Source organism: Hemiscyllium ocellatum, chromosome 18 (genome assembly GCF_020745735.1).
Source record: "Hemiscyllium ocellatum isolate sHemOce1 chromosome 18, sHemOce1.pat.X.cur, whole genome shotgun sequence".
In the NCBI taxonomy this organism is placed as follows: Eukaryota; Metazoa; Chordata; class Chondrichthyes; order Orectolobiformes; family Hemiscylliidae; genus Hemiscyllium; species Hemiscyllium ocellatum.
This window is the reverse complement of record NC_083418.1, coordinates 10,462,636-10,699,314: the sequence shown is the minus strand read 5'-3', so window position 1 is coordinate 10,699,314 and position 236,679 is coordinate 10,462,636. Positions and strand designations below refer to the sequence as shown.

General features: G+C 46.0%; 4 protein-coding genes and 2 non-coding genes across 6 annotated transcripts; 2 read left to right on the top strand and 4 right to left on the bottom strand.

The window, feature by feature from the left end:
* The first annotated feature begins 17,289 nt into the window (after positions 1–17,289).
* LOC132824341 (transmembrane protein 178B-like) lies at positions 17,290–43,856 on the top strand. The gene is made up of 4 exons (XM_060838695.1): positions 17,290–17,650; positions 29,174–29,287; positions 42,357–42,494; positions 43,612–43,856. The coding sequence occupies exons 1-4, from the start codon at positions 17,290–17,292 to the stop codon at positions 43,854–43,856; spliced, it is 858 nt and encodes a 285-aa protein (XP_060694678.1).
* A 2,812-nt stretch (positions 43,857–46,668) lies between these two features.
* On the bottom strand, positions 46,669–59,433 carry psmc3 (proteasome 26S subunit, ATPase 3). Its single transcript, XM_060838694.1, has 12 exons — positions 59,221–59,433; positions 54,229–54,309; positions 53,649–53,774; positions 52,510–52,614; positions 50,641–50,703; positions 50,307–50,444; positions 49,962–50,105; positions 49,153–49,301; positions 48,675–48,771; positions 47,961–48,106; positions 47,599–47,680; positions 46,669–46,857 (listed from the first exon to the last, which is right to left on the bottom strand). Exons 1-12 carry the CDS (start codon positions 59,260–59,262, stop codon positions 46,747–46,749), a joined length of 1,284 nt encoding a protein of 427 aa, XP_060694677.1. The 5' UTR covers positions 59,263–59,433; the 3' UTR covers positions 46,669–46,746.
* Positions 59,434–81,796: 22,363 nt separating this feature from the next.
* On the bottom strand, positions 81,797–129,637 carry mtch2 (mitochondrial carrier homolog 2). The gene is made up of 13 exons (XM_060838693.1): positions 129,530–129,637; positions 115,447–115,531; positions 113,546–113,652; positions 112,866–112,892; positions 110,672–110,728; positions 100,601–100,658; positions 100,456–100,507; positions 99,384–99,443; positions 98,376–98,475; positions 94,084–94,131; positions 93,414–93,481; positions 92,497–92,572; positions 81,797–85,346 (listed from the first exon to the last, which is right to left on the bottom strand). Exons 1-13 carry the CDS (start codon positions 129,614–129,616, stop codon positions 85,260–85,262), a joined length of 912 nt encoding a protein of 303 aa, XP_060694676.1. The 5' UTR covers positions 129,617–129,637; the 3' UTR covers positions 81,797–85,259.
* Positions 88,987–89,119, bottom strand: LOC132824563 (small Cajal body-specific RNA 14). The gene has a single exon (XR_009645684.1). It is a non-coding gene; the product is annotated as a small Cajal body-specific RNA 14 (non-coding RNA).
* Positions 129,638–142,999: 13,362 nt separating the features above from the next.
* LOC132824552 (U6 spliceosomal RNA) lies at positions 143,000–143,104 on the top strand. Its single transcript, XR_009645676.1, has one exon. It is a non-coding gene; the product is annotated as a U6 spliceosomal RNA (small nuclear RNA).
* A 12,780-nt stretch (positions 143,105–155,884) lies between these two features.
* On the bottom strand, positions 155,885–209,682 carry agbl2 (AGBL carboxypeptidase 2). Its single transcript, XM_060839162.1, has 16 exons — positions 209,659–209,682; positions 196,941–196,983; positions 191,820–192,005; positions 191,486–191,593; positions 182,969–183,119; positions 181,837–182,619; positions 180,643–180,802; positions 174,740–174,866; positions 171,038–171,138; positions 170,428–170,558; positions 167,733–167,799; positions 161,434–161,535; positions 160,451–160,534; positions 159,168–159,269; positions 158,553–158,616; positions 155,885–156,036 (listed from the first exon to the last, which is right to left on the bottom strand). The coding sequence occupies exons 1-16, from the start codon at positions 209,680–209,682 to the stop codon at positions 155,885–155,887; spliced, it is 2,385 nt and encodes a 794-aa protein (XP_060695145.1).
* Positions 209,683–236,679: the final 26,997 nt, after the last annotated feature.

Sequence of the window (236,679 nt, the reverse complement as noted above, 5' to 3'; positions counted from 1 at the left end):
CAGCCACAGCTGTAGATTGATTCCCATCCACATTGCATATGGAGACCCTGGGTCTCAAGACTTGTACTGTACAGTAGGCGATCCTGGAGCTGTTTACCGGTCTCTGCAAGTGCTGCATTTAAAGCACCAGCATGAACTATGTTCCCACTTCCTTTTAAGCCAGTGAATAAACTTCAACAGCGTTTCAATGACCATATGATAATCCTGGAATCATGTATAATAATTATTTACATGTTGTCTTTACAATTTTTTTTATTTTTGAAGTTTTATTTACTGAAGTTTCCCGTCATCTACCTCTGTTCAGCCTCAACTGGAGAACTACATCCAGCTTGGGGCACCATACTTTATAACAGCTTCACATCCTGCCTAGATCTTATAGAAAAGGTTCATGAAGCACAACAATGAGAAACTTCAGTAAATTGGAGGAGCTGGGGCTGCTCTGCTTGAGGGACACAGGCCAAACGCAGAAAATTGGGACTCTTCAGTTTATGAAACCTGGTCAGCATGGAGGAGTGGAGTTGAAGGGCCTGTTTCCATGCTGTATGTGTCTATATCTCTATAACCGAATGAGAAGAGGAGGTTTGGTGGAGGCTTTTAAATAATGAGGACTTTGACAAGGTAAATAGGGAGAAACTCATCCCAATGATGGAGAAATGAAGAATAATGTACAAAAGACTTAAAGCAGTGGCAACATGAGGAATAACATTTTCACACAAGTATTTGAGATTTGGATGCATTTCCTAAGAGTGTAGCCAAGGCAGATTTCATTCAGACATTTCAGAAGGAACTGGGTAGTGATATAAAAAGGAAGAAAATGCAGGTCTGTGTAGAGAAGGTGGTGACAAGTTTGTTTTAATAAAGCTCAGGATGATGTATGTTTTATTAACCACTATCTCACTGCCCTAGCACCTTCATTAATTTGTGCATATATACACCCAGGATCCTCTGCTCTTGCAGTCCCTTTTGGCTTACACCAGGCAATGTATTGTACTTTTAAATTGTTCCTTAGCTTCAGCTGATTAAATTCCACTCCCTAACACCTTTGGGACTTCCTCCCTCTCTTTTCAGCATGGTGATATTCTCTTTAATCAACACTGTCATCCTGTCCTGCTACCTTTCCTGAATACTTTATATTCAAGAACACACTGTGTGGTCCTATCCTTGGTTGAGTTGGGTCTCTGTTAAGCCACAGCACCACCTGTAACTCACCAATTGTATTGAAATGCACTCTGTACACTCATTTACATTCTTACTAACTCCAATTTAAACTTTATTACATCTCGTTTACTTTCAACAGCTTAGAATAAGAAATACTATCTCCCAGTATTCTTTGCACTGGTATTCCTCTCAAATGTTACATCTTTGTTCCTAAATGCAGCCTCATTCCTTGTGGGACAATTGTGCTGTGAGGAGGGTTTAAACTAGTGATTCAAAGGGGGCACAAAAGATCTAATGGCATATTTTGAAGACCAGGACAGTTCTCCCATATATTGCAGCCAATCTTTATCCCTCAATCAAGATCAAATAAACATCTGGTTGTTATTACATAGCTATTTGTGGGAACTTGTGCACAAATGGGCTGCTTTGTTTTCTGGTAAAAAATGAGGTCTGCAGATGCTGGAGATCACAGCTGCAAATGTGTTGCTGGTCAAAGCACAGCAGGCCAGGCAGCATCTCCGGAATAGAGAATTCGACGTTTCGAGCATAAGCCCTTCATCAGGAATCTGATGAAGGGCTTATACTCGAAACGTCGAATTCTCTATTCCTGAGATGCTGCCTGGCCTGCTGTGCTTTGACCAGCAACACATTTGCAGCTGCTTTGTTTTCTGTGTTACAACAGTACTGCATTTAAATGTCCCTCGTGAGCTGTAAGGTGCTATGGTCATGAAGGGTATTATGTAAATATGCTCTACTTTATAAATTGAGGAATCATGTTGAAGAGAATCATGTACTGCTGAAGCTTTTCGTCCTGTACTTATCAGGACAGTTACAAGAATCCTAAGTTTCAAATACAAAGGAACCTTGATTTACCCAAACGAAATGGGAGGGCACTATTTCGTTCGGATAATTGATTATTTGGTTAATTGATTTCCTCTGGGGCTCGGAGTTGTATGTGAAGTCTGCTCCCTGTTCAGGATACTAGGCAAAAGCACAGTGTGTGCAAGACCCCGCCCATTTCCCCCGCTCCCCCGCCTGCCCCCAAGAAACCCTCTCTTCTTCCCCCCCCCAACCTCCAAAATCCCTGGCAGCTGGACTGTTGCACCAACAGCAAGACTGCTCCTGCCTTTGTAGGGTAAGTCTCCAAATAGCACGTGCATGCGTGCACAGACACACAATGTTTTGAAAAGTTCCACCTCTGCCCTGTACAGAACAGTGTTGAAGAGATTATCTGGGGAAGGAGGGGTTTAGGGTAGATCCCTGTATAGAACTCCAGGGAAAGAGTGAGGGGGTTGGTGGGAAGAGAGAGTGTGCGAGAGGTCAGTCATTTAGAAACAGTGCGTGGACTGTCCAGGACTGTTCTCAGCAGCATTTCAGTTTTTAATCATTGTACCTGGAAACAAAAGATGCAATCAGGGTTGAAACAGCTCTTTGACGTACTGTTTCTATCGGGACCTTGAGATCCCCTTCAGATAATCTGATATTTGAATAATTGATGTTCGGATAATCGAGGTTCCTCTGCAGTCACAATACTGAAGGGGAAAAAGATGCTGCAGATTGGGGTTGGCCAATGCATTATAATAGAGAAAGCAATGGAGACTATAAATTTCCCAAACATCTGGTAGAAAAACAGCAAGACTTGAACATATTCCTTTAGTTTGCAGAGAATTGCCCTTGATGTATAAATGAACACAATCTCTAGCAAGCTTAAATAAGTCAATATTCAGAAGTTAATTGATCATATGAAGTTTGTTTGTGTAGCTATTAGCACACAGAGTCAAAAGGTGTGGCACTGGAAAAGCACAGCAGGTCAGGCAGCATTTGAGGAGCAGGAGAGTCAACATTTTGGGCATAAGCCCTTCATCAGAAATGTGACCGTAAGGTGCTTGTGCTGAAACATAGACTCTCCCGCTCCTTGGATGCTGCCAGACCTACTGCGCTTTTCAAGCACCACAGTTTTTGACTCTGATCTCCAGCATCTGCAATTTTCACTTTCTTTCAGTAGCTATTAGCACACTCTGGATTATTCAGCAAGTGCTGTCCAATTGCAGATTTTGTTTTTTACAAGCCTGAGCTGTACGGTTTGTACTATATTGTATGTACACTGTCAATTACAAACAACTAAAGGAACAAGTTGCCTAATTCGATTTACCAACTGAACATAGACCAAAGAAAATTACAGCACAAGAACAGACTTTCCGGCCCTCCAGGTCTGTGTCAATCCTGATCCTCTGTCTATACCTGTCACCTATTCTCTAAGGATCTGTATCCTTCTGTTCCCTGCCTATTCATGTATCTGTCTAGATAAATCTTAAATGACACTATTGTGCCCACCTCTACCACCTCCACTGGTAACATGTTCCAGGCACCCACCACCCTCTGCATAAAGAACTTTCCCTTAAATGTTTCCCCTCTCACCTTGAATTTGTGACCCCCTCTCCCCGTAATTTCTTGCTCTCCATCCTATCGATACCTATTATTGATAAGCCCATTTTCTTCCAAATGGGAATAGAACTTATTCCTCAGTATCTTCTCCAGCAGCTTCCCTACCACTGACGTCAGGCTCACCGGTTTATAATTATCTGGATTATCCTTGCTATCCCTCTTTAAACAAGGGGATAATATTAGCATTTCTCCAGTCCTCTGGGACCTCATCCATGCTCAAGGATGCTGCAAAGAAATCTGTTAAGGCCCCAGCTATTTGCTGTCTCATTTCCCTCCGTAACCTGGGATGCGCCCCATCCGAACCTGGGGAATTACCTTTTAGAATACCCAACACATCCTCACTCCTTATGCTGACTTGACCTAGCGTAATCAAAGATCTAACACTAATCTCAACATCTGTCATGTCCCTCTCCCCAACGAATACTGATGCAAAGTACTCGCTAAGAATCTCACCCATTTTCTCTGACTCCACGCATAACTTTCCTCCTTTGTCCTTGAGTGCCAACGCTTTCTCTAGTTACTCTCTTGCTCCTTATATATGAATAAAAGAACAAAACATTACAGCTCAGGAACAGGCCCTTCGGCTCTCCAAGCCTGTGCTGATCCATATCCTCTAAATCTGCCATCTATTTCCTAAGGATCTGTATCCCTTTGCTCCCTTTGGGATCTTCCTTAACCCTGTATTCTAAAGATATTTCATGACTTCTTTTAGCCCTCTTAATTCTTCATTTTACTTTCCCAATATTATTCCAAAGTTTTGTCTGTTTTCAGCCGCCTTGACCTTACGCATGCTTCCTTTGTTCTCTCAGCTAGTCTCACATTTTACCCTGTCATGCATGGTTCCCTAATCTTGCCACGTTTATCCCAAATTTTAACATGTCTGCCCTGCACTTTAATCCATCTCTCTTTAAAAGCCTCCCACATATCAAATGTGGATTTACCCTCAAACAGTTGCTCCCAATCCACATTCCCCACCACCTGCTGAATTTTGCTATCGTTGGCCTTCCCACTATTTAGCAACCTTCCTTTAGGGCCACTCTCATCTTTGTCCACGAGTATTCTAAAACTTACTGAGTTATATGGTCTGTCTACCTGGCATCACACCAGTAATGTATTCAAACTTTGAACCATTTTTGAGTTACCTGGGAGCTTGGGCAGCTGGGCCAGTATTTGTTCCCTGCCAGCTTCTCTGCAGCAATGACTTGGCCAATTAGCTTTGGCTTGTCAACCATTTAACAGGCTTCGCCTTAAAGTATAGATTGTTATTTTGGTTGAAATTTGGTATTCTTACATTAGTTCTGTTGAGTGCAAGATGAGAAGTCCCAGCAATGCTTATATACAGCAACAAAACACAGACACCTGGTGCCATGGCACACTTATAGAAGAACCTATAGAACCTGTCTCCCACATCCCCTTCTCCCACCACCATATTTTCTCTGTCTCTCTCTCTCTCTCTCTCCCCCCCCCCCCCATCCCTCCCACATTCCTTTTCTCCCACATTCCCTCTCTTCCTCCTTCCCTCACTCCAATATTCCTTCTCACTCCCAAGCACACTCCCACATTCCCTCTCTTTCTCAATCCTTCCCCCTCTCCACATTCCTTCTTGCTCTCCCACATTACTTCTCTCTCCCTCGTGCTCTCGTCTATTCACTCACTCTCCCTTATATCTCCACGTTCCCCCCCCACATTCCGTTTCTCTCCCTAGTTTTCTCCCACATTCCTTCCATCCCTTCCTCTCTCTCACATTCCTTCTCTCCCTTCCTTTCTCTCCCACATGCTGTCTCTCCCACCCTCATTCCCACATTCCTTCTCTCCCCCTCCCGCTTTCCCACATACCCTCTCTCCCTCTCTATTACTCCCTCTCTCACATGCCCTCACTCTCCCTCCCTTGCTATTTCTCACTCCCTCTGTCTCTCTCCCACATTCCCCCTCTCCCACATTTCTTCTCTCTTCCAAATTCCTTCTCTCCCTCCCTCTCTCCAATATTCCCTCACTCTCCCACATTCCTTCTCTCCCACCTTCTCCCCTGCAATTCCCTTCTCTGTCCCACATTCCCCCTCTCCCATATTCTCTTTCTCTCTCACCCTCCCTCTCTCCCCCACTCCTCCCTCTCTCTGCCGCCCTATCTCTCACATTCCACTCCCTCTTTCTCTCCCTCGCTCTCTCCCACATTTACTGTCTCCTCTCTACCACTCCATCTCTCCCACATTCTTTCTAACATGTTACAGGATAGTACAGGCCCGTAGGCCCTCGATGTTGCGCCGACCTGTGAAATTAATCTGATAGCTATCTAACCTACACCGTTCCATTATTATCCATATGTTAAATGCCCTTAACATCGGTGAGTCTACTACTGTTGTAGGCAGGCCGTTCCATGCCTCTACTACTGTGAGTAAAGAAACTACCCCGATACCTGTCCTAAATCTATCACCCTTCAATTTAAAGCTCTGTCCCCTCGTGTTCACCTTCTGAGGAAAAAGGCTCTCACTGTCCACCCTATCTAACTCTCTGCTTATCTTATATGTCTCAATTAAGTTACCTCTCAACCACCTTCTCTCTAACGAAAACAGCCTCAAGTCCCTCAGCCTTTCCTCGTAAGACCTTCCTTTCATACCAGGCAACATCCTAGTAAATCTCCTCTGAACCCTTTTGAAAGCTTCCACATCCTTCCTATAATGCTGTGACCAGAACTGCATGCAATATTCCAGGTGCAGCCTTGCCAGTGTCTTGTACAGCTGAAGCATGACCTCATGGCTCCAAAACTCAATCCCCCAACCAATAAACGCCAACACACCATATGTATTCTTGCCACCCAGGTTGATAGGGTTATTAACTTTCAGTGCTTTATGCACTAGGACATCAAGATCTCTCTGCTCATATACACTGCCAAGAAGTTTACCATTAGCCCAGTCCTGTGTCTTCCTGTTACCTCTGAAATGAACTACCTCACACTTTTCTGCATTAAACTCCATTTGCCACTTCTCAGCCCAGCTCTGCAGCTTATCTATGTCCCTCTGTAACCCACAACATCCTTCGGCACTATCCACAATTCTGCTAACCTTAGTGTCATCTGCAAATTTGCTAATCCATCCTTCTATACCCACATCCAGACCATTTATGAAAATGACACACAGCAGTGGCCCCAAAACAGATGCTTGTGACATACCACTAGTAACTGAGTTCCGGCAGCAACCATCACCCTCTGTCTTCTTTCAGCTAGCTAATTTCTGATCTAACCCGCTAAATCACCCTCAATCCCATGCCCCCATATTTGTGCAAAGCCTACCGTGGGGAACCTTATCAAACGCCTTACTGAAGTACACCACATCAACTGCTTTACCCTCATCCACCTGTTTTGTCCCCTTCTCAAAGAACTCCGTAAGGTTAGTGAGACACGACCTGCCCTTCAAAAAACCGTGTTGACTATCCCTAATCATATTATTCCTTTCCAGGTGATTATGAATCCTATCTGTTATAACCTTTTCCAACACCTTATCCAAAGCCGAAGTAAGGCTCAGTTCTGTTTCTGCTTTTCTCTCCCTCTCTCCCATGTTCTATCTCTTGTGCTCTCTCCCCCACATTCCTTATATCCCTCATTCTCTCTCCTCCCACCACATATCCCCTCTCTCCCTTACTGTACCCCATATTCCGCCTCCCTCTCTCCCACATCCCATCCCACCCTCTCTCTTCCAGCCTGCCGTATTTCGTGTCTCCCCCATTTTCCCCTTTCTCCCACATCCCCTCACTCCCTCCCTATTTCCCACATTCCTTCCCTCTCTCCCACATTCCCCCCCTTCATCTATTTCATATATTTCCTCTCCCTCCCTCAGTCTCTCTCTCCCACATTCCGTCTGCCTCCCTTTCCCCCTCTCTCCCACATTCCCTCTCTGCCACCCCTCAATCCCTCCCTCTTTCTCCCCATTATCCCTCCAAACTTCCTGCTCACTCATATTCTCCCACAATCCTTCTCCCACATTCTCTCTCCCTCCTTCCTTCTCTCCCACATTCCTTCTCTCCAGCCTAATTCCCACATTCTCTCCCTCTATCCCTTCTCTCCCACACCCTCTATCCTTTCCTCTCTTCCACATATTCTCTCTTTCCCCTCTCTCCCACATTTCTTCCCTCCCTCCCTCTCGCCCATGTTTCATCTCTCCCTGCCTCTACAACATTTCATCTCTCCCTCTCGTATTCCCCCTCCCTAACACTTCCCACTCCCACATTCCCCCTCTCTCTCCTCCACTTTTCTTCTCTGCCTCTCCCACATTCTCTCTCCCTCTCACTCTCCCACATTCACTTTCTCTCCCATTCTCCCATATTCCTTCTCTCTCCGTAGCTGTCTCCCACATTTCCCTCTCTGCCCACCCTTCTCTTCCATATTCCGTCCCTCTCTCCTATATTCCTTGTCTACCTCCCTCTCCAACATTCCCCCCCTCTCTCTCTCATTCCTTTTCTTGCTCGTGCTCTCCCACATTCCCTCTCTCCCACTCCCCCTCTCTCTCTAGCTCTCTTCCACAATTCCTCTCTCTCTCCATCACACTGACTCTCTTTACCTCCCGCTCTTCTACATTCCTTCTCTCCTGCATTTCCGCCATCTCCCTTTCTCATACTCTTCCACATTTGTTCTCTCGCACCCTCTATTCCTCCCTCGAGGTTCAGAAAAGATTTCGCAGGATGTTGCCAGGTTTGGAGGGTTTGAGCTATAGGGAGAGGCTGAACAGGCTGGGGCTGTTTTCCCTGGAGCATCAGAGGCTGAGGGGTGACTTTATTGAGGTTTATAAAATCATGAGGGGCACGGATAGGATAAATAGACAAAGTCTTTTCCCTTGGGTGGGGGAGTCCAGAACTAAAGGGTATAGGTTTGGGCTGAGAGAGGAAAGATATAAAAGAGACCTAAGGGACAACTTATTCCCGCAGAATGTGGTGCGTGTACGGAATGAGCTGCCAGAGGAAATCGTGGAGGCTGGTACAATTACAACATTTAAAAGGCATCTGGATGGGTATATGAATAGGAAGGGTTTAGAGGGATATGGAGTGTGGCACTGGAAAAGCATTGCAGGTCAGGCAACTTCTGAGGAGTAGGACAGTCGCCATTTTAGGCATAACCCCTTCATCAGGAATGTGGGTAGAGGGGAAAGGGGTTGAGGGATAAATAGAATGGTGGGGCTGGGCTTGGGGGGTGTGGTGGGGGTAAGGTAACTGGGAAGGCGATAGCTGGATGTAAGTGAGGAGTGATTGCAATCGGTCATTGGGGAGGGTGGAACAGATCAAGAGGGTGATACGAAGTTGGAGGGTTGGATCTTGGATGAGATGGGGGAATGGGAGATTTGGAAGCTAGTTAAGTTGACATTGATGTTGTGTGGTTGGAGTTTTCCAAGGCAGAAGATGAGGTGTTCTTCCTCCAGATGTCGGGTGGCTTGGATTTGGTGGTGGAGGAGGCCCAAGACTTGCATTTCCTTGGTGGAGTGGTCAGCCACAGGGCGGTGGGGTTGTTGAGTGCATGTGTCCCAGAGATGTTCCCTGAAATGCTCCATGAGTTGGTGTTTTGTCTCCCTGATGTAGAGAAGACTACGTTGAGAGCGATGGACACAGCAGATGATGTTTCCAAATCTCCTCATCCCAGATAAAACCCTCCAACTCGGTCTCTTCACCTGTCCCTCTTCTTCTTCCTTCTGACCTATACACTCCAACCTCCCCACCGACCTATCACAATCACCCCTCACCTGCATCCACCTATCGCCATTGCCCCCCCCTTCCCCTCCCCCCCAGCTTCAACCCCACCCTCCAAATTATGTCTCAGCCTCCTTTGTCCCACTCCTGTCAGATTCCTGATAAAGGGCTTATGCCCGAAATGTCAACTCTTCTGCATCCTGGATGCTGCCTGACCGGCTGTGCTTTTCCAGCACCCCACATTTTGAGTCTGAGTCTCCAACATCTTAGAGGGATATGGGCTATGTGCTGGCAAATGGGACTAGGTTAGGTTAAGATATCTGGTTGTCATGGATAAGTTGGACCAAAGGATCTGTTTCTGTGCTGTGTAACTCTGACTGTACGACTCTCCCACATTCCCCTCTCTCTCTCCCTTCCTCACTCTCACATTGCTTCTGTCCCTTCCTCTTTCTCTCCCATTCCCTCTTTCTCCCACATTCTCTTTCCATATCCCCCTCTCCCATATTCCTTCTTTTCCTCACACCCTTCCCTATTCCCTCTCTCCCATACACTTACTCCCTCTCCATCCCTCCAACTCTCTTTCCATCTGTCCCTCCATTCCCACTCTCCCACATGCTTTCACTCCCTCCCTCTCCCACATTCCTTCTCTCTCTCTCCCACATTCCTTTTCCTCTCCCTCTTTCCCACATTCTCCCTCTCTCCAACATTCCCTCTCTTTCCATCCCTCTTTCTCTCTATCCTCTCTTCCTCATTCCCCCTCTCCCCCATTGCTCAATCTCCCCCTCGATTCCTCCCTTTCCGCTCCCTCTCTCCCACCTTCTCTCTCACATAACCCTCTCTCGTTCCCTCCCTCTTTTCCACATTCCCCCATCCCTCTTCTGCCCTGTCTCCCTCCCGCTCTCCCACATTCCCTGCCTCCCCTCCAATCCCCTATATGCCCTCCCTCCCTCCCACATGCCTTCTCCACCCTCCCTCCCTCTCTCTCTCTCCCACATTCCTTCTTTCCATCTCTCTGACACATTCATCCTGTCTCTCCCTCCCACTCTCCCACACTCACTCTCTCTCCCACATTCCTTCTCTCCCTCCCTCTGCCACATTCCTCCTCCTCTCTCCCTCCCACTCTTCCTGTCTCTCACTCTCTCTCCACTCCTATCCCCTATATACCCTCTTCCGCTCTCTTCCGCATTCCTCTCCCTCCCCCTCCCTCTCTACCCTACTCCCTCTCTCTCACTCCCTCTCTCCCACATTGTTTCTCTCCCTCCTTTTGCCACATTCCCCCCCTCTCCCTCGCAGGCTCCAACATTCTCTCTCTTCCCTTCCCTCTCTTCCCCCCGTCATTCGTCTCTCTCTCCCTCCCTCTCCCTCCCTCTCTTCCTTTCTCCCTCATTTTTTTCTCCCTCCCACATTCTCTTACTTTCCCTGCCGAGCTCTCTCGCACTTCCTCTCTGTCTTGCTCCCACATTTCCTCTCTCGCTGCCCTCTTTCCCTCCCCCCATTCATCCGTTTCTCCCCTTCTCCCACATTCCCTCTCTCTCTTCATTCTCTCCCTCTCTCCCATGCCCTCCCCACTCCCACATTCCCTCCCCTCCCTCTACATATCTATCCCTCCAAAGTTCTCCCCTCTCGCACATTCCCTCTCTCTTCCAGATTCCTTCTCTTGCTCCTATATTCCTCCTCAGTCTCCCTCTCTTTCACATTGCTGCTCTCTCTCTTCCTCCCTCAGTCCCACATTCCCTGTCTTTCCCACATTCACTCTCTCTGCCTCCCTTTCTCCCACTTCACTCTTTTCCCCTGTCTCCCACATTCCTACCTTTCTCCACACTTGTTCTACCCTCTCTACTGCATTCCTTCTCTCTTACCCTCTCTCACATTTATTCTCTCTTTCTCTTTTCCATTCCCTATCTTGCCCACATTCCCCCTCTCTCTCTCTCTCCCTTCCCCTCTCCCACAACCCTTCTCTCTCTCCCACATTCCCTCTCTCCCTCTTTTCCTGATATTCCCTCTCCCACATTCACTATCTCCCATTCCCCCCTCCCTCATTCCTCTCTCTCCCACATTCCCTCTCTCTTCCATATTCCCCCTCTCTCTCTGTTCCTCTCTCCTACATTCCTTCTCTTCCTCAATCCCTCTGTCTCCCACTTTCCCACTCTTTCGCATTCCTTCTCTCCCACATTCCCTTTCTCTTTTTCGCCACTTTCCCTCTCTCTTCATCTATTCTTCACTCTCTCCCATCCTCTGGCCCACATGACAACCCTTCCCTCCCTCCCTGTCTCTCCCACATTCCCCCTCCATTCGCTCTCAATCCCTCTCTCACTCTCTCTTCCCTCTTGACCCATACATACATATTGTCTAGGGTGGCATGGTTACTCAGTGGATAGCGCTGCTGCCTCACAGTGTCAAGGACCTGGGTTCGATTGTAGCCTCAAACGACTGTGTGCCTGGGTGGGTTTCCTATGGGTGGTCTGGTTTCCTCCCACAATCCAAAGATGTGCAGATTAGATGAATTGGCCATGCTAAATAGCCCGTAGTGTTCAGGGATGTGTAGGTTAGGTATATTAGTTAGGGGGAAATGTAGAATAATTGGCTAAGTGAACGGATCTGGGTGGGTTACTCTCCAAAGAGTTGGTGCAGACTTTCTGGGCTATAGGGCTTGTTCCCACACTCGGGATTCTATGATTCTCTCTCACTCTCTCTCCCATTTGCTATCTATCTCTCCCGCGTTCCTTCTATTCCTCCTCCTTTCTGCCACATACCCTCACTCTGTCTCTCTTCTCTCCCACATTCCGTCTCTCGCTGTTCCTCCACCACATTCCTCTTTCCCTCCCTCCTTGCCATATTCCCTCCCTCTTTCTCTCTCTCCCTCTCACCCACATTCCCCTACACTCTCTCCACAGCTCTGTCCTGCATTTCCTCACTCACATTCCCTCTCCCTCATTCCCTCTCTCCCTCTTTCTCTCGTATTCCCTATTTTTCCATTTATTTCACACATTCCCGACCCCTCTCTCCCATTCCCCCTCCCACCCTCTCTCTCTCATTCTCACGCATTGCCTCTCTCTCTCCCACATTGCTTCTCTCTCACGCATATTTCTTTTCTCTATCAATCCCTCTCTCTGTCTCTCTTTCCCACATTCCCTCTCCCTGTCTCTCTCTCTCTCTCTCCCACATTCCGTCCTCTCTCTTTCCCTCCTCTAGTGCCCCTCTATCTCACTCACCCTCCCATATGCCCTCTTCATCCCTCCTTCCCTCTCTTCCCTCTCCATCATTCCGCATTCCCTCCTGCTCTCTATCCGTCCCACGTTCCCTGTTTCCTACATTCCGTGCTCTCGCTTCCTCTCTCTCCCTCCACCTCCCCCTCTATCCCTCCCTCTCACTTTTGTTCCTGCTACTTCCCCTTTCCCTCTCTGTCACATTCTCCCCCTCTCTCTCTCCTCTATTCCTCCACCATTCCCCCTCTCTTCCCCCCTCTCCACTCTCCCTGTGTCGTCATCCCTCTACCCCTCCCCCTCCCTTCGTCTCGCACTCCATCCCCCTCTCCCCCTCCCATTCTCCCACGCTCTCTCTCCCTCACCTGCTCTCCCTCTCCTATCCCCCTCTCCATCCCACTCTCTCCCTCCCTCCCACTCTCTCTCACTCTCCCCCTCCCTCCAATTCTTATCTCTCTCTCTCTCCCCCCCCATCCCATACATACCCTCCCTTTGTCCATTTGCTCCCTTCCTCTCTATCTGCCATATTGCCTCTCTCTATCCATCACACTCTCCCACTTTGCCCTCTCTCCCCCTCCATCTCTCCCGCATTCCTTCTCTTCCTCCTCGTTCCTGCCACATTCCCACACTCTCTCCCTCTCTCCCACATTCCTCCTCTCCCTCCCTCTCTCCTACATTCTTTCTCTGTCTCCTGCATTCCTTTTCTCTCTCCCACATTCCCTTTCTTTCACCCCCACATTCCCCCTCTCACTTTCTTTTCCCCCTCCCACATTCCAACCCCTACTCCCTTTCTATTTCACATTACCCTTCTCTCCGACCCCCTCTTCCACTTTCCCTTTCTCTGTCCCTTTCTCTCTCTCCCTCACTTCCACATTACTTCTATTGCTCCCTCTCTCCCTATTAAGCTCTCACATTCCCTCTCTCTCCACCTCGATATCTCCCTCTCCCACATTCCTTCTCTCTCTATCCCACCCTGTCTTGCCTGCCTCTCTCCCACATTCTCTCCCATCCTATCTCTTCCACCCACTTTTCCTCCCACTCTACTACATTCCTCCCTCTCCTCCCTGATTTGTCTTTCCCTCCCCTCCTCTCCAACATTTCCCCTCTCCCTCCATGTCTACCATATTCCCACTCTCTCCCACATTTGCTTTCTCTCTCTCTACCCCTCCATTTCTCCCACATTCCCTCTCTTCGTCCACCTCTTTGCCATATTCCCCCACTGTCTCTCCCTCTCTCCCAGATTCTGTCTTTCCCACATTTCATCCATCCCACATTCTCTCTCTCTCTCTGCCCGTCACATTTCTTCTCTCTCCCTTCCTGTATCCTGTATTCCCTGCTCTCTCTCTCTATCTCTCCCACATATTCCCTCTCTCTTTCTCTCTCTCCCTCTCACCCACATTCCCCATGTTGCATTCCCTGACTCCTCTATTTTCCTCTTTCTCCCACATTCTCTTGCTCCCTCCCTGCTCCCACATGCCTGTCACTCTCCCTCCCTCCCTCTCTCCCATATTGCCCCATATACTCTCTCCATGTCTGTCCTGCATTCCCTCACTCACATTCCCTCTCTCCCACTCTCCCTCCCCCTCCCTCTCTCCCATTCCCTTTCCTTCTATTTCCTCTCTCCGTCTCCTATTCCCTCTTCCTCCCTCTCTCCCTCCTTCCCTCTCTACATCCGTCTTTCTCCCTCTCCATTCCTCCCTCTTTCGCTCACATTCCTATGCTCTCCAATGTTCCTTCTCTCTCTCCCACATTCCTTCTCTCTCTCAATCCCTCTCCCTCACATTCCCTCTTTTTTCTTTTTCCCACATCCCCTCTCCCTGTCTCTGTCTACCATATTCCCCTGTTGTCCCTCCCTCCCTCCCTCCCATCTCCATCCCTCCACATTCCTTTCCTGTCTCGTCTCCTCTCCCTCCCACATTCCCCATTTCACGCATTCCCCTGCTCTCTCCTTCCCCCTCTATCCCTCAGTCTCTTCCACATTCTGTCTCCCTCCCCATTTATTCCTCCCTTTCCCCCTGTCCCACATTCCCTCCCTCTCTCCTCATCTATCCCTCCAAAATACCCCCTCTCTCCCACATTCCTTCTCTCCAATTACATTTCTCTCCCAAGCGCTCTCCCACATTCCCTCTCTCTCTCTCACATTCCCTTTTCACATTCTTTTTCCCAATCCCTCTCCCTCACATTCCCTCTTTTTGTTTCTCTTTCCCACAATCCCTCTCCTTGTGTCTTTCTCCCATATGCTCTCTCTATCCCTCCCTCACTCCCATATTCTCCCTTTATCCATCCCTCCCTCTCTCCCCTCTCCATGTCTCTGCATTTTCTCTCTCCCCCCCTCCCCCCCTCCCTCCCTCCCTCTCCCCTCTATCCCTCCTGCATTCTCTCTGTTTCCCGCGTTCCCGGTGTCTCTCCATCCCCATCTAACCCTCCATCTCTCCCTCATTCTCTCTCCCTTCCTCCTTCCCTCCCCTCCCTCTCCCCCCTTTCCCCCTCTCCTTCATTCCTTCCCTCCCCTCCCTCTCCCCCCTTTCCCCCTCTCCTTCATTCCCTCCCTCCCTCCCTCCCTCCCTCCCCCTCTCCCACATTGCCTCTCTGTCTGACTCGCTACCACGTTTCCCCTTTCGCTAGCACTACACGGCATCCCCCATCCTCTCTCCTTCCCTCCCTACCTGCCTCTCCCTTCTCCTGCCCTATCCTTCCTCCCTTCCCCTCCTTTTCTCTCCCTTCCCTTTCTCCCCTCTCCATCACTCTCGCTCTCTCTGCCTCCCTTGTTCCCTCGCTCCCCCCACTTCCCCTTCCTCTCTCCCCATCCCTCTCTCTAGCTTCCTCTATCTCCCTTTCTCCCCTCCCACTATTATCTCTCTCTCCCCGTCCCTCTCTCCCACATTTCTTCTCTCCCTATTCCCTCTCCCCTTCCACCTCTCCCCATTCCCCCCTTTCCCACACTCCCTCTCTCTCCCCACCCACACTCCCACATTTCCTCTCAATCTCTTTCCCATACTCCTACTCCCAGCCTCTCTCTCCCACATTCCCCTACTCACACTCTCTTCTCTACCTTCCCCCTCTCTGTCCCACATTCCCCCTCTCTCTCTCCCACATTCCCTCTGTCTCTCCCTCTCCCTGTCTCCCACATTCCCCCCTCTCTCCCACATCCCCTCACCTCCCCTCTATTCCTGCCTCTATCCCACATTTCCTCCCAATCTCTCTGTTACTCCCTTCCTCTCTCCCACATCCCCCCATCCACACTCTCTTCTCTACCTTCCCGCTCTCTGTCCCACATTCCCTCTCTCTCCCACATCCCCTCTCTCTCTCTCCCACATTCCCTTAATCCCCCTCTATTCCTGCCTCTATCCCACATTTCCTCTCAATCTCTCTCCCACACCCCTCTCCCACTCCCTCCCTCTCCCTCTCCCACTCTAACACCCACATTCCCCCTCTCTGTCACCCCCTCCCTCTCTCCCATATTCCCCTCTCTCTCTATCCCCCTCTCTTCCACATCCCCCTCTGTCTCTTTCCCTCTCCGTCTCCCACATTATCTCCCACTCTCTCATATTCCCCCTCTCCCTGTCTCCCATATTCCCCTCTCTCCCACATTCCCTCTCTCTCCCCCACATTCCTTCTCTCTCTTGCTCCCACATTCTCTCCCCACCCTCCCTCCCACATTCTCTCCCCACCCTCCCTCACACATTCCCCCCCACCCTCCCTCCCACATTCTCTCCCCACCCTCCCTCCCACATTCTCTCCCCACCCTCCCTCACACATTCCCCCCCACCCTCCCTCCCACATTCTCTCCCCACCCTCCCTCACACATTCCCCCCCACCCTCCCTCACACATTCCCCCCCACCCTCCCTCCCACATTCTCTCCCCACCCTCCCTCACACATTCCCCCCCACCCTCCCTCACACATTCTCTCCCCACCCTCCCTCACACATTCCCCCCCACCCTCCCTCACACATTCCCCCCTCTCTCCCACATCCCCTCACTTCCCCTCTATTCCTGCCTCTATCCCACATTTCCTCTCAATCTCTCTCCCACACCTCTTCTTCTCCCTCCCTCTCCCACTCTAACACCCACATTCCCCCCTCTCTGTCACTCTCTCTCTCTCTGCCCCCCACCCTTTCCCCCCTCCTCTCTCTCCTCCACATTCCCTCTGTCTCTCTCCCTCTCCCTGTCTCCCACATGGTCTCCCTCTCTCTCATATTCCCTCTCTCCCACATTCCCCCTCTCTCTCTCCCACATTCCTTCTCTTTCTCTCTCTCTCTCTTTCGCTCCCTCTCTCTCATTCTCCCCCCCCCCCACTCTCTCTCCCTCTCTGTCCCACATTCCCTCTCTCTCTCCCCCGTATTCCCCCTCTCTCTCCCTCGTTCCCTCTCTCATTCTCCCCTCCACTCTCCCTCCCACATTTACTCTCTCTCTCTCCCACATTCCTTTTCTATCTCACACACACATTCCCTCTCTGTCCCGCATTCCCCCTCTCCCTCGTTCCCTCTCACATTCTCCCCTCCACCCTCCCTCCCACATTCCTCTCTCCCTCCCACATTCCTCTCTCCCATATTCCTCCCCTCTCTCCCTCGCTCCCCCCTCTCACATTTAATCTCTCTCTCTCTCCCCCACATTCCCTCTCTCGCTCTCACACACACACATTCCCCCTCTCTCTCTCTCACACACACACACACACACATTCCCTCTCTCTCTCTCTCTCTCTCTCTCACACACACACACACACACACACATTCCCTCTCTCTCTCTCTCTCTCCCCCCCCCCCCCCCCCCCCCTCACCTCCCTCTCCCCCCTCTCTGTCTGTGTCTCGGTGTGCAATGGCGGCGATGAAGCTGCTGACCGGTGCTGGGTTGTTGCTGGCTCTGTGCGCTCTCGGCCTGCTCGCCATGGCTATCTGCACCGATTACTGGTACGAGACGGACGCCCGGCGGCACCGGGACCGCTGCAAGAACTACGCGAACAAGAGGAACGACCCCGGCTTCATCTACATCCCGAGCCAGAACCTGCCCCTCCGCCAGGCTCCCCGGCAGCTGCTGGCCCGGGCACACGGCTACTTCCTCGCTTCAGCCCCGCTCGACTCTCACTGCAGCCGCCAGTTCAACTCCACCATCCTGGGCCTCTGGAGGAAGTGCCACCGCCAGGGCTTCGACCAGGACACCGAGGAGCTCATCTTTAAAGGTGAGAGCCGGCCGGGGCTGGGCAAGGGGGGAGAGAGACAGGGTGGGGGTCTCCCAGAGAACTGGGGGAGGGTGGGGGGGAGCAGGGTGGGAGAGAGGATTGGATTGCCGGAGAGCACAGAGATTGAGAGACTCGGGGCTCTAGGACAGAGGAATACCTCCCTGGGGCTGGGGGGAGGTGAATGGGGTTGAAGTGTGTTTGCTGCACAGAGTTAGGTTAGGAGCACTTCAGGGTTTTGGGTGGTGAAGAGGTTGGGTTCGGGCTCTAATCTGTAAACGCGACCTTGACATCATGTTGCTTTGGAGTCTACTGCTTGAGTGTTGTCCGCAGAAACTCCTAGTTAAGTGGGATGTGTATTGACAGGAGTCTGGGTTTGGTGAGTGAGGTGAATTTGCCTGTGTTTTCAGTATTTGGCAGTCTGCTTATCGCTGCTGCTCTGGGTGTGCTCGGCATTGGCTGAAAGCCTGGATTTTGGATCCAGGAACGGCGCTGTCCGGGGTGCTGAACGCTGCCATGCAAGACGCTAGACAATCTTGTTTGACAAGAGAACCATAGCTCCTGGGTTGTGATATACAGGCTGTGCTTTAATCGGTGTTAAGAGTATGCAGTGAAATCAGGAACTGTGAGGCTGTTAACAGTCAGATTAACGGGGAGAGCAGGCATCATGGAAGCATTAAATTATAGATTAATATCCGGGGAATGAGAGAGATGAGACACCCACAGGCTGCTAGACTTCAAAACAGTCAGCAAATATCAGTCAATCAATCAAAGGGTCTTTGGCTGTGGCTGGGTGTGGGGATTAGAGACTGGGTAGGTGGCAGATATGCAGTAAACGGTGCTCTGTCTTCCACTCAAACATTGTTTACTAGGATATCATTTGACTCACAATGAAGTTAGAAGAACTTTCTAACAAGCCTGCGCTTGAATTTGTCCTGCTTTCTACTCATTATAGAATTGTAACAGTGAATTGTAAATCTCACTTTAATGGAAGAGAGGGGCTAAATAATCAGATAACTCGATTTCCACTTTAAACACTGATTATTTTCTCAATGAATTCGAGAGAAAGTGCATCACTGCCAGACATAGCAATCATAAAGGCATGGTCTTTTCTATCTGATTCAGCAGTGTGTGTGTGTGTGTGTGTGTGTGTGTGTGTGTATGTATGCCTTTCTATGGAAAAGCACTGTTCCATGTTTGGGCACGTGCACCAATGCATTATTGCTTGAGCCTATCTATATGTCATGCACAAGTTAGGATCACATAATTATTGCCATACTAACATAGGAGAGAAAAGTATGTACAGAGGGCAGGAGTTGGTCTTCAATAGCGATGATACAAGTAGCATCTCGGAAATAGCTGTAAGTCAGGAATTGAAAAAGAGGGAGGAACTGAAGAAAATTCCAGTCTCCAGGGAAATAGCTAGGAGTACATTGTTGGACCTGTGAGCTGACACATCTCAAAGTCCTGATGGATTTCATCTTCGGGTCTTAAAATGAGTAACTAATGAGATAGTTGATTCCTTGGTTTTAAGTTTCGAAAGCTCATTAGAGTGTTACTTTTGGATTGTAAAATAGCGAATTTAATTCCTTCTTTTCCACAAAAGGAGAAAGCAGGAAACTACATGACAATCAGCTTAACAGTGAAAAATATTACAAGTTACTGTGAAAGATATTATAACAGGGACAAGTTCAAGATAATCAGGAGAAATTCCCTTGTCAAAGGGATATCTAATTGAACTAATTCTTTGGAGAAATCTGAAAAAGAGACTTGAGGTGTAGATAAAGGAGAACCAGCAGATGTACTGTATATAGATTTCCAGAAGGCATTTTGTAAGGTGCTGCATCAAAGGTTATTGTGGAAAATGAAAGCTCATGCTGTGGGAAGTAACATATTGGCATGGATTGAAGGTGGACTAGCTAACAGGAAGCAGAGAGTCGGAGTTATGAGTGGTGTGCCACAGGAGTTGGTGCTGGGGCCTCAGTTCTTTACAATTGATACAAATGATTTGGTTGAAGGGCTGGAAGGCATTAAATTAGCAATATTGATTGGTTCAGTGAGTGGTCAAAGATCTGTCAAACAAAGTAAAATGTGGGAACACATGAAATTGTTCATTTTGACAGGAAGAATAAAATAAAATGGGCGGCACGGTGGCACAGTGGTTAGCACTGTTGCCTCACAGCGCCAGAGACCCGGGTTCAATTCCTGCCTCAGGTGACTGTCTGTGTGGAGTTTGTACATCCTCCCCGTGTCTGCATGGGTTTCCTCCGGGTGCTCCGGTTTCCTCCCAAAGATGTGCAAGTTAGGTGAATTGGGCATACTAAATTGCCCGTAGTGTTAGGTGAAGGGGTAAATGTAGGGGAATGGGTCTGGGTGGGTTGCACTTCGGCAGGTCATATGGATTTGTTGGGCCAAAGGGCCTGTTTCCACACTAAGTAATCTAATCTAATCTGAAAGCCCATTGTCTAAATAGTGAGAGATTGCAGAGCCCTGAGATGCAGAGGGATCTGGGTGTCCTAGTGCTTGATTTGATTTGATTTATTTTTGTTACATGTACAGTGAAATGTTTTGTTTTGTGTGCAGTACATGCAGATCATACCATACAAAGTGCATAAGGGTAATAGAACAGAGCGAGGAATATAATGTTACAGTTGCAAAGGTGAATCAGGCCTGGCTGATCATAAAAGATTTAAAAGTAGATTTAAAAGAGCATTGTTAGTAATTTTAACAGACTTAGAATTGAAATTTAAAAGAGCAGAACGATTGGAAGATATGCAAGAGTAAGATGTCCTGCAGAGAGCTCGCAAAGTGTTGCCATGTGTCAGTGCCATCTTGAAACCATGACAGAACGTTAGTATGCAGGTACAGCAAGTAATCAGGAAAGCAAATGGTTTAATTGTGAGAGGAATTGAATGCAAGCCCTTCTGCTGCATTCATAGAGGGTGCTGTGGAGATTGTACATATCTGGGGCATACTGCTGCAGGTGGTGGAAATGATGCAGAAGCTGGGGGAGTGGAAAATGAGGGCACTCGAGTAGTGTTGTGGGAGGGAAGGGAAGGGGTGACGGCTGAAATGCAAAATTGGCAGGACACGGTTGAGGACGCTGTTAACCCACAAGGTGGGAGTCCTTGGCTGAGGAAGAAGGTGAACATTTCTGAGGCATGCCCACCCCCGCAGAAGGTAGCATCATGAGATCAGATGAGATGGAGGCAGGAAAACTGGAAGAACAGAATGGAGTCGTCACAGGAAGCAGGATGTGAGGATGTATAGCACAGTAACTCTGGGAGTCTGTTGGTTTGTCATGGTCAGCCTATCCCCAGGAATGGAAACAGAGGTGACAAGGAATGGAACAGAGGATTCAGATGTGACCAAATGAAGGTGAGAGTGGGATGGAAATTGGAAGTAAAATTGACAAATTTTCCCAGTTCAAAACAAGAGAGGGAGGTAGCGCCGACAATGTCATCGGTGTACCAGAAAAAGAATTTTGGGGAGGGACCCAGGTAAGATTGTAACAAGGAATATTCCAGGTACTGCACAAAACATCTGGCATCACTGGGGCCCACCCTTGGCCACATCTGAAGAAAGTGGGAGGAGTTAAACAAGAGATTCTTCAAAGAGAGGATGAGCTTGGATAGGCAGAGGAGGGTGGTGGCGGGGGGGGGGGGCAGTTCATGCTTTCTTTCCAGGAAGAAGAGGAAAGCCCTGAAACTATCCTGGTGGAGGATGGGCATGTAAAGGTATTGCATGTCCATGCTGCAGAGAAGTTGGCTGGTGTCTGTGAATGGGAAACTGATGTAATTGTGGATGCAAGAGGGGAGGGACGAGGTTCACAGATTCATACGTGCACAGAAAAGGTCCTTTGGCCCATTGAGTTTGTACCGATATAACTGCCACCAGAAGTGCGCTAATCCCAATTTTCTGCATTTGTCCCATGTCCTTGAATGTTATAATATTTGTAGTACTTATTGGATTAGGTTCCCTACAGTTTGGAAACAGGCCTTCTGCCTAACAAATCCACACTGACTGTCTGAACGGTAATCCATCAAACCCATTCTCCTACCCTATATTTACCCCTGACTAATGCATCTAACACTATGGGCAACTTAGCATGGCCAATTCACCTGATCTGCGCTTCTTTGGATTTTGGGAAGAAACTGGAACACCTGGAGGAAACCCATGCAGGCACAGGGAGAATATGCAAACTCCATGAAACAGTCGCCTGAGGCTAGAATCGAATCCAGGTCCCTGTTGCTGTGAGACAGCAGTGCTAACCACTGAGCCACCTTGTCACCACTTATCCAAGTTTCTTTTAAAGGTTATAAGATTTCCAGTGTCCACGCCCTTCCCAGGAAGTGCATTCCAGATTTCCATCACCTCCTGAGTGAAAAACCGTTTTGCCTAAATCCCCTCTGAATCTCCAGCCCTTTACCTTAAAACTATGCTCTTTCATGATTGACCCCTCAACTAAGGGGAATAGCTGCTCTCTGTTCTCCCCGTCCGTACCTCTCAGTCCTATACATCTCAGTCAGGTCCCCGCCTCAGTCTTCTCTACAGCAAAGAAAACACCCCAAGCTTATGTAATCTCTCCTTATAGCTCAATTTCTCCATCCCAGGCAACACCCTGGTGAACCTCCTCTGTACCCCCACCCTCACCAGTGCTATCACATCCTTCCTGTAGTGAGGTTACCAGCAGTGCACACAGTTACAGCCTGCACAGTGCTCTGTACAACTCCAGCACTATCTCCTTTCTCTTATACTCTACCCCACAACTGAAGAAAGCAAGTTCCCCATATGCCGCCTTAACTATTCTATTCACGTGCTCTAGGAGAAAGTGAGGACTGCAGATGTTGGAGATTAGAGCTGAAAATGTGTTGCTGGAAAAGCGCAGCAGGTCAGGCAGCATCCAAGGAGCAGGAGAATCGACGTTTCGGGCATGAGCCCTTCTTCAGGAAATCACGTGCTCTGCCGACTTGAGGGATCTGTGAATAATTACCCCAAGATCCTTCTGTTCCTCTAAGCTACCCAGTATCCTGGTATTCATTAAATACTGAGCTGAAAATGTGTTGCTGGAAAAGTGCAGCAGGTCAGGCAGCATCCAAAGAGCAGGAGAATCGACGTTTCGGGCATGAGCCTAAATACTCCCTCAACTTGCTGCTTCTTCCAAAGTGCATCACCTTGCACTTGTCAGGGTTAAGTACTGTCTGGCACTGATTTGCCTGTCTGACCAATCAATCTATACCTTACAACCCTACAATCATTTTCTTTGTTATTTACCATTCCACCAATCTTGATGTCGTCTGCAAATTCATTTAACAATCCCCCCTACATTTTCACCTACATTATTTATTATATATGTAACAATAAGCTTCCCAGTACTAATTCTTGTTGTAAGCCACTGGACACTGGCCTCCAGTCACTCGAACAGCCTTCTACCACTGCCTTTTATGTCCTATTGCTAAGCCAGTTTCCAGTCCATCTCGTCATGTTTCCCTCAATTCCATGTGCTTTAAACTTCTCAGTCAATCAGTTTCCCATGTAGGACCATGTCAAAAGCTTTGTTAAAATCCATATAAACTACATCAACATGAGCTTCCCTCATCCGCACGCTTAATCACATTTTCAAAACACTCTAACACATTTGTTAGACATAATCTGTCTCTGCAAAGCCATGCTGACAATCCCTAATTAACCTCTTGTTTTTTCAAGTAGGTGTTAATTCGCTCCTTCAGAATTTTCCCCTGTAGTTTCCCGACCACGAATGTGAGACACTCTTCCGATCCCCCCCCCCCACCGCTGTTGAAAGGTGAGACCACATTAACTCTCCCCTGTGGTGAGAGCCCCTCCTATTCCCTGCCTCGTCGTCCACAGCAGCCTGGGATGCAATTCATCCAGGCCAGGGGTTTTGTCTATTTTAAGCCTGATGGTGCCTCCAATACCTCCCCATTCCCTCTGTCAAACTGTGTAAGTTCCTCACAGTCCTTTCTCATGAATTCCATACCTACATCTTCCTATTCCAGAGTGAAGACCCAAGAGAAATATTTATTGAACACCATTCTAATATCATGCAGTTCACACACAGGTCACTCCCTTGGTCCTTAATGGGCCCTACCCTTTCCATAGTTAACCTCTTCCCGTTAAAGTATTTATAAAATATCTTAGGATTCTCCTTAATCCTATTTCCAAGTCCTTTCTCATGCTCCTCCTTTTTGATTAGATTAGATTACTTACAGTGTGGAAACAGGCCCTTTGGGCCAACAAGTCCACACTGACCCGCCGAAGTGCAACCCACCCATACCCCTACATTTACCCCTTACCTAACACTACTGGCAATTTAGCATGGCCAATTCACCTGGCCTGCACATCTTTGGACTGTGGGAGGAAACCGGAGCACCCGGAGGAAACCCACGCAGACACAGGGAGAACGTGCAAACTCCACACAGTCAGTCGCCTGAGGCAGGAATTGAACCCGGGTCTCTGGCGCTGTGAGGCAGCAGTGCTAACCACTGTGCCACCGTGCCGCCCACACAGTTGCTGTTCTAACTGTGTAGGGGAGAGTTTTAAAAAATTGAGTTGAGTTAGGACGAATTGCGTTCCATGGGGCAGGAGCAGGCAGAAACAATAGGTCCTGTTTGTGAATCTTGGGAAGAAGGTAGAACATAGAACATAGAACAATACAGCACAGAACAGGCCCTTCGGCCCATGATGTTGTGCTGATCATCTATCCTAGATTAAGCACCCATCCATGTACCTATCCAATTGCCGCTTAAAGGTCGCCAGTGATTCTGACTCTACCACTCCCTCGGGCAGCGCATTCCATGCCCCCACCACTCTCTGGGTAAAGAACCCACCCCTGACATCTCCCCTATACCTTCCACCCTTCACCTTAAATTTATGTCCCCTTGTAACACTCTGAGGTAGAAGTGCACTGTGTGGGGTTGGGGGACCATGAGCTTGAAGCGGTGAAGGGAAGATCACCAGATGAAATGAGGTTAGTGACCATTGTAGAACATAGAACATAGAAGGATACAGCGCAGTACAGGCCCTTCGGCCCTCGATGTTGCGCCGACCGAATCCTACCTAACCTATACTAGCCCAATAACTTCCAAATGCCTATCCAATGCCCGCTTAAATGACCATAAAGAAGGAGAGTTCACCACTGATACGGGCAGGGCATTCCATGAACTCACAACCCGCTGTGTGAAGAATCTACCCCTAACATCTGTCCTATACCTACCACCCCTTAATTTAAAGCTATGTCCCCTAGTAACACCTGACTCCATTAGCGGTAAAAGGTTCTTAGTATCTACCCTATCTAAACCCCTAATCATCTTATACACTTCTATCAGATCTCCCCTAAACCTTCTCTTCTCCAATGAGAACAGCCCCAAGTGCCTCAGCCTTTCCTCATAAGATTTTCCTACCATTCCAGGCAACATCCTGGTAAACCTCCTCTGCACTCGTTCTAAAGCTTCCACATCCTTCCTATAGTATGGCGACCAAAACTGCACACACTACTCCAGATGAGGCCTCACCAGAGTCTTATACAACTGCAACATGACCTCAGGACTCCGGAACTCAATTCCTCTGCCAATAAAGCCCAGTACACCATATGCCTTCCTCACAGCACTATTTACCTGGGTGGCAACTTTCAGAGATCTGTGTACATGGACACCAAGATCCCTCTGCTCATCCACACTACCAAGTAGCCTACCATTAGCCCAATAATCCATCATCTTGTTATTCCTACCAAAGTGAACGACTTCGCACTTAGCTACATTGAATTCCATTTGCCACATTTCCGCCCAGCTCTGCAACTTATCTATATCCCGCTGTAACCTACCACTTCCTTCCTCACTATCCACAACTCCACCGACTTTTGTGTCATCCGCAAACTTGCTTACCCAGCTTTCAAGTCCTTCCTCTAGATCATTTATAAAGATAACAAAAAGCAATGGTCCCAAAACAGATCCTTGTGGTACACCGCTAGTAACTGCGCTCCAAGATGAACATAATCCATCAACTACTACCCTCTGTCTCCTTCCAGCCAGCCAATTCCTAATCCAAACCTCTAATGTATCCTCAATGCCATACCTCCGAAGTTTTAGCATTAGCCTACCATGGGGAACCTTATCGAACGCCTTACTAAAATCCATATACACAACATCTACTGCTTTACCCTCATCCACTTCCTTGGTCACCTTCTCAAAGAACTCAATAAGGTTTGTGAGGCACGACCTGCCCTTCACAAAACCATGCTGGCTATCCCTGATCACGTTATTCCTACCCAGATGTTCATAAATCTTATCCCTTACCATTCTCTCTAAGACTTTGCCCACCACTGAAGTCAGACTCACTGGCCTATAGTTACTAGGGCTATCCCTACTCCCTTTCTTGAACAATGGGACCACATTCGCTATCCTCCAGTCCTCTGGTACTATTCCCGTTGACAACGACGACATAAAAATCCAGGCCAATGGCTCTGCTATCTCCTCCCTAGCTTCCCATAGGATCCTGGGGTAAATGCCATCAGGCCCAGGAGACTTATCTATATTCATCCTTTCCAATATTCCCAAAACCTCTTCCCTGCATATTTCCAGGGCATCCATTCTAATTATTTGTGATTCCATATTCACATCAGCAACAGTGTCCTGTTCCTGAGTGAATACTGATGAAAAGTACTGATTTAATGTCTCTCCAATCTCCTCCGCCTCCACACACAACTTCCCACTACTATCCTTGACTGGACCGATACCTACCCTAGTCATCCTTTTATTCTTGACATACCTATAGAAAGCCTTTGTGTTCCATGATGGGGTCATGGTCCAAGGGGAAACAGGAGGGAGATATCAGAGAGCTGGCGTTCAGCCTCTGCAATGTAGAGGTGAGTCCGCCAGACAACAGCGGCACCACCCTTGTCAACAGTCGGGGTTGGATCTGAGAGCATGGGGTACAGTCAGTTCAGAGGGAGGTATGTTTGAATAGTTGAGGGGAAAAGAAATGAAGGTGACAGCTTTACTTTCTGTTTAAAAGAGTAGAGAGTGCTTTACAATCAATTTAAGAGAGAAGAGGAGGCTGTACTCTGTATCTAACCCTGTACTTTTCCTGTTCCGAGGGTGTTTGATGGTGACTGTGTAAAGGGAGCTTACTTTCAGTTTCAAAGAGCAGAGGGAGCTTTATGTTCAGTTTAAAATAGTACAGGGTGCTTTACAATTAGGTTAAAATAATAAGAGGCACTTTAGTCTGTGTCTATCTAAATGCCGTACCTGTCGAGGAGTATTTGAAGGGAGACAGTGTAGAGGGGCTTAACTCTGAATCTAATCCCATGCTGTATCTTCCTGACAGTGTTCAATAGGACAATTTAGAGGGAACTCTACCCTGTATCAAACCGCATGCTGTACTTAGAATCATCAAATCCTTATAGTCCAGATAGAGGCCATTCAGACCATTGAGTCTACACCAACCCTCTGAAGAGCATCTCTCCCAGAACTACTGTGCTACTTACCTGCACACTCTCTTTGATTGGGAGAGTGAAGAAGAAATTTTATTTTCAGTTTAAAGGGAACATTGCGCTATAATTAACCCTGCCTTGTCTCTGTCCTGGGAGAGTTTGATGGGGCCAGTATCAAGGTAGCTTTATTTTCCATTCAAAGTGAAGCTTCGCTCTGTCTAAAAGACTTGAGGAAGCTTTGTTTTCAATTTAATACATTTGAGGGAGCTTAACTCTGTGTCTAGCCTTGTGCTGTACCTGTCCAGGGAGTGTTGGATGGTGACAGTGGAGCAGGAGCTGTGCTTTCAGTTGAGAAGAATTAAGGAAGCTTGACTTTGTGTTTTCAAGTAGAGGGGCCTTTACGCTGTAACCCCATCTTGTCCCTCTTCCATTAATGTTTGGCGTGGATAGTGTAGAGGAAGTTTTACTATCAAAAGAATTGATGGTTTCTTTCAGTTTAAAAGATTAGAGCAAGCTTTAATTTCAGTTTAAAGAGCAGAGGCAGTTTGTACTTTCAGCTTAAAAGAGTAGAGAGAGCATTACCCTATATCTAACCCCATGCTGTCCCTAATGAATATGTTTAGTCTTGGCTAAGACTACCGACAGTGTGGAAACAGGCCCTTCGGCCCAACAGGTCCACACCTACCAGCCAAACAATAACCCACCCAGACTCATTTCCTTACATTTTACCCCTGACTAATGTACCTAACACTATGGGCAATTTTTGGACTGTGGGAGGAAACTGGAGCACCCGGAGGAAACCCATGCAGGCACAGGGAGAATGTGCAAACTCCACACAGACAGTTGCCCTGAGGCAGGAATTGATCCCAGGACCCTGGTGCTGTGAGGCAGCAGTGCTAACCACTGAGCCACCGTGCCCCTATAGGGGGAATTTCCTCTGTTCACTTTTTAATTGCCTCGGGAGTGTTTATTTGCTCACTGACCTTCACCCACTTAGTGTTCTGTGGAAATATCGAGTGATGGGAGCTTGAGTGGGGAAGAGCTGAGAGAGGTTTTATGTTCACTGAAACTGCTCAGAGAGTGAATGTGGAGAGAGTTTGGTAACTGTATCTAATCTGTGCTGCACCTTGGTCTTGAATACAGTCCTAGCTGTTTGTTGTAGAATCAGCCAACATCCAGACCCTGAAGCAAATGATACAGAGGGAGTTGGAACACCAGCAGATTACATAATTATTGAAACAGTGAGCCTCAGGCATTGCTGGAACAAGGACCAATCAGAGTTTCTAAGGTTCAGAGTAATACAGTGTACTGCAGATTGACGTTCAGAGTAATGGAGAGGACTATGTTTTGAGGTTCAGAGTGGCAGTGCAGTAATTAGGAATGGATGCATGTATTATATATCTTGTCTGTGCAGTGAGCCTCCTGATAGAATGTATTGTTAGTGGCTGTGGTTTAAGTCTGGAGAATTGAAGGAGTGGTGATTGCAGTCGGAAGTGGCGCACGTTGTAGTGTTGGCTGGACAGATGGCAACACTGGGTCACCCTGGGCCTGTCAACACTGAAGCCTGAATGAAGCTAATGCCAGCAGGGAGAAAAGGCCTCCGACAGCTGACGGAGACACATCAGGTGAGGCACAACTAGGAAATGCCCAGGGATAAGAGGGCAGATTGACAGAAGCAGAAAGTGTTTACTGAAAGCAGAACACACATATGCAAAATTCTGGATTAGAGTGGTGCTGGAAAAGCACAACAGTTTGCCAGACTCCAATGCTGTAATAGTCTACGGATTTACTATATTGAGCTGCTACTCTAAGGTGTCTCTGTTTTTAACATAAAACAGTTGTTTGGTGCTGAAAGGAAGTAACAATACCTTTTCTAAAGAGACATTGAATATATGTGTCCGCACTGTGGCTATTTGATGGTAGGATTGATGTTTTGATGATCTTTCTGGACAGAGTCAGTGCCCTATGAACAGATGGTTAAAATGTCAGTAATACTTGCTGTGAGTGGGTGCGTTAAGTTGTGTTAATCGCAGAGTGTGGACCAGCACTGGCTCTGAAATAGTGTGTTTATGTTACAGGTGTTGTACAGCGATGTATTCCTGTGAAGTATCACTACTCCTCCTCAACAGTGCCACGAAACCTACCAGTTAATTTAACCCTGACTATTCGGCAGGACGAATGGCATGCTTTGCGTAAGTACAAGGGAAAGAACACATTTCAGTGTAATAGAGTACCACAGGCTGAGGGTTAGAGTAATAGAGTACCACAGGCTGAGGTTTAGAATAAAGGAGTACCTCAGGCTGAGGTTTAGAGTAATGGAGTACCACAGGCTAAGGTTTAGAGTAATGGAGTTCCGCAGGCTGAGGTTTAGAGTAATAGAGTGCTGCAGGCTGAGGTTTAGAGTAATATAGTACCACAGGCTGGGGTTTAGAGTAATATAGTACCACAGGCTGAGTACCACAGACTGAGGTTTAGAGTAACAGAGTACCACAGGCTGAGGTTTAGAGTAATGGAGTACCACAGGCTGAGATTTAGAGTAATGGAGTACCTCAGGCTGAGGTTTAGAGTAATGGAGTACCGCAGGCGGAGGTTTAGAGTAATATAGTACCACAGGCTGAGGTTTAGAGTAATGGAGTAACACAGGCTGAGATTTAGAGTAATGGAGTACCTCAGGCTGAGGTTTAGAGTAATGGAGTACCGCAGGCGGAGGTTTAGAGTAATATAGTACCACAGGCTGAGATTTAGAGTAATGGAGAACCACAGGCTGAGATTTAGAGTAATGGAGTACCGCAGGCTGAGGTTTAGAGTAATAGAGTACCGCAGGCTGAGGTTAAGAGTAATATAGTACCACAGGCTGAGTACCACAGGCTGAGGTTTCGAGTAATGGAGTACCACAGGCTGAGGTTAAGAGTAGTAGAGTACCACAGGCAGAGGTTTAGAGTAATGGAGTACCGTAGCCTGAAATTTAGAGTAATGGAGTATCACAGGCTAAGGTTTAGAGTAATGGAGTACCGCAGGCTGAGGTTTAGAGTAAGAGTACTGCAGGCTGAGGTTTAGAGTAATATAGTACCACAGGCTGAGATTTAGATTAATGGAGTACCACAGGTTGAGATTTAGAGTAATGGAGTACCACAGGCTGAGGTTTAGAGTAATGGAGTACCACAGGCTGAGATTTAGAATAAAGGAGTACCTCAGGCTGAGGTTTAGAGTAATGGAGTACCATAGGTGAGGTTTAGAGTAATGGAGTACCGTAGGCTGAGATTTACAGTAATAGAGTACTGCAGGCTGAGGTTTAGAGTAATGGAGTACCACAGGCTGAGGTTTAGAGTAATAGAGTATTGCAGGCTGAGATTCACAGTAATAATATCACAGACTGACGTTCAGAGTAATAGATAATTCTGCAAGCTGAGGTTCTGTGTAAAACAGGGGGCTGTAGGCTAAGGTTCACAGTAATAAGAGTATTGCAGCCTCAGACTCAGATTCATAAACAGTACTTCAGGCAGACAGTCAGAGTACTAGAAAGAACTGCAGGCTGAAGTTCAGAGGAATGCAGAGTCCAAGATTCTGGCACCGAGAATGTAATCTAATTAAATGAGAGGTACATCGGGATCATTTGGGATAGGGGTCTCTAGTCAGAGGCACAGACAGACATTGCAGCGGCCGGCAGTGAAAAATCAGAATGGTACCCTGGATCATTAAGCTACCAGGATCTCAAATACCAGGATAAAAAAAATCTCAGAGAAGGTGCAGAATGTTCTCAAAGGAGAGAGGGACCAGCGGAGATCCATGTACACATTGGAACTAATGACTTAGGAAGGGAAAAGGATGAGATTCTGAAGGGAGAATGTAGAAAGTTAGGCAGGAATTTAAAACGGAGGTCCTAGGGAGATAGTGAGGAAAGAGATCAATCTGAGACTGATACAGTTGGGAAAAGGAGCAAGTCAAACAGTCAGGGCAGGCAGGGACAAAGCAGAGAATGAGGTAGGGCTGATAAATTAAACTGTATTTATCTCAATGCAAGATGCCTAACAGGGAAGGCAGATGAACTCAGGGCATGGTTAGGAACACGGGACTGGGATGTCATAGCAATTACAGAAACCTGGCTCAGGGATGGGCAGGACTGGCAGCTTAATGTTCCAGGATACAAATGCTAAAGGAAGGGCAGAAGGGGAGGCAAGAGAGGAAAGGGAGTGGGGCTTTTGATAAGGGATAGCATTACAGCTGTGCTGAGGGAAGATACTCCTGGAAATACCTCCAGGGAAGTTATTTAGGAGGAACTGAGAAATATGAAAGGGATGGTGTCCTTTTTGGGATTGTATAGACCCCCTAATAGTCAGCAGGAAATTGTGGAACAAATTTGTCAGAAAACCTCAATTATCTGTGAGAATAATAGGGTGGTTATGTTGGGGATTTTAACTTTCCAAACATAGACTGGGACTGTCATAGTGTTTAGGTGGAGAGGAATTTGTTATGTGTACAAGAAAATTTTCTGATTCAGTATGTGGATGCACCTACAAGAGAAGCTGCAAGACATGACCTCCTCTTGGGAAATAAGGCAGGGCAGGTGACTGAGGTGTCAGTGGGGGAGCACTTTGGGACCTGCAACCATTATTCTATTAGTTTTAAAATAGTTATGGAAAAGGATAGACCAGATCTAAAAATTGAATTTCTAAATTAGAGGAAGGCCAATTTTGATGGTATTAGGCAAAAACTTTCAAAAGTTGACTGGGGATAGATGTTTACAGGTAAAGGGTCGGCTGGAAAATGGGAAGCCTTCAGAAATGAGATTACGAGAGTCCTGAGCCAGTATATTCCGGTTAGGGTGAAAGGTAAGGCTGGTAGGTATAGGGAATGCTGAATGACTAGAGAAATTCAGGTTTTGGTTAAGAAAAAGAAGGAAGCATATGTCAGGTACAGACAGGGGATATCAAGTGAATCCTTAGAGTATAAAGGCAGTAGGAGTGTACTTAAGAGGGAAATCAAGAGGGCAAAAAGGGGACATGAGATAGCTTTGGCAAATAAGGTAATACAAAGGAATTTTATAGACATATTAAGGACAAGGGGGTAACGAGGGAGAGAGCTACAGGGAGAGGCTGAATAGGCTGGGGCTGTTTTCTCTGGAGCGTTGGAGGCTGAGAGGTGAGCTTATAAATGTTTATTAAAAAATGAGGGGCATGGATAGGGTAAATAGACAAGGCCTTTTCCCTGGGGTGGGGGAGTCCAGAACTAGAGGGCATAGGTTTAGGGTGAGAGGGGAAAGATATAAAAGAGACCTAAGGGGCAACTTTTTCATGCAGAGGGTAGTACATGTATGGAATGAGCTGCCAGAGGATGTGGTGGAGGCTGGTACAAATGTAGCATTTAAAAGGTATCTGGATGGATACGTGAATAGGAAGGGTTTAGAGGGATATGGACCATGTGCTAGCAAATGGAACTAGATTAGGTTAGGATATCTGATCAGCATGGACAAGTTGGACCAAAGGGTCTGTTTCCGTGCTGTACATCTTTTTGACTCTATGACTCCAATGCAGGCTGTAGTTTAGAGTATACTGAGTACTGACTGCTGATGTCCAGAGGAACATAGATTACTGCAGGCAGGGATTGGCAGTAATAACAAGGACTGCAGGCTGAGGTTGACAGTAATAATAGGAACCGCAGGCTGAGATTTAGAGAGGTTCAGAGTACTGTTGATGTGTTTCAGAATAGTAGAATCATAAAGATAATAACAATAATAAACTATCCTGATCCCAGCCGATGCTATTACTGAACAATTCAGATCCCACAGGAACCTGGTTTGATTTTTCATAATTGGACTTGTAGAATTTTAACATAATGCTCTCTTGGTAAAATATACGGTCAAAATGCTGCAGTTTGCTGTAACAAGAAAACAAATGTTTATTAATAGAACAAAAAGGTTGAAAATAAAAGCCATCTACATTTCACACAAATTCAGAGATTTTTAAAAATACGATAAAAGTTTAACTCAATAAATCCCAAAACATTACTTTTGAAATTGAAAATAAACAAACCAGTTTTGTACAGCACCCAACAAAAAAGCACTCATACAGCACTTACACCGAAGTCCCTGTTTCTAAGTTCCTAAGTCACACGCGACTTTGCCATTTAGACTGGTGCTGGAGATAGCTTCTTCCTGGAGCTATTATACACCTGAGCTTAAATGTACCCAGCTTTAAGTAACCACTTTGGGGTTTTATCCCAACACTCCTGGTCTGGGATTAACACTGACTCCCCAATCTAAACAGTTTAATTCTCGGGAGTACTAGTCTGACTTCACAGGACTACTCAAAAACTGATTGCCAATCACCTTCTCTAAGCTATTTATGTTTTCCTTAAGGTTCAGAGAAAACAAGTTCCAGAGATCAATAACAAACCCTGAGGCCCATTATTTATTGTGCTGCAATGCAAAACAAACTAAACTAAATAAATGGCCCCATTCTTTGTCGGCAAAACCCATTTACTCTGAAGTCAGGCTTGAAAGAAATCATCATGCTACAAAAATACTTGGAAAATGTCAATTTCAGACCCAGAAAATCCAAAATCAACTCAAAAAATAAGAAACCTAAACTTAAAATAAATAATATTAATATATATATTAAATACATAATTTATAAATCCTACAGTTTATTCCCACGTCCCTCCAAAGAAAAACAAAGCATAAATGTTAAGGAGGCATGTTTGTTGTGCATCAGAAGTTATCTTATTGCTAATTCTACAATTACTAAACCTGGCTACATGTCAATATTAATTACACACTAAATCACACAGCAATCATTTTTACACTACACGCTGTCTCTCTCATATGCACTCTCAATAAAGCCTCCGCAATGACATTTTCTTTTCCAGACACATGAATGATTTTCAAATTATACAGTTGAAGAATTAAGCTCCACCGAAATAATCGTAAGTTCTGGTCCCACCACCTTTCTAAATCTAAACGATCGTGGTCCGTATAAACAACAGTTTTGTCCATATTATTGGTAATGCATGTTTCAAAATGATGTTGAACCATCACAAGACTCAAGGTCTCTTTCTGAGCAATTGAATACTTTAGTTGATATGTAGTCGGCTTCTGCAGAAAAATATCTGATAAACCATTCAAACCTCATCTTGTCATATTGCAGTAAAACAAACCCCACACAATGACATCCCTGGCATCAAAAGCCAATTAAATGGCTTTGTATAATTTAGCACAATTAAAATTGGGCTGTCTTTAGTACAGTTTCTCATTTTTCCAAGGCAGTTTGACACTTATTGACACATATTCAAATATTCTGCCTTTTACAAAGTTTGTTACGGGTGCAATGACAGTGTTGAAATTCAGAACAAACTTGTGAAAGAATCTATAGGGTGTTAACACAGTGTAAAAGCTCAATTTAGGCATGGGAAGTCCAAAATAGCCTCTAATTTTGTTTATCCAAGTGCTATTTGGTTTTGTCCCATAGCATGGCCTAAATACATTGGCATTGGCAAGTTCACTCTCAGCTACATTTACAGCAAATAGATTTATGGAAGTCAAACAAACAGTTCAGGCAAATGGTGCCAATATTTTTGCCAGGTTTGGCTAAAACCAACCAAATAGTAAATTTAAACAGTACAATTACCAGGTCTGAAGAAGGGTCACTGGACCCGCAAAGTTAACTGTGCATTTTCTCCACAGATGCTGCCGGACTGACTGAGTTTCTCCAGCAATTTCTGTGTGTGTTTCAGATTTCCACCATCCACAATTCATTGTTTTATTTTACAATTATTAATTCCTTTGGTTATTGTTTAACTGTTGAAACATTGCTGATGGGTTTTTCATTCCAAATCGCATCACTTTGTACTGATTAGGTCCATCTGGTATTACACAAACCAAAACTTCTGTAGCTTTCTCCATTACTAATTATCCATTTAGCAAGTTGATTTTTGTGACGAACCAGGCGTGTTCAGTTTGCTCAACACATCCTTCAGTCATAGTTTAGGATATGAGTCCACTCTTGTTACCACATTGACATCACGATAATCATGCAGAATCTTTACAGCCACAATAGATGATATGTAGTTACTTTGACTCAGTCCATTAATGTCATTGTTCATAATAAATGAAATTACTTTCCTCACCTGAGCTAATCTCTCTAGATTGAGTCAGCACAGGTGTTGCTTTATAGGTAATGTATTCTCTACAGCAGCATCATGAACGGCCAAAACCACTTTTTCAGGTCTATTCCCACAAATAATTCAGAGGTCACCTTGATAATTTTTTTGGAAAATAAAAATATTTAATCCTTTAAGTACCTCAGTATATTTCAGTTTGTTGGAAAGTTAACTTCTGAAGTTTTCATTTTGGATTAATTTCCTATTGCACTGATGTTTCTATTTCTCTCCCTACTTCCTTCACTACTATAAGTACCCCTTTCTCCCAGCAATCATCCTTATTATGTAATCTTTTCACTGTGTTAACACCAAGCAGTCTTACCTCACACCCATAAATTAGTTCAAAACAGCTGAATGCTAGGGACTCATTAGGAGTATCCCTAATGGCAAATAGTAACAAACCCCTTATTCCTATCATTAGGACCCTCTTAGCAATAAGCTCTAATCATAGTCTTCCAACTTTGATGCTGTCTTTCCAATGCACCTTGAGATTAGATGATACACAGAAGGTGTGAGTTCAATTTGTAACCTAGGCATTATTTTTTTAATTACCTGACATACTTTAAGACCAAGGCTCAATTTTTATCTTTTTCAATATATATATAAAACATTCAACTTTTGTAGTCATTTTTTCCTAAAAGCTTGTTGAAATATCTATAATTGTTGAAAGACACTATTTCCCAATCCTGTTTTTAGGTCATACCGGTCTGTTAAGACTCTGCTAAATGGTTCTTTGAAAGCTGGTACTGGAATTAAAAGAGCAGATTTAATTGATGGTTGCGATTTCCTCATTACCTGACAAGTTATAGCATTTCTTCAAAAAAATAAGTTTTTAATGTAATCATGGCCAATAAAAAGGCTTTTATATTTTAGACTGCGTTTTCCTAATACTTAAGTGACCTGCTATTCAAATTTTGAGAGTCATTCATCAAATGTTATTGTGGCTGATGGCCCTTTACTCACCAGCTGGTGTTTGAAGTGGTCTTCATTTCCTCATTAAGAATTTGTTTTTCAAGTAATGACACAGAGGTGTCATTTTGATTCAGTTTCAAATCTGTTCATTGCATTTCTGCTAAGGACTAAATATGTTAGCCTCATTCTCTCCTCCTTCACCCTTTTTAATTACATTTTCAAAATTTATATCCAACGATTGACTTTTCAAATTGTTTCCCTTTTTCATAGACTCCTTTTTCTTCCTATCTAGTCCTATGGACCTGAGATCTAGTCAGGAAACAACCCAGGATATTCCTCTTGTAAGATCTCAGTTTCTTTTACCTCCACTGGTTGTTCCTTGACTCTTGGTTCAATATTTTTGAACCAGCCAGATCATTTCCTAAGAGGAGGTTAAACCCTTCTATAGGGCTTTCATAGAATCCCTATAGAATGAAAGCAAGCCATTTGACCCATTAAGTCCACACTGACCCTTTTAAGATCATCCTGCCCAGATCCACCCCCTACCCTATCCCTGCATTTCCCATAGCTAATCCACCTAACCTACACATCCCTGGACACAATGAACAATTTAGTATGGCTAGTCCACCTAACCTGCACATCTTTAGATTGTGGTGTGAAGCACAAACACTGGGAAAATGTGCAAACCCCAACACAGGCAGTCACCTGAGGGTAGAATCAAACCCAAGTCACTAGCACTGTGAGGTAGCAGTGCTAACCTCTGAGCCACTCTGTCACCCCCCAGTTGTCTCATGACTTTCACCTGACTGTATGATTGGATTGCTGGACAGCTACAATTCATATTTTCTTTTTCACCAACCCCTCTGGAAGACAAATGCTACACTAGCCAGCAGCAGCGGCTGACTTATTTCAGCGTCTCTTTGTATTTTTATTGATTTATCAGCTTGATTTGAAGCATAAGGAAAAATCTCCCATTTTGAGATAAAATATTCAGAATCTCCAGCAGTATGATTCTCCCTCGACAGTCTTTTAAAAATAATTTTCATGTCTGACCCGTCCATCTTAGTACATTTCAAGGGAACATTATTTCTTTGTATTACTACTCCAGTTACAGTACAGGTCAAACTGCTATAACACATTTCATTAATGTGAATTCACTGTAAAGTGATTGAAGGATTGGGGACAGTGTTCCTAAAATGCAAACTTTTAAAGTGTGTATTGGTTATAACGCGATTCTGGCCGCATTAGTTTGGCGCAGCTATTGTGTGATTTTTCAATAATGGGAAAACGTTGCACAAGAATGGGACTATCTCATGATAGCAGAACCTACGATGTGCATCTACTTCTTATCCAGATGCTTCCTTATCTGGAGACTCCTGAGGTTTTCTTACCAACTGACATGTTTTACAAACTGTACTACACCTTTATGAAGTCTTGGCTGTGTTAAATACTTGTTATTGATTCCCTGCCACAGAACCTTCATGTGTGATTTGTAATGTGTCCGAAGGATACCTGGGCGGTGCCACTAAGGGATGAACAACTATCCCTTCTTCACCTGTAGGTCAATGAGGAAGTCTCTAAATCCTCATCAGAATCCTGTTCATAGTGTAACAACATTCAGAAACTCCTTCAGCCTTAGCTTTAATGTGAGTTGTCTGCACTCTCTTACTTAACTCTGGATCTGCTCCCTGAGCCTCAATGAATGAAGACCTAAGATCATAAGACATAGGAGCAGAAATTAGGCCATTCAGCCCATCGAGTCTATTCCACCATTCAATCATGGCTGATAAGTTTCTCAACCCCATTCTCCTGCTTTCTCCGTGTAACCCTTGATACTCAAGAACCTCTCTATTCCAGTCTTAAATATACTCAATGACCTGGCCTCCACAGCATTCTGTAGCAATGAATTCCATAGCTTCACCACTCTCTGGCCAAAGAAGTTTCTCCTCATCTCTGTTCTAAAAGGTCTTTCCTTTACTCTAAGGCTATGCCCTTGGATCAGAGTCTCTTCTACCAATGGAAACATCTTACCAACATCCACTCTATCCAGGCCATTCAGTATTCAATTAGATACCCCGCCCCCCGCCATCCTTCTAAACTCCATTCATAAACCCAGAGTCCTCAAACATTCCTCATATGTTAAGCTTTTCATCCCTAGGACCATTCTCGTGAACCTCCTCTAAACAAGCTTCAGGGCCAGTACATTCTTCTTGAGACTTGGGGTCCAAAATTGCACACAATACTCCAAATGTATCTGACCAGAGCCTTACAGAGCCTTAGAACTACCTACCAGCTTTTATATTCAAGTCCTCAAAATAAATGCCATCATTGCATTTGCCTTCCTGACTACTGACTCAACCTCCAAGTTTACCTTGAGAGAATCCTGGACTAGAACTCCCAAGTCTCTTTGCACTTCAGACTTATGAATTTTCTCCGCAGTTAGAAAATAGTCCATATCTCGATTTTTCCTACCAAAATGCGTACCCTCACACATTCCCACATTGTGCCCCATCTGCAATTGCTTTGCCCACCCTCCTAACCTGTCCAAATCCTTCTGCAGCCTCCCCACCTCTTCAATGCTATCACTCCCTCCATTTATCTTTGTACCATCTGCAAACTTAGCCAGAATGCACTCAGTTCCTTCATTTTGATCATTAATGTATAAAATGAAAAGTTGTGGTCCAACACTGAGTCTTAGGGAACACCATTTGTCACCGGCTGCTATCCTGAGAAGGACCCTTTTATTCTCACTGTCTACTTTCTGCTAGACAGCCAAGCTTCTATCCATGCTAGCATCTTGCCTCTGACACCAGGGGCCCTTACCTTACTCAGTAGCCTCCTGTGTGGCACCTTGTCAAAGGCCTTCTTGAAGTCCAGGTAGATAATATCCATTGGCTCTCCTTGGTCTAACCTGCTTGTTACTTGCTTCTAGCAGATTTGTCAGGCATAGCCTCCCCTTGGTGAAACCATGCTGCCTTTTAACCATTTTACCATACACTTCCAAGTATTCAGAAATCTCATCCTTCATAATGGATGCCAGGTTAAGCTAATCGGTCTTTTGCCTTACTCCCTTTTTAAACAGGGGTGTCACATTAGCCATTTTCCAGTCCTCTGGGACACTCCCTGATTCTGGCAATTCCCGAAGGACCGCAACTCATGCCTCCACCATCTCTCACCTTCAGCCTGTTCATTTTTTCTAGCACCTTCTCCTTGGCGATGGCCACCATACTCAGTTCTGCCCCCTCACTCTCTTGAATTTTTAGGATATTATTTGTGTCTTCCACCATGAAGACTGACGCAAAGTAATTATTCAGTTCCTCAGCCATTTCCTTGTTCCTGACTACTATCTCCCCAGCATCATTTTCCAGCAGCCCAATGGCCACTTTTACCTCTCTTTTTCCCTTTATATATCTAAAGGAACTCTCACTTTATGTGCCACATTATTTCTTTTGAACTGTCCTCATTCTTGAAAAGAGATTCAGCTGTTTGGTGTGACCTCTGATAATGGACTTTATTTGTCCAATGCTTTAGTTGTTACACATGACGCAACTTGCTGTTTCTTTTGCTGAGACATTCCATAATTAAAGGTGACGATATAACTCTCAATCCTGCCAAGTCATTCTGTAGAAGCAATCCAATTCCATCCATGGGCCATTTTTTTTTAACTATCCCAACACTAGTGGTCCAGATGAAAAATCACACTCCAGTTGGATCTTGTGCAATGGAACTGGGATATATGCTTTACCTGTCTTATTTACCAACACTTTAGCTTTCATTTAATCATCTGAATGGAAAACTAAATCCTTCCCCATCCAGATGGTTTGACTAGCTCAGTATCTTGTACTATAGTCATGGACTTTGGTTTTTCCCTTGAAGAGAAAGGAACTATCTTTCTTTTTGATTATCACCCTTCATATCTCTCATCCACTCTGTGTAATTCTGCATTCATGATCGTGTCTATCTCTGGTTCTTAGTTATAGTTAAACTGGCAATCTGATCTGTGGGGGAGGCTTATTCCTTTTGGGATTCATTCTTATGAACTCCAGTAAGTCCCAGTGATTTTTCTTTCAACTTTGCAGCATTCTAAGCAAACCTTGTTACAGTGGAAGCTTGGCTTCCGATTTTCATCTCCTGCCCTTCCAATCCGAGAGGACACCCTGGACATTCCCACCTATTCATTTCTTAACTAAAACACCTACATTCATTCACTCTCCCATTTTCAATCCCTCTTGAATTTCTGAGGAAAAAAGGTTTAGTTTTTGGATGAACTCATAATCATCAACCATTATTGTTACCTGCTGAGCAATTGGTTCTCAAGGCAATATGGGGGGTAGTAAGTTTTTAAATTCTTCTAGGTGAATAATCTCTCTAAAACCTTTATACATACGTTCAGCTCCCAATGCTCTTATCCACCTGTCAAACTTACTTGGTTTAACTCTTTTGACTTCGGTTTAGTTTTGCCCCAGCCGTTCCTTAAATTTCAGAATCTTTGCCGATCCTAAATATAGCGAATAGTTTTCTTCAAAGCAACCTCTACTGACAGCTAAGCAGAAATTTCCTGTGCTTTACCTGTCAACTAACTCAGCAACAAACAATATCAGTTTTCGTTTGCTCATTTCATTTGCCTAGCTATTTTCTCAAATGACATAAGAACACCTCCACAATCCTTTTCCTCAAAATTGGGTAGGTCCCATGCAAACATAACTGGACTTCAAATTATGACTCAGAATTCTGTCTACCGGTGGCTGCATCAGTAACTGACATCTCCTGTTTCAATTGTATAACTTCAAGCTGATATTCATATTTTTCTCCTGTTTACCTTTACAATCGTAACTCTAGTTTGCTCATTTACATTCTTTTCTTCATCTTTCTCTGTTATCTCTTTATCTTTTCCTTCCCTTTGGAATTCAACCTTTTTTTTAATCAATCTGTCCTCATGCTCAGGCTGCTTTAACTGTAATCAAATATTGTGTCAATCCAGTGCTTCCCTACCAAGTACACCTGGCCTTGTATTTGCTCTAAACCCTAGTGCCATGACAGAGCCTCCGTTATCTTTGCCTTCTTAGTTCTGTGCTGATCAACACACTGTTTCTTGATCATTCTTCTCTGTTTGCAGGAGGCAAACTGGTTAACAATTAAAAATGTATCTGACTCCTCAAACAGAAGTCACAGCTTATTGCTGAAGGAAAACTGAACAGGTTTCTTCCTCTGCAGAGAACTCCTGTGCAGGCAGAGAACTGATGGTGTCTCACTCTGTTGATGACAGCCCTGAGGCTTTGGTCATCAATGACTCATCACAAAGCAATCAGCTACTTTTTGCCGGATTAATCTCCATTTGTACACAGCCCTTGGCTCTACCTCGTCTGTAGGGTAAACTTCAACTACAGCTTGAACCTGCAGCTGTGTAAACAGTGCTTCCAATGAGTGTCAGGTTCCTTGCTTTTAAAAAATTGCAGCAATGTCAAAAGAATCCTTGGTTTTTAAATTGGATCTTTTCTCATTTCAGACCATAATCAAAATATCAAAGAATAAAATATATTGTTTACAAAATATACAACACGTAATACCAAATTCATACAATCAAGTGCTGTTATTAAGTAATCAAGGTAGTCAATACTATTTCGCTCTATCTAACCTCCATACTTAGGGTCTCTCTTGTGGTGCAGTGATAGTGTCCCTACCCCTGGACATGGAGGCCTAGGTTCAAGTCCAAACTTATTCCAGAGGTGTGCAAAGATAGATTTTTTTTCATGTCAGCTTTGCTTGTTACTGGTTCACTAAGTGTTTTTCCTTCATTCCTGAAGAAGGGCTTATGCCTGAAACGTTGATTGTCCTGCTCCTTTGATGCTGCCTGGCCTGCTGCGCTTTTCTAGCAACACATTTTTCACTACTCTGTATGGCAGTAGTGTAGGGATAGAAAATAAATCTAACCCTGCGCTGCCCCTGTTCTGGCTGTGTTGATGCGGAAAGTGTAGAGAAAGCGTTACTGTCTATCTAATCCTGTGCTGACCCTACCTGGGGACAGTGTAGAGGGAACTTTACTCTGTATCTAACCTTGTGCTGTCCCTGTCCTGGGAGTGTTTCATGAGACACAATAGAGGGAGCTGTGCTCTGTGCTCTGTTCGAATTATTTTGGGATTAGTTTCTTGATTTGCTGCTTTCTCTGATTCAAGCTTTGCTTTCTCCAAATCCCAGATCTGCGACGAATGACAGCAGGCTTTATTGGAATGGCAGTTTCTATCATTCTCTTTGGCTGGATCATTGGGATTCTGGGCTGCTGCAAGGATCACGATTTGATGCAGTATGTGGCTGGCCTGCTCTTTCTCATGGGAGGTAAGACAGTCAGTTTGAAATCAGCACCTCCACACCCTCTACAGTCAATTCACAAAGAACAGTGCTCATGGCATTACCCAGTCTTTCAATGCGAGGATGATATAAGCACACTGGTGAGAGTCAGGTCCCCCTCACTCTTCCCCAGCCCGAACACTGACCACCCTCACACTCCTCCCCTCACACCTTCGCAATTTGTACACTATCTGCCCTCTCGTTCCCTCTCAGTCTGAACACTGACATTTCCTTCAACTCCACTGATGGTTCGCTCCCTCCCAGTCCATACACTGACTGCCCTCTTGCCCTCAGCTCCCAGTCCATACACTATTTGCTCTCTCCCAATCTGCCCTCTCGCACCTCCCCAGTCTATGTACTAACCATCCTCTCTGTCCTCACACTGATTGCCCTTTCTTGCTCCCTCCTACTCCGTATACTGACCACCCTCCAGTGCATACACTGGTCACCCTCTCTTACTCTCCCCCATCCATACACTGACTGCATGCACTCTCCAGTCCATATACACTCCGCCCTACTGTCTCGATCTTCCACAGTCCATTCACTGACCACCCAGACTTCCCGCCCTTTCCCTGATGCTCTTTGGTACCACCACACCCCCTCACACACACCCTGAGTATATTGACCACTCATTCCCTCCCAGTTTGTACAGTGACTACCCCTCGTGGAATATTGGAAGTCCTGTACCCTTGAACGTACCTTTCCAACTGCAGTCTTTCCTTTTGATCGATCAATTCTGGAGGTAGGAGACAATATTATTCTCTTAGCAGTTGTTGTCTCAGTGATCCTGCAGACATTTGACAATAGCTTTGGCCTGGGATCATGTATCACACTGAGGGCGTGAACAGTTTGCAAGGACGGCATATCGCCAGCACCTTGAAAGCAATCTTGATTGTGGAGATCTGAGGCGGTCACTTCTATCTTTTTGATTGCTTTATAAGAACGTTTCTGCTCATCAAATACTAGTCATCAGATGAACAACAAAACAATTCCGGGTCAGAAGTGCGTTTAGTGTCTGCGTGGAAAGTGAGGTGTTTATGAAAAGTGTCACTGAGGGTTAGTCTCCAGATGAGAGATACCAATTCTGTTCTTCCTTTCCCATCAGGAACCTGCTGCATTATCTCCCTCTGTACTTGTGTAGCTGGAATTAATTTTGAACTTTCCCGTTTTCCTCGGCACATGTACGGGCTGCCCGAGGATATCAGCCATGGCTACGGCTGGTCCATGTTCTGTGCATGGGGCGGACTAGGACTCACACTGTTAGCAGGTTTCCTCTGTACTCTAGCCCCCTCCCTCAGCAACCCTCACACAGTTGTACACAAACCACGGGCAGAGAATGGGACAATGTAATCGATGCTGCTGCCATACTGTTTAACATTCCTGGATTCAACGAGACGTTCGGAGGCCTGAGGGAGCAAGTCAGCCAAATGATGAAGTGGCAGAGTCACCAGGAGCTGCATCACAACCCTGGGCAGGGTGCTGAGAATTGTTTAAAACTTAAACATCGAGTCTACGCAAAGCAGTTTTGTTGAATGTATTTAATAGAATGACTTGTGATAATGCAGTGTTCGTACATTGAAGTCGATTTAAGAGAAAAAAAATCCTAAAAACCTTGCAAAAACATTTTCCTTTCTGTCAATGCATCAAGGTCTTTTTCCCAAATTTATTATATACAATTTTGATACTACCTACCATTTCAGCGTCCCAGCCAACTTGCACAGTTAAAAAAAAACCAGAAGACTCATTTTTACATTTACTGAACGGTGTCTCCTCCCACCCCAGAATGTAACCAGCAGCAGATTCGAAGGAAAGTGCTGAGGTGAGCAAATGTGGGAATGTTGAAGGCACCTGGTTTGTCAGCTAAGGACTTGGTTTTGTAAAGTGGCTGTGACTGGCTTTGTATTGCCTCTGCATCCATTTGTATAAAATAATTAAACGTTTTTCAATTGTACAGAATGTCACTGCTGTAAATTGCCTTGAATGTAATTGAACTTTTTTTTCCCCCTCCCCCCTTTTTGGTTAAATCTTCAAAACTGGTGCAAGCGACTATCTCCAGCCTATTGTTGGAAATGCATTTTATAATATAACTGATAAAAAGAGAAAAACTGGCCAATGGCCAGATTTCTGGGCAACATCTCTTCCCACTCCCTGTCAAACCAGAGACAGTACAAAGTGTTGATTAACTGTGGGCAGTGCCTTATCCCATAAAGGGGCAAGGAGCTGTACACTTCCAAGTTACAGACTCGACCGAGTCTTGATTATCAGCCAGACTGCTGATGTTTAATGCTCTGCCATTGTATACTGCTTAGGGCTGCTGATTCCAACGGTAGCTACTGCACAGGCAACGGCCAACAACTTCAAAGGTGGTAGAGAGAGATATCAGAGCTCCCAGATGACCAGTACTGTCCAAAAAAAAAAGAAAATGCTGGAAAATCTCAGCAAGTCTGGCAGCATCTGTAAGGAGAGAAAAGAGCTGACGTTTTGAGTCTAACTGACCCTTTGTCAAAGCTCAGTATTATTCGACTGAAATAATTGATTCATCAAAATCCGCTAGAATGTTTCAGCAGACAATGCCTCATGTATACTCTGCCAAATTTAGGTAAACATACACTGTGTACATTTAGTCAACTAAAGACCCATTGTTCAGTGACCAAGACGTGGAAGGAACAAATCAAAAATCATACACATTGATTTCTCGATATTTAAACTTGACCAAGAAACAGCCGTTGACTGTGTGAATCCGAAGATAGAGATCACAGCCTCAACATTGGAATCAGATATGCCGTTTTTATTTACTAAATAGAAATACACAGCTAGATTCCCTATTTTTAAGGTATCGACTACTGGCCATTGGATTGGAGTTGGTTTCATCACTCCTGGTGATAACGTGATGGCACAGAGAGCTGTCTAGGCAGTGCTCCTCACCAGTGCTGATTTTAAAAGTGGGCACCAGCGAGGAGCAGCGGTCAGCAGAATAACCCTCCCCAAACTCCAACAAGCTGGAAGATCAGCTGCAGGAGAAGCACAGGCTGAAGTCTGTTTAGGGGAAATAAGTGAGTATAGATAAAGGAGGTGTGTTGAGGGCCGTGAATGTCTGACAGTAGACTCCAGGAGGGTGATATAGATAGGTGAGGAATGGCTTATTTCCTGGATTGAATTTGTCTCATTTCCACATTAAAAGCCAGAGGCTCCTTCAGACATTTTCAAAAACCTTACTTCAGATGTACATTATAAATCAAGCAGGAAATTTAACTTATAAAGGTCAGAGTCATGACTGGTCTGGTTCAAACCAACCTAGCACACTCCAAACCCTAATGAGGTATCTCACTGTCGTGGCCTGGGAGTGGAGCTGAGCTTTTTCAGTAAGATCCCACAGGAATGAGAGGGAGGCGTTTCATATTAACCCACTTCAGGGCCATCCCTAGTGCACTCACCCCACCCAAGCAGCACTGGCCCGTGGTTCAGACAGTGAAAGGGAAGGTTGTAAGAAGCAGGTACAGGATGAGGTCACTCAGTCCATCAATCTCACTTCATTCACAGTTTGTGTGTATATGGTGGGATCAGTCCCATTACCTTCCCACAATCTTCTAAAGAGCTCTTAGCTTCTCCTCTCCTCTCCTCTCACTTTTACTGGCATGACAACCACAGATTCTCATAGTTCCAACATCCCACATTTCCCAAGCATCATGTGAAATGATTGCACCATTCCCTGACCTCTCTCCCACTGTGCTATGCTCATTATGTCACATCATTCCTGAAAGAAGCATGCAGGTCTGGGATGTACAAGTTTGTACTGTATCAAACTCAAGTGCAGTGCTATCTGTTTACAGTACAATTGTAAAAATATTGTGATGTCCATTTTTGATGTATGTTTATAGCCAAGGGTTGAAGGAATAAACTGATATGATCAGGGAGTGAGTGTTTAAGATTGTAATATATACACTGAGCATTCAGTTGGTCAATAATTAAAAAGATGTGAAGCTACGGACCACCAGAGTGTTATTTTGTTTGAAGTTGTTGCTTGTGTACAGTGTATCTGGGACCTGGCTGGAGGGCTAATACTATCATCCCCCAACTGGACAAGGTGATACTCACATGTCCAGAGGTGTTTTAAGTACTACCCAGGACCCCCACCCCATACCTGGCTCAGCCACTTCAGATAACACAGGATAAGCAATCACTTTATTGAATCCAGCTCCAGGGATTGTACAGGAAAGTGGTATAACAACAGGCCTAGCTCCTAGGCATAGTACTGGAGGTTGGCCTTTTTCTTGGCCTGAACCTCCAGGATGCCCTCCATATAATCTTCGTGCGTGAGCTCAGTGGCCTCTCTACGCAAAGCGATCATCCCCTGTCAAGGTAAGAACACTTCGTATCAGCAAACCAGTGAAACAACACAGCAAACAGACAGAGTGGGGTAAGCTGACTAACCTCAGCCTCCAAGGATCACACTCAGTCTGACTTCTCTCCAGAACAAAGTAAAGAGCAAGTACACACCTAAATGTGTGTAAATAGCACCAAATATCAGATTCTCTTGGGGTTTTGAGGTGGAGGTGGAGGTGGGGGAGGAAGGGGAATGATGACAGGACTGCTGCAAAATACGCAAACTCTATATAATAATCCTCCTGATAACCATTACTCTCCTGCAGGAAAGTTCAGGGAGAGCCCTTCACAACTAATGCTAGCCAATAAAACTCTGACATGTCCTACTGTCCCTGATCTCCAGGAACTCTTTCTCTCTCTATCCTGACACACTATCACAATCCTTTCCCAATGAAGGGCTTATGCCCAAAATGTCAATTCTCCTGCTGCTCAGATGCTGCCTGACTGACTGTGTTTTCCCAGCACCACACCCTATCACAATTCCCAGGGAGTCTCTTTCCTGACACACCTCACCCAATTTCCATAAACTTTCTATCCTAACACACCTGATCTCCAGTGATTCTCTCTGTCCTAACAGCATTTCTGATTCCAAAGGAATCTCTCTCTGCCAACACACTGTGCCTTCTATCCAGGGATTCCCTCTCCTGCCATACTGCTCTGAATCTCCAGTAAATCTCCCTGTACCAAAAGGTCCCACAGTTATACTCACCGCTTCCACACACACTGCCTTGCACTGAGCTCCATTGAAGTCATCAGTACATCGAGCCAACTCCTCATAGTTCACATCAGGACTGCAGACAGCAACAAGAAAGGAATATTTCAAAAGGTACTATTAACCATATGACTTGACACCGCAATTTAACAATCTAATAAGCGTAACAGTATTAACTACATCTGCCTATGTACCTACCACAGTTATACGGCTAAGCCTAGGCAATGTACCGACAAATGTTTGCTCCCCTTTAGGTTAGAGATGGACTTACCGGGCAATGGGACTCATGGACGAGAAATCTGAAGGAGTAGGGCTGGTGAAGTTGGACTGATTCCTGACTAAGCACAGAGCATTCTCACCTGACATTCATCTTCCGGGAGTGAATCTGCATAATCCTTGCTCGCGCCTCCTCATTGGGCATCGGGAACTCGATCTTCCGATCAAGTCTGCCGGAGCGCAGCAAAGCTGGATCCAGGATGTCAACTCGATTGGTGGCTGCAATCACCTATCGGGGATTAGGAACAAGAACTGTCAGACTCCAGACACTCAGCTCTTTCACATTCTCGCACACAAAGACCGGTAATGACAGTCTCCAGGGCCAAAATAGATCAAAACTTAGCAAACATTCCAAAGAAAAGTCAGATTTCGTTTTTGTGACAAGCTGTCATATGACGATGATACTTGTTTCAATCTGTAACAAATGTAAATGTTTTGGAGGCGACTTCAAATTAAATTTCAAGTAAAAACATCAGTTTTCCCTCAAGCATTTGATGCAATTAGTGCCTGTGAAAGTGGTCCATATGTAAATCATGACTTACTTCAATCTGCCCACATGAAAACTTGCCCTGAGCTCCACTACCACACAGATTGGCATTACAGGAAAACACCAATACATGACTTTGGCCCCTCCTAAAAGGACATCGATATTTACAGGCACAACCCAACCATAGAACAACAGGGACATTGCTAACCTCCCCATCCCACCCAGAAACTGGAGTGGAGCCTTCAGAAGCAAAAGGGGACCATCAACAACACAGACATCCATAGTTGTAGAGTTGCTTTCCAATATTTACCTTGACAAGGGTATTTGGCTGAAAACCATCCAACTGATTGAGCAGCTCCAACATTGTTCGCTGAACTTCACGGTCACCAGCCTTTTCACTGTCAAACCTGCAACAGACAGAATCACAATGCAGCCACATATTGTTCACTGGCTCGGCAAGCTCTCAGACCACTTTACCAGCGTGACTCACAACCCAAATATTTGTTGCCCAGTCTTCCCCAGACACAGAATTCCCGATGTCCCACAGTGTCACAAATATCACCCAAAACTTCACTCAAGGTAGATAAGGCAGTAACCCACTGTACCAGAGACAGAGCTACACCAATGCACTGCTCTCCTCCATGTGTGCCCAAAATCCTTCTCTCCCACCCTTTCAATGCCCACACTCAGCACCATCACTTTCTACCGCTGGTTAGAGTGTGGGGAAGTAACAACGCTAGTGTGTAAAGCTGGTCAGACTGTGGAAACGTAACGATCACTCTTCTCACCGCTTTGTGCCGATGGCGTCCAGTTCATCAATGAAGATGATGGATGGGGCTTTCTCTTTGGCCAAAGCAAAAGCATCCCGAACAAGCTTTGCACCGTCGCCAATAAACATCTGCACCAGCTGCGGGCCTGCCAGTTTCAGAAAGGTAGCCTGAGGGGAGGAGAAAGCTGTCAGCTCACACTCAGAATGAAGCTCCTGCTACTCTTCAACTGATACACTGTCCTCATCAATCACTCACTCCCAGGACAGGGACAGCACGGGGTGAGATACAGGGTAAAGCTCCCTCTGCACTGTTCCCCATCAGACACTCCCAGGACAGGGCCAGCACGGGGTGAGATACAGGGTAAAGCTCCCGCTGCACTGTCCCCCATCAGACATTCCCAGGACAGGGACAGCACGGGGTGAGATACAGGGTAAAGCTCCCTCTGCACTGTTCCCCATCAGACATTCCCAGGACAGGGACAGCACGGGGTGAGATACAGAGTAAAGCTCCCTCTGCACTGTTCCCCATCAGACACTCCTAGGACAGGGCCAGCATGGGGGTGAGATACAGGGTAAAGCTACCGCTGTACTGTTCCCCATCAGACATTCCCAGGGCAGGGACAGCACGGGGTGAGATACAGGGTAAAGCTCCCTCTGCACTGTCCCCCATCAGACATTCCCAGGGCAGGGACAGCGCGGGGTGAGATACAGGGTAAAGCTCCCTCTGCACTGTTCCCCATCAGACATTCCCAGGACAGGGCCAGCACGGGGTGAGATACAGGGTAAAGCTCCCCCTGTCTCCCTGTCAGACAGCACTCTGCCACTCACTTTGGTTTGTGCAGCACAAGCTCTCGCCAGTAAGGTCTTCCCTGTTCCTGGTGGTCCGTACATCAGAACTCCCTTTGGAGGCTGAATTCCCAGATTCTCAAACTTCTCCTTGTGATTCATAGGGAGGACAATGGCTTCAACAAGCTGCAGAGAGAGAGAGAGGCAGAGATGTCAGCATTATTACAGGAAAGGTTCATTCTTCTGCCTCACACATACTCAGCAACTCTTTCCTCAGATGGGAGTTCAGGCACTCACATTCTGCAGCATTCCATACTCATGGAGAATCCCCGACATGTCTCTGCAGTCTAGTACCCATCCCACCCCTCATTATAGGCACTCACTGACCTCCTGGATCTGCTTGTCCAGACCTCCAACGTCACTGTATTGCTCAGTTGGTCGCTCATCCACCTCCATGGCCTTGACCCGAGAGTCGTACTCGGTTGGCAGAGTCTCCAAGATCAGGTAGGAATCTTTGTTCACACCCTGGAATGGAAACAGGAGATTACTCAGGGCAGATCAAAAATCATCACACAGGCTAGCACATAAGGCCACTCCGAGTTAGAATGGGGTGGGACGCTGATCAGTTGCAGTGAACTGTCTGTTAAAGCCAAGGGGGAGAAGGACAAGTAAGTAGGGGAGAGATGGGGTCTGGATAAAGAAACAAGTGGGATGCACTCACCACCAGGTCACCAGGCTTTAGCTTCTCAGCATCGACCAGTCCAATCACAGGCAGGAAGTATGTCTGTCCAACACATAGAAGATAGAGCTAAACATCCCATCAACCAAACACACCCTAAGCACTGTTTGTAATCCCAACAGCACAGAAGGAGCCCATTTAGTCTATCAAGTTCACACTACCTCCCCAGGGAGCAATCCAGTGACTTCCACTCCCACACTGGATACCTATGGCCCCATAGCTTTATTTCCCTGAAGCACCCACCCAATTTCCTTTCAAAACCATTTCCTAAGGGGTGGAAATGAAGACAAAATGCTTTAGGTCAGTACCGCTTGTAAAAGTACAGTACAGGCAAAACAAAGTTTCTCTTCACATTTCCCATGCATTTCCCAGATCCCAGGTGCTTTGCTACCCACTTCCTCAATCTGGCCCGCCACCTTCAAAGACAGATGCACATAAACACCCTGCAGAGGATTTAAAACTAGGCCATTAAGTCTGCCTAGCCATTCGGCATCACCTCACACTTTTCAGTATTAAACTCCACCCGCCATTAGTCTGCCCACGCTGATCTATTTACTACAGTCTTGGATGAAGATAGAAATGCAAAGCAGGACTTGTGAAAAAGGAATTTAGCAAAAATAGATTTCTTTAGAATAAGTCTTTTGGCAATAGCTCTAGACCAGAAGAGCTTGGATAAAATGCTAAAGAGGTAATTTAGAGTACAAAACATTTAAACTTGGGTGTATGAAAGCTTCAGGAAGACATTCAGATTTACACAGTTAAATTAAGTCTATAAATGTGGTAGAGATGAGTATTTTTCTTTCATAGGACTACTGTACAAAGTATGTTTCTGGGATGTGTAAAGGTCTGATTTTCAAATTAATAGGATTGTGTTACCATGTGTTTCAAAATCTTTACATTTGCATTATATGTAAATAGTCTGATTTATTTTATCTTAATTGCTTGCATACAATAAATTTGTTTTGTTGTTAAAACCAACCTGCAACATTGCGTATTTGTATTCCAGTGAGAAACCAACTCATTAAAACTAAAACAACGGAATATGACCTGTGAAGTTAAGTTTCAGTCTGGGACCGGATTTCTCTAGTAATAAAATTAGTTGGGGTCATAACACCACTCCTCTAAGTTTGATATAGTCAGCGCATTTTCAAATCTTACTCAGCATTCTAAGATCCAAGTCATTTATATAAAAGTAAAGTAAAATGCAATCCTAGCACTGACCCCCACTAACATCCTCCAGTCTGAAAAATAACCAACTACTTCGACTCACTGCTCATCCTCAAGCCAATGATTCTCATATTTGCTTAGCCTCTGTTTTAATAATGAGCTTTTTTGGTGCCATGTCACTTTCTTAAAATCCACATATACAACATCTATTGCAATCCCTTAAATAACCTTCTTTATTACCTCATGAAAAATAAGCAATGAATGTTCTACCTTCTAGAAGTGCAGACTGTTAGCTCATCCCAACCCCAGCAGCAAGAATAAGGGTTCAGCACACGCTGTGTGAGGAGGTTTGGGGTAGGGGAGCTGCACAAGGAACATTGGTCCTGGTTGGAGACTCAGAACTTCCACTGCTAGGTCTAATGGAGAAGAATGAGGCAATATCCCTCTCTCCTGGGGTTGTGCAAGATTTGGCAAACAACCCTGTCTACCAGCTCCAGATGAATTGGCTTGCTGTCAGTGCACAAACACCACAAAGAGTCAGGACCTAAACAGAAGTGGCAGCCTTCCCCAAGTCCTCCTCACAAACAGTGAGGAGGACTTGTAGAGCGCACGCAGTACTGGGACATAATCCCCCCACAACACAACTCACGGCTCCTTCAATCACAAATCTAAAGCCTTCCTTACCTGACGGGTGGATGTTTTAATCACAGCACATTTCCCTTTCCGTTGGGAATCCAGATCAACGTTTGCGCCATCTTCCTCCTGGTCATTTGGATCAACGTCCAGTAACTGAGAAAGAGCATCAGGGCGAGGTATTAGCAGTGCTCCTCACAATAATACTCTAAGCGGGGGCAGGTTGGGTTTAAAACCTGTCCGCTCCCATCATGGTGCCAGGACAGGCTAACAATGCATCGGTGGGAAAGGTTAATGGCCCACAGAGCACCCTGGGGAACACCATTACTGAGTTGCATGGAATGCCCTGCCAGTAGCAGTGGTGGACTCTCCCTCTTTATGGTCATTTAAGCGGGCATTGGATAAGCATATGGAGGTTGTTGGGCTAGTGTAGGTTAGGTAGGCTTTGGTCGGCGCAACAGAGGGCCGAAGGGCCTGTACTGCGCTGTATTTTTCTATGTTCTATGTTAACACCTAGGAAGCCACACACACACTGTTATATGAGTTCTGATCTGTGTGAATAAACCACAAACGGAACTAAAGACGTTTTTGCATGAACCACGAAAATCTGAGCAAGTTTTCCATTGCACTGACTTCCCTTAGATGGCTCATTATGTTGAAAGCTGGGGGGGTGTGTATCACAGGGACAGCACAATACCAACTGCAGCTCTTTCACCTTCAAGTTGGGTCATGTTGATTGACCTCTGTTAAAAGGGTAAAAAGAACAAAATTGAGAATTTACAGAGCTGAGATTGTCATTGCATACACTTCCCGTGCTCCAAAGTCACACCACAAGTCCTTTGAGACCATCTGAGTACAAAATTTCAGCTCAACCAAACAGACTGAGGGACAGCACGGTTGCCAGAAGGGGTAACCTTTTGGACGAGTTGTTGAGCTGAGGTTCTGTCAGCTGTCAGATTCCACTGCACTTCATTGCAAAGGAACGGTTCCCCCAGTATTAGCAATGTCGAGATGGTCCAAGATTTGAAGTGAAGTGATTAACACTGAAATGTGCTCAGAAGCAGCAATGCTATCTCCAACCGGACTGTCATTACAGAGGGATCCCAGGGGTAAGTGCTCGCATTCCCTGATATCTCAATCAGCTTAGGGCAGGGCACAACTGAACTATTCAGAGTGGCTCATGTACTCACCTCAATGACATTAGATACCAGGTATGGCAGGGTCTTGTTCACTTTGATTTTCTCACTGTTCTCCTTGATTTTGTCCTTCATGGCCTGCAACTCATGTGTGACTCTCAGCACCTCACTCTTCATAATCTGTTAGTCAGTCAGAGACAGTTTTCATCAAACCAGCGAAGGGACCATGCACACAGACTGGCTGTCATACTCAAACAAACACCAAACCAGGCTCTGTTCACACACAGACACATTCTCTCTTAAACTGGGGCCACGATCTGGTGGCTCTGGATCACTCTGGGATACCTAGTTTGCTACCTCACTCATATTGCCATTGTTCGTGTGGCAGCCTGCAATGGAAGTAATGGTCGACAACTGAAATGTGAAAAGCTTCACATTCTAATTCACCCTCACTTCATTTACCACATGAAGATTTTATTGGGTGACCTGTGGAAGCTATGAGGACCAATCCCCTCAGGTCTTGGGACACTGAGGCCAAACAGTCCCATTCCAATCAGCAGAAAACGAGGACTTCAAGGGACAGCACCAACAGGTCTGCTATCTTCAACTCCAAATTGCGGTATTGAGCATTTACCTTAATCTCACTATCCAGCAGACGTGTACGCTGAACAATCTCCTCAGTGGACATTTTAAGCACCTCTTCACCAATGCCATCCTGAAGAAAATAAAAGAAACCATCAATGGGAGGCAAGTAGGGATGGTGGGGGGAGGAAGACAGAGAGAGAGAGAGACAGAATCAGAGGATTGTGGTGAATGCTCACAATGCCATCTCCAGGATGAGGACACCTTCCTTGACCAAAATGGCAGACGCTAATCCAATATTGGCTGATGGTGCAAAAACCCATGTAAGTGCAGTAAGACCTCGACACTTTTCTACTCCAACCCTTTCCAATCTAGGCAACAGCCATTCCTGTACACTGAAAAATTGTTCATGCCCCTTCGTTATGTAACAAAAGTGAGAAGGGACACCAGGGAGTTACACAGCAGTCAATCAAACGTTACTGTGGGGAAATTACTGGAGCCTATAATTAAAGAGAAAATGACAGAGCAGCTCCACTATTTCCAGCTGGTCAGAGAGAGTTAGTATGGGTTTATAAAGGGGAGGTCAGACCTAACCAACCTGATAGAGTTTCCAAAGAAGTGGACACTGGAATATCTCTGGATGTTAGTTACCTGGATTTCTTGTGTTGAGGCCTCCCTATTTATCAAGGACTCAGAAATATGGGTGCAAATTTGCAGATGAAACAAAGATAGGCAGCACTGTAAACAGCATGGGTGGAAACATCATCTCGCAGAGATACTGATACATTCAGCGATTGGGTAAAACTGAACTAAACAGATTGCAATCCAATCAAAGTGAATGAGGTCACTCACTTTGGATCCAAAAAGGAGGAAACCAGGGTCTAAAAGCAGTAGAGGCAAAGAGTGGCCTGAATAGATCCTGAACAGGTCCAGAAAATAATCCTAAAGGCTGGTAGAACTCTGGTCTTTCTCTCGAAAACTCAAACACAAGGAGCTGGACCTCATGGTTCAGCTGTATGGAGCCCTACTTCAACCAGTTTCGGGGTCACTGGGAGCTGTGCTGGGCCCTGCACCTTTCAAAGATGATGTTGGGGCTTCAGGGATAGCAGTGTAGTGTCTGGGTATCATTCTAGTAAAATTGTTTAATTAGGAGAGAGTAAATAAGGTAATCTCTTAGCTCCTGACGTTTAAAAGGTTTAGAGGTGACATGTAGAAATATTTTAGCTATTAAGGGTAACGATTTCTACCTACCCTACTGAATTCTGTTGGCTGGGGAAAGTGTGTTAAAAAAAAGAGGCAAGACCTTCTAGGAGTGAACTTGGGAAACATTTGTTCACACAAAGGGCAGTACAGGGTTGGACTGTCTTTTACAAGTGGCATCTCACGTCAAATCAGTTGATTATTTGTAATCGGAGACTCGGAGGTGGGGAGGGCGGGGGTTTGTTAGCCAAAGGTAACATTGGAGATGGGATTAAGGTGGATGTTTGGAGTAAAGCCCTTGATCAGCATGGTCTCTATTCACACTCATACCCTAAACTCACCCTCCACTTTCACCGTCACTTCCTCACTTTGGTCCAACTTGCCTGCTTCATCATTCAATAAGATCACACCTGATCTGTTTGTGGTTTGCATTCCCTATTCCCATCTACCCCCAATAAGCTTTGATTTCCCCTGCCAAACAAGAATTCATCCATCTCTGTCTTAAAAATATGCATTGGAACTCTGCCTCAGAAGACATGACATTTCACAACCCTTAGAAAACAGTTCTCGTCTTGGCCCTGAAAAGGTGGCCCCTCATTATTAAACAGTGCCCCCTTTCCACATCATCCTTGATAGGACCATTCAGGATCTTATACACTTTTAAGCAAATCATCTCTCATTCTTCTAAACCTCAGTAGAAACAAGCCCAGTCTGCACAATCTTTCCTCATAAGATCTGCCTATTGATTCCAGGTATCAGTCCAATGAACCATCTCTGAGCTACCTCCAATATGTTTACATCCTTTCTTCAATAAAGAGACTAAAATTGCACACAGCATTCAAAATGTAGTCTCAACAACTGAAGCACATTCTTCCTTTAATAATAAAATAACAGCATCCCATTAACCTTTTTAGAACATAGAACACTACAGCACAGCACAGGAACAGGCCCCTCAGCCCATGATGCTGTGCAGAACATTATGCCAAATTAAAACTAATCCCTTCTGTCTGTCCATGATCTATATCCTTCCATTCTTTGTATATTCAACTGCTTATCTAAAAAGCCCCTTAAACACCCTTGTAGTATCTGCCTCTACCATCACCTCGGGACCCTCCAACCCCATGGCACCAATGCGGATTTCAGCAGTTTCCTCATTTCCCCTCCCCCACCATATCGCAGTTCTAACCTTACAGCTCAGCACCATCCTCATGACCTGTCCACCTTCCTTCCCACCTATCTGCTCCACCCTATCACCTATCTCAGTCCTATCACCATTACCCCACCTATCACACTCTCAGCTACTGTCCCTCCAGCCCCACCCCCTCCCATTTATCACTCCACCCCCAAGGCTCCCAGCCTCATTCCAGATGAAGGGCTTTTGCCAGAAATGTCGATTCTCCTGCTCCTCGGATGCTGCCTGACCTGCTGTGATTTTCCAGGACCACACTCTTGACTCTACACTACCATCCCTAGCAGAACATTCCAGGCACTTAGCCCTCATCTGCTTTGAGCTTTCTCCCTCTCTCCTTAAAATGCATGCTCTCTAGTATTAGTTATTCCAACTGTCAAACCTTTCTATGGATTTCATAATTTTATAGTCAGCTATCAAGTCTCCCCTCAGCCGCTGCCACTTCAGACAAAACAACCCAAGTTTGTTCAACCTCTTATCGCTCACACGCTCTAATCTAGGTAGCATCCTAGTAGACATCTTCAGCACCCTGACCAAACCTGCCACATTTTTCCTGTAATGTGGCGACAAAAATTAAACAATACTCTAAAGCGCAGCCCAACAAAGTTTTATAAAGCTGCATCAAGACATCCTAACTCCTGTACTCAATGTTGCGACCAATAAAGGCAGGTGTGTCTCACACCTTCTTTATCGCCCTACCTACTCGTGTAGACACTTTCAGGGAGCTATGGACTAGGACTCCAAGATCCCCCTGGACATCAGTGCTGTTAAGGGAAAGTATGCAGTTAATGGCAGGACTTTTAATATTTGATCTCCCAAAGTGCAACACCTCACATTTCCCCGGATTAAACTATCTGCCATTTCTGCACCCATATCTGTAACAGATCTATCTCTGTTGTACCTCATGACAACTATCTGCACTATCCAAAATTTTCACAAACTTTGTGTCGTTTGCAAACTTATTAACCCTCCCAAGTCACTGTATATACAGAGGTCCTAGTACAGTTCGCTGTGGAACACTGCAAGTCACGGACCTCCAGCCAGAAAAACAGCCTTCCACCACTGCCCTCTGTCTTTCATGGGCAAGCTAATTCAGAATCCAAATGGCTAAGTTATCGTGGATCTCATACATCTTAATCTTCTGGATGAGCTTACTGTGAGGAACCTTGTCAAAAACCTTACTAAAATCCATTCAGCCAACAACTCTGCTCTGCCCTCATTTATCACCCTCATCACTACCTCGGAAAAAAAAAATCAAGTTAATGATACAGGAGCTGCCCTGCCCAAAGCCATGCTGACTATCCCAAATTAGGCCATGCTGTTCCAAATACACACAAATCCTATCCATAAGGATCCTCTTCAATAACTTCCCAACCACTGATGGGAGACTAAGCAGTCTATGGTTTCCTGGATTATCCCTATTTCACTTCTTGGACAGAGGAACATTAGCTACTTGCCAGTAGTTTTGATGTCATGCTGTACCTGTATACCAAGTTTCTGTGACTCACACACTAGAACACTCGAAATCCCTCCGCACCTCAGAACTCTACTGTCATTCTCTAAATCAATAAAACTCAGTTTTTTTTTCATTCTTCCTGCCAAAGTGAAACATTGCACATTTTTGTACATTATACACTATCTGCCAGATTTTTGTCTATTCATTTATCTGTCTATTTCTATTTGCAGCCTCCTTACGTTCTCTTCACAACATACTTGCCTATTTATGTCATCTGAGTATAATTATCATTCCCCTTCATTCCCCTACACTCCCCTCATCTTACTGATGTGAATTGTAAAGCGAGATTCCAGCACAGACATCTAGGACTCCACTCGTCGTTTCCTGTGATTAGATTAAAACCAATCTATAAATACTCTGTTTTTTGCCAACCAGCCGATCTTTGATCAGTGTTATCCCCTACACCAGGAGCTTTTGTTTTCTGCTTTGACTGGACCTTATCAAGTGCAATTACAGTACACCCCGTTTCTTTCCAGCATGTTCACTTCCCAAGGACTCCAATAAATTACTTACAACTTCCCCATCACAAAAAACCATTCCAACTCTTCCCAATTATCTTGAATTGGATTCCCCGCAGCATATCCTCCTTTTAGTGGGTCGATTCTCACAGCCTCCTCCTAACTGACATAAAAGTAAACGACCTATAGTTTCCCCTTTACTACCTTCTTGAATATTTGTTACTCTCCAGTCCAAAAGAACCATTCCTGAATCTGGGAGTTTCTGAAAGCTAACAGCAAACCATCCCTATACTCCCTCCCACTCTCTGTTACTGTACTAGAATATATTTTCTTCCACCTCACAGGTTTTTTCTCTCTTCCTCTCCACACTGTAACATCTCTCTATCTTTATACATTGCTCAGTCCCTCACCACCTCATCCCACACACACTATACTATACCATACCATACCATACTATACCATACCATAATATCATTCTCTACCATTTTATTTATTAATAATAATATATTTCTGTGTCTCACCTCCACCTCACCCCACACAGACCGTGCTCTCTAACTTTATATATTATATTCTCTTACCTCACACGAGCCCCTCCCTCTCTCTCATTATATTACACTATAATATCATTCTCTACCTTTCTATAATTATTATTATTATTATTATTATATTTCTGTGTCTCACCTCCACCTCATCCCACACGGACCTCTCATTCAGCGACGCCATTCTCCGTCCTGCTCGGGAGCGTTCGATTCCTTTCCGCACTTTCACCGAACCCCCGGGCTGGGCTTTGCCGGGCCGGACCCGCCCCCGCACCGCCGAGGCTCTCCGCCCCGCGGCCGCAAGCGGCGATTTGCCCGCGCGAACAACACCGGCCTCGCGGGCCTTCAAATCAAAGGTCCGACCGCACGCGTGCGTGCGTGCGTGCGTCGAATCTACCGTCCTCGGGGCTAAACCGACTTTACCTGAGCCTGTCACGTGGGCCCCGAAAGTGCTGAGTGTTGTCGCGGTCGCGGCCATCTTTGTTTGGGGCAGAGGCGATTGATGATGCAGTCCACTGCGGTGTCTCACTGGGAGGATGCACTCTGCAAGGTGGTGGCACTGTTGTAGCGTAGGAAATCAGCAGCAGATTCAGCACAGCAAGATCCCAACATCAGCAATTACAAACCACCTACTTTTAGGAACTGCATCTGTGTCAGGTGCTGGGTGAGACCAGTCCTGGTGTACTGAAATTCTTTGGTCCTAGATATTTCAGTGGAGGCAATTCAGAGAACATTCACTAGGTTGTTGTCTGGTATGGAGGATTGGTGAGCAATTGCTAAACAGGTTTGGACTCTACTCATTGAGAGTTGAGAAGGATGAGAAGTGGTCTCATTGAAACATGTAGGATTCTTAAGGGGCTTGATATGGTAAATGCTGAGAGGACGCTTCCCCTCATGGTAGAGTCTAGGACCAGAGAGAGAATAGTCTCAGAATTAACAGGGTTACCGATTTAAGACTGAGGTGAGGAGCAAATGGTAAATTGGATATAAGAATGGATTATTGGCTTTGAAAAATGTTAAATCAGCCAGCCTGTCTTCATGAAAAAGATCAAATATTGATTTTATAAAAGAGCAGGGTGTCTTGGGTCATGTTTAATGTTTCATTGAGATCCATAAGAAAGGGGGACTACAGTAGGTCATTCAGCCCTTGAACCTGCTGTACGAGTCAACAGGATGATGACTGATCAGGCATTCCTCTCGTTTATTTTCTTACCTTTTCTCCATAACCTTGGATTCTTGCTCAGTGGGGAAATCTAACTCAGCCTTAAATATACAAAGGGACTCTATCCACACAGCTCTTGGTGGTAGGAAGTTTCAAAGACATTTAACTATCTCAGAAAAGAAATTGCTCCTCATCTCAGTCATAAGTTGGTGCTCCTTTTCTTCTAAGACTACATCCACCTCGTGCTCTGATCCTTGGTGTTTGCCAGAGTTCTACCATTCATCATGTATTCCCTTGCCTTGTTTTTTTGCGCAAGTTCATCATCTCACGTTTATCCAATTACAATATATTTGCTATTGATCAGCCTATTTAACCAACCTGTCTACATCCTCCTTTAATTCAAAACTCTCCTCTTTACTTTTTGCCATCCCACCAATTTTCATGTCATCCATGAAATTACTGATCAATCCAACTGTGTTTGAATCTAAATCATTTATATAAATCACAAACAGAAACAGTCGCAACACTGATCATCGTGGGACCCCACTGGGTACAAATTTCGAGAAGGAAAAGCATCCCTCAACTGTCACCCTCTGCTTCCTGCCACTCAGCCAACTTTGGATCCGATTTGTCACATTTCCTTAATTCCCATGGGGTCTTACTTTCTTTAGCAGTCTCTTACCTTCTCTACCAATCTCATCAAAAGCCTGGCTGAAGTTCAAATGGACAATATCAAAACAGCGCCTGAGACCCGGGTTCAATTCCCGACTCAGGCGACAGACTGTGTGGAGTTTGCATGCTCTCCCCGTGTCTGCCTGGGTTTCCTCCGGGTGCTCCAGTTTCCTCCCACAGTCCAAAGATGTGCAGGTCAGGTGAATTGGCCATGCTAAATTGCCCATAGTGTTAGGTAAGGGGCAAATGTAGGGGTATGGGTGGGTTGCGCTTCGGCGGGTCGGTGTGGACTTGTTGGGTCGAAGGGCCTGTTTCCACACTGTAAGTAAGTAATCTAATCTAAAACGGACAATTGTCCTCATCTGCAGACTTGGTCATCTCTTTAAATAAAAACCATTCAAGTTGGTCAGACATCACCTCCCCTTAACAAAACCATGCTGACAGCTCTTGATTAATCCCTGCCTCTCCAAATGCAGATTCATTCTGTCCATCAGATTGCTTGCTATAGTTTCCCCACCATCAAGGCTAGACTGCCTGGCTTGTAATTTCCTGGTTTATCCCTTGTTCCTTTCTTGAAGAATGGCACCATTTCTGTGGCTAGAGAGGAATGGAAGATTTTTGTAAGCAGCCCTATTTCCTCCCTTGCCTCAGCCAACAACCTTGGATACATTTCATCTGGCCAGGAGATTTATCTACTTTTAAGCCGTATCACAGTCATTTTCCCTAATTCTATACCCACATTATCCCTCTCATTAGTGAACTCCAATGCGAAGTATTCATTTAGAATCCAATCTTCATCCTTTGACTCCATGGAAATTACCATTGTGGTCCTGAACAGTTTAAAACAATTTGGGATTTTCCTTTAGCTTACCTGCCCGTATCCTTTCATATTCTCTTATAACTCCCCTTGTCTCAACTTTCAAGTTTCCTGTTGCATATTCTGTACTCCTCTCATGCTTCTTCTGTTTTGAGTCCTCAGTAACCGCCATAAGCCTTCCTTTTTTGTAATCCAGTGCTATATATTCATTGATATCCAGGATCCACAGGATTTGATAGTCCCACCCTTTTCTTTATTGGAACATGCTGGCCCTGAACTCTCTAATGTTTCATTCTTGAATGTACCTCAGTGTTCTGAGGCAGATTTAGCTTCAAGTTTCTGTTCCCAGTCCACTCTGGCCGAATCATATCTGCTCTTATTAATGAAATAAGGGAAAATGTTTGAAAGCAGCAAGTTGTTAAGGTTTGGAATGCACTGTCTAGGATGATGGTAGAGCTAGTTCAGTCCGAGGGTTCACCAGGCAATTAGATAATTATCTGAAAAGGAAGAACAATTAGGGTGACAGGGAGATGGCTGAGGAATAGCACTTTACTGATGTGTTCAATTGAGAGCCTGTGTAGACACAACAGGCTCAACAGCCTTCTTCTGCACTATAACAGTTTTGTGTTTCAAATTGGAAGACTTGGCAAAACCAAAATACTGCAGATGATAGCAAGTGCATCAATAGCTACACGAACAACCGATTCAATCATTTGAACTTTTTTGACAAATTTGAATATATTCAAACCTTGCAATTTTTTTAAATTTCCTAGTAGCATGGGTCCTGATAGTTCCCTATTGCTTTCTTATAGCCAAGCCCCAGCCAGAGTCAGCTTGCTGACCAATGAGCATCCTTTTATGCTGCAGCAATTGTTTGAAATTTGGTGTTCTTGCATCTGTCCTGATGAGTGCAAAATGAGAATCTTCAGCAACGTACAAGACCCATTCCGCCACAATGAGAAAACAGTGGCAAATGCCATTATTAAAGATTATTATAACAGCGCACTTCTAGAAGTTCAAGGTAATCAGGCAGAACTAACATGATTTTGTCAAAGTGAAATCATGTTAAATTAATTTAGAGTCAAGGAGTCAGACAGATGTACAGCACGGAAACAAATCCTTTGGTGCAATACGTCCATGCCAAACAGATATCCTAAATTAATCTGGTCCCATTTGCCAGCACTTGGTCCATATCATTGCAAACTGTTTCTATTCATATACCCATCCAGATGTCTTTTAAATGTTCCAATTGTATTAGCTTCCACTACTACCCTCTGGCAGCTTAGTCCATACACACACCACCCTCTGCGTGAAAACATTGCCCCTTAGATTCCTTTTAATCTTTCCCTTCTCACCCAAACATATGCCCTCTAGTTCTGGACGCCTTCACTCCAGACAAAAGACTTTGTCTATTTATCCTATCCATGCCCCTCATGATTTTATAAACCTCTGTAAAGTCACCCCTCAGCCTCCAACGACTTTCAAGTAACTATGAACCGGCAATCCAAGATCTCTTTGTTCAGCAACACTCCTTCGGACCTTACCATTAAAGTGTTTCAGTCCTGCCCTGATTTGCCTTTGCAAAATGCAGGTCCTCACATTTATCTAAATTAAACTCCATCTATCACTCCTCAGCCCATTGGTCCATCTGATCAAGATCCTGTTATAGTCTGACATAACCTCCTTCGCTGTCCACTCCACCTCCAATATCTCAACAAAGGGCTCAGCAATCACTTCCTTAGCTTCCCACAGAGTTCTAGGGTACACCTGAGCAGGTCCTGGGGATTTATTCAACTTTTTAATGCATTTAAGACATCCAGCACCTGCTCTTGTAATATGGACATTTTTCAAGATGTCATCATCTATTTCCCCATATTTTGTATCTTCCATGTTCTTCTCCACAGTAAACATTGATACAAAACACTCGTTTAGTATCTTCCTCATCTCCTGCGGCTCCACATACAGGCTGCCTTGCTAATCTTTGAGGGGTCCTATTTTCTCCCTAGTTACCCTTCTGATCTTAATGCATTTATATAAAATCCAAAGATTCTCCTTAACCCGATTTGCCAAAGCTATCTCATGTCCCCTTTTTGCCCTCCCAATTTCCCTCTTATGTATACTCTCGCTGCCTTTATATTCTTCTGAGGATTCACTCGATCTCTCCTGTCTATACCTGACATATCCTGCCTTCTTTTTCTTAACCAAAAACTCAATTTCTCTAGTCATCCAGCATTCCCTGTCCCTATCAGCCTTTCCTTTCACCCTAACAGGATTATACTTTCTCTGGACTCTCGTTATCTCATTTCTGAAGGCTTTCCATTTTCCAGTTGCCCCTTTACCTGCAAACATTTGCTCCCAATCAGCTTTTGAACATTCTTGCTGAAAATCGTCAAAATTTGGCCTTCTTCCAATTTAGAACTTCAACTTTTAGATCTGGTCCATCCTTTTCCATCACTATTTTACAACTAATAGAATTATGGTCGCTGGCCCCAAAGTGCTCCCTCACTGACACCTCAGTCACCTGCCCTGCCTTATTTCCCAAGTTGGAAGGATCTGTTTCCATGCTGTACATTTCTATGATTCTATCTAAACTATTAACGCTATGTTTGGAAAGTTAAAATCTCCTACCATAACCACCCTATTATTCTTAGAGATAATTGAGAACTCCTTACCAATTTGTTTCTCAATTTCCCGCTGACTACAGTAGGTCTTTAGTACAATCCTAATAAGGTAAGCACCCATTTCCTATTTCTCAGTTCCACCCAAATAACATCCTTCGACATATTCCCAGGAATATCCTCCCTGAGTACAGTCATAATGTGATCCCTTATCAAAAATGCCACTCCCCCACCTCTCTTTCCCCCCTTCTTATCAAAGTGATTGAGTCATAGAGATGTACAGCATGGAAACAGACCCTTCAGTCCAATTTATCCACGCCAACCAGATATCCTAACATAATCTAGTCCCATCTGCCAGCACTTGGCCCAAATCCCTCTAAACCCTTCCTATTCATATACCCATCCAAATGCCTTTGTACCAACCTACACCACTTCTCTGGCAGCTCATTCCATACACACACCGCCCTTGTGTGGAAAAATTGGCCGTTAGATCCCTTTTTATATCTTTCCCCTCTCACTCTAAACCTTTGCCCTCTAATTCTGGACTCACCCACTCCAGAGAAAAGACATTGTCTATTTATCCTATCCATGCCCCTCATGATTTTATAAACCTCTATAAGATTACCCTTAAGCCTCCGACGCACCAGGGAAAACAGCACCTTTTCAGCCTCTCTGTATCGCTCAAATCATCCAACCCTGGCAACATCTTGTAAATCTTTTCTGATCCCTTTCAAGGTTTCAAGACCACAACTGCGTACAATATTCCAAAAGTGGCCTAACCAATGTCCTGTACAACCGCAACATGATCTCCCAACTCTTATACTCAATGCTCTGTCCAATAAAGGAAAGCATACCAAACGCCTTCTTCACTATCCTATCTACCTGTACTTTCGAGGAACTATGAACCTGCAGTCCAAGGTGTCTTTGTTCAGCAACACTCCCCAGTACCTTACCATGAAGTGTACAAGTCCTGCTTTGATTTGCTTTTCCAAAATGCAGCATCTCGCATTTATCTAAACTCCATCTGCCACTCCTCAGCCCATTGGCCCATCTGATCAAGATTCTGTTGTACTCTGAGGTAACCTTCTTTGCTGTCTACCAACTCCAATTTTGGTGTCATCTGTAAATTTATCTACTTTATTTCCTATGTTTACATCCAATCATTTATATAAGTGACGAAATGTAGTGGACCCAGCACCGATCCTTGTGGCACACCACTGGTCACAGGCCTCCAGTCTGAAAAACAACTCTCCACCATCACCCTCTGTCTTCTTCCTCCAAGCCAATTCTGTATCCAAATGGCTAGTTCTTCCTATATTCCATGAGATCTAACCTTGCTAACCAATTTAACACGAGGAACCTTGCCAAACGCCATACTGAAGTCCATATAGATTACGTCTACTGCTCTGCCCTCATCAATCCTCTTTGAGAGGTGATAATCAAGCTCATGAGACATGATTTCCCACACACAAAGCCATGCTGACTATCCCTGCCTTTTTAAATACATGAAAATCCTGTCCATCAGGATTCCCTCTAACAACATGCACACCACCAATGTCAGGCTCACTGGTCTATAGTTCCCCAATTTTTCCTTACCACCTTTCTTAAATCGTGGCACTACGTTAGCCAACCTACATTCTTCAGGCACCTCACCTGTGACTATCGATGATACAAATATCTCAGCAAGTGGCCCAGCAATCACTTGCCTAGCTTTCCACAGAGTTCTAGGGTACACCTGATCAGGTCCTGGGGATTTATCCACTTTTATTCATTTCAAGACAACCAGCACCCCCGCCTCTGTAATATGGACATCTTTCAAGGTGTCACCATCTATTTCCCCACATTCTAAATCTTCCATGTCCTTCTCCACAGTAAACATTGATACAAAATACTCATTTAGTATCACACCCATCTCCTGCAGCTCCACACAGAGGCTGCCTTTGAGGGGCCCTATTCTCTCTGTAGTTATCCTTTTGTCCTTAATGTATTTATATAAACCCTTTGGATTCCCCTTAATCCGATTTGCCAAAGCTATCTCATGTCCCCTTTTTGCCCTCCCAATTTCCCTCTTAAGTATCCTTCCTATAGCATTCGTATCCAGGAACATGAAGCTGCCAGTCCTGCATATCCCTGAGCCACATCTCTATAAATGCTATGATATCTCAGTCATATCTAATCCTTACCATGCCCTGAGTTCATCTGCCTTCCCTGTTAGGACTCTTGCATTGAAATAAATGCACGTTAATTAACCTCATTCTCTGCTTTGTTCCTGCCTACCCTAACTGTTTGACTTGCTCTTTTTCCCAACTGTACCAACCTTTGATCTCTTTCCTCACTATCTCCCTGGGTCTGCCCCCCCCCAACCACACCTTACTCGTTTAAATCCTCCCAAGCAGCTCTTGCAAATCTCCCTGCCAGTGTATTAGTCCCCTTTGAGTTCAAATGCAATCCGTCCTTCTTATACAGGTTACTTCTACCCCAGGAGAGATTCCAGTGATCCAAAAATGTGAACCATTCCCCCCTGCACCCGCTCGTCATTCATCTACTCTATCCTCCTATTCCAACATCACTTGCTCCAACCACTGGGAGTAATCCAGATAGTATTACCCTCAAGGACCTCCTTTTTAAATTTAAAATTAATTTCCTATATTCTTGCTTCAGAATCGCATCCTTTTTCTTTCCTATGTCATTAGTTCCAATGTGTACAATGACTTCCTGTTGGTCTCATTCCCCATTGGGAATATTCTGCATTGTTTCTGAGATATCTTTGATCCTGGTACCAGGGAGGCAACACACCACAGTGATTTCTTGCTGTTGGCCACAGAAATGTCTGTTTGTGCCTCTGACTAGAGAGACCCCAAGCATAATTGATCACTTGGAACCTTACATACTCCTTGTTACATTAAAGCCAGGAACATGGCTGTTCGCATTACCTTCCCCTGACTGTCTGTCACCTTCTACATTTTCCAAAACAGCACACTTGCTTGAGATGGGGATAGTCACAGAACTTTCCTGCAGTAAATCATCCACCTGACTGTGTCTGCGGTTTTTCTCCCTTTCTATAACTGTCATCCATCCCATCCCCTAACTGCTGTAAATTCCTTATTGCCTTTAACTACCGGTCCAACCGATCCATGCAATCTGATAGGATTTGCAACTAAACACACTTACTACAGACATAATCAGTAACATGGAAATTCTCCCTCATCCCCCATATCCAACAGGAAGAGTACATCACTCTACTAAAGGCCACTTTTGCATCCTAACAATATACAGAAAATAGTCATGATTTGGAGGTGCCAGTGTTGGACTGGGCTGTACAAAATTAAAAATCCACAACACCAGGTTATAGTCCAACAGGTTTATTTGGAAGCACTAGCTTTCAGACTAGTGGTTGTGCACCTGATGAAGGAGCAGTGCGCTGAAAGCTAGTGCTTCCAAATAAACCAGTTGGACTATAACCAGGTGTTGTGGGATTTTTAACTTGGTGCTATTTTCTGTACAATTTTACTGCTCTATAAAATAAACTGCTCCAGGCTACCTTAGCTCCTAACTGCTCCAGGCTAACTTAGCTCCTAACTGCTCCAGGCTAACTTAGCACTTAACTGCTCCAGGCTAACTTAGCTCCTAACTGCTCCAGGCTAACTTAGCTCCTAACTGCTCCAGGCTAACGTAGCACCTAACTGCTCCAGGCTAACTTAGCACCTAACTGCTCCAGGCTAACTTAGCTCCTAACTGCTCCAGGCTAACGTAGCACCTAACTGCTCCAGGCTAACTTAGCACCTAACTGCTCCAGGCTAACTTAGCTCCTAACTGCTCCAGGCTAACTTAGCTCCTAACTGCTCCAGGCTAACTTAGCTCCTAACTGCTCCAGGCTAACTTAGCTCCTAACTGCTCCAGGCTAACGTAGCACCTAACTGCTCCAGGCTAACTTAGCACCTAACTGCTCCAGGCTAACTTAGCTCCTAACTGCTCCAGGCTAACTTAGCACCTAACTGCTCCAGGCTAACTTAGCTCCTAACTGCTCCAGGCTAACGTAGCACCTAACTGCTCCAGGCTAACTTAGCACCTAACTGCTCCAGGCTAACTTAGCTCCTAACTGCTCCAGGCTAACTTAGCTCCTAACTGCTCCAGGCTAACTTAGCTCCTAACTGCTCCAGGCTAACTTAGCTCCTAACTGCTCCAGGCTAACGTAGCACCTAACTGCTCCAGGCTAACTTAGCTCCTAACTGCTCCAGGCTAACGTAGCACCTAACTGCTCCAGGTTAACTTAGCACCTAACTGCTCCAGGCTAACTTAGCTCCTAACTGCTCCAGGCTAACTTAGCACCTAACTGCTCCAGGCTAACTTAGCACCTAACTGCTCCAGGCTAACTTAGCTCCTAACTGCTCCAGGCTAACTTAGCTCCTAACTGCTCCAGGCTAACGTAGCACCTAACTGCTCCAGGCTAACTTAGCTCCTAACTGCTCCAGGCTAACTTAGCTCCTAACTGCTCCAGGCTAACTTAGCACATAACTGCTCCAGGCTAACTTAGCTCCTATGTTTCATATTTTTAAATGTTAATCAAGAGACAGATGTCAATAAAACATAAAACCAAAAAGAACCCATTCTACTCACTTTAAAAAAAACAGTGAAGTTACATTTAAAAACCATGCACTTATCTGTTCCTGTGTTGTGAGCTCTCCCACACAGGTTCCTCCAAGGTCAGCTGTGAATTTCACAGTTTATTACTTTTTCTTAGACGCAGTCCGATGTTCTCAAATACTTTAACTCAAAGAGCAAAGTCAGTAGCTGTGCAGTCTCACTGTTGTGTCAGACAGCAGTGTAGTTTTCTTCCTCTCTCTCTCTCTCTCACTGACCATGTGATTTCAAGCTTTGTTCTCTTCTGCCTTTTAAAAGTGCCACTGTTTTGATCGTTTCCCCCCTTCAACCCCCCCCCCCATCCAAAGTTCAAAAACAATGCAACAGCTTATAAAACAGTTATTACTGCTCCTGGAATTCGAGGAAATCACCTCTGATCCCTAAAATTACCTCAAAAAAGGAGCAGCTATTACAGCCATAACTTTTTCCTGTCCTCCATTTTTGAAGCAGGAACATGAGCTGTACATAAAGGGGAACCCATGGATGTATTATTTCAGATTTCCAGAAGGAAATTTATTTTTATTTCAATTATTTTCAACAAAGGAAGTTCAAATATGTGCAAGTTAGATGGATTGGCCATGCTAGATTGTCCACAGTGTCCAGAGATATGCAGGCTGTTTGGATTTGCCATGGGAAATTTGCAAGGTTACAGGAATAGGGTGGGAGTGATGCATCTGGGTGGGATATTCTTTAGAGGGTCAGTGTGGGCTCAATGGGTTGAATGGCCTGCTTCCACACTGTAGGGATTCTATGATTTCTATAAGAAGGCATCTGTTAAGGTACCAAATCAAAGGCTTTTGCAGAAAATTAATGCTGCTGGAAGTAACATAATGGCAAGGACTGAAGATGGAGTTGCTAACAGGAAGTAGAATATGAATAAATGAGTCTTTTTCAGGTTGGCAGGATTTCGTGAGGGGTGTGCCGCTGGGGTCTTAACTCTTTGCAATTTATATAAATGACTTGGATGAAGGGATTGAAGGCATATTAGATAAATTAGCTGATGACACAAGGACGAGTAAGAAAGCGAGTTGTGAAGAGGGTATGGAACCTACAAAGGGATATTGATAGGTTTAGATCTGGAAAATGTAGGACAATGCAGTACATTTTGGCAGGAAGAATACAACAAAAGCATATTATCTAAATGGTGACAGGCTGTAGTGCTCAGAGATGCAGAGGGATCTGAATGTCCTAGTGTATGAATGACAGAAGAATAGTATGCAGGTAAAGCAAGTAATCAGGAAAGCAAATAGAATGTCATGGCTTTTTGTAATGGGAACTGAATACAAGAATAGGGTGGTTATACTTCTCTTGTATAGAGCATTGGTGAGACTGGATCTGGAGTACTGTGTACAGGACTGGGCACTGTACTTACAGAAGGATGTTAAGACATTGGAAACCGTTCAGAGAAGGCTTATTAGACTAATACCTGCAATGAGCAGAGTGACTTATGAGGAAAGGCTGGGCAGACTAAGCCAGTGTCGTCTCGCGTTTAAAAGAGTCAGAGGTGACTTAATTAAAACATAAAAAATCCTGAGAGGACTTGACTAGGTGGGTGTAAAAAGGATGTTTTCCCGTGTGGGAGGATCTAGAATTAGGAGTCATAGTTTAAAAATAAGGGTCACCTTAAAACAGAGATGAGGAAATTTTTTTCCCCCCTCTCAGAACATTGAGTGTCTTTAGAATTCCCTTCCTGAAACGGCAGTGGATGTTGAATCTTTAAATATTTTTTAAAGGCAGCGATAAATAGATTCTTGATTACCAATGATAAGTTGGAAATAGATATAGTGACCATATAGAAAATGGAGCTCAGAAATGTTAACTAAGATGGCCCCGGCATATTGGCTGTATTTCCCAGCATCCTAAGCGACAGGCTAAGCGAAACTAATTGCTACCATAGCAATTTGTAAGAAGCCAGCCTAGCGGTAAACAATCCTCCCCACAGGTCCAAGGATGAGATAGTACATAGCACAAGATAAAAGGGCAACCATCAGAGGAATACTGGTGCCTCATTGTTTTAGAGCTGTATTAATGAATATATGTTTAGTTTAGAGCAATTTTTGATATCTGAATGTTACCTTGAAAAGCAGAGTAAGAATAATGAGGGCTATGTTAAGAGCTTAACCAGATGGCTGTTGGTATCTGTGTGTGTGTTAGATTTAGAGCACTTTTTTTTGTGTAAGCTTCCAATAAAGTATGCTTTGTTTAATTTTACACTGTGCGATAGCTTGATGATACGGGACTCTGTATTGCGTACGAAGTTATGTATAAATGTAACAACTTTCCCTATCAACGGTGAGAGAATCCATCCTTTAGTACCCGGCGTGGTCTAAAGTGGCTTTTCTCACCCAAGATTGTTTGTATATTCGTATACTGACAGTCTTGAATAAAAACAGTACTGTTGAAATGTGTTAATCAAGTGGTGGTTCTCTGTTCTTGGACAGGCGTTCACAAAAAGCCCAGAAGCTCAAAGCTGAGCTTCCACATTTTGGTGGCAGCGGTGGGATCCCAACGGAAGGCGGCTCCTGGTGACAGTTGAACAGGACACGGTCTTGCTGTGGCAAGGTGGACACGGGCCCGGACGTGAGTATACTGTTTGGGACTCACGACTAGTGTCTCCCCAAGTCAGGGGTGGACCTGGATCCAACTCACCGCAGCAGGAGCTGCTACCGGACGGGATCGAGAACGAACCAGTGAACAGCTTTTTAAAGGGACCACCACAAAAGCACTGGGAGTGCTATAGAAGGTAGGAAAAAAAGGGCGCTGGGAGCGCGGGGAGAAATAAGAATAGTTAGATACGTACAGGTTTAAAGTCCCTTGGGGTTAGAGTCCCCATAAAAGCACCACAGTACGTCTGTGTGAGAGGGTTTAAAGTCCCTTGAGCAGGATCTCATAAAAGCACCGCTCACAAGTAGTTGTTTAGATACGTACGGGTTTAAAGTCCCATGGGGTTAGAGTCCTCATAAAAGCACCGAGATACGTATGTGTGAGAAGGTTTAAAGTCCCTTGAGCAGGATCTCATAAAAGCAACACTCACAAAAGGTTAGGGAAAGTTTAGGAAACATTATGGGACAGTTCATGGATAAATGTGAGGATCCGGGATCATTAATTGTAACAGTCTGCGCAGAATATCCTGAGGATGCGCAGTCACTCAGGAAATTGTCAGGATGGCTAACAGAAAAATTGGGACCTGATGAATGGCCTGCAGGGGGTACGTGGAAATTGGAGATTGTAAAAAGAGCTACGGAGTTAGTATGGAAAAAGGGAACGGGGGAAAGAAGGGTAAGAAAATTATGGCTAAACTAAGAGATGCATGCTTAAAAAAGAAAGAGGAAGCTAAACAACAACACGAGCAGAAGGTTTACAACAGTTGGTTACGTAATGCTACAAAAAGGGGGCTAAGTGTCACTAAGGATGGGCTTCCTTTGACCCTTCATGAGCTCAAGGTTGCATGTGCAAATTTTGATGAAAATATTAACAAGAACAAACGGTTCGCCAACCAAGCGGTGGAGATGGCATTGTCAGACCTGAGGCTGGGTGCAGGATGGGAAGATAAGGGAATTAGTTCTAGGAATGTGGAATCCCCTCCCCAACCCCCTCCATTGGGTACAATACCCCAGGAGGCACGTAGTGAAAGGAGTTTTACCCCAAGCACAGGTAAAAAAGGATATCGGCCTCCACCTCAGTGTGAACCCGAACGGCAATTGCCCTACCCTGGGACAGAGGAGGCTGACGATGACAGTTCAGAGATAGAAGAACCCTCAGGTCACATGTTCCCTATGCGTACTGTTCCTAACCCTCAAGCGGGACGGGTAAGAGTCCCCGCCCAGCCGAACGCTGTCCCTCCTGTCGCTGCGATTCTTTACCCCCCTACCATAGAAATCTTTACGCCATGGAAACCGCAGGAAATTTTGGCACTGACTATGAATCTCCCTGACAAAGATAAGGATCCACAAAAATGGTGTGAATCAGTTGAAAGTATTTGGCAGGCTTACGGGGCAGTGGGAGAAGATATCTGGAACTTTTTGAGGGTTGTGTTTATTGGCTCTAAGTGGACAAAATTTTTGGAAATATTAAATATGCCCCCTGGTGCCAATAGTTGGACTGCCTTTACAGCACAACACCCGAATCAACAACAACAGGAGCAGGAAAGTAAAGAAGCAATGTGGCAGGTCCTCAGAAAACTGGTTGACTTAGCAAAAATCATTGATTTAAAACCAAAAAGGGGGGAGGGTGCTGAGGAATACCTACAGAGGTTTAATGAAACTTATGGCACATATTCTGGGGACCCTCTTTTCCCTTTGGGAGCGGGGGCTGTCTCACAACAGTATAATAGTCTCTTGATGAACACTTTGCCTAAACCTACACAAGATAGATGGAAAACTAACAACTTAAATTGGATCAATTCCTCACAGGGTGATACAGCTAGGGCAATTAAAGCATCATGGGGCGAGGGTGACGGTCCTAAGGCCGAAAAACCTATTAAATCTGAATTTGTTGTACGGGAAAGTGATCAAAATACCATGGCCCCCTTGCGGCAACCTCCCACCCCTCCCCAGCAGACACAGCAGCAAGGGCTGTGGAGATTACCCGGTCCCCAGCTGCAGTCTGACAATAGAGGCTATCAGCTGGAACCGGATTTTTATGTCCCAGGCTGGCAAAACCAAAAGGGCTCAGAAAGCTGAATTAATTGCATTAACTAGGGCATGTGAGCTAGCCTCCGGACTTACAGCTAATATATATACTGACTCTAGATATGCTTTCGGGGTTGCCCATGATTTTGGGACACTATGGGAAAATCGAGGCTTCCTCACCTCGTCTGGGACCCCTATCGTACACAGGGAGGAAGTCATTAATTTGTTACAGGCCATTCAAAGTCCTCGCGAATTGGCCATTATTAAATGTTCCGCGCACTCTGCCGGAACGGATCCGGTTTCTATGGGAAACAAACAGGCAGATGAAGTTGCTAAACAGGCTACGGAGCTCCCTGGCTCCTTTATGATGGTTCAGAGGAAATCTATTAGGGCCTCAGTTCCTGACAAGCCGCCTCCCTCCACCGCTGATATTGTTGCTTTACAGGGGGACGCCCCTGACAATGTACTTCATGAATGGACTGATCTGGGATGTTTCAAGGACGTTGACGGTCTTTGGAAAACCCCAGTAGGCCAGGTGTGTATGACTGATGTTTCAGCCGTCTGGGTGGTTGATGTTGTCCATCACTTAACACACTGTGGGGCTAGACAAACTGCAGATTTAGTCTGGGAATCTTGGTGGCATCCCAGTGTTCTGCAATTGGCTAGAGCACAAACTAAAAAATGCTTGACATGTATGCAGCATAACCCCGGCAAGGGGGTCCCCTGTGAACAGGGTAGAACCCCGCTGCCTGAAGGCCCCTTCGATACGTTGCAAATGGACTTCATTGAGCTACCCAGAACGGCCAAGTGTAAATATGTTTTAGTTATTGTAGATGTTTTTAGTAAATGGATTGAGGCTGACACTGTTGTTAAGACTTTACTTAAGGAGATTATTCCTAGATTTGGTGTGCCGCGGACACTCAGTTCCGATAACGGCCCTCATTTTATGGCCCTTGTTAGTCAAGAACTTTGTAAAGTTCTTAATATCAAGCAGCAGTTCCACTGTGCTTACCACCCTCAGAGCGCGGGAGTGGTGGAACGGGCTAATCAGACCTTGAAATCTAAATTGGCCAAACTGTCAGCTGACAATGGTCTTTCGTGGCTCTAAAATTTGCCCATTGCCTTGTTTCAACTCCGGGTGTCCCCGGCAGGAGCCCACCGTCTCTCCCCCTGCCGAGATTTTGTATGGGCGGCCCCTCCGTACTCCCTTTAGCTCTGACTTCTCTGATTCTCCTGTTGACATCCATCAGATGTCAGATGGGATGATCTCCTATGTTTTATCCTTAACTGATGCCTTACGCATGAACCATGCGATGGTTAAAGCTGCCAGGCCTTTGCGGTCGGATTTGCCGTTGCCTCCAAACATCCGACCTGGCACCTTTGTATTGATTAAAAACTTTGCCAGAAAGCACGGCCTGGAACCCCGGTGGGAGGGCCCTTTTCAAGTCCTCCTTACCACCCCTACTGCTGTTAAGGTTCAGGGTCGTAAAGCCTGGATCAGCCTACACCATTGCAAGCTTATTGGGGAGGAATGATAATAAGGGGCAGCTACTGCTGTATGTATTTTCTCTTCCCTTGACATAGGTGCACCTAAGGAAGGAAGACTGAAGAAAAGTGAAACGATGAAACCTACCCTCTTTCTCTTTGGCCTCTGCCTAACAGCGACACGGACATCAATGCAGGCCAGTAACACCACCAGCGGTGCACCCCCCACTCTCCAAGGGCCTACAAGCAACTCTAGTGCAGCCACCGCGGAGACGTGGATAAAAACAGGCACCCCCGCGATGACTTCACACTCTACAGATGTTACTACTAAAATGACTAATGGTTTTGTGAGTATGGCACCACGTATTGCTTCTGATGGCCCCAATGGTACAGTAATAGTCCCGAGGGATCTCGTGAGTACTATGAGTGACAATATGACTATTAGCACCCCCCCAATGAGTTTATCACTGCCCAGAGTGATAGGTACCCAGTCTAATAATATAAGTGAGTCCAGTCAGACCCTAGCTACCCCTTGCAACCTCATCGGGGATTGGTGGGTATGGAAACAGGAGAATAGCATAACGCTGAATAACTCAGGCCCCACAAGAATAGTTCAGGTCAGAGTGAATGCCACGTGTGATCGTCATGGCCCAGGTAACAGTGGGTTTAACCAGACAATTTGTCCCTTGGTCGACTTTCCTGACTACTCTAAGGCCACTTCTAATTATAGCAGCATAGTCATCCAAAATCTTGCATGGTCACAGGATTGCGTAGAGCATTTGCAAAACCTAACAGGACTTAGACAGTGGTACCCTGGATATAATATTACAACTCTGGATGCCAGGACAGAATGTCCCCGTAATATAACAATTCATAATACTGGCATCTGCCAGGAAGTAATGTACGTATGCCTACGAGGAAATGGCACCAAATCCGAGGATACCTATACGTACTTAAATGATACACGCACGTGCTGCCATGCCTTTGTGAATAATACTGCAGCGGACCCCAGAGACATTTTGGTTATGCAATCACACAGCCTATGAATACCTACCCATTAACTTTAAGGGCACCTGTGCGCTAATATATCACCTCCCAGCATTCCGGTTATTGAATTCAACCCCAGAGGTTAACAGCGAATGGAAGAAGTGGCATGATCTTAATTCAAATTACAAACCTCATGCTCGAGGCCGGAGAGATCTGTTCCACCAACAGACATTTTGGAGCAGATTCTTTGGCGCCCTTCTGCCCAATTATGGGGTCATGCAAGCCCTGGACCAGATTCGTGATCTCAGTCACGAGCTTGAGGAAATGGCTAAGGCCACTGCTGATGCCCTGGGTCATTTGGAACACGAGCAGACTGCCCTACGAATGATGACCTTACAGAATAGGATGGCTTTAGACTATCTCTTAGCAAGCCAAGGGGGAGCATGTGCAGTTATTGGCCCTGAGTGTTGTACCTATATTGAGGATGAGAGCTCGGCTGTATGTAATGACACTTCACTAATTAACGATGTTGCCACTAAAGCATATGACCTGGACCATTCAGTCTCAGAAGAGACCTGTGCCGGGTGGAATTTACTGTGACAGCTGTTGGGATGGCTAAAGTCTATTGGGCTGGACATTCTCTCCATTCTGGCCATCATTCTTGGCATTTGTATTAGTATCTGAATCGCTTGGGCCCTTATTACAAGAAGTTGTCAGACTTGTCCCGCACGACACCGATGTAAAAAGGAGACAAGCCCGATATGGACACAGGAGGAAGGATTGACACCTACACTTTTGACTGATGACAATTCAGATGTAGAAACAGGAAAAGAGTTTGCTCGACTTCAACGTATTAATTTCTGAGGGTTATCATAAAATGATAAAAAGGGAGGAATGATAAGTTGGAAATAGATATAGTGACCATATAGAAAATGGAGCTCAGAAATGTTAACTAAGATGGCCCCGGCATATTGGCTGTATTTCCCAGCATCCTAAGCGACAGGCTAAGCGAAACTAATTGCTACCATAGCAATTTGTAAGAAGCCAGCCTAGCGGTAAACAATCCTCCCCACAGGTCCAAGGATGAGATAGTACATAGCACAAGATAAAAGGGCAACCATCAGAGGAATACTGGTGCCTCATTGTTTTAGAGCTGTATTAATGAATATATGTTTAGTTTAGAGCAATTTTTGATATCTGAATGTTACCTTGAAAAGCAGAGTAAGAATAATGAGGGCTATGTTAAGAGCTTAACCAGATGGCTGTTGGTATCTGTGTGTGTGTTAGATTTAGAGCACTTTTTTTTGTGTAAGCTTCCAATAAAGTATGCTTTGTTTAATTTTACACTGTGCGATAGCTTGATGATACGGGACTCTGTATTGCGTACGAAGTTATGTATAAATGTAACAACTTTCCCTATCAACGGTGAGAGAATCCATCCTTTAGTACCCGGCGTGGTCTAAAGTGGCTTTTCTCTCCCAGGATTGTTTGTATATTCGTATACTGACAGTCTTGAATAAAAACAGTACTGTTGAAATGTGTTAATCAAGTGGTGGTTCTCTGTTCTTGGACAGGCGTTCACAAAAAGCCCAGAAGCTCAAAGCTGAGCTTCCACACCAAGAAAATGAAAGGGACACACAGGAATGTAGAGATGAGGTTAAAACCAGATCAGCCGTGTTCTTATTGAATGATGATTCAGGCTTGAAGGGCCAAGTGCCTATTCCTATTCCTTGTTCGTGTTTGAGGTTGTCGACTTCAGTCCTAAAATGGATGGTTAGATTACCTGCTAAATGGTAGAAGCAACAGGGAAAGTCCATGAATTCAGATAGCTTGAGCATTAAAATATTATGAATAAGCACAGAAAATAATCAAAAAGAATTTACTCATGGAGCACCTGAAATATAAGGGATTTGATTTTACTTCATGTCTCAACTATGTGCAAAGCCCTCTTAAGCTAAATTTCTGGGCACTGCACCTTAATAAGGAATGTAATCTAAACTTTATCAAAATACAGAACCACCTCAATTATCCGAACATCAATTATCTGGATTATCCAAACAAGATCTCAAGGTCCTGTAAAAAAGTTATTCAGACACTCAGTTATCTGACTCCCTGCCCGTCTTGTTCAGATAATCGAGGTTGTTCTGTACCTGGGATGCAATTTAGATGGAAATACTACACAAACCAGGGCAGTATTCCCTGGAATGTTTGAAGAATAACAGTGGATTTGAATGAAGTGTCCATGATATTGAGGAGAGTGGATAGAGTTGATTTAGACAAATAACTTTTAATTGCCTCAAATATCAAGCACATTGGGACAGAAACTAAAGGTTAAAGCTAGTCTTTTCAGGACTGAAGTTAGTACAAAGGGTGGTAAATGTTGGGAACTCCCTCCTGCAAATAGAATTTAATGCTAGGTTCATTGTTAAGTTAGAATCTAATGTTTGATATTTGCCTCTCCAAGGACAGGGGATAAAGAGAGATAAATGGAGTTTGGTCAGAGACAACTCTTTAGCTGATTGAACAGTACTAGAAGCCTGAGAAGTTACATGTTCTTCTGGTTCTTGTACTGCAAGGGGATGCATCAGAAATGTTGTCTTTCAGCCCCATCAAGCCCCCTTCTCCCCTTTTGAGCACATATATGTCAATCCATAACAGTGTTATGAAGCAAGGTGAATTACCGTGATCAATATTTCTCCCAGTATTAACATTAACAAAAGAGATTTATCTGGTCAATATCCCAAAGGTGTCCTTCAGAATTGAGTCTGTAGTGAATGTGTGGCACATTCCCCATGACTGCAGTGCCTGCACTTTCTCATCACAACATGCCCTCCCACCTATTTTGTATCATTAGTAAATCTGGATACGTACCCCATCCTCCAAATCATTAATGTAGATAGTAAATAATGGGACCCTATGACCTGAGTGCAGGGGGGTTGGGGAGGGAGAAAGAAAGATCACAAGAGAGAGAGAACACGAGCAATAGTAGCAGGTTAAATATGTAAATTAAATGGGTGGTTGGAGGCCATGAGAGGGTAGTGTTTACATGGGCAGTAGAAGGTTTCAGTAGGTCAATGTTATGTGGCAACGTGGGTAGAGACTTTGTTGAAGGATAAGAGTGGGAGACGGTAGGGTAAAACCAGTGATAAGTATGAAGAGAGGTCCTTCAGTGATTGTATCTGGATTATCATCCATATACAGAGGAACCTCGATTCTCCGAAGATCACGGGCGGAGAGTATTTCATTTGGTTAATTGAATTCCTGATAATCAAATGCAGAATAACAGATTAGCCGAGCTTCAGGACATTGTGATCCTGCTGGATAATCTGATAATCGAGGTTCCTCTATATAAATAAAACCAGAGAAGTGACCACAGAAGAATCATAGAATCCATAGTGTGGAAGCAGGCCATTCGGCCCACTGAGTTCACACTGACTCTCCAAAGTGATCTCATCTGGGGCGGCACGTAGCACAGTGGTTAGCATTGCTGCCTCACAGCACCAGGGGTTGGGTTTGATTCCACCCTTGGACGAATGTCTGCGTGGACTTTGCACATTTGTCACGTGTTGACCTGGGTTTCCTTTGAATGCTCTGGTTTCCTCCCACAATCCAAAGATGTGCAGGTTAGGTAGATTCGCTATGCTAAATTGTCCATACTGTCCAGGGATATGTGCAGAATGGGTCTGGATGTGATGCTCCCCAAAGTTGACTTGATGGGCCGAACGGCCTGCGTTCACACTAGGGATTCTATGATTCTTCTATGATCACTTCTCTGGTTTTATCTATATATAGATGATCCAAACGTGGATAAAGGGAACACAATTCCAAAGTTTGTCACAAACAAAAACAGTAATTGTTAGGAAAGCTCAGCAGGCCTGGTAGGATCTATGAAATCAGAGTTTCTGAGGAAGGGTCACCTGACCCAAAACGTTAACTTATTTCTCTTCACAGATGCTGCCAAACCTGCTGAATGTTCCTAGCAATTTGTTTTGGTTTCTGATTTACAGCATCCGCAATTCTTTCAGTTTTCAATAGATGATTGAGATGTTGGTGACACAGTAAATGGTGAGTAGGAGAGCCACAGACATCGGGAAGACAGAAGAGAAATGGGCAAATTGCAGATGTGAGCCAATACTTTTCAACACAAAGAGGTGCATTTTGGAAGAGTCAGAATAACGTAAATGGAATTAAAAGCCAAATATTGCGGATGCTAGAGTGAAATAAAAACAGGAATTGCTGGAGAAACTCAGCAGGTCTGGCATCATCTATAAAGAGAGAAACCGAGTCAACTTTTTGAGTCCAGTGAGACGCCGGTGTTGGACTAGGGTGGACAAAGTCAGAAGTCACACATAACAACGAAGCAGCAGCTCTCCAAAAGTTTGCGATTTTAAATAAATCTGTTGGACTATAACCTGATGTTGTGTGCCTTTTGAATTGAAGGAATAGGATGGGGTTTTAATTTGTTGAAAATGGAAGGAGGAGGAAATATGGTAAGGTCTGAGATGGGGTAGAAGGAAAAAATTAAATGGCAAAGATGACTGAGTAGAAGGCAAAGGGAGTGGTGGTAGTTGGAGTCAATGGAGAATACTTTCACAGGGAGGAGATGGATACATATTCACAAAAAGGTTAAGACAACAATAAATTGATCGGGCTAGGAAAGGTTATGAAATATTCACCCTTGTAATTAGGGCTGATTTTCATCTAACAGGAGACACCCATAACTATTAATCTAATCTGATAAGGAAATCACGGTAAACCTTCATCAGTCAGTTGGAGTATTGTGTATATTAACACCTTACAGAGGCAATGTATTCCTACTATAACAGCCAAGTGCATGAGTGCATTTTGCTTGTCACCTTTAGCTACAAAGAGAAAGTGAGCACTGCACGTGCTGGAGATCAGAGTCGAGAGAGTGGTGCTGGAAAAGCACAACAGGTCAGACAGCATCAGAGGGACAGGAGAATCAATGTTTTGGGCAAAAGCCCTACATCAGGAATCAGATTCCTGATGAAAGGGCTTATACCTGAAACGTCAATTCTTCTGCTTCTCGGATGCTGCCTGACCTGCTGTGCTTTACCAGCACCACTCTCTTGACCTTTGGTTCTCAATCCATTTACCAGCAGAGACAGATTCTCTTGACGTTCTGGAAGTAGCCCTTCATCAGGCAGTACGGTGGCTCAGTGGTTAGCACTGCTGCCTCACAGCACCAGGGACCCTGGTTCAATTCCCGCCTTGGGTGACTGTCAGTGTGGGCTTTCCACATTCTCCCGGTGTCTGCGTGGGTTTCCTCCTACAGTCCAAAGCTGTGCAGGCCAGGTGAATTGGCCATACTAAGTTTCCCATAAATGTTAGGTGCATTAATCAGGGGGAAATGGGTCTGGGTGGGTTATTCTTCAGAGGGTTGTTGTGGACTTACTGGCCTGGAGGGCCTATTTCCATACTGTAAGAAGTCTAATTAAAAAAATCCCTCAGAATATGGAATACTGTATTACATGACAAAGCCTTGAAGATGTCTGCCAACATGACAGCGGTGAGAGGAACTTCAGTTCTGTGGAGATAGAAGAACAATTTCAACGACCCCAAAAACGATGATTTACCAAGAGGTGTAACAGAGTTATGAAGACTATCGGAGTAAAATCAGAAGAAACAGTTACTACTCGGAACCAAAAGTCAAGAGATTTAAAACATACGGCAAAACCCAAAGATTTCACAAAACAAAAAGCATTTTTATTGGAAATCATTGCCCATGGTAGGTCAGTGGTTAACACTGCTGCCTCATAGCTGCAGGGAGGAGGAAGTTTAAAAAAGATGCACAAGGTACGTTTTTCATGCAAAGAGTGGTGAGTGCGTGGAACGCGCTGCCAGAGGTGGTGGAGGAAATATTCCACCACAGCATTCCAGAAACACCTGGACAAATACATGAACAGGAAGGGAATAGAGGGATATGGATCCTGTAAATGAAGACAGTTTTAATATGGAAGGCAAAATGTGTTGGCGCAGGCTTGGAAGGGTGAAAGACTTGTTTTGTGTTGCATCATTCTTTGTTTTCACAGCTCCAGAGACCTAGGTTCAATGCCAGCCGTGGGTGACTGCCTGTGTGGAGTTTGCACATTCTCTCCATATCTGCGTAGGTTTTTGCCGGGTTCTCCAGTCTCCTCCCATGGTCCACAGCAGTGTACGTTAGATGAATTAGCCATGCTAAATTGGGTGTAGGGATGTGCAGGCTAGGTGGATTAGCCATGATAAACGTGGAGTTACAGAGATACAGTAATAGGGAGCTGGGTCTGGGTGAGATGTTCTTTGGAAGGTCCGTGCAGACTCTATGAGCCGAACAGCCACAAGGCATTTTCTTTAAAGTGCTCAATGTCTTCAAACCAATTAATTTATCTGATGGCACTCTACTATATCCAGACTGCTCTCTTGGCTGCTCTACAGTCCAGTATTCATCACTGAACGCTCATCCTTTACATTATATTTTCCTGCTGCACATGGGTTAACATTATATCATTAAAAGAAGCTGCATTTAAATAGCTTCCTGAATTGCTATGTTCAGCTTTCTCATTTCTTTCCCATTAATCTTTTATAGTTGTATATTGAACTCCAATCTTTGGTGTTACAAGATTGAAGATAATGATGCCTTTGTATGTTTGCTGTCTCCTTTGTTCCTGTTTCATGTATATTATTTATTTATTCACTATATATGGGAGTTGCTGGCTGGAGCAGTGTTATTGTCCTTGAGGCGATGGTGAGCTGCCTTCCTGAACCACTGCAGTCTTGGCTGAAGATACACCCAACTGGCATTAGAGAGGGAGTTCCAGGATTTTGACTCAGCAACACTGAAGGAATTGTAATATATTTCCAAGTCTGGCTTGGAGGGTAACTTGCAGATAGCGGTGTTCCCAAGTATCTGCTGTCCTCTTTCTTCTAGATGGCAGTGGTTAGGAGTTTGGAAGGTCTGTTGAAGGAGCCTTGGAGAGTTGCTGCAATGCATCCTGTGGATGGTCCACACTGCTGCTACTGAGTGTCAGTGAAGGAGGGAGGGGATGGAGTGCCAGTTCAGAAACAGCAGCTAATCACTTGACTATTCAGCCCTTCCCTATTGCACTTGGGATGATCAAATATATGTATCAATTTCCAATTCCAATTCACACGGGATTTCACAGTGTATACTATACCAATGGAAGGCACCAATTAATTTTATTAGATTACTTACAATGTGGAAACAGGCCCTTCGGCCCAACAAGTCCACACCGACCCGCCGAAGCGCAACCTACCCATACCCCTTACCTAACACTACGGGCAATTTAGCATGGCCAATTCACCTGACCTGCACATCTTTGGATTGTGGGAGGAAACCGGAGCACCCAGAGGAAACCCACGCAGACACGGGGAGAACGTGCAAACTCCACACAGACAGTCGCCTGAGGCGGGAATTGAACTCAGGTCCCTGGTGCTGTGAGGCAGCAGTGCTAACCACTGTGCCACCGTGCCGCCTGACTTAACTTTTTCATTATCTTTAAAAAACTAAACACTCTTGTATGTCACTAGCCAATCCTCATGTTCACTTAGAGACAAGGCTTTATGGGCAACTCCTGAATGGGTGAATGTAGATGACAGAAAGAGATGTCAAACAGGCCTGATTCATCAGATTATCGGGTCATCCTGAAAAGGGAAATGCAAGCTCCCAACACAGGGCAAGAGCAGAAATTCTCTCATTTGTACTGGAATCAAACATTTTTAATTAGCGTTTTAATTAGATATAATTTTTTTTCTAAATTGAACTTAGCAGAATAACATTCATGGAACAAGCGAAATGGTTGAGTGACTAGACTCCGTGTAGCACGGGGTGCAGCCACTGTCAGAATGATGTATTTTACAAAATGTGACAGTGCTATGCAAATTAGCTTTATTAAATAGACCCCAACATGTGGCAGTTGATGAATCCTACACTTAAATGCCTGCTTTACTCCTGTTTATCGTTGTATCTCATTCAGCAAGAAACCAGTGCAGATGGAGGGGCTGTACAATACTCCCCAGTGCTGGCTCTAGACACTCACTGCAGTCAGGACTGTCACAAGGACTTGGGAAATGTTCACATCAGCTGGCTCCCCGAGTACGGACTGGTCCCATTACAGGATCAGGAGAAACAAAACAAAAATATTCATTTTCATTTAGAAACGGGGAAAATGATGCCCATCTCACTCTGTCAGGCCAAGCAGAAAGGTGTGCCAGATTGAGGTGTAGATCAAACAGAAAAACCCAAGAGGAACCTATGGTCAATGCCAAATTAGCCAAGTTGCAGACTGGCCTGCAATCCTGTTTTAACTGGGCTCAGTACCTCTGTTGAGAACAGGGAAACCAGACGATGCAACTGCTCCTGATCCCATCCTGATGGAAAATGGGTGAACGCAATCAGGACTGGCTGCAACATTCCCAGCCACCATCACAGCCACCAACCTCCTCCCCAGTCCAACAGCTCATGACTTGGGCCTCACTCAGGAAAACTGGACAATGCAGTGAGGTACACAGTATTTTCAATGCTGCTCACCACCCTCCTGCTGAGGAGGAGAGGAAAGTGAAGAGCATCAGCAGCAGGATAAACGTTCGCTCTTTCCACCAAACAGCAGTCACTGACATCCCGGCTACTAAAAGTGGGAGGTTGCAGTGACCAGACTGTATCGCTGCCCCACTCCTCATTCACTATCAAACATTTGGGCAGGTCAGAGTTGAACAAGGAGTCAGCTAGACCAGAAATTTTGAACAGTACATCTCCGGGGATCATCAGATACTGCTCTTATGTGTAAGATGGACTTGATGACATGCTGGAAGTGGGAGGTGGGTAACCATAGCATCAAATCTAACATTGGAATGCTGCTGCGAGGACAGAGTGCCCCATTCCCAGGAACATGGCACTCAGAACACCAGCCCCATTTTCACGAAGAAACCACTCACTGTACAAACCACTGGTAACAAACAGGGAATTAAAATACATTCCTCTTTAAATCAAAGACCAATCTCATTCCATCATAAAATAACTCAATTGTGCCAGTGTGGATCAACAATACATCATTAAAAACAGCATGTACGTCATTGTAAACACAATCATACAAATTAGACTGCACCTCCCACCCCTCACCCTTTCAGTTCGCAGCTCATCACCTTGTGCACCTACACAAACCGCTTTTGTTCAACGGCATACGTTCGTCCAGTTGGAGCCTTCCGGAAAAATAGACTATTTCCTCGGCTCAGGTTTCCCTGCAAGAAAACAAATTTAAATTGTTAAATAAATACAACTTGAGAGAAAACTGTTCAGAAGAAACTGGCAGCAAAGCTGCAAGTAGAGATACAGGCTCAATACCACATTCTGGTGACAGGGCAGCATTAGACTCATTTTTGGCACTGCAACACACACAGAAATAGCAAACATACCAAGACTACAATCAAAACTAATAAAATCCAAAATATGCAGCTGAAATGAAGAAAGGCTGCAGCCTGAAATGTAAACACAAAAACATAAAAACTAGGAGCAGGTTAAGGCCATTCAGCCCTCCAAATCTATTCTGACATTTGATATGGATATGGTTGATCCTCTCTCTCAATGAGATATTTTCCTTTCTCCCCATACCTGCTATGTCTTTAATGTCTAAAACATTATCCATCTCTTTCTTGAATATATTCAATTACCTGGCCTCCACAGCCTTCTTTGGTAGAGAATCCCACAGGTTTATTATTCTTGGAGCGAAGACATTTTTCTTCATCTCCAGTCCTAAATGGGATACCTCGTATCTGAGACTGTGATCCCTGGTTCCCTACTCCCCAGCTAGGGTAAACACCCTCCCTACATCTAGTCTCTCCAGCTCTATTAGCATTGCACTTGGTTAAATCAGATTCCCCTCTCATCATTCTAAGCTCTAGTGAATACAGGCCCAACCAATCTCTCCTTACAGCACAGTCCTGCCATTCCCCATATCAGCCTAGTGAGCTTCCACTGCACTCCAATGGCAGATATGCCCTTTATTTAGGTCGGGAGACCAATACTGCAGGTGTGGTCTCACCAGGCCTTATCCAATTGCAGAAAGACAGCCCTATTTCTGAACTGATGACACTGGGCGAGCAATGCAAACTCTCGGCTAATGATCTGGAAACACACGCTTGAATCGCACCATGATTGATGGAGAGTCCTGAATTCAATAAAAATCTGGAATTTCAAAAAAGCTAGACTGATAGTTGGTTGTCATTCGTGAACCAGATGGATTTTTAATGCCCCACAGAAAAATAATCTAGTCTACATGTATCTCCAAACTCACAGCAATGCTGTTGTCTCTTAACTGCCTCTGGGCAGTTAGGGTTGGGTAATAAATACTGGGTTAGCCAGCAAAGCCCACATTCCGTGAATAACGAAAGCAAAATTCAAATCTTGGAGTGAAGGCCAGTAAACCATTTGTGTTCCTTTGCTTGTTACACTTGCCTGTATACTTTCATTGGTGTAGAAGGACACCCAGATCCCCTTGTACTTCCATATATATCACCACTTAAATGATACTGTTTCAGTTTTTCACACTGAACTGCATAACTTCACATTAAGTCGGGACTCTCATGGATGCTGCCTACCCTGGTCAGCATTCCAGTAATTTTCATTCTTTTATTTCAGACTTCAAGCATATGCAGTGTTTCTGTTTTGTGCCAGTGGTTCAACAACACTTATATTTGGAGCATAGCGCGATACTATCTTATATTGAGTGCTGGGCATGCCAATATCCTGTCTAACTGGTTGTTCTTCATACCTAAACTATATTTGCAGCTGATGGTAATATAGGACACGTCAGGCCACAGAATGGAACTTAGGTTGACAGATAAGTAGTTTTATTTTTGCAGCTTGGTTACTGTGGTGTTTAGTCACTGAACTCACAGGCTTCTGACAATTTACATTTACTAAAGACTATTAGAAATAGCAACAGGAGTAGGTCATTCAGCTCCTTGAGCCTGCTTTGCCATTCAGTAGGATCACGGCTTTTCTAATATGTATCACATTCCACTTTCTTGCCTTTTCCTCCCCATAACTCTTGATTTCCCCACTGATCAAGATCTATCTCAGCCTTCAATATGCACAAGGACTCTGCCCCATAGCTGTGTGTCAAGGAGTACCAAAGAAACAACTCTCAGAAGAAATTCCTCCTCATCTCAGTCTTAAATCGGTGCCCCTTTATTCTGTGCACTCTGGTCCAAGAACACAGATTCATCTCACGTAATATAGTAAAACAAACTATAAATGTGACAATTTTGGAAGATCTTAACACAAAGGGCAAGATAAATTCAACTGTTTTCTGAGCAATATGCTTTACAGACACTCAATCTCACTGAGGATTACTCCTGTCTTAAAGTAAAGATTTCTTACTCAACTGACTTCTTTGATGATCAAAGGACCTCCTTCTAATTTGGAGGTTCCAGATTTCATAAATTACCGAATCCCTCGAATGTGGAAGCAGCCAATTGGTCCAATGAGTCAACAATGACCCTCTAAACAGCATCCCACCCCGTTACCCTATCCCCATAACCCTGCATTTCCTATGGCTAATCTACCTAGCCTGTACACCCCTGGACACTATGAACAATTTAGCATGGCCAATCCACATAACCTGCACATCTTTGGACCATGGGAGGAAAACGTGCATACTCCACACAGATCGGTCAGCAGTGTGGAATCAAACCAGAGTCCATGGAGAAACAGCAGTGCTAACTGAGCCATTCCTTTCAGTTCAGACAGCTAGAAGACTTCTCCAAACTCTCACCACCTGGAGACATGTACAAATTAAACTCACAAACTAACGTGCACTTTTGCTGATGAGATAATTCTTCTCAGCTGAATAGTTCTAGGGGCCCTTGAGCACCTGTTTCTCTAGGTCATAAAAGCTCAAATTTGTAGACTCGTCATCAAGTAACTCCACGGGTGTCTGATGAAAACATTTAAATTAATCCCATACATTCTTGAAAAAAAAGGATGTTTATCTCACTGTTCCAAATGAACTTTTGATCTTCTCAAAATAAAAACTACCTCCAACAGAACTGAAATATAAAATTTATTTTGCATGTACGTTAAAACACAAATTCCCAAAGACAACTTCATTGGACATTCTGCCATGGGAGAAATTCGGCATTGTACCTGAACCAGATCATTAGAACACTTGGAGGCACGTTTATGGCCTTCATAAGGGTTGATCAGTGTTAAGAGTGGGAACCCTGGCTGATTTCTCTCTCACCAAAACGAGCAGGAATAAGGGCCACCACAGCACACCAGCATCATCACAGCCTAAAGAGGTCAATGGAGCCTCTCTGCTGTCCTCCACTGAGAATAGGACAGTCCTATCATTGCTGGGCATTGACCTCGGGACAAATGTACTTGCAGCATCTGTACTGCCACCCCACCTCAGTCCAGCTACCAGGACCAAGTGAAGATGGTTTCCGACTCAGTATTTTATTCCATGGTGTAACTATTAACCGTCAAAGCTGTCCCACAGGGGAGCACAGAGGAAGTGACCGTAATCTTAAAAAATCATAAGTTAATTGAGATTAAATCAGGAAGCGGAAATCTGACACATACTCCCCTTAAAGGTTTTTAAGGCTGGTGATTAATTAAAATTGAAGTTTGACAGTTGAGTGAGTGAGAAGGGGAGTAGAACCTAGCCTCATATTGAATACTATGGAAACAAAGTGGTAGCTGGAGTTGCAGCATAGATCAGACAGCATTTAAATGTACAGTGGAACAGATATAAGGGGCTGAATGGGTCAACTCCAGTTAAAAGCTTTAAAGGCTTGGTAAAACGTCAAACCTTATTACAGTTTCACAAATGCCACCATTCTCCACTTTTGGAGCCAACACTGCTTTTAGGAGTAAAAAGATGTTCGGAACCATCGCACAGAGACCCTTACAACTCCAAAGGGCTCGTCGGTGAGAACCGTCTCTTTATATATGTGGCACGTTCCAGCTACACCATATGTACTAGGTGATGCAGCAATAATAGAACTGCCACATTATGGTGTGAGGGATACAGACCAGCCTAACTCATACACACTAACTTACCTGGTAAAAGGTTGATTATTTCTAACAAGTGAAACATGAGAAAGTAATTTAAATAATGGACAGGGAATGTAGTTTATATGGACTTTCAGATGTTATGCAGTAGGATTCCATTTCATAAATTTTTGAAATCAAAGCTGAACGCATTGAAGGAAAGCTATTGTCAGACAACTTTCTGTTCCCTAACCAAAATCCCAGAGTCAGGATCACTATATTTATTAAAATCTTAGGTACAAGAATGTACAAAACAGGAGGAATGGACTATAGAGGAACCTAAATTATCCGAAGGACACGGGTGGAGAGTATTTCATTTGATTAATCGAATTCCGGATAATCAAATGCTGGATAACATTGTTTAACCAAGCATCAGAACCTTGGGATCTTGCTAGATGATCCAATATTCAGATAATTGAACATCAGATAATCGAGGTTCCTCTGTACATGGTCTCTCGAGTCTACCACATCGTTCAATATAATCATGGTTAATCTCAACATGTCAACTCTACTTTCCAGTCTGGTTTAGGAATCTGACTCTCTCTCATCCTCGAATTTAGCAAGTTTTTGTTAAAATGGTGAAAATGCAGGGAATAAGTTAGGAATCCACACGTATATAAAATAGATAGATAAAATGTAGTCAGATAAAAAGAATGATGTATAGAATCGTTGTGTTATAGTGCTGGAGGACATTCAGCCCACTGCGTCTGCACTGGGTCTCCAAATGAATGCAGACTGAGTGCTATTCTCCTTCCTTTCTCCACTGCATCCGACACCATGTTTGAATTTAATCGATCAGATCATGCAGGAATGTAGAGTCAATGTTAAAATCAGACCAGCCATCAGATCAAGGGGCCAAGTGGCCTACATTTGCTCCTTGTTTGTGTGCTTGCATTCCAAAGTCACAATTGAACTGCCTCTATTACACTACTAAACTGTGCATTCCAAACCTGAACTAATCATGAAAACCTTTTTCTCACATCAATGATCCAAACACCGGTAGCGGCAAAAATGCTAGAATCTCTTAAGCACACGCTAACATGGCATTTAGGGAAATAAAGGTGACAATGATTAGGCAAAAGGTATACGAAATGAAAAAGCATTCAGCAAATCTACTTAGGATTTGTTTTTTTTTTAAATAGTGTAGCTCTTCAGCTAGACGGCAAGAGACCAGAGGAGTCACAATAGCCTTGAAACATTAGCTCTCCATAGGTGCTGCCAGACCTGCAGAGTTTCTCCAGCAGGAACAGACAGTACAGCCTCAGGCTATAAAATGTAAAGTAAGCTGTGAGGAGGATGTGAAAAGGCTGCAAAGGGAAACAGACTAATTCAGTGATTGGGCAAATAGGACAGATAAATGTAATGTTGAGAAATGCAGGGTTATACATGACTGAAGATGAAATTGAAAAGCAGAAGTGTTTTTTTAGAAAAATGGTGAGAGACAAATAAATGTAATATTCCAAGGAGTTTGGATTTGTAATACTATTTAACTTGGTGATCTTATAGGTTAGTTTTTAATCTAAGCGGGTTGGTGTGCAATATTATGGAAGTCTTGCTGCCTTTTGGAGAAACACGTGTGAACCACAGCACTGTGTACAGTTTAGGGAAAGATGTTCTGTTCTTTGGAGAGGATATAAATGTTCATTAAATTGATTCCTGGAATGGGTGGGCCATTCTGGGAGGAGGGCTGTAATTGTATCCAGACTCATCTTTCCGTTAAACAGGACAATTCCTACAGATCAGCATCGAAGTCTTTCTTTTAATTAGGTCATACAGCGTGATCGAATAGAATGGGCCTAAATTCATTGGAGTTTCGAAGAACAGGAGGCAATCAAATTGAAAACATTCCTGGATGGCGTTTCCCCGGCAGAAAAATCTTGAACCAGGGGTCATTGGCTCAGGAAAAATGATTAGGACTGAGAGAAGCAGAAATATGTTCGACTCAAAGTTGTGAATCTTTGGAATTCTCTATCCTAGACAGCAGCGAATACTCAAATCACTGTGTATGCCAAAGATCAAAAAATAACCGGTTTGGGGAAGTGGAGAATCAAGGGACAGAGAGATAAGGCAGGCAAGTGGAGATGATGGTTCAGTGTTCTGTCTCATGTTAAGGTGATCAAAACGTTGATGGAATGTTTCATTTCTAAAGCAGTAAAGCTGTTCAAAGCAATGGTTGAACACTCCTGGAGTGCTGCGTCTAATTCTCACAGCACACCCGAGAAACGGCAAGTTAACCTTGAAAGCGAATACTGCCAGGACCCAAAAAGGTTGAATTATGAGGAAATATCATGACATAGTGGTTGTATCCCTAACTTCTGGACCAGAAGACCTGGGTTGAAGTCCCACGTGCTCCAAAGAGGCATTGTGACACATCTGAACAAGTTGATTAGAAAATATAAACTCGTCTTCTACTCCCTGAAGTAAAGTTAAGCAGTGATTCAACTGAAGTTTTCAGGACTTTGAAAGGAATTGGTAGTGTAAGTATAGAGAAAACATTTATAAACTGATCAGGAAGCCTGGACATAGTCTTCAAATCAGTCATGGTATTCTCAGAGTCTCTCAGCACTTATCCTCTCCTCATCAGGCTACACTTTTCATCAACTGCTTCCATCCACTGTCCTTGTGATCCCAATTCTCCTACATCCCACTGCAGCATTTCTAATTAACCAGCGTCCACACGCCCCACACCTTTCCCTGGAATTGTAACCGGCCTTATCTGTTAGACAGGACTCAGGTGCAATTCTCACAGATAAGCACCAAGGTCTTTTTGCTCAATCAGATAACACACAATTTCAAACTTTTCCAATCCTGACTTGCCTCAAACTGTTTAGAGATCTTGAAGCTGAAGGATCTGTAATTGCAGTCCCTGCCCAGACTTTCCTGCGTCAATTTATCAAAGTTGTAATTTTCCAGCTTAAGTTGAGGAACCACTCATTACATCTGGGGTTGGAATGAAAGACTTCAAGGGGGAATGACTGTGACGAGTTGGCATGAATTGGCAGTCAGACAGACTGAGGCACGAGAACATTCAGCATCAGCAGGCACTGTGCCAGGGTATTGAAATATCATGAGATATATTAGGAAGGCAAATGGAATGTGGGCATTTATTGAAAAGTGGTGGAGTATTAAAGCAGGGAACACTTGTTACAACAGTACAGGCATTAGTGAGAGCAGACTTAGAACTCTGTGCACAGCTTTGCACTCTTTACGTAAGGGATTGAAATCATTCCCTGAGCCCTCTTGTGAGCCAGGGAGACTTTACACAGAGCGCACAGCAAATGCATTTGGTTCCAGCAGCTCAAAGTGGCTTGCAGCACAAGCAGAACTTCAACTCACCTCTCGGCTTAGCTGGCGCCAGCAGTCAATCCATGAAGAGTATGCTGCTGCGTAAGGAGGGAGACCACCAGCTAGCCTGAGGAAGACAGACACAATAGACAGTCATTCTGCAACCAAAAGTGGAGACAGCTTGCTGTTAGACAGCTCAGCACCAGTCGTACCCACATGCTGACACTCGGCAACAAAACAATGATTGTGTTTCCCTACAGCTGCAGCTCTGCGACTGACATTCTGATGGCTCTCACTTTCAATCTTATTCCACATATCAATCGGCCACTGCTGGAACTGTCACCTATGGCTGAGCTGCCACAGATGACACTGTGTGGGACACTCAATACTACATTAGGCAGAAACTAGAGCTTTCAACACTGGCATTAGATGATTTGCAAACATCTTTTCCAAACCAAATAGGAGCAGTAATCCAGAGCAGTGCTGAAAGACAGTCATGGAACTGAATGGCAGGAGCTTTACTCTGTATCTAACCCGTGCTGTACATTTCCTGGGTCTCTTTGATGGGGACAACATCCAGAGAGCTTTATTTTCACTGAGAGAGTAGAAGTAGCTCTACTCTGTATCTAATCCCAAACTTTTGCCTGGGCGCGTTTGATGGGGACAGTATTCAGGGAGCTTTACTTTCAATTTAAAAGTGGAGAGGTAGCTTTAGTCTATACCTAACCCCGTGCAGTACTGTCCTGATGATATAGTTGCAAATAATAGGCAGCTGAGATAAAAAAAAGTCTATGGCTCAGGAATAACATTCTTGATTTCTATCAGCAAACAATTCAAACGCAAATAAATTAATGCCAGTTTGAGAGACTGTTTGCAGCCAACACCATGCACAGGGTTTGGGTCTTGTTTGTTGGTGGCCAGCTTCACTTTGCGCTAAAGCCTGGGAAATGAATGAATTCCAGACTCACCCACAGTTGTTGACTGCCATCAGGTTGGAGACGAGCACGAAGGGATACGTCAGCATGCTGGCTAGGAACTGTGAAGGAAACAAGGAGACAAGACAGTGACCGAGTACTCATCCCGAAGGCAAACACTTCCATAAAGCAGCAGCTGCAACACACGCCAGACACCTTTGGGATTTACTGCATCTGGAGCCGACTAGACAAGGATCAGAACACTACGTTCTCGGTCTTCAGGTTTAAATTGTCAAGAGAAAACCTGTAAATTTAAGTCATTGTTGCCATTGCAGAATCTCCAACTTGTGCGTGTGTTGCGATTTTGGGTTATATAAAGCTCCAGACACACCAAGGTCAATGTCACAGCAAGAGAGCTGAAGTGTTACCAGAATTCAGGCATCTGTTGGATGCTGGCCCCTCATGTGTTGTGTGGTGGGTGGGGTGTGGGAAAGAAGGCAAGCAATGTCCCGCCTTAATGCACAAAAACCAACAGAAGATGCTCCTGACACTAGTTTCTCTCTGCAGGCAGAGTTGGGTGGTTAACGCACTGGACAAGTTGCTCAAGATAAGAGCTAGTTTCAGCTCGAGTGAAGGCTGCACGATTGAATCCCACCATTATAGTGAGAAGTACAATTGCTGCTGTAAATGAATAAAACAATGGCTCAGACAGAATGGCACTCACCCCAGTCACAGCCTGCGAGTAACTTCTCAGCTCCCCGATCTGTGAGCCCTAGAACACATCAGGGTGAAAACTCAACAACACAGCCCCAAAAGCTCACTGCTCGACAGTAATTCTCCCAGATTCCAGTGGAGGCATGCAGGGCACCAGTTATCACAACCTAACATTCCTATTCCAGCTCTAGTTGTTCAGTGCTCTCCACAGAAGACTGCAGATGTTGGGACTATTCCCAATATTTGATTTGATAGATGATTTCAAAATCATGAGGGATCTGGACAGGAGAGGGAGAAACTGTTCCTTGCCATCAGAGAATTGAGAACCTTGGGAACAGCTTTAGTGTAATTGGTTAAAATAGCAAAAGGAGTAAGAGATGAAATTTTTCTGCACAGCAACTGGTCAGGGTCTGAGTGTGTAGTGGAGGCAGGTTCACCTGAAGGAGCTGGAGAAGATTAGTTTAAACTAATTCAGGGTTTAAACTAATTCAGCAGTGCAGTGGGAACCCAAATTGTAGTCCAAGTATACAGGAGGTTGGGGGTAGTGAGGTCAGAAATAAGGTTTCCAGGTCGCAAGAAGTTGGCTTGAAGTGTGTCTACTTAAACAACAGGAGCATCCGGAATAAGGTGGGTGAACTTGCAGCATGGGTTGGTACCTGGAATTTTGATGTTGTGGCCATTTCAGAGACATGGGTAGAGCAGGGACAGGAACGGTTGTTGCAGGTTCCGGGATTTAGATGCTTCAGTAAGAACAGGGCAGATGGTAAAAGAGGGGGGAGATGTGGCACTGTTAGTCAAGGACAGTATTATGATTGCAGAAAGGATATTTGAAGACTTGTCTACTGAGATAGAGTGGGCTGAGGTTAGAAACAGGAGAGGTCACACTGTTGGGAGTTTTCTATAGTGCTCCAAATTGTTCCAGACATGTAGAGGAAAAGATAGCAAAGATGATCCTCGATAGGAGCAAGAGTGACAGGGTAGTTGTTTTGGGGAACTTTAACTTTCTAAATATTGACTGAGAATACAATAATTCATATACTTTAGATGGGTCAGCTTTTGTCCAATGTGTGCATGAGGGTTTCCTGACACAGTATGTAGACAGGTCAACTAGATGTGAGGCCACATTGGATTTGGTACTGGGTAATGAACTCGGCCAGGTGTTAGATTTCGAGGGAGGTGAGCAATTTGGTGATAGTGACCACAATTTGGTTATTTTACTTCAGTGATGGAAAGGGACAAGTATATACCACAGAGCAAGAGTTATTGTGTGTGTGTGTGTGGGGGGGGGAGCAATTATGATGCGATTAGGCAAGATTTAGGATGCATAGGATGGGGAAGTAAACTGCAGGGGATGTGCACAATTGAAATGTGGAGCTTATTCAAGGAACAGCCACTGCGTGTCCTTGATAAGTGCGCACCTGTCAGGCAGGCAGGAAGTGGTTGAGCAAGGGAGCAGTGGTTTACTAAAGAAGTTGAATCTCTTGTCAAGAGGAAGACGACGACTTATGTTAGGATGAGATGTGATGGTTCAGTTAGGGCACTCGAGAGTTACAAGTTAGCCAGGACTTAGAGAGCTAAGAGGAGCCAGGAGGGGTCATTGGTTGATAGGGGTTTCCTTGACCCTAAGGCTTTCTGTAGGCATGTCAGGAATAAACGAATGACTACTGTAAGATTAGGGCCAATCAAGGACAGTAGTGGGAGGTTGTGTGTGGAGTCAAAGAAGATAGGGTAAGCACTAAATGAATACTTTTCATCAGTATTCATACTGGAAAAAAACAATGTTGTTAAGGAGAATACAGGCTACTAGACTAGATGGGACTGAGGTGTTAGCAACTCTGGAAAGTGCAAAAATAGATAAGTCCCCTGAGCTCGATGGGATTTATTCTAGGATTATCTGGGAAGCTAGGGAGGAGATTGCCGAGCCTTTGGCTTTGATCTTTATGTGGTCATTGTCTACAGGAATAGTGCCAGAAGACTGGAGGACAGGGAACGTTGTTCCCTTGTCCAAGGGGAGTAGAGACAACCCTGGTAATTATAGACCTATGAGGCTTACTTCGGTTGTGGGTAAAGTGTTGGAAAGGTTATAAGAGATAGGATTTATGATCACCTAGAGAGGAAGAAGTTGATTAGGGATAGTCAAAACGGTTTTGTGAAGGGTAGGTCATGCCTCACAAATCTTATTGGGTTCTTTGAGAAGGTGACCAAACAGGTGGCTGAGGGTAAAGTGGTTGATGTGGTGTATATGGATTTCAGCAAGGTGTTTAATAAGGTTCCTCACAATAGGTTATTGCAGAAAATACGAAGGCATGGGATTGAGGATGATTTAGCAGTTTGGATCAGAAATTGGCTAGCTGAAAGAAGATAGAGGGTGGTGGCTGATCAAAATATTCACCCTGGAGTGGTTTACCACAAGGATCTGTTTTGGGTCCATTGCTGTTTGTCATTTTTTTATAAATGACCTGGATGAGGGCAGAGAAGGATAGGTTGGTAAATTTGCGGATGACACTAAGGTCAGTAGAGTTGTGGATAGGGACTAAGGATGTTGCAGGGTAAAGAGAGACATAGATAAGCTGCAGAGCTGGCCTGACAGGTGGCAAATGGAGTTTAATGTGGAAAAGTGTGGGGTGACTCATTTTCGAAGGAGTAACAGGAATGCAGAGTACTGGTCTAATGGTAAGATTCTTGATAGTGCAGATGAGCAGAGTGATCTCGGTGTCCATGTATATAGATCCCTAAAAGATGCCACCCAGGTTAATAGGGTTGTTAAGAAGGCATACGATGTGTTCGCTTTTATTGGTAGAGGGATTGAGTTACGGATCCACGAGGTCAGGCTGCAGCTGTACAAACCTCTGGTACGGCCCCACTTGGAATATTGCGTACAATTCTGGTCACTGTATTATAGGAAGAATGTGGAAGCTTTGGAAAGGGTTCATGGAGATTTACCAGGATGTTGCCTGGTATGAGAGAAGGTCTCACGAGGAATGGCTGAGGGACTCGAGGCTGTTGAGAAGGTTGAGAGGTGTCTTAATTGAAACATGTAAGATAATCACAGTGTTAGACAGGGTGGACAGTGAGAGCATTTTACCTTGGATGGTGATGTCTAGCACAAAGGGACATAGCTTTAAATTGTGGGCTGTTATATATCGGACAGATGTCAGGCGTAGTTTCTTTACTCAGTAGTAGGGACGTGGAACGCACTGTGTGCAACAGTAATAGACTTGCCAACTTTAAGGACATTTAAATGGCCTTTGAATATGCATATGGACAAGAATGGAATAGTGTAGGTCAGATGGGCTTCAAACTGATTCCGCAAGTCAGCACAATATCGAGGGCTGAAGGGCCTGTACTGTTCCATGCTGGGTTATAGGGATAAGACAGGAGAATGGCACAAATTTACTTGCTCGTTTGGAGAGATACTGCAGGCATGATGGCCTGTACAACCTGCTCTGGGCCGAAACAATTTGGTTCTCCCAGCTGCCAGCCACCACTGTCTACTCTCCCCTCCCTCCCCGTTGGTTCTAAGTAATCCAGAGGCATCAAGCAGAGCTGCTTCTATTACTTACTGTTAGGACAGAGATTTCCAAGGATCCACAGGTCTTCTTCATAATTTATAATTATTTAGATTTTTCTTCGATTCTCAGAAAAAGAACTACCAATTATAGGGTGAAATCATTTTCTAGGTAGAAGTTGCAGAAAGTAGAAGGGTGCATTATTGACCAGCTGCAATTACTGGGATGAGGTGGGACGTTTCATTGACCACGAGTTTGTGTGGAGAGGGAAGTTGCTAATGTTTAACCATGAAGCTGGAGAGCAGAGGCTCACCAGTCAAACAAACCCCCTGGATTATGTCACCTTCAGTGCACCCATATACCCTCTGTGACCCCTTGCTGGGGTACTGTACCATCCGCCCTTGCACTTCCTCCTAAACTTTGGCCAGGGAGGAATCGCAACACACCAAGCCCACCACCCCCTCCTCAGATGGTGAGGAAATGCACCAGCAAAACCCAATGACCAGGAGCAGGACTCAGTTTTTAACATGCTCCTGTCCGCAATAACTGGAAACTTTAAAGGGGTTTTAATACATTTAGCTCAGGAGCTTCATGCACTTTCTTCGCACCCAGTAGGATCATAGCCTCCATCCTAAATAACCCCCTTACCCCATCAAGTATGCCCTGTTACCGAGTCACCCTGCCTCAAATATCCTCACCCCTACTCCAACCATTCTAATCCCTCCTCTCTCTCACATCCTACCTCAGGGAAATGCTGACCTGCTGAGAGGTGCGTTAGAATGTTATCACCTACCTGACTGGGGGGCTCCAGCGCATAGGTGTTGATGAGATAGGCCAACATGTTACAAAGCCATAAGGAAATCACATCGCCCAGCAGTCGAGGAAACAGACCACTGCAAAGAGACACATAGCAATGAGCATGAGGTTCACACCAGCCTGTTCTACACTGGAATGACAGATTCACACCAGGCTGCTCCAAACTGGGCTCAGAGATTCACACATGCCCAATCCACACTGGGATCAGAGAGAGATTCACACCAGGCTGCTCCACACTAGACTCAGAGATTCACACAGTCCTTCTCTACATTAGGCTCAGAGAGAGAGATTCACATTGGCTCCGCTGTAGTCTGGTCATTTAATCTAATGCGTTAAAGGAACTTTGCCTTAATTTCTGCTCATTTAGGCAATTACCATGTTTACGTCATTGGCTATATAACACTCTGGGAGTCCCGAGGGTGTGAAAGGCATTTTGAAAAACTCACACCTTTCACTTGGCCACATGCTGATTAACAGCAGCACATTGAACATTATAGTGTTACATGGTTTGTACAGCAAGCAAGCCCTCTTCATCATAGCTTCTAGAGGTTACACAATACCAAAACACAAAGCAAAATGCTTGTCAATAGAGCACAATAGCAAATAGGACCAAAAGTGACTATACAGAAGAAACAGAAACTCTGTCAGGAAGAACACAGCAGTCACACTATTTACATGTTTTCTCACTAGCTTTTCACCAAGATAAACATTCCTGACATTAACATATGCTCTTTTACTATAAATAGTGCCCAGGATAACCACTGGGAGGGATGGTATGTGCCTTGTTTTAAGGGCCTGTTGCCACTTTTAACAATGAGCAATTGACAATCACTACACTTGCACCCATATGTAAACCATCATTCTTTCAGAATAATGGGCAGCATGTCCCTGGGTGTTCAGAAATTGAATCAATCAGCTGACATTGGCAAATACAAAATAAATTTCAAGTTCCATTCTCAAAACATTTGCAGCAATGTATACTTACGCGAAAAAGCCAAAAAATCCCTCTTCCTCATAGATTGTCACTATGGAACCAAATAAGCCACTGTAAAGTCCAACAATGGAAAAGCAAACAATTAATGTTCAAAAATGGATAAAGTGTCAGTGTAGTGATTATACTTACATAATTATTACCTTATATTGAGGGTTTTAGGCCACGTAAATGCCACAGAAACATCGAACATGTCACACATGCTCATCTCTCTGAATAGTCTAGCTGCATTCAGACTCATTCACCAGTATGCAACCATCATGTGCATGTCATCTGAATACTGCAATCTCACAAATGCACAATCAGGAGTCAACAACTGCACACTCGACTCCTTTAACATTGCAATGATGTGCTCACACTTCCCTCAATAGACAATAGTGCACACGTGCATTCAACCGTGAGAAGGGTCTGGCTGTGCCTGTGCACTCGTCTATGTGAACAGTCTAACTGGACACAAATGTGTCTGTGTAAATGTTCTAACAAGCACATGCGTGTGTAAATGGTATAGATCTACAAACGCGTGTGTGTGTGCGTGTGTGCGCGTGTGCGCGCGTGTGTGCGCGCGCGCGTATGTGTGTGTGTGGAGGTGTGTGAGAGAGAGCGAGAGCGGGAAAACAGAATAAGTGGGCAGAGACGCATGCTTGTGAACAGTATAAACCTGCACACACAGACGTCTGCTTGAACTGGAAATGCACATTTTGTGAATACCATAACAGTGCAAACAGTGTGTGAATGTTACAACAGCACAGACTCATCTATGCACGCAAACCCATCTACATTGATGTGTGGAACCCATGCACTTGTGTTTGCCTAGTGTCATTGTAATTTGGAGGACAATGCCGAGCAGCACCCACAGAATTCTGGGATATTTGTGGCACAAAGTATGAAGACCTGTGGGTGCTGTCATTAGACACATATTGCACAACATTCCAGTGGTTCAAATGGCCCTTCGCTCTCTGACGGCAGATAGATGTTCTCTGTTCAGCTGACTTGGGACTCTCTCCCACATTCTGACACTGCCTGTCCTCAGTGTGTAATATAAAGCAAGGCGTTTCTCAGCACTGACCTGTATTTGGTTTCTCGGCCGATAAATTGCACCATGCATCGTAAGGTGATTACTGCAAGGGAACATGATAAAATCAATATTCCCCCTTTGCTCACTTAGCACTAGTACAACACAACAATGTTCAAGAACAACGATGCACACTTACCGTGGAAGGGATGAGTGACAACAGTGGCTGTGGAGCGAGCAATCATCTCTCGCATTGTCTAGACACAAAGCAAAGAGTGAATATTGAAAAAGTTCAAGAGACCAAGATAACATACAAAAACAGAAATTGCTGAAGAAACTTTGCAAGTCTGCCAATATCTGTGGAAAGACAAACAGAGTTAATATCTCTCCTTCAGAACTGATGGCAGCTCAGGAAAAGTGGTGTATTTACTGAAGATGGGTTGGTTAAAGGAGTAAACAACTGGTGGAAATTAAGCCCAGAGAGAAAGAGAGAACTGCAGTTCAGCAGACAAAATGATGGATAATGGTAAGTCAGGGGGAAAGAAGCTGAAAATGTGTTGCTGGTTAAAGCGCAGCAGGTCAGGCAGCATCCAAGGAACAGGAAATTCGACGTTTTGGGCACAAGCCCTTCATCAGGAATGAGGAAATTGTGTCCAGCAGGCTAAGATAAAAGGTAGAGAGGAGGGACTTGGGGGAGGGGCGACCTATCACATCTCCATCGCCCCTCCAACCTATCACATCTCCATCGCCCCTCCAACCTATCACATCTCCATCGCCCCTCCAACCTATCACATCTCCATCGCCCCTCCAACCTATCACATCTCCATCGCCCCTCCAAGCTATCACATCTCCATCGCCCCTCCCCCAAGTCCCTGCTCCCTACCTTTTATCTTAGCCTGCTGGACACACTTTCCTCATTCCTGATGAAGGGCTTGTGCCCGAAACGTCGATTCTCCTGCTCCTTGGATGCTGCCTGACCTGCTGCGCTTTAACCAGCAACACATTTTCAGCTCTGATCTCCAGCATCTACAGACCTCACTTTTTACAGGGGGAAAGAAGGGCTTCTTCATTTTTGTTTACTTCCAGTTTAATAGCATAGAGAAGCTTTACTTGTAGTTTAGAAAGTAGAGATAGCATTACTCTGCATCTAACCCCATGCTGTCTCTGTACTGAATGCAAAGGGTGATTTCGCTGAGCATTCTGGAAGAGATCAATGCAGTGACAAGGAGCAGTAAGCCCCAAACACCACTTTAGAACATAGAACAGGAATAAAACATTACTGTAGTGTTCCATCCTTCCCTCCTCCTTTAACCAAAACAAAAGAGAAGAGAGATTGAGAGAGACTGTTAGGAAGCTTGCTGTAGCCGAGAGGTAGATGGTCCGCTTGTAAGGATGCGTTGTAATTTAAGTGACCAGTTAGTGCATCTAGTTGGTATAAGTGCAGGCTTTGGTGAATATTGGGCTTCAGTGAATTAGGTAAGCAAGGTAAAGGCAGTCTTTCTTGGGTAAAGAGACAGAGACGGCAGCTAGGGCTGTGTTACACTGTTGCAGCCAGATGGAGGAAATCAGGAAGCAGTCTAGTGTCCTCGACAATTATATCTGCAGCAAGTGTGACTGGCTGCAGCTCCCGACACACTGAGGAGCATTCAGGGGTGACAGAGTGTAATTGACACTAGTTACAAGGAAATGGTCATACCAGAGATTCAGTCAGATAGATAGGTGACTGCCAGGAAAGGCAGGCAAGGAGTGCAGGAGTTGCCTGTGGCTATTCCCTTCTCTAACAGGTAAACCATTCTGGATACTGTTGTGGGGCATAGCCTCTCGGGAGAGTATAACAGCAGCAGCCAGGCCTGTGGCAGCATCACAGCTCGCTCTGCTATAGAGCAGGGTCAGACAAGATCCAAGTGAGTGATAGTGGTAGGAGACTCGCTGGTTAGGGGCATAGACAGGTACTTCTGTGGCTGCGATCAAGACTCCAAGATGCTGTGTTGCCTGTCTGGTGTCAGGGTCAAGGATATCTCTGAACGGTTGCACAAAATTCTTAAGGGAGAGGTTGAGCAGCCAGAGATCATGGTGCACATGGTACCAATGGCATAGCTAGTTAGGAGGGATGGGGTCCTGCAGAGCAAGTACGGGGAGTTAGGAAATGGGCTGAAGAGCAGGACCTCTGCAGTAATAATCTCTGGGTTACTACCAGTGCCACGTGCTAGCAAGGAAGGAGTAAGAAGGTATGTCAGATGAATGTGTGGTTAAGGAGCTGGTGCAGGGGGCAGCGTTTCAGGTTCTTGGATCATTGCGACCTCTTCGGGGGTGGGGTGACCTGTACAAGGGGAATAGGTTGCACTTAAACTAGACAGGAAAATCCTCATGGAGGCTTGCTAGTGCTATTGGGGAGGGTTGACACTAGAATGGCAGGAGATGGGGAACCAGAGTAGTAGATCAGCAAGTGGAGGAAGAGAGGGAAAGGTAGGTGTTAAGACCAGTAAACCACAAAGAAAGGTCAGGCAGAAACAGGTAAATGAACACAATGGCACTAATGTGTTTAATTTCAGTGCAAGTAGTATTATAGGTAAGGCAGATGAGCTCAGAGCCTGGATTAGTGCATGGGACTAGGATGTTATGGCCACTATAGAGACTTGATTGAGACGGGCGACAGGACTGGCTGCTCAATATTCCAGGGTTTCGTTCTTTTAAAGGAGACAGAGGGGAAGGTAAAAGAGATGGAGGAGTTGCATTACTAATAAAGGGCAATGTTACATCTGCACTCAGAGAGGACATACTGGAGGGCTCATCCACTGAGGCAATATGGATAGAGCTCAATCAATGATATAATTATGCTATAGGCCCCCCAACAGCTGAGCTATGAAGGAATAAATATGTCGGCAGATTATGGAAAGGTGTAATAAAAACAGCATTATCATAGTTGGTAACTATCTTCCCCAAGGCTAACTGGGGCTCCCTTACAGCAAGAGGCTTAGACTAGGTGGAATTTGATAAATGCATCCAAGTGGGTTTCTTGAAACAGTGTGAGAACAGCCCAACGAGAGGAGGGGTGCGACATGCTGCTCCTTTAACAAAGTTATGGTGTCCTTGTTTCCTTTTTCAGAGAGGCCCTAAAAGATACAGACCCCAAAAAGTCTAACTTGAAGGGCTTTAGGGGGTCAACTTGATTTCGGCTGACAGATATTGCCTCAGGAAAAAGGCTTTTTTAAGTTTAAAAATACACTTGTCCAATGAAACGGGAGTGGCCAGTTCTCCCTGCTCAGTCTCTTCTCTGGTTTGGTTTGGTTTGGTTTTTGCAAAGTAGAGTTAAAAAGGTTGCTGGACCTCAAAGAAGCAGTCCATGCTGATCTCTCTCTGACTTCTCTCCTGTAAGAACCTGGGTTTCATTTTACCTTTTGTGCCAAGGGACATTTATAGGGATTGTTGCAGGTACTGGGTACAGCATCATTAAGTTGGGATTATCTGTTGGGTTTTTGAATAGGTTAAGTTATTCGGTATTCTGTTCTCTTTTGTTTGTGTTTCAGTCAGTAATCTTGTAAATAAATTCTGTTTTGTTTAAAACTATGTAGTTTGACCACCTGCATTCCTCCTGGACTATCCGCATTACACAGACTTAAAACAACTAGCAAGGTTAGGGTCTGGGCTACTTTCTTGAAATGCTTTGAGGGGGTTGGCCTGGTCTGGTCCATAACAGATTGGAGTCTCTTGGCTGGATTTTTTCTATAGTTCCAAATTGGGATTAGGGTTGTTGGACTCGAAGGCAGCGAGTGGTAGGTGCTGGTGTCTTTTGTTCTGGGTGTTGAAATTGGTTGGTTTAAACAGTGTTTGGGATAGCAGTGGCTCTTTCAGTCACCAAGATATTTCTGGGGGTGGAAGTAGTGACTTTGGGGGTTTTACAAAACGTGATTAAGGCCAAGCTGCTGGAATTAGCAAACCAATTGGAGCTAGTGCTGCCTCCTTCCGTGAGGAAAAGAGAGATAATTACAGCAGTAGCTCAGCATCGACATTTGCTGGAAATGCCATCAGAATCTTGAGAGATGGCTAAAATTCAATTGAAAATGAAGTAGTTTGAGTTAGAGGCAAAAGTCAAGGAAAGGGCAACGGAAATGAAATAGTTTGAATTACGATTAAAAGCAGAGGAGAGAGAGAGAGAGAGAGAGAGAGAGACAGACAGACACACATAAATGGAGAAAAGGAGAGAGAGGGAGTTTGAACTTCTGAAATTGGCACTTAGACAGGAAGGTCAGCTTAAAAGGATGAAAGTGATCTTAATGAGGCAGAGTGAGGATGAGCAAACCCATAGCAGCCAAAGTCCTGGTGAGAAACTGTAAGTATATTCAAGCATTACCCAAAGTTGATGAAAAGGATGTGGAAGACTGTTTCATCTCACTTGAAAAGGAGGCTAAACAAATGCAGTTGCCAGTGACCATGTGGGTTTTGTTGATCCAAACAAAACTTGTTGACAGAGTTAATGAGGGATTCGCATCACTATCGAAGGAGGTATCTGGGGCGTATGAGGTGATGAAGAAAGCCATCTTAAGTGCATATGAGTTTATGCCAGAAGCCTACAGACAACATTCCAGGAATCTAAGGAGGGTCCCTGGTCAAACCTACAGAGAGTTTGGAAGGATCAAAGTAATTTTGATGGGCATTAAAGATAGAGCAAACCAATGATGTTCTTAGACTATTATTTTGAAGGAGTTCAAAAATTCACTTCCTGAAGTAGTAAGAACTCGTGGAAAAGCAGAGAGTTAAAACAACAAGATTAGCAGTTGAAATGGCTGACTATTATGAGTTGTTCCATAAATCGAAGTTTGGCTTCCAAAACCAATGTCAATCCATGAGGGATAGAAATTGGGGAAAAGAGAAATCCTCATGTGGACTGGGAGATATAGATGCCAGTGAAGATCATAAGGATAACTTACCACAAGGTGAAAAGGAAACCCTTGAAGGGGAAACAAAAGTTATAAAACTTCAGTGTTTTTACTGCAATACTGAAATCACAGCAGTCTAGGGTGGGTTAGGAAAAGCACTAGGAAGTCAGATGTAGGAAAACAGGACAAGCCAGTGAATTTTGTTGGAGTGGCAACGGAAAACACAGGAGAGGCTAGAAAGCTGCACCAGAATGTACAGGCTGGTCAGAAATGGGTTAAGGAGCAAGTGCCAGATCTTCTTAAACCATCTACCTGCAAAGGAAAAGTTTACTCACACAGGCCAAAAGCAGCAGGCAAAGAGGTTCCAATATTAAGAGACACAGGATCCTTCAATCTGTAATGCTGAAAGATGAGATGGGTACCTCCGAAGGACTGTTGCCAGAAAAAGTGCTAGTAATGGGAATTCACGGTCAGACAAGAAGCACTCAATTATGTAAAGTGAGGTTAGAAAGTCCAGTGAAGAATGGAGAAGTCGTGGTAGGAATATTGGACAAACTCTCAGCTCCAGGAATACAATTTGTCCTTGCTAATGATATAGCTGGTTCACAGGTAGGATTGTTGCTTAGCCAACAGAACCTCGGGCAACTGAACTACTGCAAGATACACATCCTCGGTTTTTTGCTGACTGTGTGGTAACGAGGTCACAAAATCACAAGTTGAAACAAAGATCAAAGAGTACAGATGAAGTGGAAATGGAATTAGCAGAGACCATGTTTGATCAGTGTGGTGCATGAGCTACCAGTAGGGGGTCATTTAGGAGTGAGAAAAACTCAAGCTAAAACACAAAGCCATTTTTACTGGCCTGGATTGCACAAGGATATAGTTGAATTTTACCAGACATGTCATACATGTCACGTAATTGGAAAACCACAGGCAGTAATAAAACATTTCATATCTACTACCGCATTTGAGGAACCTTTTACAAGTCTTAATTGTTTGCTTCGGACCTCTATCTAAAACAAAAACTGGGAATCCGTATTTATTAACAATTATGGATGTGTTGACTAGATTTATGAAGGCCATTCCATTATGCAACATCACAGCTAAAAGGATTGGAGAGGAATTACTCAAATTTGCACCAGATATGGACTACCCACAGAGATACAATCAGATCAAGGGTTAAACTTCACATCGAAATCATGCAAGGAAGTTATGGACAGTTGAGGAATAAAACCATTTAAATCCACTGCGTACCATCCAGAGTTATAGAGAGCGCTAGAAAGGTGGCATCAGACATTAAGGACCATATTGAGGACTTATAATCAAGACTATCCAGATGATTGGGATAAAGGACTTCCCTTTGTACCTTCAGAGATGCACCAAATTTAGTCCATTTTAATTAGTTTTGGGGCAGGAAGTGAGAGAACTGCTAAAATTGATTAAGGAGAAATTGGAAAGTCAGAATTCAGAGGCCATATATTTGGACTGTGTGTCAAATTTTCAGGAACGATTAAATAGAGCAGGGGTGTTAGCTAGACAACATTTAAAAGTATCACAGCCTACAACGAAACAGGAAGCAGACAAGAACTCAAAAACTCAAAATTTTGCTCTCAGTGATATGGTTTTAGTGTTATTCCAGTGATAGGTGAACCTTCAAAAGCAGCGTTTAGTGGACTTTGTCAAGCCGAAAGGAAATTGAGTGAGGTGAACTATTTGATAAGGACTCCAGACAGAAAGAAATCTCGTAGTGTGTGTCATGTGAATATGCTCAAAAGATATTTTGACAGGGAAGGAAAGCCAAAGGCGACTGCGTTATCAATTACAACACAGAGTGAAGACCCAAGTTCAGAGGATTCTGAATTGGACATTCCTCGAATTAATTTGGTCAAAAATTGGGATAAATTGAGTTACCTTCTAAAGAAAAATCAAAATGACCTAAAAGACTTATTACTATCACACGGAGAGATATGTGGAAATAAGCTGGCAAGTACTTGCCTAATTATGCATGATGTAGATATAGAAGATGCTGTTCCAATTAAGCAACATCCTTATAGTAATAACCCACTAAAGTTGGCACAGGTTCAAAAGGAGATTGAACACTGACGACATAGTCGAAGTGAGTTACAGAGGCAGGAGCTCAGCCATAGTAATGGTGTCAAAACCAGACGGTACCCAATGGGGTTATCACAAAGTTAATACAGTTACAAAGACTGATGAATTTGGTTTAACTAATTGCATCCCTCCTAGAATATCTGCATAAAACAACTCGCAAAGTTAGGGTCTGGGCTACTTTCTTAAGATGTTTTGACGGGTCTGACCTGGTCCAGAACAGGGGCCATACTGGACTTTGTATTGGCTAATGAGTCTGGCTAGGTGACTGACCTCTCAGTGGGAGAGCAATCGGAAACAGGGATCACAACTCCTTAAGTTTTAAGATAGCTACGAACAAGGATAAGTCAGGACCTTGCGGGAAGGCACTAAATCGGGAGAGGGCAAATTATGTCAGGCAGGAGCTGTGGAGTGTTAATTTGGAGGAGCTGTTATCAAGCAAGTCCACATTTGACAGATGGGAATTGTTTAAAGCCCTGCTGGGGAAGAGTTCAAGATCAGCATTCTCTAGTAAGGAGGAAGGACAAAGATGGCAAGGCAAGGGATCCTTGGATAATGAGGGAAGTTGTGAATTTAAAATGAAAAAAAAGCAGCACACTTAAGGTTTAGAAGCTAAAATCAGACAAAGTCCCGTGAGGAATATAAAGAAAACAGGAAAGTACTCAAGCAGGGAATTAGGAGAGCAAGATGGGGCCATGAAATGACCTTGGCAAGTAGGTTTAAACAGAATCCCAAGGCATTCTATCCATTCATTAAAAACAAAATGATAACTAGGGAGAAGGTAGGACCACTCGAGGATAACGGAGGGAACTTGTGCTTGGAGACACAGGATGTGGGCAAGATCCTAACTGAGCACTTTGCATCGGTATTCACCCAGGAGAAGGATATGGAGGATAGTGAGATTTGTGTGGAGCATGCTAATACGCTAAGGCATTTTGAGATCAAGGAAGTAGTGGTGTTGGGTCTCTTGAAGAGCATTAAGATGGATAAGTCCCAAGGATCCAAAGGTTTCTACCCCAGGTTACTGAGAGGCACAAGAGAGGAGATTTCTCAGGCTTTGGCCAAGATCTTTGTATCCTCGCTAGTCACTGGAGGTGCCCCGGTGAACTGGCGAGTAGCTAATGTTGCTCCTCTGTTCAGGAAGGGAAATAGGGATAATCCATGAAGCTATAGACTAGTGAGTCTCAGATCAGTGATTGGGCAGCTATTGGAGAGAATTCTTAGGGATAAGATCTACGTGCATTTAGAAAAGAATGGCCTAATTAGGCACAGCTAGCATGGCTTTGTGCAGGACAGGTCATGTCTTTCGTTTTTAATGAATTTTTTGAGGTGATAGTGAAGGTGATGGCTGAGGGTAGAACAGCGGATGTTGTTTATATAGGTTTTCATAAGACATTTGACAAGTTTCTCATGGTACCTCATCCAGAAGATTAGGATGCATGGGATCCACAGTGACTTGGCCATGTGGATTCAGAATTAGCTTGCCACAGAAGATAGAGGGCAATGGTGGAAGGCTGTTTTTCAGGCTGGAGGTCTGTGGCTAGTAGTGTTCTGCAGGGATCCATACTGGGACCTTTGCTGTTTGTTATATATATAAATGACTTGGGTGAAAAGATACGGGGGAGTGGATTAACAAGTTTGCAGACAATACAAAGATCGGTGGAGTTGGGGATAGCGTAGAAGGTCGTCAAAGGATACAGCAGGACAGATCAGTTGCAGATATGAGCAGAGAAGTGGCAAGTGAAGTTTAATCTGGGTAAGTGTGAGATGCTGCACTTTGGGAGATCAAATGTTATGGAAAAGTATACAGATAATGGCAGAATTCTGAACAGCATTGATATACATAAGGATCTTGAGGTTCATATCCATAGCTCCCTGAAAGTGGCCACACAAGCAGATCGCCTTTATTGTTTGAGGAATTAAGTATGAGAGTCAGAATGTCATGTTGCAGCTTTATAAGACTTTGGTTAGGCCACACTTAAAGAGTATTGGGTTCAAAGGCTGCCATATTACAGGAAGGATATGGAGGCTCGAGAGAGCGCAGAAGAGGTTTACCAGGATGCTGCCTAGTTTAGGGGGTATGATCTAGAAAGGAAAGGCTAGAAAAACTTAAGTTGTTTTCTCTTGAGTGGTGGAGACTAAGGGGCAACTTGATAAATGTCTATAAAATTATGAGATACATAGATAGGGGTTGACAGTGAGAACTTTTTTTTCTCCCAGAGTTGAAATGTCTAATATTAGAGGGCATGCATTTATTTTGGCCGGGGGGGGGGGGGGGGGTTTAAACGAGGTAAGAGGGACAGGCCTTTTACACAGTGTTGTAGGAGTCTGGAATGCACTGCCAGGGTGGTGGTGGGAGGCATACAATCAGGGCATTTTACATAAACATATGAAAATGCAGGGATATGGACCAAGAGCGTGCAGAAGGGATTAGTTTCATTTGGCACCATGTTGAAGGGCCCATTGCTGCACTGTACAGATCTATGAATGATTTTTTGAAACTGAATAACAGCATCCGGAGATGGTGTTTTTGAGAATGGAGAAGAGTCAGGGCAAAGAGAGATCACATCACATCACTGGTTATACCAGGAGGGGATCACAGTGCTGGTAGCGGTGGTTTGGGTGGGGTGCGAATTTCAGTTTCTTCAAAATACCAAGAGGAATGAATGATTTTTTTTAAGATTACTTTTTTTCAGATTACTTATAGTGCAGAAACAGGCCCTTCGGCCCAACAAGTCCACTCTGACCCGCCGAACACAACCCACCCAGACCCATTCCTTTACACCTAACACGACAGGCAATTTAGCATGGCCAATTCACCTAACCTGCACATCTTTGGACTGTGGGAGGAAACCAGAGCACCCGGAGGAAACCCACACAGACACGGGGAGAATGTGCAAACTCCACACAGAGTCGCCTGAGGTGGGAATTGAACCCAGGTCTCTGGCGCTATGAGGCAGCAGTGCTAACCACTGTGCCACCATGTCGCCCACCAAATGACGTCAGAAAGCAAAGAACAGTCACTGCAGATTAATTAACAGCCAGAGTGGATAAGTCCAAATGAATGGGCCTAATAAACTGGCTTTAGTTTTTGTGTTCAATGATTTAAAATGTGACCTGGATTAGTCAAGAGGAGCAAACAGAATTCTGAGACTATCACTATAGCAGTGTCACCGTATACAAACTTGCCCAAGTACATTCGATGCTGCACCCTCCTCCCGGGAAGAGCTGGAAGCAACAGCACTGGCTGGATATGGAGAAACAAGAGTCATGCTTAGTCTTACCTCTTCAAACACACGATGCAGTGACGGTTCCTCCCCAATTTTCTCTATTTCAGTGCACTGCAAGTCAAAGTAGGAAACATAATTGACAGGTCAGGAACAGTTATGACAGATGCATATTAACCTATGAAATACTTAAGTTCATCCTAGTAAAGAGAATTAGACCATAAGACATAGGAGTGGAAGTAAGGCCATTCGGCCCATCGAGTCCACTCCGCCATTCAATCATGGCTGATGGGCATTTCAACTCCACTTACCCACACTCTCCCCGTAGGCCTTAATTCCTCAAGACATCAAGAATCTATCAATCTCTGCCTTGAAGACATTTAGCGTCCCGGCCTCCACTGCACTCTGCGGCAATGAATTCCACAGGCCCACCACTCTCTGGCTGAAGAAATGTCTCCGCATTTCTGTTCTGAATTGACCCCCTCTAATTTTAAGGCTGTGTCCACAGGTCCTAGTCTCCTCTCTAACAGAAAAAAATTCCTAGCATCCACCCTTTCCAAGCCATGTATTATCTTGTAAGTTTCTATTAGATCTCCGCTTAATCTTCTAAACTCCAATGAATACAATCCCAGGATCCTCAGCCGTTCCTCGTATGTTAGACCTAACATTCCAGGGATCATCCGTGTGAATCTCCGCTGGACACATTCCAGTGCCAGTATGTCCTTCCTGAGGTGTGGGGACCAAAACTGGACACAGTACTCCAAATGGGGCCTAATCAGAGCTTTATAAAGTCTCAGTAGCACAACGGTGCTTTTATATTCCAACCCTCTTGAGATAAGTGACAACATTGCATTCACTTTCTTAATCACAGACTCAACCTGCATGTTTACCTTTACAGAATCCTCGACTAGCACTCCCAGATCACTTTGTACTTTGGCTTTATGAATTTTCTCACCGGTTAGAGTGTTGTCCATGCTTGTATTCTTTTTTCCAAAGTGCAAGACCTCGCATTTGCTCACGTTGAATTCCATCAGCCATTTCCTGGACCACTCTCCCAAACGGTCTAGATCCTTCTGCAGCCTCCCCACTTCCTCAGTACTACCTGCCTGTCCACCTAACTTCGTATCATCGGCAAACTTTGCTAGAATGCCCCCAGTCCCTTCATCCAGATCATTAATATGTAACGTGAACAGCTGCGGCCCTAACACTGAACCCTGTGGGACACCGCTTGTCACGGCTGCCATTCCGAAAAAGAACCTTTCATCCCAACTCTCTGCCTTCTGTCAGACAGCCAATCCTCAATCCATACCAGTAGCTCACCTCGAACACCATGGGCCCTCACCTTACTCAGCAGCCTCCCGTGTGGCACCTTACCAAAGGCCTTTTGGAAGTCTAGTTGGACCACATCCATTGGGTTTCCCTGGTCTAACCTACTTGTCACCTCTTCAAAGAATTCCAACAGGTTTGTCAGGGACGACCTCCCCTAACTAAATCCATGTTGACTTGTTCTAATCAGACTTTGCTCTTCCAAAAATTTAGAAACCTCATCCTTAATGATGGATTCTAGAATTTTACCAACAACCGAGGTTAGGCTAATTGGCCTATAATTTTCCATCTTTTGTCTTGATCCTTTCTTGAACAAGGGAGTTACAACAGCGATCTTCCAATCATCCGGGACTTTCCCTGACTCCAGTGACTCTTTAAAGATCTCAACCAATGCCTCCGCTATTTCCTCAGCTACCTCTCTCAGAACTCTAGGATGTATCCCATCGGGGCCAGGAGATTTATGAATTTTAAGAACTTTTAGCTTTTCTAGCACTTTCTCTTTTGTAACGGCAACCATACCAAACTCAGCCCCCCCAAGACTCCAAATGGTGGGGGTCACACTGTCAGCAGCCAGGGAAAACTGATGGAAAGCAGCACTAGACTGACAGAATAGCTAGAATAACAAACTCAAACTAATCGAGGGGTTCGGGATGGTTTACATATAAAATAACAGCTGTTTGGGAGTGAGTTACATACTGGAATTTAATCGAGGGATTTCTATACAGAATAACCGATACTGAGAAGTTAGTTATACTGGAATCTAATTGAGGGGCTTATAACAGATACCCAGAAACAAAACAGACTGGAATCTACTTGGGAGGAGGGTGAAATTTCTGTATGGTTTATACATAGAATATCAGATACTGGGAGTGAGTTAATACTGTGCACATCAGTACAAGAGCTGAATTATAAGACTGGCACTTACCTCATTTTCTTTCATCTCCTGATAGCTCTGTCACAAAAAGATACAGAGGAAATGAGAGTGGGACTGTAATATGAGGAGCACATGATACAGAGAAAGAGAGAGAGAAGGGAACTTCAGAGTGGCAGGGCCTTAGAAAGAAATTGAAAATAAAATCCAGCACGAGATGTTCACTTTTTAAATCGGAGGAAAAGGACACAACCTCTGATACCTACATGTAACCTGGCTCTGACATTCCAATTCTGATCAACTATTCCGTGGCTGTGTCCATAATGCTAAAGTAAAAGTGTGGTCGAAGATGGAGAGCTACAGTGTGGGCTCAGAGTATTCACAGCCAAATTACCCTGTACAGGTCCAACACAAGGAGTGTCAGTCCTTGCCTCAGTAAGATGCTGGCTCCTGGCATGTACAGGTTTAACAGGTTCTGGCTCCTCTCCACTAATAGTACCAGCCTCCGACTCTGTTGTGTCAGACACCGGTGCATACATCCCAGTTGTAAATTACCATGTGTCCATCCCAGACTCCAAACCTGTCCCCACAATGCCTTGACGTGAAGTGCATTACCACCCACCCCACCATGCCACGAGTCTCCCGAATCCGCAGCTTGATCACCACACCCCCTTCCTCCCCACTCCGGTGCCTCAGTGTGCAATCATTCATAACACCACTACGATGGCAGCTACCTGTAGTACTTTGCCATGTACAATGGTCCCGATGGTTCCTGCACACAAGCGAGGTGTTAGGCCTTTAAACAGACCCCGCTTTCCATCAATGCTCACAATGTGCTTGGCTGCAAGACAAACGCAGAAAATATCAAATCCAACAAGTTTGATCTTCTCAAATATAGGAACAGTGAAATGAAAAAAAAACTGGAAAAACATTGCTGTAGTGTCCTACATCCAACCAGCATCATCGATGACCTTCCCTCCATTAATATCCAAGCTTGGGCTGATAGACGGCAAGTAACATTTGTGTCATACAGTTAATAGTTAATTACCATCTCCAATGATAAATATACATATTGGCCCTTCACATGCAATAGCACGAACACATCCAGGACAAAGCCACTCACCTGCACTGGTACTCTACACAGTACTTCCAATTAGATTAGAGAAATTTGGAGGGGGGGGGGAAAGGAAGGAGGTGAGAGCGTTTGAGGGTTACTCCACATCTGACATGTCAGACTCATTTAAAAGCGAGCTGATCAGAGTTCACAACCGGCATACTCCTGAGGATAAAAGGTACAGATGGCAAGGTTTTTGAGATTGGATGACAAGAGATGTTGAAACGTTAGTCATTAAAAAAGGAAGCATTTGTAAGGTTTAGAAAATTGAAATTAGGTTTAGAAAATTGAAAAGGCCTTTGAACAGTACAAAGGAAGCAGAAAAGAACTTCAACAAGAAATTATGAGGGCTAGGAGGGGCCATGAAATCTGCTGAGCACGTAGGATTAAGGAGAATACCAAGGCATTTTATATGTTTTCAGAAGCAAGAGGGCAGCTAGGGAAAGGAGGAAACTTACGCAAGGAGCCAGAGGAAATGAGTGCACTCATTCATGGATATATTGCATTGGTATTCATCAAGGAGAAGGACACAGATGGTGTTAAATTAGAAATGGGTATGCTGTTATTCTGGGACAGTTCTGATCGCACTGTGTAAGCTGGTGCCTTTGGAGAGGGTGCAAAAGAGCTTTATCAGGCTGTTGCCAAGATTACAATGTATTAGCTCTAAGGAGAGGTTAGACCAACTTGGACTGTATTCACGAGAGAGTTGGAGGCTGAGGGGCAACCTGATGGAAGTATATAAAATTATGAGAGATGTAGATGGATGGATAGGCAGTGTCTTTGTCACAGGGTGAAAATGTCAAATATAGATTTAAGGTGAGATGGGGAAAGGTATAAAGGAAACGTGCGAGGAATGTGTTTTGTTTTACACAGCGTGTGGTAAGTGCCAAGTTGATAGGAGAGGTGATAGAAGCAGATAGGACAGCAAGGTTTAAGAGGCAGAGAGATGAACAGTCAGAAAATAGAGGGATACGGACCATGGGCAGGCAGATGGGATTAGTGTAGAATGGTCGACAGACATGGGGAGCTGAAGGGCCACTTCATGTGCTGTACTGTTCAATGTTGTGTGTTCAACATTCCCTCCCTTCACCACTGACAAACAGTGACAACAGTGACTTAGGTACAGAGTAAGGATCTCTCCATTCTTTTAAGCTGAAAGGAGAGCTTCCTCAACAATGTCCCCATCGAACACTACCCAGAACAGGGACAACAGAGTGTTAGATTAAAGCTCCCTACCTCTCTCAAACTGAAAAGGTAATGCCTGCTCTACTTTTTTTAAACCTGGAAGCAAAGCTCCCTCAACACTGTCCCAAACACTGCCAGGACCAGGGACATTAGGAAGTTAGATACAGAGTAATGTTCCCATTGTCCTGAGCCTGTCAAACACTCCAAAGCAGTACTACAGTATAATATGAACTGCAGTGAATCTGTGGTGAAGAATGTGTTTGCTGAGTGCGAGTGGGCACTTGATGGACAGCAATCTCAGGAACGAACATTGATCTGCATCACCTCAGTACGCACCATATGTGAAGAGTCCAGGCAGCTGGAGAACTGGTCGTCTGAAGATGTTCCGACCCATCACCGGTGCAATGGGTTCATGGCCAACCTAGAGTAAGCAGATAAATAACTTCAGCAACTTGGATTACAAAATCAATTTGAAGGGAGGACATCAAATCGAAGACAGCTACCCTGACAAGCAGCCCACCCTCCGAGTGGCACAGCCTGCTCTGTGACAGATTTCAAAAGGGTGTTGAGTTTCCCTTCACCTTATACCCAATACTAATTCCTCAATGAGAAGCTACGGGAATAAAAACAAAAGCAAAATACTGCAGGTGATGAAAATCTGAAAGAGTGCTGGAACTCCTTAGCAGTTCGGTCAGCATCACTAGAGGAGAGAAGAAGCAGAATTCACATTCCATATCAACGACTCTTCTTCAGAACTGGGGAAATCTGGAAGGGTAGGCTAGTGATAGGGCAAGAGTTGGGAGATGCTGAATGATCAAAGAGTTGGTGGGAAGAACTGATGGAAGTGGGAATAGGATAAAACAACAATAGGTACAGAGGAGGTGTGGATGGAAGAAAAACTAAACCCCCTGGATGAACTGGCCATTGTAACATTGCTTTTTTGGGGATCTCACTGTGTAGAAATGGGTCACCCTGTTTTCTAAATTTGAAAGTATTGAAACTTGGCTGTGAGGTGCTTTGCAATCCTGGAGATTACAAAAGGTACAAGGGAAAGCCAGCCTCTATCTTTCAGAGTAGTGGAACTGCTAATTGTAGAGTGGGTGCTGGGCCAGGTTTGTGACTGCTGCTATCAAACTGAGAGAGACACTCTGACAAACACACAGTGCCTTAAAATAGCCCAGTCACAATGTGCAAAGACACACTTATTTTCCTCCCCATAATTAGTTTGTGCAGTGCTTTTAACCAAGTGCAGGTCCCACCCGGGGCCAAGCATTGCTTCTAGCATTGGGTCTGGCTCCTACTGGACCTCTAATTACAGCCTGCTCATTGTCTCCCTTTAACCTCATTGCTCGTTCCTAGAATCCAGCGCAAACAGTTACCACCTGCAGGTCAGTGACTGGATATTATCCAGAGTCAGCACCTTCTCTATCTCTCTCTCTGTGTGCCAAATGGCCCATTCTGATTTCTGGACATATTGCCAGCATGGAGTTGGGCAGACAGAATCAGCTTCACTGAACAGGAGGGGGTGTCGCACATCAGCCCCAAATGTATTGTGCTGGTGGACAGTCACTCGACAGTGATTGGTCACGGGTGGGTTTGCATGCCCCGACACTTTAATGCCGAGACCCACTGTGATGCCCCTCTGACCAACTGAGAGCCAGTAACTTGGCACCAGGTCCTCACTGGCACCGCCAGATGCTGAGCTGGTAATGGAAAGCTACACTCCACTACTACCTGCTAATAAGAATTTGTCAATCAAAACAGACAAAAACCAAAGATAATAAAATGTTTATTAAATAAGGCTATTGAGGGTTAAGGTAATAAATATCAGAGCAGGATTGAGAGAGAGAGAATGCCCTCCATCTATTCTTAGATTTCTCTGGGCGCAACTTTCAGGGAAACTGAATAATGCACAAACTTTTTGCATGACCTTGCCTGAATTAATTTTAACTCATAACCAGGTTAATGGTTTCAATGTAGTAACTGAATGAAGGACTAAGTTAAAATAACTGAATGAAATTATTAAATATCTGCCTCTAAGTTCTTAATGCCTGCTGAAATGGTCATAGCATTTGCAGAAATTAGAGCAGACAGAAATCTTGGTATAAAGTTGTGCAAGATTACATGCATCCAACCAATAACAGGCAAGGTTTTGCTCATTTTCCGAAAGCATTAATGAAGAAATGGGTTCAAAGCGCCTGGGCGAAATTCCCTTTGCCCTTGCTGCCACCAAACACTGAATGCCAGCCTCTGGTATAGTCACAGATGGGATCTTGATCGAAAGTCATAAACAGCACTCAGGTATGGAGGAGAAAATGGAAAAACCGCTGATGCAACCCAATGCCGTATTTTGTACACAACGTAAATTACGAGTTGGGTTATATAATTTTTGGCTTCTGGGTTTGCTTATGTGAATCATCTTATTTGAAAAGAAATCCAAATCATAGCTTAGCCGGTACAAAACGGTCTAACAGTGTGATATTTTACAATCCGTGACAAGATGCGAGGCCGTCTTCGGAGTAATTTAACAAGCTTAGCTTCTTCGCCAAAAGCAAAACAAGTCCAAAGCTACAGGGAAAGACTTTGTTGGGGAAGTGACTGTGGTTGAAATTCTGACAAGAGAAAGCACTCTTTCACCTCGTTGTTAGGTCTCTTTTCATTGCCCATCAGCTCATTTTTACTTTACAGGGTAATGAAAATTGCTATACTGAGAAAAGGATCCAACTTTCTAACTATAGTAAAGCCAAGCCTGGTGTGGCTCTGTGGACACATTTACTTGCATCAACATTTTCTTAAATTACACTTGAGCCTCTTGTGGTTTCACCCCTAGCATTAAATAAATCCTCAATGGTGACATGGGGAGGTACTATACTGAGGGCATTCATTCCTCCACTGAAGAATGGAGGAAAGGGTGCAGATTATACATTGAGGGGGATGACTCCTGCAGAGATGGCAGTTACAGAAGTCTGAGTACAGGTCAAATTGATGTGATGGTCTGCTATAAAGAAACAGGAGAGAAACTAGCTAGCCCCAAAATCACTCAAAGAGAAAGACTTAATAGACAAAGGAGGGTGTAAAAAGGGTGGTGGTATTACCACTATTAAGGAGTCAACTACTGCAATAAGGAGAGATGATATCCTGGAAGGGTCCTCAAACAAGGCTTTGTGGATAGAACATAGGAATGTTACAGGGGCAGCTACATTCCTGGGAGTGTATTACAGGCCATCGAAGCAGGAAATAGAGGAGCAAGTGTATAGACAGTTCATGGAGGTAAGAGTAATAATTTGATAATTAAAGTAGAAGATTCCATCTTTCTCAACATAAATTAGGATAGTCATAGTGTGAAGAGTTTAGAGAGAGTGGATTTCTTGTAATGTATCCAGGGGAGCTTTTTTTGTATCAATATGTAGAATGCCCAATGAGGGATGGTGCAGTGCTGGATCTGCTTCTGGGGAAAGAAACCAACCAAGTGTCCGATGTGGCAGCGGGGAAACATTTAGACGATAGTGATCACAACATGGTACAGTTCAAATTTGTTATACACAAGGAAAAGGATGGCCTGCAAGGGGCAGCTTTGGACTGGGGGAAGAGAGATTTTATTAAAATAAAGCAGGATCTGGCCCCAGTAGACTGGGAACAGCTCGTTGTGGGGGTAAGTCTACAGTGGAGCAATGGTGGGGGCGGGAGGGAGGCATTCAAACACAACCTGGTGAAAGTACAGGTCCAACATGTACCCTCTATTGGGAAATGTAGAAGCAATAATTTCATAGAATCCTGGATGTCTGGGACAATTCATGGCTGGAAAAGGAAGAGAACTAGGGCTTTTAGCAAGTTTAAAGGGTGCAATTCAGCTGCAGCTTTTGAGGTATACAGGAACTTACAGGTGGGAACTTAAGGAAGCAATTAGAAGAGCAAAATATGGGCATGAAAAAGGATTTGGGAACAATATTTGGGATGATAGCAATGGAAGACAGAGACCAAATATATTCTGATAGAACAGGAAACATTCACTACATTTATCTAAACACTGCCTGCAACTAATTTTAGACACAGCCATACCTACAATCATCCTTTTTTAAAATCCTTTCATCCAAAGCAAAGAAGCTGTCTTTTTGCCTGTACTTGGAACAGTCCTGCTAAAATGAATATTTAGAACCAAATTCCTTGGGATGCACAGCCATCAAAAACTAAACTTCAGAGGCACCATGAGATGGGGGAAGGGCCAGGGATCACATGATACCACGGAAGGGAGGGAAGAAATACAGGGCTTGATATAAACCAGGACAACACAGAGTAGCAACAGTCAGGAGAACATGAGGAGGATGAGGACGAGCAGATTCTTAGTGATGGTTCTACCTGCAGTCATCTGGTTATGCCTGTGCCCCACAGCTGAACAGCGTCCTGGTGCAACCCGACAGCGGCGAGGCCTCTTTGACATGGCCATGACTCTGTGGTGTTACCGCTCCAAGCTGGGAATCTTCCTCCTCAAGCTACACAACTATGGCTGCTATTGTGGGACAGGCGGCTCGAGTAGGCCTGTCGATCAGGTGGACCAGTGCTGTTTCCTCCATGATTGCTGCTACTACCACACTAGAGTGATACTGGGCTGTCACAGCCAGGTCAAGTGGAGCATGTACAACTTCACATGCAAGAAGGCACAGACAGAGTGCAAGGGCCAGACTGTGTGCACCAGGATGTCATGTGAATGTGACAGGGCCTTTGCTGAGTGTTTGTCCCGGGCAAAACCCAGCGATATGCATTACTTCTACAAGACGAGATTCTGCAAGGAGAACAAATCCGTCTGCCCAGCCACCTTCCCCAACTCCTCCACCATCATGGACTGGATCAAACAAGGCAGTTAAACGCAGGCCATCTCTGTCACAAGGAAGAAATGGCATTCTCCCGCCTAGTCTGGCTTTTTTCTGGCCACGTTGTGGAATTGGAAATCCACCTGCCTCACATGAACCCGGAGAGGACAGCTGCATCTGCCACAGGCAGGAGACAACTTTGGCAGGGGATTGAGTACACAGTGACACCATCCAAACTGACATTCATGACTTTGAAACAGAAACTGCCATTCGTTTGAAGGTACTGTTTTAAACTAAGTACGGGTTACACTCAGAAATGTTATTATGTCACTGTACCATTTTCAGCTTCTTCTAAATAAAAGTTACTTGAATGTGTTAAGTGTACCAGTATCGTCCAGCTGGTTCAGGTCATCAGCTCTGCTTAATGTCACGGACTCACACTGCAGGTCATGGAGTCTGACTGCTCCTCTCAAACTCACGACTTTTACAGGTTTCTACAAAACCCTCCTTCATTCTTCAAAATTTCAGTGAAAATCCTCGTTAATGATTCTGTCTCTCTTCATACGTTGATTCCCGAGATGGCCGGACTGGACTGGTAAATCTTTGTTAGCTTCCTCAGAGCGCAAAATTACACACTGTACTCCAGATATGGTCCCACCAAGTACAATTGTACTTGAATCATCTTGCTATGAAAGTCAACATTCGATTTGCTTTCTTTAGCACCTGCTGCATCTGCATGTTTACTTTTAGTGACTGGTGTACAAGGACACTCATTGCACCTTCCTCTTTCCCAATATATTGCCATTCCAATAATAATCTGCCTTCCTGTTTCAGCTACCAAAGTGGATATCCACACATTTATGCACGTATTTCATCTGTAATGCAATTGCCCACATATCCAAATTATACTGAAGCATTTTCCCATTTTCCTCAGAGTTCACCCTCCCACCCAGTTTTGGTTTATATGCAAATATTAATTACATGTAGTTTGCTCACCTATTTATCACTAACACTTATTGTGAATCGTTGATCCCTGATGTACCTTAATCGTCACTAGCTGCCATTCAGAAACTGTTCTGTTTATTCCTACTTTGCTTCGTGTCTGCCAACCAGTTCTCTACCCAGGTCACTAACCCCAATCCCATTCGATTTGATTTTACATGCTAATCTCTTATGTGGATGCTTATCAAAAGCATTCCGAGTGCCATAAATATCAAACAGAACAAAAGAGACATTCACTAGACTTTTCAATAAACTCAAAAATAACATTATAGGAGACAATCCTACTCTTCAAACAACACAGATGATCAAAAATTTCAGTCCCACTACATCCCCTTAATAATCCAAGATGGAGGAAGGGAAACATTTCTGGCTAAAACAGGCTACTCCTTTTTTTGAGATATTTTACATGTTGGAGGTGATTTCCTCAAATTCCAGGAGCAGCAATTACTGGTTTATATGCTGTTGCAGTGTTTTGGAACTTTTGGAGAAAGAAAAAGTCAAAACAATAGCACAGTTAAAAGGGAGAGGAATAGACAAGGCAGCACATGGTCAGGCAGTGCAGGAGAGAGAGAGAGAGAGAGAGAGAGTGAGAGTGAGAGAGAGAGTGAGAGAGCGAGAGTGAGCAAGAAACTCTCACTGCTCCCTGAAACAGCAGTGAACCTGTGCAGTTACTGCCTTTGCTGTCTGAATTCATGTATCGCTGGACATCGGAGTGTGTCTGAGAAAGCTAACAAACAGTGAAATTCACAATTGTTCTTGGAGGAACTTGCTTTGGGAGAGGTCACAGCACAGAGACAGATATGTGAATAGTTTTAAGTCTGGCCTTGGGGCCTTTGTCTAAGTCTGCAGTAGTGAGTAGAGTGGGTTCTTTCTTGATTATGTGTTTTATTGAGATATGTCTTTTGATTAAACTTAACACTATAAGCTATAAGTATTAAGTTAGATTGGAGCAGTGTTTTGTAAAGGAATAAGGCTGTGCTGTTTTCTGGGTCTGCGGATTGGAAGCAAAAATGGCCCTTAGTAGAGTGATATGCTCTTCTTGTCAAATGTGGGACTTTAGGGAGAGTTTACGTGTTACTGAGGATTATATCTGCAATAAATGCCATTGGTTGCGAATTCTATCAGATCGAAAGGATTGTTTGGAGAGAGAGTTAGAGGCAATGAAGAATTTACAAGAGCAAGGGGGTGTGATGGATGGCAGTTATAGGAAGTTGGGGGGGGGGGGTCTCAGATACAGTCACATTGATGGGTTAACTCTAGAAAAGGTAAGAGAGGAATGGCAGGTAGTGCAAGAGTCTTCTGTGGCTATTCCCATTTCAAACAAGTATGCTGTTTTGGAAAATGTGGGGGGCGGGTGATGGATTCTCAGGGGAACATATCACGTATAGCCACGTTTACTGAGACTGGCTCTAATGCAATGAGGGGTGCGTCAGGTTCCAAGAGATCAATTGTGTTAGGGGACTCTCCAGTCTGAGGTACAGGCAGACGTTTCTGTGGGCAGCAGTGAAAAATCAGAATGGTGTCCTGCTTCCCTGGTGCCAGGATCAAGGGTGCCTCAGAGATTCTAAAGGGAGTTAGGCAGGAATTTAAAAAGGAGGTCCTCGAGAGTAGTAATATCTAGATTACTCCCAGCGCTACAAGAGCAGGAATAGGGGACAGAGCAGATGAATGCATGGCTGTGGAGCTGGCGTATGGGAGAAGGATTCACATTTTTGGATCATTGGAATCTCTTTTGCGGTCGAAGTGTCCTGTACAAGAAGGACAGCTTGCACCTAATTTGGAAGGGGACTAATATACTGGCAGGGAAATTTGCTAGAGCTGCTCAGGAGGATTTAAACTAGTAAAGGGGGTGGGGGGGGGGAAAGAGGTGGGATCCAGGGAGATAGTGAGGAAAGAGATCAATCTGAGACAGGTACAGTTGAGAGTCAATCAGTCCGGTCAGGCAGGGACAAAGCAGAGAACAAGGTAGGACCGATAAATAAAACTGCATTTATTTCAATGCAAAGGGACTAACAGGGAAGGCAGATGAGCTCAGGGACATGGAGACTGGGATATCATAGCAATTACAGAAACATGGCTCAGGGATGGACAGGACTGGCAGTTTAATGTTCCAGGATACAAATGCTACAGGAAGGACAGAAAGGGAGGCAAGAGAGAAGGGGGAGTGGAGTTTTTGATAAGGAAAGCATTACAGCGGTATTGAGGGAGGATATTCCCATAAATACATCCAGGGAAGTTATTTGGATGGAACTGAGAAATAAGAGAGGGATGATCACCTTATTGGGATTGTATTATAGACCCCCTAATAGTCAGCCGGAAAATTGAGAAACAAATTTGTAAGGAGATCTCAGCTGTATGTAAGAATAATAGGGTGGTTATGGTAGAGGATTTTAACTGTCCAAACATGTAGTGGGACTGCCATAGTGTTAAGGGTTTCGATGAAGAGGAATTTGTTAAGTGTGTACAAGAAAATCTTCTGATTCAGTACGTGGATGTACCTACTGCAGGAGGTGCAAAACTTGACTTACTCTTGGGAAATAAGACAGGGCAGGTGTCTGAGGTGTCGGGGGTGGGGGGGGAGGCATTTTGGGGCCAGCGACCATAATTCTATAACATTCATAATAGTGATGGAAAAGGATAGACCAGATCTAAAAGTTGAAGTTCTAAATGGGAGAAAGGCCAATTTTGACGGTATTAGGCAAGAACTTTCGAAAGCTGATTGGGGCAGATGTTCGCAGGTAAAGGGACGGCTGGAAAATGGGAAGCCTTCAGAAATGAGATAACAAGTACCAGAGACAGAGTATTCCTGTCAGGGTGAAGGGGAAGGCTGGTAGGTATAGGGAATGTTGGATGACTAAAGAAATTGAGGGTTTGGTTAAGGAAAAGGATGAAGGTAAGAAAAGGTAAGAAAAAGAAAATGACAGGTAGAGACAGGATAGATCGAGTAAATCCTTAGAAGAGTATAAAGGCAGTAGGAGTATACTTAAGAGGGAAGTCATGAGATAGCTTTGGCAAATAGAGTTAAGGAGAATCCAAAGGGTTTTTACAAATACATTAAGGTCAAAAGGGTAATTAGGGAGAGAATAGGGTCCCTCAAAAATCAGCAAGGCGGCCTTTGTGCGAGGTCACAGGAGATGGGGCAGATACTAAATGAGTATTTTACATCAGACTTTACTGTGGAAAAGAACATGGAAGATATATACTATAGGGAAATAGATGGTGACATCTTGAAAAATGTCCATATTACAGAGGAGGAGGAAGTGCTGGATGTCTTGAAACACATAAAAGTGGACAAATCCCCTGGACCTGATCAGGTGTACCCCAGAACTTTGTGGGAAACTAGGGAAATGATTGCTGGGCCACTTGCTGAGATATTTGTATCATTGATAGTCACAGGTTGGCTTACACAGTGCCACTATTTAAGAAAGAGGGTAAGGTCAAGCCAGGGAACTAAAGACCAGTGAGCCTGACACCAGTAGTGGGCAAGTTGTTGGAAGGAATCCTGAGGGACAGGATGTACATGTATTTGGAAAAGCAAGGACTTATTAGGGAGTCAACATGGCTTTGTGCATGGGAATCATGTCTCACAAACTTGATTGAGTTTTTAGAAGTAACAAAGAGAATTGATGAGGGCAGAGCGGTAGATGTGATTTATATATGGACTTCAGTCAGGTGTTCGACAAGGTTCCTCATGGTAGACTGGTTAGCAAGGTTAGATCTCATGGTAGACTGGTTAGCAAGGTTAGATCTCATGGAACACAGGGAGAACTAACCATTTGGATACAGAACTGGCTCAAAGATAGAAGACAGAGGATGGTGGTGGACATTTGTTTTTCAGATTGGAGGCCTGTGACCAGTGGAGTGCCACAAGAATCGGTGCTGGGTCCATACTTTTTGTCATTTATAAAAATGATTTGGATGTGAGCTTAAGAGGTATAGTTAGTAAGTTTGCAGATGACACCAAAATTGGAGTAGCAGACAGTGAAGAAGATTACCTCAGATTACAACAGGATCTTGATCAGGTAGCCAATGGGCTGAGGAGTGGCAGATGGAGTTAAATTTAGATAAATGCGAGTTGCTGCATTTTGGGAAAGCAAATCTCAGCAGGACTTGTACACTTAATGGTAAGGTCCTGGCGAGTGTTGCTGAACAAAGAGACCTTGGACTGCAGCTTCATAGTCCCTTGAAAGTAGAGTCGCAGGTAGATAGGATAGTGAAGGCGGCGTTTGGTATGCTGTCCTTTATTAGGCAGGGCACTGAATATCGGGATTGGGAGGTACAGGACATTGGTTAAGCCACTTTTGGAATATTGCATATAATTCTGGTCTCCTTCCTATAAGGAAGGATGGCATGAAACTTGAAAGGGTTCAGAAAAGATTTACAAGGATATCGCCAGGAGAATTTAAGATATAGGGAGTGGTTGAATAGGCTAGGACTATTTTTCCTGGAGCATAGCAGGCTGAGGGGTGACCTTATAGAGGTTTATAAAATCATGAGGGGTAAGTCCCCGGGGTCTGATGGTCTACATCCCAGGGTACTGAAGGAGGTGGCCCAAGAAATCGTGGATGCGTTGGTGATTATTTTCCAGCGTTCGATAGATTCGGGATTAGTTCCTGCGGATTGGAGGGTGGCTAATGTTGACCCACTTTTTAAGAAAGGTGGGAGAGAGAAAGCAGGAAATTATAGACCAGTTAGTCTGACTTCAGATGTGGGAAAGATGCTGGAGTCTATTATAAAGGATGAAATTACGACACATCTGGATAGCAGTAACAGGATAGGTCAGAGTCAGCATGGATTTATGAAGGGGAAATCATGCTTGACTAATCTTCTGGAATTTTTTGAGAATGTAACTCTGAAGATGGACAAGGGAGATCCAGTAGATGTAGTGTACCTGGACTTTCAGAAAGCTTTTGATAAAGTTTCACATAGGAGGTTAGTGAGCAAAATTAGGGCGCATGGTATTGGAGGCAAAGTACTAACTTGGATTGAAAGTTGGTTGGCTAATAGGAAACAAAGAGTAGTGATAAACAGCTCCCTTTCGGAATGGCAGGCAGTGACTAGTGGGGTACCGCAGGGATCAGTACTGGGACTGCAGCTTTTTACAATATATGTTAATGATATAGTATGGTATACTATGGTATTAGTAATAACATTGGCAAATTTGCTGATGATATTAAACTGGGTGGCAGGGTGAAATGTGATGAGGATGTTAGGAGATTACAGGGTGACCTGGACAAGTTAGGTGAGTGGTCAGATGCATGGCAGATGCCGTTTAATGTGGATAAATGTATGGTTATCCACTTTGGTGGCAAGAGCAGGAAGGCAGATTACGACCTAAATTGAATCAATTTAGGTAAAGGGGCAGTACAGAGTGATTTGGGTGTTCTTGTACACCAGTCAATGAAGGTAAACATGCAGGTACAGCAGGTAGTGAAAAAGGCTAATAGCATGCTGGCCTTCATATCAAGAGGGATTGAGTATAGAAGCAAAGAGATTCTTCTGCAGCTGTACAGGGCCCTGGTGAGACCACACCTGGAGTACTGTGTGCAGTTCTGGTCTCCAAATTTGAGGAAAGACATTCTGGCTATTGAGGGAGTGCAGCGTAGGTTCACGAGGTCAATTCCTGGAATGGCGGGATTACCTTACACTGAAAGACTGGAGTGACTGGGCTTGTATACCCTTGAGTTTAGAAGACTGAGAGGGGATCTGATTTAGACATATAAGATTATGAAAGGATTGGACACTCTGGCAGCAGGAAACATGTTTCCGCTGATGGGTGAGTGCCGAACCAGGGGACACAGCTTAAAAATACGGGGTAGACCATTTAGGAAAGAGATGAGGATAAACTTCTTCACCCAGAGAGTGGTGGCTGTGTGGAATGCTCTGCCCCAGAGGGCAGTGGAAGCCCAGTCTCTGGATCCATTTAAGAAAGAGTTGGATAGAGCTCTCCAGGATAGTGAAATCAAGGATCAGGATACTGATTAAGGATGATCAGCCATGATTATATTGAATGGTGGTGCAGGCTCGAAGGGCAGAATGGCCTACTCCTGTACCTATTGTCTATTGTATGGATAAGATAAATAGACAGCGTCTTTTCCCTGGGGTGGGGAGTCCAGAACGAGAAGGCATAGGTTTAGGGTGAGAGGAGGAAGATGTAAAATAGACCTAAGGGGCAACTTTTTCACACAGAGGGTGGTGCGTGTGTGGAATGGGCTGCCAGAGTACGTGGTGGAGGCTGGTACAATTACAGCATTTAAAAGACATCTGGATGGGTTTATGGATAGGAAGGGTTTGGAGGGATATAGGGTGTATGCTGGCAGGTGGGACTAGACTGGTTAGCACGGATGCGTTCGACTGAAGGATCTGTTTCTGTGTTATACATCTCTATGACTCTACGACAAGATATGAGTGGAAGAATAGGGAAAGCCTCTGGATCAAGACAATCTATAAAAGAATAAAATGGGCTGTCTTTCTCAGAGTGTCTCATCTTCATAGCTCCTTCCTGTCTCATGTCAATCACAGAATAATGGAAATCTTGAAAACAGATTTTGGTGAGGCAGTCAGGAGGACTGATATTTGGAACTTTGTCAACGCTTTACAAACTACGGTACTGAGAGACACAAAGTGTGATACTTTCAGATCCAAGCGCTGACTCTTGCATCTTACTGGGAACTGCTCGTAGCGTCTCGGTTTGTACTGAAAATTCACTCACTTTTTCAGTCCTGAGGCTATTACTAAGCTATTGGTCTGCTGGTTCAACAATTAATGAATTTACCTCCACCCTCACGTCTCTCAAAAAACTCTGATGCACTCTCCAGTCACTTGTCTCATATCATCAACTGTGTATATAGCATTGTTTCCTTTAACCTTTCCTGCACTTTCCAGTTCAAAGTATTTGCACAATTGACCCTTTGCAACCCAATAATGTACCCCACATTCCTGACAACTCTCAATGAACACCATCTATTGCTGTGCCATAGGCAGACCACTCATCCACATCATCAACCCCTTTCCACATAATCGCCTCACACAACCCATCCCCACATAAATACGGACACGCTCCCCGTTCCCCCTCCTCCTGCACCCACACGCGGACACGCTCCCCGTCCCCCTCCTCCTGCACCCACACGCGGACACGCTCCCCGTCCCCCTCCTCCTGCACCCACACGCGGACACGCTCCTCGTCCCCCTCCTCCTGCACTCCCACATGGACACGCTCCCTGTCCCCCTCCCCCTGCACGTGGACATGCTCCCTGTCCCCTTCCCCCTCCTCCTGCACGCGGACACGCTCCCCATCCCCCTCCTGCACACGGACACGCTCCCCATCCCCCTCCCCCTCCTCCTGCACGCGGACATGCTCCCCCTCCCCTCCTCTGCACCCGCACATGGACACGCTCCCCCTCCTCCACCCCTCCTCCTGCACCCGCATGCGGGCAGGCGACACCCTCCCCGTCCCCCTTCCCATCCCCCCATCTCCTGCACCCGCACGCGGACATGCACCCCGTCCCCCTCCTCCTGCACCCACACGCGGACACGCTCCCCGTCCCCTCCTCCTGCACCCGCACGCGGACACGCTCCCCGTCCCCCTCCTCCTGCACCCACACGCGGACACGCTCCCCGTCCCCCTCCTCCTGCACCCAAACGCGGACACGCTCCCCGTCCCCCTCCTCCTGCACCCACACGCGGACACGCTCCCCGTCCCCCTCCTCCTGCACCCACACGTGGACACGCTCCCCGTCCCCCTCCTCCTGCACCCAAACGCGGACACGCTCCCCGTCCCCCTCCTCCTGCACCCACACGCGGACACGCTCCCCGTCCCCCTCCTCCTGCACCCACACGCGGACACGCTCCCCGTCCCCCTCCTCCTGCACCCAAACGTGGACACGCTCCCCAGTCCCCTCCTCCTGCACCCAAACGCGGACACGCTCCCCGTTCCCCTCCTCCTGCACTCCCACATGGTCACGCTCCCTGTCCCCCTCCCCCTCCTCCTGCACGCGGACACGCTCCCCACCCCCCTCCCCCTCCTCCTGCACGCGGACACGCTCCCCCTCCCCTCCTCTGCACCCGCACATGGACACGCTCCCCCTCCTCCTGCACCCGCATGCGGGCAGGCGACACCCTCCCCGTCCCCCCATCTCAAGCACCCGCACGTGGACACGCTCCCCGTCCACTCCTCCTGCACCCGCACGCGGGCACGTTCCCCATCCCTCGCTGCCTGCACCCACACGTGGACACGCTCCCCATTCCCCTCCTCCTGCACCCACACGTGGACACGCTCCCAGTCCCCCGCACGCGACACGCTCCCCGTCCCCATCTCAAGCACCCACACGCAGATACATTTGTCTGGCCTCCTCCTCCTGTCTCTCTGTCACACAGCAACACACCCCCCCCCTCCCCTCTATATACACATACATACACATATATATACACACACACATCCATTCACCCACTCACCCCTACCCCTACCCCTACCCCTACCCCACCCCACCCCACCCCTCACCCACACCCACACCCACACCCACACCCTCACCCTCACCCTCACCCTCACCCTCACCCTCACCCTCACCCAGACACACTCCCCTCCCCGCTCACCCCCCGGGCTCTCTGACCTGGATTAGCAGCTTGACGTACATGAGCGGGTGCGAGAGAACCGTCAGCCCCGCGCCCAAATACAACTGACTCCGGGTGTCCGCCATCACCGCCCACAGTGCACCGCGGCCCCGGCACCGGAACCGGAAACTCGTCAGAGACTGGGGCGGAGGAGGAGGAGGAGGAGAATGTGGGGGAGGGGAATTTAGGGGGGAGGGGGAATGGGAATGGAGGGAAATGGGGAGGGAGGGAAATGGGAATGGGGGGAGGGGGGGGGAATGGGAATGGGGGGAGGGGGGGGGAATGGGAATGGGGGGAGGGGGGGGGAATGGGAATGGGGGGAGGGGGGGAAATGGGAATGGGGGGAGGGGGGGGAGATGGGGAGGGGAATGTGGCGGGGGAATGAGGGGGAGGGGAGGGAATGGGAATGGGGGGAAATGGGGAGGGAGGGAAATGGGAATGGGGGGAGGGGGGGGGAATGGGAATGGGGGGAGGGGGGGAAATGGGAATGGGGGGAGGGGGGGAAATGGGGAGGGGAATGGGAGGGGGGAAATGGGAATGGGGGGAGGGGGGGAGATGGGGAGGGGAATGGGAGGGGGGAAATGGGAATGGGGGGAGGGGGGGAGATGGGGAGGGGAATGGGAGGAGGGGAATGGGAATGGAGGGGAATGGGAATGGGGGGGAATGGGAATGGGGGGGAGGGGAATGGGGGGGAATGGGGGGGAATGGGAATGGGGGGGAATGGGAATGGGGGGAGGGGGGAATGGGAATAGGGGGGAGGGGGGAATGGGAATGGGGGGAGGGGGGGAGATGGGGAGGGGAATGTGGCGGGGGAATGAGGGGGAGGGGAGGGAATGGGAATGGGAATGGGGGGAGGGGGGGAATGGGGGGGAGATGGGGAGGGGAATGTGGCGGGGGAATGAGGGGGAGGGGAATGTGGCGGGGGAATGAGGGGGAGGGGAATGTGGCGGGGGAATGAGGGGGAGGGGAATGGGGAGGGGAATGAGGGGGAGGGGAATGGGGAGGGGAATGAGGGGGGGGAATGAGGGGGAGGGGAATGTGGCGGGGGAATGAGGGGGAGGGGAATGAGGGGGAGGGGAATGGGGAGGGGAATGAGGGGGAGGGGAATGGGGAGGGGAATGAGGGGGGGAATGTGGGGGGGAGGGGAATGGGGGGGAGGGGAATGGGGGGGGGGAATGGGGGGAGGGGAATGGAGGGGGGGGAGGGGAATGGAGGGGAATGAGGGGAGGGGAATGTGGGGGGGGCAATGAGGGGAGGGGAATGTGGGGGGGAATGGGGGGAGGGGAGGGGAATGTGGGGGAGGGGAATGTGGGGGGGAGGGGGAGGGGAATTTGGGTTGGGAGGCAGGGAGGGGAATGTGGGGGGGAGGGGGAGGAGAATGGGGGTTGGTGGGCAGGACGAGAATGGGGGGTGGGGAAGGGGAGGAGAATGTGGGGGGGGAAGGGGAGGAGAATGTGGGGGGGGAAGGGGAGGAGAATGTGGGGGGGGAGGACGGAGTGAGGAGGGAGAGTGTGGGGTGGGGAGACGGTGGGGGAGGGAGAGTGTAGGGTGGGGGAGGGAGAGTGTGGGGTGGGGGGAGACGGAGTGGAGGGTGGGGGATGGGAGAGTTTGAGGGGGAGACCACGTGGGGAATGGGAGATGGGGTGTGGGTGAGAGAATGTCGGACGCAGAGACGTGGTGGAGTGCAGCCCAGATCCTGGTGAAATCTGATCCATGACCTCATTTATTCTTCATGGGAACCAACGAGGTATAGTTCCTGGAGTGTGGCCTTCTCTTTGTACACCTGCCACAGGACCAGGGCCATATTTGTGACTCCACGTCAAGCATCTGCCTCTCCACATCCTAAATCCTGGAATTTCACCTCTTGTTGACTCCCGTACATATTTCTGCCAGGCAAGAACGACTGGGGAAAACCCAAAGGCGTTCTACATTTAAGTGAGGAATAGGAGAATGATCAGAGAGTAAGGCCAATCAGAGATAGTGGAGGGAACTTCTGTCTGGAGTCTGAAGAGGTAGGGGAAGCTCTAAATGAGGTTTTTGCTTCAGTATTCACTGGAGAGAGGGACCTTGCTGACAGAACACTGGGGACCAGATTAATAGGCTTGAACAGATTAATATTAAAAAAGTGAATGCGCTGGATGCGCCTCTGGCGATGATCTTTGCATCTTCACTCTCCATGGAAGTAGTATCGGCTGTTTGGAGGGAGGTGAACGTTGATCCTCTGTCCATGCAAGGTAATGGGTAAATCCCTGGGAATTACAGACCAGTCAATCTTATGTCTGTTGAAAGCAAAGAATGGGGGCCATGTGGCTTTGTTTCCTGAAACAGAGTGGGTTTCATGCAGGGCGCTCACCACATACCCTCGATCCCAGAGGCACAAGAGAATACAAAATCTGCATAGTGCCTCTCTGCTGCTGTTGATATTGAAGGTGCCTATGGGCATCTTTATGGTAACAGCGTTGTATCACTAGTTTACTACCTACGAGGTTCGGGAAGAGGGATAATTTTGCCCCCCTCCACTCCATGGATACTGCAGAGGAACCCTCAGTGCTGCTGTCGTGTGTTCCTGCCCACTCTTGGGGCTATTAACAGCTGCTGGGCTGACAGGACCGGTAGTGGTAGGGAATTCCATAGGTCAGAGGCCAACCAGATTCTGTCATCGTGAGCCAGTGTAGCCTGTTAAACAAACAAAACCCTGGAGTTCCCCTTTGAGGATGCGGGGAGCCCCATCTGCGATCATCCTGCCCACACACCACCACCACCACCACCACCTCATGTAACTCAGCGGTGCTCACGACTTACCCCATTCTCCTCAGTTCTTTACTTCTGAACCTTTCCCCATATGTGACACATCACCACCTTGCACCCATCCCCAGGGTCAGGAAAATCCTCTGCAGGGACCCCTGTGTCTTCAACTGAAAGGTCTCAAGGTGTGGATGAGACCTAAACTGGGTGGGTGGGAAGTGCAATATTGATGTCAATGCATGGGAGAACCTCATTCAGAAGAAACTGACTTGGAGGGAGCACCTGTATGAAGGGGCACAATTCTTTGAGAACACCCATCAGCAAGAGAAAGTATGGAATAGGAACTAGAGAATGGAATGTGCTGTGATTTCAAGGGCAAGGACCAATTCCGTCTCCCAAATTATCTGTAAAACATGTGCCCAGAGATGTGACTCAATGATCAAGGACCCACAGAATTTCCTGGATTATATTGTGAGCAAGTGATTGCTGATGACACTGTCCTCATCAAACACACTCAGGACAGGACACGGACAGCACAGGGTTAGATACAGAGTAAAGCGGTCTCTACAGTGTGATGGTGTGTCTTTAGGAGCAATCTTTTGAGTGTTGTTTCTGCTGTAGTGAGGGGTTACCACATTGGCAGTGGAATATCTGCTTCCGAAGCTGTGGGTAAACAGCTTTGAGTCCTGACAACATCCTTGTAAATTTTTCTGTATGTTTTCTAGTTTAACAACATCCTTCTTATATCAGGGTGACCAGAATTGTACATAGTATTCTAAAACTGAAAATGTGTTGTTGGAAAAACGCAGCAGGTCAGGCAGCATCCAAGGAACAGGAGATTCGACGTTTCGGGCATAAGCCCTTCTTTAGGTTCCTGAAGAAGGGCTTATGCCCGAAACGTCGAATCTCCTGTTCCTTGGATGCTGCCTGACCTGCTGCGCTTTTCCAGCAACACATTTTCAACTCTGATCTGCAGACCTCACTTTCTCCCCACAGTATTCTGAAAGCAGACTACCAATGTCTTGTACATCCACAGCATGACATTCCAACTTAATGCTTTGACCGATGAAATATATGAACAGATGAAATTAAGTTGATTCTCTAGCACTCTCAGAAGGGGAAGTGGTCTGCTCTCTCCACTATCCTGGCCAATGTTTACTCTTTACTGACAATAGTATATTGCAGTTTGCAAATGAATTGCAGGGCTTCTTGTATTACAAAGGTGGCCACACTTTAAAGGTACTATGGAGCCAATGAATTCCTTTCTGAACAGCATATGGTTGTGAACAGTGCTGTAAAAGTTGAGGCTTTTTTTAAAGTCTGTATTTGCAATGGGAGTTAGTGCAAAGAAACACTGAATAAAAATAATAAAGAATTTATTTAAACAAATCAGAATCTTCCGACAATGAGTGCAATGAACAGCCTCTGACAGAGAAAGCTGCAGGAGGGATTGGTTTCAAAGTTCACTGCCATACCTGGTTGATAACAAGCTGGAAGGTGGCCAAGTGATTTGAGCTGGTTGTCACCGTGTTTTCTGTGGTCAAGCTCCATGTTTGTGTTAGATTGTCTGTGTTGAAAGGACACAGTGCTACACTGTGCTCTAACCCTGTTCTTTCAATGCCTTTTACAGCACCGTCCAATTGGACATTGAGTGATTGGTACTACCAAGAAAACTGAAAAATCAGTGTTGGGGCCAGCATCCCAAGAAACTCGCATTTAATTAGTTTAAGCATGAGAACTCACCGGAATCATGTCCTGGGACAGTGGGTCGGACAGTGTCTGTTTAGGAACTCTGTCCCAGGATGGGATGCAAAAGTGGGGTCTAGTTGGGGATGCTGTCTTGCAATGATGGGGGTGGGGGTGGAGGGGAAGGGTCTGGTTGTATCACTGACATTGGGTCATGGAGATGAGCTGACACGGTAACCTGTATCTGGGACAGGAATTGGCCAATTGTGGAGATTTACATGAGGTACAACAAAAAACTTCCAGAAAAATCTCCAATCACCTTATTGAACAGCTGTTAGCCCCTCCCCGAAAGACAAGCATCAATCCATTTTTAAAAATCACTTTCTAATTGTTTCTTCAAACAGTGTTCTTGATTTTTAAAAAAACCCATTAACTGTGCTTAGCTTCAATTGGAGAAAGGAGCGGAGAGGTAAAATTTGGTGAATGAGGTAGTGAAGGTGAAAGAATGGAATGTGTGCAGAGTAGCTAAAGGAGGACACTGGGTGGAAATGGCTGGGTGGTGGGAGGGCAGGGGTCTCGGTGAGTGGGTAAGATGTGAGGGGGGATGAGTGAGGGGTCTCAGTGAAGGGGCTGGGAGGTTTGAGAGGTTGACTGTGGTGTGAGGTTAGGAGGTTGGTGAAGGATCTTGCTGAGTGACTGGGAGATGTGTTATGCAGGTGAGAGGGTGAATAGTGGATCTGGGTGGGTGAGGAGCGAGGTGACAGGTCTGGCTGGGTGATGAGGGAACGGGCGGGAGACTGTGGAGTTGACCTGGCTGTGGAATGCTCTGCTGCTGTGTGGTTAAAGGACAGACCGGACGTTCCGTGCTTTCACCGAGTGCAGTGACTGTTTGGTCTCGTCCCACAGGCAAATGGTGGACAGTTGGTGTTTGAGGGTTTCCACCAGCGAGTTGCGTTTGATGCTCCTCTGCAGTTTCCTCCCACAGTCTTGATGTTGCACTTCCCGGGATTTCCTGTGAGTCTGACGTCTTGGTCTCCATGCAGCTCCTGCCATGGTGGGATTGAGCAATAGCTTCTTACTCAGCACCAGCTTGTTGGTTTGATGGATTCCTACTGTCCTCCCATTCACTCCTTTCAGCACCGTCACTTTGCCTGCTCTCACAGGCAGCTTTAACGCTCTCTCACACCTTGCTGTGGTCGGGCTGTCACTCAGCAATGTTTGCTTTGCCTTAAGGGAGCGTGTGAGATTGGAGAGGCCCTGTTCAATATTCCTCGCGTCTCTGTCAACAAATCAAATTTCTGTGACTATAGTATTCAGCACCAGACCCTGTTTCCACAAGTGAAAGGTGAAAGTGTTTGGTGTTGGGCTCCAGTTTGCAAGATGTAGCTGAGAAGACAAGCAGCTAGGGAGCAATCACTGAAAACTGGTAGAAAGGCAGAGAAACTGATGCAAAGTTCCTGGAATTCTCGCCTTTATCTCAACGGCTTGAATTATTCTTTTATGCCAGAACTTGCTCAGGAAGGCAGCAGGAAACACCACTTCCCTCACTAGAAATGTTTTCCAAGGGAACTAGAATCAGTTAAGGAATGGCTCAACAAGGATATAATTGAATGTGGAACAGACTCAAGGGGCTGAATGGCCTTCTCCTACCAGACACCTGGTTTAAGGTGCAAAGGCCTTTGCCAATTGAGGAGATCAAGTGTGTCTCTCTCAGGAACTGTGCCCAGGCCAGATTGCCATCCACAGATACCATCTGCCATGGCTGGCTTCATTCTTAATTCTCTTCTGTGATTTACAAGTGTTTAGATTAGAGTGGTGCTGGAAAAGCACAGCAGTTCAGGCAGCATCCAAGGAGCAGTAAAATCGACGTTTCAGGCAAAAGCCCTTCATCAGGAATAAAGGCATAGAGCCTGAAAGGTGGAGAGATAAGCGAGAGGAGGGTGGGGGTGGGGAGAAAGTAGCATAGAGTACAATAGGTGGATGGGGGAGGGGATGAAGGTGATAGATCAGGGAGGAGGGTGGAGTGGATAGGTGGAAAGGAAGATAGATAAGACAAGTCATGGGGACAGTGTTGAGCTGGAAGTTTGGAACTGGGGTGAGGTAGCGGAAGGGGAAATGAGGAAACTGTTGAAGTCCACATTGATGCCCTGGGGTTGAAGTGTTCCGAGGCAGAAGATGAGACATTCTTCCTCCAGGCATCGGGTGGTGAGGGAGCGGCGGTGAAGGAGGCCCAGGACCTCCATGTCCTTGGTTGAGTGGGAGGGGGAGTTGAAATGTTGGGCCACAGGGCGGTTGTGACTGATTGGTGCAGGTGTCCCAGAGATGTTCCCTAAAAGCACTCTGCTAGGAGGCGCCCAGTTTCCCCAATATAGAGGAGACTGCATCGGGAGCAACGGATACAATAAATGATATCAGTGGATGTGCAGGGAAAACTCTGATAGATGTGGAAGGCTCCTTTAGGGCCTTGGATAGAGGTGAGGGAGGAGGTGTGGGCACAGGTTTTACAGTTCCTGCGGTGGCAGGGGAAAGTGCCAGGATGGGAAGGTAGGTTGTAAGGGAGCGTGGACCTGACCAGGTAGTCACGGAGGGAATGGTCTTTGTGGAAGGCGGAAAGGGGTGGGAAGGGAAATATATCCCTGGTGGTGGGGTCCATTTGGAGGTGGTGGAAATGTCAGCGGATGATTTGGTTTATGCGAAGGTTGGTAGGGTGGAAGGTGAGCACCAACCGTCCTTGTTACGGTTGCAGCGGTGGGGTCTGAGGGCGGAGATGCGGGACGTGGACGAGATGCATTGGAGGGCATCTTTAACCACGTGGGAAGGGAAATTGCCGTCTCTAAAGAAGGAGGCCATCTGATGTGTTCTGTGGTGGAACTGGTCCTCCTGGGAGCAGATACGGCGAAGGCAGAGGAATTGGGAATACGGGATGACATTTTTGCAGGAGGTAGGGTGGGAAGAGGTGTAATCCAGGTTGCTGTGGGAGTGAGTGGGTTTGTAAAAAATGTCGATGTCAAGTCGGTCGTCATTAATGGAGATGGAGAGGTCCAGGAAGGGGACGGAGGTGTCAGAGATGGTCCAGGCAAATTTAAGGTCAAGTTGGAATGTGTTGATGAAGTTGATGAATTGCTCAACCTCCTCGCGGGAGCACGAGGTGGTGCCAATGCAGTCATCAATGTAGCGGAGGAGCACCAAGTGGGTGAAAGTACTTACTCTTCCTGCTCCAGCACGGAGTCCATGCCGACCAGTGAGGCTGTTGCCATTGTGAAGGTGCCCACAGGCCTTTGTCGTCGTCCTCTGCCATCCTGAATCCTCGGTTGGCTGCCAACACACTGTGCCCCTTCAAGTGACTCACTGACGTCAGAAGATGCAGCCGGATTTGTTCTGTTTGTACAGGACAACCAAGTTTATTCAAAGGTAGAAGTGGACCTGAGAGAAGACAGTCTCAGGACAGACATCCAGGCAAGGTCCTGGTGAAGCAGACCTGATCAAGTACATCCTCTGATGCCCAGGCACTGTGTGATGGATTGTGTCAGAAGCTGTGTCAGAAGCGAACACTTCCCTCTAAACAGTTCTAAACAGATTTCACTGCAAAAGACACCCCAAAACTAACTAATTCATAAATTAAGTCGAGATGGCTGGACAGGTGATGTGCTGTAGCTGCATGAAGTGGGAGCTGGCTGATCCCATTGTGAACAACAGTGATCACGTCTGTAACAAGTGTTGGTTGCTGGAGGAACTTCAGCTCAGGATTAATGAGCTGGAATCTGAGTGTCAAACACTGGCACACCCGATAGCGGGAGAAATACCTGGACGCTGACTTCCAGGAGGCAGTCACACTACCTCAAATTCAGTCAGTGGCCAGGGACAGCAGGGTGTGACTGCAAGTGATGCAGCGTCCCTGTGTAAATGAGGAACAGAGCTGGATGGAGGATGAGCCAGTTGACCACAACACTGTGGTACAGGAGGCTATTCAAGAGGGGGGAGCAAAAAGACAAGTAGTAGTTGTAGGGCATTCTTCAATTGAGGAAATAGACAGTATCCTTTGTAAGCAGGATTGAGAGTCTACATGGTATGTTGCCTAGGAGAAAGTGAGGACTGCAGATGCTGGAGATCAGAGCTGAAAATGTGTTGCTGGAAAAGGGCTGCAAGTCAGGCAGCATCCAAGGAGCAGGAGAATCGACGTTTCGGGCATGAGCCCTTCTTCAGAAATGAGGAAAGTGTGCCAAGCGGGCTAAGATAAAAGGTAGGGAGGAGGACTTGGGGGAGGGGTGATGGAAATGCGATAGGTAGAAGGAAGTTAGGGTGAGGGTGATAGGCCGGAGTGGTCAGGAAGAAGATTGCAGGTTAGGAAGGCGGTGCTGAGTTCGAGGTTTGGGACTGAGACAAGGTGGCGGGAGGGGAAATGAGGAAACTGGAGAAGTCTGAGTTCATCCCTTGTGGTTGGAGGGTTCCTAGGCGGAAGATGAGGTGCTCTTCCTCCAACCGTCGTGTTGCTATGGTCTGGCATTGGAGGAGTCCAAGTACCTGCATGTCCTTGGTGTAGTGGGAGGGGGGAGTTGAAGTGTTGAGGGGTGGTTGGGTTGGTTGGTCCGGGTGTCCCAGAGGTGTTCTCTGAAACGTTCCACAAGTAGGCGGCCTGTCTCCCCAATGTAGAGGAGATTACATCGGGTGCAGCAGATACAGTAAGTGATGTGTGTGGAGGTGCAGGTGAATTTGTGGCGGATATGAAAGGATCCCTTGGGCCTTGGAGGGAAGTAAGGGAGGAGGTGTGGGCGCAGGTTTTGCATTTCTTGCGGTTGCAGGGGAAGGTGCCGGGAGTGGAAGTTGGGTTGGTGGGGGGGTGTGGACCTGACGAGGGAGTCACAGAGGGAGTGGTCTTTTCGGAACGCTGATAGGGGAGGGAAAGGAAATATGTCCCTGGTGGTGGGGTGCGTTTGGAGGTCCTCAAGGAAGGTATGAGGTGGCGGGCATCATGGAGACGTGGCTGCAAGGTGTCAGGACTGGGAGCTAAATATTCAAGGATATCCATCTTATCAAAAAGACAGGCAGGTGATAGAGGGGTCGGGGTTGCCTTGTTAGTAAGGAATGAAACTAAATCAATAGCAATAAACGAAATAGGGTCAGATGATGTAGAATCTGTATGGGTAGAGTTGAAGAACTGCACAGGTTAAAAAACCATAATGGGAGTTATCTACAGGCCTCTAAATAGTCAGATTTTGGGTTGTCAGATACATCAGGAGATAGAAAATGTGAGTCAGAAAGGCAAGGTTACAGTGATCATGGGGGATTTCAATATGCAGGTGGACTGGGAAAGTCTGGTTGATAGTGAATCGCTAGAAAAGAAATTTGTGAAATGTCTACAAGAGAGCTTTTTAGAGCAGCTGGTGATGGAGCCCACCAGGTGTGATGATGATGCTCCTTTGACAGGGTTGTGTTGTCCTTGGCTTTGTTCAAATGTGTTTTATGAGACACAGGTTCCGAAATGTCTGGCTTGATCTACTTGAAGAAGCTTTTGAGTTTTAAAGAAAACACTTGCACAATGAAAGGGAAGTGGCCAGTTCTCCCAGCTCAGCTTGTATCTGGTTTGGTTTGGTTTTGGCAGTCTAGCTGTTCAGAGCAAGCAGTCAGTCAGTTTGGAGGCTGCTGGTCAAAGATACAGCTACATGGAAGAAGGTGTTCCATGCTGAATCTCTGACATCTCTCCTGTAAGACCCTGTGTTTGATTTTACCTTTATTTTGCAAAGGGGTGTTTATGGAGATTGTTACAAGTATTTGGAACTGTACTGGGATAGTCTGTTCAGTTTTCAAATAGGTGAAGTTATTCTATATGGTGTTCTCTTTTGTTTGTGTTTAATTAGGTAAGTTTGCAAATAAATTCTGTTTTGATTAAAACTAAGTACTTGAAACCTGCTTAAAACAACTCGCAAAGTTAGGGGCCGGGCTACTTGCTTGAAATGTTTTGAGGGGGTCTGGCCTGGTTGATAACACTAGGGAACAGACAATTCTGGATTTAGTGTTGTGCAGTGAGGCAGACTTGCTAAGGGAGCTTAAGGTGAAGGAACCCTTGGGAGGTAGTGATCATAGTATGATAGAATTAACTCTGCAATTTGAGACTGAGAAGGTGGAATCAGATATAACGGCATTACAGTTGAATAAAGGCAATGACAGAGACATGAGGGAGAAGCTGACCTGCATTAATTGGGAGAGGAGCCTAGCAGGAAAGACAGTGGAACAGCAATGGCAAGAATTTCTGGGAGTAATTCGAGAGTCACAGCAAAGATTCATCTTGAGGAAAAAGAAGCATACTAAAAAGAGAATGAGGCAACGTGGTTGACCAGGGAAGTCAGGGACAGCATAAAAATAAAAGAGAAAGCAAGTAATGTAATGAAGACCAATCGGAAACTAGAGGATTGGGAAGTCTACAAAGACTAACAGAGAAAAACAAAGAAAGAAATAAGGAGAGAGATGATTAAACATGAGGGTAAGCTAGCTGGTAATATTAGGAAGGATTGCAAAAGTTTCTTTAGATATATATAAAGAGCAAAAGTGGGTATTGGGCTGCTGGACAATGATGCTGGAGAAGTAGTAATGGGGAACAAAGAGGAACTGAATAATTACTTTGCATCAGTCTTCATGGTGGAAGACAAATAATATCCCAAAAATTCGAGAGAGTTGGGAGTCAGAGATGGGTACGGTGGCCATTACCAAGAAGAAGGTGCTAGAAAAAAACTGAAAGGTCTGCAAGTGGATAAATCATCTGGATCAGATGGGCTACACCCTAGAGTTCTGAAGACGATAGCTGAAGAGATTGTGGAGGTTCTAGTAGTGATCTTTCAGGTATCACTGGAGTCAGGAAGGGTCCAGAGGACTGGAAAATGGCTAATGTAATCCCCCGTTTAAGAAGGGAGCAAGGCAAAAGACACAAAATTATAGGCCCATGAGCCTGACCTCAGAAGTTGGTAAGATTTTGGAGTTCATTGTGAAGGATGAGATCTCTGAATACTTGAAAGTGCACGGTAAATTCGGGCAAAGTCAGCATGGTTTCATTAAGGGGAGGTTGTGTCTGAGAAATCCGTTAGAATTCTTTGAGGAGATAACAAGTAGGTTAGACCAAGGAGAGCCAATGGATGTTATCTATCTGGACTTCCAGAAGGCCTATGATAGAGTGCTGCATAGGAGACTGCTGAATAAGATAGGGGCCCGTGGTATTGGAGGCAAGGCATAGTTAGCATTGTCTGGCAGAGTGTGAGGATAAAACGGTCCTTCTCAGGATGGAAGCTGGTAACTAGTGGTGTTCCACAAGGCTCAGTGTAGTGTTGTGAAGTCGAAAGAGTGTATGGTTGCTTTAAGAGGGAGGTACCTTTTCTGAGCTGAGAGATTGTGACAGCACGTGTCTGTGATGAGCTGACAGCTGCAGGGGGGGCTGAGAATTGATAATATGTGACAATCAGCTTGGGGTTGTGGTTTGAAGTTAAGGCAACGCATTTGAATTTAACCAATTAATTTAAATTGAAACCAATTGAATTTGAATTTGATTGTGTTCACAACATCAGACCAAAGAGAGGGTACGAGTTTAGGGGGTGTAAAAAGGAAGGGTATTTTGAAAATTAGTCAGAACCAACTGCCATCCAACCAAATAAATATCTCAATGTTCTCAAAGAAATCTCTCAGAAGACACCAACTTTTAAAGGTACCAAGAAATTTTATACAAAGGCACTCACAGTGAAAAATAAAAATCTCAGAAGACGACCCAGGGAGAAAACACTCGATTTGGAAAGACAGAAGGAAGCAACAGATTCAGAAGAGCAAAAGGAAGACAGCTTAAGAGACTGTATGGACTTTGAGAGATTAAGTTGATTTAATGTTTAATAATTGTGTTATTGGAGCAGCGTTTTAATAGAGTTGGGGTCAGATTGTGATTAGTTAAAGAAAGGGGGCTCAGGTTTGTTCATAGCTTTTGTTTAGTGTTCACTGTTAAGAGTTAGGAAAATAAATTGTTTTTTATTCTTTAAACAGTGGAAGTCATTCGTTTTCTTTCATTCATTCACACTTAACAGATTATGAGGTGACCGAGCTTTTCTGAGATGTTAGTTTTAATTAGGAGAGGGGTTTGACCTCCGCATCACAACAGTTAGGACTACAGCTTTTCACCTTACGATCTGGATGAAGGAACTGAAGGCATTCCGGCTAAGTTGACAGATAATACAAAGACAGGTGAAGAGGCAAGTAGGATTGAGGAGGTGGGTAAGCTGCAGAAAGGTTTAGACAAGTTAGGAGAGTGGGCAAAGAAGTGGCAGATGAAATACATTGTGGGAAAGTGTGAGATCATGCACTTTGGTAGGAAGAATAGAGGTATGGACTATTTTCTAAATAGGGAGAAAATTTAGAAATCTGAAGTACAAAGGGAGGACTTGGGAGCCCGAGTCCAGGTTTCTCTTAAGGTCTAGTTGCAGTTTGAGTCAGTAGTTAAGATGGCAAATACAACGTTGTCATTCATTTTGAGAGGACTAGAATATAAAAACAGGGATGTACTTCTGAGGCTTTGTAAGGCTCTGGTCAGACCACATTTAGAGTATTGTGAGCAATTTTGGGTCCCCTTCCTCAGGAAAGATGTATTGGCCCTGGAGTGGGTCCAGAGGAGGTTCACGAGAATGATCCCAGGAATGAAAGGCTAAACATATGAGAGGAACATTTGAGCACTGTGGGACTACACTCGATCGAGTTTAGAAGGATAAGTGGGGATCTGATTGAAACTTTCAGAATACTGAATGACCTAAACAGAGTGGATGTTGGGAAGATGTTTCCATTAACAGGAGAGAAGAGGACCCGAGGGCACAGCCTTAGAGTAAAGGGAAGACCCTTTAGAATGGAGATAAGGAGAAACTTCTTTAGCCACAGTCTGGTGAATCTGTGGAATTCCTTGCCACAGAAGGCTGTGGAGGCCAGGTCATTGAGTATGTTTAAAACAGAGATAGACGGGTTCTTGATTGGCAAGGAGATCAAAGATTACGGGGAGAAAGCGTGAAAATGGGGTTGAAAGCTCGCTTTGGCAGCACATATACTAAAATTGGAACGATCCAGAGAAGATTAGCATGGCCCCTAAAAGCAAGGATGCCACCCAAATTCTTGAAGCGTTAGGGGTGGCACGGTGGCTCAGTGGTTAGCACAGCAGCAGGGTCGCAGGTTCAATCCCAGCCTCGGGCAATTGTCTGCGTGGAGTTTGCACGTTCTCCCCGTGTCTGCGTGGGTTTTCTCTGGGTGCTCCAGTTTCCTCCCACAGTCCAAAGATATGCAGGTTAGAGGGAATTGGCCATTCTAAATTGCCCTATAGTGTTAGGTGCATTAGTCAGAGGGAAATGGGTCTGGGTGGGTTACTCTTCAGAGGGTCAGTGTGGACTTATTGGACTAAAGGACCTGTTTCCACACTAACCTAATTTCTCATTTAAAAAAGAAACCTATCAGCCATGATTGAATGGTGGAGCAGACTCGATTGGCCTACTGGCCTAATTTCTGCACCGATGTCTGATGGTCAGATGTGTCACGAGGGAAGGAACATACCCAGCTCAATAACTGCAACCACTAAACCCAGTTTCAGGAACAACTAGGAGGGCTGGGAACCATCTCACAGAGATGCCCCTCAGGCCTGTCTGGGTGGAAGATTGCTCAAACGAAAATGGTCACCCATGTTTGTAAATGACTCGGCAGGGCTTCTGAACTGAACATCATAACAATGCGAGGGACGACAGGAAAGAATCCCTGGCACCAAACTTGCACAATAGCCTGGACTGTGCAGGGAAAAAAGCCATGTAATAGGGAGCACGGTAATCATTTGATTTGTTCACCGACCTGGAGGCTACCTCTGTTATCACACTCATCATCTGTGGCTCAGTGCTGTCTGCTAGCCAGGACGTCTCCTCAGATCGGAGGTAATCTGTAGCTAGAACGAGATTCAAAAGGTAAAATGTAACATCTGATTACTGTTCTACAGCTGTGAAAAATAAACCCTTTTAAAAAGAATAAGTTTTCTGTGCATACCTCACCATACAAACAAGGAACAAGAGTCTAATACTCAGCCCCTTGGCTTTGCTCTCCTATTCAATAAGACCATGGCTGATCTGATTTTAACCTCAATTCTACATTCCTGTGATTCCCCCAATAATGGTACATCTTCTTGGTAATCAATAATCTATCTAGCTCAGCCTTAAAAATATTTAAAGATTCTGCATCCACTGCAATCTGAGGAAGGGAATTCCAAAGACTCTTAGAGAAAAAAATAGTTTCCTCATCTCTATATTAAATGGACACCTCCTAATTTTTAAACAAGAACCTGTAGTTCTAGATTGTCCCATAAGAGGAAACATCATTCTCTAGCCGGTCAGTTTAACACAGCTTCCTGCTCACATGCCCACGAGTCTGTCCCCAACATGCTGCAGTGCTCTGGTGAATCACAGCATAAACTGGAGGAACAACATCTCATCTTCAGACAAGGCACCTTACAGCCTTCTGGACTTAATACTGAGTTCAACACCTTTAAGTGAACCAACTCCCAATTCTTCCCTTTCTTTTAGCGCGTTATGTTCTGTTGTCATGTCCTCTCCCCTCTGCGACCCCCCACCCAACCCCTCTCCATCCCAGTTACTGTCCTTTCAAATCTGGTAGTTCTCTGCCATTCTCACATTCTGATCACATAATCTGAACTACCAATACCTTTTCTCCACCAGCACCCTCTAACCTTGGGATCCTACAACCACATAGCACGAACACTGAATACACCAGTTACCAAATCTCCCCTCTCCCCATCCCAGCCCAGATCCAAGCCCCAACTCAGATCCGTCCTCTTGACCTGATCTACCTGTCCATCATCCTTCCCATCTGTCCACTCCACACTTCACACTGACCTATCACCATCACCCCCTACCTTTGCCCAACTATTGCATCCCAAGACTCTCACTGTCCATCCTCTGATTATCTTATATATCTCAATTAAGTCACCTCTCAATCTTCTACTTTCTCACAAAAACAGCCTCAAGTCCCTCAACCCTTCCTCATAAGACCATCCTCCCATACCAGGCAACATCCTAGTAAATCTCCTCTGCACCTTTTCCAAAGTTTTCACATCCTTCCCATAATGTTGTGACCAGAAGTGCACACAATACTCCAAGTGTGGCCACACAAGAGTTTTATACAGCTGTGACATGACCTCATGGCTCTGAAACACAATCTCTCTATCAATAAAAGCCAAAACACCATGTCTTCCTCACAACCCTATCAACCTGACTTTCAGCAATTTATGCACATGGATACCAAGATCTCTCTGTTCATCTACACTACCAACAATCTTCCCGTTAGCCCAGTACTATGTATTCCTGTTGCTTCTTCCAAAGTGAATCACCGCACACTGTTCCGCATTAAACTCTATTTGCCACCTCTCAGTCCAGCTCTACAGCTCATCTACATCCCACTGTAACCTACAACAGCCTTCAGCACTATCTACAACTCCACCAACCTGAGTGTCATCTGCAAATATATGGACCCATCCTTCTACACCCTCATCCAGGTCATTTATTAAAATGACAAACAGCAGTGAAACCAAAATAGATCCTTGTGGAACACCACTAGTAACTGAACTCCAGGGTGAACATTTCCCATCAACCACCACCCTCTGTCTTCTTTCAGCTAGCCAATTTCAGATCCAAACCGCCAAGTCACCCTCAATCCCATGCCTTCGTATTTTGTGCAGTAGCCTACTGTGGGGAACCTTATCAAGCGCCTTCCTGAAATCCATATGCACAACATCAACTGCTTTACCCTCATCCACCTGTTTGGTCACCTTCTCAAAGAACTCAATACAGTTTGTGAGGCACGACCTACCCATCACAAAACTGTGTTGAGTATTCCTAATCATCTTCTTCCTTTCTAGATGATTATAAATCCTATCTTCTATAATCTTTTCCAACACTTTACCTACAACCGAAGTGAGGCTCACAGGTCTATAATTACCAGGGTTGTCTTTACTCCCCTTCTTGAACAAGGGGACATTTGTCATCCTCCAGTCTTCTGGCACTATTCCTGTAGACAATGTTGACATAAAAGTCAAAGTCAAAGGCTTTGCAATCTCCTCCTTGGCTTCCCAGAGAGTCCTAGAATAAATCCCATCTAGCCCAGAGGACTTATCTATTTTCACACTTTTCAAGGTATTGATCTATCCATTAGCCTAAATTGTCAGTTTACTTTTGTGAGTTCTGCTTTCATGCTCTCATAACTGTCCTATTTTAAATTTACAATATTAGCCTCAGACCAACATTTCTGCCCTTTAAACATTATGCAAAATTCAATTATGTTATGGTCACTGCTACCTAGGGCATTTTCACAAATGGTCAGTAATTAATCATACCTAGTTGGACAAGACCAGGTCTAGTGTAGCCCACTCTCTGGTTGATGCTCTGTACTTCCCAATCCCGTAATTAACTGAGTCCCGTTGCTCCTGAAGCTGAGCTCTCTCTGCTTCAGTCAGTCACAGTACCTGATTCTGGAGACAATTCTGACTTGCGTTTGATGTCAGGCATCTGTATTACTCTAGAGCTATTAGCCAGTGCATTTGGAAGTGCTCGAACTCCCACATTGTGTGTATCCCCCAGCTGAGGAGCTGCAGATCGACAAGTCGGCCGGCTGATAGATCTCAGAGATCTCGATTTTGAGGTCAACCATGTACTTTGTGGTCTGCACAGGGACAAAGTCATGGCTAAGGAACATTACACACTAAAAGGAACACTAGCCAGAGGACCCCAACGCACACTGAGTCCTTGCACCCCAACAGTGAGTCCGTGTCCCCACCCCTCAGCAAGCTCCCGACCCCATACCCATTCCCAACCCTCCACCTCCATACTGATCCCCTACTCCCACAGTGAGCTCCCACTGCACCAACCAACTCACCCTGGGATACAGTCTGGACAGTGCCTTCCCCACCCCGACCTCAGCCCAGTGTCTCATCTCCGGGACAGTTCCCCCCACCCCCTCACTCATTGTAACATCAGTGTATATAGGGCGGCACGGTGGCACAGTGGTTAGCGCTGCTGCCTCACAGCGCCAGAGACCCGGGTTCAATTCCCGCCTCAGGCGACTGACTGTGTGGAGTTTGCACGTTCTCCCCGTGTCTGCGTGGGTTTCCTCCGGGTGCTCCGGTTTCCTCCCACAGTCCAAAGGTCAGGTGAATTGGCCATGCTAAATTGCCAGTAGTGTTAGGTAAGGGGTAAATGTAGGGGTATGGGTGGGTTGTGCTTTGGCGGGTCGGTGTGGACTTGTTGGGCCGAAGGGCCTGTTTCCACACTGTAAGTGATCTAATTTCTATAGATTGTGCAAACATGCCTGTTACTCAAACTGCAGAGGAACTTGTGCTAATCTCTGAATGGCTGTGGTGTGTCTAACCCTCTGGTCTAAAACAGCTTCTGGAGGTTTCATATCTGATGGCCATGTTGCTTATTTTTCACCCTAACAGTCACAGTGAAGTTCTTGGGACAGAAACTGTTCTGTCTTCAGCAAGGGACTGGTTTAAATTCAAACCCTTATTATGTCCTCCCAGTAAACTGCCTCTGCTCGTACGCTCCTGTATCGGTAGCCTTAAGGGTTCAGAATCCACCACACAATTTACGAAACACTACAGATTGTAGAGGACACCAGCACTGCAGTAGCACAGTTTTCAGGCATGAGGAGATCACCGCGCTGTAAGGCCATCAAGGAATTTGATAATGAGGATGAAAGTGTCCGTGTGTCTGTACATTATCTACGTACAGATACCTACCGTTGGGAATTTATTGCAGACGTGGAGGAAGAACAGGTCAAGGACAAACCACCTGGGGAATGAGAAAAGGTTACACATCATTGCCATTTTTGCGCATTTACGATGGAAGAGAATTTTGAACATTTACTTGGTTTTCCTTTGAGAATCAGTGAACCTTCATCTTGATTTGTATCTCTCCAGATATGTAGTTGTAGAGTCCCAGTCTATGGCAGGAGAATGAATGGATGAGTAGTGTTGTATACCGCACTGAGTAGAACTAGCACTTGCTCAGTCATCAGCTGCTATTCTTGAATAACTTTCATTTCTCAGTGAAGAAAACAGCAGCAGAGAGGACTGTACACTACAGCGCCTCCCCACTTAAAGAAAAACATGCACATTAAAATGTGAAAAAGTATGTAATTTCCCAGAATATGATAGGACTAAGCCAACATTAACCGTGCCTTAAATTCAACAGGTTGGGATGCAAACTAGCTGTTACTATAATCACAACTGAAGCATATTATGATTGATATTGCCAGAGTAAACATAAACAAAAAAGGAAATAGTGTTTTTCTTCTTCTCTGCTACGTATACTCAATTAACTTATTTGGTTTCTATCCAAGTATTACCTGTTATTCCCATGAACTTGACTCTGCTCTCTCAATATCTTTTAACTACCCAATCTGCTTAGCCATTGGGACTGTGACATTGATTTTATTTTAACCAAAGACCCTGACTAGGTCTGTAATACCAGACAGTTTTCACTTTCTTTCTGAATTTCCCTTTAGGTTGTGGCTGGATTTTGGATGGTCAGAGAGCTTCTCTGTTCTCCCTTTGTCAGATTTCCTCTTTCGCCAAGTGATCAAGGTGACTTTGACAGAGTCTCTCTCTGGTCTTCACTGGGTGTGTGACTGTAGCTGGTCTTTTCACAGCAACTTCAATCACCACCTTCAACTCATCCCCTCCCCCACCTCATCATGACCCTCTGACCAGCACACAACTCTATCTGTTTCAAGCTCCCATTTCAGGACTCAATTTCTCTTCTTTCATATTTTGCCACAGAGATCAGGCTTAAACAAACAAAACTTTGTCCAATATTCCTGGGAATACATCCAGGGAAGTTATTTGGGTGGAACTGAGAAGTAAGAAAGGGATGATCACATTATTGGGAGTATATTATAGACCCCCTAATAGTCAGCGGGAAATTGAGAAACAAATTTGTAAGGAGATCTCAGTTGTCTGTAAGAATAATAGGGTGGTTACTGGTTTAGATGGAGAGGAATTGGTTAAGTTATTTTTCTGATTCAGTATGTGGATATACCGACTAGAGAAGGTGCAAAACCTGACCTACTCTTGGGAAGTAAGGCAGGGCAGGTGTCAGTGGGGGAGCATTTTGGAGCCAGTGACCATAATTCTATTAGTTTTAAAATCGTGATGGAAAAGGATAGACCAGATCTAAAACTTGAAGTTCTAAATTGGAGAAAGGCCAATTTTGAAGATATAAGGCAAGAATTTTCAAAAGGAGAAAGTGAGGAGATGCTGGAGATCAGAGCTGAAAATGTGTTGCTGGAAAAGTGCAGCAGGTCAGGCAGCATCCAAGGAGCAGGAAATTTGACGTTTCGGGCATGTACCCTACAACTCTGTGGAAAGCTAGGGAAGTGATTGCTGCGCCTCTTACTGAGATATTCGTATCATTGATAGTCACAGGTGAGGTGCCGGGCAACTGAAGGTTGGCAAACGTGGTGCCACTGTTTAAGAGGGGTGGTAAGGAAAAGCCAGGGAATTATAGACCGGTGAGCCTGACATTGGTGGTGGGCAAATTGTCAGAGGGAGTCCTGAGGGACAGGATTTAGATGCATTTGGAAAGGCAGGGACTGATTAGGGATAGTCAACATGGCTTTGTGCGTGGGAAATCATGTCTCACAATCTTGATTGAGTCTTTTGAAGAAGTAACAAAGTGGATTGAGGAGGACAGAGTGGTAGACATGATCTATATGGACTACTAAGGTATTTGACAAGGTTCCCCATGGGAGACTGATTAGCAAGGTTAGATCTCATGGAATACAGGGAGAAAAAGCAATTTGGATACAGAACTGATTCAAAGGTAGAAGATAGAGAGTGGTGGTGGAGGGTTGTTATTCAGACTGGAGGTCTGTGACCAGTGCAATGCCACAAGGATCAGTGCTGGGTCCTCTACTTTTCATCATTTATATCAATGATTTCGATGTGAGATATAGTAAGTTTGAAGATGACACCAAATTTGGAGGTGTAGTGGACAGTGAAGAAGGTTACCTCAGATTACAATGGGATTGTGATCAGATGGCCCAATGGGCTGAGAAGTGACAGATAGAATTTAATTTAGGTAAATGCGAGGTGCTGCATTTTGGAAAAGCAAATCAGAGCAGGACTAATACACTTAATGGTAAGGTCCTGGGGAGTGTTGCTGAAGAAAGATACCTTAGAGTGTAGGCTTATAGTTCCTTGAAAGTGGAGTCGCAGGTAGATAGGATAGTGAAGAAGGGGTTTGGTATGCTTTCCTTTATTCATCAGATTATTGAGTATAGGAGTTAGGAGGTCATGTTGCGGCTGTACAGGTCATTGGTTAGGCCACTTTTCGATATTGCATGCAATTCTGGTCTCCTTCCTATCGGAAGGATGTTGTAAGACATGAAAGGGTTCAGAAAAGATTTACAAGGGTGTTGCCAGGGTTGGAGGATTTGAGCTACAGGGAGAGGTTGAATAAGATGGGGCTGTTTTCCCTGGAGCGTCGGAGGCTGAGGGGTGACCTTATAGAAGTTTACAAAATCATGAGGGGTATGGATACGATAAATAGACAAAGTCTTTTCTCTGGTGTAGGGGGAGTCTAGAACTAGAGGGCATAGGTTCAGGGTGAGAGGGGAAAGATATAAAAGTGATCTAAGGGGCAACTTTTTCATGCAGAAGGTGGTACATGTGTGCAATGGGCTGCTAGAGGAAGCAATGGAGGCTGTTACAATTTCAACATTTAAAAGGTATCTGGATGGGTATATGAATAAGGAGTGATTATGGGTCAAGTGCTGGCAAATGGGATTAGATTAGGTTGGGATATGAGTCGGCATGGACGTGTTGGAGCAAAGGATCTGTTTCTGTGCTGTACTTCTCTCTAACTCTATGATTCTATGAATGTGTTTAAACACTAATTCATAAGGTGAGCAGAACACAGTATTGTCTAGCCTGTGCTATAGAGAGAGCCATAAAATTACTGCTGAGCTTGTCACCTAGAATATACTTTAGCATGGTTCAAAGTAACAGTACGTGTTGTCAGATTGAAACCGAAACTATCTGCACTTTACACTGTTCCCCATTTGGAAGAAGGGTTGCTGGACCCGAAACGTTAACTCTGATTTCTCTCCATAGATGATGCCAGACCTGTTGAGCTTTTCCAACAATTTCTGATTCTTATTTCTGATCTCCAGCATCCATAGTTCTTTCAGTTTTTATTGGAACACTGTTACTGGATTCACTCACTCGGTTCACTCTCATTCCGTTGAAGGGAAGGAGAGTTCGAGGTTTCTACAACAACAAACACTTTAGCAGCTTATCAATGATCAGGCTACATTGTGAATCTCTGACCTTTATTTCCACAGCTCAAATATCATCTTCTGCCCGATTACTCCTATGGGCTGCTTCTCTCATTCTCTGACAGAGTCCCGCTCGAGAGACAGTGCTCTCGATAACATCTCTCTCCACATCCATCAAATACACATTCTGGGCTTTGATTCACTTTTAGCCAAATAATTAACGCCTGTAATGTTAGTGATTCTATAAGTTGAGAGTCATTTTGGCCCTATCCCTCAGGAAAGGATGTAGTGACCCTGGAGTGGGTCCAGAGGAGGTTGACGAGAATGATCCCAGGAGTGAAAGGCCTAACATATGAGGAATGTTTGAGGTCTCTGGGTCCATACTCAATGGAATTTAGAAGGAATGGGTGTATCTGGTTGAAACTTACAGAACATTGAACAGCCTGGACAGAATCGACATTGGGAAGATGTTTTGATTAGCAGGAGAGACTAGGACCTCTGGGCACAGCCTCAGAGTAAAGGGAAGATCCTTTAGAATAGAAATGAGGAAAAGCATCTTCTGCCAGAGAGCAGTGAATTTATGGAATTCACTGTCACAGAAGGCCAGCTCATTGAGTATACTTAAGACAGAGATAAGTAGGTTCTTGATTGTCAAGGGGATCACAGATCACGGGGAGAAAGCGGGTGATTGGGGCTGAGAAACCTATCAGCCATGATTGAATGGCAGAACAGGCTCAGTGAGCTCAAAGGTCAAATTTCTGCTCCTAAGTCAGTCCCTCTCTGTGAGAGCTGACTGTTGGCGGACTGTTTCATCTGAATGCAATATCCACCATTCCACAAACGCAACCTCTGGAGTTCCAAACATTTGTGTCAAGATCTTCTTCAGCCTTAGTTTCTCAAATGAACCAGCCCAACCTCATCACCATCTTTCAGCTGTGTTTTGCTCTGGGTGAGACTTCTGCTGCTGGAGGCACACTTAGACCAACTCCACGAACACCTTTCCAGCAAAGAGGACATTAGACAGCGCACTATGAGCAGACTCCTACCCAGTTAGTCAAATGCCTTGACCATGTACACCTTACCTGTTCAACATTACAACTGTCCCCGGCATTAGCTGTTAAACAAAGCAGCACCTCACCTAGCTTCCAGCTGTATGGGGTCAGGCTCTGGGCCAACGTATCTCTGCACTCCAGCTTGTCATCAAAAGGAGCTGGGTGCTGTTTGAGAGGGGGGGTGGGCTCCTGAGGTTGCTGTCGCTCCACGATGCTGACTGGGAGGACGTGGCGTGTGAACGAAGATCGCCTCTGAGGGCTCCTGGTGGCCAATCGGCAGTCAGTGCAGTCAGTGTCCCATGTGAACTGGTCTGAGATCGAGAGAGACAGGGACACAGTTACCCTGCGGCCTGGTAGAGAACTGACTATGTATCTACAGTTTATGTCACATAAGATGTAAGAGCAGCCCAGCCAGCCTGCTCCACCAATCAATGAGATCATGGCTGATCTGATCATCCTCAACTCCACTTTCCACGGAATTGTTTTCCACATAATTCTTGATTCCCTTACTGATTAAAACTCTGTCTCTCCTAGCCTCGAATGCACTTAATACTCACCCTCAGCATCCCTCTGTGATAAAATCGTTCACAGATTCACAACCCTCAGAGAATAAACTTTCTCTTCAGCTCTGTCCTAAACATGTAACTCTTTATTCTGAGGTTATTCCCTGTGGTCCTTGACTCTCCCACAAGAGAAAGCATCTTAATGTTAGAATAAAGTCGCCTCTCATTCTTCTATATTCCAATGAGTACAGGCCCAACTTACTCAACCTCTCCTCATAAGACAGTCCCTCCAACTGCTCTACTGAACCTCCTCTGGAATGCCTCCAATGCCAGTAAATCTTTCAGGACCCAAAATTGTTCACAGTGTTCTAGCTGTGGTCTGACTGGTGCCCTGTATAGTTTCGGCAAAACCTCCCTACATTTATATTCCCTGTGAAATAAAGGCCAACATTCCATTTGCCTTCCCCATTGACCCCTGAATTTGGATGCTAGATTTTTTGAGATTTGTGCATGAGGACTCCCAAATCCCACTGTTCTGCAACTTTCCGCACTATTTCTTCATTCAAATAACATTCAGTTCCTCCATGCTTCCTGCCAAAGTGTATAACCTCACATTTCCCCACGTTATATTCTTTTTATTAAATATTGGTCCACTAACTCAACCTGTCTTTATCCTTTGTATCTCCACTTCTTTCCCAGCTATTTCTGTGCCATCTGCAAACTTGGCAATACTACATTCACTCTCTTCATCCAAGTCAATCACACGTATACTGTAAAGCAGACTAGCCGGAGCACTGAGGGGCCGGGGCCTTGTGGCACCTCGCTAGTTACAAGAAACCATTCTGAAAATGCCCCCCAAACCCAACTCTCTGTCTTTTAATAGTTAGTCTATTCTTAATCTATGCAAATTGGGTGGCACGGTGGCTCAGTGGTTAGCACTGCTGCCTCACAGCACCAGGGTCCCAGGTTCAATTCCAGCCTTGGGTGACTGAGTGTGTGGAGTTCGCACAATCTCCCTGTGTCTGTGGGGGTTGCCTCCGGGTGCTCCGGTTTCCTCCCACTGTCCAAAGATGTGCAGATTAGGTGAATTGGCCGTGCTAAATTGCCCATAGAGTTAGGTGCATTAGTCAGGGGGAAATGAGTCTGGGTGGATTTCTTTTAGGAGGGTCGGTGCGGACTGATTGGGCCAAAGGGATTCCACACTGTAGGGAATCTAATCTAATATGGATCAAACAGCTCAATTCAAGACTGAGTAGGAACTGAGGGATTGTCATATGCTCTGCTTCATGGAGACTTGACTCACCTGTCATTCCTGACTGCATCCTACAAACTAATGGGTTCTCCATACACCTGCATGGAACGCATGGCGTTCTCTGGTAAAGCGAAGGTCAGTGGGATATGCTTCTTGGCCAACGCCTCTTGGTGCTCAGACGTAGTGATCCTGTCTATCCATTGCTCCCCAGACCTAAAATACCGTACAGCGGCCGTCCCTACTATCTGCCGCACGGATTTACCTCCGCTATCCTGACAATAGTCTACATACCACCCCATGTAGATGTGAAGAGTGCCCTGGACAAAAGTTACACCATCACAAACACTCTAGAGACCAAGTTCCCCAAGGGCCTATTCATTGTTGCCAGCAACTTCAACCAAGCTAACCTCAACAGGGTGCTGCAAAAGCACCATCAACACATCTCCTGTCCTGTCAGAGGACCGAACATCCTGGAGCTCTGCTACACAACCATCAAAGACATCCACCATTCCATCCCCCACCCACAATTTAGAAAAGCAGATCACAGCACTGTGTTCCTCCTCCCAGCTTACAGGCAGAAGCCGAAATGGAAGGGCCTTTCACAAAAAGAAGTGCAATGTCGGTACGTCAGACCATCTCTGGGATTGTTGGAGTACATATTCAAGTACTCAGGGGAAAACCTAGATGAGTACGCCACCACCTTCATTAGCAGACACGTGGAAGACTGTGCACGCGTCAATCCGAGTGTTCCCCAACTGTAAACCTTGGACAAACTATGAAATCCACTTTCTGCTGAAGACCAGATATGCAGCATTTAAGTCGGATGACACAGACCTATATACATATCAAGGACATGTTGTGGGCGGCACGGTGGCACAGTGGTTAGCACTGCTGCCCCACAGCACCAGAGACCCGGGTTCAATTCCCGCCTCAGGCGACTCTGTGTGGAGTTTGCACATTCTCCCCGTGTCTGCGTGGGTTTCCTCCAGGTGCTCCGGTTTCCTCCCACAGTCCAAAGATGTGCGGGTCAGGTGAATTGGCCATGCTAAATTGCCCATAGTGTTAGGTAAAGGGGTGTGGGTGGGTTGCGCTTCGGCGGGTCAGTGTGGACTTGTTGGGCTGAAGGGCCTGTTTCCACACTGTAAGTAATCTAATCTAATCTAAAAAAGAAGATTTCCAGATATGACCGCAAAGACATCAGAAATGCAAGGAAACAGTACCAGACCACTTGAGAGGCGCAAACCAACCTAATCGAATCCTGCCATCTGTGGCAAAGCCTAAGCAACATTATGGGATACAACATGAAGTAGAAAGATAGCAGAAAAGACGCATTCCTCCCTGATGCGCTCAATGCTTTCTATGCTCAGTTTGAGCAGAATTCCAGTGGCATAATGTCACCTGCCCCGGATGCACCTGTGCCCAATGTCACTGCTGCAGACATCAGCTTGGTCTTCCTAGGATAAAACCCAAGGAAAGCGACAGGCCCGGATAGAGTCCACAAGTGAGCACTTAGATGCTGTGTGGACCAACTGGCTGAGGTGTTCAACCTCTCCCTCCTACAAGCCGAAGACTCCCCTGCTCCAAGAAGACCACCGTCACCTCAGTACCTAAGGAAGCACCTGCAATGTGCCTTAATGACTACCATCCAGTGGCTCTGACCTCAATAATCATGAAGTGCTTCAAGAGGCTGGTCATGGCCTACATCAACTCTAGTCTCCCAGCCTTACAATTTGCCGACCGATGTAACAGGTCCAGGGTGGACACCATTCCCCCACCCTGCACTCATCCCGGGAACATCTGAACAACAAGGACACCTATGTCAGACTCCTGCTCATCGAATACAGCTCCGCCTTCAAAATCATTACCCCCTCCAGACTGATCTCGAAACTTCGACACTTTGACGTTGGCTCTGCCCTCTGCAACGGGATCTTTAGCTTTGTGTCCCATGGACCACAATCAGTAAAGGTAGACAACAGCAGCTCCTCCATGATAACCCTCAACACTGAAGTGACCAAGGGTGTGACCTCAGCCCCTTACTGGACTCCCTGTACACCCATAACAGTGCTGCCAAATTCCGAGTGAATGCTGTCGACAAGTTTGCTGATAACACCACCGTGGTAGGATGGATAAATAACAATGATGAGTCAGAATGCAGAAAGGAGAGAGGGGGCTTGGTCACGTAGTGCAATGAGAACAACCTCTCAGCGTCAAACTAAAGAACCGATCATTGACTTCAGACAGAAAGGAGGCGAATACACCCCCATCAGCAGGTTCGTGTGTTCCTGCCCATTATCAGACTGATGAATAGACTCTCTCACTTCAAATAATCCTTTCCCAGCGCACGCCCTGTGCAAGGTAACCTTGTATCTAAGTGTTTTTTCACCCTATAATCTTATGTCCTTGCTTACTACGATCTGCCTGTGCTGCTTGTAAACAAAGCTTTTCACTGTACTTAGGTACGTGATAATAAATAAATAAAATAAAATGAAATCGGTTGGTTGAACAGCCAGGTTTGCAGAGAGACGCCAACAGCACAGAGTCAATTCTCACACTGGCTAAGATTACCCTCTTAACCTTTCCCCTTGCCGGGGGCCTGATGACCCTCAAGTTAAACTATCACCAGCCATCTCTGAGAGGATATTGCGACTTCACCCCCAACGCCTTGGACTCTAATGTTATTAAGTCATCTAATGAGTGGTAACTTTATCAAACATCTTCTGAAAGTCCCACCTGCCTCGGAAGTCATAAAATCATCGATAACACAAGAAAAGGGCCTTCGACCCATCATATCCGTGTTAGCCAAAAACAACCACCTGACTAATCTAATCCTATTTTCCAGCATATGGCCTATAGCTTTGTATGCCTTGGTTTCACAAGTGCACATCTAAATATTTCTTAAATGTAATGAGGGTTTCTGTGTCTACCATCCTTACAAGCAGTGATTTCCAGATATCCACTTCCCTCTGAGTGAAAAGTTTTCCTTCACATTGCCTTTAAAACCTTTAGCCCTTATCTTAAATCTATGCCTCCAGGCCATTGATCCTTTCATCAAAGGGACAAGTTTCTTTCTGTTTATACTCCTCCTAATTTTATAAATCTCCATCACGTCCCCTCTCAGTCTGTTCTGCTCCAAATAAAACACCCCAGTTTTTCCAATCTCTCTTCATACTTGAAACTCTCCAGCCCATCCTGAGAAAACTCCGTTACGCTCTCCTGTCACACCATGTCAGGCAGGTTGATGAAAAGTAACATTTTCTAACAAGGAGCTGTGTCTGAAATCTGCTGATTTCTGCAAATAGAAGAATTGATTGAAGGGTGCTCAGCATGAAAGCTTGACTCCTGGGGTGACAGTGGTTCAGTGGTTGGCGCTGCTGCCTCACAGCGTCAGGGACTCGGGTTCGAATCCAGTCTCAGGTGACTGACTGTGTGGAGTTTGCACATTCTCCCCGTGTCTACGTGGGTTTCCTCTGGGTGCTCCAGTTTCCTCCCACAATCCAAAGAGATGTTCAGTTAGGTGGAACCAAAAGAGAAAATGCTGGAAAATCTCAGCAGGTCTGGCAGCATCTGTAAGGAGAGAAAAGAGCTGACGTTTTGAGTCTAACTGACCCGTTGTCAAGGGTCAGTTAGTGGACTGGCCATGCTAAATTGCTCATTGTGTCCAATAAAGTGTAGGATAGATGGATTAGCCATGGGAAATGTAGAGTTATAGGGTTAGGGCTGTGGAGTGTGTCTGGGTGGGATGCTCTTCAGAGGGTCTTGGATTACTTACAGTGTGGAAACAGGCCCTTCGGCCCAACAAGTCCACACCGACCCGCCAAAGCGCAACCCACCCATACCCTACATTTACCCCTTCACCTAACAATTTAGCATGGCCAATTCACCTGACCTGCACATCTTTGGACTGTGGGAGGAAACCGGAGCACCCAGAGGAAATCCACGCAGACACGGGGAAAATGTGCAAACTCCACACAGTCAACCGTGGCTGGAATTGAACCCGGGTTTCTGGCGCTGTGAGGCAGCAACGCTAACCACTGTGCCACCGTGCCACCCACGGTCTTGATGGGCCAAATGGCCTGCTTCCACACTGTTGGGATTCTATTCTATCAGAACCCTGTACTATCCCTGCCATGACGAATTTCTGTTTAAAAAAAGTAGAGTTAGCTTTACATTGTATCCAACCCTGTGCTGCCTGTCCTCAGAATGTTTGATAGGGACAGGGTAGATAGAGTTTACTCTGTATCTAACCTGGGGCTGTGTATCAGGGAGTGCTGGGTTCTGATACTCTGTACCGCCGTTGAAAATGACTTTAATCTCCAGTGGTCCCTGAATGAGTACTTAATTCCTACAGCAGGTGAGGAGCAAGCTTATATCCCAGCACTTTCCCAGGAATCAGTTACTTCAATGAGAGATTGTCCCCTTTACTTCAGGAAGTATGACTCACAAACCGTACCGTATTTCTGTCCCGGAGTGGAGCTCAGTCCCCAACGATAGTTGACCGCATCGAACAATGCAGCCTGCAAATGGAGACAAAGAGGCGTCAAAGGAAGATGCAGCTATAACGTCCAGCAGCAGGGAAAGGAGTTACATTGATATAGTGCCTATTGCAATCTCTGGATTTTATGGAACTCTCAGTGCTAGTCACCCTATTATCATTACTGCTGTAAAGTGCAAACTTCACACAAAGCAAACACCTATGCAAATATTCTCAAATCATCAACATTTTATGATGTTGCTTGTGTTTTAAATGTTAATAAGTCATCAGGCTGGAAAGGACAGGAACACCCTGCATATTTTACATATTCCCTTTAAGTGGATGGCTGCTGGCAGCTATGAATTCAAAGTGTTACACTTTTGTTCAAAACGAGGGTTTAAAGGTCAACGTAACAAATACAAGTCAGTCAATTCCCCCGCATGGGTGTGGAAGCTTCTAGAATGGCTCAGTACTAGTCCAGACACCATATTAGCTATGATTCTAATAGATTAGACACCAGAGTCTGGAATAAACATCGATTGAGAGAGCAGGACAGCGAGATCAGGTGAAGTGGCAGTAACCTGGAGCAGTCACCTTTTCCTTACTGTTGACAGCACAGACGACAGACAGTGTACTGATGGGATGGGGAATCCAGGGCTGTGCTGGTGGAATCTGCTCCCGGAATCGAGACTGGAGCTGGAGACAGCAAACAACACAGGAAAACAGGGATCAGCAAGTCAGTAAAACAGAGTGAGGAGACACTCCCAATTCCCTGTCCCCTCACCTCAGGGAGGTCCATCCTCCACACCGAGCTCCCAATGCCAGCACTTGCTCATTTTGTCAAGTGAGACATTGTTACTCAGTCGTCACTCACGTCATCCCTGTCACCTCTCCTCCTGTGTACACTGCAATGCTGTGAGGTTGGTCCCAGTACATCCTGTCCCCCTATTAGCCACAAGCCACTGTCCCCTACCCCAGTGAGAGATGGTTAAATAGACCACAGTGCACCCAGTCTCCTGCCCCTCTCCTTTGGCAGGTTGACGCTCAGTAGCTGCCCGGCTCCACCATCCTGACAACCAGCCAAGACCAGACTCTGAGGTGGCTTTGCCTCCCGAACTCTGCCCCTCATTCCCGTGTCAGCTCTGACCCTCCTGTCTTCTATCCCTCAACCCACATCTCAGGGAGCTTGCCCTCCCTCCATATTTCCTGTCTTTTCTCCATCAGCTCCCTCCATTCCTCCCTCCTTTCATCTTGCTGCCTGTCCTCGTGACCTTCTTCCCTCCTTCCCTCTCTCCTCTCTCGGTCCTCCTTTCCTTCAGCCTCCCCTCTCTCCTGTGTTTGTCATTTCCTCCCCCCTTCTCCTGCCGTCCTCACACCGCCCTCATGCCCTCCATCCTTAGTCATCTTCCCCATCAGCCCGTTCCCCAACCAGCCTCTTAGCCCCCTGACTCCTCACACTCTGTTATCTTTCTGTCGTTTATCCATGGAGCCCAATGCCTTCACCCCCTGAAACATCCTCCCCTCCCACACAAGCCCTATATAGGCCCAGACCCCAGGAGTCTGCCTCAGCTCCCCTGAGGCTGATCGACTACCAAATCCTCTCCACACCGCCTTCACCATTCTGTGAGAAACAGCTGAGTGTATTCACTCTCCCACTGAGCCTAGGGCTGGCTGAGGACACAGTGTTCTCTCTTCCTCCAGCCCCTACGTAGCCCACTGTCACACTCTCCAGCCCCTCCCTCACACTGCACCCTCAGTGCTTCACCCAGCCCCTCACCCCAGCCAATGACCTGCATGGTGGAGTCAGGGGGACACCCAAGATCAGGGCACGCAGCGTCCAGACATTAGTTCTTCCTGCAGCCAGTACTAACACCTACCTTCAAAACTGCCTTCTGTGGCTGCTCACTCCGAATGGCGCCTCCCTGCTTTTTACTCTGCTTGGAACTAGCTTCGCATGGAGCCTGTGCAGGAGAGAGAGAGCGAGAGAGACTGAGAAAGGGACAAAGTGCGAGTGTGTGAGGGAGGGAGAGAAAAATAGAGAGAGATGGAGTGTGAGGGTAAGAGAGATGGAGAGTGAGAGAGATAGACAGAAACAGGGAGACAGAAAAGGAGAGAAAGACAACAAAAATAGGGAGAGGGAGATCCAGAGAGAGGAAGGTAGTGAAAAAAGAGAAAGGGAGTGAGAATGTGGGTGAAAGAGAAGAGAGGAGAGGTTGGGGGGGGGGGGTGAAGGGGTTGTGTCAGGGAGGTGAGAAAGGAACATATGTGGGAAAATGAGAAAGGGCAAGGGGGATGGAGAGGCAGAAGGGGAGAGAGGGAAGAGGGAGAGAGAGAGAGGAAGTGAGAGGGATGGGGTGAGATAGGAAGTGTGAGGGGGGGGAGAGGCAGGGAGAGTGGGGGAGGGGGACAGAGGAGGAGGGTGGGGAGTGAGAGACAGAGGGAATGGGGAACAGAGAGAGAGAGAGAGAGAGCGAGAGAGAGAGAGTGAATGAGAGACTCACCCTCTCCTCTTGTAACATACTGACCACGTCATGCAAAGTCGCCCACTCTTCACAACACCACCCCCCCCACCTTAAAGTCACACACTTCCCCTCAAAACAACACTCACCTCCCTTCCCATAATGACACTCACTCTCCCCCCCAGTAAAATCACTCACTTCCCAATGTAATGTTACCCACTCCCCATGACATCTTCGATTCCCAGTGTAACATCACTCTGTCCGTCCGTCATGTCCTCCCAGACTGTGACCTCTTGCACTGACTGGCTCCAATGACCATGTGAAGAGTGTGAGAGCTGTCCCAGCCCCTATGCCCCCGCTGGGTGTCTGCACTGACACTGTCCCAGTTGATGATCACTCACTGTCTGATGCTTGATGCGAGCAGGCAGGCCTGGCCCACTGAGGAACTGCCGCAGTTTGTTTCTCTCCTTTCTGGTCCTCAGCCGTTTCTTTTTCTGCTGTGACTGAGTGAAGGAAGCAGAGGCAAGATGCAGTGTCACTGTGTGCTCTAGGTGCTGGTTGGCCTGGCTGGAGAACATACCACAGTGTGCCAGGACACCCGAATTAGCTTGCCAACTCTGTTGTCAGCGCCTGTTCGCACATTCCAATCCCAGGACAGACAGACTCAGGGGCTACTCCCATTACTATCACTATTACTACAATCCTCCCCACATAACCCTGCACAATTTTCAGACTTACAAAGGGAAAAGATTCAGAAGGAGGAGTTACATGTAATGTGAACACACGAGTGGCCCTAAAGTCATGAAGCAGGGATTCTTTATTCCACTGGCATTTAGTTCATGTGTTCAGGGAATGACCATTTGAGTGACATTGGACTGAGGAATTCTTTACTCTATGCTCCTTTCTCCCCACCCCCACCCTCCTCTAGCTTATCTCGCCACCCTTCAGGCTCTCTGCCTTGATTCCTGATGAAGGGCTTTTGCCCGAAACGTCGATTTCGCTGCTCCTCGGATGCTGCCTGAACTGCTGTGCTCTTCCAGCACCACTGATCCAGAATATAACAGAGTCCATTCCAGTGGTTCCACCTGCCCTGGCTCACCGCTGCCACCTGCTGGCAGAGGTTCCATTGCACTCAAACCCAGCTGCTGACCAGGTGTCTGGGAGAGGACCGTACAACAATTCTCCACAGGCAAGCCTGTGCAATTCTCAGACCTGTAAAGGGGCAGGTTTGAGAGGAAAGAAGCCACATCGTTATAATCCCTTCCTATTGAAAACCTATAAGTCAGCATTGAATATCATCGCAAAGTAAAAATCCACAGCTTTCTGGGGTAAAGCTTTTGAAAGATTCCCAACACTCTGAGTGAAGACATTTCTACTCCCCTCAGTTTAAAATGGCTGACTCCTTGGCGCCATAGCTGTTACACTATGTAACTATGGCAACTGCCTCTCAGTACCTTCTACGCTTTGTTCCTTTCGGACTTCGGAATGTAGATCCATCAATAAACAACATCCAAACCTAACCCTTGTACAGACATAGAGACTGTTCGCTAGACACCCCACCTCTCTCTCCTCACTGACCCCTGCAGCCTTGATTCCAGTAGTCAGGACCTCGCTAGCTGAAAACAGCCAGAGCTCACTTGTAATAGTCTCTGAATACACACCTGGCCCTCCCAATCCAGGTGTGTATGACACAATTTGGGAACCCACAATGAGAGGAGTGTGTGTGTCTGTGTGTGTTCCTATCTGTGTGTGTGTGTCTGTGTGTGTGCGCGCGCGTCTGTGTGTCTGTCTGTCTGTCTCTGTGTGTTTGTGCGTGTCTGTCTGTCTGTGTGTGTGTGTCTGTCTGTCTGTATGTGTACGTGTGCATGTCTGTGTGTATGTCTGTGTCTGCCTGTGTGTGTGTGTGTGTGTGCGCGTGTCTGTGTGTGTGCATGCATGCGGGTCTGTGTGTGTGTGTGTGTGTAGGTGAGTGGGTTGGGGGTGACAGGAGTGTGTGTAAGGGGTGTGTTTTGAGGTGGATGTGTGGGTGTTGGGTCGGAGAGGAAGGATTGCAGGGGTATTGAGATGGATGTGTGGGAGGATTGGGGCACAGAGACGTATTTGGAGGTCACTGGGGGGTCTTTGGTGGGCACTTAGAGATTTTAGGGGGGGCACCAGGAGGTACTTGTGGGAGTGTTCTGGATTGCTAGACACTGCATGGTCACTTGGAAAATCACAGTGATATTATTACAGGGATCCATTATTAAGGATGAGATTGCAGAACATTTGAAAATACATGGAATAATGGAGCTGAATCAGCACAGTTTCATCAAGGGGAAGCCATGCCTAACAAATTTGTCAGAATTCTTTAAGGAGGTGATGAGCAAGTTGGACAAAGGCGAGTCAATGGGCGTGATCTATTTGGATTTCCACAAGGCTTTAGAGAAGGTGTCGCACAGGAGTCTGCTAAGGTAAGAGCCCTCAGTGTTAGGTGCATTGCACTGGCATAGATAGAGGATTGACTGACTGACAAAAGAAAGAAGAACAAAGAAAATTTAAAGCCCAGGAACAGGCCCTTCGGCCCTCCAAGCCTGAGCCGATCCAAATCCACGGTCTAAATCTGTCGCCCAATTCCTAAGGAATTGTATCCCTTTGCTCCCCACCTACCCATGCATCTGTCCAGATGCACCTTAAATGAATCTGCCATGCCTGCCTCTACTACCTCTGCTGGCAACGCGTTCCAGGCACCTCCCACCCTCTGTGTTAAGTACTTGCCGCGCATATCGCCCTTAAACTTTTCACCTCTCACCTTGAAAGTGAGACCTCTCATTATTGAATCCTTCACCCTGGGGAAAAGCTTATCTCTATCCACCCTGTCTATACCCTTCATGATTTTGTAGACTTCAATCAAGTCCACCCTCAATCTCCTTGTTTCTAATGAAAACAATCCTAACCCACTCAACCTTTCTTCATAGCTAGTACCTTCCATACCAGGCAACATCCTCGTAAACCTTCACTGCTATCTCTCCAAAGCGTCCACATCCTTTTGGTAATGTGGCGCCCAGAACTGTACAGTATTCTAAATGCGGCCAAACCAATGTCTTGTACAATTTTAACATGACCTGCCAGCTCTTATACTCAATACCCCGTCCGATGAAGGCTAGCATACTATATGCCTTCTTGACCACCCTATCCACCTGTGCAGCAACCTTCAGGGTACAATGGACCTGCACTCCCAGATCTCTCTGCTCATCAACTTTTCCCAAGGCTCTTCTGTTCATTGTATAATTTGCTCTAGAATTAGACTTGCCTAAATGCATCACCTCACATTTGTCTGGATTGAAATCCATCTATCACTTTGCTGCCCAACTCGCCAGTCTATCTATATCCTCCTATATTCTCTGACAGTCCCTTATGCTTTCTGCTACTCCACCAATCTTTGGTGTCATCTGCAAACTTACTGATCATACCCACAGTGCCCTCTTCCAGATCATTTATGTATATTACAAACAACAGTGGCCCCAACACTGACCCCTGTGGAACACCACTGGGCACCTTTCTCCATTTCGAGAAACTCCGTTCAACTACTACTCTCTGTCTCCTGTTGCTCAACCAGTTCTTTATCCACCTAGCTAGGACACCCTGCACACCATGTAACTTCACTTTCTCCATTAGGTTGCCATGGCGAACCTTATCAAACATCTTACTAAAGTCCATGTATATGATATCTACAGCCCTTCCTTCATCTATCAGCTTGGTCACTTCCTCAAAGAATTCTATTAAGTTGGTAAGGCACGATTACCCCCGCACAAAACCATGTTGCCTATCACTGATAAGCCCATTCTTTTCCAAATATAAATAGATCCTATCCTCAGTACCCTCTCCAGCAACTTTCCCACCACCGACGTCAGGCTCACTGGTCTGTCGCTACCTGGAATATCCCTACTACCCTCTTGTACAGGGAGACAACATGAGCAACCCTCCAGTCTTCCAGCACTTCACCTGTGTTTCAGGATGCCACAAAGATATCTGTCAGGGCCCCAGCTATTCCCTCTCTTGCATCCCTCAGCAACCTGGGATAGATCCCATCCGGTCCTGGGGATTTGTCCACCTTAATAATCACTAGCCTACATCTTCCCTACTTATGTCAACGTGATCCAGACTAATCAAACTTCTATCTCTAATCTCAACATTCATCATGTCCCTCTCCTCAGTGAACACTGATGCAAAGTAATCATTCAGAATCTCACCCAATCTTTCAGGTTCGACACACAGCCTTCCTTATCCTTTAGTGGACCAATCCTTTCTCTAGTTATCCGCTTGCTTCTTACATAAGAATAAAATGCTTTGGGATTCTCCTTAATTATGCTCGCTAAAGCTATTCCATGACCGCTTTTAGCCTGCTTGATTCCTCGTTTAAGACTTGTCCTACTCTTCCGATATTCTTCCAGGTCCCGTTCTGTTCTTAGCTGCCTAGACCATATGTACGCTTCCCTTTTCCTCTTGTCTGGTCATACAATTTCTCCCGTCATCCACGGTTCAGGAATCTTGCCCTTCCTATCCTTTGCCTTCAACAGGACATGCCTATCCTGCACTGCCGTTAACCTATCTTTGAAAGCCTCCCACATCTCAAATGTGGACGTCCCTTCAAATTGCTGGGTCCACTCCACATTTCCCAGCTCCTGCCTAATTTTGATATAATTGGTCTTGGTCCAGTTTGGTACTCTTCCCTTAGGACCACTCTCATCTTTGTCTATGAATATTCCAAAACTTACAGAATTGTGGTCACTGTTACCAAAGAAATCCCCCACTGCAACTTCTACCACCTGGCCTGGCTTATTCCCCAGCACCAGGTCCAATATGGCCCCTTCCCTCATCTGACTATTGACATACTGCTCTACTTCCCTCGTCGGACTATTGACATACTGCTCTAAAAGGCAAAGAGTTGGGATAAAGGGGTCTTTTTCAACGTGGCAGCTGGTGACTAGTGGAGTTATGCAGGGGAACATGTTGGGAACACAACTATTCACAGTACACATTGCCAATGTGTACAAGGGAACTGAGGGCATCGTTGCTAATTCTGCAGATGACGTAAAGGTAATGAAGGGACAGGTAGTGTTGAGGATGTGAAGAGCCTGCAGGAGGACTTGGATAGGCTAGGAGAATGGACGAAGAAGTGGCAGATGGAACACAGTGTGGGAAAGTGTGAGTTCATGAGAAGAATACAGGTACAGGTCGTTCTGTTGGAATACGTGTTTCATCAATGCTAATTGGCTGCAATGCGATTGACGAATAGGCAGTGCTGTTTCTCAAGCACGAACTTTTAAAACATGTGTTGGCTATTACACGATTACATCGTCAACACTTTAAGTGCTATTTTTATTGCATGGTTTTTATATAGCGTTGGGTCACACAAGAACGCAACTATTGTGAAACAGCAGCACTACCTGTATAGACGATATCCGAAATGGGGAAAGGCTTTGGAAATCTGAAGTAAAAAAGGACTTGGGAGTCTCACGTTCAAGACAGTCTTAAGCTTAACGTACAGATTCAGTTGGCAGTCGGGAAGGCTAATGCAATGTGAGCACTTATTTCAAGAGGCAAGTGGAAAGGAAGAGTGATATACAGCTGAGGAGAAAGTGAGGATTGCAGATGCTGGAGATCAGAGCTGAAAATATGTTGCTGGAAAAGCACAGCAGGTCAGGCAGCATCCAAGGAGAAGGAGAATCGACGTTTCGGGCATGAGCCCTTCATTCCTGAAGAAGGGCTCATGCCCGAAACGTCAATTCTCCCGCTCTTTGGATGCTGCCTGAACTGCTGCGCTTTTCCAGCAACACATTTTCAGCTCTGATATACAGCTGAGACCATATAACATTCTGCTCAGACTGCATTTGGAATACTGTGAGCAGTTTTGGGCCCCGTATCTAAGGAAGGACGTGCTACACTTGGAGGGGATCCATAGGAGGCGCACAAAAATGATCCCAAGGATGAAGAGCTTCTCATATGAGGACTGGTTGAGGACACTGGGTCTGTACTCCATGGAGTTTAGAAATGGGAAGAGGGTGGGTATCTGATTGGAACTTACAGGGTACTGAGAGGCCTGGATAGAGTGGATGTGGACAAGATATTTCCACTGGTAGGAGAGACCAGGACCTGATGGCACAGCCTTGGAGTCAAGGGACAATCCTTTTGAACTGAGATGAAGAAGAATTTCTTCAGGTGGTTAATCTGTGGAACTCAATGCCATATAGAGGCCAAGTCACTGAGTGTATTTAAGACTGAGATTGACGGATGGATTGATTAGTAAGGGGATCAGGATTACAGGGAAAAGGCAGGAGAATGGGGTTGAGAAACATATCAGCCACAATCATATGGTGGAGCAGATCTGATAGGCCAGATTATCTAATCCTGCTCCTAAAGATCTCATGGTATTCTGTGGCATTGATGTTGTGACTGTGATTCCCATCCATTGAGGAGAAAGTGAGGACTGCAGATGCTGGGGATCAGAGCTGAAAATGTGTTGCTGGAAGGGCTCATTCCTCATTCCTGAAGAAGGGCTTATGCCCGAAACGTCAATTCTCCTGCTCCTTGGATGCTGCCTGACCTGCTGCGCTTTTCCAGCAACACATTTTCAGTTGCCATCCATTCAGACAGGTTCTAAATGACAAAACGCCGAATATAAACCGCATTTCAGGAACTCAATCTTTATGTCGTCACTCACCTGCTCTGCAAGTCGCATTAGATGTGCTGGGGGCCCATCTGACTCTGAGCTGTCAGATCCACTGGTACTGGTCAAAAATAAAGTAAGAGAAGTCATCAGAAGCAGCTTAACAGAGAACAACAAGTGACCAATATATCCCTTCATTCAGTTACTCACACACAAATAATCCAAATGATCCCTTCTCAACTTACCACACAGTCCCTTCCTTATTTAGTTTTTTGTGACGTGGGAATCTTGCTTGAGTCAGCATTTATTACCATTGCTAGTTACCCTTGAGGTGGTGCTGGCAAGCTGCCTTCTTGAGTCCCTGCGGTTTATATGCTATAGGTCGACCCATGAGCAGAGAGATTGCATTTGTCACTCCATCGCGATCAACCTCAATAAAGACTGCTTTTCATATTTCCAGCAGGTCCTTCCTCTCTGAAGAACTCCAAAACTGGAACTCTGCCCAGACTGTTTAAGATCTTTACTTGGGATCTTATTTTGCTCGCGTCTCAGAGGCCACTCCCAGTGAAGGCCCTGTTGCCTATTCCACACAGGGTCTGATGCTCTCGGTCTCCACTGGATTTAGCCCAAGAGTGAACATAAAGTCCACTCACTCACTCGGATTGGAAATGCCCCCCTCTCTCTTTCACTTGGACTCCAGAAAATGGCAGAGTAAGTCGGGTGGGTTTATTAAACAGTCAACAGAAAAATGAACATTCTCTTTACAAATGGTCCAGTTACACCAATCACAGGCTTTAAGTACCTTTCAGATAACAAACAAGAATCGAAAGCCAGGCCAGTTATATGGCCAGCATTTTCCTGGATAAGATCACATTATGTTAAGTTTTGTTTGGCAGAATTTTCACTGTGAAGCTGAATTCTACAACTTACTAAACTCACTTCATTAATCACCATTAATTAATTATATCCCCTTTCAAACTCAATCAGACATGGAAGCTTTAGAAATGTGAAGTGATCCCTGACACAATAGATTCAATTAGATTACTTACAGTGTGGAAACAGGCCCTTCGGCCCAACAAGTCCACACTGACCCGCCGAAGCGCAACCCACCCATTCCCCTACATTTACCCCTTCACCTAACACTACATGCAATTTAGCATGGCCAATTCACCTGACCCGCACATCTTTGGACTGAGGGAGGAAACCGGAGCACCCGGAGGTAACCCACGCAGACACGGGGAGAACGTGCAAACTTCACACAGTCAGTCACCTGAGTCCGGGTCTCTGGCGCTGTGAGGCAGCAGTGCTAACCACTGTGCCACCGTGCTGCCCACCGTTTACCGTATCCTGGGATATTCAACGTGCAGAGTGAAAGATCTTTATTATTGTCAAGTTGATTATACTTAAGTCAATATGAGAGAAGTCACGGCTGTAAGAATATCAGACCTGTACATTTCCCAAGACAATCCCCTCACCCCCAGGTCAAAATAACCAACCAAAGGGCAGGCTTAGCACAGAATGGTCAGGAATGGCTGAAAATTTGTTTGTGTGTACTGCACAGCTCAGTGGAGTTTAAAAGAGGAAGTGGTGACTTGATTAAAACATATAATCTCATGAGGGGCCTTGACAGCGTGGCTGTGGAAAGAATGTGGCCTCTTAGGGGAGAATCATGAAGTAGGGGTTACTGTTTAAAAAATGAGGGGTCACCCAGTTTAAGCAGAGATGGGGCTTTCTTTTTCTCTCTGGGGCTTGAGAAAGTTTGGAACTCTCTTCCTGAAAAGGTGTTGGAGGGGCAGAGACCTTGAACATTTTTAAGGCAGGGTTGGGTAGATCCTTGAGTTCTGAAGAAGGGTCAGTGGACCGGAAATGTGAACTCAGCTTTCTCTCCACAGATGATGCCAGACTGGCTGAGTTCTCCCAGTTCCCCCTTTTCCTGCTGATATGAAAGTCACTTGGGGGCAGTTCTCAATATAAGTTTGTACCATGCTGGTTCAAATGTAGTATAGTTGTGCAGGAAAACACAAGTGTGTACATAAACACACACACACACATATACACACACACAACACACACACATACAGAGCACACACACACACTCACACACGGCACACACACTCAGAGCACACACTCACACAACACACAAACACACACGGCACACACACACACAGCATACAACACACACTCTCACATACACACAGAGCACACACACACAACGCGCACACACACACGCACACAGAGCACACACTCACACATACACATAGCACACACACACAGCACACACACACACGCACACACACACACACAGAGCACACACTCACATAGAGCGCACACTCACACACACACTCACAGAGCACACACACACACGGCACACAACACACACTGAGCACACACACACACACACACACACACACAGAGCACACACTCACACACTTACACACACACAGAGCACACACTCACACAAAACACACAGCACACACACACACTCACAACACACAGCACACACTCACTCACTCACTCTACGCGTATTCACTCCTGACCAGGTGTGCCAGGCAGAGTGTGAACAAAGGTGTTTTGTACAACAGCAGCTCCACGTGCTGCAGCCCAACACCAAGACACAATGGCTTGCCAACAACTCCAATGTATGAAAGCGTACATATCTCATTCTTTGGAACCACAAATAGTAACAGTGAATGTATCATTTTGATGGTCAATCTCAGCACTTGGTGCTATTTAGTTTGGGCGCTCATACCTGGACTCGAAGTCGGATATAGACATATCGCACAGGGGCACATTGGGATCGTATTCCCGGCCTGACTTCTCCCAGCGTAGATGGATCTCCCTTTGCAGCGCTGTCCGTACCTCTTCCAAACACTGCTCAAACTGAATAGGGAGAGGACGAATATATGGAAATATGTAAACACAATCGTGTGTGTGTGTGTGTGTGTGTGTGTGCGTGTGTGTGTGAATCTGCGATTGTGTATGTTTGTCCATTTATGTGCCTGTAGCCCACATCTAGTCCTTAAGAAGGGTTAAAACCCTAAACATTGCCTTTTCCATCTCCTGATGCTGCCTGGTTTGCTGTGTACTTCCAGCTTCCTGTTTGTCTCCTTTGGATTCCAGCATCTGCAGATTTTCTTGTCTTTTTTTCAAATGCGTGTTGGCCACAGGCCCCATTCTGAAGTGTAGGCTGTGTGTGGTATGTTGAATGTGAGTGCAGACAGCTCTATGGGTTCAGTAAAAGTTCCACAGACTGTCCTTTGTGCCACACCAGAGTGGTGTGATTGATATTACCGCTGTCCACAGTAAAGTAGCTCTTTGGGACATTGAGTGGGAGCAATGCTGAGCATGGTTCTGCTAACCTTTGAGCTGTCAGGGTCACAGAAGTCCAACAGGGTGTCACAGAAATGATAGCCCAGTGACTTGAGGTCTTCAATGCTGAAGTGAGTCCCTCTTCGCGGCCCTGATGAAACACACACAACTCTCAGCTTTCAATGAAGTGACACAGCACAGGTTAGTCCAGCCCACTCACACACTGTCACACTCACTCACACACCTCTACACACCTACACACCTACACACACACAACTACATACCTACACCCCTATACACACACACACACCTCTACACCTACACCCCTACACACACACATGCACACACACCTATACCCCTACACACACACATTTCTACACATTTACACCCCCACACACACACCTCGACACACCTACACCCCTACACACACACCTCTACACACCTACATCTCGACACACACACATACCTCTACACACACACCTCTACACATCTACACCCCTACACACATACACCCCTACACACACACATACCTCTACACACCTACACCTCGACACGCACATACACACACACACACACACACACACACCTCTACACATCTACACCCCTAAACACACACACACCTCTACACACGTACACCCCTACACACACACACACGCACACCTCTACTCACCTACACCCCTACACATCTACATCCCTATACACACACACCCCTCTACACATCTACACGCCTACACACACACCTCTACACATTTACACACACATGCACACAGACACCTCTACACATCTACACCCCTACACACACACACACCTCTACATATCTACACCTGTACACACACACACACCTCTGCACACCTACACCCCTACACACATCTCTACATACACACGCACACATACCTCTACACATCTACACCCCTACACACACACACATGCACACACATACCTCTACATACCTACACACACACTCGCACACAAACCTCTACACATCTACACCCCTACACACACGCACACACATACACCTCTACACACCTACACCCCTACACACACAAACACCCACCTCTGCACATCTACACCCCTACACACACACACACACACACACACACACCTCTACACACCTACATCCCTATACGCAGACGCACATGCACACACACCTCTACACACCTACACCCCATACACACACACCTTCACCCCTATACACACACATGCAGACACACTTCTACACACCTACACCCCTACACAAAGCTACAGACACACATATCCCTCTACACGCACACTACTACACACAGACATACAACATACACCACTACACACACACCCCTGCACACACAGAGACACGTACAGCACTACAGACACACATACCCCTCTACACACAGACAGACATCTCTCCACACACACACTCCTATACACACACGTGCATTGCTACACACACACACACACACACAAACACACCTGTACAGACACAATGACCAACACATGCACCTTGACACAGAAAGACACATATACACTTACATACACAGACACCCCTGCACCCCCCCCTCACACAGACACACACAGAGACACACACACACACACTCCCAGGCTAACTCTCCCCACCTCCCACTCACACAGACACACACACCTCCATCCTCACTCACACACAGAGACACCCTCACACCTAAACAGACTATCGACGCCCACCACACACACTTCACACACAAACACATACCCAACCCCACACAGACACAGTCAGATACACAGCCCCCCTCCCACACACAGACAAATACAGATACATACATATACATCCCATATAGACAAATGGACATCCCCATTAATCCAGCACTTTTAACAGAGAAGAGTCGCTGTTCTCCTTGTCTGAACCACTCACCTTCCCATTCCTGCCCTGTGACTCACTGACACAGGGACACTGCGCTGAGTCTGCTGTGAGAGACCACTCTCTCTGGCAGCTCTCTGAGATAGAACGGTCTGTGTGTATTGTACGTAACCGAGCACCTTCATGTCATCTGCACAAACACCCACTTCCCACCTTGCCCAACCTCAGCTCCAGGTCAGATTAAAAAAACCTTTTATTATCTTGAAATTTGACTGGCTAATCACACTGTATCGACTGGAAGCTCATCCTAACTGCTGCTTAACCCACTTTGAGGGAAGCCACATTTTGAGATTAAAGTCACATTGTTCTTTCGCAAGGTCTCTCACTCTTTCCCATTTCGGACAATTGCCCATTTCGGCAGTGAAACTGGACTCAGGTCATCATGAACAATGTGTGTGCTGTCTGAGCATCTGAAGGACGTTCAGGATCTGGACAATGGCACCAGCATGCTGCTTAGTGTGAGTAGGAGAATGAGGGGAAGTCTGATGTGGCCATTATTGAGGATTTAGTGTTTCAGGTAATGTGGTAACCTTTGTATACAGTATTGAAAAGCCCACGTGACTCATTTCCAGCCTGTTATCAAGACGAGGAGCATTTTGACAGGATTTTGGAGAGAGAGGAGGAAGATCCAGCCATTATGTCCACATTGGAAACAACAACACAGGAAGCAATACGTGAGGGCTCCTTTCTCGACAGTGCCAGGAACAACACCTCATAATCTGAAGGGTAGTAAGCTCTCAATGCTTATCTGAGCCGTGCCTGAACTGGCAAAGGGATCAGATGATTAGGGATGTCAGCACATGGTTGAAAGGTGGTTGGAAAGGGGGGAGTCTGTTTCCTGAGGCATTGACCCCAGTCCTGGGACAAAGGGAACTGTTCATTGGGATAGGGCTCTCTGTCAATCATATGCTGTTACTGGAGTCTGTAATTAAGAAAGAGATTGACAGAACAGGTCCACTGTTCTCAGCTGGTCAGAGAGAGTTAGCACGGGTTTATAAAAGGGAGGTCAGACCTAGCCAACCTGATACAGAGTTTCTGAAGAGAAGACTGAAACGGTGGACTGTGCTGGAATATCTCTGGATGTTATTCAAAAGAATGTGCAGAGGGCACTTAATGAGAGACTGTGGTGAAGGAATTAAAGGCAAATTTGTCAACCTGGTTGGGAAATGGGTGAGTGAAGGGAGACAGAAAGTGGAGAAAATGGGCAGGATGGTGGACTGTGCCCAGTGACAGCCCAGCAGGATTTGTGCTGAGGGGCAATGATAAACAACTCTGATGATTTTTCATAGAAATGTGATAGAAAAGCACATTCTGATTGACTGATGGTGAGTAGCTCTGTAAGCAGTGTGGAGACAAACATCAAATCATATAGATATTGATGGATTGTGGATGAATTAACCTGAGATAAATGGATTGCAATGTGGCCAGGGAAGCATAATATGCGTGAAAGGGTTAGTTATGGATACTGCATTCAGCTTTGCCCCATATGACAATATAAAACAATGAAATTGGAAAGTCTACATTGATGTAGGTGTGCTGGCAGCCATGATTGAATGGCAGAGCAAACTCAAAGGGCCGAATGGTCTAATTTCTGCTCCTATGTCTTATGGTCTTATCCCTGGTTCCTGATAATAATTGTGTCTATGTGACTTGTAACAAGGTCTAACATGCAATAAACTACATCTTATTGTTCAGGCAAGTGTCTTTTCTTGTCACTTAAGACCCACTGGACCCACTGTTAACTAAACATGTCCTTAGAACCAGCGCTGAAAGGAGGATTGGTGATAACACACAATGCTAACCATTAACTGGTACTGAGTGGTTCCAGAGTATGTACAACTGACCCATGTGAGGTTAGGGTGAGCAATGAGAACACTCTACTCACCCAGGGTGGATCCCGCAAAGGTTGTTTCCATTGTGTAACTGTGAGTTATTCCCATCCTCCACATCACAATCCGACCCGTGCCCTCCTTTCCCCTTTGAACTTTGAACTTGCAACTCTGATAAGAAAACTGACATGAACAGGGGCAGTCAGTGACCTGTTTGTTCACTTATACTTCAAGCACTACTGACATTTCAATGGTTTGCCAGCAAATTGATAACCAACACAACTCCATCCCCAGAAAGGTCACTAACCCACTTGAGACAAGCTCAAACTAGGACACTGCACCATCAGCTCAGTCTGCACCATCAGCACCATCAGAGGAATGACAGACCCTGGTGTGGAGGAAGGGGCTCAGTCTGTTTAGGGCAACTACCCTTTGAAGCTCAAATAGATGTTGTTTCCCCAGGGACAGACAGACGACATGCAGTGAAGGAGGCCAGGGTTACAACACCCTCCACCCCAACCCTGACAAACACCTTGTACACTCCCACCTAGAAATTCTTTGACAGGGAAGCAGTGGGCTAGTGGTATTATCACCAGACAGCTAATCCAGAGATCCAGGTTCGGGGGACCTGGATTCAAATCCTGCTACAGCAGATGGCGGAATTTGAATTCAATAAAATCTGGAATTAGATTTTTGTCTGAGGATGACCATGATATGTCAAAATATATCTGGTTCATTCATGTTGTTCAAGGAAGGAAACCTTACCTGGTCTGTCCTATACGTGGCCCCAGACCGACTACAATGCAGTTGACTCTTAACTGCCCTAATTAGTGATGGTCATAAGTGCCATTGCTTAGCTATTGTCACACACAAGCCATGGTGAAAAAGAAATGTCTTCCTGAGAACAGGAGGAACTGCCAGACCATTTACAAACACAACCCAGCACCTCCCCCCCCACCACCCCCCCAACAGCCAGCATCACCTCAAATACCCGCCCACCCAACAGACACTCAAGCACATCCAACTCACAAACCCCATCCATGGCCATTAGACCCACACACTCATCCCAATATCTGCCCTCACCCAACCCTAGACCTACCCCTCCACCTCAACTCCACTCTCACCCACACAATGAATTGAATTACAAAACTGGAGAAGAAAGTCATTCAGCACATTTTATCTGTACTGATCTTCCGAATTGCCAATTCTTTAAATTCCTCTCTTCTCTCACTAGCCCAGCACATCCTTTGTTCAGATAACTCAAATTCTCTTGAAAACCCTCATTGACACTACTTCCCCACACACTCAGACAGCACATCCCAGATCCTAACCCCTCGAGTGAACCTGCCTCCCCCACACTCTCAGATAGTACACTCCAGACCCTAACCCCTCGGGTGAACCTTCCTCCCCCCACATTCTCAGACAGTACATCTTGACCCAATTCCCTTTCAGCGTGAAAACATTTTTCCTCTCTCATATTTGTTACCTTCACAACTCTCTTTAAAACTGTTCTGTCTTGTTCTTTTATGAGCAGGAACAGTTTATCCTGCTGTACTATATTCAGATGTCTTATGATTTTTTTCTTTGAAAAGCTACTTCAGACTTCCTTTTCGCCTTCCCCACTCACAGCCTCGCCAGGCTACCCTCTTAATTGAAGGTTCTCATTTCTGGAACGATTCTTGTAAGTTGGTTCTGGATTCTCTCCAATGTATTCACATCTTCCCAGAATGGGATTTGAAATGCCCTGCCTGGCAGAGTGGTGGTGGTCGGTTCCAGAGGAGGTTTCAAATGAGAGCTGCACATAATCTCGCAAGTAACAAAGTTAGAGGGTTGCAGAGATCGGAGAACCGAGACCACCTGCACAGCTATTTTGGGAAGTTGGAACACACACGATGGCGGTCTCCTTCAAAGAACAAAGAAAAAAGAAAATTTACAGCCCAGGAACAGGCCCTTCGGCCCTCCAAGCCTGAGCCTATCCAAATGTCCTGTCTAAACCTGTTGGTCAATTCCTAAGCATCTGTATCCCTCTGCTCCCCACCTACTCATGCATCTGTCCAGACGCACCTTAAATGAATCTACTGTGCCTGCCTCTACCACCTCTGCTGATTCTATCATTCTATCCACACCAGTGAGAATTTCCTCCTCTTTTCCATCTGTAAAGTGTGAAATCTTTAACGCTGGGTTGAAATGCTTGTCTTGAGAGTTAAATAATCTGTTCCTGAATCACAAACGTAAACAAAAATTCCCATGTATCACCAGGAATTCTCTCAGGCTGCTTTTTAAAAAAAAAGCACTATGAGGACAGAAATACTTACAGGGTTAGAGTTTGGATAAGTGTAATCTAATTTTATATGTGATAGGATTGCACTAGGCATTGGAGACATACCTGCCCAGAGTAAAGGATCTTGCTTTGCAGAAAGCTATAAACATGTGAAGAAACTCTGAGCTTGTGGATCATCACCTAGAAGCAACTGAGGACAGCAGATGCTGGAGATCAGAGGCGAGAGTGTGGTGCTGGAAAAGCACAGCAGGTCAGGCAGCATCCGAGGAGCAGGAGAATCAACGTTTCAGACATAAGCCCCTCATCAGGAATGAGGCTTTTGGGCCAGGGGTGCTGAGAGATAAATGGGAGGGGGATGGGGCTGGGGGTGAAGGTAGCTGGGAATGCAATAGGTACATGAAGATGGTTGGTGGGGGGGGGGGGGGGGGGGGGGGGGGAAGGTGACAAGTCGGAGAGGAGGGTGGAGCAGATAGATGGGAAAGAAGTTGGAGAGGTCAGGAGGGCGGTGCCATGTTGGAAGGTTGGGGCTGGGATGACGTGAGGGGGGGACAGGTAGGGGAAATGGGGAAACTGGTGAAATCCACATTGATCCCGTGTGGTTGCAGGGTCCCAAGGCAGAAGATGAGGTGTTCTTCCTCCAGGTGTCGGGTGGTTAGGGTTTGGTGATGGAGGAGGCCCAGGACCTGCATGTCCTTGACGGAGTGGGAGGGGGAGTTGAAGTGTTCAGCCTCTGGGCGGTGGGGTTGGTTGGTGCGGGTGTCCCCGAGATGTTCTCTGAAACAATCCGCAAGTTGGTGTCCTGTCTCCCCGATGTAGCGGAGACCACATCGGGTGCGACGGATACAGTAGATGACATTGGTGGAATTACAGGAAAATTTCTGTCAAATGTGGAAAGATCCTTTGGATCCTTGGATGGAGGTGAGGGGGAGGGGGGGGGAGATGCGGGCGCAGGCTTTGCACTTCTTGTGGTGGCAGGGGAGGGTGCTGGGAGTGGGGCGTCGGCTGGCTGGGGAAGTGGATCTGACGAGGGAGTCGCGGAGGGAATGGTCTCTCCAGGGCGCTGATAGGTGTGGGGAGGGAAATATATCCCTAGTGGTGGGGTCTGTTAGTAGGTGGCCGAAATAGCAGAGGATGATGTGATGTATCTGGAGATTGGTGGGGTGGAAGGTGAGGATGGGCATTCTATCCTTGTGTTGGGAGGGGTGGGGTTCAAGGGCGATGGTGCGGGAAGTGGAAAAGATGTGCTGGAGGACATCGTCGACCACGTGGGAGGGGAAATTGCCGTCTTTTAAGAAGGAGGCCATCTGGGATAATCTATGGTAGAATTGGTCCTCCAAGCAGATACAGCAGAAGCGGAGGAATTGGGCATAAGGGGTGGCATTTTTACAGGAGAAAGGGTGGGAGGAGATGTAGTCCAGTTAGCTGTGGGAGTCGATGGGTTTGTAGTAGATGTCCATCATTTGTCGGTCGCCGGAGATGGAGATGGAGAGGTTCAGGAAGGGGAGGGAGGTACCTGAGATGGTCCAGGTGAACTTGAGGTCGGGGTGGAAGGTGTAGTGAAGTTGAAGAACTGTTCAACCTCTTTGTGGGAGCAGGAGGTAGTCATCGATACAGTCATCGATGTAGCGGAGGAAAAGGTGGGGGGGTGGTGCCAGTGTTGCTCCAGGGTAGTAATGGGAGAACAGACAAGACTTCGTAACATGCTGCGGGACACGTCTGGCCAAAGGAGAGCAATACATTGGGAGAAAAGGGAAGGTATTTTTGCAGAAAACCCAGTAGAAAGCCCAAGGCCAGACAGCAGGCTGTAAATATTGTAAAACAATTGGTACTGGTGGGGATCACAACTGGTGCTTTTTTAACATTATACTCCCAGGGTGCAGCCATTCAATGACATCCTTGATCCTGGAAACACAGAGGCAATGATTAATACCAACTCAAAACTGCTTTCAAAATGATTGAGTCGCCAATCAGTACGGCTCTTCCACTCTTCCTGATGTCTCTGTGGTGTTTTGAAATCTAGCGGCATCCCCTTGATGAACTTTTACTGTTAACAGGATTCAGAATTCAGAGCTGGTTACAGGGTCAACCTGGGGGGATTCTTGAACTAATTATTCCCTGCCTCCTTGAGCTGGAGGGTGACCACATAGAATCCCTACTATGTGGAAATAGGCCCTTCGGCCCAGCAAGTCCACACTGACACTCGGAAGAGTAACCCACACAGACCCATTCCCCAACCCTACTACTCTACATTTAGGAGAAAGTGAGGACTGCAGATGCTGGAGATCAGAGCTGAAACTGGGTTGCTGGAAAAGCGCAGCAGGTCAGGCAGCATCCAAGGAGCAGGAGAGTCGACGTTTTGGGCATGACCCCTTCTTCAGGAATGAGGAGGGTGTGCCAAGCAGGGTAAGATGAAAGGTAGGGAGGAAGGACTTGGGGGAGGGGCACTGGAAATGCGATAGGTGGAAGGTCAAGGTGAGGGTGATAGGCTGGAGTGGGGTGGTGGGCGGAGAGGTCAGGAAGAAGATTGCAGGTTAGGAGGGCGGTGCTGAGTTCGAGGGTTGGGACTGAGACAAGGTGGGGGGAGGGGAAATGAGGAAACTGGAGAAATCTGAGTTCATTCCTTGTGGTTGGAGGGTACTCTACATTTACCTCAGAATAATGCAACTAACCTGCACATTGCTGAACACTTTGGGCAATTCAGCATGGCCAGTTCACCTAACCGGCACATCTTTGTGACTGTGGGAGGAAATCCACGCAGACATAGGGAGAACGTGCAAACTCCACACAGACAGTCACCCAAACTCGGCTGGAATCGAACTTGGGTCCCTGGCACTGCAAGGCAGCAGTGTTAACCACTGAGCCATCGTGCCACCCAGAAATATGCTCTCTGTAAGGTTCACAATCTCACAAATTAAGAAGGAAAGCTCTGAAGAAAGGACTCAAAATATTAACTCTACCTTTCTCTTCTTAGATACTGCCAGGCTTCTCAGTTTTCCCAGCAATTTATGTTTTTGTTTCTGATTTCTGGCGATTCTATTTCTTTGGGTGTGTTTTTTCCTCACAAATTAGGAGATTTTTAAAAAAATTAATTCATGAGGCGTGTGCATCATTGGCTGGGCCAGCATTTATTGTCCAAATGTATTACGCTAAATTAGTTAAGAGTCAACCACATTGCTGTGGGTCTGGAGTCACATAGAGGCCAGACTGGGTATGCATAGAAGAATTCCTACCCATAATGACAAGCAACAGTGTCTGCTGTTGGACTAGCTCTTAAGTTCCAGATCTTTACTGACGGATTAATTTCATGATCTGCCATTGTGGGATTCAAACCCATGGCCGCAAACCCATGTTCGCGCACTCTAGTGATTCATGACATTCGCACAAAGCCATCCAGTGGCTGCTCAAACACAGAAATCCAGAGCTCAGTTTGACACCATTTCAAGCAGACTTGCTGTTTTACCCTGGGAGGCATCTTAGAATTCTCACGTGGAACACTGTCATGCAACCAAAACACCAAAATCCCAAACGCGCTGACACCCAAAACCCTGCTCCCATTCCCTCCCTCCCAATTCCCAACCCCACCACACACTCCACCTATACAGACATAGTGCATGGTTCAACACACAATCCCCACACCACCCTACCCCAAACCCCCAGCCCAGCCACAGGCTCCAGTACCTTGTCCGCTGCGTTTTTACTCATCATGAGGGGGAAGATCCTCTCCTGGAATCGCAGTGATGCAGTCTCATTGTTGTTGCAGCCATACATGAATGCGTTGTTCTTTCTGCTGTGTCCATGGAAGTCACAGTAAATGACCACGTCCCGCTCCTCCAGTAACCTGGGGGGGGGGAAATGGGGGGGAGCCTCACTGTTAGCTCACTATTTACCTTCATCCCATTTAATATTTAATCCTTCCTCATTCAATATCCCCCCTTCGATATTTATCACATTTACACCCTCACCAGCTGCCCATTCACATTCTACACATTCACACTCTCCTCATTCAATATAGATTCGATTAGATTCCCTACAGAGTAGAATAGGCCCTTCGGCCCAACAAGTCCACACTAACCCTCTGAAGCGCAACCCACCCAGACCCATTTCCCTCTGACTAATGCATCTAACACTACAGGCAATTTAGCATGGCCAATTCACCTGACCAGCACATCTTTGGATTGTGGGAGGAAACCGGAGCACCCGGAGGAAACCCACGCAGACACGGGGAGAATGTGCAAACTCCACACCGACAGTCGCCTGAGGCCGGAATTGAACCCAGGTCCCTGGCACTCCCTAGTCACACCCTCTCCCCATTCACCGATATCCTGCTCACCCTTACCTGGTTTACCCTATTTGTTTACATACCCACCACATTCACCCGCTGTCAATTCATATGCTTCCTGTTTACCCCCTCCACAATCACCATCTGGCTCTTCAAATCATCATCATTATGGGCGTCACGGTGGCACAGTGGTTAGCACTGCTGCCTCACAGCACCAGGGACCCGGGTTCAGTTCCCGCCTCAGGCGACTGTCTGTGTGGAGTTTGCACGTTCTCCCCGTGTCTGCGTGGGTTTCCTTTGGATGCTCCAGTTCCTTCCCACAGTAAAAGATGTGGATTGGTCATGCTAAATTGCCCGTAGTGTTAGGTGAAGGGATATGGGTGGGTGGCGGGTCAGTGTGGACTTGTTGGGCCGAAGGGCCTGTTTCCACACTGTAGGTAATCTAAACCAATCGTTCACCTTCAGCATTGTATTTCCACATTCACACCGTCCCCACTCACCACCCTCGATCTCCCTGGTATCTAGGTTACTCCTGACACTCATTTCTGCACCATGTTACTGAAGTCCCAGTTACTCGAGATTCGGTCACTCACCTCTGCACCATATTCCTGGTGTGCCAGACACAGGGGAACGCCTCCCGAAGCATGGTGCGGTAGTTCCGGTTCAGGTCACGACCTGCCAGCGAGCAGCGGTAGTTGCCTGTTATCACCCCGTCTGGGTTGAGCATGGGAACCACTTTAAAGATGAACATGTCGCGCAGGAGACAGGCGTCGTCAGAGTTGCCCAGGAGGTGGTCCAGGAAGCCAGCCATCACCCAGGAGCTGTTGGTCTCCCCGGGGTGAACTCTGGCTGTCACCACCACTGCCTTCTTGGCAGGGCTGGTCTCGTGGCTCCTGGCCGGTGAGGTAATGGTCAGTACGGGCACGATATTGCCTGCCAGGCTGTGGCATAAGACCCGTACCTTGCAGTACTGGGACTGGACTGGGTCACTGGCGATGGCTGCCAGGTAGCGTTGTAGGTGGCTGTAGGTGTACGGGTACGAGTGGGCAAAATAGCACGTGTCATTTTTATGGGGGAGCTTGAAACTCCAGGTCAATGAGTACAGGCTCCTGCCCTCATGGCTCAGGCCATTCTTGTAGTAGCGGATCTGCTGGCCCACTCGGTACCAGCCCACCTGCCTCTGCGTAGCCTCCTGCTCCGAGTACAGGAGAGGCCTCAGGCCCTGGTTGTACAGGCTGCTGGCCTTCATCAAGTTGACAATAGTGAAGCGATAGGTGACTCCTGCCCTGGTGTTCCTCACTCGGAAGTAGTACCACTGGGTGTGTTTATCTGTGTACAGGTCCGTGCGGAGAGTCAGCTCATAATCGTACGCCCCTCTGCAACACAGGAACCGCCCCGTTAGCAAAGTGAACCTCATTACCAACACTCAGTCTACCCCTACCCCAACCCCGCCCCAACCTATCCTCTGCCTGGAACAGGCTGCCTCCCTGCATCAGCCATCCTGATCCCTCCCCAGAGCAAACACCCAGACAAGCTAACGCAGCTCGGGGCTATACGGGTCAATGCAAGCACCAAGTAAAAAGTAGGTCCATAGTCCAGCTGGTGGGTGTGGGACAGGGAAGGGGGCTTCAACCTCACAAGAGGGTGAAAAGGAGTGGACAGGTCAGGATATGGCACAGAGCAGCAGAGAGCTATCCTCACAGTCCACACAAGAATCGTACTCACACTCTGACGGCTTTCTGCAGGTTTCCGCTCTCAAATCTCGACTCGAAGATCAGCGCCTCGCCATCCTTGCTGTTGGCACCAGCTGTAGCGAGATGGAGCAGATCCCGACGACCCCCAATACGGGAGCGGGTGAAGTACGAACCTTTTCGGGCTGTCAGAGCACACAGCATCAGGCAGGAAATACCACCACAGAACAGATAAAGGCAGGGCTATAACACGGAGATGGGCCGCTCAATCCCAACATCCTCGGGGAAGAAGGCCATTCAATCCCAACACCACAGGGAAAGACGGACCTACCAATCCCAACATCCACAGGAAAGAGAGGCACTCAATCTCATCTTCCACAAAGGGAGGGATCTCTCAATCCTAATATCCCCAAGGAAGATGGACCTCTCAATTCCAAAATCCACAGGGAAGACGGACCTCTCAATTCTAACATCCACAGGGAAGAGGGGTACTCAATCGCAGCATCCATTGGGAAGCTGGACACCCAATCCCAACATTCTTTGGGAAGAGGGACACCCCAATCCCAACATCCATTGGGAAGAGGGACACCCCAATCCCAACATCCATTGGGAAGAGGGGCACTCAATCCCAACATCCACAGCTCACACCACAACTTCAGTCAACGTATAGGTAATTGCCAGGAGAGGCAGGCAGCTACTGCAAAAATCTCCTGTGGCCATTCCCCTCTCCAACAGATATACCATTTTGAACACTATTTGGGGGGATGGAGGGGTGGAGGTGGATGGCGAGGGTGGAATAGCTAGGCTGTGGCTCTGCTGTAGACCAGGCTCAAGCTAAGTCCAAACAAACATTACTGGAATCATAGAGATGTACAGCATGGAAACAGACCCTTCAGTCCAACTCGGCCATGCATTTACATAGCCTAAATTAATCCAGTCCCATTTCCCAGCACTTGGCACATATCTCTCTAAACCCTTCCTATTCATGTACCCATTCAAATGCCTTTTAAATGCTGTAATTGAACCAACCTCCACCACTCCCTCTGGCAGCTCATTCTATAAAAACATCACCCTCTGCATGAAAAAATTGCCACTTAGGTCCCTTTTATATCTATCCCCTCACACCCTAAACCTATATCCTCTAGTTCTGGACTCCCCCACCCCAGGGGAAAGATCTTATCTTTATCCTATTCATGCCCCTCATGATTTTATAAACTTCTCAGCCTCCGATGCTCCAGGGAAAACAGCCCCAGCCTATTTAGCCTCTCCCTATGGCTCAGGTCCTCCAACCCTGGCAACATTATTGTAAATCTTTGCTGAATGTCTAGGCGTACGATTCTCGCTTTGGGTGCTTTACGGTGATGACTTGCGAGAGGTCCCGGGTTCATATCCCGGACGAGCCCGAGGGTTTTTTTTTGTGGGCGGCACGGTGGCACAGTGGTTAGCACTGCTGTCTCACAGCGTCTGAGATCCGGGTTCAATTCCCGACTCAGACTGTGTGGAGTTTGCACGTTCTCCCCATGTCTGCGTGGGTTTCCTCCGGGTGCTCCAGTTTCCTCCCACAGTCCAAAGATGTGCGGGTCAGGTGAATTGGCCATGCTAAATTGCCCGTAGTGTTAGGTAAGGGGTAAATGTAGGGGTATGGGTGGGTTGTGCTTCGGCGGGTTGGTGTGGACTTGTTGGGCCGAAGGGCCTGTTTCCACACTGTAAGTAATCTAATCTAATCTTTCACATTTCACAACATCCTTCTCAAAGGAAGGAGACCGGAATTACACACAATATTCCAAAAGTGGCCTTAACCAATGTACACCTTCTTCGCTATCCTATCTACCTACTACTCCACTTTCAAGGAGCTATGAACCTGCACTCCAAGATCTCTTTGTTCAGCAACACTCCCCAGAACCTTTCCATCAAGTGTCTAAGTCCTGCCCTGATTTGCCTTTCCAAAATGCAGCACCTCACATTTATCTAAACTAAACTCTATCTGCCACTCCTCGGCCCACTGGCCAATCTAATCAAGATCCTTTTACTCTTCGCTGTCCATAACTTCAATTTTGGTGTAATCTGCGATGACTATACCTACTATGCTCACATCTAAATCATTTATAGAAATGACAAAATTAGTGGACCCAGCAGCGATCCTTAGGGCACTCCACTGGTCACAGGCCTCCAGTCTGAAAAGCAACCCTCCACCACCACCACCACCCTCTGTCTTCTGCCTTTGAGCCAGTTCTGTATCGAAATGGCTAGTTCTCCCTGTATTCCATGAGATCTAACCTTGCTAACCACTCTCCCATGGGGAACCTTGTCGAACGCCTTACTGAAGTCCATATAGATCACATCTACATCACTGATGAAGGGCTCTGGCCCGAAACGTCGAATTTCCTGTTCCTTGGATGCTGCCTAACCTGCTGTGCTTTAACCAGCAACACATTTTCAGCTCTGATCTCCAGCATCTGCAGACCTCACTTTTTACATCTACATCACTGCCCAGATTAATCCTCTTTGCTACTTCTTCAAAAAATTTAATCAAGTTCATGAGACATGATTCCCCACGCACAAAGCCATGTTGAGTATCTCTAATCAGTCCCTGCTTTTCCAAATACATGTAACTCCGGTCCCTCAGGATTTCCTCCAACAATTTGTCCACCACCAATGTCAGGCTCACTGGTCTTTAGTTCCCTAGCTTTTCTGTACCCCCTTTCTTAAACAGTGGCACCACCTTAGCCAAACTCCAGGTCATCCAGCACCTCACCTGTGACTATCGATGATACAAATATCTCAGCAAGGGGCCCAGCAATCACTTCCCTAGCTTCCCACAGAGTTCTCGGCTACACCTGACCAGGTCCTGGGGATTTATCCACTTTTATGTGTTGTACGACATCCAGCATCTCCTCCTTTAAATGCCACCAGCTATTTTCCCACATTCTATATCTTCCACATCCTTCTCCACAGTAAACACTGATGCAAAATACTTGTTTAGTATCTCCCCGTCTTCTGTGGCTCCACACATCGGCTGCTTTGCAATCTTTGAGGGGCCTTATTCTCTCCCTTTTTGTCCTTAATATGTGGATAAAAACCCTTTGGATTTATCTTTACCTTATTTACCAAAGCTATCTCATCTCCCCTTTTTGCCCTCCTGATTTCCCTCTTAAGTGTACTCCTACTGCTATTATCCTCTTGCAAGGGTTCACTCAACCTCTGCTGTCTATATCTGGGCTTTTGCCCGAAACGTCAATTTTCCTGCTCCTCGGACGCTGCCTGACCTGCTGTGCTTTTCCAGCACCACACTCTTGACCCTAATCTCCAGCATCTGCAGTCCTCACTTATACCTGACATATGCTTCCTTCTTCTTGTTGACCGAAGCCTCAACTTATCTAGTCATCTCGCATTCCCTACACCTCCCAGCCTTTCCATTCACCCTAACAGGAAAATTCCATCTCGGGACTCCCATTATCTCATTTCTGAAGGCTTCCCATTTTCCAGCCGTCCCTTTACCTGCGAACATCTGCCCCCAATCGACTTTTGAAAATTCTAGTCTAATACCATCAAAATTGGCCTTTCTCCAATTTAGAGCTTTGACATTTGGATCTGGCCTACACTTTTCCATCACTGGTAGGAGGACTCGCTAGTCAGGAGCACAGCCAGGCATTTCCGTGGCCGCGATTGAGGCTCCAGAATGGTGTGTTGCCTCCCTAGTGCCAGGGTCGAGGATGTCTTTGAGCGGTTGCATGAAATTCTTCAGAGGCAGGCAGAGGTCATTGTACACATTGGTACCAATGACCCATTTGGAAAAGGCCTAAGGTCCTCAAGAGTGGTTAGAGGGAGTTTGGCAGAAAGTCAAAACGCAGGACTTCAAGGGTAGCAATTTCGGGACTACTTCAGGTGCCATGTGTTAGTGAGAGTAAGAATCGGAGAATTTGGCAGACGAATGCACGGCTTGAGAGCTGGTCCAGGGATTCGGATTCTTGGATCATTAGGATCTCTTTTTGGATGGAGATGACCTGTACATCTTGAACTTGAACTGGAGGGGGACAATTACCCTGGTGGGAATATTTGCCAGAGTCACTTGGGAGGGTTTAAACTAGTGTGGCAGGGAGGGTGGGATCCAGAGCAGAAGGGAGATGAAAGAGAAGGTTGAAGATAGTAAATAAAAACTAATGAAAGCAAGTTAAATAGTAAAGGCAGTGTTGGTAATCCTGCTCTTAGACAGGGCAGGCAAGAGCACAACAGGAAGCAATGTAAGAGGCCTGACAGGTAAGGCAAATTAACTCAGGACATGGATGGTACATGGAACTGGGATATTATAACTTTTACAAAACATGGCTGAGGGAGAGACAGGGCTGGCAGTTCAGTGTGCCGGGAAACAAATGCTGTAGGAACGGTAGAAAAAGAAGCAAGAGAGGAGGGAGAGTTGCATTTTTGATTTGGGAGAACATCATGGCAATACTGAGAGAAGATACTCTTGAAGGTTTGTCCACTGAGTCTATCTGGGTAGAACTGAAAGGGGGGAGATCACTTTGACAGTATTGTATTGTAGGCCCTCCCCCAACAGTCAGCAGGAGATTGAGTAGCAAATATGTCAGGGGATCACAGGTATCTGCAAAAATAACTGGTATGTAATGGTGGGGGATTTTTAGCTTGCCCAGCATTGATTGGGACTACCATATTGTTCAACGCTTGAATGGAGAGATGTTTGTGGAGCATATTCAGGAAGAATTTCTCTTGCAGTTTGTAGATGACCCTACTAGAGACAAGGCAAACTTGACCTCATCTTGGGAAATACAGCTGGGCAAGTGACGGAAGCATTAGTGAGGGAGCACTTTGGGTAAAAAATGAGGTCTGCAGATGCTGGAGATCACAGCTGCAAATGTGTTGCTGGTCAAAGCACAGCAGGCCAGGCAGCATCTCAGGAATAGAGAATTCGATGTTTCGAGCATAAGCCCTTCATCAGGAATAATCCTGATGAAGGGCTTATGCTCGAAATGTCGAATTCTCTATTCCTGAGATGCTGCCTGGCCTGCTGTGCTTTGACCAGCAACACATTTGCAGGGAGCACTTTGGGACCAGTGACTATAATTCCATTAGTTTGTAAAATAGCTATGGAAAAGGCTTGGTCCAGTCCACTGGTTCAAGTTCTAAATTAGGACAAGGCCAATTTTAATGGTGTTAGACAGGAACTTTCAAAAGTTGATTGGGAGAAGCTATTTGCAAGCAAAAGAATGTCTGTGAAGTGAGAAGTTTTCAAAAGTGAGTTAATGAGGATTCAGGGATGCATGTTCCTATTAGAGTGAATGGTAAGGCTGGCAGGAGTGGGGAATCCTGACTGACTAGATTTATTGAGGCTCTGGCCAAGAAAAAGAAGGAGGCATATGACGTGTATAGACAGCTGGAGTCAAATTAATTCCATGAGGGTGTGGGCACACACCAAAAAAACATCAAGAAGGCTATAAGGGGACACAAGGTGGCTTTGGCAAATAAGTTAGAGGAGAATCTAAAGGTATTCTACAAGTTCCTACAAGTACATGAAGGGCAAAAGAGTAACTAGGGAGAGAAAGGACCTCTCAAAGATCAACAAGACCATCTATGTGCGGAGCCAGAAGAGATGGGTGAAATCCTAAATGAATATTTCTCATCAGTATTTACCATCCAGCTAGTCAGCTTGGGAAATAAATAGTGAAATCTTGAAGAGACTCCAGTTTACAGAATAGAAGGTCTGGACATCTTAAAAAACAATAATGTAGATAGATTCCTTGGACCTGATGAAGTCTATCCCAGGACTTTGTGGGAGGCTAGGGAGGGGATTGCAGGATCCAATGCAGAGATATTGGTATCACCAACAGCCACAGGTGGAGTGCCTGAAGATTGGAGGGTGGCTAATGTTGTGTTATTATTAAAGAAAGGCTGTAGGGAAATGCTTGGGAACTACAAACCGATGAGCCTAACGCCTGTTGTGGGTACGTTGTTCGAGGAGATTCTGAGAGACAGGATCTACAGGCATTTGGAGACGCAAGGACTCATTTGGGTAGTCAACATGGCTTTGTGTCTGGAAAATGTGTCTCACACGGATTTGATTGAGATTTTTAAAGGGCAGACTATGAAAATAGATGAGGGTAGTTAGTGCAGCAGACATTGTCTACATGAACTTAAGCAAGGTTTTTGACATGGTGGGTTGTTGAGTAAGGTTAAATCTCATGAGATCCAGGAAGAGTTAGCCAATTGCATCCACACTTGGCTAGAAGGTAGAAGACAGAGGGTGGTGGTAGAGGTTGTTTTTCAAAATGGAGGCCTGTGACCTGTGGTTTGCCACAGGGATGGGTGCAGGGTCCACTGCTATTTGTCATTTATACAAATGATTTGGATGAGGATTTAGGAGATATGGTTAGTAAGTTTGCAGATGACACCACGATTAGTGGTATAGTGGACAGTGAAAGGATTATCTGGGAATATAGTGTAATCTTCATCAACTGATGATCTAGGCTGATGAATGTCAGATGGAGTTTAATTTAGATAAATGCAAGGTGTTGCACTTATGTAGGTAAAACTGGGGCAGGACTTACACAGTCAATGGGAAGGCCCTGGCAAGTGTTTTAGAACAAAGAGATCTAGAGGTACAGGTTCTTAGCTCCTCGAAAATGGAGTCACCTTGAAGTGACAGGGTGGTGAAGGACATGCATGCTTTCATCAATCCGAGCTTTAGGGATGAAGGTTGGGACATCATGTTGCAGCTATACACGATGTTGGTGAGGCCACAGTTGGAGTTCTGGTCACGCGCTGTTCTAGAAAGGATATTATTGAACTAGAACGATTTACTAGGATGCTACCCAGGCTGGAAGGTTTGAGTTAAAAGGAGAGGATGGATAGGCTGGGACTTTTCTTCCTGGAGCGTAGGAGACCTTATAGAGGCCTATAACACCATGAGAGGCGTAGTTTAGGTGGATAGCCAACAACCTTTCCCCATGGTAGGCGAGTCTAGATGGTATAGGTTTAAGCTGAGAGGGAAGAGATACAAAAGAGTGTGGAGGGTTAATGTTTTCACACAGAAGGTGATGAGTGTCTGGAATAGGCTGCCAGAGGTAGTGGTGGTGGCAAGTGCACTTTTGTCATTGAAGAACCATTTGGACAGGAACATGAATGGGATAGGTATGGAGGGATATGGACCAAACACAGACAAATGGGTCTAGATTCATTGTGAAAACTGGGTGGCATGGACAAGTTGGGCTAAAAGGCCTGTTTCCATGCTGTAAACCTCCATGAACTATACATGAGGAAGAGGGCCTCTCAATCCATGAGGAATAAAGACATTTAATTCCCAACAGAAAGCTGGAATGGATAAGCTCAGTTCAGGTCAGGGTATTGGGTGGTGGGCTGTCATTGAGAGCTGACCCTAGCTGTAAGGGTCAGAGACCCTTTCCCCAAGCTTCATCCTGGGATTCAAAGTGGGTGGGGAGTCATTGATGACCCACCCCCACCCTGGAATCCTGGGATAAGATGGGGTAAAGACACATCTGAAAGATTCTCATTGGTGTGTAATGAGGTGGAAATAGATTCAAATACAGATATGAGTGAGAGTGTCTAAAAGTTTTGTCATGGAGATGGGTTCACAGTTAAACCCCAGGTGAGGAAAGGGCTGACAACACATAGTCCTCGTTAGCAAAATGGGTAATGTTGGGGACAAAATATATAAATTGGGAGTGAAACTCAGCAGATCTGGCAGCATCTGTTGGAAGAAAGCAGCGTTAATGTGTTGAGTCCAGTGACTCTTCATCAGAAATAACTACAACTGGGGAAAAGTAGTATTTATGCTGAAGACGTAGTGGAGTGGATGGAGAGTGAGCTGTCAGGTGGAGACAGAGGTCAGAAACGGAGAGAGAGAGGGGGAGAAGGGGAGAGAGAGAGAGAGAGAGAGGTGGGGTGTGGGGGGGTGGGGAGAGAGAGTGAGTGAGAGAGAAAGAGAGAGGGGGTGAGACCGGGTGAGAATGAGAGAGATATCAAAGGGGTTGTGAACAAGGAGACTATGGTGAACAGGCCAGATGGAGTGAAACTGAGAGTCAAGAGGATGAGAGAAGGAGCTGGCTGTGCTGAGAGCAGCTTAGGAACTGACAAAGCCTGGGTTGAGGAGGTGGGTAAAGGACATGGAAAAAGGGGTACAGATCCGAAAATGATTGACCTCGATATTGAGTCCTGAAGGCTGCAGGGTCCCGAAGTGGAAAACGAGATGCTGTTCTTCCAGCTTGCCCTTGGCCTGGCTCGAAAACTGCAGCAGGCCTGAGGCAGAGGTGCAGGCCGGCCAACACGGCATTGTGTCAAAATGGCAGGCAACAGGACGTTCAGGGTCACTTTTTGTGGACGGAACGTAGGTGTCCTACATTTTGTTTCCCCAGAGGAGAGGAGACTGTATTGTGAACCGACGCAGAGGGTAATTTCTGGCTGATGGGGTTGCCAGAAGGCAGATATAACAGAAACAGAGAAAGATAACACCATAAAGGGAGTTGAACAAGAAGAATGGGAATTTTAAATTTGTAACTGTAAGCTCGGAGTCAGAACTCACCTCCATCGATACAGAATACCACGGTTCTGCCATGTTCCCCACCACACTCTGGCACCTCCTCATGTAGACTGGGCTGGGATAGTCTCTCAGCTTCTCGAGGGCTCCACTCTGCCAGGAGGAACACAAAGAAATAAAAGGTCACTCCAAGCAAACACACCGGTGTCATGGCCCAACCATCCAATGAGGATGGATTCTTCTAATGGCACGTTTTCTGGAGTGGCCTCTTTGCTGTCTCAGACACAGTCTGTCCCTTCTCCCAACAGCATCCCCCACACCCTGACACCATTGCCCCCTCTCTCCCTCAGCTCCTGAATTCACCTCTCCATGGTCTTACCAATGTGGTGGATCTGTTCCTTGATGACCTCGCACTCTATTGGCCATCGTGGGGCAAGCTGTGACCCCGAGGATGTGACAGCATAAAGACTGAGGGGTTCCCGAAGGCGAGGAACGTGTCTCCCGGCACGATAGGCAAACACCAGCTGTCGGGTCCTCAGTAACTTGGGCTCACTAAGGAAGGAATCTGGAATGTTCAAATGGAAACAGTGCTTTACACCCCTATCATATTCCCATTAATGTTAGCACTGTCATCACCCTCCCATTCTGTCTGCCTATCTAGCTGTTAGATATGCAGACAGTCAGGCCCACACTGTCAGTGTGCAAATAGGTGTTCACAAATCAACCGTGTACAGAGACTTGATCTGCAGTCAATGAACCCCCACAAACGCACAAGATAAATCCCAGACAAACGTACTCCCTCACCCCAAACCCATACAGATACAAACTGCCCACCTCCCCTTAAACACACACACACAATATCCAACTATTGTCAAAATGCAGACCCCATGGTGCACTGAAACTATTCCTGGAGTTGTCACAAAAGCTAAATAGAACATAGAACATTACAGCGCAGTACAGGCCCTTCAGCCCTTGATGTTGCACCAACCTGTGGAACCAATCTGAAGTCTATCTATCCTACACTATTCCACTTTCATCCATACGTCTATCCAATGACCATGTAAATGCCTGTAAAGGTGGCGAGCCTACTACTGTTGCAGGCAATGCGTTCCATGCCCTTACTACTCTCTGAGTAAAGAGACTACCTCTGACATCTGTCTTATATCTATCATCCCTCAATTTGAAGCTATGGCCCCATCAATACTTTTATTTAAGTTTGCAAAGTGCCCAAACCTGATCATGCTTCATAAGCTTTTTTGATCAATTTTAAGCATGAATGTGAACAACCTGTCCAAATCTTCATCGTGATCAAATCATCCAATTCCCAAAACCTTTTGCATCCTATCTTACTCATGTGTGGTAAACATGTATGCTAAGGCCATGCCTTGCTTTCCCTTCGGTGAAGAAGTAACTCAGGTCCACATTTTTACTGCATTTTTACACTGGTCATAATGCTCATTTTCAGGAAATCCGTGTGCAATCATACCCTGAAACATAGTCTGGTTTGCCAAAGAATAACTATTTCAACAGGATTCAGGTTCATGCATTTATGAGAGTTTTATTTCACTCATCTCCCCCCTCCCCTGCTGATTACTAGCTTTTCATATTGACACAATCAATTCAAACCCAATTAACTCTAATTAATGCATCCACCACCATTTCCATCATTCTATTAGTTCTCAGACATTCCTGCAGATCAAACAAGAAGATAACAGCTCAAACTGTAAATGCAATTTTCATCCATGAGCCCACCAAGTCACTCCCCAGTGACCCCCTGCTCTTCCCTTCCCTCCATGTCCCTCCACCTCCCCCTCACTCTGTATAACGTTGGGACCCCTCCCTTCCCCCTCACTCACAGTGTAATGTCGGGACGTCCTCCTCTCCTTCCTCCTGCTCGGTCGAACTCCTGCTGACCTCAGTCTGCCCTCTGCTTGGGGTTGATGGGGATTCTCCAATTGGATTCATTCTCTCGGGGAGTTAGGGTCTGTCATCCGAACCAAGGACACCATGTCAGCACCTTTCACGACACCCCTCCACCTCACTTCCACTGTCAATATCTCCACTGTCAGCAATATTTACTCTGACTACACCACCACCACCTCCACATGTTCAGTCAACACCCCTCCAGCATCAATTCCTCCTCTCCCCCCATCATCAACACCCTTCCCCCTCCCCCACCACCATCAACATCCCCTCTCCCTCCACCAGCAACTCTCCCTCTCCCCAACCAACAACCCCTCCACCACCAACTACTCCTCCCCCTCCACCATCAACCCCCGCTCCCCCTCCACCATCAACTTCCCCTCCCCCTCCACCACAAACTTCCCCACCCCTCCACCATCAACCCTCCCCTCCCCCTCCACTATCAACTTCCCCTCCCCCTCCACCACCAACCCTCCCCTCCCCTTCCACCATCAACCCCCCCCACCATCAACTTCCCCTCCTCCTCCACCATTAACGACCCCTCCCCCTTCACCATCAACTCCCCTCCACCATCACCGTCAACTCCCCCTCCCCCTCCACCATCAACTCACCCACCATCTTCACCATCAACTTCCCCTCCCCTAATACCATCAACTCCCCCTCCCCAACCAACAGCAACTTCCCCTCCCCCTCCAATATCAACTCCGCCTCCCCCCTCCACCATCAACATCCCTCCATCTCCACCATCAACTCATTTTCCCGTTCCTCCATCACCACCCCCTCCACCGACCACACTGCCTCTATTGTCATCTTCCCCTTGTTCACTCTGCAACTGTCAGTATTTAGATCGTTAAAAATCACACAAAACCAGGTTATAGTCCAACAGGTTTAATTGGAAGCACTAGCTCCGAAAGCTATTGTGCTTCCAATCAAACCTGTTGGACCATAACCTGGAGTTGTGTTATTTTTAACTTTGTACACCCCAGTCCAACACCGGCATCTCCAAATCATGAGTATTTAGATCGGTCACACTGACACTGTCAGTATTTAGATCGGTCACACTGACACTGTCAGTATTTAGATCGGTCACACTGACACTGTCAGTATTTAGATCAGTCACTCTGACACTGTCAGTATTTAGATCAGTCACTCTGACACTGTCAGTATTTAGATCACTCACACTGACACTGTCAGTATTTAGATCGGTCACACTGACACTGTCAGTATTTAGATCGGTCACACTGACACTGTCAGTATTTAGATCGGTCACTCAGACACAGCCAGTATTTAGATCGGTCACTCTGACACTGTCAGTATTTAGATCGGTCACTCTGACACTGTCAGTATTTAGATCAGTCACACTGACACTGTCAGTATTCAGATCGGTCACTCTGACACTGTTAGTATTTATATCAGTCACTCTAACATTGTGAGTATTTAGATCAGTCACTCTGACACTTGAATGCTGCCTGACCTGCTGTGCTTTTCCAGCAACACATTTTCACTCAGACACTGTGAGTATTTAGATCGGTCACACTGACACTGTCAGTATTTAGATCAGTCACACTGACACTGTCAGTATTTAGATCGGTCATTCTGACACTGTCAGTATTTATGTCAGTCACTCTGACACTGTCAGTATTTAGATCGGTCACACTGACACTGTGAGTGTTTAGAACGGTCACTCTGACACTGTGAGTATTTAGATCAGTCCCTCTGACACTGTCAGTATTTAGATCGTCACTCTGACACTGTCAGCATTTAGAACAGTTACTCTGACACTGTCAGTATTTATATCGGTCACACTGACGCTGTCAGTATTTAGATCGGTCACACTGACACTGTCAGTATTTAGATCAGTCACTCTGACACTGTCAGTATTTAGATCAGTCACACTGACACTGTCAGTATTTAGATCAGTCACTCTGACACTGTCAGTATTTAGATCCGTCACTCTGACACTGTCAGTATTTAGATCAATCACTGTCACTGTCAGTATTTAGATCGGTCTCTCTGACACTGTCAGTATTTAGATCAGTCACTCTGACACTGTCAGTATTTAGATCAGTCACTCTGACACTGTCAGTATTTAGATCAGTCACTCCGACACTGTCAGTGTTTAGATCAGTCACACTGACACAGCCAATGTTTAGATCAGTCACTCTGACACTGTCAGTATTTAGATCAGTCACACTGACACTGTCAGTATTTAGATCAGTCACACTGACACTGTCAGTATTTAGATCAATCACTCTGACACTGTGAGTATTTAGGTCAGTCACACTGACACTGTCAGTATTCAGATCGGTCACACTGACACTGCCAGTATTTATATCAGTCACTCTAACATTGTGAGTATTTAGATCAGTCACTCTGACACTTGAATGCTGCCTGACCTGCTGTGCTTTCCAGCAACACATTTTCACTCAGACACTGTGAGTATTTAGATCGGTCACACTGACACTGTCAGTATTTAGATCAGTCATACTGACACTGTCAGTATTTAGATCGGTCATTCTGACACTGTCAGTATTTATGTCAGTCACTCTGACACTGTCAGTATTTAGATCGGTCACACTGACACTGTGAGTGTTTAGAACGGTCACTCTGACACTGTGAGTATTTAGATCAGTCCCTCTGACACTGTCAGTATTTAGATCGTCACTCTGACACTGTCAGCATTTAGAACAGTTACTCTGACACTGTCAGTATTTATATCGGTCACACTGACGCTGTCAGTATTTAGATCGGTCACACTGACACTGTCAGTATTTAGATCGTCACTCTGACACTGTCAGCATTTAGAACAGTTACTCTGACACTGTCAGTATTTATATCGGTCACACTGACGCTGTCAGTATTTAGATCCGTCACTCTGACACTGTCAGTATTTAGATCAATCACTGTCGCTGTCAGTATTTGGATCGGTCAATCTGACATTGTCAGTATTTTGATTGGTCACTGTGACACCTGCTGCACTTTTCCAGCAACACATTTCCACTCTGACACTGTCAGTATTTATATTGGTCACTCTGGTACTGTCAGTATTTATATCAGTCACTCAAACACTGTGAGTATATAGCTCGGTCACACTGACACTGTGAGTATTCAGATCCATCGCTCTGACACTATCAGTACTTATATCGGTCACACTGACACTGTCAGTATCTCGATAAGTCACACACTGTCACTGTCACCATCAGTATTTCAATTGGTCACTCTGACACTGTCAGTATTTACTCTGACAAGGTGAGTATTTAGATCGGTCACACTGACACTGTCAGTGTTTATATTGGTCACACTGACGCTGCCAGTATTTCAATCAGTCACATTGACACTGTCAGTATTTATGTCAGTCACTCTGACACTGCCAGTATTTAGATCGGTCACTCTGACACCACCGGACACTGTCTCTCACATACAACCCAATGATTGTTTTTACCCTCTGGTAGTTTTGTCTTCATTTATATTTTTAAAAAAAAGTCCCCTCTCCTTCGAACTTTGAGCCTTACAAAAGTATTACCAACCCTTTATTGAACTCATCCCCTTTAAATTAAAACAAACTGAATACCCTCACCTTGAAGTTCCAGACTCTGGCAATACCTGGACACATAGCCCACCTACAAAAAGAGAACAGTATGAAGATTAGAGCATACAGAATGGACCAGCCTCTCAGAGTCCTCCCCTCAGAAGGACAGAAGTGGAGGCACTCCCTGATAATTCCATTTCGAGCTGCACTGGTCCTGACACAGTGATTGATACTCAAATGTGACAGGACCTGGACAATATCCAGGCTTGGGCTGACCAGTATTCGCACCACACAGATGTCAGGCAATCACCATCTCCAATAAGAGATATTTCAATCACTGCCCCTTCTGGTGTATTTTTCTGAAAGGGTTAATACTCCGGAGTGCCCGAAGCTGCCTTCTTGAACCAATGCAGTTCATGTGATGTAGTCAGCGCACAGTACTGTTAAGGAAGAATGTATTTTTCATTCATTCATGGGATGTGGACATCACTGGCTGAGTCAGTATTTCTTGTCCAACCCCAATTACCCTGGAGAAGGAGGTAGTGAGTTGAAGTCACAAAGGTGTTGGACACCCACAGTTAGGGAGTTCCAGATTTTGACCCAGAATTATAGAATTTTTCCCATGCAGGAGGCCATTTGGCCCATTGTGCAAATTCAATTACCTTGTGCCAACCTCCTGCCATTTCCCCACATCCCTGCACACCATTTCTAAACCAATAATCATCCTATACCTTCCTGATGCCTCAATTGATCCTGCCTCCACCACATTTTCAGCTCATTCCAAAAAAATGGTTTTCCTCATTACCAACCTCCTTCAGGCCCACACCCCTGGAGCAGGGGGAACCTGAACTTGGGTCTCCTAACTCAGAGTCAGGGACATTACCACTGCTCCACAACTCTTAAAGTAACAAATGTTATCAGGTTAAGCAGCCACCAGTGAGCAACAGTAATAGAAACAAAATTAAACGATTAACAGATAGTTATAGAAAGTCAACAGAAGCTCATCAAATTAAAATGACATCATCCGGTCCAATGACGCACTCTGACCCCTGCAGTGCCCATCAGACTTGAAAAGCCTCAACCGTGCTCCTGAGCGCAGATGTAACTAGAAAAGAAGGGGCAGACTGTCAGGAATGACGAGACCCTGCATGGCTCACAGTCTGGACCAGGCCAAGGGGTAGACCCACAAGAAGGCTTGTAGACTTGTCTCCCCTCATTACTTTCTACCCTCCGCACTGGGGGGCCTGTAGATCAGGAGCGTGGGGCTGAAATGCAGCCAACATTTAGGGAGTAACACCTTCAAAAAACTAAAAATGGAGCACTTGACCATCTCCGCCAAGCCACAAACATTACTCAAGGCTTGGCACCCAGTGACATGACTCAAACTATGGTTGCACAGCACTCTTCATCCCAGAGCCCCAATGTAAGAGGGGAGGGCCCCTTTGTAGTGGGCTCTCCACTGAGGATCACTGCCACCAGAGGGCAAAACATTATGCCAAGGTGCGTCTGGGCAGCGGGCGAAGGTGGTGAAGTGGAGAGTGTGACGTTTTGGCTTGGGCTCAGGCAGAATTTATTAAAATAAAGCAAGATCTGGCCAAAATAGACTGAGAACTGCTATTTGAGGGTATACTGACAGCAGAACAGGGGGAGGCATTCAGACAGGAAATAAAGAGAGTGCATGCTCAACATGTTCCCTTTAGGGTTAAATACAGGAGCAATAGTGGCTCAGTGGTTAGCACTGCTGCCTCACAGCACCAGGGTCCCAGGTTTGATTCCAGCCTCAGGTGACTGTCTGTGTGGAGTTTGCACATTCTCCCCGTGTCTGCGTGGGCGTGCTCCGGTTTCCTCCCACAGGTCAGGTGAATTGGCCATGCTAAATTGTCCATAGTGTTAGGTGCATCATTCAGAGGATAGTGGGTGGGTAACTCTTCGGAGGGTCGGTGTGGACTGGTTGGGCCGAAGGGTCTGTTTCCACACTGTAGGGAATCTAATCTAATCTAAAGCAAACCCAGAGAACACTGGATGTTGATTAAATATTCAGGACTGGTTAAAAAGGAAAAGAGAAACGTATAAAGGTATGGAGTGAGCAAAACAATGGTGATCCCAGAGGAGTGTAGGAAATGCAGGAGAAACAGGAACAGAAACTTAAGCAGATCATGTAAAAACAACAGGGCTGTTGTAGTAGGTGATTTTGACTTCCCAACCATTGACTAGAACTGCTTTAGTGCCAAGAGCTTGGATGGTGCAGAATCTACTAAGTGCATTCAGGAAGGTTTCTTGAAACAATATGCAGATACTGAGATGAGGGAAAGGGCCGAAGTAGACCTTGTATCAAGGAATGATCCTGACCAGGTAATTGGAATTTCAATAGGGGAGCATTTTAGGAACAATTATCATAAATTTATAAGTTATGGAACAGGGTAAGACTGGTCTCTGGGTGAAAATGCTAAATTGGGGGAAGGCTAATTACAACAGTATTAGACAGGAACCGGAAAAATTGGATATGGGGCAACTGCTTGAAGGTAAATCCACATCTGGGAGTCGTTTAAGGCCAGTTAGTCAAGCTGCAGGACATGTGCATGTTCCTGTGAGAATGAAAAATAAGGATGGCAAAATTTGGGAACTTTATATGATGAGAGAAATGGAAAGGTTAGTCAAAAACGAAAAGAAAGCATACGTAAGGTTTGGGGAGCAGAAGACAAACTAGGCCTTTGAGGATTGTAAGGGAAGCAGAAAAGAACTTTAAGAGTGCTAGGAGGGAGCATGAAATGTCCTTGACATGTAGAATTAAGGAGAATCTCAAGGTATTTTATATATATATTAAAGGTACTGCAGTAGCTTGGTAAATGAGGGAATTTATACATGGAACCAGAGGAGGTGAGTGAGGACCTTATTCAGTGCTTTGCATTGGCGTTCAGCAAGGTGAAGGACATGGATATTGGTAAGATTCAGGAGGGGGCTTGTTGATACTCGAAGGTATGTTGATATCAAGGAAGTGGAGGTGTCTTGAAAAAACCTTAAGGTAGAAATATCCCCCAGGCCTCATGGGATCTATCCCAGAATACTGAAGGAGGCAAAGGAGGAAGGTGCAAGGTTACAGGAGGAGCAAAACAGACTCAATGGGCCAAAGGGTCTCTTCTGTACAGTATGATTCTTTGATGGTTTGATTCTATGATTTCATCAGATTGAGGGGAGCTTCCTACAGCTTCAATATTAATTATTTCAGAATCATTACTCCTACAATGGTGTTGTACAATACATCAGCCTCTAATTTGATTGGTAAATACAATCATTGTGTGCTTTAACTTCTGAAGTGATTAGAAGTTGCTTGATCCTATCTAAAGTAATTTGTTGGCTCAGGTTCCAGCAGCGTTCTCAAGTAGGTTCTTTGAGCTCAATCAGGTGCAAGTTCATAACTCTTTGAAAATGGTGCCATCTGCAGACAGGGTGGTGAAGGTGGCATTTGACACGCTTGCCTTTATCGGTCGGAGCATTGAGTAAAGGAGTTGGAACATCATGCTATGGCTGCACAATACATTGATAAGGCCACATTTGGAGTACTGCATACAATCCTGGTCACCCTGCTATAGGAAGGATGTTACTAAATTGGAAAGGGTGCAAAGAAAATTTACCATGGATGTTCCTGAGATTGGATGACACTAAGTGCTCAAGTTGCATTGAAGTCTATTTTATGCTCATGATTACGTCCCTGTTTTGTGCATTCACAGTCTGTCATAAATATGGCAGATTATATTGTGATCAGGAGCCTTCTTGGTTACTGGATATACAATGAACAGGTTAGGATAGGGGAGAACGTGCCTGGAGCCAGGCAGACTCAGCCCTAGTTCCAAATGTGTCTGGACTTCAGTGTATGTTACTGAAAGCAGATCCCATTCCTTAGCAGAATGAGACTTAAACGTTTTCCCGCATATTACACGGTTGACTTCTTCTCATGTGTTAGGCATTGTTCTCGGGAATATTTCGACAATTTCAAGGGGTAATCTGTTAAAACAACAGCATCCAAATCGTGTTATAGATGTGGTCAGCAATCTGGATTCTTCATCCAGAAGAAATGGTCAGTAGCTACTCTCTGTTTGGTAAAGATTAGATTCCACACAGTACAGAAACAAGTCCACACTGACCCTCCGAAGAGTAACCCTACCCTATATTTCCCTCTAACTAATGCAGCTAACACTATGGGCAATTTAGCATGACCAATTTACCTGATCTGCACATCTTTTGTGATTGTGAGAGGAAGCCAGAATATCCAGAGAAAAACCACACAGACACAGGGAGAATGTGCAAACTCCACACAGACAGTCACCTAAAGTGGGAATTGAACCCAGGTCCCTGTTGCTGTTAGTCAACAGTGCTAACCACTGAGCCACCGTGCTGTAATGGCAGCCAGCTTCAACAGATGTTCCACTTTGATAAATGGATGGATCTTAGATTTCACTACTTTGATTCCTGAAGTTAAACCCACAACAATTCTCACACTGTTTATTGTTTCTGGGAGCATAATCATAATTGAAAACCGTCATCTTAGTGCGGTAATTGGAGAGATATCTTCTGTCACCCTCACCTCACCTCTGGAATAAAGCTCCTTTGACACGTTTGAATCAAAAGCTGACATGATGGACAGGAGCTGAGATGCCCTGGCAGAACCCAAACTGGGCAACACTGAGCAGGTTATTGCTAGGCAGGTGCTGCTTAATAGCTGTGTTGACACCTTCCATCACTTTATTGATGACCGAGAGTAGACTGATGGAGCTGGAATTGGTCTGACTGGATTCGTCCGGCCTTTTGTGGATAGGACATACTTGGGTAATTTTCTATGCTGCCGGATAGATGCTAGTGCTGTAACTGTACTGGAATAGTTAGGCTATGGGAACGGCAAGTTCTGGAGCACACGTCTTCAGTACTATTGCCAGAACGTTGTTAGAGCTCACAATCTTTGCTGTATCCAGTGCCTCCAACTATTTCTTGATATCACATTGAGTGAAAAATATTGGCTGAAGATTGCTAAGTTAAAACATTGCCCGTTGATTGGAAGCTGGATTAAAGATTATAATGCTTTATGTCAGTTTCAGAATTTCCAGTTCACAGGATCCAGTGCCTGCTCTTCACAACAGACACAATCCCTTTACACACCTATCCCCCATCAAGATGGTTTCAGGACTCTCCATTTTTTCCCAGGAAAAAGGCCAGAACCATGCCCATCCATTGCCACTCTCCACCGCCTGATCTAACTGGTCCTTACTGGAAATAAATTCTCCTTTAACTCCTCTCAGTTTCTTCACATCAAAGTTGTGGCTATTGGTATCCTCAGTGAAGCCAGTCTCTTGCTGGGATATGTGGAACATTCCTTGTTTCCGTCCTACTCGGGTCCCTCCTTACAACTCTTTTCTCCAGTACATTGATGACACCATCAGTGCTGTTTCTCTTTCTGGCTTGGAATTAGGAATCGTGTCAATTTCACTTCCAAATTCCATCCTCCTTTCATCTCCAACTGGTCCACCTCTGACTCCTCTCTCCCCATTCCTCAACATCTCTGTTTCCGTATCTGGGGATAGGCTGGCCGCTGATATTCCCTACAAATCCATTGATTCCCACAGTTAGCTGGTTTATACATCCTCACGCCCTGCTTCCTGTGAAGACTCCATTCCATTCTCCCAGTGCTTCTGCCTTCGATGGGTTTGTTTTGATGATGCAATCTTCTGCAGGGGTCCTCAGAAATATCCATCTTTTACTTCAATCAAGGGTGGCATGGTGGCACAGTGGTTAGCACTGCTGCCTCACAGCGCCAGAGACCCGGGTTCAATTCCCGACTCAGGCGACTGACTGTGTGGAGTTTGCACATTCTCCCCGTGTCTGCGTGGCTTTCCTCCGGGTGCTCCGGTTTCCTCCACAGTCCAAAGATGTGCGGATCAGGTGAATTGGCCATGCTAAATTGCCCGTGGTGATAGGTAAGGGGTAAATGTAGGGGTATGGGTGGGTTGCGCTTCGGTGGGTCGGTATGGACTTGTTGGGCCGAAGGGCCTGTTTCCACACTGTAAGTAATCTAATTCCCACCACTGGATGGGCCTCTCAACTGTATCCAACACATTTCCTGTATTTCTGCCCTCACCCCTTCCCTCTCCCTCCTACAAAACCAATAAGGTGCCCTGGTGCTTGCTGTCCATCTCATCAGCATCTGCATCCAAATGACCATAAGCTGCCACCTCCATTGGAATGCCGCCACCAGACACACATTCCCATCCTTTCCCTTATCAGCATCCTGCAGCGACTGCTCCTTCCACGGCACTCTTTATCCACTCCCAAGACCTCTGCATACCCATACTACCTTCCCATGCAATCGCAAATGGTGTAACACCTGCCTGTTTACATCCTTCCTCCTTGCTATCCAAGGTTCCACACACACTCTCCAGGTTAAGTAGTAATTCACCTACTCCTCACCTAGTCTGCTGTAGTTGCTGCTCACCATATGGTCTCCTCTGCACTGGGGATATGAAACGCAGACTGTGTGGCCGCATTGCGGTACATCTGTATCCTGTCTACAAAATGACCCTGAGCTTCCAGTTACCTGCCAGTTCAACACACCACCATGTTCCCAGGCCCATATTTCTGACTTGGGCCTGCTGCATTTCTCCAGTGAGGCTCAACACAAGCTGGAAGAACAACATCTCAGTTTCCACTTGGGGATCCTGCAGTTTTCAGGACTCAATATTGAGTTCAGTAATTTTAGAGTCTGAACATCATCTTCTGTGTCTCTTATCCACACCCCCCCTCACTCCAGACTCTTGTCATCATATGGGCTGCTTTCAGCACAGGCAACACATTTTCATCCACTTATGCTCTTTCTTAGCAGCTCTTTGTTCTCTCTGGCTTTTAGATTAGATTTCCTACAGTATGGAAACAGGCCCTTCGGCCCAACAAGTCCACACTGACCCTACGAAGAGCAACCACCCAGATCTATTCCCCTACATTTAATCCTGACTAAGGGATACTTTGGGCTAATTCACCTAACCTGCGATCCGGGAAGCTGGAACACCCAGAGGAAACCCACGCAGACACGAGGAGAATGTGCAAACTCCACACAGACATAACTTTGTCTGGACATCTCTCTCTCTCTCTCTCTCTCACAGAGATACCACCATTTCCTAGCTACCATCAGTTCTGTAGAAGAGTCACCCATGTTAATTCTGCTGCCTCTCTGCAGATGCTACCAGACCTGCTGAGCTTTTCCATCCAAATAGAGTCACAGAGATGCACAGAAACAGACCTTTCAGTTGAATTCATCCATGCCAACCAGATATCCCAGATTAATCTAATCTCATTGCCAACACCATTCTTATCCATGCACATGTCCAGATGCCTTTTAAATGTTGTAATTGCATCAGCCTCCACCATCACTTTTGGCTGCTCATTCCATCCATGCACCACCCTCTGTGTGAATAACTTGCCCCTCAGGTCCCTTTGAAATCTTTCCCTTCTCATCTTAAACCTGTGCTCACTAGTTTTGGACTCCCTTTTTCTGGGGAAAAGATCTTGCCTATTCACCCTATCTATGCCCTTATTATAACATAGAACAGTACAGCACAGTCTGGGCCCTTCAGCCCTCGATATTGTGCCGGCCTTTTGTCCTACCCTAAGATCAGACTAACCTTCATTGTACTATCTTCCATGTGCCTATCCAAGAGTCGCTTAAATGTCCCTAATGTCTCTGACTCTACTTCCACTCCTGGTACTGCAATTCCACACACCCACAACTCTCTGCGTTAAAGAACCAATCTCTAACATCTCCCCTAAACCTTCCTCCAATCACTTCAATATTATGCCCCCTCATGACAGCCATTCCTGCCCTGGGTAAATGTCTCTGGCTATTCACTCTATCTATGCCTGTCATCATCTTATACATCTCTATCAAGTCTCTCATCCTTCTTCACTCCAATGAGAAAAGCCCTAGTTCCCTCAACTTTTCTTCATAAGACATCCCCTCCAGTCCTGGTAAATCTCCTCTGCACCCTCTCTAAAACTTCCACATCCTTCCTATAATGAGGTGACCAGGACTGAACACAATATTCCAAGTGTGGCCTAACCAGGACTCTACAGAGCTGCAGCATAACCTTGCAGCTCTAAAATTCAATCTCCCTGCTAATGAAAGTCAGCACACTATACACCTGCTTGACAACCCTATCAAATTAGGTGGCAAATTTGAGGAATCTATGGACGTGGACCCTAAGATGCCTTTCTTCCTCCACACTGCCAAGAATCCTGCCTTTAACCCTGTATTCTGTATTTTAATTTGACCTTTCAAAGTTAATCACTTCACACCTCTCCAGGCTGAACACCATCTGCCACTTATCAGCCCAGTTCTGCATCTTGCCAATGTCCCATTGCAACCTACAACAGCTCCACATTATCCACAACTCCACCAACCTTCATGTCATCAAAGTCACAAAGAGCAGAGGTCTCAGAATAAATCCCTGCAGAACACCACTGCTCACTGAGCTCCAGGCTAAATACTGGTACACAATCCTTTATCTGAAATCCCCAAATCCAAAAAGCTTTGAAATCTGAAGATTTTTTTGTGAAGTTTTTGTCTCCATAACAAGGTTGTTTGGCATGCAAACAGTTAACCCAACTCCACACTCACTCGACCCACGTCTCCCAGAGGTAAGGCCCAGCACTGGCAGGTGTCAATTCTGTCTCAGGGCTTGGCGTACTCACAGGTGGGTCTGCTGTTTGGTAAGATTATTAGAAGTTCACTGTTAAACTGTCACTTATTTCAAAATATGAAAAATTCCGAATTCCGAAAACCAGCTGTCCTGAAGGGTTTTGGATAAAGGATTGTGCACTTGTATTTTCCACCCACCACCACTTTCTGTCTTCTATGGACCAGCCAATTCTATATCCAGGCAGCCAGATTTCCCTGTAGCCCATGCTTCCTTACTTTCTGAATGATCCAACCATGGATCTTATCAAACGCTATGCTAAAATCCTTATACATCATATTCACTTTGAGGATCTTTGTCACATAAGGTTTGAGGCATGACCTGCCCCTCACAAAGCCATGTTGACTATCTCTAATCCAACTAAGATTTTCCAAGTAATCAAAAGTCCTTCTCTCAGAATCCTCTCCAATAGTTTACCCACCACAGATGTGAGACTGACCGGTCTGTAATTCCCAGGATCATCCCTATTCCCTTTCGTGAACAAGGGAATAACATTTGCTACCTTCCAATCATCTGGCACAACTCCAGTGGACAGTAGGGATGCAAAGATCATTGCCAAAGGCACAGCAATCTCTCTCTTGCTCTGTGTAGTAACCTTGCGTATAATCCATCTGGCCCAGGGGATTTATCTATCCTCATGTTTTTCAAACTTTACAGCACATCCTCCTTCTTAACACTAACCTGTTCAAGCATATCAGCCTTTTTTACACTGTCCACGCAACACCAAGGTCCCCTCTCAGTAGTGAATACTGAAGCAAAGCATTCATTAAGGACCTCCCCTACCTTCTCTGACTCCAGACACAAGTTCCTTCCACTATCCCTGGTCAGCCTTACCCTCACTCTCACCATCCTCTTGTTCCTCACATAAGTGTAGAATGCCAGAGCGTTTTCCTTAATCCTACCTGCTAACGCTTTTTCATGCTCTTGGTTCATTGACATGGTTCGTTGCAAAGCACTAAATCAAATATGGCCTCCTCTGTAGTTGACCAATCTACATATTAAGTCAGGAATCCTTCCTGGCCACACCTGCCAAAAACTGCTCCATTCTGTTATTACTTACAGAAGTGTAGGTTGCCTTAGGGTTGTTCTTAAATCCTATCCACTAAAGCATTTTCATGTCCCCTTCGAGCTCTCCTTTATCCATTCTTCAGTTCCTTCCTGGGTACCTTGTAGATCCCTGTCTGATCTTTGCTTCCTCAACCTTAAGTAAGCTTCCTTCTTCATCTTGACTAGATGTTCCACATCCCTTGTCATCCAAGGCTCTTCCAACCTACCATCCCTTCCTTATCTCAGTGGGATAAACCTGTCCAGCATTATCAGCAGGTGCTTCCTAACAACCTCCACATTTCTGTCGTGCATTTTCCTGAAAACATCAGTTCCCAATTTAGGCGCCCCAGTTTCTGCCTAACAGCCCCCTCCACCCTTCTCCCCTTGGCCTATCCCTCTCTTGACCTCTTCTGCCAGTTACCTGAAGGTTCCCCTCCAGGACACTAACAATCCTAGCTTGGTAATATATCGCTGTTTCTTCTGTGTCACTGGGTCAAAATCCTGGAATGCCCTCCCTTACAACACCGGGTGTGTGTACACCCCAAGGACTGCAGTGGTTCAAGAATGATTTGGAGATGCCGGTGTTGGACTGGGGTGTACAAAGTTACGAATCACACAACACCAGGTTATAGTCAGACAAGTTTAATTGGAAGCACACTAGCTTTCGGAGCGCCGTTCCTTCATCAGGTGGTAGCGGAGGGCTCAATTGTAAGGCACAGAATTTATAGCAAAAGTTTACAGTGTGATGTAATTGAAATTATACATTGAAAAATACCTTGATTGTCTGTTGAGTCTTTCAACTGTTCGAATAACATGATAGTTTCACTTCTTTCATGTGTAAATCACAAAATTATTCTTTTTTAAGAAGTTGCATTCTCAGGTTAACTGTAACAATTGGTGTTAGCTAGACAATATGTTGAAGGTGTTAGCCCCCTGTGTTCTCTCTGTCTATGCCACGATGTTTAAATTGATTCTAATCTAAAAAGTGAGATAGCAAAGTACAATGTAACTCTGCAAGTACAAATTCACCCCACAAATGTATGTGTGTGTGTGTGTGTGTGCGTGTTTGTGTGTGTGTGTGTGTCTGTCTGTCTGTCTGGGTTGGGGGTTGTGAGTGTGAGAGAGAGTGTATATATGTGAGCGTAGAGCGTCTTAAGTCTGTGAGGGAGTGTATGTGTGGGAGTGTGTGTATGTGTCTGGGGTGGGGGGTTGTGAGTGCGAGAGAGAGTGTATATGTGCGTGCATGAGTGTAGAGTGGTCTAAATGTCTGAGAGGATGTGTGTGTGTGTGTGTGTGTGTGTGTGTAGTGCAATGGTGGTCACCTGGAGTGTGACATAAACCCAAGGTCCCGGTTGAGGCTCTCCCTGTGGGTACGGAACTTAGCTATCAGCCTCTGCTCAGCCACGTTTCGCTGCTGCCTGTCCCGAAGTCCGCCTTGGAGGATGGTCACCCGAAGGTCCGAGGTTGAATGTCCTGGACCACTGAAGTGTTCCCCAACTGGGAGGGAACCCTCCTGTCTGTTGATTGTTGTGCGGTGCCCATTCATCTGTTGTCGTAGCCTTTCTACCTCAGCCTCAACCGGGACCTTGGGTTCATGTCACACTCCAGGTGACCACCATTGCACTACACACACACACAGACACTCCTACACACACACACACACACACACACACACACACCCTTACAGACACACACACTCAGAGACTTAGACCACTCTACACTCATGCACACACATATGTACTCTCTCTCACAGACACTCACAACCTCCCACCCCAGACACCCAGACACCCAGACACACACACACACACACCCCACAGACTTAAGGCACTCTACACTCACATACACACAGATATACACTCACAGTCCCCCAACCCAGACAGACAGACACAAACACACACACACACACACACATATAAGTTTGTGGGGTGATTTTGTACTTGCAGAGTTACATTGTACTTTGCTCAAAAACTGTATGAATTCATGTAAAACTCTGTTATCTCACTTTTTAGATTAGAATCAATCTAAACATCATGGCATAGACAGAGAATAAGGGGGCTAACACCTTCAACATATTGTCTAGCTAACACCAATTGTTACAGTTAGCCTGAGAATGCAACTGAGAATACAACTTCTTTAAAAAAATAAATTTTGTGATTTACAAGTAAAAGAAGTGAAACTATCATGGTATTCGAACAGTTGAAAGACTCAAAAGACAATCAAGGCATTTTTCAATGTATAATTTCAGTTACATCACACTGTAAATTTTTGCTATAAATCCTGTGTGTTAGGATTGAGCCCTCCTCTATCACCTGATAAAGGAGCGTCGCTCCGAAAGCAAGTGTGCTTCCAATTAAACCTGTTGGACTATAACCTGGTATTGTGTGATTTTTCGCGGTTTAAGAAGGCAGCTCACCACAGGGCAATTAAGGATGGACAATAATTGCTGACATTAGTTAAGTGACCACATCCTGGCAAGACCTGCCATTTAGATGAACAGCTAAAATCAGAGCTGCTCTATCCCAGTCTTTCAGACCCCTCTGTCAGTCTTTCCCCAGTATGTTTCAGGTTCTCTTTACCTCTTGATAAGTTTCAGTATCTGTTCGTGTCCTCACTGCTCCTGCAGTGTGCTCAGCTGCTGTCTGTCGCTCTGGGTTGTTGGATAACAGCTCTTGTCTTTCCAGTTTGCCTCAAGACGGTGGTCGTTCGTCAATCAGCTGCGCCAGCCCCAATCACTTGTATTACGACTCAAGGTATCGGATACTTTCCACCATCTCAACTAGTCTCCTTTCTCTCTCTACCTGAGCTCCCTTCGGTTTCACGATCCCTCTCTTTCTATTTTTCAGTTTCCAGCTACTTTCTTCTCATATAAGCAGTATCCCTTCGCTATCTAAACCATCACTTCCACTCCCTATCTCTGCCTCACCTTTTCACACACTGTTTTGTGCTCTGTATCTCCCACTCGGGGCCTCTCACTCTCAACTTACCTGCTTCAACCTGCGACTTGTCATTTTCCCGAGCCCTCGACCTCTTTATAGCCAACTGCCGCCGTGACATATAAAACCCCAGGTCACCTACTCTCCCAGTCAATTGCTCAAATTCTTTCTATTTCACTCTGACTCAATCAGCCCCACTAGCTCTCTCTCTCTCTCTCTCTCCCGCATTCTGCAGCCTGAGCTGAAACTTCCTCGGATGGTCTCCCGGCAACCTCTACAACAAAAACCAGCAGCTTCAGAAGCTGAGGAGCTCCTGTAACATCACAATATAACACGCACCCAAGCAAAAGCTGAGAAATGAACCACAATCCTTGTAAGGAACAGTCACTGTTTAAACTACACTCCGGACAGGCTCAGTCATTATATACACAGCACCCCTGAGCAGGGACATTGATATATAAACCACACCCTGAACAGATACATAATATATAAACCACACCCTGAACAGATACATGATATATAAACCACACCCTGAACAGATACATAATATATAAACCACACCCTGAACAGATACATGATATATAAACCACACCCAGAGCAGGGACAGTGAGATGTATAAGCCACCCCAAGCAGGGACAGTGATATATATAAATCGTAACCCCAGCAGGGACTGCGATATGTATAAACAACACCCCAGGCAGGGACAGTGATATGTATAAACTGCACCCCGAGCATGGAGAGTGATATGTATAAACCACACCCCGGGCAGGGACAGTGATATATATAAAACACACCCCTCGCAATGACAGTGATATGTATAAACCACACCCCGGGCAGGGACAGTGATTTGTATAAACTGTACCCCGAGCAGGAACAGTGATATGTATAAACCACACCCCAAGCACGTTCGGTGATTATGTATAAACCACACCCTGAGCAGGGACAGTGATATGTATAAAACACACCCCCAGCAGGGACAGCGATATGTATAAACCGCACCCTGAGCACCGATAATGATGTGTATAAACCACACCCCCGGCAGGGACAGTGATATGTAGAAACCACACACCTTGCAGGGACAGTGATCTGTATAAACTGCACCCTGAGCTGGGACATTGATATATATATAAAATGCACCCCTAGCAGGGACATGTGCTGTGTATAAACTGCACTCTGAGTAGGGACAGTGATATGTATAAACCACACCCTGACCTGGGACAGTGATATGTATAAACCACACCCCTTGCAAGGACAGTGATATATATAAACCACACCCCGAGCAGGAAGTTTTCCCGCTTAAAAAGGGACTTACCTTGGACGTTGGGCGTCCCGTTTGACAGAGCGGTGAGGAGATATAAGTAGGAAATGAGATGAGATCCTGAAAGAAGAATTCAGGGAGCTAGGAGAGAAGTTAAAGAGGAGGACTTCAAAGGTAGTGATCTCAGGATTACGACCAGTGCCACGTGCTAACCAGCGTAGAAATGAAAAAATAGGCAGGATGAACACGTGGCTTGAGGGATGATGTAGGAAAGAGGGATTCAGATTTGTTGGACATTGGGATCGGTTCTGGGGAAGGTGGGACTATTACAAAATGGATGGTCTACATCTGAACCAAACCGGAACCAATGCCCTTGGGGGAGTTTTTGCTCCTGCTGTTGGGGAGGTTTTAAACTGATGTGGCAGGGTACTGGGAACCAGAAGAGAAAACAAGTAGGCAGCCAGGTGGAGACTGGAGACTGTAAGAATCATGAAGGTAGCATTAATAAAGGGAAGAATAGGCAGAGAGCAGGTGAGCGCAAAAGAACTGGTGGCTTGAACTGCATCTACTTTAATGCAAGGAGTATAGTGTGCAAGGCAGATGAACTTAGGGCTTGGATTGGTGCCTGGGAGTATGACGTTATTGCCATCACAGAGACTTGGTTGAAGGAAGGGCATGATGATTGCCAACTAAATGGTCCAGGATATCGACGCTTCAGACAGGACAGTGAGGGAAGTAAAAGGGAGGGTGGGGGGTGCGTGGAGTTGCATTGCTGGTCAGGGATGATATCACAGCTGTGCTAAAGGAGCACACTATGGAGGTCTTAGGTAGTGAGGCATTATGGGTAGAGCTGAGAAATAAGAAGGATGCAGTTCCATTGTTGGGGCTGTAGGAGAGGGACATGATGAATGTTGAGATTAGACATATACGTTTGATTATTCTGGATTGCGTTGACGTAAGTAGGGAGGATGTGTTGGATCGGCTAGAGGTTACTAAGATGGACAAATCCCCAGGACCGGATGTGATCTGTCCCAGGTTGCTGAGGAAGGCGAGAGAGGAAATAGCTGGGGCCCTGACAGATATCTTTGTGGCTTCCTTAAATACAGGTGAGGTGCCGGAGGACGGGACGGTTGCTCATGTTGTCCCCTGTACAAGAGGGTAGTAGGGACATTCCGCGTAACGACAGACCAGTGAGCCTGACGTCAGTGGTGGGAAAGTTGCTGGAGAGGGTACTGAGGGATAGGATCTATTTATATTCAGAAAAGAATGGGCTTATCAGTGATAGGCAGCATGGTTTTGTGCGGGGGTAATCGTGCCTTACCAACTTAATCGCGTTCTTTGAGAAAGTGACCAAGCTGATAGATGAAGGAAGGGCTGTTGATGTCATATACATGGACTTTAGTAAGATGTTTGATAAGGTTCCCCATGGTAACCTAATGGAGAAAGTGAAGCCACATGGTGTGCAGGGTGTCCTAGCTAAGTGGATAAAGAACTGGTTGAGCAACAGGAGACAGAGAGTAGTAGTTGAAGGGAGTTTCTCGAAATGGAGAAAGGTGCCCAGTGGTGTCCCACAGGGGTCAGTATTGGGGCCACTGTTGTTTGTAATATACATAAATGATCTGGAAGAGGGCACTGTGGGTATGATCAGTAAGTTTGCAGATGACACGAAGATTGTTGGAGTAGCAGAAAGCATAAGGGACTGTCAGAGAATATAGGAGGATATAGATAGACTGGCGAGTTGGGCAGCAAAGTGATAGATGGATTTCAATCCAGACAAATGTGAGGTGATGCATTTAGGCAAGTCTAATTCTAGAGCAAATTATACAATGAACAGAAGAGCCTTGGGAAAAGTTGATGAGCAGAGAAATCTGTGAGTGCAGGTCCATTGTACCCGGAAGGTTGCTGCACAGGTGGATAGAGTGGTCAAGAAGGCATATAGTATGCTAGCCTTCATTGGACGGGGTATTGAGTATAAGAGCTGGCAGGTCATGTTAAAATTGTACAGGACATTGGTTTGGCCACATTGAGAATACTGTGTACAGTTCTGGTCACCACATTACCAAAAGGATGTGGACGCTTTGGAGAGGATGCAGAGAAGGTTTACGAGGATGTTGCCTGGTATGGAAGGTACTAGCTATGAAGAGAGGTTTATTTTCATTAGAAAAAAGGAGATTGAGGGGGGACCTGGTTGAGGTTTACAACATCATGAAGGGTATAGACAGGGTGGATCGAGACAAGCTTTTTCCCAGGGTGAGGGATTCAGTAACGAGAGGTCACACGTTCAAGGTGAGAGGTGGAAAGTTTAAGGGAGATCCATGCGGCAAGTACTTCACACAGAGGGTGGTGGGCGTTTGGAACACGTTGCCAGCAGAGATGGTAGAGGTAGGCTCGGTAGATTCATTTAAGATGCGTCTGGACAGATACATGAGTAGGTGGGGAGCAGAGGGATACAGATGCTTAGCAATTGAGCAAAAGGTTTAGACAGTGCATTTGGATAGCCTCAGGCTTGGAGGGCCGAAGGGCCTGTTCCTGGGCTGTAAATTTTCTTTGTTCTATATGTATAAACTGTAAACCTAGCAGGGACAGTGATATGTATAAACCGCACACCTGAGCCGGGACAGTGATAAGTGAACCATACCATGACTGTGTACGGTGATATGTATAAACCTCACCACATGCAGGGATGGTGCTATGTATAAACCATGCCATGAAGGACAGTGTTATGTATAAACAGCACCCTGAGCAGGGCTAGTGATATGTATAACCTGCATCCCTAGCAGGGACAGTGATATGTATACAGTATACCCGAGCAGGGACAGTGACATGTATACACTATACCCGAGCAGGGACAGTGACATGTATACAGTATACCTGAGCAGGGACAGTGATATGTATACACTATACCCGAGCAGGGACAGTGACATGTATACACTATACCCGAGCAGGGACAGTGATATGTATACACTATACCCGAGCAGGGACAGTGATATGTATACACTATACCCGAGCAGGGGCAGTGATACGTATACAGTATACCCGAGCAGGGACAGTGATACGTATACAGTATACCCGAGCAGGGGCAGTGATATGTATACACTATACCCGAGCAGGGACAGTGACATGTATACACTATACCCGGGCAGGGGCAGTGATATGTATACACTATACCCGAGCAGGGACAGTGATATGTATACACTATACCCGAGCAGGGACAGTGACATGTATACAGTATACCCGAGCAGGGACAGTGATATGTATACACTATACCCGAGCAGGGACAGTGACATGTATACAGTATACCCGAGCAGGGACAGTGACATGTATACACTATACCCGAGCAGGGACAGTGACATGTATACAGTATACCCGAGCAGGGACAGTGACATGTATACACTATACCCGAGCAGGGACAGTGACATGTATACAGTATACCCGAGCAGGGACAGTGATATGTATACACTATACCCGAGCAGGGACAGTGATGTGTATACACTATACCCGAGCAGGGACAGTGACATGTATACAGTATACCCGAGCAGGGACAGTGATATGTATACACTATACCCGAGCAGGGACAGTGATATGTATACAGTATACCCGAGCAGGAACAGTGACATGTATACAGTATACCCGAGCAGGGACAGTGACATGTATACACTATACCCGAGCAGGGACAGTGACATGTATACACTATACCCGAGCAGGGACAGTGATATGCATACACTATACCCGAGCAGGGACAGTGACATGTATGCACTATACCCGAGCAGGGACAGTGATATGTATACACTATACCCGAGCAGGGACAGTGACATGTATACAGTATACCCGAGCAGGGACAGTGATATGTATACAGTATACCCGAGCAGGGACAGTGATATGAATACACAATACCCGAGCAGGGACAGTGATATGTATACACTATACCCGAGCAGGGACAGTGATATGTATACACTATACCCGAGCAGGGACAGGGATATGTATACACTATACCCGAGCAGGGACAGTGATATGTATACACTATACCCGAGCAGGGACAGTGACATGTTTACAATATACCCGAGCAGGGACAGTGACATGTATACAGTATACCCGAGCAGGGACAGTGATATGTATACACGATACCCGAGCAGGGACAGTGACATGTATACACTATACCCGAGCAGGGACAGTGATATGTATACAGTATACCCGAGCAGGGACAGTGATATGTATACACTATACCCGAGCAGGGACAGTGACATGTATACACTATACCCGAGCAGGGACAGTGATATGTATACAGTATACCCGAGCAGGGACAGTGACATGTATACAGTATACCCGAGCAGGGACAGTGATATGTATACACTATACCCAAGCAGGGACAGTGATATGTATACACTATACCCGAGCAGGGACAGTGACATGTATACAGTATACCCGAGCAGGGACAGTGATATGTATACACTATACCCGAGCAGGGACAGTGATATGTATACAGTATACCCGAGCAGGGACAGTGACATGTATACACTATACCCGAGCAGGGACAGTGACATGTATACAGTATACCCGAGCAGGGACAGTGATATGTATACACTATACCCGAGCAGGGACAGTGATATGTATACAGTATACCCGAGCAGGGACAGTGACATGTATACACTATACCCGAGCAGGGACAGTGATATGTATACAGTATACCCGAGCAGGGACAGTGACATGTATACACTATACCCGAGCAGGGACAGTGATATGTATACACTATACCCGAGCAGGGACAGTGACATGTATACAGTATACCCGAGCAGGGACAGTGATATGTATACACTATACCCGAGCAGGGACAGTGACATGTATACACTATACACGAGCAGGGACAGTGACATGTATACAGTATACCCGAGCAGGGACAGTGATATGTATACACTATACCCGAGCAGGGACAGTGATATGTATACAGTATACCCGAGCAGGGACAGTGACATGTATACAGTATATCCGAGCAGGGACAGTGACATGTATACAGTATACCCGAGCAGGGACAGTGACATGTATACACTATACCCGAGCAGGGACAGTGATATGTATACAGTATACCCGAGCAGGGACAGTGACATGTATACACTATACCCGAGCAGGGACAGTGATATGTATACACGATACCCGAGCAGGGACAGTGATATGTATACAGTATACCCGAGCAGGGACAGTGACATGTATACAGTATACCCGAGCAGGGACAGTGATATGTATACACTATACCCGAGCAGGGACAGTGATATGTATACAGTATACCCGAGCAGGGACAGTGATATGTATACACTATACCAGAGCAGGGACAGTGGCGTGTATACACTATACCCGAGCAGGGACAGTGATATGTATACAGTATACCTGAGCAGGGACAGTGACATGTATACACTATACCCGAGCAGGGACAGTGATATGTATACAGTATACCCGAGCAGGGACAGTGACATGTATACAGTATACCCGAGCAGGGACAGTGATATGTATACACTATACCCGAGCAGGGACAGTGATATGTATACACTATACCCGAGCAGGGACAGTGACATGTATACAGTATACCCGAGCAGGGACAGTGATATGTATACACTATACCCGAGCAGGGACAGTGATATGTATACACTAAACCCGAGCAGGGACAGTGATATGTATACAGTATACCCGAGCAGGGACAGTGACATGTATACAGTATACCCGAGCAGGGACAGTGATATGTATACAGTATACCCGAGCAGGGACAGTGACATGTATACACTATACCCGAGCAGGGACAGTGATATGTATACACTATACCCGAGCAGGGACAGTGATATGTATACAGTATACCCGAGCAGGGACAGTGACATGTATACACTATACCCGAACAGGGACAGTTATATGTATACACTATACCCGAGCAGGGACAGTGATATGTATACAGTATACCCGAGCAGGGACAGTGATACGTATACAGTATACCCGAGCAGGGACAGTGACATGTATACAGTATACCCGAGCAGGGTCAGTGACATGTATACACTATACCCGAGCAGGGACAGTGATATGTATACAGTATACCCGAGCAGGGACAGTGATATGTATACACTATACCCGAGCAGGGACAGTGGACAGTGATACGTATACAGTATACCCGAGCAGGGACAGTGATATGTATACACTATACCCGAGCAGGGACAGTGACATGTATACAGTATACCCGAGCAGGGACAGTGATATGTATACACTATACCCGAGCAGGGACAGTGACATGTATACAGTATACCCGAGCAGGGACAGTGATATGTATACACTATACCCGAGCAGGGACAGTGATATGTATACAGTATACCCGAGCAGGGACAGTGACATGTATACACTATACCCGAGCAGGGACAGTGACATGTATACAGTATACCCGAGCAGGGACAGTGACATGTATACACTATACCCGAGCAGGGACAGTGACATGTATACAGTATACCCGAGCAGGGACAGTGATATGTATACACTATACCCGAGCAGGGACAGTGACATGTATACAGTATACCCGAGCAGGGACAGTGATATGTATACACTATACCCGAGCAGGGACAGTGACATGTACACAGTATACCCGAGCAGGGACAGTGACATGTATACACTATACCCGAGCAGGGACAGTGACATGTATACAGTATACCCGAGCAGGGACAGTGACATGTATACACTATAACCGAGCAGGGACAGTGATATGTATACACTATACCCGAGCAGGGACAGTGATATGTATACAGTATACCCGAGCAGGGACAGTGACATGTATACACTATACCAGAGCAGGGACAGTGACATGTATACACTATACCCGAGCAGGGACAGTGATATGTATACAGTATACCCGAGCAGGGACAGTGATATGTATACACTATACCCGAGCAGGGACAGTGATATGTATACAGTATACCCGAGCAGGGACAGTGACATGTATACAGTATACCCGAGCAGGGACAGTGATATGTATACACTATACCCGAGCAGGGACAGTGACATGTATACAGTATACCCGAGCAGGGACAGTGATATGTATACACTATACCCGAGCAGGGACAGTGATATGTATACAGTATACCCGAGCAGGGACAGTGACATGTATACACTATACCTGAGCAGGGACAGTGACATGTATACAGTATACCCGAGCAGGGGCAGTGATATGTATACACTATACCCGAGCAGGGACAGTGACATGTATACAGTATACCCGAGCAGGGACAGTGATATGTATACAGTATACCCGAGCAGGGACAGTGACATGTATACACTATACCCGAGCAGGGACAGTGATATGTATACACTATACCCGAGCAGGGACAGTGATATGTATACAGTATACCCGAGCAGGGACAGTGACATGTATACAGTATACCCGAGCAGGGACAGTGATATGTATACAGTATACCCGAGCAGGGACAATGATATGTATACACTATACCCGAACAGGGACAGTGATATGTATACACTATACCCGAGCAGGGACAGTGATATGTATAAACCGCAACTCCAGCAGGGACAGTGATAAGTGAACCACACCATGACTGTGTATGTATAACGTGCATCCTGAGCAGGGACAGAAATGTGTATAACCTCACCCTGAGCAGGGATTGTGAAACGTATAAACCGCACCCTGAGCAGTGACATTGATATCTATAAACCTCACCCTGATATGTATAAACCGCACCCTGAGCAAGGGCAGTAATTTAGGAGCCCAAGGAGTACTGGACTAATGGTCAGATTCTTGGTAGTGTAGATGAGCAGAGAGATCTCACTGTCCATGTACATAGGTCTTTGAAAGTTGCCACCCAGGTTGTTAGGGTTATCAAGAATGCACACGGTGTGTTAGAGGTAGAGTGATTGAGTTTCAGAGCCACAAGGTCATGCTGCAGCTGTACAGAACTCTGGTGCAGCCACACTTGGAGTATTGTGTACAGTTCTGGTCACCGCATTACAGGAAGGATGTGGAAGCTTTGGAAAGGGTTCAGAGGAGATTTACCAGGATGTTGCCTGGTATGGAGGGAAGGTCTTATGAGGAATGGCTGAAGGACTTGAGGATGTCTTTGTTAGAGAGAAGAAGGTTGAGAGGTGACTGAATTGAGACATGTAAGATAATCAGAAGGTTAGATAGAGTGGAGAGTAAGAGCCTTTTTCCTTGGATGGTGATGTTTAGCACAAGGGGACACAGCATTAAATTGAGGGGTGATAGATATAGGACAGATGTCAGAGGTAGTTTCTTTACTCAGAGAGTAGCATTGGTGTGGAACACATTGCCTGCAAAGGTAGTAGACTCGCCAACTTCCAGGGCAGTTAATAGTCATTGGATAGTCATATGGACGAGAATGGAATAGTGTCGCTTAGATGGGCTTCAGATTGGCTTCACAAGTTTGCGCAACATCGAGGGCTGAGGGGCCATGACTGCCCTGTAATGTTCTATAACTGTAAAATAAATGCTCAGATTTGCAAGCAGCTGTCAGGGTAATGTACCAGGCAGTTAGGGAAAAGGTTCTGGATTAGTGGTGCTGGAAGAGCACAGCAGTTCAGGCAGCATCCAAGGAGCGGCGAAATCGACGTTTCGGGCGAAAGCCCTTCATCAGGAATGAGACAGGTAGCTGCAGACCGCACTAAGTGCCTGCGGGAGATGGAGAAATTGAAAGCACAACTCTCAATCCACGATGCGCATGTGGGGAAGTTGCAGAGGACGGAGAAGGGCAGGAGGTAGACTGGGATGAGCTGAGGGAAGGTGAGCAGCAGCACTCCATGTGCACTACCCTTCCCAGAGGATTCAACTCCTTCGGCAGTCCTGGGGATGGCCCCTGTCAGAGTGAACCTGGAAAGATGGATTGGCGACGCTGATGCCCCAGCAATCACATACACCACCCCATTTACAGTGCGACAGTTAGCAGAAACGGCAAAAAAAGATTCCTGATTTTGAACTGTTTATGTTCTTGGAAGGGTTGGGCAGCAGAATGTTTCACATGGGTTAGATGTGACAGGGGATGTAAAACTCATTGTAATGTGTTTGAGCCTGTCAGTCCAGTCTGCGATCCCAGCTCCACTAAAATTCGGGGCAGGAACCCTCACTGGCACGGAAAAGACAATCCTAACAGCACTTGGGTACAATAAGGGAGACCTCATAGGCAGGTTGAACAAATGCAGGCAAAGGAAGTGGGAGCACCCAGCAGCCTCTGCTGCTCGCTTATGGGTGCACCTTACAGGAGTCTACGGAGATTAAACTGGGGTCACTTATCCGAGGCTGACTCAGCGAAGTGGGCTAGGACTTTAGTTTCAGAGAGCAGGAAGGCATATATGAATTTTGATCCCCCAGAGCCCGGTCACAATGAGGTATGGACTCTGAGGGGAATGTCACAGGTGTGGGAGGAAAAACCCATGAATTAAACAGGAGCAAAGTAGAGAAAGGAGGGAAAACGCTTCCTTTCTGAACCAGTGTCTGGTGTGGAGGAATGAAAGAAGAGGGGAGAATTCTTACCAAAGGAACCCAGTTCTACCCTACACAGCCACGGGAGAGATAGAGGTGCACAGCAGGGGAACACACGGCAGCCAGTGCGATGCTCCCACTGCAGGCTCACAGGACACTCTGTGTGAGAATGTAGAGCTCATGTGTGGCAGCCACAAGGTCCACCGACTGCAGTGGGACCCAGAGGTGATAGAGGGAGTCACCAATTCCTGTTAGAAGGCCCAATTTGGCAGGCCCTGGTCCAAGCCGTGAACACTGGCCAACCCATGTACCCCACCCCACTCCCAACCCACAAAGCATCTGTATGATCTGCCTCCCCAGTGTGAGTCTGCAACACCAAGTGGGATAGTGTCGGTGGGCCATTAGTCAATGGTTTTTTTTAGATTAGATTAGATTAGATTAGATTAGATTACTTACAGTGTGGAAACAGGCCCAACAAGTCCATACCGACCCGCCGAAGCGCAACCCACCCATACCCCTACATTTACCCCTTACCTAACACTACGGGCAATTTAGCATGGCCAATTCACCTGACCTGCACATCTTTGGATTGTGGGAGGAAACCGGAGCACCCGGAGGAAACCCACGCAGACACGGGGAGAACGTGCAAACTCCACACAGTCAGTCGCCTGAGTCGGGAATTGGTGAGGTAGGAGGTCACCCCATAGGGTTCCTTTGGGATACCAGAGTTTCCCATGTACCTTGAGATTTAATGATCTGTCCTGGCAGACCACAGAGACTATTGTTTGAAGTGGATTTACTAGCCATGCACAGGAGGGGTCCACTGAGCCTATGGCAACATTCCATGCCAGCACCCTGTTATTTTAGTCAATCTCAGCGTACAGAACACATCCTCAGCGTCGATCACATGACTAGGTGCAATCTTACTTTTGATCCCGTCAATGCCTGCATACACAGTTAGCAACGCCCCACCCATCATTCCAACAGGCAGTTATGTTAATTGAATCAGCACAATAGGAGAGTTTTGGTTCAATCCCCTAACAATGACCCAGGATCCAGCTCTGAGGGAGGTCATTGTGAAACACAAAGGGGTACTTGCCCGGTTTAAACATGACTGTGGGCGTATCCTGGGAGAGGTGATAATCAAAGGGCCCCGACCCGAAACCAGAAAGACAATACTGTTTCCCCAGACTGGCAGAGGGGGAGGGAGCCTGTTACAGCAAGGAGTGCTGTGACCTGTAGCCTTCTCTAATAAGGCTCCAATTTGGCCAGTCAGGAAACCAGATGGCTCATGAAAGGAGCTTTACTCACTCATTCAATAAACCAAACTTCATTCATTCAATGAATCACACTGCATTCATTAATTGAGTGAATCAAATACAGTACTGAGAACGTAATGAAGTCCCCCACCCACCTCCTCGCTGCACCAGTGTTAGCCACAATAATGAAACAAGCCAGGCAAGTGAAGTACTTCACAGTACAGAGGAACCTCGGTTATCCGAATACCAATTATCTGAAAATCGGATTATAGAACATAGAACATAGAACATAGAAGGATACAGCGCAGTACAGGCCCTTCGGCCCTCGATGTTGCGCCGACCGAGTCCTACCTAACCTATACTAGCCCAATAACTTCCAAATGCCTATCCAATGCCCGCTTAAATGAACATAAAGAAGGAGAGTTCACCACTGATACGGGCAGGGCATTCCATGAACTCACAACCCGCTGTGTGAAGAATCTACCCCTAACATCTGTCCTATACCTACCACCCCTTAATTTAAAGCTATGTCCCCTAGTAACACCTGACTCCATTAGCGGTAAAAGGTTCTTAGTATCTACCCTATCTAAACCCCTAATCATCTTATACACTTCTATCAGATCTCCCCTAAACCTTCTCTTCTCCAATGAGAACAGCCCCAAGTGCCTCAGCCTTTCCTCATACGATCTTCCTACCATTCCAGGCAACATCCTGGTAAACCTCCTCTGCACTCGTTCTAAAGCTTCCACATCCTTCCTATAGTATGGCGACCAAAACTGCACACAATACTCCAGATGAGGCCTCACCAGAGTCTTATACAACTGCAACATGACCTCAGGACTCCGGAACTCAATTCCTCTGCCAATAAAGCCCAGTACACCATATGCCTTCCTCACAGCACTATTTACCTGGGTGGCAACTTTCAGAGATCTGTGTACATAGACACCAAGATCCCTCTGCTCATCCACACTACCAAGTAGCCTACCATTAGCCCAGTAATCCATCATCTTGTTATTCCTACCAAAGTGAACGACTTCGCACTTAGCTACATTGAATTCCATTTGCCACATTTCCGCCCAGCTCTGCAACTTATCTATATCCCGCTGTAACCTACCACTTCCTTCCTCACTATCCACAACTCCACCGACTTTCGTGTCATCCGCAAACTTGCTTACCCAGCTTTCAAGTCCTTCCTCTAGATCATTTATAAAGATAACAAAAAGCAATGGTCCCAAAACAGATCCTTGTGGTACACCGCTAGTAACTGCGCTCCAAGATGAACATAATCCATCAACTACTACCCTCTGTCTCCTTCCAGCCAGCCAATTCCTAATCCAAACCTCTAATGTATCCTCAATGCCATACCTCCGAAGTTTTAGCATTAGCCTACCATGGGGAACCTTATCGAATGCCTTACTAAAATCCATATACACAACATCTACTGCTTTACCCTCATCCACTTCCTTAGTCACCTTCTCAAAGAACTCAATAAGGTTTGTGAGGCACGACCTGCCCTTCACAAAACCATGCTGGCTATCCCTGATCACGTTATTCCTACCCAGATGTTCATAAATCTTATCCCTTACCATTCTCTCTAAGACTTTGCCCACCACTGAAGTCAGACTCACTGGCCTATAGTTACTAGGGCTATCCCTACTCCCTTTCTTGAACAATGGGACCACATTCGCTATCCTCCAGTCCTCTGGTACTATTCCCGTTGACAATGACGACATAAAAATCCAGGCCAATGGCTCTGCTATCTCCTCCCTAGCTTCCCAGAGGATCCTAGGGTAAATGCCATCAGGCCCAGGAGACTTATCTATATTCATCCTTTCCAATATTCCCAAAACCTCTTCCCTGCATATTTCCAGGGCATCCATTCTAATTATTTGTGATTCCATATTCACATCAGCAACAGTGTCCTGTTCCTGAGTGAATACTGATGAAAAGTACTGATTTAATGTCTCTCCAATCTCCTCCGCCTCCACACACAACTTCCCACTACTATCCTTGACTGGACCGATACCTACCCTAGTCATCCTTTTATTCTTGACATACCTATAGAAAGCCTTTGGGTTTTCCCTAATCCTACCAGCTAAAGACTTTTCATGTCCCCTTCTCGCTTTTCTTAGCTCCCTCTTTAGCTCCTTCCTGGCTACCTTATAACTCTCAATCGCCCCTACTGAGCCTTCACGCCTCATCTTTACATATGCCGCCTTCTTCCCTTTCACAAGGGACTCCAATTCCTTACTAAACCACGGCTGAAAGGAATCTGAAGGAATTCTCCAGGTCCCGGTAGAAACGTTACATCAAAGACGTGTTTCCAACAGTGATCATGTCTTTAGTTTGTAGTGATTAAACAGGCACCATTTCCAAATGACTGCCCTCCCGCCCTCTGTCTCTCTCCACAATTTCCCTGGAGTTCTATACTGGGGTGTACCCTAACCCCCCCCCTTCTCCAGATAATCTCTCCTGTACAGGGCAAACGTGGAACCTATCAGAAAGTTGCAGTAAAAAGGGGTGTGTGTGTTGTCTGTGTGTGTTGTGTGTGTGTGTGTGTCTGTGTGTGTTGTGTATGTGTGTGTCTGTGTGTGTGTCTGTGTGTGTTGTGTGTGCGTGTGTCTGTGTGTGTTGTGTGTGTGTGCCTGTATGTGTTGCGTGTGCGTGTGAGTGTGTGTGTTGTGGGTGTGTGTGTCTGTGTGTGTTGTGCATGCGTGTGTCTGTGTGTGTGCCTGTGTGTGTTGTGTGTGCGTGTGTCTGTGTGTGTTGTTGTGGGTGTGTGTCTGTGTGTGTTGTGTGTGTGTGTCTGTGTGTGCGTGTGTCTATGTGTGCGCCCGTGTGTGTTGTGTGTGCGTGTGTCTGTGTGTATTGTGGGTGTGTGTGTCTGTGTGTGTTGTGTGTGCGTGTGTGTCTGTGTGTGTTGTGTGTGTGTGTCTGTGTGCGTTGTGTGTGCGTGTGTCTGTGTGTGCGCCTGTGTGTGTTGTGCGTGTGTGTGTCTGTGTGTGTTGTGGGTGTGTGTGTCTGTGTGTGTTGTGTGTGTGTGTGTGTCTGTGTGTGTTGTGTGTGTGTGTCTGTGTGTGTTGTGTGTGCGTGTGTGTCTGTGTGTGTTGTGTGTGTCTGTGTGTGTGTGTCTGTGTGTGTCTGTGTGTGTTGTGTGTGTGTCTGTGTGTGTTGTGTGTGTGCCTGTGTGTGTTGTGTGTGTGTGTGTTGTGTGTGTGTTGTGTGTGTGTCTGTGTGTGTTGTGTGTGTGTGCCTGTGTGTGTTGTGTGTGCGTGTGTCTGTGTGTGTTGTGTCTGTGTGTGTGCCTGTATGTGTTGTGTGTGCGTGTGTCTGTGTGTGTTGTGTGTGTGTGTCTGTGTGTGTTGTGTGTGTGTGTCTGTGTGTGTTGTGTGTGCGTGTGTGTGTCTGTGTGTGTTGTGTGTGTGTCTGTGTGTGTCTGTGTGTGTTGTGTGTGTGTCTGTGTGTGTTGTGTGTGTGCCTGTGTGTGTTGTGTGTGTGTGTGTTGTGTGTGTGTGTTGTGTGTGTGTGTTGTGTGTGTGTCTGTGTGTGTGTTGTGTGTGTGTGTCTGTGTGTGTTGTGTGTGTGTGCCTGTGTGTGTTGTGTGTGCGTGTGTCTGTGTGTGTTGTGTCTGTGTGTGTGCCTGTGTGTGTTGTGTGTGCGTGTGTCTGTGTGTGTTGTGTCTGTGTGTGTTGTGTGTGTGTGTCTGTGTGTGTTGTGGGTATGTGTGTCTGTGTGTGTTGTGTGTGCGTGTGTGTCTCTGTGTGTTGTGTGTGCGTGTCTGTGTGTGCGTGTGTGTCTGTGTGTGTTGTGTGTGTGTCTGTGTGTGTTGTGTGTGTGTGTCTGTGTGTGTCTGTGTGTGTTGTGTGTGTGTCTGTGTGTGTTGTGTGTGTGCCTGTGTGTGTTGTGTGTGTGTGTTGTGTCTGTGTGTGTTGTGTGTGTGTGTTGTGTGTGTGTGTTGTGTGTGTGTCTGTGTGTGTTGTGTGTGTGTGCCTGTGTGTGTTGTGTGTGCGTATGTCTGTGTGTGTTGTGTCTGTGTGTGTGCCTGTGTGTGTTGTGTGTGCACTATTTGGAAACCTACCCCACAAAGACAGCTGCAGCAGCAGTTTTATTGTTGGCGTACAGTCTGGCTGCCCCGGAGAGGGGGTGGGGGCTGATGACAGGGCGGTGTTAGACAGGGTTAGGCGGGGCGGGGGCAGTGTCGGGTGAAGTTGCAGGTCGGGGGGACTGGGGGGGGTGGTGTTGGTCAGGGTTGGAGGGTGGGGTAGATGGGGGGCAGTGTCGGGTGAAGTTGCAGGTCGGGGGGACTGGGGGGGGGTGGTGTTGGTCAGGGTTGGAGGGTGGGGTAGATGGGGGGCAGTGTTGGATGGGGTTGGGGTTGGAGGTTTGCTCGCTGTCTGCTGCTGTTCATCTCCTGAACGGGGAGTAGACTTTAAACCGAGCCCCAGAGGAAAGGCATTTAATTGATTACTCACATAATAAATTATCCGAATGAAATAGTGCCCGCCCATCTTGTTTGGATAATCGAGGTTCCCCTGTACTTGATATCAGTAACGGTTTCTGATCCATACCTTTGAAACTATTGTGTCAGTTTAAATTCATGTTTCCCTTCCAGGGACAGTAGTATACCTGGACTTAGCTACCCCAAGGGTTCCATGACTTACCCTTAACCTTTCACAGACGGTTAGCCAAGGGACCAGAAAGGCTTTCCCAGCCTGACTGCCAAACACAATATGTAGACCGAACTATTTAAAAGAGGAGCACATTCAGCTCCGAGATGAATTCCTCGATCTGTTACGCCAGCTAGGATGCAAATTACATCCGAAAATGTCACAAACTTGGCAGACTAGGGTTACATACTTGGGGTCGATAGCCATCCCTGAGTAAAAGGAGATACACCAAAAGCGAATCAAGGCCATAGAACGACTCCCCCTCCCCCGAGAAGATCATGCACTCCGATCTTTCCTAGGTGTAGTGGGATACTGCAGGAACCACGTTGATGAGTTCTCTCCCAAGGCAGCCCCACTCTCGGAGTTGCTGAAAAATAACGCTGCCTGGAATTGGGCATCTCAACACACAGAGGGAATAACTGATTTAAAACAGGCCCTCGCAACAGCACCTGCCTTACTAGTTCCCCACCCTAACTTGAAAATGTGTTGCTGGAAAAGCGCAGCAGGTCAGGCAGCATCCAAGGAACAGGAGAATCGACGTTTCGGGCATAAGCCCTTCTTCAGGAATCCTGAAGAAGGGCTTATGCCCAAAACGTCGATTCTCCTGTTCCTTGGATGCTGCCTGACCTGCTGCGCTTTTCCAGCAACACATTTTCAGCTCTGATCTCCAGCATCTGCAACCCTAACTTACCACACATCCTAGAAGTTGCAGCCACAGACCAGATAATAGCTGCTGTTTTATTGCAAGACTGGAAGGGTAGAAGAGGCCCAGCGGCCTATGCCTCCAACGTCTTACAGCCCATGGAGCAAGGGTTTTCCATATGTGAGTGACATCTCCTCAGCCTTTTAGCCAGCCCAGTACTTCAATTACATTTTTTGTTTAAACCCACTGACTATGTCAACTGAACACACCCCAATCCTGCTCCGACGTGACGGCCAAATCAAAGATGGCTCCCTGGGTCAGATTAGAGCCGCACGATGGTTCAAGGTCGGGACATCATGGTCAGACAGACCAAGGTGCTTACCTTCCCAGCTGATAACCTAAAATATGGGAGAGAGCCACATGACTCTTGACACTTAAACGAGAAAGGGTTCAGAAAAGATTTACAAGGATGTTGCCAGGGTTGGAGGATCTGAGCTACAGGGAGAGGCTGAACAGGCTGGGGCTGTTTTCCCTGGAGTGTCAGAGGCTGAGGGGTGACCTTATACAGGTTTACACAATTATGAGGGGCATGGCTAGGGTAAATAGACACAGTCTTTTCCCTGGGGTGGAGGAGTCCAGAACTAGAGGGCATAGGTTTAGGGTGAGAGGGGAAAGATATAAAAGAGACCTAAAGGGCAACGTTTTCGTGCAGAGGGTGGTACGGGTATGGAATGAGCTGCCAGTGGAAGTGGTGGAGGCTGGTTCAATTGCAACATTTAAGAGGCATTTGGATGGGTATATAAATAGGAAGGGTTTGGAGGGATATGGGCCGGGTGCAGGCAGGTGGGTCTAGATTGGGTTGGGTTATCTGGCCGGCATGGTTGGGTTGGACCGAAGAGTGTGTTTCTATGTTGTACATCTCAATGACTCTATGAGTGCCAAATCATAGCTACTACACACCCCACACTACCCTTTATACTTAAGCAGCAGGAGAAACGAATCTGAATGAAGCAAAAAGATCACCAGGTAGACACAGAATCTATGTAGATGGATCCTCCACCATGGAGGATGTCAGCTGGATCACCGGCTGTGGGGTATATATGACTGACACTCAAGGACAGCCACTAGTTGAACCAGCATTAAAATTCCCCAGCCATCTAAGTGCCCAGGCTGTGGAACTAGCAGCTGTAGCTTACATAGTCGGCCATCCCGATCTGTTCCCTTCACCCACGGGTATATACTCTAAAAGCATGTATGTGTGCAACAGCCACATTGAATTTTTTTACCACTATGGGAAGCTAGAGGATTTCCTCCTGCCAATGGGAAACTCCTACCCTCCTTAAAGTACAGACTGCAGGTCGCCAGTGGAAGGAAATATGACATAATTAAGGTTAGAAACCACCACAAAACACCTCCAGAAGGTAACCGCAAAGCAGATGAGTTCGCTAAGAGAGGTGCTCATGTGGGAGAACGCTGGCAGCCACCCAGAGGTGAGCAGGTAAATGCAGTCACTGTCAGCCAAGGAAACATTGGAGATCTTAGGCAAGCAAAACATGGTGACGATTCCTTAAAACACATTGTGGGAAGAGTCTATCCAGAGGCTTATGCCAACTGGAAAGATATCCTGCAGGTACAGGATGACTTAGTTTAGAAGCAGGACTCTATGTAGTTCCAATGCAAGACAGGAACCAAAGCATGTATTGACACCAACGTTGGGCACGGGCATCAGGGAATCAAGGGCACCACCCAACAATTAAAAGAACTGAGTTGGTGGCTTGAATTACAGACAGATGTAGCACACTACACAGGGAACTGCCTTGTCCGCACCCAAAACAGTCTGGATAGGTACGCCCGAAAGGGAATACTGAGGCACATCCATCTAGTGGAAAGGTCCTGGACAGATTTACAAATTGTCTATACAGGTCACCTTCCACCATGTAAGAATGGATATACCTACGTCCTAATCATTATAAAGACTTGTACAAAATGGGTCGAGGCTTTTTCTGTCAGGCCAAATACAGCCAAAGCAACAGCACAGAAACCTACGAAATGGGGCCTACACCTCACTACTGAGACAGGCCAGGGAGCCCATTTCACCAGCTGAGTCACGCAGAATAGAGCAGAAATTCCACATTGCATACCACCCCCAATCTAGTGGGATCATAGAAAGGATGAACCACACCCTAAAAGGGATGATCATGAAGATGGTGCTGCAGGACAGTAAACCAAGGACACAGTACTTCCATTTATCCTCACGATGATACTCAACAACAGGTCGGGATCCACAGAGTATAACCCTCACACCCTGACGGTACACAACAGCAGCTCGCGATCCAAAGAGTATAACCCTCACCCTGATGACAGGCTGACCTATGAATTGAGTTGACCGCCTGTTTGGTCTCGACCTCCCAGAACCTGCCCTCACTCACAAAAAAGCAGTGCAGCAGCTCACCGAAAATCTCAAGACCACTCAGTTCGCAGCAGCCCTCAGGAAAATGAGTAAGGCTTATTTCGACAGTAAAGTTAATCCTGTTGTATATCCCACAGATCTACAACCCAAGTTCCTTTCTCTCCCCTAAATCTTCAGGTGTCCACATTGTGATGGATAGGGTGGGCCCTTCAGTATACAAGGTTCTGCTAGCCACAGGGAAAACCGGTTAGTTCCATATAAACCAGTTCAAAGCCTATGGCACTCCACCCAACCACTCTTACCTCATTAATGTATATCTGGTGGATGACCCTGCCCTAGAACAGATGACAAGACCAAGGATAACTCCTGAAACATCTTTGCTGTCAGACGAAATGTATACTCTCCCGTCACGGCCGCAGTTTCAAAGCCCAAGGGACCCCGGACCCTTTACCCTTTAAATGACTCTCAATGGCAGACTAACAAATTGGAATGACTCGTTACTAACTAACGACACGGACATTTCGGGACGCAGTTCATCGCCCAGATCCGACTTTTGTACACCGCCGCAGAGTGTCTGGTTAAAGTTAACGGGTCCCTGACGGCACCCCTTCGCTTCGGGAGAGGGGTGGGTCAAGACTGCCCCCTGTCCGACCAGCTGTATTCCCTGTGCGTGGAGCCTTTCCTGCGCCTCTTGTGGAGGAGGTTGTCGGGGATGCACGGGGGTATTCCTCACTTTCACCGACCCATCTGACCTGGGGAGGATTGCGAGTGCCAGGCCGTGTACTTGGCGGCGTCTTCCGCCAGGATCAACTGGGCCAATTGTTCCGGGCTACTGGTGGGTCCGTGGTGGGTGGACTCCCTGCCGGAGGAGTTTCGAGGGTTCAGCTGGAGTACCACCCATCTCCTCTACCTGGGGGTCTACCTCAGCCCGACCGAGGAATCCTGGCCGGCCAACTGGCAGGAGCTGGAGGCCAAAGTCTCGGCTCGCCTAGGCCGCTGGACAGGACTGCTCCGAGTGCTATCTTACAGGAGCCGAGTGCTGGTCATAAACCAGCTGGTGGCCGCCATGCTGTGGTACCGGCTGGTCACTTTGGTCCCTCCTCCTGGCTTTGTCGCTGACATTCAGAGAACATTGGTCGACTTCTTCTGGGAAAAAAAGATGCACTGGGTCGCTGCGCAGGTTCTGAGTCTCCCTATTGAGGAGGGCGGTCAGTCGCTGGTGTGCGTCCGCACCCAGGTCGCGACCTTCCGCCTTCAGACCTTGCAGCGATACCTTTATGTCGAGCCTCCTCCTAGGTGGTGCGCCCTGGCGACAGATTTTTTCCGCCAGGTGCGTAACCTCAACTACGACACGCAGCTCCTGTTCGTCGACCGTGACGGTTTGGAGGTCGCCCTCAAGGTGCTGCCTGTCTTTTACCAGGACCTGATCACTGTCTGGAACATGGTCGAATCGCGTCGCGCCTACCCTCCGGCAGGAATAGCGGCTGTCGTCAGGGAGCTGTTGCTTAGGAATCCGCACCTCCGTGCTCGCGGGTTCGAGTGGCTGTCGGAGGGGAGGGCTGTGGCGGCGAGGGTGACCAGGGTCGGGGACGTGCTGGGTGCCGGGGGCCTGGGCTGGACGTTGCTGCAAGACATAGTGAGCAGGGCAGTGGTAGACGTCCGGTACGTGGCCATCGGACCCGACGTAGTGCACCAGTTGGAGGACGCTCAGGTGTGCGGTGGGATCCCGTCCGCGCTCACCCCTGCCCGGACGGAATTTCACATTGGCCCCAAGGTCCCGTACTTCCCACGGGAGCCTGTGCCCCACAACCTGAGCCGCCTCCGAAATTTTCATTTTGTTTCCTTTCAGGGGGTAAAAAAGCCGTGCCCTATATCGACTGCTGCTGCACACCGTCCACTTCTTCTCCCTCATCCACTGCCCGGACACGCCCTGGTGTGCCCATTTGCCACCGGGCGGTGGGGATCCCCAGTGGAGGGCCCTCTATGCTGGAGTCCTCCCCCTTTCTCTCGGGGATCTGGGGTGGAGGGTGCTGTACGCAGCAGTCCCCTGCAACCGCAGATTGCGGTGGTTCACGGACTCCCAGCCCAACTGCTTGTCCTGTGGTGCTGTGGAGTCCGTGGACCATGTGTATATTGGGTGTGGGCATTTGCACTCCCTTTTTGATTTCCTCAAAAACCTTCTCCTCTGTTTTTGGTTGCACTTCAGTCCCACGCTCCTGATCTTCGGGCACCCGGTGCGGAGGAGGGAGGGCAGGTCTGAAGACCTCCTCGTGGGTCTGCTCCTGGGCCTGGCCAAACTGGCCATAAACAGGTCCAGGCAGCGGGCCGTGGAGGGGGTCGTGAGGGCCAACTGCCTGCCCCTCTTCCGCGGTTATGTTAGGGCCCGGGTGTCCTTGGAGAAAGAGCACGCGGTCTCCAACAACACCCTGGAGTTGTTCAGGGAGAGGCGGGCGCTGCAGGGAGTGGAGTACATTATTTCCCCCTCCAACTCTATTTTGATTTAGTCCCTGCCCTCCCCTTCACTGTTTGATCACACAGCATTGCCCTTTTTGATGTGAAGGGCACTGCTTGTCACTGGCCACTCGGGTACTTTCCTATCTTCCTGGTGGTGGAAATTGAATAAATTTGTACACCTTGTGTCTTTCACTGTGTCTCACAAGAAGAAGAAAAAAAACACAACGCATTCCCAACAGGCTAGACCTGACATGACTCCCTGATAACCTCCTGACGGACAGGCAGATCGAACATCCCCGACTCACTATAACTTGCATCCCAAACAACATACCTGCCCCATGGAGACACGACGAGTCAAAAGGCTAGTACGGACTATGGAAGAATAGCCTACCTCCAACTGCCAAATGGTAATTCCAGGTGTCACCACTAGAGGGAATGACAGGACATGAACATGGGAACCCAGAGGATTCAGTATTGCCCAGAGACCCAGGATTTACAACACACTGGTGAGTCTCTGCTAGGTGCCTATTTGACAAATGCACTCATTCACTAATGCGGGTGATGAAACACCTCCTGACAGCCACCCAAGGTGAGATACAACAGTTTCTGATGGTCCAAATTTACATACATCTCACAGGTCTTTCAGTTTAGCACTGCTGCCTCATAGCACCAGAGACCTGGGTTCAATTCCCACCTCAGGTGGCTGACTGTGTGGAGTTTGCACATCCTCCCCGTGTCTGCGTAGGTTTCCTCCAGGTGCTCTGGTTTCCTGCCACAGTCCAAAGATGTGCAGGTTAGGTGAATTGGCCATGCTAAATTACCCATAGTGTTAGGTGCAGGTGTAGGGGAATGGGTCTGGGTGGGTGCGCTTCAGTGTGGACTTGTTGGGCCGAAGGGCCTGTTTCCACACTGTAAGTAATCTAATCTAACTCTTATTCCTGTGCACGCTAATAGGCTTAACCAAGTTACAGCTCTTCAGTTTCCCTGACTTTTGTTCACAGTCTTCACTGGTCTTTAAATCATCAGTCGTGCTGACCGCCTCATCTTAGAGCTGCAGGCAGGGCGGCCTCACCTTCACCTTCACTTGTTTGAAAATATTGAAAACTATAACCACGTTGTAAATGCCTGGTGACACTGTAAATATTTGGTTCAGCTTCAGCGAATATTAGTTACCATAGTTTGTACAAAACAATCTTCGGTTTTTATTGTATTTGGCCATTTCTCCAATGGATAAAATATTCCTCAATTTGAGAATGTGTGATCAGCTTTCAAGTTTTCATTATGAAAACTCTCATTACTATTTTGTGGTTTTATAACGATTGTTTCAGTATGAATTCGTTTTGTATTTGTTATAAAAAATGTTTTATTTCTGTAGTTTTATAACCTTTGTTTCATTGTTCCACTTTCTCGTAATAAATTGTTTTTTGTATTTGCTTGATCTGAGTTAAGTGTGATTTCCTGATATACTATCTGTAGGAGATTTCCTGATATACTATCTGTAGGAGTCTAGTTGTTTAAGTATAATTAATCCAGCAATATATATATTGCATTGTATGAGCCTGAATGATAGTGTAGTCACTGCAGAGAGAATGGCCTTTGATTAATTGATCCAGCACCTTTCATGTTCAGGATCAAGAGGATGGACTGTGGCTGGATGGGCTGCTCAAAATGACTAAAGCATGCTGGGAAATTAAGACAAGCCTTGACCAAAGTGGCTGTGCTAATAACCAGAATCCAGACAGGCCGGAGCTACCAAAGACCAGTATGCAATCAACCTGGTAGCTGCAGACCCGACAGTACACACCCAAATTTGAGTTTGAGTAGAGTCCTCAGGGGATCGGCAACATCAAGGTGTGTACCATACACCGGGGCACATCACACTAACTTGGAGGCGGCTATGGGCACCCAATACCTCCAAGGACCACCTTGCCATTAACATGCCAACACCTAGTTGGGTCTGATTGAACCTGATCACCCATTGGTGAACAGTAAAGACCCTCCCCAAAGGGCACGAAGACTTTCAGGGATAAGAATCACTGCAATACCATGCTCAGAGACCAACCAAGAGGAGAAGGTACCCAAGATCCTTGGGAGAAGACAAGACGACATCACCATGTGGAAAATGGCCAACATCTAGTGTGGTGGTATATGACCATCGAGAGTCAAGTTAAAGCACAAGATGGATTGGTGATGTAAACGGTTAATTAATAGTGTATTTTGTTGTAATGGGATTAATTGTGTCAAATAAATCAGCATTATTATTATTATTGAGTCGACTCACAGGTCTTTTGCTCGATATAAGAGTTAAAACCAAGTGTGGCAGGAGCAACACTGGGGAAATGAATATCACTTATGTCTCGAAGAGTTCACAGGATCCGAGAGGCACTCTGTTTCAGTCAACAAACCTTGCACTAGAGTATAGACTACGATAGATAAACCACATGCTCGAGCAGATACAGTGATATGTAAACAGCACCCTTAGTGAGGACAGTGGTACACAAACCACCCCCTTATCAGGGACAGTGGTACACAAACCACCCCCTTATCAGGGACAGTGATATAAAAATCACCCCTTATCAGGGACAGTGATATATAAACCACCCCCTGATCGGGGACAGTGACATATAAACCACACCCTGATCGGGGACAGTGATAGAAAAACCACACCCTGATCGGGGACAGTGACATATAAACCACACCCTGATCGGGGACAGTGACATATAAACAACACACTGATCGGGGACAGTGATATATAAACCACCCCCTGATCGGGGACAGTGATATATAAACCACACCCTGATCAGGGACAGTGATATATAAACCACCCCCTGATCAGGGACAGTTATAACATAAACCCCATCTGAGGGGCTGAGAGAGATACAAACCACATCCCAGATTGAGAACAATGAAACATAAAGGACCCTCCGAGTACAAAAATATCTAATCCAGACACTGACCCGGGACAGTGAAATTTTAACTGCTCCACAGAGAAAGGATAGTGATACAGTAGATCACACTTTGAGCAGGGACAGCGACACATAATCATACACTGGGGGCAAACTGTTAGATATAAACCACATTCAAGAGCGAGAGCACTGATATATAAAGCAGACCAAGTAGGGTTGGTGGTATATGTATAAGCTGTATCCCAGCCTGGGACACCACAATGCAAACCACACGCCCGAGTACCAACACCGCGAGCACTGCTGGGCACCCGGTTTCTAACCTCACCTTGGTAGATGGTGGAATTTAAATTCAATTTCAATATAAAATACCCGGAATTGAAATTCTCCCGATAACTATGCAGATTGTCAGGAAAACTGGTGTGCTTCAGGGAAGGAAATCTGCCATCTCACCTGGTCTGGGTCTACATGTGATTCCAGACCTATAGTAATGTGACTGACACTGCCTTCCGAAATGACCGGGCAAGCCCCTCAAATGTATCAATCGCTACAAAGTCTTAACAAAGAAAGCAAACTGGTCAGAGCACCTGGCTTTGGCCTAGGCACCAGAAACGTCAATGAGAAAGAAAAATACAACAGAAAAGAAAAATACAACAGCCCTAATGTCCCTGCAAGGTCTACCTTATTAACAGCTGAGGGGCTAGAGGCTAAATTGAGAGAGCTCCCTCACAGACTAGTCAAGCAACAGCCTGACACAGTCACACTCTTGGAATCATACCTCACAATGTCCCAGACACCACCCCCAACATCACCATCCCTGGATAGGTCCTGTCCCATGGTCAGACCCAGCAGAGGTGGTGTACGGGCAGGAGGGAGTTGCCTGAGAATCCTCACCATTGACTCTGGATCACATGAGGTCTCGTGGTATCAGGTTAAACACGGGCAAAGAACCCTCCTGCTGATTACCAAGTACCATCCTCCCTCAGCTGATGAAGGTACTCTGGGTGAGGGATTTAAATGCCCATCACTAAGTATCTTGGCAGCAGGACATGTAGCACTGCAGGACAAATAGCAGAACGAATCCAACCTGTCCATCAGTCTACTCGAAATCATCAGTTAACATCATGGAAGGTCTGATCAACAGGGCTATTAAGCAGCTTTTGCTCAGCAACTGACACCCAGTTTGGGTTCTACCAGGACCACTCAGTTCCTGACTTCATCACAGCATTAGCTCAAAAGAGCTGTATTTAAAAGGTGAGGTGAGAGTAACAGCCCTTGACATTAATCCTGCATTTGACCAAGGGCAGCATCAAGGAAACTGACCAGAAATGTAGCTTAACTTGCCACATAAACCAGTCAGGAGTATGATGGATAGCTCCCCACTTGCCTGGGTAGGTGCAGCTCCGACACACTAAAAGGCTTGGACAAAGCAGCTTGCTTGATTAGCACCACCTCCATTCCTACCACCACCGACACTCAGTACCAGCAGTGGGTACTGTCGTCACGATGCACTGCAGATTTTCAAAGACCCTTGGACAGCACCATCTAAACCCACAACCACTTCCACTTAGAAGAACCAGGGCAGCCTGGGGAAACCATCCTCAGCAAGTCCCCCATCAAAGCCACTCACCATCTCCTGAGGGCATGGTGGGTCAACCAACAGCATGTGGTCTGTGACGGTTCAAGGTGGCAATTCACCACCTTCTCAAGGATAACCATAAAAATGCTGGCCAGCCAGTGACACCCGAGTGAGTAACAAGTAATAAATCACACCCTGAGGGACAGCGATATATAAACCGTACAATATCACAACCACATTCTGAGGGTCAGGGACAGTGGGACTTCAATCACATCCCAGGGCAGGAGATATATGAAACACAGCTCACAGGGAGAGTGCTATATAAACTGCACCTTGAGCTGACTGCGATAAACCACACCCTGGGACAGTGATATATAAACCGTACCTGGAGTGCGGATACATAAACCACACCTGAACAGGAGCAGTGCTATTTAAA

Excerpts from the sequence above, each read along its gene's own strand:
- LOC132824341 (XM_060838695.1), top strand. The coding sequence starts at position 17,290 with ATGGCGGCGATGAAGCTGCTGACCGGTGCTGGGTTGTTGCTGGCTCTG. Across the intron at positions 29,288-42,356 it reads GGACGAATGGCATGCTTTGC|ATCTGCGACGAATGACAGCA; the intron begins GTAAGTACAAGG and ends TCCAAATCCCAG. Across the intron at positions 42,495-43,611 it reads CCTGCTCTTTCTCATGGGAG|GAACCTGCTGCATTATCTCC; the intron begins GTAAGACAGTCA and ends CTTTCCCATCAG.
- psmc3 (XM_060838694.1), bottom strand. The coding sequence starts at position 59,262 with ATGGCGTCGCTGAATGAGAGGTCCGTGTGGGATGAGGTGGAG. Across the intron at positions 52,615-53,648 it reads TGGTATCTAATGTCATTGAG|TTACTGGACGTTGATCCAAA; the intron begins GTGAGTACATGA and ends GCTCTTTCTCAG. Across the intron at positions 49,302-49,961 it reads CTTGTGCTGCACAAACCAAA|GCTACCTTTCTGAAACTGGC; the intron begins GTGAGTGGCAGA and ends TCCTCCCCTCAG.
- agbl2 (XM_060839162.1), bottom strand. The coding sequence starts at position 209,682 with ATGACAAGTCGCAGGTTGAAGCAG. Across the intron at positions 171,139-174,739 it reads CTTTGCGGGATCCACCCTGG|GGCCGCGAAGAGGGACTCAC; the intron begins GTGAGTAGAGTG and ends GTGTTTCATCAG. Across the intron at positions 170,559-171,037 it reads GTGACCCTGACAGCTCAAAG|TTTGAGCAGTGTTTGGAAGA; the intron begins GTTAGCAGAACC and ends CTCCCTATTCAG.
- mtch2 (XM_060838693.1), bottom strand. The coding sequence starts at position 129,616 with ATGGCGGACACCCGGAGTCAGTTGTATTTGGGCGCGGGGCTGACGGTT. Across the intron at positions 99,444-100,455 it reads GGCCGAGAAACCAAATACAG|TGGCTTATTTGGTTCCATAG; the intron begins GTCAGTGCTGAG and ends TGGACTTTACAG. Across the intron at positions 94,132-98,375 it reads CGCTGGAGCCCCCCAGTCAG|GGCTCACAGATCGGGGAGCT; the intron begins GTAGGTGATAAC and ends GATGTGTTCTAG.